The following is a 247,624-nucleotide window of genomic DNA, read 5'->3' as shown; positions in this document are numbered from 1 at the left end:
CAGCTGTAATTGGTTTCCTCTGACAGATCAAACCATCACTCTGTCTCGGAACATCCAGCTGTCAAACTTGACACACAGTTAGATTTAGCCACTTTTGCTCTTTCCAGGAAGTATAGACTTGTAGAGTCCGCCGATGACAATGGCGGCTTTGTACACCCACACAGTCATGGGCACACATTCGGCCTCCTCAGCCCAAATCCATGTCGAGGTCAAGTCTCTGTTAATTGCTTTCCATGGAGTAGATGGATGGATCACGGCTTCAGTTGACGAGGCTGGGAGGTGTAGGGAAAGAAAAACACGCATGTGGTAAGACACACACAGAGAGTCTGGCACACATTTCAGCCAACGGAGACTGTTATCAGCTAATTAGTAGCAGTAACTGCAGGGGCCAACCTTATTGACACTGGAATAACGGTTTTCTGGTTTGAGTGGCACTGTCACTTCTCCCGCCGTATCATTGTGATTCAATTATAAATACACAGATGCAGGGAACGGAACGTACAATCACCCCAAGGAGGAGACGCTGCTTTCAGATGCTGTGATCACTTGAGCGGCCATATGGGTTATTGTGTGCAGACTGGCCACGCTCTCTCCCAAATGGCAGACTAAACTTCAGTGGATAAATAAATGAATGAATATTTATTTCACATTTCACATCACTCGGCAAGTCCCACATCGGTCGAGCCTCGAAAAGCAGAATGCGACAACACACGAACTGAAACAATGGCAGTGCTTTTTGTGCCGTGCAGAGGGGGTTAGGGTAAAGGATTACACGTGCCATTGTGTGGCCATTCAGCCTTGGTCCTCCTCCAGCTGGATTGCTTTCATTCCCGTGATCATGATACCCATTCAAAGCTCGAATGATGAAAAGAGCACTAAATGTATTTTTTGTTAAGAAATTGCAACAGTATCAGCTGTTTAGATTGTTTTAATCAGAGGAAATTTAGGCTGCACCTGTCATAGGTTTGCTGTTGGGTATGTGGGGGGCGGTGAATGATTAATAAAAAAAAAAACACGAGGCTGAGCCAACTAGCCAAACCTGTTGCCTGTTCCAATATCTAAAAGGTTCGACTAATATGGTTCGACTAATTTCCTGTGCATTTAAAAAAAGAAGAAGAAGAAGAAGAAGAAGAAGAAGAAAAAGATTTGTACAGGCTCCAAAACTAAAATCAGCACTTTTAAATTTCTTCATTAGCCAGAAAATATCCTCGGATCACTATTATTTATTTATTTATTCGTGGAGGCTAGCGTCTTTTTTTTCTTAGAGCACTACCATGTCTCCTGCTTTGTACCCCGAGGAGATTATTTGGAGAGTTGTGACGTAACCTGGAGCTAAGCAGAGGGGGGGGGGAACAGTGAATCACGTATGAGGGACAGAAAGTAAGATGTTCCCACATGCCTGGCCGCAACTGTTTCTTATTAATCTGCTACATGATTGATGGGAGGATGCATGGGAAGGTTGATGGGAAGAACCTGAGCAGAGAAGGCAGGGGGGGAATTGCTGACCACAGCGCCTCTTAATCTTAGATTTTGAATGGGGGTGTTTTCAGAACGGGGAATATCCTGGAGATGCATAGTTTATGAAACTGTATCGTTCTCGTGCGTAAAATGCCAAGAGTTGCACTTAGGGTTGCCAACCGTCCCTTAAAAAACGGAATCGTCCCGTATTTCGAAACAAAAGTACACGTCCCGTATTGAGCTAATAAGGGACGCACTTTGTCCCGTAATACAGTGAGAATCAAAAGTAGTCTATAAATGTTAATGGAATTAACGCTTTGTTTGAAAGCATAACTCCCAGCCCCTCTCCTGCTTTGTGACCAATGAGCTGACAGCACACTTATGACAATTCGAGTATGACAATTCAGATTACCGCTCATCTCATTGGTCGAGGAAAGGTCGCTTGCGGAGAAAATACCGGAAGACAACAGATGACCACAACAAGAAGCATGGCCAACAGGGAAACAAACGCCGACACTGCGGTGCAAGTCTCGGACGACAGTACACCTAAAGCTGGGCAAACACTGTGCGATTTTTTCAGTCACGTTATTCAGCTCCTGCTCAAACTGCACGATTGACTCGCAGGGGTTAGAAGTTGGTAGGTCACGATGCAGGTCTCACACTATACCGCCCGATGCTCTGATGCGACCTGAGTGCTCACACTGTGCCTCCATAACATGAAGGTTATAACAGAAAATCTGTCGCTCTCCCTGTCTTTCACTCACACAGACACACCACCACCATCAACTTTGCTAAATTGCTAATGAAAAACATTGATCAGGCTGTGAATGAGCAGCGATGTAAATCCAACTATTTTCACGGTTGTTGTGGTCGTGATAATTTTGTGATGCCACATCGAAAAGGCTCGGATGAGCTTTCCAAAGTTCTACAAGTTGTGCCTCCATCGCTTGTGTCCAGATCACACGCTGCACAGCCGTGCTGCGCCGTCTTTTTCACCGACGTTTACATGTTTGCGCGTGAGCAGTGTGAGCGGCTCACGAGCGATTGATGATCGGGAGCTGCTCGAGGTGTTAATCGCTTCTCGTTACCCCACGTATACTACACGATGCACGATGAAGGCCAAAATTGGGCCGATCACCAAATCGGTCGCACGACTCAAAAAGCGTCTCAAAATATGCCAAAAATCGCACAGTGTGAGCCCAGCATTAGAGCAGCAATGTTTGTTCGCTCAGAGAAAGGAAAAAAAAGGCTGCAAAAGCACAGGGAGGACTGGGAAAAGGGAAACACCTGGCTGGAAAAGGTCACCATAACACCTATAAAGCGCACTGCACTGTGTGCCGGCGCACTTTTTCCATAGGCATGCTTCTAATGGTGGGCACATGAAGAACATGAGGGGCGTGAAAGCTCGGGGAACCCTTAACCAATTTTTTGTCCACCAGGCCACGGCAGAAGCAGATATGGTATGTAAACACTGGTTTGTTTTTTAAACCCTCTGGTTAAGGTTAATATGGGCATGTGCAGTGAATATCAGCGCTATGTGGCCAGAAGTGTGATAATATAACTTATTTTGTGTAATAAACAACTGCAAGGATAGATGATTACAACAAATAGATGACTAATACATAAAAGTAATACATAGATGAATAATGATGATGAGTTAAGATGCGTAATCATGGGAACAAGCGGGTTTACAAACAGGAGCAGCTGGTTAGCTTTAGAAAAGCTGAAATAATACCTCAGCTGAAGCCAATTGTACTAAATGCACTAAATGTGCACTGTTACAAGAATATTTTTCGTTCTATTGCTTTCTATTAATTTATATAATTTTAAGTTAAGCAGGACAAAGTTCTTTTAAAGAAAGATTTACTTATATTCTCAAAAGTTAAGCATGACAGGCTTCTGTTTAAGAAAGAGACCTGTTTTACTGTGTTAATGTTGTCATTTTGAGCTAAAAATAAATGGCTAAATGATCATTTGTTTCCCATATGGTCATATCACAAAGAATATGCATCTGCTTAAATCAAATTCAAGTCAAATGGTTAAAAAATAATTTCACACACACAAAAAAGAGCTACCACACTGGGAAGGGTGAAGACAACTAGGTTGCCCGGCCCTGGCCATGAGGTGTCCCTTATTTATTTTTCAGGGAGTTGGCAACCCTAGTTGCACTGGACTGGAGGAATAGGGGGTCGGGGATTGAGAGGTAGAGTGGGGGCGGGGGGTAGAGAGAAAGTGACGGATCGGCCGAGCGATATGGCGAAAACGTGGGAGAAAGAGACAGCGCGACAGAGAGAGAGAGAGAGAGAGAGAGGGAGAGAGAGAGAGAGAGGGAAAACGAGAGAGAGACAGAGAGAGAGGCTGTGAAGCGACTTGGTTGGCAGTGTTCGCCTCTGTCTCTCAGGCAGTGGGAGAGATGTGCGTAACATGCAGCGGAGAGCGGTGATCATCATCTGCGCGCCGCATCGCCGTGGACCGCCGTGCGCACTCATAGACGGAGACACACCGAGGGGTGCAGCCCGCTCTCCCGTACCCGTCGTGACCGACACTCCCGTGAAGCCGGCGAGAGACCCCTGAAGGAGCAAAAGAAGCAGAAGAAGTGGTGTGAGGAAAGATGCCAGCCGCTCAGGCTGTGATTTGGGGTTAATCACCCCTCTGTTTGGAAATCACTCTGACGCACCGGCGACGAAGCGAGCGCGCTTATTTTTGCGGAATCCCATCCTCCTTCCTTCTGTGTCACATCTAAAGCGGACTATCAAGTGGGGATTTTTTTTCATTATTTATTTATTTTTATTTTTTTATTTGCACGAAAGCTGCATTCCATGGCCAACAGAATATGAGTCAGTGCGTGTCTGTGAGCTGAGGTGGAGTGTGCGTCTATCTCTCTCTCCCGCTTGCACGGCTGTCTCGGTCCGCCACAAAACCTTCCCACGCCAGGATGCAGCTGCTCAGAGTTGCGTGGGCACTGACCGGAGCGGCGATCTGCTGCTTTCTCATTCTCCTTATCCACTCCCGCCTGCTCAAAGAAGGTAATCACACCAAACTCCACCGATTTACCCCCTCAATCTGATCTGTTACCGAGCTATCCTCTGCCGTGTAGTTTATGTGAAGTTTTCCGCAAAAAAATAAAAAAATAATAAAAATAAAATAATAATAATACAAATATGTATATATACATATTCAAACATGATCAAATATCCAATTTTCTTAAGTGGCTCCGATACAGAAAAAAAGAAAGAAGAATCCAATCCAGTTTGCACAAAAGCAAATTCATGAGGCGCACAAGCGCTGCTGTGATTCCTATCCCACCTGCATTTCTGCATCTCTGCTCATCAACAAGTAATCAACCCGAATATGTTCGATTAACCAGTATTGAATGCCAGAGGAGAAGGAAGAATTGTGCTCAAAGAAGAGGGGGTGAAAAAAAGTACCACCAAAAGCAGTTGACTGAATGGAGATACTGATTTGTTTTAAGCGTTTTCAATAGATGGCACTAGAGTCTAGCTTTAGGGTAACATTGAGGTCAAGCGGTTCTAATGTCGTTCCATTCGCCTTTATATTGTGTTTTCAGACCTCCTTTCTTGGAGTCGAAAGTCGGGTACAATTCCAATGCAGACCCTCGGTCACACAACTCTCAGCTTCTCTGTTGCTCTGGCTGCTGTGTGTCTGTCATTGCTGACATGCTGTCTGGATGCACAGCCTGCAGATATGGCTGCATTGTGGGAAGTTGGTGCAGCTGGGGGTTTTTTTGGGAGGGGGGGGGGTGCTAATTAATTGAGTTCCATTTGCTGACATTCAGCTGTTAATGCTTTAATGAATCACAACTTAGCCGATGTCTCAGCGTGGGAGATTGTTCCGTGTAACCGGTCATTAATTCCACCTACAGTACACCGCGATATACACAAATCACATCTGTCTGCGGGGAGACTTTCATGCAGAGGTTGAGCACACTTACTGCTCAAACTCCTTATGAAAGTCAAATGGTGTAAGCTGGGGGAATTACTGCACTGCATAAAGCTGGCACGTAAAACAGCTCTTAATACTACCCTTACACATGTATACCCCGGGGCGAGCAGGGTCTGTTTGGCACTTAGGAACGGTCACGAGTTTTCCTTTGTGGTGATTGTTGAAAAGCGAAGGCTTGGAATGGCTCGCCATGCCCTCGCTCCCTCCAGCCCTGGGCAGATATTCGGGTCAAGCAGTAGCAAGCACTTCCCTCACCGTGGTGAGTCCATGACTGCTTCTGGGTAGGAGTATGTCCAGCCATAGTGAAGTAAAGGGAGCGAGGGGTGAGAAATAGGTCTGTCAGCCAAAAAATTTGAAGCAAGGGGAGTTGAGGATTCTGTACTGGCACATGTCCCAAAGCCACCCTTTGTAGTTTTAATTTACTGTGGCACACTGGCCTTACAGAGAGGTCAAAAAGAGGATTGTGTGGCCACCTAACAGTACAAAAAAGTGCTGCTTGCGGCCGTGTTGATGCGATGGGATCTTATTAGATTCGGGCCATCAGCATTGTTGAGCTTGTTGACTGGCAAGACAATATTTTTGACCTTCACTGCCGAGTTGTTTGCCGGTATCATGTTGTGCTTTTTACGCTGAGGTGTTGTTCCCTTAAGCCCGTGTTTTTCTGTGCTTTCTAACTTGACACAGAATAGCTTTTAAGTTTTCGGGGGGGAGAAGTCTGCTGGTCACTCTCTGGCAAGAGGCCACATTTAATTTCGGTTTGGGCTTTATTGAAATGTGGCACAGAGAGACGGAGGGAGAGAAGTGGTGAGAATATGCTCACTTTAGGCTACAAGAATGGCCAAGGTCAAACCCTGCTCTGAGGCCTAATAATACGAACTGATAAAATGAATTCAAAGGAGTGCATTAGCGACAGTCTTTTGGGAATGAGGATAATGAAAGGCATGCACAAGGGACCTAAAAAAGAACAGAGGCCGTTTAGTCTCAGCCTGCATATTCTTTCATTAAGAACATTGGGGTTGTCCAACACTACCATCTTTTAGTGTGAATTAGAACAAAAGAAAGCAGGGGGGTGGGGGGGTGGAGAAGTATTTTTAGTCTCCTCTCTATCATGTGCCGGATTGATCGCCTCCTCTGTGCTTCAGTGCGTGAGGACGCTGAAGCTGGCGGTACAGATGTGCATGCAGGTGGTATATTATTTAAGGTAGCCTGTCAACAAGAGAGTTATTTTCATATCAGTGATTGTGAGCTTGCAAACTACAGATTGAAGATGGTGATTTGGGCTCATGGAGAAAGAATACGTCAGCTCTGTGTCAGCTTGTTAGGAAGCTGAACACACTATGAGCAGAAATATGCATTTGAGGTTGGGGGGTTGTACACCCCGTTGCGTCAGCCCTCTTGCATAATGTGGCACAGGATCTCGGCTCGCAGAGAGGCTTGGGTTTGGGATTGGAAACGTATTATGCGCTCGGAATGTGGATGAATTTTGGGCCATAAATTTCTCACACTGTCCACTTCAATAATTCACACAATGAAGCGAATCCCGTTTCGCTCTTTATTGGCTGAGATATTTGTCACATGGCAATAGAGGGTCCGACAGGTTCGCAGAACAGCTCCTGGTGCAGAAATCCCCCGGCGAGTCCGGGACCATCGAGGCACGTGAAAGGTTTTGTTCTGGAAATAACGCGTTAGTCACTGTAATAAAATGGCCTGCATAATATGCTACGGTTATATCTTTGGTGTGCTTTTAAAGCTAAAAAGAGCAGCATCTTTAAAACACCAGTGGCCTGTTCGCTCTCAATATTGGAGTAACATTGTGAAGGTGTACCAGAACGCAGCTTAGTGGCTTTATTGAAAATTCTCTCAAGTGTTCATGAGGATGCTTTAAGAGTCAATAAAACCTTAAAGACAAATTTGAATAATCTTGAATGATTAGTTTGCATTTTCTCATCGTTGTAACTATGTCATGGATGGCGCCATATAGAAGGTTGTTTTCCCAAAACTTATAAGCATCGTGGGACACATGCATCCCACTCTGATTTCAAGTTGGCCAAACCAGCGTCTGTCAGGAGAAAGATGTTTGATTACACATCATTTAATTCCATTTAATTAAAAACATATGAAGAAGTGCAGTTTTAACAGTAGCTTTCATTGTGTGGTTTTCTACATGATAAAGAAATGCTGCAGTGCTAAATGAAAGAAGTTTGTCAGCATGAATTTATAAAATTGCAGAAAAATGTATGGTTATTACAGGTATAAGAGAGTACTTCACATTAATTGGCAAAAAATGTCCTATCCTTTTGCTTTTTCTGTGGCTTCATTGTAAAAACAAAAAATCTGCAGCACACAGTGAAAAAAAACAGGAACTTTTCTGCATTTTAACTGTTATTGCTTATCTATCACTTAAGTGCCTTGGTGTAGTATGAATGGCAGTGGATCTTCACCAGGAGGGAAAAACTATGAAAGCTATGAAATTCAGAAATTGATGTCGCATTTTCCAAAGATGTGCGTCAGGTTGGCCAATTCTGGTCCCGGACCTTATGTTTGAGACCTCTGATTGGAATGATCTTAGATGCGCATTCGTTTGCAAGCATACCCACATGAACCATTTATTTTTATTTAATTTTTTTTTAAAATTAATACGTCTTGAAAAGATGAAATATTAAACGTCTCTGTGACACTGAGGAGCTGAGTAGGTGAAGCGCTCCCAAAAACCTCATGTCTGCACAGCCCAGTGGCCTCTCTCCGTCCTCCACCTCCCTCAGACAGACCACCAGGCTGCCTAACAACTGCAGTTATTGATCTTCAGGTAAAACCACAGAGTGAGCCATAATGGACCAAAGTGACAGATATACAGTGTGTGTGTGTCTGTGTGAATGCACTGCACTCAATGTCAGACAACCAAAATCATTTACAGCAGGTGCTCTAAAAAGCACAGTGCAGGGTATCCTCTTTTTTTTCCAAACAAAAAGATGTGGATTAGAATGACATCCTGTGCTGTGGAGGCTCAGCTCGGAGCAGCCTCAGGCAGATTCGGGTCAAGTGGTGGCAAACTCGCAGTGTCATGCACGCACGTGGCCCATGAAGGAAGGGGAGCCCTGTCACTTAGGACACCAGATGAAAAAGAGAGGGTGTAATAGTGTAATAATAAACATATGAACAAACCGGGAGTCTGCAGTCGGGGGTTATGTGCTCAAAACTCACGTCACTGCCTGAAACACAGGACATCGCTGTCTCTTACGTCGAGCTCTTTTGCTCAAATTAAACTGATTGCATGACTAAAAGAAATCCTAGCGTGATCGGTTTTATGTGCCAGAGTTGTCAAACAGTAGATGGTTATGTAACATACTAAAGATCTGCTCCACAACTGCTGTTTATATCGGCAGTTATTATTTTTCCCTCCACTTTTCGTACTATTTTGTCCTCCAGTTTCCTCCTATCACTGCAGAGATTTCAGTACAAGTATTCAATTTCGTCGTGCCATCTGCGGATGTCGTGTCTCATTTCTCCATCTGAATATTAATTCTGTTTGTGCCACTGTAGCAGAATGCACAATGCGTGCTAGGCACGGCCTTTAAGAGGCGTAGCCGCTTTTCCAGCTATCACCTGCATCTAAAACCTGCCGATGGTCTAATTAGAGTGGAGGCCAGGGCGAACTGCTGCACGAGCTCCCACTCGAATGTGATTTTGAGATCCAGCAGCAGAGGTGCAGTCATTAAGTATTTCTTCCTTTTTTTAAGCATCTATTATTAATCTGCAGAAAGGAAGGATTTTAGGGAACTTAGCCCTGCAGCACAGCTTTAGGACTCAACTGAGATAAAGATAATATGCATGTATTTAATGCTGCAGTAATACTCCTTCAGCATACAGAAGCAATGTCACAATCACCGTGTTTTACTTGGCAAATCCTCGGTGATTTCAAATCCCTCACAGCCAAGGGGTACGTAGGTAAAAGTCTGTCTGAATGTAATCTGCTGTAAACTGCTCTAAATTGAACACAATTTATTTTTAATGGTCAGTATCAGCTGTAATCCATAGGGGTGGCACGCATTAATCAATTGCTTAATTGATTCATTAGTTAAGGGGTTTGTTAATTAAATCACTTCTGTGAGTCAATCACAGTTGCAGCAGAAGCCTGTGGTGGTTTTTTCAAGGTAATCTAAGCCTGGTCTCAAACAAGCCCCTTGTGCCTTGTGTCCAGGGCCACTTTTCATCTGTTTGTGTGTTTGCTCATGGCACTGTTCTTCACAGTTCCTATTGATTGTGGGACAGTAAAAAGTGTGCACTATTGCACCCAGTTTTCCAAAAGTCCTATTGATTGCCTTTTGGCAGAGCTGTGGGACGATTGGCGTTGGCTTTTCTAATAAAAAGCTGGCTGTGGGGATCCTCCTAGGGTTCCGTTATTTTTTACTGGAAACACTCAGCGGCCTTTGGAAATAGCGATGTCAGAAAGACATCACCCTTACACACTTCATTCGTGCCCTTCCACCCATGAAGTGCCGTGTAAAACTCCCCAAGGCCCTACCAAACCAAGCTTGAAGACATAGATTTGAGCTATTCTGTAAAACCTTGGATCAGCAAGGACATGCAATGCGACATCTTCCAAGCACATTAGTGTAATAAAGATGATGGTGATTTAAAAAAAAAGTGTGCCACACATATTAAATTGTGGCACAGATCAGGAAGCCACAGAGCACAGATTGTTAGGTTGTGCTCCTCTTGGCTGTAAAAAGTGGCAAACAGCATAAAGGAGCTGAGCAGTTTAAATAACTGTGGCTGCATCTTTGATTAAAACCTCGTCCAGAATGTCTCCTGGTCACTTCGATCTGATAGAGCTCGGCTGTATAAATTAATCATGGGTGCATTTGCACGCGCATAAAATGAAAGTAAATGGTGGAGTGTTTGGCAGTAGACACCCAAACTGAGGAGTAGGACAAGAAGAAGGAGGGCCAGTAGTTTGAGAGGTTAGAGGCAAGCAGAGCCATTTGTCTATCGACTTGTCAGCTGGTGGGAGAGAGATCCTCTCAGATCAGCATTTTCCTTAGAGGAGGGCGGATTCCTGTGGGTCTGTTCTTGCAACACTGGCAACATGTCCATCATGATCATCTCTCAAAGAGAAGCTGGTCCCGCCCCTTGGATGATCTAACCCGAGTCAGTGGATTCATCAGGATATACTGTGCGAGCTGAAAGAGTGCTGATTTAGGGGAACTGAGCCTGTCCATTTTATTCATAGGCCAACTCTCCAGACTATTGATTCCCTGACCACCAGGGTGCTTGAGAGTGATACATCCACACATTCTTTAGGAAATGATGGGTGAGAAGTGTGCTTACCCTTCTGCCTTTTCTATTTGTGCCTTCCTGCTGTGTCAAAGGTAGCGATGAGGTCATCCCGAGGTTGGATCAATCACCGTGCCTCTGTTCATCTAGTCGATCGATAGCTGCTTAATAAGTTTGATCTTCTGTGTGCGTGAGATCACAGTCATTCAGTCAATGGATTGTGAAACTAGGGTTTTTTTCTGTCTTCACGAAAGCTTGGCCCCCAAGGCCATTGTGACACAAATTTGGTGTCTGCGATAACAGACTTGGTCATGCTTTATGGATCCGCTGCGTTCTAACCGTTTTTCCATTTCCATCTGACAGAAATGTAGGTTTAATCTGACATTAGGCGGGCTATAGTGCATTAGCTTTTTGTGTCAAAGGGGCAGAATATTACTGATGCTATGCTGCTCCACCGAAACAAATTGCATGTTACTCTTTAGAAAACTAATGGAGGCTTTATCGATTCGAACAGGGCCAGCCACTTGCTTTGTCTCGGCTGTCAGATTGTGTCTAAAGCAATTTCATAAAGATCATTATTTTCTTTCTCAGGATGTCTTGCAGCTAAACAAGATCCTCCCTCGTTCATTCTTGCTTTTTATACTGCTTACGGCAGCAGCTCTTATGGTCCAATTGAAAATGAATTAGAATAGAATGACACATAATGAAAATCACTAAGAAACATTGGCACGTCACATCCCCTTAGCTTGTTGCACCCTTGAATAGATTGCTTGTGGGGTTCCAATTCCTATTCCCGTTCTTACGCAGTAGAAGAAAATGGGTTTAGCTCACTGTAAAGGACAAACCATATCATTACGGGTCATAACAAGCAGCGCCACTCATTTATCTTCTAATGGCATTAAAGCATGCGGCGAAAAAGGTGCTGACATGGATGTTAGTCATGCAACGAAGCAAGATAAGTCATCAGGTTTTCTGTTCGTACGGTGATCATCATTGACATAATTGATGTAGCGGGCAAGCATTGCGGTGTCAAACTGTAATCCAGCAGGTTGCTTGAATAACATTATTCAAATCATTGCATGCTTTAGCTTGTTTACTCATTGGAACTGTCTTTGTTGTTCCAGTTGTGAAGCATTTTAAATGCAGAAGGAACCTGTTGCCACTCCATTACACAGTGTAGCTAACTTATAACTTATAAAGAGAATTATCTTCAGCTGATAAAAATTAAACAATTTGGGCTTTTTCAATTGTAATCCTGATTTTTTAAGTAGTAAAATGTCAATAATAATAATACAATAAAACAAAAATATAATTAAAATATAATATATAATATTTAAAACCATATTTAGATAATAGTAAACAGAAACTGTATCAAATAATGTAATCAGGAAGTTGCTGGTTTTTGAACAAATAGATCTGTTTTTCATTTGGGTGCACATTTACCATAGTTTCTCAACATGTCTTTTTAAAACAACCTTCTCTGGGTTTTCTTATTTGGAAAATCAGAACAATTTCTGTAGTTGAGAAACTTCAATGTCCCCACTCTTGTTTAGTTGTTCATAGCCTCCGCTGTTTCATTTAGGATATCTTACTATTACACAATAAATCTCTCTCTGCCTGTGTGTTTGTTACTTTGTCTACAAGCTCCGCCTACGCTATCAGGAGTTGAGCAATCAGCCACCTATCAAGAGACTTAGCCTGTTTTTAGCACTTGTGCACCTTTAAAACCTTCTAATAGCATTGTGTCATTTTATTTCATGACAACAACATCTCATATTCACAAAATCTGAATTATACATGCCTAGCAACCACCTAGTAACAGGCAAAATTGACCCATTTTTAGCATATAAACAACATCTACCACACTAGTGAAGCAGAATGTATTTCAAAGTTGTCCCACTGAGCTTAGTAAACCATGCCCAACACTCAAAACGACGTCTGGATGGCAGCATGTGGCACTCCAAAACCTGTATGTATCATACAGTAAAAAGGCAGATTCTGTGCTGGAGGATGTAGCATGCATGATTTTCAAACAGAATTTCACATTTTGATTATTCCGACCACAGGACAGATTTCTACTTCATTTCAGGCCATCCGAAAAGAGGCAAGGTCCAGAAAGGAAGTGTTTGTGGAACTGACCCACACAGTCTTTCACAGCATTGTAAAACCCTATCCTCTGAAAGATTCAGCCTCTGGGAAGCTGTTTATTTGCCTAATTGTATTACTAATTAAGCTAACTTGTTGTGACATGTTGCACCAGGTATTTTTAAACGTTACATAACTTTTTCAGCCTTTTGCCCTTCTATTAAAAAAACACAGTAAAATGTCTCAATTTCAACTTTTTATGTGTTCCTTCTACATAAATACCTAAATCTAATAACAGTTCACAAAATGTTTCTGTTTTTATTCACATTTTCCGTTTTTATGTTTGAACCTTTTTGCAAAGGTGTTGTTTATCAGAGAATAGACTTCAAATAGGGCACTCAAACAACCACTGAAGCCTGTTTTTGCATCTTTTTCCAGGCTTGGCCTCGCTCTTTGCATCTGTTAATAGTTCTTTTTTACAGTTACATCGTTGCGACATATAGTTTTATGCTTATGTTTACAGCTCTGTCAATACAACAGCAGCGAGGGGGGGAGAAAGAAAAAAAAAAAGGAAACCAGCCAGCAATTCTGCTTCATCACAATCATTACGGTCCATTCCACATGGGAGAAAGGAACTTCATTATTGTACCTGCAGGGACTGTTAAAACCAAACTCATGAATACAGAAAGCTTTCTTCCATGGCGTGTTGTTGCTTTACAGTGCTGCTGCTGGGGAATGTTTAAAGGCACATTCTTCACGTAAAAATAATGCATATATAGTATACACGCTGTGTACACAGTCATTTACAAGGCATGCTGGGTATTTGCTGCTATGGGTGCTAAAGCAGCCTGGACTTCGTAGCTGTCTGAACTCAGATTGTATGTATGTATTAAGCAGGGCAAGGAGGTTCACTGCTTTCCCAAACCTGGTGTTTCATCATCTGAGAAGTAATGCACATTTTTCTACTTGGTATGCATTGATATCCATCGATGTGTCTGACTCTTTTACCACTGTGCTTTCCCCTTTCGTAACACTGACTTCGCCAGTCTCCCCTCCTCACACAGAGGTTGCCCATCCTCCGATGTTTTATATATATTAGTGGCAAAAAATTCACAGTGAGGCCAAGAATCAGATCTCCCCCAGATATCATTTCTCCACACAGTGCGAAACAAAAAAAAGGAGGTGGGGGGGAATCATATTTTAATAATGATATGTTCAGCAAATGAAATATGCCAGGTTTGCACATTTGCCTTGCTGAACAGACAATAAATTATATCTTGTACTCTGCCACATAAGCCCAAGGATAATACCACATCCAATGAGAAAGGAAATGGGGCTTGTGGGATGCAGGAAACAGAACGCCCTTGCCTGAAATCAAATGAACGGAGAGAGGAAGCATTGACATGTAGGTCCTGTCGGTGCGGTTTACCTCCTGAGCGTGCTTTCTGTTGTGCCTCTGAGCGCTTTGTATGGCGAGGTCGGTATGTAAACACGCGGTCTCTCCGTTTCTTGCAGATAAACGTCGAGGCCACAGGCATCGGCACATGTTAAGTTAACATGCAGAGGTAGGGTGACAAATACAAACGCAAGCATATGCATACGCAGGGGCTGCAAGTATACACCGGAGCTTGACAGACTGTATGGACTATCTCGTGGCTGCCTTAGTTCATTGCAAAGCAAATTCCTGTAGCTCCAAGTCTAATTTATCAAACAGACTGTGTGAGTGTGTGGCATGGTGCGTGTGTGCCTCTGTGCGTGTGAAGTTTCATCATACATTCAGAACACACACACACGTGCTGTTCTCCATGATAGTGAATAAATGCTTGGAGCGAGTGTAGATGTGCGCACGCACACACATGCACACCCACACACCCACAAAGACACAGAGGTAGCCATGAATACATATGCATACACCGCCACAAACACACACACTCACACAGAGTGCCGCAGGTTCTTAGGGGACTCCAGAAAGGATGAAATATTGCTGCAGAGGCCACACACACGCACGCACACAGTCCACAATGAAGCACTCACAAAAATAATAGCACACACACACACACACACACACACTTCGAGGTATTGCTGATGAAATCTTGTCAAAGACGGGGGATGTGTGTGGACAGAGCGGCGTCAGCTACCACTTCTAGATGTCAGCGGCTTCATAACCTGACACATAACATGCATACACACACGCGCACCGCATCCACAAAATGTTAGCATCATCTGTCATTTGGTTGCCACTCATTGACAGATACAGTGCATTCCAGTTATCACGAACACTTGACATAATCTCCCGTTCAGTCATACACACACACACACAAACATACACAGCCTATAAGACATAAAGGCAGACCAAAAAAAAAAAAAGGCAGAGCTGACATCATGGAAGCAGGACAGAAGTAAAACCAGCAACATCCCGGCCCTAATAGTGTCTGATAGGTAAACAGAGCATAGCCACCCACCTGCCTTTTAGCCCAGGTGGAACCACTTGAGCAAATTGCCTTCTTAATTGATGGACTTTAACTGGTTGCTGTGTGCTAGCTTGTGTGTGTGTGTGTGTGTGTTTGTGTGTCTGTGACTGCTGGGGTTTGTGCTGGTGCCTGTGGCTAGGGGAGCGGTAATAGTGGAAAGAGAAATCTGTCAGCCGGTAATGAAATAATTGGCACAAACGGTTACGCACGCGAGCACCCATGCACGCACGCACGCACGCACACACACACACACACACACACACACACACACACACACACACACACACACACAGTTGCACTTCTGAATGCATGCAAAACACACGCGTGTACAGACGCTGTACTTTTCCCTCAAACACACGGAGCTCCAGCCATGAGTACAGATAACAACCTAGTGAAGGAGCCTGATGCACCATTTCCTCTGGTGGTAGCTACAAATGAACTAACCCAGTGGCTGAATATGGACAGACTATGACAGCAAATGAGGAGGAAGGGGACAGTCAGATAAAATGCAGAAAGGGAGCGAGGCGGAGGAAGAAAGTATAGGACACCATATGTAGACAGACAGCTTGAGAGGAGAGGAGCAGGAAGTGTGTGAAAGGAGTAAAAAGGGTAGCGCGATGACGAGACGGAGGAGGAGGAGAGAAAGAATGAGAGCGACAGAGAGAGAGTCACAGGTTGTTGCCGATGGGTTGCTTCCTGAAATAAATTCTTTTTGGGGGAGGGTTACCATGGCAACTCAGGTAATGGCAGACAGGGATTGGTTGTGCTAGTAACCTGCACCAATGCTAAGAGAGAGAGAGGATATCATCCAAATTATATGTAGTTTCTCTCCCAACGTTTGCCTCAACACAGCTGAGGATTAATTAATTTTCTCAATGATGTCTGAGAGTTCTGTTTTCTGTCAACAGAGAGCACCGAGGTTTGTCATTTAAGAGATTTGTCCCTGTCCTAACTTTAGGAGAAAACATGTCACACCTTACCGTACGTTGAAGTTTGATGTGCACAATTTAAACTTTCTGACAACAGAAAGAGTCAAAAGCTGTACCCTGGAACATTTTGAAAAGACAAACTGGAACATTGGAATAATAATAATAAAAAATGTTTTTAAAAAGTTTGTATCTTGTTATTAAACAAAGTGGAAGTGTTCAGATCTTTCAAGTAATATTAAAAATACAAAAGTATTGCAATTAAAATAGCACATTAGTAAAAGTACAATCAATTAATCTCCAAAGATACTGAAAAAGTAAATCATAACCCAGGGATCAGGAACCTTCCGTATTGAAAGGCCAAGTTTGGACCAAAAACATCCATATAGAACCATAAAGTATCCATTACCCTCCAATATTCTTAGGTTCAGTATTGCTGGGCATAATGGGTAAAAACGTTATACTTTTGATATATACACATATTAGTATATTGCATTTTGTATTCATATTTATGTTGGTTTGATTATATTATTTATTATGTGAGGAAATATTGCCATAATTTCATCGAGCTTGCATAATGACGGTAAAGAGAGTTGAATCTTGAATCTACTGAAGCTTGCACAGCCTTTTGAGTATAAAACATATAAAATACATTTGGGATAATTTTTTACCTTAACTTTGCATTTTTATGACAGCGATGTCGTGTTTTTATTACATTTATGACATTATAGAACAAAAAAAGGAAGGACATTTTGCGTTATTTACTCATACTTACATATCTAAAAAAACAGAACAATTATGAAGTCAAAATTATAATTGTAAAGTGAAGAGGGGTAGACATAAACTTAAATTTTTTTTAAATTCAATGTGTAGGCTTTTTAAATAGATTATTTGTTTTCTGTCAATGCCCCAGGGAGTCACTGCAGATGGGCTAAAAACGAGGTATGTCAACCGTCATGTAAAAATAAATTGGTAAAATTAAGATTTGTCATCGGTACATTTTGGTATTCAGCACTGGAAGTCCCGACATATTCGCATGTGTTGTAGCATTTTGCATTATATAATGAATTTATGTATGTGGATTATTTGCTAAATGATACTTAGGGTGTAACAACATTCCTTATATGTCTTAATATCGGTTAGTGTGTCATCTTTCACAGTTACTATGTGTGTAATCGATAACATTTTAGTATTCTTAAAATGATTCTTCCATCAATGTAGTCTTATTGCATTTGGCTGCTTCCGTGAAAAATGAGAACAACGCAGTGCAGATCTTCTACTTTCCTTATTGTTTTTTTGAGTAACTGGAAAGCAACTCAAATCACTACATCAAAGAAACAGTGGAGCTTCTAGAGGTCGGATTAGGCCACTGAAAAGAGACGGTAGGAAAACCGAAAACAATGATTGAACTGCAGTTCTTTTATGCTGTAATAATATACAAAATAAATATAAAGTTAATAAACTGAATACTGATGTACTTTAGTTTTCTTATTTGGTATGTAAGTCACTAATGTTGTACATAGATTTCATACCAGTTTTAATGTATCTATATATACATTTGTTCGGGAATTGTTTATTCTTCATTTAGGCTAGTTGGTCTTCTCTTATAGCAATACGCAGCTTTTGATTATAAGGAACAAAACATATGTTCTGTTGCCCTCTGATTTTTTTTTTTATCACAAGTAGATCCAATTAATTTGTTGAGATGCTCACAACAACTATTGGATGTGAGACGGGCTCTGCAGGTTGTTGTATTTCGCTCACTTGTCTCTTTTTTGTTTCTTTTTTTATCACTGCATGTTGAACATAGTCTGCATGGTGTCCACTCTTTCACACTTAGAGAATCTGCACACTGGCTTTGAATAGTCTCCCACTGAGGCTGAATCCAGTCTTTTAATCCTTTCTCCTCCTTTTTTTCCCATCTTTTCTATATTGTGCCCACTTATTTCTTGGCAAAGCAAAACAAAGAAACTCTGTTGGGTTTGTGTGTAAGGGGGAAGCGAAGTAGCAGAGAGAGAAACAGTTCTTGCTTCAGAAAGACAAACTAAACATTTTGCTACAGGTAGAGAAAGGAGATATATGGTGCAAGGCCAAATAAACAGCTTTACTTTACAAACAACTTGAAAAACCTGCATTCTGCTGGTACACATGGTTGAGCAGGACAACAGTAGTCAGTAAGTTTCAGTAAAATAAAGCAATAGTAAGACTACTATCAAATTTGAGGTCGCGATTGAGGCACTGGACACTGTTGGCAATGCCATTGTTTAGAAATCAGCTGTTAAAAGGTAGATCAAAGAAAACAATCTGATTAATAGTATTTTGTATTGATTCTTTGTGAGTAGTACATTCAAGTCGAACAGCTCTTTTCTTGAACTCAATGTGAGCTACACTTTTAAATAATCCTTAGTGATCACCATGGGAAAAGCTAGAATTACTGCCTCTGTCAAACTAGTCAAGGTGCAGTTTCCAACCATGTTTGTCCAAAGTCTTAGATGGCACCCAAACTTAGTGTCATGTTAGACCAAATAAGAAATATATTCTGAATTTCCTCTTCTTTTCCTGAGTTTTGGGGTTGAATAAAGGTCAAATAAGTGCTTTTTGCAAAAAATGGTGGCTTCGCGGTGTAGTGGTTAACACATTTGCATGTGAAAGATACCCGGGGGAGGTAGCTAGTGTACTAACGCTGGTCCCAAGTCTAGCTATTTTATCAGGAAGGGCATCTGGCATGAAGTCTATGCCAAATCAAACATGTGGATCTGTCCTCAGAGGGTTAGGGTTAAATCTTGGGAATTAAGGGAGCAGCTAAAAGTACCACATCAGTTTATATCCTGTCAGACATTTGTGTGAAATTTGGTCAGAATTAAGATTTGAATTCTTTCTATGAAAATGTGTTTGCGAGGTGGCAGTTGATTTCTTTGTCGTTAAGTCCATGATTCAATGATAGGACTAAATTTTAAGAAAGCACTCAAAAGAGAATGAATGTACCGCTAACCAGCCTGTGTGACGTCATCTTTCCACTAAGGTCAAAGGTGAAACACGTTAACACTGCATCGATCCCGGTGTCTGTCTGCATTTTCATCAGTCTCAAAACCTGATCAGACACTCTAAGTGACATACAAACTAACAACACTGTCTGTAAAAAGAAGCTTGGGCATGTATTTATTTTCTTTTATTCAATTATTTATTTTGAGTCTTCAGTAAAACTCAAATTTCAGTCGCCAAAACTGGCTTTCACACCCTGAGCTGATTTGATTTCATGATTTTGTTTTCATAATCATTATAAACACATTATAAATATTATTTCCTTACTCATTTAAGCTACAGTTACATTTTACAGTGTGCAGAGAGATGCAGTCGTTTGTGTAGTTCAAGAGCTCGGTGCACTCACTCAGCATCCTCAAAATAGCCCCATAATGGTGCTGTGCAAGTACATGTGTCTTGTAGTGTAGCCCTCTGGAATTGAGAGGAGACAGAGAGGACACAGTGAGAGTAGAGAGAGAGGGAGAGTCTGTGTGTGTAATAAGTGTAGTAGATGCAGATGTGGTTGTGCCAGCGGGCTGTATCAGGGTTGTGTAATGTCTGTGCAAGTGTGTCTGCACACACAGGTTGTAGTTCTTCTGTGCTTCCTCTGTGCAGTTGTGTGCGATTACAAACTCCAGTCAATGTGTGAATTCCCATTAAGGGTGTACGTGCGTGCGTGTGCGCTTAGGAGCCTGCAACACAGCCAGTCAATAATTAGCACAGACAGCAGGGGGAGGACGATGAGAGAAAACAAGATGGAAAACAACAACAACAAAAAAAAAGGAATATAGAAATAAAATATAATAAGAGCAGCGAGTGAAGCTGAACCCCCCCCCCCACCCACCCATCCACCCACCCTCTGGTTACTGTGGAAATCCAGATAAGGATGTTTCCTCTCTTATTCTGCTAACAGGGCTCTGCATTGACTCTGACAGAGCCTGAATACCAATTACGCTGCTCTGGCACCTCCTCCGTGGAGATAGAGACAGAAATAGGGGTTGTGGGAGCAAGAAGGAGCATTGGCAGGGGGTGGGGTGGCTGTGGTGACAGAAAGGGACATCCAGAGAAGGGATGTAGGGTGAGATGAATGCAAGGACAGAGGGACGCCATATAAAATGAAATGGACAGAGAGAAAACTGCAGGGCGAGCCTTGCATGTGTCTGGGAATGATTAAGAAGAGAGGGATAAAAGGAGGGAAACAAGACATCTGTGAGAGATCAGGGGAGCTGTAACCCTATCATCACTCCCTCTGTTCACAACTTTTCATACCCTGTAAGCTGATCAACACAGCCTAACAAGGTGTAACCCCCCTGTCCTGTACTGTCGTGGAGCATTTTCTACAAAGTTAAACTTCCCCCCCCCTCTCCATTGCCTTTTAAAGCAACAGCTGACCATCGGTTTGTGATAATAACAGAGCCGATGATAGCTCTGGTGTTGTAGCCAATGAATAATTTATCACATACGCCGTGCCGCAGTGAGCACATAGTCTCCATTAAAGCACATTGACTGTCTGTGCTTCAGCTCTGGCTCGCTGGCTTTTGTACCGACGCGCACACGTGTGGACATGCAGATGCACGAACGCTCGCACATTTTCACAAAGGCAAAAACTTCCTCTACGTACTTGACACGCTTCCATCTTTTTTCCCTCCTTTTTCCAGGTTCCCCCATTTGCTTCTCCTTTGTCATGCAAAGAGCTGTCATTGTACAGGAAGCAGTTCAGTTTCTTCTGCAGGAGCAGAGTGCAGGATGAGAATTCAGGTTGCAACGAGGGGAAAAAAACCCCGGACGTCAATATGTTCAAGTCCTCCGAGAAGAGCTACAACAAAGGAGGCAGTGCACTCTTAAACTCCCAAAGCCCCAACAATGTGTCACCACTTGCTGTGATATACAATGCATTTTTTCTTTCCCTTCCTGTATCTCTCCTACTTTCTACTCTCAAAGGCAGTTTTTTTTAAATCCTTTTTTTTTGTTGTTGCAGGAGTCAATTGCCAGGCACTACCTTTGTGACTGCCACAAAGACTTTGTTAGCTTTGAAAAGCAGCAACTGTGCCAAACTATCAGCTCTTCCTCATCCACTTATTGTGGAAGGCTGCGCGTCTGCAGGGAACACAGCTCCATGCTGCAATGGAAGTTATTGTCCTCCTCGTATCTTATTTGTATGTGCATTTAGCACTCTGGGTTTTGTTGAAGAAAATTATGTATTTTTCTGCAGTATGCAGGTTTACACAGTAACTTTGTGTCTACACATGGGAGTTAGCCAATCACCTATATGATAACACTGTGAGTCTGCCAGTGGTTATCAGAGGGGTTTCCCCCCCCCCACTATAAATAATGGGCCATTTAAAAGTGTAAAATATGTACGGTAGAGAAAGCTGCATATATAAGTGTCTGATTTCTATAAAGAGCTACTAAAAACACCTGATTGCTACACTTAAATCTCTCCAATCCATCACTAAATTCAAGGCAAACTAATTTTTTTTGTCATAATGCAGCAGTATCATGATGATACTATAATCAGATTGTACCGCTTCACTGGCGATCTTTGTCTTTCTGTGGGGAAGGGAACTGAAGTGATCAAACTCGTTTCCAAGCGCTGTCATTTAAAATCAGAATTATCTCTTTATGCTGAGGTAATTTCATATTTTGGAGGTGATCTCCCATAGAAATAAAGTATACCAATAAAAACAAATACATTGATAAAAAGAAAATTATGTAGCATATACAGTAGTATTATGCATCAAATTTAAATGTATCATAAGTTAGCGTAACACAAAATATTTTGAGTAACTAGTAAATTGGTCCCCACACAAATATGTGGCTCACCTCATGTTTGACTTTTAAACTTCAAGAAATATGAAATATTAAAAAATTGCTTTCCACACACCCTAAACATGTCTAAAAACAAGATTTTATTTCTTTGATTTTTGTAGTAAGAGTGGAACAATTGGTGGAGCTTTATGGAGCTTTCACGGTCTTCACACTGTGTTGTAGAAATTGGTACTTAGAGGAATTTGTGGATAATCTTAATTCTGAATTTAAAATAGTATCAAAGTACTTTAAGCTGGCCTCTTATTTTCCAGTGAGTGGCCACAGCAGGTAAATTGTCATGTTTGATTTTGCACAATGGGATTGTGTCTGCTCCCCCACTTAAACCCAAGCTTTGACTCATGTAGGGCAAATGTGTTAGCTTTTAAACCACAAAGCTGCTCATTTTTTAAGTGTACCTATTAGCAAACAATAAATGTAAGGGTAAATTTCTGATATGGCTGGAGGAACTTTCCAAATACAAACAGCTATGAGGTCAAATCATAACCAGTTCCCAATAAGGTCAAGTCTGAATCATAACACAGGCTGGGCTGTGGCTAACCTTTAGCCCTTGCCTGGCGGGATGTTCAATAAATGCATGTGACGTCCTGTTTATTTATTTGTTTATCACTGATGTTTTCAGGGTAGGGTCATCAATTAACCCATTATGTGATGCATTTGTAATATTTTAGGATACTGTTACATGTTTTTCATTTAAACCGATGAAATCCAAGGCCAAAAACACTAAAGAGGAATCAAAGTCTGTGATGATAGACAAAAATGTTAGAGAACTCAGACTGGACTTGAGTGCTATAGTACTATTTTATTTTATATTGCTCTCATGATTAGTCAGCATTCTTTAAAAAGATTGGGTTTTTTCTGTGCAAAGCAAATCTTAATTCCTCTGACAGTGTAACGGTCGTGGAGGTGGTGGGTTTAAATGAGCTGCCTCTGACAAGGTTACATAAGTTCAGTAAAATAATTTCACAGTGACTCACATGCATGAGAAATTAAGTTCTTTTCCCCTTCAGAGCAATATTTTAATTAGCTATGTCACACATTTTCTGATGATTTTTATTGTGTCCCTATGGAGTTTATTGAAACGCATAACCTCAATATTCAAAGTTAATATTAAGTCAGGATTGCTTGTAATGTTGCCAAAGAATTGTCATAAAAATGGTTATAAAATTTGCATTTTGTTTATTTTACAATGACCCAGCGTGCTCAGTAATAGTGCAAGGAATATATTTGCAATTAACTGCTGTGCTTTCACTGCCCAAATAAGATTATAACTGCACGCAAGAAGGCCTTCTTTCTACTCTGAAATAGTATCTTGCAGGTTCCAGTATGGCGTCCATGCCAATCTTCACCTCAGTTCTGCAGGGAACATTTCTAGCTGTTTCTGAATTCTTCTGTATGCATCCTTTCTCTTTTTTCCTGGCCTTTCTGCACCCGAGGCAAAATATTGCGGTATCTCTGCAACCACTGGGTGGCCAGTATGGGGTGTTATCAGGCGATGCTTTCTAAGAAGCACCACATGCAGGTACAGCATTGCACAGATTAAAAAAAAAGATTGCAATGCTATGCTTCTAAGTATATACCCCAGGGGCAGAGAAGAAACAAACTTCTCAGTTGCAACCTGAAATAACAGAAATGCCATTTTACATTTTTATCCTAGTGACAGTTTAGCTCAGTTAACTGGATTTATACATTTTACAGTAAAAGTGTATAAATTCTGTAATGCTAACAGGAAAATACAGCTTCAATTGTTTATTTTCCTCTTTTTCTATTAAACATTTATACAAATTAATTTGAATATATGAAACCTTAACATTTAAATACACACACAAAATGTAATGTAATTATGAAAATAATCATTTTCTTAGATGTTATAATAACCCTCCCCCCATAAAATTATATATATTTATGTAATATGCAAATGCAATTTTCTCAAAATGAGATTATCAACTTCAGTAGCACTTACACAAACAAAACTTTCCATTTATATTTCTAAAATCATGTGCAATCTTGACTTTTTGTTGATGAATTTACTGATTGATTGAGGCTGTAAAAATTCTTTAATCAAAAAAGAAGAAAAATATTTGAACCTCACTTTAATGTGTATACTTTCCAAAAAAAAGTATACACATTAGCAAATGATAAAAAATTGCCTTACTCGTGTATTTACACAGACCTTTAAAACCTGTAATATACCTGTAATACATATTTAGGCCATTAGCTTCAGACGTTTTGCAGTAATATGTCTTATTAAATTACTATTATTGTTATTTTCTTTTTTTCCCTAATCACTGTGAGGCAGATCTGTTTCTGTCCTTAAACACGGATACGGTTCCCTGTGTTTCTCCATGTGCATTCTGTTTGTCATACCAGTAGCCAGGTTAGCTCCTCCTTTATCATTATCTCTTACACTAGCTCATAAATCTGTGTGCTGATAGTGCTCCTCCGGCATTCTAATGCATATTCATAACACCACCACCTAAATATTCATGAGCAAATGTCTGGCCAAACAGCTTCCCCTGCCAGAATAGTGAAATATAAGACACAGTTTGCCTTTTTATGTGCTTGTTTTTTGCTGCAGTTTGTGGCAATGGGTGGGGAGTTTTGGAAAAGATGATGTATTTGCATGTCTTGAAGGAGAATTATGGGAACAGTTTCCCTCCGACAATGCGGCGGCCTTCACTGAGGTAGTTCCCAGTCGAGATTTTTTTCTTTCTTTCGTTCAAAAATTGTCCAGAGGCGTGTAGTTGAAAATGAAAAATGAGCAGAGTAAGAACTTTTGATAGGTTTATTTTCCAGAGATGGCACACATACATCATGATTACAGAGCAATAAATGACATATTACCATGCAAATAAGATATACATCACCTTTGCTTTATTTTTTATTTTTTACAACCAAAACAAAACTTATTGTATTTCATGGGGTGAAGTCACGAGCTCTGTAATAACTTTTAACAGCTTTTGTTGATCAGCATTACGTATGTCAAATTTAGTTTTTTGTTACCAGTCGCGTGTGCATTCGACTATAAACCTCTATCAGATTTATTTTTGCGCAGTCAAATGTGGTGCAGTGAAAACGTAGCATTCACATTGGCCTGTCTGACACCTTCTCCTCTGATTCTTATGGAAATTAGACAGAAGGGGGGAAAAGTATGTTTGGATGCATCATGAGATTAAAAAACAAAAGGTGAGGGTTGTTTTTCCTTTTGTTCCTTTCTTTTATTCACTTCAGTTATTCTCTAGATGAATAATTTGATGGCAGATTGATGGCAGATGCAGAAAGCAGCATTAGAGGAATGTTAGGTTGTCAGACACAAGAAGAGGTTGTCAGGATCTTGTCATTTTTTCATTACTTACAAGTGTTTGCTACAGTATATTTTCAAAAGTATACAGTGAATTCCGCCTTACTGCACAGACATTCACATGGCATTTAAATATGACACCCAAAGTGACATTTAAAACCTTATATTAAGCAATGCTCCACTTTTAACCTTTATCTTCATGTCTTTGTCTTTTAGAGTCTTTGTCTTTTACATGGTGTAAAGCGTGTTATCAAGAAGCCAACTCGCAGCACTTCAGATAGTCCTGTAGAGATAGAAAACTACAACTATAAGCCACTGGTCCACTTTTCTTTTTTCTTTTTTTTTTACACAAAGAGTGAGAGAAAACACTCTTAAAGAGAGTAGAGGAATCCCATGTTTTAAGGGTTTTGAAAATCTGGACCTTATGACTCAGGGCATTTATACCCATGTGCTAAACACCACTTGGATATTACAACACCCTATCATTCTTTTGGCATCAAACTTTTTATTTAAACTCTCACAACATGTGGGGACAGTTATATCCCAGACAAATGAGCCCCTTTTAGAAAACCTGATGACTCAAGCTTAGCTGAACAAAATGGCTGGGCTTATGAGGTTGCGGTAACTGCTAAGTAACCCAATTATATATGCTGTGCAAAAAATGGCCTTGGGAGAATTCCTCTATTAATGGTCTTTTTCCCTCGTGATGGTTAATATGCTGTTAGATTTCATTCTTGCACTTCTATGTTACCCCAGTCTCTAACATAGAAAGTATTATGTACTACGCAGTCATTTGCCATGTTTATGAGCCATAAAGTATAATTACATGTCCATAACACATTTTAATAGAAACATTTTAGCTTTTATATGTTACAAATGAATCTTTTACACCAGAGACCTTAAATACACAAATGCACCGAAGATAGCAGCGTCCTTCTCATTGCATGTTACTTGTACTATGTAACAGTTAAGATGTGACTTGCAATTTAGAAGAATGTGCACATACAGTGAAAATGAAAGGTTGTGATACATACAATATATGATAAGTGCAAACATTAGTGGAAATCGTTAGCACAAGTACTGCTGCTCTGGAAGTGCTGCAGGGTTTTAATGGGGGTGATATGCTTGATCTGCATAAGCAGCAGTGTTACAGATAATTTTGGAGGCTTAAGGGCTTATTTCACTTTCTTTGATTATAGACAGAGGCCAAATCATTCCTTCATTTGATCTCTATCGGTGCATATACTAGGACATATTACAATATTTGTATCTTGGCTCTGTCACTGGCTGATGGCCCTGGAGCTTCTACCAGTCTCATAGAGATGTAGTTTTGGGACCTTGTGTTTTAACCCGTGCTCAGACTTGAATAAGGGCAGCCAATGACAATGTAGCTGTAGCTTGGGATGTCACGATACCATAAATTCAGCAGTTACAAATACCAAAAGAAAGCAAAGGTAAAAGATCACAGGGCAAAGAATTCCTTTATTTAAAAAAGAAAAAAGTAACATTACAAAAATGGGATTTCTCTAAATAACAAACAGAAAATATTCATATTATGTTTTGTTAACAGAACACAGACTGAATTATTAGGATGGTTGCCAAGTAGCTTACGGACATCATTCTACATGGTTTACAGGAGTTACATGATGTTAGCTTAAGTAGTTAATTGAATCGAATTGAATAGAATACCTGTAATACCAGTTGTCTTAAAAAAACTTATCAGTTGTTTTTCAGGATAACATGATAAGAATAAGAATTTGAATGTTGCTGCTGCATCGTGAAACTTACTTAACTTGAGTTCTTTGAAAGTAATGATACGTCACACAGTAATGGTAAATGGTAAATGGCCTGCATTTGTATAGCGCTTTTATGTATTTGTATTTTCTCCCTTGGTCTGAAAAGTATGATAGCAGTGTTTGGATATTTCCTTTTGTGAATCGATTATCACCCCTTGGTCATCTGACTGAAATGCAAAGAGCTTCCATACTCACCTTATATTGCCTTTCTTATCAATAACTCCTGTATTTGTGGCCATCCTAAGTCCTTTTTCAGTATGCTAAATGTGCAGTACTGCAAATTTTAGTATCGATTTTACACCCAGTAAATGTAGGGCCAGTATTGCTGATCCCGATACAGGAGAGCAGTGTCATGATGTATGAGAAGCATATTCAATTAGCCAAATTTGAACAATTCAATACCTAACTAAATCACTGTGGTTTTTACTTTTCACACAATTAACACACAAAAAAAAGGAACTTTCAGCTTTTTATTTATTTTGAAACTAGGTTTTTTAAATGTGTTAAAGAGTTTGGTTCAACTTCTGCTTTTTAAATATGCTATAAACATTTCGTTAAGACATTTTTAAAATGTATTCTTTATAGTTCATATATGAGGCAAATTTGAAAATCGAAAACTACAATCAATAAAATAAAAACTAAAATATCAGTTCTATCATTCTAGTATCGGTTTAACACCTGTACCAGTGTTGGCATCAATACTATTGATATTTGAATCAATCTGCCCATCCCGAGTATGTGTATGCTGTGCCCGTCAGAACTGCAACCTTGGTACACATGACGTCTATGTTACCAATGTTACTGAAACAAAACAAATGCCATTGTTTTTTTCAGAATTTCGATATGAAAGGTATCATAAGTATGAGTTCTGGTGAACTGATCACATGATTATTGTTAGTTATCATTGTATGTGCTAATTACCCAGGGACTCGGTGACGATTTACAGACCTGCTGTAACACAAAATTAAATAATGCCTACTCAGATGCCCAGTTAAATTGTGTGTTTCAGCATATACTAGTGGCATTACTTTACTGAGCTACGATAAAGGAATTTCTTCTTTCTCAAAACCTATTATTATTATCAGCCTTTCAAATAAAAATCATGCAGCATCTAGTGATGTGAAATGACACTTTTTCACTCTTTTAGTCAGTGCATTTAAATTCCTTTTTATTTTAAAATGTTATCTCTTGCTCTTTTCATCAATGTGCAGGTTTTTCTGTGTAAAAGAAAATCACTTAACAGTCACTCAAAGAGCTAATCCTCATGGCCTGATTTTCTATTGTACCAGCATGATACGGACGTGTTGTGAGACTATGACAAAATGACAGCTTGTCCCTGCATCTGAAAGCATCAATCACACAAAACTCTTCTCAGCAATCATCACAAGGACACCAAATTATTCATCTGAAAAACATTTGAAATGAAGAGAAAAGTTGGAGGGACAAATTACTTTCTTCTTCTTTTTTTCTTTGTCTTTCATTCAGATGACATTTCTGACACCGGGTTTTCCACTTTCCAACACGCCAAAAACTGTTGAAGTCACTCACGAGCAGCTCTGGGGAAATGTAGCATGTGTGTACATGAATGAAAGCCCCACATTACAATGGTCCGACATGAGACGAGCTTCATGTTCTGTGTATTTGTCTCATTGTCAGTCAGTCAGCTGTCAGCAGCATTATTGGGATGATTAAGAAAAGACCTTTTGTTCAGCTGAGGGAATTGTCTTTATTCGGCTCATCTGGTAGGGACGTACGGTGGCGTGGAGAGGAGAGATAAATCTCACTGAATAACTTAGGTCATGGCACAAATCACTCAGTTATTTTCTTTTACCTATTTTCAGTCTCTCTTTTGTGATTTTTACTTGATTGTACTCTCATTTTCATCTGCTGCTTTTTTCTTCTCAGCATCTCTCACTTGCCTTCCCTCTCTGTTCATCAACTTTCTCTCGTTTCCCTCCTGCTCTTACACCCAGACATGGTGACATGCACCGAAAAATGCAAATTGCAAACTTTGAGGGCTGAATAAAGTGAAAGCTGTAGGCTTATTTAACGGCTTCCTGGCACTTATTGGCACCCTAATGTTGCACAGTGATAATTGGGTGAGCTGCTAATCAGGCACAACATATAGGGGGTTTCTTGGTACATGATGAAACAGTTGGATACATCTGGCAACTGACATTTTCCCAACTTCCCCACTCCCCCCGTTCCCAGGTCTCTTTCTATGCCTGCGCATTTTAGAATGGCTTTTATTACTTGAAAATCTTCACACTCTGAAACTACGGTCCATTGATTTCAGACAGATGTAGCCAAAACAGTCCATTTTCAAATCAGCAGCATCAGACTCTGCCAGCTGCAGTGCTGTAGTTAATTATTTATTGAGCTAACACTAGTTTCATGTGCTGGTTGAAAATGCTATAATCTTCCAGCGTTTCAGCAGGAAAACCTTTAAAATTGGCTTTTACATACAATCGCAACATTTGTTGAATTGTCTTTTTCCCCCCCATGGGTCAAATACTGCTGATCTGCCACAACACCTTTTAGATACATGTTTTCCAGCATCTGTACCTGACACAGGGCAGCATGGTGGTATGGCTGGGGCCATTCTGCATGGAGTTGGCATTTTTGCGTGGGTTCTCTCTGGATACTCAGGCTTCCTCTCACAGCCCAAAACATGCACATAATGGGGTTAGGTTGATTGGTGAATCTCAGTTGCCCTTATGTGTGAATGTGAGTGAATGGATGTCTATCTCTTTGTGTTATCCCTGCAGACTGTCAGACTGGCAACCTGTCCAGGGTGTACCCCGCCTGTCGCCCCATGGTAGCCAGGATAGGCTCTCCAAACTCATAAAACAATGTTTGATTGTAAAAGACCCCCTAGCATCAAAATCAATTTTAGGGGCAAGTGTAATTTGCAGTATGCAGTTTGGAAAATGATCATTCCCTAGACCTAAAAGAGTTTTTCTTTGTTCAAAAAACCCCAACTTGCAATAAAAAAGCAATAGTTCTGTATTTTGTATATATTCATGTTGTATTCTCTGTTCTGTTTAAGCCTATTTTAAAAAGTTTGTAGTGCAGTAAAAATCAGATAAGGGATTGTATGACAGTTGTTAACTTTGATGACACAGACATTATGTAGGAGTAGGTGATGAATAACAAGTATTGATATGTAAATAGACATGAATATGGTGAGTTTATTATGTTACAGTATGTTTCTAAGTAACTAGGCAGCATTCCTCTCTTGACTGTTTGTAGATATAACACATTTTGATTTTAAAAATTAAAAACAATTTATGAAAGTTCGACCTAGGGATCCAAAATCACATGATATTTAGAATCCCCATATACCACTCCCTATATGCCTAAATGTTGACAATACAAACAATGGCAGTAAGAAACATAGTCTTAAATAACTTCATGTGGAATTATTATCACTTTGTCCTTTAGACCAGACTTCTGACCTTGAAGGACATGTCAGAGGTCAAATGTGAGATAATATTTTAAATCTTCATACATTACCCTCTATACGTTGACAATACACACCCTACTTGCAAGAATCATAGTGTCCACATTATAAGGATTTCTGTCAATTTTCAACCAATAAATCATTAAGTTGACCTTGAAGATCTTGGTGGATGTTGTTAACATTGACACAACTGCTCCAATAAAACTCTACTCCCTCCTATTCAAGATTAACACAGACAATAGAAAGTCTACTACTTTCACACTTGCATTTAAAAAAGTATTGTGTTTATTGGCTGTGAGTACAATGAATATTTGTGCTTGTATCTCGATAATACGGTTTCCCTAAATACCAACAGCAAAAACGACTTGCACAAAAAATATTACCTGGAAATGCTTGTGTTAGTCATAAACGGAGTTGTAGAGCCGTTGTTTGTTTGTTTGTTTCACTCTAGGTAATACTCCGGCTGGTCGGCAGACATTCCAACATTTACACCTGAGGCTATATTTAAGCACGTAAATGCAGAAGACGCACCACTCTGCAAATACTTTGAAGTAGATTTCTCACTGATTTTCATTTTGATTCTCCACACAGTTTCATTCAAACCATGTCAAAAAAGCGGGCCCGTTCTGAAATTTTCATGCGGCAATCACCTTCAGCCTCACTTTCATTGCTTATTGATGCTGGAGCAGTTCACCTGAAAAGCAGCCAAAAGCTGGGACCCATCAGTGAGAGTGGAGGCTCTGATGGGTTGCGCCCCTCTGTTTTCGTCTCCTTTATCCCAAGTTGTGCTTACAGTCTCGTTTTTTTTCCCTCAGGGAGACAAAAATATTAACTTTCAGCCTGGTGCGGCTGCCAACTTCCTGCAGCTAACGGCATATCCTGTCCATCACAGGGGCTACTTTGGATGAGTATCTTCTGAGTTCTCCGAGCCCAAACTTTGCATTTTCTCCATCTGTTTTTTCTTATTTGTTTTGTTGATATTATTTTGTGGAGATTCCTCAGCAAGAAGCAATATATTGCCAGGTCTTCACTTTACTGGTTTTGCAGGCTTGTTATTTTATTTTTTGTCTGTCTAAACATGAGGACACTGTTCCATTCCCCGTGTTGCACTATACTGTAGTGTTGTACTCCCTGGGGTCGTTTCCTTCCTTTTGTGAAAGAAGTACAGCGTTGCCTCTTCATATATTGACTCTCTGCTAAATAATTAAAAATGCTCAAGAACAGTTATCCTCTCCCAATGCTTGCTTCGGTCACCATCTTCAGCAAACTGGATTTTCACATGCACCTCAAACAGGCTCTGGCACTACACTAGCTAATACAAAATATGGATTTATTTGATTTGATTTTTTTGCTTTTAAGGGTTTGTGAACAATATTTTCCAAGGCCTGTTAAATAATTTTTTTCTCCAAATTGTCAGTGCCTTCAACAATACTTGCAAATATGGATAAATGTGTTCATCACATGGTAAAATAGCCTTTTCATGAAACCTGAAAAAAATGCCAGTTGTTCCAATGTCGGAGATTTGGTATGCCAAAAAAAAAAGGAGGTAGAAACAAACAAAAGAGCGCTCTGGCTGTTTTTTCACTGATAACTAGTCATGATAAATAGGGTTTTTGCGGATCTACCGACATGACTTTTCTGTTTTCTCTGCTCACCCTGAAATACAGGAACAGAATTAATAAGAACTCACAAACAAGCCATTTTTTTTAACAAGTCCTGTTTTCTGCAGCTTTTACTTCCTTGTTCAGTATAATGCCGACTGCAATCGCAACACATGCCTACCTTGCTCATAACACCCCCCCCCATCCCCCAACACACACAGTAAAAATGATGAGGACACGGGAGTACTGGTTTACTGTTACAGATAACTGTAACTAAACTCATTCAGTATGGTTACACCACTTATTAAATACAGTCTGTTGTGTTCCCTATTGGGCAATAAAATAAAATGCATGGTGCTCCAGGTATTATGTGTTAGTTCACATGGACTAACACATAAGACCTGGAAGGTAAATTATTACACTAGGGACTCCGCAACAGTTTGGTATCTATATATATATTCTGATTAACTTACAAACTGAAAATGGAGGGCAAACACAGTCAGAGTACCAAAAGGTGGATGAAAAAAGAGAAACAGTTGATCAGAGATAGGGACACGCGAAAACACAAAGATGGACATACCAGAAGACAGATGGGACTGAGAGAGGGCTGGCAGATGTGGCAGTGTGTATGTGTTTGTTTGTGCGCGTTGGTGTCTTTATGCTCCAGCTGAGCCTCAGCAGAGCGGCAACACAGAGGCCAACTTAAATGGGGAGTAGAGATTAAAGGCAGTGCTGAGGCCTGCAGCCTCTGTATTCAATCACCGCTCTCCCCAACATCCCAGCCTGCATGCTGATCAAGCCGAAGTGAAAGGAGCCATGCACCCTGCCACTCCCATACACCAGTGCCCAGACTGCACACTCCTGCCGTCATGAAATGCGACTTTAACTTTTCAATTAACATCAATACCATCACACTATATAAAACAGATTTTATTATTATATTACCATTATATCATTTTTAGGTTGTCTCAGTGTGCTGTGAAAGATATTACATGATTGATCATCTTTACATCTTCAATGTAACTGAAAGAAGATAAAACGTTGTGGAAAGAACCGTGCTTTCTCGTTAATACTTAAGCAGCCTATAAAGCCTCAGAGAATTGAGATAACTGAGCTGAATACTGTAGTTCAGGTGGGGGATTAGGAATGGATGGGATCCATAGGAGCGAATGTGGATGTGTGACCAGCCTGTTTCACTTTTCACTTAACAAACTCCAAGTTCATTTATATTTATGTGTCTTTGTCGAGGTTGCTTCTGCTTTAGATTCCCCTGTAGGAAGGGAGTTATTTATAGCTGAGTGTCACCTGTTGATCGCCACCGCAGTGTGCAGTAGATGGATGATTCATCCATCCATCTTCCCTGGAAACATAAGTCACTTTGAATTTTTGATTTTTTTTTCAAACAATGAAGTTTAGCTTTGAGTTTTGACATAATGTAACAACAAGGAGGTGACCTTGGGCTGATAATATATAAAATTACATTCTTTTCACTTGATATAACATAATTATTAGATTATGTTATATTATTTGTTGGTAAAATGGTGATTCCACTTTTAAAGCTTTAGATGTGGTGGTATGTGTAATTGAAGATTAAACTGCAATATCCAGTAGGGTTATTACAACACTAGAATTTTAAACTTGATACCTATACACAGGACATATATGATACTTAATATCATTTTCAAAACCACAGAGTGAAGAAAAATGCAAAATAAAGATGTGCTGTAAAAAAAAAAGTAGGTAGTTGGTACAAGCGTATTGAGCTATGTCAGTGTTTATTTCCTGTATTTCTGGTGACTTGGTACTTTGTGTTCAGTGCTGATCAAATAAGAGTTGTATGGTAGGCTGCTTCAGTCTGAGACATAAGTAATCATGTTATCCTGTTAAATTAACATTAGCTATCTTATGGATTTGCAGAATTGGTAAAACTTGCTGGCTAGCTTCAAAATTAACCAACGTTGCCATGTGCATCGGCCAGGTTAATACATGTTTAAATAATTGTTTAAAAGTTTAGTTTTGCTGAAATTGGAGATTTGCTGACCGTATGAAATTCTTCATAAGGACCAGGGTCTCAGTTTTTAAGTCATTTTACCAAGTTCACTGTGCTACTATTGTGTATTCAGCTACTAGTGAGTGGAGGGCCTGTGTGCCTGCCCTTCAAATGAGTAGCTAATCCAATATTAATTTTTAATATTAATTAGTATCCAAGTACCAATATTTGCAGGAGGATGGGCCTATGTCCCTTTTCCGGGCTGTATCGGGCTGGGCCTGGGTCCAGGGCGAGGCACTGGTAACCCTATTCTGGGCAGGGTGAACTGTTCCAACCCGTTCTCACTCCCAAAGCGTAACATTTTACACTAGGTGACAAATCGTCACCATATTACGTTTTCGGCTACCCACCACGTTCCTAAATGACGACCTCGGAAAAAGAGGAAATATGAGAACCGTCTGGACTGAACCTACACATGTTCGCTCTTTTTCTTCAAATCGCTTAGAAACACGCTATTTAACATCATTAAAGTCCTGGTTAAGGTCAGGAATAAGGTTATGGTCAGGGCTAGGGATAAGGTTAGGTTTAGGGCTGGAATACAGGGCTGGAACGTCTACTACCGCGGGAGCGTCATTGCACTGGATTCCAGCCATAACCCGCCGCGTACCATAAGAACGCCGAAGGTCTCCTTTCGCGTTCCTCAGGAACGCCGCGGGACGTGACAAAACGTCGACATGTTACGCCTCGGGAGTGAGAACGCTCTGACTGTTCCCTTGATGTTCTACTCATAGGGGTCTTCTGAATCACTCTTTGTCTGGTCCCTCACCCAGGACCAATTTGCCATGGGAGACCCTACCAGGGGGCAGAAGACCCCTGACAATATAGCCCCTGTGATCCCTGGGACACACAAACCCCTACCACCACGATAAGGTAGAGATTCGCTGAGGGGAAAACGGTCGATCTACATCCCTGCCCTCACCTTTGGTCACAAGCTGTGGGTAGTGACTGAAAGAACGAGAGCGCGGATACAAGCGGCAAAAATTAGCTTCCTCCGAAGGGTGGCTGGCCTATCCCTTAGACATAGGGGGAGAAGTTCAGCCAGAGTAGAGCCGCTGCTCCTCAACATAGAAAGGAGCCAGTTGAGGTGTTGCAGGCATGTCCCACTGGCAGAAGGCCCCGGGGCAGACCAGGACATGCTGGAGAGATTATACCTCTAGGCTGGCCTGAGAACGCCAGGCAAGCTGGAGGAGGTGGCTGGAGTGAGGGAGGTCTGGGCTTCTCTGCTGAGACTGGATATCCGGCCCTGATTAAGGAAAGATGGATGTTACGAATATTTCTGAGACCTAGTTATTTTGCCTATGTTCCAAGTAGGGAGCATAAGACAAGTATCACTGCATTCACAGAATTTTAGTATCAAAAGCTGCCATAATCATTGGTTCTAGTGACATCCATAATATCAGCATGTAGTGCTGCACATACTTACAGCTAATTTCTAGCTAACTCTCAACTGTCTTTTTAGCATGTAGTGTAATACACCAATAGTAAAAGTGTTTATAGTTATATTATGACAATTAAAGCTAAGTTCAAGCATTATTTAGTTATGGCACGTTTGTTTAAGTGTATTCCATATATATAGCCCAAGACAGAAACGTAAGCACATAAATGCCAAAAATTCCTGACTTCACACATTTTCTTTCCTTCGCAGACATTAACAGATTATGCCAAGAAGTCCTTCACATTAATTATAAAGCCTACTTGAAATAATTGTGCTTCCAGTTTTGTAGCCACTTAATGGTTGTGACAATCACTGAGAAGCCCTCGAAATGGCTTTGCGAGATCACAAAATATAACATTGTCTAAGATTATCAAGAGCAGCAGACATTAGCTCACTTTGTGTTGCGTTTTAATCCACAACAAATAGAGTTTTTGTCTGAATTAGAGACATAAAGGGGCAAATACAAACACCTCCAGTTGACTAATCATACTTTCTGTTCTGCAGTTACATTTTTGAGTTGCATCACAGCACTGGAAGCACTTCCAGCAGCACTACAAAGACTTTGTGGCACCCTGATGCAGAAACATGAATCCATTACTTTTTCGTATGTTGTGACTGTGACTCAGAAGGTTAGTTTTTGTTTTCTCCTTTCACTGTAGGTCCACATTCTTCTTCACGTCACGTTCAAAAATGTGTCGGTGCTTTGTACGGAATGCAAAACATCTGCACGAGTGCACCTTTTTGAAGTTTGGATAAAGAGTTTTTCAAAAAAGGGCTTTTGTTCAACTGATATTTTGTTGGGGAAGACAGGTTATAAATCGTGAATATCCCTAGCGCCCTAGCGAGGGCCTCTGTCCATGTCAGTGAGAGAATATAAATAAGGGGGCTAGAGAACATTTTTATATAGGAAAATGAAGTGCAGTAACAAAGACGACCCAGTAATATGACAACTGTAGTCCATGGAATACATGCATGTGCAAAATGTATATAAGCTCTTACCAAACACACTTAGTTATAGATACTATATTAAAGCATACATTCCAGATCTAATCAGGAGACTAACGCTGTCTGACATTAGATGCTTCCCCGAGGGGAACAGAACGACAGAAATGATTGGACTTTGACATGTTCTGGGTCTATAGTCTGCTAAACCATAGCAAGATTTAAGGGATTTCACCTGAACATCATTGCCCTGTTGTGACGTATCCTCAGGGCGAGAAAAAATGTGCTTTACTGCTTTAGTGAAGTAGCAGCATGTGTGTAAGCACATGAACTTTCCGGTGATATCGAGGCTTACAGTGTCTTATTTGTTTTACTTTTTCCCCACCTCCATTTTAATTGATGGTCATTCATTGTTTCGCACCAACAACCTGTTATTAAGCAGAGTTCATTATTCTTAAACACTAACACTGGGGAAAAGAGGGTGCCTCTAGGGAAACACCATTCTTTATGGGCTTTACACAAGGTCACAGTAGGAAAAGGGGGTCCCTGCTTCATTATGTAGTTAATAGAAGAAAAGCATTTCATTTGTATCTTACTGTACTTGGAATGGGACCTCAGTAAGATTGTGAAATGTCTGATTTTTTCTAGCAATAAACTGATTTATCACATCTTTGTTTTGTAAAAATAAATTACCACTTTTTGCTGAATTTAGAAAAAAATGTTAAAAGGGGTAAAAACAAACAAACAAAATAAACAAAACTGTCATCAAGACTTCTACTTTATTATCATAGTGTACTTCTATCTCCACATAAACCATAAAACCAAGGTAGCATTTTTACATTGACACACTCTGGAAGCCATTTTGGAAAAGCTGTGATTACTGCGTGGAAGAAGGTCATGGAGCGAGAGTGGAAATAGTGGTAGATTTAAGCAGTTTTTCTACTAAATTCTACTCAAATGTCTGACTTTTAATAATTTGTAATGTTATGAAAGGGTGTATTTGAACCCAAATATGATGGAGGCAAGCCTCATTTGCCATAATGAGTAATCAAATTTTAAACAGCATTAAATTACAGTATATAGACAAACGTTATGTACTTACCATTATGCACTGTTCCCTTTAAATGTATTACTGTATATGATGTTACATACATGGTCTAGGTAGCAACTGGAGCAAATACAAATCCTGTGTCCATTATTTGGACACTGTTTTTGGTTTTAGTAAAGACAACATCAAACAGAAAGACAAAAACGGACAACAAACAACTGTGTGATTAATAGTTTCAGTAACTGAAATCAATACTACTAAGCTGTTAAAAAGCTTTGAGCCCAATCATATTACCAATAAATAAATAATAAAAATTCCAGCTTTAGTATTTTAGCATACTGTACCTAGTGAACCCTGAGTGCAAGAAAAATATATGTGTGTATGTGTGATAATAATACACATGCACTGAAATCAAGGGAAAATGTCCATGTGAATGTGATTTTGATTTTAGATCATATAGCCCAGCCCTACTGTAAAGGCAAACTTCATGGCTAGAACCTTGAGTTTAATACACCAGTGACACGGTGGGACTGAAAACACCTGAACTGAAAGATTAAGAGTTGTGGCCCTGCCTATTTACAGTACTTTAGTCCATAAAATATAGTCAGAATTAAACTAGTTGTATTTTTTGTATTCATTTTCATTACAAATCTTCCTTTTTTTTCTTTTCCTTTTCAGTACACATTCGCCTCTTCCTAAAAGCTCAAAGTCATTCACTGTTTGGTGAAGCTAGAGACAAGATGAGAGAAAGAGAGCCTTTGTAAGGTTTACTTAGGTGAGCTAATTCAAGGGATATCATTAGCTTCCAATGTCTTCCGGTTGCTCAGGGTAGCTGGTGCTACTGTTAGTTTTCTTGAACAAAGTGAGAAACCATTTCAGCCAAACGTTCTCCATTGTGCGGGTCTAAAACTCATGTCCCCACAAGCCACAGTTGCTTTTTTTTTTTAACTTTTTTTTTTTTTTTAATTTAAATTATACAGACCCAATTCCAAAGCAGTTGGAACTTTGTCCATCCACCACTTTTCTTCTGCTTATCCAATTCAGGATCACCCTATGAGAAACCGTTTCCAGGCTCTCACAGAAAACTATTCAGACTCGTGGGCAATTCAAAGTCACAAATTAACCTAACTCCTGTATCTGCATGTCTTTGAACTGTGAGAAAAACAAGTGAGAGTTCCTCAGAGAGAACCCACATAGACACAGGCAGAACATGTAAACACAACACAGCCAGATTGTGGATTTGAGCCCACACCCTTTGTGTGGAAACATTGTGTAAAACTTAAATGAAAAGAATGCAGTGGTTTGCAAATCTTATAAACCTTCTTGTACTGGGTTGTTTTAATATATGCGGCAGATGTTATAGCTTTTTTTGTCAGAGAGAAACATTTTTTGTGTTGCTTATTTTTAATATTTCTTATATGTGAATATCGAAAAGCATGACAAATGTATGGCTTTTTTCTTTTTTAAGAGAAATGGGTCACAACTTCTAATCAGCCACCCTATGCAGGAGAGAGGCAGCTCTGATGTGACATCTGTGTGACACATTCCCAGTGTAAATGTTAACTGTTAATATTTACCTAGTATAATGTGGACCATGTTTGCCATTTCACTTTTGTAAATTAATATACTAACTTGTACTGATTAGCACATGGGTCATCACTGAGAGACTGACTGGAATTAAAAGCAGCTCTTTTTATGCTTATTATCTTGTGCTGGAAATTTTAGACATTGAGAACTAGGAGCAGAAAATTTATCTTCATGAGATTTGTGCAGAGCAGAGGCTCGACTTACTTAAATTTTCGTTATGGTTGCATGGCAATATTCAGTTAAGTATGTCTGAGTGCACATACTGTATGTAAGAAAGACAGAGAGGACGATAGAAGTCTGTCTCATGGTTATATCCTTGGCAATAGTTTGTGTGCTGCATTGTCTGCTTATATTCTTTCATGCATAATTGTATGTTTTAGTGTGTGTGTTTGTGCCTCAGTGCGACTGCTTCTTTGCTTGAACATTTTAGGGGAAAACGCAGCAAAGAAAAATCAAATCACTTCCACTTCCTCAAAGCAAGTGAAGCACTCATACAAGCTTGCTTCACCCAAAATAGATCGGCCAAGCTACAGTTCTTTTTCTCCCTCACTCTCTCTCTGCATGATGAAGAAGCGCTCCGATGAGAATTGTCTCCAGAACTTTCTCTGACTCATGGCAGCATAGACGAGGTATTAATAATTCCAAGGCTAACTTTTTATGAGTTTTTGGTCACTCTAGTCTAGTGTGTGTGTGTGTGTGTGTGTGTGTCAATCAGTTAGATTTTTCTGAGTTTATTTTAATTAAGTATCCAGAGCAAGTCAAAAAGTAGTTCAAGATATCAGCTGCCCTTAGGAAAAAGTAAAAAGAAACTAGGAGATTAGTTTAGATTAGTTTAACCGGAGATGGAGCAACCTAACAAGATTTGTTTTTATAAAAGATAATGAAATCTACCTTCCAACAATTATATTCTATTAATCAAATAAAATAATAGTAAGTGTATCTCTGTTTTTATTAAAGTTAATTGACTACTATGCTAATATGCTCCACGCCAATCAGAAACTATGGTTTACAGTATTGTTTTTAGAATTGATAATAGGTAATAATTTAGAATAGATTATTTAGATTCTAAAGACAGTGGATTGTTTTAGAGGAAATACAGCATGTGTCATGCTGGTTAGTAAGGTGGAAGTTGCTGGACGATTTTGGAGAGGATCAGGCTGTATGCCTTGATCTTGTATGTTTGTTGAGCCAAGCTAACTAGCTTAGCTAAACATGTTAGCTGAGCAGATGCGTTATGTTATGCTTGCTAAGCTAAAACCCTTTCACTTAAAACATAAAATGATTGTTGTTTTTTTATTTTTATTTTTTTAAATATGTCTTTCATTTTCACACTCCATCAGCTTTCTGCTTTTTACCTGAAGCTGTAATATCGTCTGCTCTGCTCTCCTTCCCGTCACACCACATGCTGTTCAACTTGCTCTTCCAGCCTTGATTAGGCTTGTTAAAAGGATTTGTTTAAAAGCTAGCCCATCAGGCTTTAGGGTAGGATGATGACACCAAGGTTCTACTAATGCTACATTTGGCTAAAACAGCGTATAGACTTGCAATGTTGGCGCTGGACTCTTTTGTCTCGATCCAAACAGCTGTAGTGATATAGTATTTAAGCCTGGCAATGTTTCACACTCACACTGTGACTTCTCCGAACAGAAATGGCAGTCTCCAACTAGCTTAAATGATGTATTGCATATCTGCGTGTTAGCACTGTTGTAATTGCTTCACAGCTGCACAATATACACAAGTGACTTGGCTCCTTGGAGACACAATTACAACAATGTTTGCTTAATACACAAATCAATACTGCATGTATATATTTCAGCATTTAAGGTTCTTCCCCTTACACAGCATAATTTTAGCCATGCTAGTGAGATCACAGGGCTCCACAGATGCTGATGGTAGTCACTTGGTTGGTTCAAATGACAGCAAATGTGTGGCGACTCTAAAGAACTACAATGCTCCTGTTATCTCCTCCTAATACAGTTTTCAAGACTATTGCTTTGCCGCTAAATGTGTCCAATAACATCGTCCCAATGATTGTCTTTGAAATTTAAATGTGACTAAATATTTTTAAGGATAAGCTTTACATATTTTGTGCATTAAAAAGTGGGCTTCCAATTATATCTATCTGTTCCTGTATCCTGTTATTATAGTACAATCACAAGCCTACCTTCCAGTCAATCAGCGCTTAAAATGAGATCAAATTATTCTGGTTCCTAAGCTAATTATACCTTCTTTATAAACAGATATTTGATATAAATATGCAAACTCTGTAGACTAATATTTTTGTGCTGTAAGGCACTTTATGATATTTATCTTGAAAGGTGCTATATATAATTTACAATCAGTTTATAATACCTGAAACATGATGCAGCATGTTATTTGAGGCAGCATGTATTAGTTTGCTTTAAAAAAAATCCCAATAATAATAATAATAATAGTAATAATAATGATTAAAAAAATGCTAATTGTGTTTGTATTAGTAATTGATGGGACCATCTTTTCTCATATGCCACTGTGAGCAGTTAAGGTTTTATCCCCATGTACATCCCATTTATAATTTGTTTGTTGCACCGCCATTGTTAAATGGCTGAATTTCATTTACTACTTCAAATGTGTGCCGTGGTGTTCATTTACCATCCAGAGACATTTTGCAACTATTTTTTGCATGGGAGGACTCATCTTTCTTATGTACGCTGCCATGAGTATTACTGGAAAATGAGGGCTAATTAAAAACTCATTCGGTTAGACCGCACTTCAGTATCTCAGTAAATGTCATGTCAGAATGTGTTTTTGTGCTGCATTTACGAGGACACTCAAAAATGGTTCAGTAATAGCAGCTTCTTGTTTAGCACAGTATGCAATCTCAGCATGAGTCTAACACACTTTAGATTTTCAAAGGACCAAGAAAGAAGAAGAAGAAGAGAAAAAAAACAGCAACCAAACTATACCAACCGTTCATAGCAAGCCTTAACCACACATTTATAAATATCTTAGACATTCAGATCAGCAGATTCTTAGAAGTAGCTTTTTCTTGCGTTTGGGTCTCTTGAGCAGGAAAACAAGACAAAAAATAATATATTTTTAAAAAATGAATGAAAAAGCACCTTCTGAAAAAGACGCAAAGCAAAAGATGCAAGCAGCAGGGGTCGAGTCAAGTCTTCCTGCAATGCCATGCTGGACATTTGTCAAATAGCCCTGTATGGCTGTGCAATTTTAATGTGCTGAATAGCGGGAAAAGGAATAATAAGACACAGGAGCATGTCAATAACATTACATTGCATTAAGTCATACACTGTGTCACATTCATCTTCTGCCACAGTCAGAGCCTTCATTTCACTCTAGGGTGGCCACACATACATTTTAATCAGGCATTTGGCTGGCCAAGTTGATAACTGCTCAACAACAGGAGCCGATAAGGTTGATGATGAATCATAGCACTACTAGTACAAGCTTTGGGCTTCTTTCTAAGGATTCCTTCCAGTTTCTGATTTTTTTTCTCCACTGTTTATGTGGCTATCCCCAAAAAGGGGATTACAGCTTCCTCTCGTCACGGTCCATTTTCTTCATGGGATGATTGTGAAAAGACTGCATCAGTGCATGTAATAAATTGTAAATGAACAATGATATTTCATATTAATTCTGAGAAATACAGAGTTTGTGTTGTGGACCAAATGTGCAGTTATGCTGTGGTGAGAGAGCCTTATCGGAGCTGTGTATCCTCTAACATTTCAACTTTTTCTGCAGATCCCCCAGGACCAGTGGGAGGAGGGATACTTTGTTGTGTTGGGGAGATTTGGTTCGGTTCATTTTTTTTATTCTTTGTTTGTTTAGCTTTGCTGTGTTTCACAGTGGCAGAGTCTGTCCTATCCTTGGCACTGTGTTCTGGAGGCAGAGCCACAGGGACGCTTGGAGCAATTTGTTTTAGAAAAGAAGCAATGAAGTCAACTCCCACGTTATTGGGAGATAGAGACCAGCTTGTCTTCAAGTTCTCTTACATATTATCTGGAAAAACTGAAACACCTAGAACACTTGCATTTAGAACTTGTTTTGGCATTTCCCTAAAGACTTCTGTGAGATTCCCCCCAACTATCAAACAAATATCTTTCTGTCTGTAAAACTGTCTGCAGAAACAAATTCCTCAGGATGGCAACCCAGATACATTTTTAGTATTAACTTTTTATTATCATTTTTAGTAGCATATTAAGGATGCTTGTGGAAATTTGATTTAGAATTTATTGCAAGAATTCGAAAGTTGGACCATATTTTTACATTTTATTACTGGTTTAGTTATGGACTGCTGTGAAATCTGAGGAAGATATTTGTTATTATTAAGGATTAATTACTTACTGTGGACATACCTGTGGAGCTGTGTTTCTGGTGTTAGTGCTAACTGGTTAACATCTAATATGATGAATGAAGAAGGTGAATATAATACCTGGCCAACATCAAACTGCTTTCTAAGCATGTTAGCGTGTGTATAATGGCTTTTAACTCTTCTCATTAAAGTCTTGCGTCAGCTGGCATGGATGAATTATCTTAACATTGACCAAACTCCATGAAACACATTTGTTACACTTCAATTTAAAAGTGAAATTGTTTTTGAGTTTTACAGCCATAAAATGTGTTCAAACGTGCACAGAAATTCAACCCGTTGAATAATTTGACAATTTCAATTCAAGGCCTCAGTCACACAAGCCTAGATACTCATCAACTACCCCCTGGAAAAATGTGTATTTCCCGGTCAGTTGGTGAATGTTTGCTTGTCACATAAAAGGTACTGCGCACAAAAACATCCTTGTGATTGCTTTGGTCGCAAGCAGATTGCTGGGGTGCCTATTGTTGGATTGAAAATGGCAACTTGTCTACATAGATTTGCTAACTAACCAGTGAGCTGTAATGAAACTTGAACAAACTGCAACACAATTTGATAATGGAAACCATTAATCTTCAAAGTAAAGGTTGTGCCTTACGTTGAAACCAAAATGTTTTAGAAAGTGAGCAGTGTGTGTTTCTGATTTGTGCTGGACTGTTAGCGGTTCGTAGTTGGCAAGAGTTTGGAGACAAGCCTGCGTCTTCCATATAAACTAAGGCTGACCATGACAAACTGCTAGCAACCAAAACAATTGCAAGGTTTTCAGTACAACTAGCAACTTCAACTAGCTCGTTTTGGCCAATGTCACCTAGCAACAGCAAAGAATTTTAGATTTGGGGGATACACATTTTTTTCTTGGCAACCAGTGGTTACCGTGGAGTTACTGACCGGTCTTTACTCCATGTGTGATTGGGGCTTACATATGAATGTGTCAGATCTAAGTTGTAACTTACGCTTTAACCCCTTTAAATTTATGCTGCAAGCTTCTATGCAACCTGAAATGCACCTCCTGAGAAATGTAACTACACGTCTCGTCGACGCATACCACAACAAATTAAATGGTGTGGAAAGTTGCACTGTAGGAATAAAAAGAGCTTGCAGTTAGTATGTAAGTTGGTTTGCCACAGTCTAAGTGGGAAGTCTAAATCAAGCTTTAGTCATCAGTTTTAGCAACCTCCAGCAAACACTTGAAGTCCTTGAAGCTGCTCAAGGACTACTCATTTTATCCTAGCGACCAGTTGTTGCCAAGCAATTCCTGACCAGTTTAAAGGTCTGTTTCAAAGTTTTAAAGGTATATAATCCAACAGTTAAGATCAGTGTCAGCAGCTCAAAAATATACATTTAAATAAAACATGAAATATTTTTCTCTGTCCTATTTAGCTTCATAATGTGAGTAAGGAACTGTTTCGTTTTAACCTCAGTTTAAAATGTGAAGATTCATCGTCATACCAAGAAGTAGTATACTTTACACGGCAAGACAACAACATAAAACAGATGTTAATTCAGTTTCCTGACAGCTACAGCTGTGGCGGCAAGAGCAAGACCCCTGTTTGATGAAACATAGTCAATTAATGAGCTCCATCGACTCAAAATAGACCAACAACAGAGGATCGCAGCGTCAAATCAGCCACAGTCTCTGAACTAGTTGACTTCGCACATGGTAACTCGGTGGCACAGTGATTCACAAGATTGCATAAGACAGATCTAAACAGTCTGTCCAGCGTCTTGCGATGGAAGAGTTCCAAAAGAGGAAGCAGGAAGAAGGCTGTGAGTAGCATTAAGATGCGCATAGATGTAAATACACATACAGCAGTTCAGACATCATTATCCGACATCAGGCATTAAAGATAGAATAGATGCAAGAGGTATGTTAAGTAAGAAGGCATGAAAGAGAAGAAGAGCAAGTGTGTGTGTGTGTGTGTGTGTGTGTGTGTGTGTGTGTGTGTGTGTGTGTGTATGTGTTTCGATGGGGAAGGGGCGCTTCATCTCACTGCAAAACATTTCAGACAGTGAATTTTGTTGGCATGCCTTTCTGAGCAAAGGCATCTTGTGCTAATTTATCTTTCTGCACATCTCTAATCACGTCTCCTGTCTTCTTTGTAGAGTTGTATTTATAGATATAATAAATTGTATACCAATAACGCCTGGTAACTGGCTGCATGCACACACAAACAGACACACAGACAATATAGGTGGACATGGGTAATGATGGGTGCTGTTCTTAATTACATCAATAAAGTAGTTGAAATAATTGGCCACTTTGATCTGGTACTTAATTTGACATTTATTGGAGTACAGTACTTTTACTTTGACCCTATATTTGACAAGTGAACCATCAAATGCATCTGCCTGGGCAAATACCAAATTTGTGTTACTTTTCCAAGTGGGTTAGCTAATTCTGCATTCGTTTATCAGTGACCTGCCAGCTCCTTGGAAGCAGTCGCAGTAGTTTTGCAAAGCATTTTTCACACTGTGTTTCTGACATTTTGGACAGAAGTAGCACTTCTGCCAAAATAATTTGGCCTGTTTCAGCAGAAAATATGTCAGGAGATGTTTTAAGCTTGTTTTCACTCGTTTGGGATATAATTTTTTGGTGTCAGCAAAACACACAAAAATGTGAAACAAAAGAAGAATAATTAAATTATTAAAAGGTTAAACTATTAAACTGAAGAATGTCCGTGACTGGTAGGGGTGTGTTGTTTCAGGTATCACCAGTGAGAAGATTAATTCCAGGAATTTGTTTGAGTAACGGATCCATGTGTCTGAACCCTTACCCATTGCTAAAACACTACAGCTCTGTCTAATTCTCAGAGACAACGTTTTGTTACATCAATTAATTTTTGAATATCTGTCTTCTTATATAAATATATTAATTAAAGTGCAGCATAATGCTACTTAATCAACGTTTGAAGGTACTGAACACATGCAAACCTATATCCATAGACATATTATTCAAATAGCACATGTAAGAGTATAGCAAGCTAAATATTATATGCACACAGCCGTGTTCTCAGTGTGTGTGACCATGGCCACCGCAGGTACCTGCATGTGGATGAATCCTGATAGATCCCCATTACCCTGGGTGTGACCCCTCGCCGCTCAGTTCATTAAGCTAGCCACCCAAGTGTTCGCGACTCAAGTCCAGATTTAATCACAACTTCCATCCTCTTGCCAATCACAATTAGATCCCGATAAGCCTCTCCAAGATGGCATCCGAGGGCCTCCACACACAGATAAAGGTTAATTTGCGAGCAGCAAGGGCCCAGCTACAAGGCCAAAGGTCGCCTGATTGAATACATGGAAGGATATGTCTGTGTGTAAGACAGTGGGGCTTGGCAGCAATTACAAAGTTCATCAGTATTCATGCGTTTTATTCATGGGTAATGGGAACATTACCTTCAAAGAGGTGCACTGATTGGATGTGGCCCTTAATGGGAAATAGCTCATGGGTAGTCTTTAGGTGGCTGAAATTTAAAAGTAATTTCTCCACCATTGTCTTTTAAAGTCAGCCCCATTACAGTGTCCCTCTGCTGGCTTGTGAGCGGTTCCAGTGGAGATGTCGAGGGCTAAGGATCTCAGGCCTGTCAAACCTTAATGAACGCAAATCGCTTTCACGGTGAAAGAGGCAAAAATGGTATTCCTGCTGATGTGGTTAAAATCAGTTAAAGGAAAGTAGATTTTTCATCTAGCCCTTTCACATCTCCAATCTGTTTATTCAAGTTAGACACCGCAACGTCTCTTAGAAAAAGAAAGTTGAATTCGTGAGCAATTAAAAGGACATCAAGAGGTGCACACTTTCACCAAGGCCGGTGCTCTGTCTTGTAAATGTAAATAGAAGAACCTGGATGTGCTCCATCATTGAACCTTGCTCTTACTCCTCTCTAGCTTTTATTAAACCCAGCACTGAAATCACACCTGCCTGTACTTCAGCAGGGGAATAAAGCATCTACTTTCCAGGATACAACCGGTACAGCACAATGAGTCTTACCTTTCTGAGGTTAAATGATCTTAGCATGCATATTAATGTGTCTAGAGTCTTTGCTAAAGATAAGGACATTTCAGAATGCACACATGCACTAGATGTTCTCATAAGACCTGACACTACAAATTAGCTATTGTTAACCTGCTGCCCTGTCAGCTGAGCTACCAAGGATTTAAAAAAAAGTTCTACACTGCTGAACATACAACATAACACAAATTTAACAGAAGAGACAGAGTCATTTATTTTGCCCTGTTTATGATTTCATCTTTCTGACCTCGTGTCCTGTGGTGCAATGTCATTTCCAGGCCAGCTGGCAGCGGGGACATGTGAGATTGTGACGCTGGACAGGGACAGCAGCCAACCACGGCGGACCATCGCCAGGCAGACGGCCCGCTGTGCCTGTAAGAAGGGCCAGATCGCTGGAACTACAAGAGCTAGACCCGCCTGTGTGGACGGTAAGAGAGAGGGGCAGGGGCAGGGGTAGATTCTGACTTAGCTTTGCTGTCATTAAGAGTGAAAACTACTCAGACATGAACACGATTTTCCTCCGGGTTGTTTGGCTTTTACATTGAATTGTGTTTTCCTTGAAGCATGTAAAGAAAATTGAATGTAAAATTAAGCCATATCCAAGCGTAGAAAACTGCATCAACAGTCTCGGGGCAGCTAGATTTTCGCTGTTTTTTAGTTAGGGCTTAAGGTGGATAAACCTACAGTGTGGAGCAAAGTGGATCACAGGGCTTTCTTTATGTTAGTAAAACCTGCACTAAATCTTTTTTTCTGTTTCATCTTTAAAAAAAAAAAAAGAAGAAGAAGAAGCTCCAGGGGTGTTTCTAAATCCCTCACCAACAGATGGACTTATTTTTCATGGAAGAGTGGCACTTCCTGTGTAATAATGTCAGTTTTAGTCCAACCAGAGTTCTTATTGTTATTGATATTATTAATAGAGAAGAAAAGCAACATTTGTCATTTGGAAGCAAAAATGAAAGCTGCTTTAAGCTCTCTAAATGTGAGTGCTTGCTTAATTTCTCAGGCTGCTTTATCCTAATAATAAGATCCAAAATAATAAGACTGTCATCTTTAGATCAAGCAATTTGAAGTCGACATCTGTGGTTATCTGCTGATATGAGCTGCAATTTCAAAAAAAGAGAACATTTTATACAGTTGCACAAGATAAAGCCAAACTCTGGAAAATGCCCCGAGTGGAGGCTATTTAGTGGTCATGTAAATTTCTGTCACTCTACGGTGATGCAAAAATCTAAATACACTGAAATGTTCTGGGAGAGTGTAATACGTGCAGACATCTTGCAGATGAAGGAATTCTTAATGTTGACTGTCAGAGACTTAGAGACAGTTATTCTAAACAAATACAAGTAGCTACATGATATAAGCAGAACCGATATTAGCTATTTGACAAGCAATTTGCAATAGCTGATTAATAAAAATATAAAAAGATGTTAGAAACATTGGTTAACAATGTTACAAGTGTTGATTTTGCATATTTTGTCTGCCAGAAGATCGTCTACAACTTTCATGTTGACATCAAATATGAACTGCATTGTTAAATCATCTTAGTAAGGACCCATAAATAACTATGCATACAAATGTTGGAGAAATGTTTTAATATTTTGTGTTTCTGAAGAAAAGAAGTTTGGCTGATACATCAGATTTTTACATCACCAGATATTGGTCCTTACAATCCTATATAGTCGGGCAGTAGTTTCCTTATCCAGTTGAGTAAAAAGCCAACTGTGTTTCACTGAGCTCAGTAGCATAGAAATAGCAAAGTCAGCTGCAGCAATTACACGAAGAAAAATGCTAACATTCATATTTCAAGTGGGAAGTCATCACTGTAAGCGTTGTTATTACAAATCTTGACATAACTGAACTTTTTATTACTGAGATACAACACATAATCTCTGCATTTCCTGAATAAAAGATTAAGAATCCTCACCTTGCAAAAAGCTCTCCAAAATATCAGCATAACTAAACTAAAACATCCCCTAAATGCTAAGTGCTCACAATGTGTTTTCAGATGGTAAATGCATAGTTTTCAATGGACAGCCAAAAGGGAGAGAAATGATCATTACAAAGAAAAGAAACTTAATGGTTGTTTACAGTAGAAAAGGGCTCATTAGTTGTTGCCCAGACATCTTCGCATACATTTATTTAACGAGGGGAAGCTTGAGCTTGGTCATCTCGAAGCTTTTTCTCGTTATCACCATTCTGGCTCCATTACATCTCAAAGAATTTTAAGAAATGAGGTATCTTCACTGCAGCCCCATGGCCTTTTACTCTCTCTCATGATGTGGCCTCTACACATTGAGGGAGGGGAGGTTGTGTGCTCAGGTGAAGGCAGAACAAATGGCTCTATTATCAAGAAAGACCTGCAGTGAACTGTAACTGTGGATGTCTTGTTTTGCCTGTTTTTCAACTGTGCCTTCACAGTTGTATGCCTGGTTAGAGGAGCTACATATCCTCAGTGCTCTGTTTGACTGTTTTTTACCTGCTGATCTCATGAAGAGACGGCTTTGAACCGTGTTTAAATGGACTGAACGTTAATACCAATTTGTTCAGCAGACAGGAGTCAACATGACACACACTGAGCTGCGCGTGTTTCGTTTCAAGGAAGTTCCGATCTTATTGACATAACCGCTCGCGCTGTGGAGGCACTTCACTTTTGCCATTAAATAAGCGGTATGCATGTTTCATAAATCCTCAGTATCTTGATAACATCAGGAAGTATTTGTCACAACGTGGACTCCATGGCGCATGGTGGCATTTTGTGTAGGCTAGATATGACTCTTATTGAAGAGAGCTTAAGCTTATCAGCTTGCCTCAAGAGACCCGTGGAGGTGGATGCCAGGTATAACCAACTACTGAAAAAAAAAAAAAGAAGACCGATAGTGTGCATATGCGCTACATACATTAACAGGGGAACACTGTGTCATGGAACTTTTTTCCTTTTCAAAGCACATTTCAATTCGAAGTGCTCAACACAAAGCATGAAGAAGCTGTTTTGACCATTGTATTTAGGTGTGTAATTACTTATCCTATATGCATAATTTATTTAACCATTAAGCAATTAAGTACTCTGTTGAAAGCTCTAGGCTTTACTGCATTTTTGCTTTTGCAACTAAAATAAACTAGAATTCCTACCTATGTAAAGTGTGATGATTTTCCCCTCAGTCTTCCTGTTTCTTCTTCATACTATAGCTATAGATGTAAAAATTCTGCAATCAGTGTTACGTACTGTAGACTCAGATCTATCCTCCTCCCCAAATTAGAGAGGATAGGCCTGCAGTAAATGTAACAACTTATAGTAAATCCACAAAAGCAAGGTATGTATCTGTATGCACTGCATGTAGGTTTAGTGGTTCATTTTGCAGGTAAACAGCATATACCCGCATCTGTGCAGGAGGATTTTACTATGATCTTAAAATAATTAAAATTAACACACAGCTGATGATTTTGCATGCAATATGTGGCAATTGCTGCACACAGGGGACTTTGCAGGCAGTGCCTCCTGCAAGCCATTATAAAGCTTTATACAACATAATAAAACAGCCTACATAATAATCCCTAAATCCCCTAAATAACCTCAGATTTGAAATCTTCTGCTAACTAAAATAAAAGCATCAAGCATTTTAAACGCATGATGGTGCGTTTTTGTATTTGGTTAAAGGTGTGTGTACATGCACGTGTGACTGAATTGAATGTTTGGTTTCGAGCATGCCCGTACGCAGATGCACATCTGTGTACATATTTTTCTGTCAGATAGTGATTTATCAGTTTCCTTCCATAATGTCACGTTGTTTCCTGTCAAAAAACTGACACCCATACACAGACACACAAGCGCTCAAGCACACACAAACACACACTTCTTTATTGCTGTTCATATTACAAAATCTCACAGCTTGATATTATTGCCATGCAAATTTGAGGCGCTTGTCTCCACAAATGCAATCTTATTTGTTTTATATTCAGACTCACACTCGGCTCACTTTGGGAACATTGAAAAAGAGAGCGGGTGGAGGGTGACGGGCGGGGAGGGATGCTGACAGAACAGACCACAAATGCCACAAATGGGATTTCAATCAGTTTTAATCTACTTGAGTCCTTGAGGTCTGCGCTCTGTTGTAATATGCCTTTGCCTTGGCTGACACGATCGGTGTCCTTCATGCTTCAGACTCTGTTCACATCGGTCATTCCATGCATACAGGATAATCCATAGCTCCGTCAACAGCCTTAGACTGTTTCTGTTTCTCGGACAGGACCTGGAAGATGAAAAAAAAAAAGACAGGGAAAGCTGTAGTGGCATTGATCCTGAAGAGCCATCCTCTGTTGTTGTGCATTTCCCATCTTCCACTTGCTCTGTGTGTGTTTATTGCTTTGAGGAGGTGAAAGTAGGAGATAAGCCGTCAACATGATAAGCTTTCTGTTGTCGCGCTGTTTGATGCACGAGTCAGTAAGGGAACGTGCTTTGAGAAAATAAAACAAAACCCTGCAGAATTACATATGTGGCATAAAATGCTGTCTTTCTCTGACCCTTTCCATTTCACATTTTGTTCTTTCCCTCTTCTTCTCCTCTTTGCTTTTTTTTTTCAATTGTCTCTGTCACGCGCTGCAATAGTGTCTTTCTTCAATGGCTCTGGCTATTTGAGGCCTGAATCACACCCTAGTGTTGCATAAGTACACCCTTTAGTAGCTACAATTTCATGCTCTTGAGCCTTTTTACATCTGTGCTTGATGATTTTTAAGAGAGCTGATAATAATTCTTTTTATGAGGCTGAGAGACCAAGAGATACTATTAGAGAGAAACAATGTTACCTACCCAGACTTGCTGCAGGCGTGAGGGGGCTACAGAGTGAGCCAGAGACTTGGAGGAGCTTGTTACAGGTGGAGTGTGGTGGTGGTAACAGTGGTAGCTCAGCAGGGAGCCCCTGCCTCAGGTGAATGTGCTTGTGTTTGATTTTGTTTGGCTGAAATGATGACATTGATTCAATTCAAGCATATACTGTTATGTCCAACAATAAATGTGCAAACCTCTTTCGGAAACCTATTTAGCCTGGAATTGCAGAAACAGTGAGTGACATGATCGAGCCGTGTGCTAACATCATGGCTAGACCAAACGTCAGTCCTCTTTGATATAAGCTGACATTTTTTCCAATCTTTTCAGACTAGAATGAGCGTGTCCCACTAACCAGTACAAGAAAAACTTCAAAATTTCTGTCCTTATTTCTATATAACTACATCATCGTTGAGTTTCACAAGCCATTTTACATTCCACCCTGATTTTAAAAGTTGCTTGACATTAGTGTGAGTGAAGTCTTATGTCTCTTAGGAGTGAGTAGTTTCAATTTAATGGTCAAAAATGTATTAGAACACAACAAGAAACACTTTTTAAAATCTACTTTTTCAGGTTCCAGTGTATTGGCGACAGGGTTGTTCAACAACACAGCGCACAGCTAAAATATTTCATAAAAAGTGCACTTTTGATGAATGACCTGGAATAATAAATTTTTTTTTTGGTGGTTTTGTATTTCAGAATATTTTATTAATCCCAGAAGATTTTTTAAAATTACCTGTAACATTCACGTTTTTTTATGTCTACTTACTTACTGTAATTGTTAAATTCACATAATGGATTTAATGTAAACTGTGACTCGACTGTGGACACATTACCTTGCTATATATAGTTAAAGAGCAACATTACTTTGCACACTGGTCAGATGTCTCCACTGTTTTATAGAGATGCACTAATTTTCTTGACTCATTCCGATTTCCAGTTTTTTCAGTATTGCCTTGGAAATACTGGTTTTTGCAGATTCCAAGAACTGTAACTGGCAGCATTTACAAGTAAAAATAACCTTTTCTTTCATGAAAAATTTTATTTTCTTAATAAAAGAAATTATGAAACTCTGCAAAGACTGCAGGATTTTCTGTCAACTGAAAATAAAGCACTCTGCCGATTGAAAGAGGTACGGATAATAAAAAGATGCTATGTGCTTCACTGTTACCTAACATATTTTACCTCAAAAATCAAAAGCAGGTGGAAAAGATTTATATGACAAAATAAATGTCATTTACTCACATTTTTCCCAGTCTGTTTATTAATTCCAGTCACTGAATTTTAACTCATCTGAGCTTTTGCTAATACCGAGGCTGCTGGCTTCTGGCTGGCTTCGAATTCTGGATAGTGTTAATGGTAGTGTTAGGATAGAGTCCGTTTTTTTTCCAGATTGATTAAAGACACATTTTTTTAAAAAACATTATTGAATGTTCTAATTAACTTTATATATATGTTATATTAAGAAATGTAAATGTGTTAAGACAGATTAAACTACAATCATTTTTTAAAAATACTGTTCCTATTTTTTTGTACTACTGTTTTTAATCTAAATAAATACTTTTTCCACCACTTCTAAAATACAGGTTGCATTGTCATTTCACTAAGCTGCATTGCAAGCTTCAAAAATGACTCTTCCCACTAGACTCACTTCCCCGGGTAGCTTGCATATGAGGAATTGTTCCAGTGAATCAGTCAGTGATAGAGACAACAGTATGCGTCAGACTCAGTCTCTGGGCTATTAAATAGTACCACAGCTCCAATCATACTGCATCAGCACACTGGTTTGATTTTATCCAGAGAGGAAAGGAGGGAATCACAGTCTGTTGGGAAAACATGTCATGTCATCTCCTGTAGCCAGTTAGCAAGCTAGCCACTACCACAGTACTGTCTAGGGGCACAGAGACTGGAATGGCCCAGCAGTGCAATTGTAATATCACTCTTTCTATTTTTCCCTTTTTTTAAATTTTCTGTTTCTGATGTGCACAAGTATAGCAACGACTGAACACCATGGGCTGCAGTCTTGTCAAAGGGAGAGGAGTGAAAAAGGGCAGGCAGATGGGGACTGCAGCCTGGGGTGGGATGCTTCTCCTTGGGTGTGCTGGCTTAGAGGCTGTAGCCTACTAACTGCAGTGGGACACGAACTGCATGATTCTTTTTATGTACCAATAATACCCAGTACATGCAAACCCTCCAGTCTGCTTCCCGTTTGCTTCCTGGATTTTCTTATTGACAGTATTGGTGCTATTAACAAAATGTATTTTTCTTTTGCAGAAATCTCCCATTCATCATCCAATATGCACTAAAATATTAACTTCAAATAACAATACTATAGTAATGGATATACAGAATCCACAGTTTTCCTTGCTGACACTTTCATTTTTTATTAAAAAAGAAAGGAGAAAAACAGTACATCCACATTGTATATTTTCATTTTGACATCAGTCTTTTGTATACTGAGCCACTCTGTATCATGTATCATATGTGGTGTGAATCCATTGTCAGTGTTGGGGAGTAACGGAATACATGTACCGCCGTTACGTATTTAAAATACAAAATATGAGTAACTGTATTCCGTTACAGTTACCGTTTAAAAAGGTGGTATTCAGAATACAGTTACTTTGTTGAAATAAATGGATTACACTGCGGTACTTTCCTGTTTCATTTTGTCAGGACTGTTTGGGTTTTGTTTGACAGCTACGTTCTTTTGTTCCAGGCGGCAGCGTTACGGTTGCCATGGTTACAGGGCGACGCTCTCTCTCTCTCTCTCTGCGACTGTGTGTTTCCTTGGTGAGAGAGCGCCTTTTCGTTGTTGTTGTTGTTGTTGTTGTGCTAAGCTAACAGGCAGAATGCTACAAGCATAGCTCTAAAGAATGTAGCATCATGGGCAGTGTAGTCCGTGTTGCACGTTATGGGTCTGTGAGCGCGAGGAGGGAGAGAGAAAAAGGGGAGTGAAAAGGTAGGAGTTGTCATCGAGGAAAAACGGGAGCTGGAAGCATGTAAATATAATAATAACCACTTCAGCCAAGCTATTAAGACTCGACTGTACACCGTGTTCGTGTTTTCCTCCGAAAACAATAAGTTCCGTTGGAGCAGTCTTTCAACGCCTCTCTCTGTCTCTCGCAAGAAAAGTTGACCCACACAACAAAGTAAAGCTATTTTTCGGCTACGAGCCGACAGGGACCCCGCCGTATTAGTCAGAGGTCCCTTTACTACAGTTCGGAGTCGCGGACCTTCAGTAATAGTAATAAATCACACAGCAATAGTACATTCACGTTGTTGTAAACAGCATGATAATATATTAAGTAATCCAAAGTATTCAGAATACGTTACTGTCATTGAGTAACGTAACGGAATACGTTACAGAATACATTTTGGGGCATGTATTCTGTAATGGAATACATTTTAAAAGTAACCTTCCCAACACTGTCCATTGTGAAGGACCCATTAGCATCTCGTGGCCTGTAATACTGGAAAATGCATTCACCAAACAACAACTACTGAAAAAGATACAACTGAATAATGAAAAACGGAGAAAATAAAAGGGAACGTGAGAAAAATGGCAAAGAAACACAAATGGCCACATCTGACTGATTTCTGAGTTTTATACTGAAGGTAAAACTGCAAGTGTTACTTACATCAGCTGCTACAGTTTTCTTTTCTGCAATAATGAGGCACTTTGACACTGACCATTGTTGTGAATTCTATATTCTCACTGCTTTTTTTGTTCATGGGACAGGAACTCTAAGAAACTCAGAATGAAAAGTATTGAGTGAGAGCTAAAAATAGCAGCATCTTTCTTCCCCAACACTCTTCAAACATTATCCAAGCAAGTTGCTCCAACTGTCAAGCCATCGGTTTTGCAGGCTATAAAAGAGAACGAGAACAAAAAAATTCCCAAATGAGCATTGTCCTTTTTTTTTGTTTTGTTTAATACTTTCCTCCTGTTTTTCCCGTTTCTTGGGCACTCTGAATTTTTGGAAAATATTACTGCGGAGCTCTCTTCCCCCAAGAGCGACTGCTATCAAAACAGCTTCTTTGTGAGTTTATGCACGCGCACACACACACACATCATGAACTGGTTTGTGTTTTGCAGTATGACAAGCAGAAATATAATACAAAGAAAGCTTGTGTTTTCCCCCGTGGGGTGAAAAAGCTGACGAGTGGCGAACATTAGCATAAAAATAATGCAAAGTGTTGAGCTCTGGCTTTCATTCTGTGGCATAGTTACAGTAAGTTTCCCATCTATTAACCTTGCATTATGTCGCTTTGTAGCCTCTTCCCTGTTGAATTGCCCAATAAGGCGCATTCATTTTTCACAGTTATTTAAAAAATGTCCTGGTTTTGTATTTCTTAATAAATGATGACACACTCACATATTATGAATGTGTGATATGATCGTGTACATTAGCAGTATTTTTAAAATAAAAACCTTTTAAGCAGACAGAATGTCTTTGTTAGCTTTTTATGGAATCATAAAAGGGTCACATGTTATTATAAAAGTCATTTTTACATGAATCAACATAAGCAGGTAAAATTCGTGTAATGTCATTTCAAAATTCTTGCCACATTTACAGCAAAACCTTTAAACTTTTGCATAAACAGATGTGTAGTTTGTTTTTGTTATTGCAGATGATGGATATTAATGCAGCCAAACATAAAAAAGTAGTGCACTAGATGTGTGTGCGTGGGCATGTATAATTACATCGATTGCATATCTTCAATATCCCAGATGATATAGCTTATGCTGATGCCATAATGCATTCTTGCAAGCCATTACGGTCTCTCCTGATGAAGCTGCATTATCCATGTATCCCTTCTGCCCAGAACCCATTGCACTCTGCGTTCATAAATCTACGCCTTCAGTGTGATCAAGTGGACCCAGGTGTTCCAAGGTTCTGAGATGTTGATAACGTCAGGCATTATTGATGCCCTATTGTTGGACACCATGGGCTGCAGTCTCTGTGTTTTATTATAATTAATCCAGGTCAAAAGAAAGAAGACAGTGAAGATTGGTTTAAAATGCTTGATAAGCATGTACGTGTGAAATGAAAGGTAGCCACATTAAAAATGTAACTCGCAATCACCTAAAACCATCCATAATTTCAACTCTTTTTTTTTCCTCGTCTCGTGGCATTTTTGACGCAGAAATCTTATGTTACCCAAGCAACAGTGAGTCACCATTAATTTTGGTTCAGGATGAGGGGAGAAAAAAATAACTCTTGTTAAGGTCTATGCTGATTTGATGCCAAATCATTCAGCTGAAGATCAACTCTGCGCTAAGTGTTCATGAAGAGGGATGCTGGCTTGGTGGATTGCCTTCATGTGCTCTGTCTGGCTTTCAAATGAGCCATCAGGCTCTTGTGTTGAAGTATTACAGAGCTCTTCATAAAGCGAATTCTTAGCAAGGCCAGCACACCAATCACTTGGTGAGCCCATCAGAGTCATCCTAACATCTCAGCCTCATAAATCCTCAAGAGCTAATATGTCTCAGCCTCCGCTGTAACTCACTCCCACCTTGTCTTTTACATCCTCTGAGAACACACACATGGAACACAGACTAACACAGACCTCACATACAGTAACTTCACTTATATGTATAAAAGCACACAGATGCATGGATTAATACAGTCTGCTTCTGCTCTTTTGCCGCCATTTTCAGTCTATTTTTTCTTTACACCTTGAGCCCTGACGCTAGTCATAACACCAAAGGATGGCGAGGACACTGATGTATTCTTTTGGCTGCACACAACATGGTGTGCCTTCCTAAACGCTCGCCGCCTCTCCTTCACATCTCCCACAAGTCTGTGCACGGGCACCATCGTGGTTGATGGCCCGTGCTCTCACCATCTCCACCTCACTGGGCTAATTGGAAGAGAAAAGTTCCCCCCGCTGTGAACGCATGTCCAAGGGGCTATGCCTGCTCAGGCTATGAACAATTAATAAATAATTACTGCTTCTACAGACCCTCTTGGGGCACATGCCACATTTACAGGATGGTGAGGGTGTTAAAACGAGTCTGTAGACTTAACTACTGCTGAAACACTGTGAATAATGGTTAAGCACCTATGTTTGGGGGGTTTTCCCATGATTTTGCATGTGATGGGCCTCTCAGGAACACTGTTAAAAAACAGAGCATGAGACGGTCATCATTTGTTTTATATTTTTTATAATGCAACCTTGAACAAAGTATGAAATATGAGATATAATAATGTATTAGCTGTAAAAAGTGTCAAAAATATATAAATATGATGCAAAAATGCATCACAAATTTGAAAATGCTTTGACGTTTATATGACTATAGATCTTTATTAGCAACATCAAACTGTCAAAACATATACATATATTTTACTGCAATTTAAAAAAAAAAAGTTTAGGCCATGAGACAAATTGAAAAAAACTCAGAGTTAACAACTCTAACTTTTTTTTACATTATACTTGGTTCTTATATTCTGCTGTATTCCTGCACAAGGTCTGAGTCTCAGTAACCAAAGATCTTTGGCTTCTGGATAGAATAAACAAGTATAGCATGTCTTTAAATGATAAGATTTTTCTTGCTATATGCATACATAACATGTTTTCATGAGATATTTTGTATGGATATGGATTTTGTAAATATGAAATTTTGATCTATCCATTCTCTTTTATTTAGCCAATTCAGGGTCATGGGGGATGAGCTCTTGATAATGTATTATAAACCAGTGTTTCCCAATCTTTTGGAGCCACAGCACATATTTCACATTAGAAAAATCACATGGCACAGCACCAAACAAAAATGTCACAAAAAGCATATTGATAACTTTTCCCCGCGCATCAGGCAGAGCAGAATTAGCTCAGTTTGTCCACCTTTTTTGCTTTCTTCATCTGGGTCGGAATTTTCTCCAGGACTCAGGTCAGATTGACTAATTTTCCTTGTCTCACTCACAGCATGACTATTATTTAATTTCTTCTTAGTCTTCTGTTTTACTGGCAATTGGCAACCCATTTAATTAGAGCAGATAGTTGTACTGCCCTCTAGTGGAAGAGAATGTAATTGGTCTGCCCGTTACTCACGTAGGTCGCTAGAGTACTAATCAGGTGGAACCAGATAATCTTCCACACCTGATCATTTCTCATGGCACACCTACGTGCTGCGGCACAGCGGTTGGGAAACACTCCTATAAACTAACAAGATAGGAACTGGAATTCTTTAGAAGTTGCCTCAAGAGAAAAATGTAATAAATTCAGTGTACTTAATTTTCCTAAATCTACATGGGTTAAAAAGGTGTTTAGTTATTTACCTGAAACCGTCTCAGGGAGAAAAACAAACCACTTTGTCATCTACGAGCATTTTAGACATCATCAAGAACTCCAGCAAATGCCACAATCTCTCATAAGCAGATGTTAATTTCCCCCCCGCTTTTTGGCAAACATTAAGATACACTATGTAAAAAGACAGCTTGTTCTTCAGTAATTCTCTTGCTGGATTGTAAAGCGTCTTTTCCTGCCAGTTCTCGACGGAAGCTCAGACGAGGTAGGGCCGGTCAGCCTTCGCGTCCCCCGTGCTATTTGATTTCTGCTGTTGACGGAGAAGGACTGCTAAGAAGGGATGCAACTGTTCACTCACTCATTCACTCCCTCAGTCACTCACAGCTCTCACTCAGCACACACGAGCCCATCTGGCACTGAGAGAGAAAGCACTTTTCCCTTTTTAACCCCCATTACTCATGAGGTGCTGATTCCATATGACGGGTGTCAGAGCCCTGCAGTGTACATCTCCTCCTCCCTCCTGCAGCCACTTATCTTCCTTTCAGCTCTACCTTGTGATTACAGTTATTATTTTTTTATTCTTTTCTTTTTAAGAGCCAAAAGGAAAAGGGTGATTGTCTTCCTGGATGAATGGATGGTTGGGCAGATGGATGAGCGGATGGATGGACACAATCTGATAGACCGGCAACATGATATTACAGCTCCACCAGAGAGTCAAGGATCTGTGCTAGCTTTGACTGTCAGGGACGTGAAGGGAAAGCCAATGGAAGAAGAAAAACAGGAGGTCATGTGTAACAGCCTGTATTCCTACAGTGTCAAAACACAAACAACCACAGAGGGAAAGCAAATACCCTCTGCCTTATATAATATTATTAAACTCGTGTGGGTAATTTTTGTCTCTCACAGGCTTTACTGATGGACAAAAACAACATGAACCAAATTCGGTTTATGCTCAAATGAGGGGACTGTGACTATGCGGCCTGTACATGATTGGGAAGTGATGTGTTTGTGTGTATGAGATGCTGCAGCAGGAAGCAATTTGGTGGTCAGTGGATGTTAATATAACACGGTTGTGATTGTTCTTTATCTTCCTCATTAAAGCAGTGAAGGAACAGCTGCACGAGTACACTGGGCAACTAAAGAAAGGAGGCACTCTATTGTGACTGAAATGATAAAATGCATAATTAGGTAGTCAATGTTGTGTTCCATCTCACTCTCTCTTCCCCCTCTTTCCCTTGCTCTGTCTCATGCTGATAGGTGAAACTGTGTGTTTCCTCTCCATTTTCAGAAATGAGGTTGTTCATTAATGCAATGCAATTTCGGGGAGGGCCCTCGCTCTTCCTCGCCGCCGCGTTTTGTCTTTGGTAATTTACCTTTATTGGCTGGCTTAGCAATTTCATCTGAACACGGGTTCATTTAATAATGTATGCGTCTCGTTGTGTACCGTTTCAAACCCACCTGTAATTGCTGTGCAGCTGGGTGCACTCTGCTGGATGGGCGCACAATCTGAATGCAAGGACTCGGTATGGAAGGCATGAAGACAATGACTTACTGTTACTAGAAAAGCAAACAGTTTCCACATGCATAGTTTTCTTCCCTTTTAAACCATGTTTGAAATTTCTGAGCATTTAATCTACTTCTTTACCAAGAGTCGGATAAGAAGACCATCTTATGCCGGCAAGGTTAATATGGTCTCAGCAGCCGGTTAGCTTAGCTTAAGACAAAGGGGATAAAAGCGACACAGCTAGTCTAGATCTGTGTAAAGCGAACAAAATCTGCCCATCAGCACTTCTTAAGCTCACTAATTAACATATGGTGTTTGTTTAATCTTAACACTCTGTTTTGCATTGGGGTTTTGTGCCCCGAATACTTTTTGGTGGGGACCATTAACTTGTTGGAGTCCCTGCTGGATACTTGGCTGGCCAAAACAGAAATATTAGCATATTAAGAACATTGCTTGTTTTTGTTACAATGGGAGTTAGGCCCTTTGGGGTAGCATTGTTTGTATAAAAACAGTTTAAGTCACACCCAAATCATCTTAATTATCTATGATAATATTTTCACAACATTTGTAATCATTTGTCTATATTCCATGTATCCAATTAAAGTTCAATACAAGTTAAAAGACCCGAAATTGTTAGACAACAGCACTATTTGATTCTTATTTTTTGGTTTGTTTAAATTAGATCAGGGGTGTCCATCTCCAGGCCTCACAGGCCGGTGTCCTGCAGGTTTTAGATGTGTCCTTGATCCAACACAGCTGATTTAAATGGCTAAATTACCTCCTAAACATGTGTTGAAGTTCTCTAATCATTTGATTCAGGTGTGTTGACCCAGGGTGATATCTAAAGCCTGTGGGACACTGGCCCTTGAGGCCTGGAGCTCCCCACCCCTGGTCTAGGAAAAAGGTTTTTGGGGGCGATGGCAGTAGAAGCAAATCTACAGGAAGTCTGCTTCATGGTCTCAGCTCTAGGCAGTCACATTGGTTAATTTTCCAGAAACATGGCAGAATTTTTTTAAACCACATACATTGTCTTCTGGACATCACCTAGTGAGTTGCTATTTAATGGACATATATGTCATGTTGGGAGGGGACCAGAAAAAAACTAGTACAGTATTGTTGTAGAAAATGTATTCCCCCTTTCAGCGTTAAATATTAGATGATAGGATGATATTAGGATTTTTACAACATGGTAAATGGACTGGTTCTTATACAGCGCTTTTCTACTCTTCTGAGCACTCAAAGCGCTTTACACAACTTGTGCATTCACCCATTCGCACAAGCACATTGTTCTAAGTGCTTTCTAAGTAACATTCACACACATTCATACTCCGATGGATGCATCGGAGAGCAATTTGGGGTTAATATCTTGCCCAAGGATATTTGGCATGCAGACTAGGGGAAGCCAGGAATCAAACCACCAACCTTCCAATCAGTAGATGACCTGCCCTACTGCCTGAGCTACAGCCACCCCATGGGTAGAGATAATTGCTGATTTACACCTCAGATATTCTCATTCATTTCAGTGATATCGATATTGGAAAATAGCTAATATCAGCCCGCTGATAAAACAGCTGGGCTCTACCGTTAGAGCAACAACAGGATTTACTAATTGATGCAAGCTGGTGTTATTACTGCCATCATTAATCACAGTGTCACTACATCTACTTTTGTCTTTTGCCACCAGTTTTAGTTGGATTCAGCGTTGCCTGTTCTGACTGCTGGATATTCAATATTGAAACTTGAAATTCTCAAAGTTACCCAGCCAGCATGAAAAATGTCCCCCCCCCCCCAAAAAAAAGAACAGACTTATCATCTACAAATGTAATTAACATTTCAAAGATCAAACACAAAATGAATTCAATAGTAGTATATTGCGCATAAATGTATACACAGAAAATACACCCACAGTAATATCTTTGTATTTATAAAGTTAATGTACAAACTGAAGCCAAATTTGTCTCTGATGATTTCAGTTGGAACAGCAAACTGGACACCAAAGTGTCCTGTAACAATCTGACATTTGAGAACAACGCACTGTTTATTAAGAGAATCTAACTATAGCACATCATGTATGGATAGGAATGATTTATCGTTGCTGAAAATAATATATTATTTGTATGTAGAATGTCTTGCTGTTGCATCACTCAGTCTTGCTTATTAATTCTTAAATTGTAGATTTCTCCCTTTTCCACTCGTTGGCAGCGGTACGAACACCTCGCTAGAGACCCTCCAGTGAAAAAGAGTCATTGTTACCATTGGATCCCTACAACTAGGCTGCTCTCGTACAAGTACTGGAGCTACATGAACATTCCTTTCCCTAAATTGCTTCAGGTTAGGACATTCCACGTTCCTTGCTGTATCCCCTTATCTTTATAGCCTCACCACTTTTTGACACATTACAGAAATATGACAGACTTGGTTATCTGTGTGACAGAGGAGTACTATTTTAGTTTAGCATTGTGATGACCCGTGGAAGTTTTTTTCACTACGGCTCTTTGAATACATCCATGGTGTGTTGTTCTTTTAAAAATAAGGTTTGTTATTATTAAAATAAACATTCCTGTTAAAATGTTACCTGCCCCCATATTGATTAATAGAGATTAATTTTAATTCATACGTATTAGGAATTTTACTTATCACACCTTTTAACTTGCATCAACGTTGTACCTGCGCTTATACATGCACTGTGTTCTTGTGTGTGTGTGTGTGTTCTTGTGTGTGTGTGTGCTGTCCTGAAATACAGCTGCAGTCACCCTCCACGCTCTTCTAATTGTTCTGCAAAGCCCCGCAAGGAGGGGACTGTGGTCACAGTTGTCTTTGTCCTTGGGTTGGAGCACAACTGGCTCACCTTGCCAGTAATAATAATAAAAAAAAGAAAAAGCCAGGGCTTCTGTTAAATGCAAACACATTTCAAATGTGTGTCTGTGTGCATTTGTGCGGATGTTCTGGGGGACAGATATTATTATCCCCACCCTTCACACATTCCTGTCCAGCGAACCTTTTAATCTCTGTGCAAAAAACCACAAAGAATGAAATCAGATCAACAAATTAAAACGGAAACCCCTCCCCCCTCTCTCTCTCCATGCGTCATCCTCTGCTGTCGCGTGGGGGCAATTTTTATAAGAGCCAGTTATGGGACATCACATGGTCAAAATAATATTAGTGCAGTGGTGACAGGCATGTGAAGGCAAGATGAATCTGGGATAAAAATAAAGGCAAATGAAAACAAATGGTGTCTCCTTCACCTAGAGGGGGGAATAAATCATATGTGGACTAATGTGTTGTGCGCTCTCTCCCTCTCTGACACTTTTTCGCCATCTCACAAGCGTTCTCGCTCTCTCCACCTCTTTTTCGTTGCCTTTCATTCCCTGCCTCACTTCATCTGATTAAGTTAGCTACAAAGTGTCCTTCTGTATTAATAATCCGCTCAGAGAGGTAAGGGCAAGAGCTGAGGTATTTACCGTATGTAGGTGTCAGAATGTCATTGTGCAGAAATACAGCAGACTTCGCCATCTCATTGAGGGGGACGCTTGTGTGTGATGTGAAATGTACTTTACATTTTCTGTTTACTTATACACTCCATTCGTGACTAAAGAATAAGCTCAAATCACTAGTGTCTTTTGAAGTGCTCTTCTCCTCTGTAGCAGTACATTTGCGCTGGTGTAATTGTGCTTTTTAGACTAATTGAAGCAGCAGTCTCTCTTTTAACAACAGAGCTGCTTTTCTAACCTGACATCTAGCGTACACTTTGTTTTGACTCTCATAGAGTATATCTGGAGGGCACATCAGGAGTAAAACTAATGAATGGTGTGAGCTAGGTCACTCACGCAACCCAAGCTGCACTGCATCTCGCCAACACACATACACAAATCCTCCTCATGTAATATACCAAACACACCTTCCTTTTGTGATCTAAAACTATCTCCAGCACCCCAGCATCCACCTGGAGGCTCCAGGGAATATGTACTCATCACTTCCCAACATGTGTGATGCAGCAGGGGAAAAGCCGGCCAAAGATGCAGGCCGAGAATCCCAGCTGTGCTTAAAAATGGCCAAGCAGCGATGCAATCAAGAAAAATCAGGCTTTCCAATATTTCCAGTGTTTGTTGTCTTAACTTTACTGTCTGCAAATGTCTCTCAAATCTATGTCTGACTTTCAGATGACACTAAAATTTCTGCCAGTGAATAACACACTCGCTCATTCAGCAGACCTCTCTCCTGGGGCTGCGACCTGGCCAGTGAGCCATTGCGCCTTTAGTGATTGTTTATCTTTGGCCTAATGCTGTGTAGCAGTAATGCTGTGTGGATTGTGATCGATGGGTGGTTTCTTATAACCTTACTGGAATTTTTATCAGAAGTTTGATTATTTACGAATGTGACGAAAGTCTGAATCTACTTGCATTGTTGCTAAACAACAGTTTGACACCTTTGAGCTCAAAATTAATAAAAAACTAATGAAAGACCAGTAAATGCATATTACTCTAGAACATTTGAAAATTTAGGAAACAAAGAAAAAAATGTTTGGATGCTGTTTTAAATGAATGATGAGCTCAGAGCATACGCCAAACTCAGACTATATTCTCATCTTATATATTCTTATTTCTTTTTGTTAACGTCTGTAGCTCCTAATCTTTCTTCTATTAGAATAATTTATACAAGCCAACTTTATTTGCCATTATGTATTTTGGCATACGCGAACTGCTTTGATGTTCCCATCTTGGCACTCTATTCCATCCAGTAATCCACATGATTCCCCGTATCCATATGCATTACTTTGACTAATTCTGTTATTTTTATTCAGTTATCCGTCTTGATGTTAGTGTGGATTAAAAATCTCCTGACATCACTTTTAACATGTGGATGTGGAGCTAAGCCAACAAATTCAAACTGGTGAGTAAACAGCTGTGATGATTTCCAAGGACAAAATAGCCACTTTGCCAACTGACAAACAAGCTAGTATAGAAAAGAGGATTCATAAGGTAGAACAGACATATGTGAGGGCTTCCATTAGAAAATGTGTACAGAAGCCCATTTTGATTTATCATAAGAAAATAATATAATTGGTAGAATATAGTAGTCTGTATTCCATCTCACCCTTTCTCCCCTTGTTGCTGGGGCTAATAGTCTCTCCCAAAGTAAGCTAGCTGGTGGATGGGGTACTTCAAAAATGAATGACAGGCATGATGGAGGAAAATGAAAAAGATGGGATGACCATGGCCATTGTTTATTAAGCAGATTGAACATTAAAAAATTGCAGATCGTCTTAAGGTAGTCTGAAGGTTACCTGTAGCAGCCGCACACAGTCACAGCGAATTTATGAGCTAAACTTTGATTGGAGCTAAAAGAAGCCAGGCTGTCCCCACCAGTGGAGGGCCCACTACCCTTCACAACTGACGAAGCGAGTATTCAGGGAATTTCTTACTTTCATTTTTTTTTTTTTTTGAGATAGAAAAATATGTATTCCTTTTCTAAGTGGACACATCCCACAAGTGCTTTTTTCTGAGAAAAGCTCTCTGAGCTCTACTTCATTAGTGCTTCAACACTCATCTGGGAGCAAAACTGTGCTGCTGTGTACTGCTAATAGGCACTGAAAGGAGGAAAAGGAGGAGGTGATCGCCAGGAAAACAGAGACAGAGAGATAGAATGAGAATGGAAGAAGACAACAGGTGTGTGTGTGTGTGTGTGTGTGTTGCACGTGGCAATGTACAGTAAACATAGTATTATCATTATAAAAAGTTAAAATAGTTAATTGGTGTCATGTAGACCTGGACAAGTTGCACATTTCATAGTACATCAGCTAATTTGTTGTCACTTTGTTGACTTGATGTTCACACCTCTCGCTTTGGAGAAGTGCATTTTCGTAACCCTTACTAAAAAGAAGTAAGCATGAGAAATAGTTTAAATGAAGATTGAAACTGTAATTACTTGAAAATATTTTTCACTCTCAAGGTTACAGGTTGCAAACCAAAGTTTCCTCTCTAAACAAACAAAAACAGCAACTGCTACTTTTTCCTTGAAAAATGGATAAACTCTGGCGTAATGGGACCAGGCTAGACTGATTTGAGGGAGCAGAGGGCACGTCCCGATTGATAGATGGAAGAGGAAGAGGTAAAGGCTCACATCAGGTTATTGTGTGTTGCAAGCACGCCCGCAGGCAAGCAAACCTTGCTCCCTGCAAATCTTTCTGAGTCTAGACTGAGGCCAGAGGTTTGGTCCCAAGGGGAACAACACTTTGTATGAGCACTTTAGCGTGGCTATAGCACTTTAAAGGCCAGGGCTGCTGAGAAGTGTTGTGTACCAAGATGGGTTTTTGCCAAAAGTTGGTTTTATGTACTCTGGTGATCAACAGGCTACAGTTGTGAAAGTGATGATAAGTTATGAACTTATCAAAGTGCCCTTCTGTATGAAGTTATGAAGTTTTCTGTCCCCAGTCTGGCCATTCCTTGATACTACTTCAAAATTGCCTATTACTTTCATTGCATTTTGTCTGAACGTTCTCACAGGCTTTGCTTTTGTTCTGCCTAAACCAAAGTTTTTGTTGATTGGAGAAGAGCTGTAATATAAAATTGCAGGCCTCAGGAAACAGAGTCCTGCCGGTTTTTAATTCCAGACATCCTTCAGTGACTGTTTACACCTGCAGACTACACCTGAATTACTGTATCATAGAAAATCCTCACTACTCTTAGTTGTGAAGGGAAGAAATAAAAGCCATAATTCCTATGAAGTTGACAGAGCCTTCTTAAAATTCTAGCTGTGATCAGTAGCTAGTATCATATTACAAGGTTTTGGTAATCACACCAATTTATAAAAAGTTATGAGACATTTATTTATGCTAGCTACTCAAAATGAACATTAGCAAACAAATGTTTGGAGAAACTAAAATACCCACAGAGATTTTTGAATGAGACCAAAAGCATTTCAGTTAATAGGTTGAACAAGTATTTTGATGTAATTAACTTGGCTAGCTGAAATTTCAATGTGCATTTTGTATTTTCTTTTCTTTCACACAAGGGAATATCAGCATTGCTATTCAAACCAAGCGCCTTAAAAGCAGTCACATATTAACAGGTTTCGGGATACAGGGAAGGGAATTAAACTTTGTAACTGTTTTCAGCTTCAACAGCACCAGGACAGCTCAGACTATTCACTGAGCACTGTTGGAGAATTGATCAATATCGCTTGCATCTTTTCTTATCTATCCAAAATGGCTTCACATCCAACACCTACACCCTACATCGCACACGGGGAATACTAAAACATGTACAGTCTTCTCGTACTTCTATCTTTTAAATCTCCTTGCCCTTTCACTTTTTGAGAGAGTGACCTTCACTATGCTTTTCTTTGCTCTGTCCAACATACGATTTGCAAGACTTTTAAATGTTAGAATAGCTAACAATATACCCTGAATGAAAAGAAATACCTTGTTTGAAACTTTGTAGCTCATTAATTACCCTCTTTTCATGCACTGATTAAAAAACTAGCCAACAAATACTGTTAATTGTGATTTAATTTGAGATGGGCTGCTTTGAAAGTTGCCTAACACATTACAATAATTATAGTGTTTTATTTAAGGACAGGAATTATTCATTCAATAGTACAAGAGCACAGGAATAAAGTCACAAAAAGGGGTATGGTTAAGCAGGTCTTATATTATCATATGGAGTCCAGCTGTGTAGGATGGAGTTAATGAGTGTAACAAAAGCTCCACCTCCTCATCACTGGCACTAATTACACTCATTTATATTAATAAACTCATTTGCATAGCGATGGGATATATGCTGATGATGAGCTTTGTGTCCACGCTGGAGGTGGTGGAGGCGATAGCAGCAATGTCAGTGAAATGAAAAATAAATAAATAAATTGCACACATTGGGACACAGTGGCCTCTTATATCCATTCCTTCTTTATTTGGGGTTATAAAATACAGTTCTGACCACAGCTGTGCTCTGTTCGAATAAATAGCTTGTTGACGAAGCGTTGACGAGCTGACCTTGCCGCAGTATCTGGCCTTAGCTTATTAACTGTGTTGCAGCTTTTAATTTTTGTTTAACCTTTTTCATTTTCCAGAGAGTTCTAAGCCAGAAATGGACACGTTTAGAATGAAACGATTGAACCTATTGTCCCATTAGTGACAGAGGTACACTAATGAGATTACTAAGTGACTGCTAGCTAGATAATTTACTAACAGAGCTTTATTCTTTAGTTTTTGCTCTTAGTAGTGTTATTTATTGGACATGATGGTGTGCACGGAGACTTAAATGTCAGGTGGAAATAGGCACAGTGAAGGGAAAACTTCTCAGCCTGCTAATGACTCAGCAATGCTAATGAGCTTCCTTGTTTGCTTTTGGAGTTTTGAAATCTTTTTTCAGTTACTTATTTTTATTAAATATAAAAAAAATATAAAGGAGATTTAGAGATGATAGCCACTTGCACCTGAACAAAATACTCGTTTCTATATGTTAGTGAAAATTATTCTGAGTAATTTTCTCAAATGCACAAAGGACGATTGTAAATGCAGATCATTTCAAATGTAATTTTTAGTTATTTTTTTATTGCTTTACTTTGTTGGTTGATATACAGTATATACATATATATATAGTACTTACAGGATCATGTTAGAAAATTGTGCCACTGATGTAAACTGTGCTCAGATGACCAATATAGTATGGCTATTTATTTTTGCATTTAAATTTACCGTTAAGTGCTGATGCTATGATGCAGGTTATTACTATAACTATAGCCTCACACAGTTAAAAGGCTATTTTGATCATTGATATGGTGAATTTACACAGACGTACACTTAGTGTGTTTATATGTGTATGTGTCTGCGATATGCGCAAGGTTGCATGTGCATGAGAAGTGGGATTCCTATGGGAGACAAGATCATCTCCTGAGACAGGACAAAGTCAATATGGAGAGTTACACAAAGCCCAGAGGGAGCAAGTCACCAGAGGCTGGACTTACACTGACTGATAAAGATGGAGAGGGAAAATTTTGCAGTGTGTGTGTGTCTGTGTGTTTGTTTGAAAGAGAGAAATCAAGGGCAAGAGAGCAAATCAAAGTAAAGGAGAGCAGGGTAGAAATTATTTTGTTTACAATAAATCTGGTGAACACAGCTGTTGGCTCACATTAAAGCCAGCACAGACTCAGGTATGAAGTGATAAATCGTCCTTTGGTGTTTGGTCGTCATGTATTTAATCACACATTTGAAGCTGTCCTTTTTCCATAACCTCTGTTACCTACTGGGAACTGACTTTTTGGAAAGATTTCATTACAGCTGGTGTGTGTGTGTGTGTGTGTGTGTGTGTGTGTGTGTGTGTGTGTGTGTGTTGCTGCATATGTACAGGACATGAGCAGTGATAGAAAGGACTAACAGCAAGAAAAGTATAGGTGTCATTAAAAAAATAAAGTTTCAGTACACTTTTGAGTTCAGGTTTTCTGAAAGCGCTTACCTTTTCCAGAATACTCACGACAGAAGCTGCCAGCTATGCGTCACTCATTGCCATTAGGTTTTCCTTTTAATTTATCAAAGCAGATCTGTAGATTCATAAATAGAAATTTGAAAGATACATTAGCACTTTCTCATTAATTAAATTAAAAGTTTGGCTTTTAAAGTAAAAGCATTATTAAAACGTAGCGGGCTTTTTATTTATCTCATGATTTAGATGCACTTAAAGCAATCTCTTTGCAGCTTGTTAAGGAGAAGAAGAAAAATAATTACCTAACCCATTAGCATGTCACTTTAATACTGGTAAGAATAAGACAAATAAAAATAATGATAAATAAGATAAGAAAATAACTTTTGCTGAAGTTAACCTAAGATATTAAAGTTAGAAAAAATAGTTCGTTAATGACTGGAAATCTATTTTTATGTTGCTGATTTATTTTCATAGATGTCTATCAAATTATGGATTCTAATAATTGATGATTGCCCAGTTTGACCAGTAAAAACAAATCCATTATATATATATATATATATATATATATATATATATATATATATATATATATATATATATATACTTTTATTTAATTTTTTTTAAAAACATCCCATTTTCCATCCTTTCTTTTGTGCAAAGAAGCACATGCACATGCTGACAGCATTCACATTTAGGGGAACCAGACATTTTCAAAACAGATGAAAAGCTGGGAGGTATTCAGAAATATGTGCAATTTTAACAATTAGACTCAGTTTTTCCATATTGAGTCTGCTGTCATTAGAAAGAAACAAAACAGCCGTTACTGACAGAAGCACCTTACTTTGGTGTGATGTGGCAGACTATGGGTAATGTACTTGTCATTTGGAACACAATGATTCAGACTGATTCCCCAGAGCTTTCAGATTCAAGCTCTGGGGAAATTATTAGTTCAGACAACCGTTCTCATGATGTCATCCGTTCTTGTAGATAAGCAGCTGAATCCTTCCCAAATTCAGTGAAAATTCCAAAAGTCATAATTTAGTTAACAATTTTCATGCTCAGCAAACCGCTGACCTTAAGTATCACTCCTTGTCTTGGTAAAATGTTTGTGTTAGTGGTTTTTACAGTTGTGTTCCTTTGTTCAACTGTATTCTTTTATTCAAACTTCTTGCTACTTATTTACGAGATTTAGGAGACTGCCAGGAATTCACTTCATCTACATACCCTTCTCTTCTCAATTATTTTTTAATAGGATTTTATTTGGAGAAACATCATACTGCAAAAATCATACTGCAGTCGTGTAGTGAACATGGCAGTCTATAAATGGCAACCCTCTGTTTATGAGGGGCAGTCAGTCAGGGGAAAGTTGGCTTAATGGGATTGTGGCCATAAAGAGAACAGAGCAGTAGATATGCCAAGAGCCTGCCCAGTAAAAGGCCTCAGTCACATAGACCTAGAAACCAACTTGTTCCCAAATGTTCCCCAACCAGTTGGTGAGTGTTTGCTGAAAGTTGCTGGGAGTCACTTGGTGAAATTTATCTGCAAATCTGCTAATCACCAAAATGTAGTTTAAACTGTAAAATGTGTGATGCCGTCAAAGTAAAAGTTGTGCATTTACTTCTTTTTTTTTTTTTTTTTTTAAATGACATCAGAAACAGCAGTATGCGACATTACGTGATGGCAGAGCTTCAGTTCATCCTTTGTCATTTTTTTTTTTTTTTTTTTTTTTTAATAAATAGGACAGGGGGAATGAATGAGAGAAAGAGGGGGAGAGAAAGAAAGAAAACCAAAGGGGAGAAGAGACGGTGAGAAGGGGGGGGAAGAGAGAGAAAAAAAAAAAAAAAAAAAGAACTCCTGGGTCACCTGTATGGAGAAAAAAAAAAAACAAACAAAAAAAACAAACAGAGGAGACAGCAAACAACAAAGAGCAACATAATAATAGAGAAAACAAAGCACCATCACAATAAACTAGCTAGTCATAGATATCAATATTTACTAAATAATAAACGATATTGTGCAGCACGCAAGATAGACAGCGCACAGTGTGCTTTGAGGTAGCAGCCAAGAAAGCTTTAGTCCGCGTCTGTGAATACCCATGTGTGCATACCTGTGTGGATCAGCATGCTTGCATTCCAAAGGTTTCTCCATGTAATGATCTGCTAGGGAGTGTGGGGGGGCCACAGCCCCGTCCTCCAGGGTGTGAAGCGGGTATGGAGGAGATCAAAACTCCAGATATCCAGAGGCCCCCAGAACACAAGAGACCATGGAAGACCAACAGAGGGGCAGCCGCGCCACTATTCCAGTAAGAGCTGAGGAGAGTCCCAGATGAGGGCTCGCCCAGCAGCCGCGGAGCAGAAGTCAGGGGGAGTTGCAGTGACGCGCCCGTGAGCTCCGCCGGCCCCCAGCTGCGCCTGAGTGACCGAGCCCTAGGCCGAGAGGCCGGGGGCACCCCACCTCCAAAGGGGGCCCGAGCGAGCCCCAGGCCCCAGGCCCCGACAAGCGGCCGCCAAGGAGTGAGCCGGTGTGTACCCGGACGCCCACCCCCAGACACAAAGAACCACCAACACACCGACACCTGAGGGAGTCCGCCACCGGCAGGGGAAGTGGTGGTGGGTGGAGATAGGCCTCCAAACCTTGGAGGGCCTGAGGTGTCCCCAGAGAGGTGGCGTCTGATACCCAACCTGACATATAGACACAGACATACAGGCACACACAGACACAAACATCCATTCCCACCCTCATGCTCTCATGTGCATTTACTTCTAAACAAACACATTTCAAACTTTACTTTGAAAGCTAGTGTTCTCCGACCCAGGTTTCTGTCATGCTTTTTAGTTTCCCTACTCTCTGCCAAGTAGTTGGCATGTGTCTGCAGTTAAGTCGGTGACCATGACCGCAAAGAGATTTTGGGGCAGCACCCTCCTTGCGACTAATTTGAATTACGTAACAACACCGAACACTGTCGCACAACTCCTAGCAAACTATCTGGAACACATTTTTCCCGAGAGAACTATGGCTGCCAGAGGGCCACAGACGAGTCTTTAGGCATGTGAGATTAAGTCCTAATATAAGTAAGGGACATCAGTGCGTTAGTGAACTATTGAATGCTTTATTTACAGTTAATTTGTGGTATTTTGCTACTTTTTATTGGGTAATTTCATGTAGTTTCATAACACAAATAGATTTATGTAAACCATGTTGGCAGGCATTTTGTGAGTATGGATTTATGAAATGTTTAACACTTGATGCATTGCGCTCGCTTTGGAGTGAGTGTTTCAGCTTGCTCATTGCTGCTCATCACTATCAGTTCATATACTGCCACTTGATCTCAGCCCCCGCACACTCTTTTGTAGATAGCCAAGCAGATGCTCAGGACTGTAAGTGGAATGTCATTTAGCATTGGAAGAAGTGAAGCTAAAGGGCCAAAATGGGTGTTATTATATATGTGTGAAAAATTGTGTGAAATAAAATAAAGCTGCCAGAGAGCTTGTAATAAAAGGGGAATGGTCATAGGGGAAAAAAGAAAGGAAAAAAAGCAGAGGGGGAGAAAGAGAGTCTAAACCTCCCTTGTACCTACATTCTCCCATGGTGCCTAGTTGTTGGGCTGCCTTTAAATTTGTCCAGGGACAAAGCAGCACAAGGTATAATCCACCTGCCAGTCCCGTTCAGCATCAGCAGCACTCTGGCAGGAACATTCTGCCCCCCCACTTAAACACAAAATACCATCAGTGCGGAACAGTAGAACCCATTCTCCTCTCCAATCTTTCTCCTCCTCCTCTTCTCTCTGCATTACAAATGCAGCACGAGAACACAACGTGGGTGGTGGTGTAGAAAGACCGAAGAAACACACTCAGAGAGCAAAAACAGACAGAAAGATGCGTTTGAGCCCGAGCAAGTATTAGCAAGAGAGGGAAGGAAATGAACAGAGGGAGGAGATAAGACACGGGGAAAGAAGTGAGTGAGGAAAGGGAGACGGAGTGGTTTTCTTGCTCCATCCTCACCCTGCTCAGTGGCAGGGAGGCCTCAGGGGAGAGCTGAGATTGATTGGTTCATTTGGATTGGAAAAGTGGATATCTCCCTGCAAAAAAAAAGAAAAAAAAAGAAGAAGAAAGAAACATGTTTCCTTCCAAACAAAATGACAAATGAGCTATCGATTTGTTGTTTACAATCTGAGGTGCACAATGCCCCCTCAGCGTGCATGATGGACTTCATAATGGCTGGGGTCTCCAAGGTTTACTGTTGCCGCTTGCCGCTAACTGGCAGCTCTCCTGGCTGCTCAACGCCCACTACAGTACTCCAAGTGCAACCCTGTTTTTAGGTTGAGTGCTTTGATGCTCTGCTTGGTTCCACGTAATGCTACAAAAAACGGTGAGTCTGGGAGGAACTGAACTTGAATGAAGAAAGATTCAATTCAGTTCAATTCAATTTTATTTATATAGCGCCAAATCACAACAACAGTACCTCACGGTGCTTATTATTGTAAGGTAAAGACCTTCCAGTAATAAAGAGACTCCAACAATCAGATGACCCCCCTACGAGCATGCAATTTGGGGACAGTGGGAAGGAATAACTCCCTTTTAACAGGAAGAAATGTCCAGCAGAAGGAGGGAGGGGCTGAGAGGAGGAAGACAAGACAAAATACAGCGATAGGTCGAATCTACTGTAGGATACAGTTCTAATTCTTAATCCTGGATGTGTATCCGTTGGTTGCGCTTGAACAAAGTGGGATTATTTAAGTTCGAGGTGCATTTGTTTCATAATATAATGGCCACAGCTTGCAGCTCAGTTCTTGATCGATGCAGATGGAAAATATACTGTTACAGCATCAGGAGCTCAGCAGTGCAGACACGGGCACAATTCCTCTACCAGTCGTCACAACAAGCCGGAGGTTATTGTTTCACTGACCTTTGCGATTGATCCTCGCTGATCCTTTGGAAATGTCAAGTTAGAAACTCCACAACCCTTAGCCACGCTTACTAAATGCAGTTGCCCGCACACAAACATTACAAGAACCTACTTTGTGCGGCCGGAACAAGAGGGTGATTCTATAACCTAATTTCATTGTGAAATGCAATTATAAGACAACATTGTCTAACAAGTGCGTTTAATTGTGATAGTTACTGGTGGATTGTATGTCCAGAGAAATGACAAAATGCACAAGCCCCGCAATCACCACTGTATTCTTTCATGTCTTTATAACACTGCTCATTAACATCAATGAGCTTTTGTAAAGGAGATTACTTTATTGGCCGTTTCACACACAAGACGGTTAAAATAGGGTTGTTGTGTTTATGTACTGTATGCATTCCTGCACACACAAAACATCCCCTCGTATGTGTATGGGTATCTAAATAGGGAATTGCACTGTGTGGTGTTCTTCACCATTATGCATTATTAGTAGGAGATAGGTTGGATTGCCTTTTTGTTTTAATAAGATAAGATAAGATAAGATAAGATAACTCTTTATTGTCATTGCACAGTCATACATAGTACAGTAGTACAATGAAATTGGAAAAACTGTCCTACGTCGGCACTACATATAACACAACACGACACGATATGACACATCACAACGTAACAAACAACACAACACAGTATATTAACTTAGTATAAAAAAGAAGAATAAGTGTATGTGTATTGCACACTGTTATTATTGCACATTAATTATTATTGCACCTTGTTATAAATATAAATATTATTGTTATCGTTTTAAACATTGTTACCTCCCCCTAAAAAGTCCAGGGAGGTATCCAGTCAGGTCAGCTATTTACATTGATCAGGGCTATTGCCCTGTTGTAAAAGCTGTCCTTGAGTCTATTTGTTCGGGACCTCAGCAGCCTGAACCTCCTGCCAGATGGCAGCAGCTTAAACACCCGGTGTCCTGGGTGTGTGCAGTCCCGTAGGATGCTGCGTGCCCTCTTGAGACAGCGAATGCTGTACAGGTCCTTCAGGGAGTGTTAATGTGTTAATCAGAGGAGCAAGTAGAAACGGGGAAATGGAACAGTGTTCATACTGGTGCTTAAAGATTTGATGTTTCCATCTGTCAGAGGAAATATGACCAAAATCAGTTAATCAAAATGTATCAATAGAGCACAAGTTATGAAGTGGGAGTAATTCAAGCTGGTTAATAGGACTGATTAAAGCACTCACAGGAGTGAGGAAAAAATGAGGAACAAAAGTGTATTTTTGAATACTAACACTAATTTTAAACAAAGAAAAAGAACAGCAACAAAAATCTGAATGAATAAAAAAACAAAGGAAATCACAGTATTGTTACACTAATTAAAAGCTAAGATAGAAAGATGTGTTTTAGAGGATTTTTTAGGGTCCTATTAGTAGGTTGCTCTATAGAAACCTATACTATTGAAAGAACAGCTGGCTATTCGAGGAGCACATGAAACACATGAAATATGCTTTGCCTGAGCAGTTTTGCAGACTTGCAAAAACATTTTTTTCAAGAAACAAGAGTTTTATGAGGAGATGCTTTTTGGGTTATTTATTATTATTTTTTGTTCAGTTGCATATAGGTAAATAATACTTGGTTAACAATTCAACAGTGTAAACTGGAAAGATTGGGATTTTTCTCAAATCATTGATGATAATTCAGTAAAGTTATATAAAAATATCTTAAATGTACCTCATTGGTACACATTTTTGAAGTAACTTAGTACAAAAAGCCTAGAGTAAACCTGGATTCGCACAGGAAGTGATTCGCAGCAACATGATGACCACCAGAAGGCTAATTCTCCAACTTCAAGTGACTACAGATCCTAACTTTTCTCAACTTCAAAGCGGGCAATTGTAGAGACTACCACTGGGAGCACAGGATGCAGATGACTGACATATGGCAGAGTATTAAATACATTATAGGCAAGGCAGCTGGAATGTCCACTAGTGACCAACTGTCAGCTTCAAAGCAATGCACAACGAGGGACTCGCTTCCTCTGTGGATACAGCTTCAGACATGGGTGCGTGGATATCAGACTTTTCTCTAGCCACAGAGTTTCCGCCACTGCAGGCATAACCTCTTCCTTTTAGCCCAAAACTGCACCATACCAGTTATCACTTTCACCGACCTGCTGTAGAGAGACAATGACGGAGGGAATGTGAGGTAGAAATGCATCAAAAATTGAAGTTGGAAAGTTCTGGTGTTAATCTAAACTTGGCAGTTTGATACAAAAAAACGGGGAAAAAAAGAAGAAAAAGAAAGATAGAATCAAGAGGAGAGGCAGATTGGCCAGATTTTGATCTGTAACTCAGCACTTTTCTGGCAAGGAGTGAGGGCGAGGGTGCGGGGGTGGAGGATTTGTGTAGGAGTGAGAACTAGATTGCTTCCTGATGAAGCTGCCATGCCAGGTTGGGAGGAAATGACATCAGACATCAGAGGACAGAAGAGGAGTGGAGAATAGGGAGCGGGAAGGAGAGAGAGAGGGAGGATGGAACAGAGAGGAGGATGGATACAGGGCTCAGCCAAGCAGTACTCTAAATACATAACTAATGTTCCTTGCGGTGCAACTAGAGTCCCGGCTCATTTATTGTCTCAATAAAGCTTGTCTGACGGCCTCTACATCGGTTATCAGTCACAGAACCATCTTAACTGGGTCAAGACCGCTGGGGTGGGGATGGAGAAGGGGGGAACAATCAGTTCAACCCCCTCCTCCTCACTTTCTCCCTGTGTCTTTGGAGCGGTGGTGGTGGTGGTGGTGGTGGCAGAATGCACAGCTGGGGCCCTGTTATCGCTCACACTTAATGGAGAAGGTCTTAGAAATTCAGAGCACCAGGACAAATATATTTGGAGCGTTTATCCTTTGAAATGCACATGTGCGACCAAGTGAAGGACACCTGGTGCACACTGGATCAACTGGAGTAACCAGCCGATGTCTACGTTACTTTGTTGTATAATGCGAAGTTTAAAAAAACGAATGTGTGTTTTAATATTTAACATAGAGAAAAATCTCATAGATTTAAGCCAACACATTTTAATTGTATGGAAACAAAATATAAAAAAATGCTCCTGTTTCTTACATTTTTTTCCCCTCATTTTACGTGCTCTGTGAGTAAAAGAACTCCTTTTTTTCTTCCCGTTTGTCAAAAGAAATTAATAACACAGACTGCCTTATTGAGTGAAACCCTCTTATGAAAGAGAGTGAGGTGGGGGGAAAAATACAGCTTTGAAAGTAGGTAGGATAATGAAGCCTGATTAGTCTTTGTTACTGCAGAAAGAAAAGTGCCTTTAAAAAAAATGAAATTAATCATCAGAACAACGAGCAAGAGTACACTCAGAGGCAGCATTAAATAAATTAAATAACAATAACAACAACAACAACAAGTGCTGGGAAATACATCGAAAAAGTGCTTCTCTTACACAGAGTTTGGGAAAATGAAGGTAATTTTCAGTCCTTTTGACATGAAAAAAGGAATAGTTCAGCAATAGAAATGGAAGAAGGAAACCCAAACAATGGCTAGTGGTGTCAAATTGACTCAAACGACCTGTGTTACCTGTTTTTACATTTTGCTGATAACATTTAAAGTCGTTCCTCCTCCAGTTTGTCTTTTTATTTTACCTTCCAAAATCAAAGCTTTAAGATTAATGCCTGACACATTTCCAGTTTCCCTTATCTTAAGAAGGGGGAAGTATTTCTGGCTCAACACATTGCATAATCCATTATTATTTTATTTTGTTTCCTTGCTCTAATTACTAAATTATCATACAATGTAGAAGCTGAATAAGCAATGAGATCTTAGCTGGTGGCAAAAAAAAGTAATGGAAGTATCTTGATTCTTAAAGTTTTTAAACTTTACTTTAAAAAAAAAGGATAAAAGAGTTGCAGGTAATGACTTAACCCTGTAATGCCATTTATATCACATTTGATAAATGAGTTTTTGAGAGCTCTACATCATCAGCATGAATTTTCTTTCCCTGTAAAACGTGATGTATACAACCAGATACATAAAGTGCTCTAAAGTAGTAAAAATGCAGTCAGTGCGCATGTTCTAATTATTTTTGCTCAGCAGTAATTTTCCTGCGCTGCTGCACTTCACATGCTGAATTCAGATTTAACTTCCTACGCACACGGGATTGGCAGGATGCTCGTTTGATTCAGCCCCACGCTGTAGCTGTGTGTAAGTGATACCAGCTTTACGTTGACTCTCTCTTCTCCTTATGCCGCATCATCTTTGGAAACTTAATACCAATGCAAGCACTTCCTCCTGATGCTCAACAATAAAAACATCCAACTAGAAACAAAGGTGGCTTTTATTCTCATACTTTGTTAAATTACATTTTTTTTTCGTACATCATAAGCTACTGCTCGCATTTGTTTTGCTTCTCATTCATCACCTTAGGTGTCCGCTGGGGGCTCGGATTCATTCAGCGGCATGACAGCAAACCCGACTACAATATATTACTATAGAAACACATTATTTTCATATGTAAGTGGAGTACATTTGTAAGAAGGCATGAAAGAGAAAGAACCGTGTGTGCGTGAGCTTGCAATACGACCATGCGGCACAAGTATTATTCATACATGCACAAGGATGCACAAAAGGGCCACACATTAGTGTGATATCACTAGTCACGAAAAAGGCAAAAAAAAAAAGAAAAAGCAAATGACCTAAAATAATTAGACTAACCACATTCAAGGGAAATTCGACAGTCTTTGTAAGCTGACTTACACATAACAGCAATTATTATGCTTTTATCTGCTTTGGGGACTGCACTGAGTTGAATTATCATTCATGCTGTATTGCTGTTTTGCTTAATTGGAATTTGTTTAGTGGGCTTTTGTAAGGGAGCAAACAGGGAATAAACAGATTTATGGGGAGCTCTGCCAAGTAAAAGGTTATGCATAATTTCAGGCGGATTAGTTTGGATGTAGAGGTCAATAAGGCTAAATAGACAAGAATCATCAACATCCAGGAAGGAGAAGAGGCGTCATGAGGGTCCGAGGCCTCCACCAGCTGAACAAACTCTGTGTTACAAGACTTTAAGGCCTCCTCATATGAATCCTGGAGCATGCATTAGCTCCCATTAACATACTCATACATGCACCTTTCTCATACATCAGCACACACATGAGCGGTTAACAGCAGGCATACTATACGTGTGCAAACTAATTATGTCAGTATGTTTATTTCTGCTTGCAGCCCCGAGCCATTGTTCTACTTTAGACTAAGTATGCCACGATGTCATTCATCATCAGCTTCAACGTAGTCACCTTCATTACCGTCGGCCACATCACCATCACGACTGTCATCATAACCCGTCATTACAGCGCTGTGCCACGGTGCTGACGCGCTTGTGTGTTTGTCACAATCTCCGTGCTCTTTGCATTGTTTACGACCTGTTCACTCAGCTGCTGATAATGGCAGTATAAGCAAACAGTGTTTTTTTCTTTTCTTTTCCCTCCACTTTGCTTTAAGTTGCTTCTGTCAGACAGCAGTTCAGTGTTGGTACATCATGCAAGGAAGCGAGCATCCAAAAAACAAACAGCAGGCAGCTGAGATAATAAAAAAGAATGAGAATAATGAAGGGTTTATTTTGCATTGTGTGAAGAGCAAAACATATTGGTTTCTTGTAACACAAAGAGTAATTTAACACTCCATTTTAACTTGAACAAATCTTGCTTTGTTTACATATTCATAAAAATGCTTTAAAGTTTAGTCACAGAAGCCACTCGGCTACGGTACTGGCTACATTACTGCCATCATCCTCACCTCTGTGGTATATTCAAGCACTCCTTGACACACTTGAACTGACACCTCATAAAAGTGGGTTTAGCAACTCTTTGAAGCAGGGGTGTCAAACATAAAGCCCAGTGGCCAGAAATGGCCCGCCGAAGATTACAGTCTGGCTCACTTGATGGTTTTGGAGGACATAAATGTTAGACCATAACATGGTAAAACCATGGTCATTCATAATGAACCAAAGTAAAAAACTAATAGATGAGCAATTAAAAAACAGAAAGTTTGAAGTTTCTATTGAAGAAATGTAAAATTTTTACAGAACATTAACAGTAAAAGAAAAAAAAAATTTTAAACCCATATTCTGCCAAAGGACAAAAATTTCTTTTTATAATTACAGGAGCTAACAGAACTTTTTCTGTAATTTTACACTTTTATTTCCTATAATTTAAGCCCAAAGCAGATTTTCATAATCATGTAGAAAAACTTAGATGTATTTTTGAAATAGCACTTATTTTTCTGATATTAAAATATCTCAGGTATTAAATATGTAGTTAAACTTCTTCATGCTGACAGAAAGAAGAGTTTCACTGGTCTGGCACACACGAGATCAAAATGTATGTGTCCCACAATATGAAAAGAGTTTGACATCCCTGCTTTGAAGCTTTCTAAATCTGAAGGCATAAGACAAAACCCAAATTTCACTTCTCTTACAGGAGGCCCCACGTAGACTAAATGTGTCTTCTCTTCCATTCTTCCTTCTTGTAACCACAGTTTTTTCTTTCTAATAATGGAACTTGAAATGATAACTAAACCGTGTGAATCAAATACACAGCTTTCTGTGTTTTTGCTTGTCTGTCTGATTATTTTTGGTCACTTTTGGCCTAAATATGAAATGCAATGGAATTACTGGCTATATTGAATAAGTAGTTTGTGATCATAAGCTGCTTCCAGGTGTGTGCGTGTCAGGCGTTTACAGTTCACAGCTGATGTACCGGTGTCTCTGTAGACAGTGGTGTTAAATGATCTCTTTCACACAGATCCTGTTCACATTGACATTTTCTCCTCTGGCTCGCAGTGCCTTTGGGCTCTCCTTCTTTGTGTGTGTGTGTCCACAAATCTTGGGTTGCCGTTGGCGTTCAGCTATGAGGAAATGTCAGAGTACATCTGTGAAAGAACGATATCGGCAGTACCTGGTGGCCAGTACACACACACACACACACACACACACACACACATGCACAGGAGAAAAAAAGCCCCGAGCAATGGTACGCCGCACAACCTGCCAGTTATGCACAACAATGGTACCTAGCATAAATAGTATGCATGGAAAGCAGAATGAAGCTGGAAGCAACAATGTGGCAACCAGACAGTTGAGACATTTGGACATGAGGGAAACAAAGAAAGTTTCTCAGTGTCATGATTCTCAGGTTTTAAACTGTGTTTGAACTTGTTTCCATTTTTAAATTTTGTCTTCAGAGTCTGTTATACAAATATACCTCTGTGTGTACTGTTTGTCTGTGTTTGTGAAGCACATTTAGTATAAAAATCTGCTTGTTGTTTATGTGGTATATAAATGAAATGTAATATCATATAGCCCAATAAATAAACTGACAGATATAAAATATACTTCAAGATGTATGAATTTCATAGTTACAAAAAAACACATATTTATATCCACATTTTTGTTTTACATTCTAGCAGAATTTAGAGAAATACTGTACAGTATTTTCATTAATGAAATGTGTGCTCCTCAGCTGTATGCATGGGACTTGTCTACTAAAGGCCCATTCACACAGAGCTAGAAATGGGTCAGTGACCCCCGGCAGTCACAGGTCATTAGGCAAAAGTACATGTTCTCCAAGTTGTTGCTAAGGGAAATTGGTAACAAGGAGGTATATGGTTCTGCATCAAAAACCTTGCAATTGTTTTGGCCACTAGCAGATTAATGCAGTTGCCCAAAGTTTGCTAGAAAAGTTTGACATGTATGCAAACACTTGCCAGCTGCTTGTTGATAGTGGTATGGAAACAGTGAATGAACAGTGAGTGTTTTGCAAGCAAACTACAGGAGACCGGGACAATCTACTAGTGACCATATTTGGGGGGATGGGGGCAGGGATAGCGCAGGGATAGCTCAGTAGGTAAAGTGGTCGCCCCATGATCGGAAGGTCGGCGGTTCGAATCCACTTAACGGCTACCCTGAGGTACCCCTGAGCAAGGTACCGTCCCTACACACTGCTCCCCGGGCGCCTGCTTAGTGGGCTGCCCACTGCTTCACTGAGTGAATGGGTCAAATGCAGAGAAAAACAAGTAATTTCCCCATGGGGATCAATAAAGTATCCATTATTATTATTATTTGGCATTGGCGTCATGCGATATTATATCATATCTATATTTATTGAGATAGATAGATATAGCAGAAAAACTCCACCAGATTCCAGATGTATTATGTTAGCATGAACCTTGGAAATTAGCGTAATCTAAACACAGTACAGTGTCAATACATCCAAACCTTTGTGGCCTTACCAAAGGTTATAAGAAGAGTTACTTCTTGACCAGGTGATATGACTTCCTTAATAGAGCGGAGCAAACATGTTATATTAAAATGTTGGCGACGCTTTCATTCAATTCTGGGTTTTATTACCTTTAAACAGTTGGGCTAGCAGTTTCCTTCCTTTTGAAGTCTTTTTGCTAAGCTCAGTTATGAGAATCCAATCTCTCTACGTAAAGGTTAGACATGAGAACAGTTTCTCTCTTTTCATCCAAGTCTTGGCAATTAGCTACAAGTATTTTCCCCACAAAGGCGAAAAATTCCTTTGCTGAATTTATCTCACTTAATTGAAGCAGACTTCTAAGCCAAACTTTTGTGTTTTTAGTTACCCAAAGGCAGCTTTTTGGTGAGGGTGGTAAAACACAGAAAAAAAATGACTTTCATTTTAAAACTGAGAATCTAACATTAATTTCAGAGCATCCCAGTCTATTAAAGAGAATCCAGTTGTAACAGGGTAATATCTTTTCGCATTAAAGATGTTCATTTAGCACATTAAACGACAGAGGAAGCAGCTATCTCAGTTTTTGAAATTTGAGCAGTGAATATGTCATTTAAACTTCAGTTTCATTTTTCTTTGTCTTTTTTACCCTGCCCCGCTCAAAAAAATTAAAAGGTCTGTTTCATACGTTTGTCTCAAGTGCACAAAAAAGAAGCACATCAGACGACTGTAGGCTGTATTTGTGGTGGTCGGCGATTATTAGGTGAATTTCTGTTACGCACACAAATACATGGGGAAAAAAAAATTCAAGACACCCACACAGACATACATGCGTGCACACAGACACAGGGCCAAGGTCTGGAAATGTCAGTCAGCATGCTATCTCATTATTTCTGCCTCTTGAAGTTTCATGAGTGCAGAGGAGCTATTTGGGACACAAATTCACTTCATTGAAAAAAGAGGGGGGAGAAAAAAAAACTCTGGCTTTTTAAAAAGGGCTTGACAGCTTTTAGTGCGCAGATACTCATCAAGGCAGCCAAACGGGTGGAATAATCTTATGAAAATCAGGCAAGGCAATAGACTGGAAAAGAACAAGCTAAGGAAGGAAAGGAGGTGAAGGGAGAAAAAAAGAGAGGAGGAAGAGATGAGATGGGGGGTATAAAAAAAGCATAAAAAGAGGGCAGCTATAAAGTGCAAAAAAGAGAAAACAAAGGTTGTGAGGAAGGTATCAGAATCAGAATACTTTATTGATCCCTGGGGGAAATTATTTTTTGTTACAGTGCTCCATTTTAAACCAACATTAAGACAAGACAGACAATACGCTAACTAAGAATAGTACAATATATACATATATATACATACATACATACATAAGTCACTTATAAATAAATATTTAGAAAAGAAACATGTGTAGTTGTAGCAGCAAACAGTGTGTTAAGTGGATGCGTTGTACAGGGAGATGGCCACAGGCAGGAAAGATTTCCTGTGTCGTTCAGTGGTGCTTTTCGGTAATCTCAGTCTCTCACTGAACGAGCTCCTGTGACTGACCAACATGTCATGGAGTGGGTGGGAGGTGTTATCCAACATTGTCTTTATCTTGGACAGCATCCGCCTCTCCGACACCACCTTGAGGGAGTCCAGCTCCATCCCCACAACATTGCTGGCCTTACGGATCAGTTTATTAAGTCTGTTGGCATCTGCGACCCTCAGCCTGCTCCCCCAGCATGCAACAGCATAGAGGATCGCACTGGCCACAACAGACTCATAGAAAATCCTCAGCATTTTCTGGCAGATGTTGAAGGACCTCAGTCGCCTCAAAAAATAGAGACGACTCTGGCCCTTCCTGTAAAGTGCTGTGGTGTTTTTAGCCCAGTCCAGTTTATTGTCAATGTGTACTCCAAGGTATTTATAGTCCTCCACAATGTCAACACTGACCCCCTGGATTGAAACAGGGGTCAAGTGTTTCCTGGTCTTCCTGAAGTCCACGATCAGTTCCTTGGTCTTTGCCACGTTGAGCTGCAGATGATTCTGCTCACACCACGTGACAAAGGAGTCGACCACAGCCCGGTACTCTGTCTCATCATCCCTGCTGATGCATCCAACCACCGCAGAGTCATCAGAAAACTTGTGAAGATGGCAGGTCTCTGTGCAGTGGCTGAAGTCTGTGGTGTAGAGGGTGAAGAGGAAGGGGGAGAGGACAGTCCCCTGTGGTGCCCCTGTGTTGCTGATCACCTTGTCAGACACACACTGTGGGAGACGTACATATTGTGGTCTTCCTGTCAGGTAATCAACAATCCAGGACACCAGAGAAGCATCCACCTGCATCGCTGCTAACTTATCACCCAGGAGGGTCGGCCTGATGGTGTTGAAAGCACTGGAAAAGTCAAAAAACATGACCCTCACAGTGCTCGCCGGCTGGTCCAGATGGGTGTAGACACGATTCAGCAGGTAGATGATGGCGTCCTCTGTTCCGAGACGAGGCTGATAAGCGAACTGAAGGGGATCCAGATGTGGTCTTACTATGGGTCGCAGCTGGTCCAGGATGAGCCTTTCCAGGGTCTTCATGATGTGGGAGGTCAGTGCCACAGATGAGGGTGAAGGAGGGCGGAAGGGAAAAAGACAAGACGAGGGAAAATTAGCCGAGAGGAGAACAGCTGTGAGCAGAAGAAAAGGCAGATAAAGAGATGGTGGCTAATTACAAAGCGCAGGGATTTATTTTCTTTGCATTGGGTTTTTCTCTCACATGCTGCTGGGCCACCTCCTAATTCCAGCTAGGCTCGATTCAGTTTTAAGGAACGTCTGCCTACCACGGCAAGTCAGATAGTACAGTTAATTATCCAGATAGATGATCCACTGTAAAAGGAGACACAGGAAGGGATTTCCATGATGAAAGCAAATCTCAGAGTTTTAATGGCGCTCAGTTGGGCTTCTTCCAGCCATCTTTTGTTTGACTTTGTTGCCTGACATGTCAGCAAAGAGATTACTGTGTGGGGTTGTGTGTCTCTGTGGGCGAGCTTGCATACGTACACGGTGGAAATTCAAATGAAGCGCAACGCAGAGTTATCTTAAATTGTTGGTTTTAAGATACCTGGATCAGCCTTGCTTTTATGTGTGCCCACGTGCTCGGGTGCTTTCATGTGCCATAGAGAAATTCACACACTTGCCGTGAGAAAAGGTACACAAGGAGAAACCCTTGACAGATTCCCAGCACTCCTCTGTGAAATGAAGACACAGTGAATTTGCTTAAAGGGCTACTTGACTTACCATTACAGAGTATAGGGAGGCCTGGGCTGTGTGCTGATGCATTAGAGTGGCAAAGGTGAGCAGAAATGGCAGCCAGTTGACAGAGAAAGTGTCAGAGCTCTATTTTGCAAACACCTCATTGTAGTGCTGATGTTGATTTGTTTCTGTCTAAGAGCAAGCAGGAGATTTAACTACCTGAGTAGTGGTTGTTAGTTCAAGCAGTTAGAAGGCAATAGTCATGGCAAGTGTGTGGCAATTATTTCAATATGCAAGGTGTATCAAAAAGAATAATCCGATTTTAAAGGGCTATACATATATATATACATATACAGTGGGGCAAAAAAGTATTTAGTCAGCCACCGATTGTGCAAGTTCCCCCACCTAAAATGATGACAGAGGTCAGTAATTTGCACCAGAGGTACACTTCAACTGTGAGAGACAGAATGTGAAAAAAAAATCCATGAATCCACATGGTAGGATTTGTAAAGAATTTATTCGTAAATCAGGGTGGAAAATAAGTATTTGGTCAATAACAAAAATACAACTCAATACTTTGTAACATAACCTTTGTTGGCAATAACAGAGGTCAAACGTTTACTATAGGTCTTTACCAGGTTTGCACACACAGTAGCTGGTATTTTGGCCCATTCCTCCATGCAGATCTTCTCGAGAGCAGTGATGTTTTGGGGCTGTCGCCGAGCAACACGGACTTTCAACTCCCGCCACAGATTTTCTATGGGGTTGAGGTCTGGAGACTGGCTAGGCCACTCCAGGACTTTCAAGTGCTTCTTACGGAGCCACTCCTTTGTTGCCCGGGCGGTGTGTTTTGGATCATTGTCATGTTGGAAGACCCAGCCTCGTTTCATCTTCAAAGTTCTCACTGATGGAAGGAGGTTTTGGCTCAAAATCTCACGATACATGGCCCCATTCATTCTGTCCTTAACACGGATCAGTCGTCCTGTCCCCTTGGCAGAAAAACAGCCCCATAGCATGATGTTTCCACCCCCATGCTTCACAGTAGGTATGGTGTTCTTGGGATGCAACTCAGTATTCTTCTTCCTCCAAACACGACGAGTTGAGTTTATACCAAAAAGTTCTACTTTGGTTTCATCTGACCACATGACATTCTCCCAATCCTCTGCTGTATCATCCATGTGCTCTGTGGCAAACTTCAGACGGGCCTGGACATGCACTGGCTTCAGCAGCGGAACACGTCTGGCACTGCGGGATTTGATTCCCTGCCGTTGTAGTGTGTTACTGATGGTGACCTTTGTTACTTTGGTCCCAGCTCTCTGCAGGTCATTCACCAGGTGCCCCCGTGTGGTTCTGGGATCTTTGCTCACCGTTCTCATGATCATTTTGACCCCACGGGATGAGATCTTGCGTGGAGCCCCAGATCGAGGGAGATTATCAGTGGTCTTGTATGTCTTCCATTTTCTGATGATTGCTCCCACAGTTGATTTTTTCACACCAAGCTGCTTGCCTATTGTAGATTCACTCTTCCCAGTCTGGTGCAGGTCTACAATACTTTTCCTGGTGTCCTTCGAAAGCTCTTTGGTCTTGGCCATGGCGGAGTTTGGAGTCTGACTGTTTGAGGCTGTGGACAGGTGTCTTTTATACAGATGATGAGTTCAAACAGGTGCCATTCATACAGGTAACGAGTGGGGGACAGAAAAGCTTCTTACAGAAGACGTTACAGGTCTGTGAGAGCCAGAGATTTTCCTTGTTTGAGGTGACCAAATACTTATTTTCCACCCTGATTTACGAATAAATTCTTTACAAATCCTACCATGTGGATTCATGGATTTTTTTTCACATTCTGTCTCTCACAGTTGAAGTGTACCTCTGGTGCAAATTACTGACCTCTGTCATCATTTTAAGTGGGGGAACTTGCACAATCGGTGGCTGACTAAATACTTTTTTGCCCCACTGTATGTGTGTATATGTATATTTATGTATATATATATATATATATATATATATATATATATTATTTTTTTTTTTTTTTTTTTTTTTTTTAAGTAATGGGCATAGAAGCTTGCAGTAATAAGATAAAGATTAAGATACATGACTGAATATAAAGTTTTACATACAAAACTTTGAATGTTATCAAGCACTCATGTGTCGCCCTCTGGACGCTGTTACACTACCTACCAGCAACCACATGAAACTCACAAATCCGGTCTTTCTAACAGTACATTTTTTGATTGTTACTAGGGAACAGCTGTGGAATGAAAGCACTTTGAAATCGAGTAATTCTTTTTGATACACTCTGTATATGCATTTTTGCAGTGGAAGGAGGCATTAAAAAGGCTTTGAGTACAGAGCTGAGAAATAATGTTAGAGGTAGACTGTTTTACATTATAGAGAAATACAAAACCATAATAAGATACTACATTCTTGCAATGAACTTGAAATCTCGTTTCCTCTTCGAAGAGAGGGAGCAGGACTGCAACCATTTGCAGCCAATTGACATCAAAACAGTGTTAAAACAAGATCAGTAAGAGTTAGTCTGCAATTTAATGGGGTAAATTTGGTAATTGCGTGCAATCTGTTTGTGATAATACAGCGATTAAAACAGTGAAAATCACAAATCTGTTGTTATCTATATACACAGAAGTTCATTTTTAGTGCTTACACTCAGAATCCAGACAAGTGCTTAGCAACCTTGCTTTTACATATTCATATAACCTGAACAAAAGTAAGCAACCCACTTTGATAATAAGATAAGCACCAATGAGCGCATAAGATGATGGTCGAAATGCTTACAATGAGGGTTTCACATCACAACCTGCAGTTCCTTTACTAGGTGGCAAAAGATCTTGCTCTTATTTTGATATGTCAGTTGATGCTAACAAGTTTAAAAAAATGCACTCGCACAGGTTTCAGGTTGGTGTTGTGGCAGGTCTCGATAACATTCAATTGCCTTGTCAGAAAGTTGGTGATAGCTCTAGAACTGTCTGTCTGCCTTCTCTTGAATATAATGGAAGTAAATGTGGTGCTCAAAATATCAACAATATAATTCCAATTTCCAAATTTAAAAAAACTGGGACTCTAGTGAGCAGTTTCATGTTAAAATCTTGTTTCCACCAAATTAGCCACAGCAGCCATATCTCCATGTAGAAGGTAATGTTTCCTGTAGTCCTGACATTGTAACAAGATCTCATCTTTGATGGTGTTTCCACAAGTGCTTTGTGGATTTTATGTTTTTGGAGTAACTGGGTCTTGCGAGATATTACTACAGAATTTTTCATATGTAGGGTTTTTTGGTACTTTGAACACCACAAAGGCAAGTGCCAATTACTTCCTTTATATTCAACAGAGGTCAGACATCTCTATGGCCAACAGCTCAAAAACTGGGCAACTCACACCAAATCAACTCATAAGAATAAGAAGAACTACAGTTATGTGGCAAACAGCTCAACTCTGAATGATTATCTTCATAACCACAGGGTTTACTTGATTCATTTCTTTTTGGAGAAAAAAATATGGATGCGCTTAAAAAAGGGAAGGAGGGTAGAGGTTTGTGTCCTCTGCTACCAGCCACAGTAACTATGTTATGTTTATTTTTTCCACATACATGTGTTTAAATGTTTTGGAAATTCCACTTTTATAAAAAAAAATAATAGTAAAGTGCAGCCCAGCCATATCTGGTGTCCAGCATCAGCAGCCTTTGACACTCTGCTGATTCTGCTACCCCCTCAGACCATATCTGATCTGTACAGCTTGCAATTATCTTAGTCCATCTTCTTATCTTAGTACCATAGCATGCTGAACTACATTTATTATATCCGACTGGATGTGTCTTTAGGTCTTCTTTCTTTTTCGTCATTTTTCTTGCTGTATTTCTTTCCCCTCTCTCCCACTCTCTCTCTCTCTCTCTCTCTCTCTCTCTCTCTCTCTCTCTCTCTCTCTGACATACACAGACACAAGCCCATCTTTCTCCTGTCATCTCAGGCTTGGCGTTAGACAGAATTTATTAGGGCAAGATGCTGGCTGTTGACATGAGTGTGATCTACCATTTGGTGGGAAGATAAGTGTCCTATGGAGGGTTTAATAATGTTCTCCCCTCTCTACGTCTTATCTTCCGCTGATGAAACCGAGGCTGATATGTTCCCTGACATGTGCATAGCTTGAAACCTTTATGTGTGTCCGTGTATTTATTTCTGTCCATGCCTGCCCGCTTTTCATGTGTGGGATGTTTTTATCACCCCTGAATCTAATAAGTTTCAACATAAGCCACTGCCCTCACACCAGCGCCATATCAGAGCAGTAATATGGTTGAATGGTAACAGGGTCACTATGCAAGGGAGATCAGTTTAGTTAGTCATGCAAGACCAAATGTGAAGAACGTTTTTTCACCCAACTTTATGGTTTATGATTTCTCATTATAAATGGTTGCTGGATGTTTTTCTTTATAGTTTTTCTTTAAAACTCAAAATGTGGTGCTGAAGTGAAACAATTTAAATAACTGATCTGTGTGTGGATCCAGCAGGATTGGACACAAATGCAGACTCGACAGGCAGGCAAAAAGTAAACTCTAAATCAGTTTTATGGCTGGACAGAAGGAAAATCAGAAAACTAAACTGGGAACACTAGAGACTAAACTAGGACCAGAACACACAGATGGGTATGAGGGAGATTGCGACACAGGACAGAGGAAGACGCTGACATAAATACACAGAAGGATAGCACATCTTACACGAATAACCATAACAAGAGAGGGGAAGCAAAACTGAACAGAATGAACATGAAAAAACGAGACCTTCACAATAAGACAGGACATGGAGGATCATGATGGAGGAGTGGAGGAGAGGCAGATGAGAGGGAGCGGGAACACGAGGGAGAGAGAGCAGACATGACGGGCGGGGGAAACATGGATAAACATGACGGAATAAAACACAAGGAGGGGAAACAAGGCACAAGAACTCATACAGTACAAGCACATAAACACAGGCACGCAGAGGGCACAAGGGGAATCTAATAAACAAAAGCTAAACAGAACAACCTAGGTACTATAGAATAAACTTAAGACTAACAAAGTCTTAAACATAATTAATAATACAAAATGACAAAAACACGAGAAAACTCAAAACCCTGGGTGGAATACACAGGGTTTTCACAGGTAATGGTTTTTTTAGACCCGTTGTCATTGATTGTCAGGAAAGCAGTGATTTAGGCCAATCCTAATTTTGCTTTGCACATAAAAAATATTCTCAGTGTCTTCCTCACAGTGAGGAATGCATCTTATTAAAGCTGGTGTTCAGTGTCCACATATACCTAAAGCTGTGGTATCATTATCGCAGTGGAACTGAACTGGTGCATCTCAAATTTTAGGGTGTCATGGTAACTGTACTAATGATACCTTTGGCATTTAAAAATAAAATAGTGATCATGTATCATTGAGGCACTTCTGATAACATTGCAAACAATTGTTCAGCTGCTTTTTCTTTTTGTATTATTTTGTATCAGTTACCGTTAAAAACTTTCTTGCCATTTGATGGCGCTTATACACAAAATACATAAATAGAGATAAATTTACTTATAGACAAAGTTAACTGATAGCATTATTGCTATTTTTTGTGTAGATAGATACTGGTACTAACAAAGGTTGTCTTATCTTAAGAATAAGGATGTAGCTGAAGAAGTTTAGGTCAAATACATCTCACAGCATCTAGAGAGGTTCGGGTTACAAACATTTATGCGTAACTGTTCAAGTCCAGCTGCTCAAAGTCATACAAAAGGGCTTTTACAATTTTTAATTCCGAATCACAGGAACCTGCAAGTTATAATGCTAAACGTTAGTGACTGTAATTAATGAAAACCGGTGATATTTGGTGGAGTTTTTTGGCTTTTTGACCTACTGGTAATATTTTTTAAAAATGCAAAAAGGATGTTAAATGGTGATTATTTTCACTTAAAAAGTCAATAGGACAAATCTCCATTAATCACACTTCAAAACCAGCTGGAAATCTGTTATGTCAACCTGAAATGTCTCTGTGGCTTCATTATTAAATCTTAACATCATTCATCTGACACAAGTGTGATGACTTATCTCTCGACTGTCATCACTGATGGAGCTGTTTTATAGTTCTTGCTGTCAAAAATGACACTTGTAATATACCACTTGTACACGCGCATATATAACAGCACTCATTCCCTCATTACTGATATTTACCAGACATCACGATACATCTTCATCAGCTGAGGGTCACCCTACTGGATGGTAATTCAGAAGTTAAACAAAACCTGTTTGTGAATTGTTTAGTGACCTTGATGACAACATTCATTAGACAGATTCACAGTAATGGATTAAATAACAAAAGGAAGAAGAAAAAAGAAACTCTTGAGAGCACTGCCAGGCCTCGAGCTATTACATCTGACATGATTTTCGCTTCACCCAAGTGAATAGTTTGTTTACAATATGTCCTTTAATTTTCCCCTTTGCATCTTCAAAGGCTTGCTTTACATCATTTCTGCTACATTACACTTACTGCTGCCGAGTAGTTCTGTTTATAGTTCAGAAGTTTTTGTACTCACACATAAACTGTGAGTACAAAAACATCACACAAGGACATTATTCCACAAAAGACTATATTTAAAAATCTTAAACAGATTAGGTTAGTAGTATTAAAAGGAAAACAAATGTTTTGTATTTCGGACAGAGCATGTTAGGGTAGAAATAGAAAACTTTTTATTGCCCACGCATTGAAGTACAATGCAATTTAGAATGTTTGTTTTGGAGGTTTTCTTGAGAAAAATGTTGAAAATACTTGTTAGACTCAAGAATTTCCTTGAACTTTGAACTTGAAGAATGCAGCTGTTAAAAGGAGCGGCTGGGATGCTAATTCAGACTATTGTAGGGTCACGGCAACAGGTAGCTGAGGCAAAAGCTTGTCGCCATTTATCTTTGGAACGCTGTCAACATATAAAGATGGCGTCTTCAGTATAATTACACAAAACCAAATAAACACATGGACAGAGTTAGCACACCCATCTATTTATTACATCCATAATATTTGAGCTCTTTTACAGAGTAACAGGTGGAACCTGTCTGATTTATTACAATCCAGGATTTTGTACCCTTTTTCCTATTGAAGTTTGTGCTCTACCATGATCTAAAGAGCTCTCTCAGGCCTTCAGAAAAACAGAAGAAAGAAGCTGAGGATGCCTGTGGAGACTGTGAAGGATGGTAGTTAAAAATGCTATGGTTTGGGGTTGCTTTGCTGCCTCGGGGACTAGGGAGGTCGGAGTCAACAATGAATCTTTCATTAAATGAAAGATTATATGAGCCCATCTGCCAGCAAGCTGAAGCTGGAGTGGACATTTTAATATTATATGAACTTGAACCCAACTTTCGCATGTCCATCGAGGAATAGCTGAAAAAAAGAAGAAACTTTTGGAATCGGACAGCCAAAACCAAATTTAAAACATGTCAAAATAGATCTAAAAGAAAAGATTTTGAAATATCCAGCAATAGTAGCACTCAAAGCTCTTTCTACTGGAAGTCTCAGGTAACCAATATTATACACACATTCATATCTTGTATCTATACCTAAACACTTTTATCTAACATTTACACATAAACTGACACTCTGAAAGCATCAGACACAACTTAGGGTACAGTATTGTGCGCAAGGATGCTGTGGCAAACGGGCAGGCAAAGCCAAAATTCAAGCCACCGACCTTCCGATTGGTTGATGACCAGCTCTATCACCTGAGCCACCGCTGCCCCCAAAATATGAGTAATAGTATAATATCAATGTGCAAAATGGAGAGACGACACCTGTTGCAGTTCATGTGAACTATGTGCATGTAAAACATAAAGGATATAAATTACATCTCTTAGGAACACCTGTAAGGAAAAGCTTGTTAGAGAAGATGTGAAGGCCAGGGAATTCTTCAAAGTTACTAGTTTGTAAGAAGTGTTCCTCTAATCACGTCCGTTTTTATAGCTTATTTTGTGACAAGCTGAGATTCAGTAATTGTTCCAGTGGGAATAACAGCACAAACCTTTGGAAAAGCTTTACATAAAGGGACTCCGGGTTCTTCGCTCATTTGTACATGTGAACAGTGATGGAATTAAGAACTAAGAAATGGTGTTTGAAAAAACAGAAAAGTTCAGCTTATGCCTGATGCAGAGATTATGACCAACCAAAAATGACCAACATTGTCAGTCACCACTGTCCACTTGTGACATGAGAAATAATCAGGATAGTGTGGTTTCAGACACCATATGACAAGCACTTCATTTCAAAGCCTACTGAACTGGGCAGGGATGCAGGGAGGCTTTAAGGAGGATCAACAATACTGATCTTACAGATACTTAGCACTTCTAGATGTCTAGAGATTGATAGCCAGTGAACTGTTTAACAGGCAAACTGCAACAATAACTTTTGAAATGCATCTTCCGCAGAATGACAGGGCAATGCGCTTATGCACATATGCTGACAGTTTTTAATAGGTTTCAGATTTTGAACTGTTTGAAATTGCTTTCTTTTGCCTTGTGAAACTTTGTCCCTGAAGTAAAAATAGTGAAGTTAAACATAGATTATATTCCTTGGGTGCAGCTAGCCTTGAGGCGAAATGCAGTAGCGCCAAGTAATTCAACCTGAAGCAGCATGTCAGCAAAACGCACTCAATAATAACAATGCTTCACACGGATGTCAATTTGAAGCTCCCGTTTTACTGAGCTGACACCTTGTTCACGGTACTTGCGTTTTTTGGCAATGTAGTGCTCGATAAGGTATGCATATTCTATAGATTGATTGCTATGTAAATATTGTTTATGGTGATAAGGTATTAACATCGAGAAGCATGCTTGCCGATGATTTGCATGCGAGGTTATTACAGATACTGAAGGTGCCCTTCGGGAAAATTTATAGATACGGAAGCGAGCACAATTCCCACCCGTTTTATAAGACAGCGAATACGCCGTGAAAAAAATATGATGTATGTTTGCACTACAATTCATTCTAGGTTTCACTGTTACCCATTAAAGAATACAATTTTCAATCCATAAATGCATACTGATATGAGTATGAATGTATCCTTCTTACTTTATCTCGCCCATATCCTGTAATGGTCAAGAATGTTATCTAGATACGCTCTTCCTCTACTTTGTCTTCATCCATTCTCATCTATCTGTCTCAGTTCATCTCCTTTTCATTTTTGTGGCTCTGATTTACATGTTCATGTGGATGTGTGTTGCATGGTTTTCATCCTTTAATATTTTTTCTCAAACACAGTTTTTCAGTTGTAAAGATTGAGAGCCAAGCCAAACCACGAGGCCTTGATTAAACACCTTATCTTTAAAGGGGTTTGTAAAAGCAACCTATTGCACCACATACATAATGACCCTTAGTTTGTTTGTTTTTTTCTTTTATTATCTATTTTTCCTCCAGCAGCCATTATTTTTGAGAAATCTTGTCAAGCTTTTGTTTACAATAATAATGTTTGTTTATAAGGAAATCCGCACGGGGCACGTTTAATGTCACCGGATATTTTCACGTTTTGAGTTAAACAGATTTCAAATTGTCCTTTACATCACAGTTTATGACAAATGTTGTTTAAAAAGTTCATGTTCCTGATTGGAGTTGCGATTGGGAATGCAGCTTCAATTTGATGTCATTTTGACTGCGTTTTTCCACTTTCTTAATATCTTTCTAAAACACAGGAAAGGAAACATGCTTCCGACGATGTTGCGTAGATGGATGAAATTTGAAGATAAGATAAGATAAGATAAGATAAGATAAGATAAGATAAGACTTTATTACGGTAATCCCTCGGGTGGGTTCCTCTGGGAAATTCGGTTTCCAAATATTTTCGATACAAAAAAATGTTCATGCCTTTTTAATTTGTCATTTATTAAAATTATAAATATATATTTTAACTCAAAAGTACAGTTTTTAAATTTAACCCTAACCCTTGTGCGCGTTTTTTATTTTGACAGCGAATGCGCACCTGCGGACCACTTATGTGCACCCCTGGTTATTTAGCTCGTCATATTGCAGCCACAGAACTTCTTTTGTCCATGAAACCATAAAGCTGCACTTTCTTTTTGCCTTATAGTCTCATTTGTCATAACTTCTCCGTTTTGTGGTAAGCTTTTCTTTGGCTGTCACTTCTTCACCCCGACCTGTCTTATTTGGCTCAGCAGAACTAAAATATATATACTGCTACTTTTACACACGGACTCACATAAGCTCAGCGATTCTCTGCGCGATCAACCTCTCACATGTTTAAGCTGCGGGAGATTTCACTTGTCATGTTTGCATAGTAAGCTAACGATTAATAAGACGATGTCAGAGGAATTGGTGCGCAAATTATCATCACTCACAGATCAGTGCTGTCATTGCAAAGTGAAAGCAAAAAAACAAGCGCAAATTCAAACGCGATTTCAATATGTCACATATTGACAGTGGCTCACCAATGCCAATGACATAATTACCCAGCTACATTTCTGAAAGAATGCAAAGGCATTGACATATATTTTTCCTACAATAGCCCGACGGGCAGGGCAGAGAGATTTTTGTAGCCCGACTGGAAAGATCGCTAGCCCCAGGACGTCGGGCTAGCGATATTGCGAGCCCTGTATCTGATTGAGGAATCACTCATCTTTGGAAAAGAGAGTTTATTACAGAGAAATGTCTCTTTCCAAAATAAAAGCTATACTATCCGCTTCTTCTGGGCTATATTCTCAGCAGCATAAGGAGAATCACGTGCTAACAGCTGTCTAAATGACTCGGCTAAAGTTAGTAGCATGCTTGTTGTTTTTGTCTTTGCACTAGGATGATGTCGGCGTAAATGTGCAGTCATATTCGTTGTGTTCCCACTAGTGCTTTCAGGTTAATCTCGTTGAAATGACCTTAACGCCACAACACGGCAAATCTCCGTTAACGAGCTACCGCCGATCGCCCCGTGCATGGGGCTAGACGGCCAACACGTTAACGAGCTAACTGCGCTAACACACTAGTTCACACCAATGTAATTAAGCATTGCATGGCACATCCAACATACTGTTTTACTTTAGTCCATGACTCGCTTACCTTCAGGGTCATACGTCACATGAAAACCAAAATAATTCCAAACGCCAGATCTGAATGAGGGTGGGGGAGGTCCATCTTGCAAGGAGAGCTTAACTTCTGTCTCGCTAGCTTGCCCTGCGCTCTTCCTCCTGACTATGCTGTCCGTGTTGAGCGCTCAGTGGATCTGCGCTCGACAGTGCAGCCTAGGCGGAGTAGTCGAACGCAGATTCACTGAGCGCTCAACACAGACAGCATCGTCAGAAGGAAAGTTGATAAAATAAATTACAAATGTTGTATTGTTCGATACATATGCGTACCGAACCGAAAGCACTGTATCGAACGGTTCAATATCGATACGAATATCGTTGCACCCCTAATATATATATATATATATATATATATATATATACACACACACACACACACAAATGGTTGAAATGGTTGTCACGAGTACATGCAGATGTCACATGTATTATGCTTTAGGTTTAGGGGCCTGTGTTTATGTGCATGTATATTTGTTGGATTTCCATAATGAAATATCTCCTAGAGCGTTATCTGTGGTAGCCTTTTGTTTATGTTTACATTTGTTTACATTTATGTGCATGTCTGGGTGATTCCGATGTTGCACGATGGTGGTTAACATGTCATGTTTGGTTTGTTGTTAGGTAACGTGTCTGAATAACACATTAGTAAGGGATGGGACATGTAAATGCCAGACATGAAAATGAAATATTCATTCATTTACTCATTTAATATTCAGTAAATTCATCCGGGCTGCTATTATGCAATCTGGTGCTAATATGTTATCATAGAGGCTCTTTTCCAAAGCCACGAGTTTAATGTAAATTTGTGATCCTTTGATGATGCTTATTGATGATTCATTCTGCAGCATGGCCTGTCACAGAAAGCAGCTAGCTGCATATATCTTGTCTGATTTTCTATAACTCACAAACTTCTGCTGCAGCTGAAGACAATAAAGACTCCTGATAACTTAGTGGGGCTATATGATGGATGACTTACAGTCGAAAACTCAGTAAGAAATAGGCTGAACCCCTGAACGGAAGCTTATTTACAATTGAAAACTGCAGATATTAAAATTACCTATTGGATGGCCGTGTTTGTACGTCAGGATAAATACAATTACGGGGTTCTTTTGTGATGAAAAACCATTTAATCCGAATTTTAAAAGTACTGCGCAAATATCTCTAGCCACCCATTTCATTATGTTTTCCTTCCAGTGAGTCAGACTGTCGTGCAATATCTTAAAGTGGTTTTGAGCAACACTTCTCCAGCTTTCTAAACTTTTTCTTTGGACATTATCTGCTTTTTTGAACATTTTCAGAGGAATGTATTTTTAATCTTTAAGCTACATAAAACTGACCTATTCAAGCACAAAAAAGAGACGCATCCATACATAACAGAAAAACTGAGCAAAGAACCAATTCCAAATTGTATCTTTAGATACTTTGTTACAACCAGTCTGTGGCAAAATCACATAATTTGTTTCTGATTTCTTTATTTAAATCTACAGAAAATGATACCGATGATAACACAGTTTGACAGGCATAATAATAATATTTTAGCTCCAACAAGGTGATTCCAAAACTTGGCATAACTCAGTATGGTGTGCAATGTGCCCTTAATAAAAGAAATCTGAGGAAACTGAACAAGTGGAGGACAAAAGTGATATAGTACTATCTACAGCAGATGAACTGGACCTGAAAGCCATGTCCTTAAGAAAAGGGAAAAAATATCCAGCAAAGACCTGACACAGGATCTGAGAGACACATCTGGCCCTTCAGCTTGTCAGCCTCATAAGAAATGACCTCAGTGTAAGGTGGCTGCCAAGCAGCCATTCATGAAAAATCTAAAATATGCAAAATTATACAAGGACTGATCTGAAAATTGTTGGAAACAGGTCTTATAGAGTGATAAATCCACATACCTTCATCAGTATGTACGGAGGAGCTCAAGAGAGTAACACCAGTGAGTGTCTACAATCATCTGCAAAACACGGTGGAGGTGCCGTCATGTTTGGGGCTGCATTTCAGCCTGGATAATAAAACACAAATTTAAATAGTCAATCATTGATTGGTCTTCCTAGAGCCGGGATTTCAACATTGTTGAAGCATTGTGGGATCATCTTGACAGAGAACAGAACAAAAGGTAGCCAACATCCAAAGAAGAGCTTTGAATGTCTTTTAAGAAGCCTGGAGAACTATTCTGAAGACTATTTAAAGGAAAAGACAATAAAACTGAAAAACAGGTGGTCACACTGAGTGTTGACTATTAGAATTGAACAAACTCTGTGTTTGTCTTGTATTTTCCAAGCAAAAAAACACAACATTTCTTTTCACATTACTGTGGATAGATAGCCAAATAGTGTGACAGTGTAACACACAATGCCTGCAATGCAACAAGGACCTGCTCAAAGCAGTGAGCAGCAGTACTGCCCCTTTTTGGGACACAAAATATATTAAGAATGTCCAAAACAAACAAAAAATCTCCAATATTCACTAGAAAAAGTAGAATTAAAATAAGATGCTATTTGCCTTCAACTCAAGCACTAAAGACAGGGATGACTGGGAACCTATGCCAGCGTAAGTGCAGGTGAAAGAATACATTGCACCTCCAACAACACTCTCTTTGAATTGACAGAAGCCTGCTTCAGTTGTCAATACATTTATCAGTCTTGTCACTGTGTCTCAGTCTGTCAGTGAAGCCTAGTACGTGTTCAGCCTCTATGTAATGGGCTGAATCCTATTGCTTTTGAGAGACGAGTAGAAACTAACTAACTGGAGTCTGAAACTTCAATAAAGCAGAGCAGTGCTGGAAAAACATTTGTCATACAGCTATGACAAAATGTGCACTGAATGTCCCAGATTGTTCCAACTGTATTTAACATATGAATTGTTTTTATTTTGTTTTTTAAATCCCTTGTGGTAAAAATTTAGGTGGCGTGCTAACAAAATATATCATCCTGGTTGAAATGTTGCTGAAGGCAAGATGGCTGTAAAGCCTCCTAAATATCATTTGAGATGTTTGATTTTATTTACCTGACTGATCACAGCTCTCTCCATTTCACTCCATCTGTCTGATTCTCCCCATCTTTCCCTCATCTCTCACTGTCATCGTCTGCGTTCATACCTCTCAATTGTCCCTTTACTTCATTGCTCTTCATCTACCTCCACATCTCATCTCTCACCCCACCACCACATTGCTCCTTCTTTTTTCCATTTATATTTCTACATTTTTTTCACATCTCTGCTTTTCCATCATTTTTCAATCCTGTTATAACTTTGCCCGTATCTGTCTTCCTCCATCTGTCATTCCCCGACCCGCTCTTCTTCTGTCTTAATCGTTACATCTTTGCATTGACTTCTCCCTATCATTTCTCTTCATCTGTTTATTTCACCCCCCAACCCCCCCAGGTCACTCTCCTAATCACTCTTTTTCTCTCTGTGTCTCCTCCGCAGCTGGTATTGTTCGGAAAAAGCAATGGTGTGAGATGGTGCCATGTTTGGAGGACGAGGGTTGCGACCTGTTAGTCAATAGATCTGGCTGGACTTGTACGCAGCCCGGAGGCCGAGTTAAAACCACTACGGTGAGTTCAGGCTCTCTTTTAGTGCCTCAGGTTACACAAAACCACTCACAAGCTGGTCGATGTGCTTAGAAAACCAACTGAAGTGTACAACCAAACCAAGGACGCTTTTTTAAAACAAAATAGCAGTAATTAAAAAGTAAAGGTTAAGAGAGCTTTTTGACAAGCTGACTCATTGTACAGGGTGGGCCATTTACCGTAATAACACCGTAATAACTTGGGAATGGTTGGTGGTATTAAAGTCCTGTTTGTGGCACATTAGTATATGTGAGGGGACAAACTCCTCATGATGGGTGGTGACCATGGTGGCCATTTAGAAGTCGGCCATCTTGGATACAACTTTTGTTTTTTCAATAGGAAGAGGGCCATGTGACACATCAAACGTATTGGTAATGTCACAAGAAAAGCAATGGTGTGCTTGGTTTCAACGTAACTTTATTCTTTCATGAGTTATTTACAAGTTTCTGACCACTTATAAAATGTGTTCAATGTGCTGCCCATTGTGTTGGATTGTCAATGCAACCCTCTTCTCCCTCTCTTGACACACTAATAGCAACACCGCAGGAGAAATGCCAGCACAGGCATCAAGTATCTGTAGTTTCAGGAGCCGCACATCTCGTATCTTCACACCATAGACAATTGTCTTCAGATGACCCCAAAGATAAAAGTCTAAGGGGGTCAGATCGGGAGACCTTGGGGGCCATTCAACTGGCCCACGACGACCAATCCACTTTCCAGGAAACTGTTCATCTAGGAATGCTCGGACCTGGCACCCACAATGTGGTGGTGCACCGTCTTGCTGGAAAAACTCAGGGAACGTGCCAGCTTAAGTGCATAAAGAGGGAAACACATCATCATGTAGCAATTTCAAATATCCAGCAACCTTGAGGTTTCCATTGATGAAGAATGGACCCACTATCTTTGTACCCCATATACCACACCAAACCATCACTTTTGTTGTTCCAACAGTCTTGGAGGGATCCATCCAATGTGGATTAGTGTCAGACCAATAGCGGTGGTTTTGTTTGTTAACTTCACCATTCACATAAAAGTTTGCCTCATCACTGAACAAAATCTTCTGCGTGAACTGAGGGTCCTGTTCCAATTTTTGTTTTGCCCATTCTGCAAATGCTGTGCGCCGATCTGGGTCATCCTCGTTGAGATGCTGCAGTAGCTGGAGTTTGTAAGGCTGCCATTTGTGAATAGCTAATACCCGCCGAAGGGATGTTCGACTAATGCCACTCTCCAGTGACATGCGGCAAGTGCTACGCTGTGGGCTCTTGCTGAATGAAGCTAGGACAGCCACTGATGTTTCTTCATTAGTGACAGTTTTCTTGCGTCCACATTTTGACAAATCCAACACTGAGCCAGTTTCACGAAACTTAGCAAGCAGTTTGCTAACTGTAGCATGGGAGATCGGTGGTCTCGTAGGGTGTCTTGCATGGAAATCTGCTGCAATAACCCGGTTACTGCGTTCACCAGATATCAACACAATTTCGATCCGCACCTGACGTCCTCACGTGTTAACCTCTTCGACATGTCAATGGCTGTGAACAAAGAGAAACTTGTAAATAACTCATGAAAGAATAAAGTTACATTGAAACCAAGCACACCATTGTTTTTCTTGTGACATTACCAATAAGTTTGATGTGTCACATGGCCTTCTTCCTATTGAAAAAACAAAAGTTGTATCCAAGATGGCCGACTTCTAAATGGCCACCATGGTCACCACCCATCTTGAGGAGTTTGCCCCTCACATATACTAATGTGCCACAAACAGGACTTTAACATCACCAACCATTCCCATTTTATTACGGTGTATCCATATAAATGGCCCACCCTGTACAGTACAGCTTTGTTCTCAATAAAAACTCTGATCTGCAAGCATAGCAAAGCCATTTCAAATCACTGTTTTCAGCCTCAGTTATTTGGCTTGAAACATTTTTACTGTTATTGACATTAGACAGTGATTGGGCTACTTCAGAACCCTTTAAGAATCTGGATTTTCAATGTGAAACACTTGAAGTTTCAATTTTACAACGCTTTTTCATGGATTTAAAGAATATAAAAAAATGTTATATAATGTTATACATTCTGTCAGTCAATCTACTTAACACAAAAACTGGTGTAGTCCTCTGCTGCTTGCAGCCCATCTGGTTCAGGGTTCAACATGTTGTGTGATGTACATACCTCGGTTGTAACAACTGGTTTTTTGAGTAACTGCTGCCTTAACCCAGAAAAGCTTAACCCAGAGAACTGCTGCTCACTAGATTTTTTTGTCTCATCATTTTGGGATTTTCTGTAAATCCTAGAGATGGTTGCATTAGAAAGTGCCAGCACCAACAAAACAGCAAACAAACAAGTTCAAAGCCTCTTAAATCACCTTTCTTCCACAATCTGATGCTCCAACAGGTGGTCTATACAGTGTCCACCTACCTACCTAAATGCATTGAATTGCTAATATATGATTAGTAGATTAGATATTTGCATTAGCGAGCAATATAACAGGGATAGCTAATAAAGTGGCCAATAAGAGTATTCCTTTGGATTTTACAGTTACAGACACATTTTAAGTTTCTCTATTGACTGTGCACTGTGTCAGTTGTTTGTGCAAGAAAACAAACAAAAAAATGAAGAAAAGAAAAAGCATTCAAAGATGCTACCTGTACAGCTTAGAACTGAGTTTACATAAGCTGCTGAATAGAAAACTGACCTATGGACACATGTATGGATACCGGTAAAGTGATAGCAGTAGTTACTGTGGTGCAAGCATTTGTCGGAAGTGAGATACCCAGATGTTTTACTCTACCATATTTCTATAAATAAAGCTGAAGCATTTTGACAGAATGCAGGTTGCATTAAAGTAAAATACAAATCACTCAGAAAAAAAAGAGAGTAATTTTGCATCGCTAACTACAGTAACTTACTAGTACGATTAGCAAGTAGGAAGAAAATTAGCTAGTAGGATTAAAATCAGCTAATAGTTAAATGTAGTACAAGGCATGTCTTCTTGTAGAAGATTACAAGAAGCAGTTCTTGTACATGGTCCCTGAGAAATTAACATACTACAAAATACAATACAGCTAACATTAGCAAAGGATACTGAAACCATGCTTTACTTAAGCCATGTTGGCTAAAGTAAAGGAAGTTTCTAAACATATATTGCCTTATCAGATTTTTTGTACTGTCTGCACAGATAAACATTATATAAAAAAAATACTAACATATCTTTGCAATTTCATATTTGTTAGCCTTTTTTGTTCACTTTCAGCTAGCTCATGGAATGACAAAAATGTTTTTCAAAAAACAGTATTATTTCATAGTTTCATAGCTCTTTCAAATGGCAGATAAACAATAACTTGTATTCATACAGTCATTTTGGCATATTTTAAATTAATGTGGAAAACATTTAATATATTTATACAGAGTAGGTAACTGGAATATACTATAAATGTTACCCAACACTATGGTCTCTGAACACTGAGTTGAAAGATGCTAAAATGATACATTAAGCTAAGGAAAAAATTGCAGGGAGGCAAGATAGATAGTCATTACAGGCAACAATCTTTTGTATTATAAATGGACCGTTCATAATATATTGTATACATTATATAAATATTCATTAGTGCAGCTCTAAACAACGCACTTAGGTAATGCAAGAAAATGAATTTATCATCCTTGTTGCTTATTTGAAAAAAATGATGTAGCCCTGTTTAGCATAGCCATTTAAGCTCTGTTTCAGCACCTCTTTCAAGACTGTACTTGACAAGATTTCAAGTGCAGTCTGGAACCATTTCACAGCCTCCTGAAAATGTTTCTTTTCACCCTCCTTGTCTTCAGCTCATCTCCAAACTGAACGCGCTTTGTTTACTTCCTCGATGTCAGCAATTAGCTTAAATTAGGGACGCTCTTACTGTTAATGATGGCAGCAGATGGGAAGCCACGGCTTCTACTAGCTAAGATGACACCAATTCATTCACCCGCCTGTCCTCTACACCACTGCATCCAGCTCTCCAAGTCTCCTCCTCTCCACTTCACCCTCTATTCCAAATGTTTCTTTTCACCCTCCTTGTCTTCAGCTCATCTCCAAACTGAACGCGCTTTGTTTACTTCCTCGATGTCAGCAATTAGCTTAAATTAGGGACGCTCTTACTGTTAATGATGGCAGCAGATGGGAAGCCACGGCTTCTACTAGCTAAGATGACACCAAGTCATTCACCCGCCTGTCCTCTACACCACTGCATCCAGCTCTCCAAGTCTCCTCCTCTCCACTTCACCCTCTATTCCACCCCTCCTTTCTCCTCCTTACCCAACAAACACCATCCTCCCATTGATTTCAACCCCCACATCTGCTTTACAAGAAGCATAAACACTGTTGCTCTCCCGCCTGTATGCACGGAGTCTATACTGTGGCAATTAAAGAGGTCTCACTTGAGAAACATGTTACGCAACACACACACACTCGTACACACACACATAACTGCCCTATCTGTGAATGTCAATGCGTGAACACTGAGGACCAGTGGTGTATCATTAATGCATCTGTCATGATTTAGTCATCAGCTGACTAACTTGTTTATTCCTTCCTGTCGAGAAAACAAACATGTAAATACAGAATGCATAAAATATAAAAATGCTGAATGGTTTGCTATCAGGTTTCCTTCCTGTGTTGTGAGTCATGTGCGTCTCCCCGTGCCCAGACACAAACCCGAACGTTAACCCAGTTGCGGAGACTGCGGTGACAGCCGTTACAAGTTCCAGCTACAGTGCAGCTTGTTATCTGGGCAGGTTATCCCACACACATGCTGCATGCACACACTGTAGCTGTAACATTTATTATACGTGTCAGATAAAATATTGTATGAGGTGTTGCAAATCTTGGTGCTCACAGTGTGACCAAAAGGCTAATGGCATGTGCATTCAGGCTTGCATGCTAACGGGCTCTAACTGATGACTGCTATTGTGGGTTTTCCATACTGGTATCCGTGACCATGTACCCCTACTTTGTTGCACAGGGTAGCCCTGCATGCTCTGGCCTACATGTACTTTTCTTATCCTGCTCAGGATGTCACTCAGTGTAGTTCTCATCCGCAGGATGTGACAGGTATTTCGTGCGTGCTTCATTGGCTACTTTAAACTTGGTGACAGCCAGTCAAATGGCTGGACAGCTATGCGCACTCATCTGTGCTAGTCCGCGTGTGTGTGTGTGTGTTTACGTGGGTTCTACCAGCTTTCACTGTCAGGGAGTATAATAACTGGCAACAAGCAGACTCGGGTCATTGTTTAAAACTCTTCTTAAAATGTATGAATTTTTTCAACACCTTCAAACTCAGTCACATGGAGAAATCTCTAAAATTACCTTTACTTCTCAGGCTTAAGTTTAAGGGCAATTCTAGCAAGCCCAAAAATGACAATAACCTCTTGTTATCTGCTCACCCAAAGGGGAATCACTCACAAAAATAAAAACCATTTACTCCCTTCCATGTTTAACTTTGAACAAATAGCGCCTTCCCTGAGGCTTTTCAAGGTTAAACCCAAACTGCAGCCGCCCCACTGTTGCCCAAGGTTGACTGTTAGCTGTGCACGGTCCAGTGAGCATGTCTGACCTGTCCATCAGGTGTTTGTGCGAAAAAACCCCAAAACATCAATGCAGACAAACAGACATATCCCTCATGGGTATTTGACTAAGCCAAGTCAATCTGACTCAGCCCCCGTAACCCCATAAAGGGTTATTTTGAACAAATGTCAAAAGGCAGTTTGCGTGTATTGGTCAAATGTTTGGGAGTTTGTGTTTTCTCTGTCAACCAGAGGGTTTGGGGGAGGGAGGGGCTTGTTGTTCAGGGTGACGCCGCTGACCTCCTCTCTAACTTTACTCGGCAACACAGCAGCGTGAGTTGCAAGGAAGATTAGACGTAATGCCGCGCGTCCTCTCTCGACCTACACAACGTCACTCATCTCAGCGGTCACCGTTTGATGTGCTTCGGAGTAAAAATAACTTCCTCGCCTGCCGCCTGTCTCGTTCCCAGGCATTCAGGCGTTTTCTCTTTTCGGTTTTTCCTCTCATCCTCCCCCTCATCCCCTCTCTCTCCAGGCATTTATCTTACTCTGACCCTGCTTTGGAGAGTACATAGTTGTTCCTGTCAATAAAACTACAGTATGGATTTCTCAGAGGCCGGCTCCAGATGAAACGTATGAAGATTGATATGTGCGTAGCTCGGTGTTGACAGTGACGTTTTTTGAGGGAGGTTACTTTTAGCAGCGTTGCACTCTAACCACAGCTGAATAGGACGCATATCAAGCAGAGGTAGAGCTGTGAAGCTCCAGCATATCATTTATTTCAGAATCAGGTTTCTCATTGATAACAATGACAAGTTTCTCCTCTGAAGGAGTGACCTAACAGAATATGAAATTCTACAAAAATAAGCTCTAAGACTGTAAACAAGCTCCCCGGAGATTTACTCGACTGCACTGATGAGCCGCATGTTCGTCATCACCTTGTTTTTTTTTCCTGTTACCTCAGGATATTATTGCATCTGCCAATATATGTAGCATATCCACACGAATGTAAGGCGATAAATATGCACTTACATCAGCTTTAGTTGAGAATGATCTGCCAAAACATAACTGATGTGACAAAATGTTTTACTGTGCTGGCAAATGACTAGCTCATTCATTCTGTGCACTGGCTTTTTAATATGGCTGAGTTTATACACATCTCCCTGCTGATTGGCCTCACACACTTGCCAACAAAGTTTAGAATATAAATAGCAGCACAGGGCATTTAATTCAGTTTTCTTATCTAATAACCGTATTGTCATACTGTTAAATCTGCAGTCTCCCTTGTCCGTGTGATGTACATTTGTGTCCAGGTAAGGTTACAGCGAGTAACCGTGCAGAGAATTACAACAAGCTACTGTGTGCTCACGTGCTCCCTCCTGCATGCTCTATCCACGCAGCACTCTAGCCTTACCTGAACAGAGCATTGCTCATGTTATGTGCCGAGAAAGTAAACATTCGGACAATGTGCTGACTTCATTCTCCTGATACGGTGCAGAGCTCCTGGGTGAAAATGGTTTTGTAACAATTGATAATACAGAAAATACAAATCCAGTGTAAATCTACCCATTCTGCTACTTGTTCAAATAATATGTTTTTCATTACTAAACATTTAAGTTAGTTATGTTAGAAAGAGTACTATTCCAATCACAATTTGAATTACAGCTACAGTTCCAAGAATATCCTGAAAAGTATATATGGGTTTTAGGCAACATATTACTTCCATCCAGAAGACAATGTTAAACCACATCTATTACAACAGCATGGCAAGAATCTGGGTGCTGAACTCGGGTGCCTGCAGTCCAAACCTTTCACTAATTGAAAATGAAAGGACTGTTGAGCTGTTAGAATCCTGTATCATATGGCAATAATATGACAACGTTCGTGTACCAGAGGTTCAGCAATTGGTCTCTTCAGTTCGCAGACATTTACAGACTTTTGTCCGCAGTGGTAAATATGGCTCCGCCTATGCTTTTTTGGAACGGAGGTTGTACATGACACTGCATACAACTCTAATTCAAATTATAAACCATGCTTTTTTCATGGTTTTTAATGGTTTATACATCAATCACCAGCTGCTGACTTTTTAATGAGGCATATTGCTTCTGTCAGTCATGTATGAAACCATCCTATTAACATTAATTGTCTTTTATTTTATTCTCAATTTAGCCAGATGTGTAAAAAGATCTGGCACATGTAAGATATTAACCAATAAATTCAATTTTAGCTTTAGTGTACTGCAAAGATCTCATTCTGTGTGCAGTATCCTGGTCATAGCTTTCCGTGGTATCAAGAAAGGGCTGGGGAAAATGGCTAGATAAAGAAACGCTTTAGCAGCAGTGAGGGGTTAATTTGACTGTACCGGAATACTTTCCACACTGCATGATGCTAAAAGGTTTGAACATACATTTTATCACAGTTACCACAGTGAAATGCTGTCTTTGCAAAGGGCCTCTCTTTTAGCAGAACGATATGTAGTCTCAGCAGTCATCTTCCATACCTTCTTCTCTCGCTGAAAGGCCTACTGCTGTCTCTCTCCAGAGAGGAGGATGCTCTGCATCATGCCCTCCACCATTTTAGACTGGCAGATGAATCAGCGCAAGGAGCTATCTCTCTCTGCGTGTGCCGACGCGGGGAGCTCGGCGAGAACGAGGCAGAGCGAGTACGCTGTTAGAGGAGAAAAGCAAAATCACCTCAGGTTATCTGCCAGCTTTTGTGACAGCCTGATAAGAGGAACAATTCAAAACAGAGGCAGAAAAGCAGCGCAGGAGAAGAAAAGAGCAGCATGAGTGAAAGAGAGAGAGAGAGAGATTTGAGCCAGTCAGACGTAAAGAATCGTAGAACATTAAGTCATTTTAAGTTGGTTTGAGTCAAGCGGATGCTCTTGTTAAACCCTCGAGTACCCGTTAAGTTCACACACAGGGACAGTCGCTTCCAAAGTAGCTTTGGAAGGTTATAATTGCACAAAATCCAACAGCCAGGCCGCTTAGCCGGTATTTTCAAGTGAATATTACACAGCAAGTCACAAAAAGAGCTCTTGTTATCGTGAAAAAGGACTAAAGAGCGCCACAATTTCAGACATTGCAGGAAGCAGTGAAAAAAAAAAAAACTGGAATGGCTAAAAATCCTCAGTTGTCTAACTAAGTCTTAATCATATGTTTCATTAGGACGATCCTGATTGGGGTATTTAGGCGTTGAGCAGAGAGCTATGAGCACAAGTGGCACCTACTGAGAGAAAGACTGTGATTACTGTAATCAAGACTTTTTCACTGGGGAGAGGAGAGGAGACAAAACACAGTTGGGAAGAGCAGTTACTTCAGCCTCTTCAAGGAAAGAGAGAATATCACAATATTTGATAATATGAGCTCTTGCGTGTGCATATTTTTTGAACTTCGTCAGGGTTCTGCGTGGGAAATTCAAATGCATACGTGGTTTAGGACATCCTGCCATAAATATCTCCGGCTACAAATGGATGGGTTTGCACTAGTTGATCTCCCAGTAAGGACGCTTACACAGGACGCCTGTAAGCGTCCTCTGTATTTACACATTTGTATTCCTGCCAGTGATGGCAAGTGTGTTCAGTTGAGTATGAAAAAGCTTTTTCGACTGGTGCTTTGCCCCCGCCATCACTTCTTTTCCATCTCCTTCTTCTCAATCTTTCTGTGGATGCAGTTCAAGCCGGGCCTTAAGGTATCCCCCAACGCCTCCACCATCACCATGTCCCCCCTCACCCCACCCCCCTGTGGTTCTGGGTTGGTATCGACCGTGGTAATTGATCCCTCTGGGCCCTCCAGCCACATCCAACAGTGAGTTGAACAGAATCACCACTAAGAAGACAGCTGCTTGGCCACCACAGACAGGCCAAAAGAAAGAGAGAAAGAGAAAGAAACTCTGTTGCTGCTAACCATTAGCTCTGTCTGCCAACTTCCTTCTGGAGGGAGCCAAGTCAGCACATTGCATTGGCTTGGAGAATACTAAATCCTCCATTTTGGGAAGCTGGGAATAATGTTGGGACTATAAACAGTGAGAGGCAAGAGGAACTGACTTAAAGAACAAGAAAGTCTCTCTTTCTCTGTTCTTATCAACTCCCTGTGAGCTTGTGGGATTGATCTGACCCACTGTTGCCTAAACCCAAAGCCTCTGCTGCCCAGTGAAAGATTACCTGTTTTATTTCATTCTGAATTTCAACCCTGCTCCCTTTTCTATAGTTTCCAACATTTCCATGTGGCCAAAAGTGGAAACTGATTCCATGAAGCGCAGCGTGATAGCTGGCTTATGTTTGCACTCCAAACAGTTTCAAGTCCCAAGAGGTGCAGGTGTATTCCGAAATGAAGGAAACAACAAACGCACTCATGCAAGGACAAAACATGGGCACACTCACACCCAAGTCAAGTATAGTGTATTACCTCTGATCTCAGAAAAGCATGTTTCTCCTTTTCAAACAGTGAAAGAGAAACTTATTCATGTTTTCAGCTTTGAGGCAAAGCATTTACCAAATAAGGCTATGGGAGAATTTTGTTCTTTTTTAAACTGTCAAGATAAGCAGTTGTTACTGGAGATTACTGAAAGCAGTGTAAGCTTCATCAGTCCTCTCAGTGAGATATTACCTGTGAAAGCTTTAACCTGCTTGAACTGCCAATATCTTCTTAACTAAGGGTGCTATAATATACCTGCTGGTTAATTAAATTCTGTTAATTGTGGAATCTTCAAGGTGAGCTGTCACAATCTCGGTATCTTGAAACTGGACATGACAAGCTGAAATGGTGTTATTTTCAAAAAAATTTGCAACTAATTCCATGAATTTATCAGAGAAATGTTTAATGAGGTTGCAGATCCAGTAAGCCGGTAGTCTTTTTGCCAACAGTACAAGAAAAATTAAAACGTGGCCCCCTGCTGCCCATTAGAAATGATGCAGATTTAGGTTATCAGGGCCAAGCAGTACATCCATTGTTAACGTATGTCATGTCAGAGTCCCTGGCAACTCAAAGAAATGCACAATCTTGCAATTAGTGTTTTATCATGTCTTCCTCCCCACACCCCTGATAGATGGCTGCCCCTCCCTGAGCCTGGTTCTGTTGGACGTTTCTTTGTGGTAAAAGGGAGTTTTTCCTTTCCACTCTCGCCAAGTGTTTGCTCAGAGAGGATCAGTGTCGTTTGATTGTTGGGATTTTTTCTGTATTATTGTAGGGTCTTCACCTTACAATAAAAAACATATTGAGGCATCTGTTATATAAATAAAATGGTAAATGGCCTGTATTTATATAGCGCTTTTACTAGTCCCTAAGGACCCCAAAGCGCTTTACATATCCAGTCATCCACCCATTCACACACTGGTGATGGCAAGCTACATTGTAGCCACAGCCACCCTGGGGCGCACTGACAGAGGCGAGGCTGCCGGACACTGGCGCCACCGGGCCCTCTGACCACCACCAGTAGGCAACGGGTGAAGTGTCTTGCCCAAGGACACAACGACCGAGACTGTCTGAGCCGGGGCTCGAACCGGCAACCTTCCGATTACAAGGCGAACTCCCAACTCTTGAGCCACGATCACCCCAATGGTATTGAATGGAATTGAACACGTCTCTTTACAAAAGAAAAATCATCTCACTCAGTTGTATTCTGGACTCTGAATGTAATGTAGTTTTTATAAATTTCTGTTTATGTAGACAACAATATATTTGAAAATTTTGCCAATTTGTCACAGTTAATCACAAACAGATTGCATGTAACTACCAACTTGACCTAATTCATTCCCTGACTGATAGCACTGTTTCTTTAAAGCTGGCATTGGACGGTCACAGACCTGGTCCCCATTTTCAAAGCAATAATTTCAAAGGCACCAAGTTGCAGTAATTTTGGCTGTGTCACAGTCTCCACTCACTGTTTTACAGTGTTGGGACTAACGCGTTATTAAGTAATGCGTTACAGTAACTACGTTATTATTGTGGTAACGAGCACGGTAACTAGTTATTATGCCAAAACCGGGAACGCGTTACTCGTTACTGGGATTTAAATAGGCTCGTTATTCGTTACTTTGTGTGGCGGCATTGCGGAGCTTCCACAGATTCAGTAACATTAGCAAGTGGTGGAGGCCAGCAGGTGGATGAAGGAAAAGGGAGGCAGGAGCAGAGACCCGAAGCAGCCGCTGGTCCGAGAGAGTCAGGTGAACTGAACTTCAGGTAAGAAGTTATAACCTGCAGTCCATCTGGGTCAGATATAAACCAAGTTTAGTTGGAGTTTATTTTCGTTGTGCTGACTTTTTCGTACTGCGTGCTAGCTAGCATGACGGAGTTTCTATAAAGCTGGGTGGGTGCTATGTTACTGATGTTGAACTTTATTTTGTTCATAAGGTTAATTATTAGAGTTGCCAACCGTCCCATAAAAAACAGAATCGTCTTGTATTCAGAGAAAATATCATGCGTTTCGTATTGAGGTGAAAAGGAACAGTTTGTCCTGGATTTCAGCTACAATGGAAAAGACACAAAGCTGGAGTTATTCTGTGTTTACGCTGCACAGCTGCCTCTTCTTCTCTCATCCTCTCACCCTCTCTCTCTCCTGATTCTACTTCAATCATGAAACTGATCAATGATCAGCTGATCGGCTTTTCTCTCTTGTTTATTTATCGCCCACTTTGCGCCAGAAAGAGGAAACCAGCAGATGTCGCGCGAAACAACAGCAGCACTTTTAAGCTTGATCAGCTGTTGTTAGAATTTATTTAATATTACTTTCTACTATCAGCTGATGTTTGCTGGAGCCACAGCTGTAAAGCTGCTGGTCATGATATCGGTTTGGTTATGTGATGAGAGGGAAACATGAAGATGAAACCAGGAGATGTCCTTACTGAATCATCAGAGCTGTGATGGAGAAACAGGTTTACCTTTTAGGTGACATGAATGAGTTGAAGGGAAGTTATGAACTGTTTCTGAGAGACAAATAACACCAGGATCCTTTTTTAGGTAGCTGACAGCTGGTAACTGTGCAGGGGCGGATCTAGCAAAGTGTTGCCAGGGGTCCATGTAGGGCATTAAAAGGGAAAGGGGGGCACAAGGAAATACTTTCTTATTCTCATTTAAAATGTCTCACTTTTAAAAAAATAATTATCTGAGTCTTGCAACAAACAATTGATAAATTGATACATATATACCATCAGAACAGTGTACATCACTGTCACAACAGTGTTTATTTTCATTCAAAGGCTTTATGATTTTTCCTATAATGGCGGCCGGTCTCTAGTCAAAATGCCCGGGACGATTTTTTTGTCCCAGTCCAGCTCTGTATGCAGCCCATCTGCAGTCTGGTGTTACCTACATCTTCCTATTCAGAAGGCAGAATTTCCTTCAAGTTCTGAGTACAATCGAAAGCACCATGACTGCAGTTTTTGTGTTGGATGTAAAAAGCAGGCTAGGATAGAATCAGGTGTGGGATTTCTCTCGTGGAAATGTGCACATTATTTTTTCCTTTCTATTGGTAGGTGGCACAGTGCACTTGTGGCAAGTAAGCAAGCTAGAAGACTGGCAAAGTTATGGAAGCAACACATTAACAAGAGAATTCTGAGTAAAACCAAAGTTACTTTCCCTAGTAACTAGTTACTCTGAAAGTAACGAGTAACTTGAAGTAACTGAGTTACTTTTGATAGAAGTAACTAGTAATGTAACTAAGTTACTAATTTAAAGTAACTTACCCAACACTGCTGTTTTACTCAGTGTAAGGTTTACACACTAAAACTCCAAAATCTACTTGGTTATGTTGCATTTAAATGTGATCCCAGGGGTCGTTTTGTAACCATGTGTATTTGAGCAAGCAATTTCTAACTATTAGATACCACAGGCTTATTTTTAAAAAAGATATTTGATGCCCTTGGAAAAGGAACGAACTTGCATTGCAGGAATAAAACAGTTGTTTACCATAATCACCAGTCTCCTAACTCTGGGACTGTAAGAATTTACACCAGAATAAACAATAATGTATGCAATAGTTTCTGAGATACTTTAATCTGGACTAAAGTGGTGGAAACGCTGCAGCAGGCCTGATACTTATAAATTCCTATCCAGCTTATTATTTTAAGTAAAGGACAACAATTTACAAATTATTTCAGAAAAATGAATCATGAATGAATCAGTGCTTTACATTTATAGCATATTTAAGAAGTCACTGGAGAAACACAGGGCTGTTTTCTATTTTCCTTCCATGTGGGCTACTGTTACGCAGAATCAGACCCTATTCAACTCCCACACTCCTATATTTAACTGGAACACAAGTAACACAGCATCAGTGCCCAGCACATTCACAGAATAGCTCTCCATGTTTAGACAAATCCAAACGGGCACATTTCCGCGACACCTTAAAAAGATAAATTTGGTAATGGTGGTAGTGGTGGTGGCGGTACTGTGACTGTGTCTAAATCTAGAAAAAAACAGAAATAGAAATGAAACTGAGCTTTATAACCATACCGCCTTCCCCTGTCCCTTTCTCCCCTCAGGCTCTATGACGTGACAAGAGTCCCCCTCGACACTCTTGCACTATGGAAAGCATTGATGACCCCTTGACAGACAGCCAATTTCCAGCTACCACCACCACCACCATTACAACAGCTCCGCCCTTACCTTGGCCTCAAAGGCAGGAAGCAACACAAGCAGCTACAGAGCACCAAGAGCCTTGTGAAGGCAGTAAGGTACAAGACAAATCCCTTGAATTAGAATCAAGAAATCCTTAAATGTATGACTAGAGCCTGACTGATATAGGATTTTTGAGACCGATACTGAGACTTGGTGATTAGAAAAAAGATAAAGATCTGATATACTCGTTTATATTTTCATCTTTTTTTCCACATTCACATCATTAAATATAAACAGACACACATATATACACACATTTGTCATATATTTGGTACAGTTATTTATGAGTCCTTAATAAAAATAAAAACTATTATTAGCTGTGCATATTCGATTGAGGAGATTTCTTAAATCAGATGGCCTTCTTAATCCAACCCCATACTGAATGTGTCTCATCCCAGAGTCAAAGTGAGGATCTAATGTGTACAAGCTTAAATATATATCATTTGTACATTATAACTGCCCAATCAACAGCTACAAATGCCGATACCAACGTATCGGCAAATAAAAATATCGGCCGATGTGTCAGTCCTGCTGATATATCTGTCGGGCTCTGTTTTATAACATCTTGTAATGAAGGTAACTTTCCACATGACCTTACAGAGGAGACTGATCTTGCCTGTTGCTCACGGTCAAATGTCTTAAAAGTGTATGAAAGTCATTACAACCAACATTATGAACTCATTACAACACTAAGACCGCATCTTTCAGCTTTAGCAGAACACACAAACAGCAGGAAGCATAGACTCTCATAAATCCTGATACAATTTAAGCAAGCGTCTGCTTGTTTGATATCCTTGTTTGGCTTATGTATTTTACCATAAGCTGACAATTTCCCTGGTGTGTGTTTAACCAGAGAAAATCCATGTGTGCAGCAAACCCCCCTCAGTGTATTCTCAGCCTGCTTTATTGGCATGCCTTGTATATTGTTTTAAAGTCTTGTGTCAGATGGTGGCTGTGCACTTAAATAAAACAAGGCGCCAGACAGACTCTGATGTTAATAAATAGTGATCGGGAAATAGAGAGTGGCCATGTAATAAATTTAAGGTACAGCAATATAAAAAAGGGATAAGGCCAAAGTCATAAAAACGGCCACTTTTGTGGAGTCTTTGAGAAACAGGCTCTTCTTTTGGTCAATACTGTCAGTGTTTATGGCCCATGCTATAATTTGCTTTTGAGGGAAAATGTGATCCTGCTGCTTTTCACTCCAGACAGCAAGTCTTCAGTAGATTTGGAGCTATAAATAGAAAAGGGGTGGAATGTGTGTGGTGAACTTGGGTCTCTGCACAGTGCATCAAAGAGATTATTGTCTATTTACTCACAGAAGAGGCCATCTGAGATTGGATTTAAACATTTGATCCTTTAATATATATATTCTGAAGGAAGGCGATTCTGCATTGCCTGCAAGCAGCTGATCTCACACAGAGCCACGCAACGCAGTAGCTTTACGAGCAGCTGTAGTCGATGCATAAAAGTATTGAAGAACACGTTGGCAACATTGTCACCAGCCTGATGCCACCGTGGTTAAATCTGTTCTAATACTCCACTCTTGAGCATTAAGTTCTGATCATATTGTAGAATGCAGATAGTGAACTGTGTTTGCTTTGATGTTCTGAAGAAATGCTGTATGAAAGGGCTGATAATGACATAACACATAGCTTTGAACTCTTTCCTAATGTGGAATGGGGCCTAGTGTCTGGAGGCGCATGCATACATGTTCATGTATTTTGATCTCAGCATCTGCTTCAGGCATTATCCAACTTCACAGCATGTAATGAGCGATTTCCCATCCCTTATTAACCTGTGGATCATTCCTAGCCAACAAGTTCACTTATGAATATTCATCTGGAATCATGTTGTGCCGCTCGCCTGCTAAAATCTGAAGAGAGAGCGCGGGCTCAGCTGCACAAGACTTAACGTTAAAGGGTGAGCGCAGAGACGAGCGTTAGAAACGAGCAGGAGATCCAAAAGCAGATGCACTGTGGAACGAGCGAATGTACAAAAACACATCAATTAATCCGCTGGGTCCTCTTGAGATTTTGCATTATTCCCAGCAAACAGCGCCTCGATGAAGAGTGCGGATAGGCAAAGTGGATCAATTTTCTTTCATGTGCACCCACCGACTTGTTCCCTCGTGGGTCACATGGCCGTGACATTTCGAGGAAAGTCAGCAAGAGTTCAGACAGAGAAGAAATGTCAAGCCAGGGCCGTATGTCCAGGTGCATTCGCTTTCAATACTTCCAACTCGCGAAAATGCTTTTATTTAGAGCAGTGCGACGCAAACGAAAGCCACTGCCACATGTATGCACATTCTCATTTTTGTTGCATTAAAGTGCTTCAGCTGTGGCCTCGAGACAGGAAGCAGTCTGTACCGTCCCTGAAATCAAATGTTTTCCGCATCCTAGGATTAAACACCTGTTTTGGCCAGGCATCACAGTCAAGCAGTTAGCAAAGTCATGGCCCTGCTTTAACCAAGTAAACCTTTGGGTCATTCCATGCCCAGCTCCAACAAAACCACGACATTATCTCCATTAAAGCCCGAGCTCACTGAGATGTTTATTATTCCCAGAGCATAAGACATTGTCATCTGTGATACATGCTAGAACCCCGTTCAACACCTGCCCCTTTCATGGTAATTTGCACCCTGTGAAATCATCAAGAGTTCATTATTATGAATTAAGCTTCAGTGGCAATGTCTTGGAAGGCATCAGCACCTCTATCAAGTTGGCTGTGTGACTGGCGGGGGCCAGATGGTGAGGAGGCTCCGAGATTTGTCTTTCTGCTGCTAGATTAATTGTTTTTCAGTGTCTGCACTGTGAGACTTGTTTTGTTACTGGGTTATATCCCCTGAAGAGTTCTAAATATTTGACTCGTAAAGCTCTCATACAATCCTGTAATTAACATCTAAGTCTGGCATGGAGCAATAGTCATGTGTGATGCTTATGTCAACACAATGGCTGCAAAAAAATTTTTTTTTTCTTTAGGAGAATAGACTGGCATACTGAGAATGATCCCTATCAGCTTTGCTGCTGAAATTTCAGTGAGATGCCTCTCTCGTATGGTTTTGTTAAAGGGTGCTTCAAGAGTAGCCACTTAGCGTTGTTTTATTTTTAACATTATGGCGGAGAAGGAAAGGAACAGTTTGCTCTGCTCTGTTTTTCGAATGGACCAAATGTAAGCCTTGCTAGCTTATCTTAGAAAGAAAACAATTATGTCAAATGTCCCTAAAGATCACTATAATAATGAAATAGCTCCAAATGGTAGAATGTCATTTTTATATATTTATTAATTAATGAGCTTTTGAGATGTTTGTATGTGACCGTTAATATTTGGAAACTGCAAGGCTAATCATTTAATTCTGCGTAGTCTTTTTGATAAGCTGAATTAATCGTAAACCAAGCTAGAGCCCTTATTTCTCCATATTTTGCTCCCAAAGAAACCAACTTTCTTGTGATTTTTGAAAGTGGTCTCGAGCAATAGTTCTCCAGCATTTCTGAAGGATTTTCTTTGGATACTGGCTGCTTTTTAAGACATTTTCAGCCCAGCCCTTGGACCTGACCATTTTCAAAGGATTGTTTTTTGTTTTTCCAACTTAAGAAAATTACACAAGAACCAGACTCTTTTCAGCATGAATACGATCACAAAGACACAGACCATGCAAGAAGCCATACCTGGATAGAACAACATGCAATAGAACGGCATCAGTCATGAATTGGCCTCCCTAGAGCCCAGACCTCAAAATTACTGAAGTAGTTTGGGATCATTTTCATAGGAACAAAAGGCAGCCAACATCCAGAGAAAACCTTTGAATGTCCTTCAAGAATCCTGGAGAACTATTCCTGAAAACTATTTAAAGAATTGACAAGGAAGCTTGCATAAGAGCACTCAGGTTGAAGAATAAAGAGGGTGATACCAAATATTGACTTTTAAGATTGCAGAGTTTTGGCTTTGAATACAGTATTTCCATGTTTGTCTGCACATGTTTTCCTGGCAAAATATATAGAATTAAGATCTGACATAAGACTTGTGCACAGTACTCTATATACACAAGTATTATCAGTCTTGTCATGCAACTCTTGGCAAACAAGTGAATAAGCAGATTGCAAACTTTAAAATGAGATGACAGTGCTTATTTGAATGAAAAAGAACATTCCTGTTGCAAATAAAAAGCCAACGTCACATATGTGAATTGTATTTAAAAAGACAATATATTTTCTGTCATTTTCTTTCTGCTGGCTATAGAAGTGAAAATATTTGAGCCAAAATGTTTTTGATACAACACATCCTCAGACATTTCTCTGTGGAGCTGAGCATGACTGTGACTGAGTGCTAAAACAGTTCTCTCATGTTTGCTTTGTTCTTGTTGATTCACAGGTCTCGTAACACAGCCAGAGACGGGAAAACCAGGGAGTGATTGTTTGAGGGAGTCATCTCTCCCTATGACACTGGGCAAACTTACTATAAAACACTTCCTGTTTCCTGTGACTGGCCACCGCGGGTTTCTGACTGCTCCCTCCTGCTATCTGTCGTTGGGTCACCACGTTGTATCCACCTCCTCTCCACTGTTATCTGCCTGCTCTGTGAATTTAGCAGCACATGCTCATGCCACGGAGGTTCGGACACCTTAAAATCCCATGAATGTTTTTTTTTTTTTTGCCTCACTGGAAGTCCACTGTTTGGAGCTGCTAACTGCTTTTAATACGGGATTTCCCACATCTCTCTCCTAGACTCTAGTGCAGGAGTTCCAGGGTGAAGACGGGGTCATTACAGAACACAATGTGACGCTTCTCAGACCAGCTCGCGAGGCCGTAAAAACCGAACCGAGCGCACTCTGCTGTGAATAGGCCTTCTGCTGGAGTAAACCTCCCATATTTTTATAGACCAAAGAGCAAAACAACAAATATGATCATTATGACAGAGAGGACCATCTGGCAAAGACACACGGAAACGTTGTTAACATGCTTTGAGTGTCGCCACCGACCAACGACTGCCCCCACAGAGACTCGGTGCACAAACGAACCTTTGCAGCTGGCGGCGTATGTGCCGAACACAATCAAAGGAGTACTTTTCAAACTTTACGGACATTTTTTCGCAGACTAAGCTCACCACTGTATTTTGGAACTGGAGATATAGGTACTACATACGTATAACTGTGTATCAAAAAAAAAAAAACAACAACAAAAAAAACAGAAAAAAAAAATCTGATTTGCATTTTTCAGTAGCTACAGTTGGGACAGCTTACAGGAAGAATTGTCGTGTTGATCATGGATACGGAGTGCAAATCATTACCAGAGAAATGATAATTATCTACAGAGAGTATTAAATGCTGTTAAGTCTGAAAAGAAGGCGTAAAGAAAAGTCATTAAATGTATTTTGAAAGGCCCTAAAAAGTTATATATTTAACAGTTTTATATGTTGTACCTTTGTAGAGAAGCTTATTGGACTTAAAATGTGATCACAATGGCAGTTTAGTAGGATGTGAACAAATGCTGTTGTTCTCATTACTGCTGGCTCGTAGTCCCAGGTTTTCTGTTCACACCTCAGTAGCCGCTTTCTTTTCATGGTCATCTACAAGTCACTGTCTATCCGAACCATTAATGAAAAAAAAGGAAAGTGACACAATTTATTAAGGACTGATGTGCAGCCAACTGAACATTGTAAATCTATGGTAGTCAGTGGAAGCCATTGAAATCTGCTAATTTGCTATGATATTGTATTGTACACGGTGTGGAATACTGACTCATTTCCTCTCTATGGGTTCTGATCTCTTAATTTATTTTGTGCCTGTGTTTCTTTTTGTTTTTATTTTTTCTTTCTTTTTCTTTTTTTGCACAAATCCAGCTTCTCTCCGATGGCGATGAATACGGTGAGGAGAGAAGGAAAGAGGAAGCACTGCAGGAGTATCGGTCATTTACATACATTTTATATCATGAAATATTTTAAGAATAAATATATGACAAGAAATGTCCCCTGCAAACTTAGATGCTCTTGATGTTCAAGGTCATCAACAAGAACTTTAATTGATCTTATTCTGGTCTTTTCTAATGAATGTATTTGTTTCTGGCACCAGAGAAGGTATGAAAAAAATTAAAGTTTCCTTTTCCTTCCCAGGTGATTCAGAGGATTTATAGTTAGATTGTTTCCAGGGTAAAGTCCTAAGAAATTCAGTATAAACAACAAAGGGAGTCAAAGCCAGCTCTCGCCTGGCGTTAACATGGGTTTCAGATGAGCCAGCCAAAAGTGGACAAGTAATCACGTCTTCTGTTCACACCTCAATGTTTTTCCAAATGCTCAAGTGAGCTCTTGTGCTTGGATCTAATTTTCCTGCTCTCCAGTGTAACGCATGCTCATCATTTTTGTTTGCAAAGCCACAAAAAACCCCAAAGCAATCAGCCAAACTTTCCAGTTTTTCCAGTGTTTGTTATCTTAACTTTGCAAGTCTCCAAATATCTCTCTAAAGAACTACAGCATGTCTGAAAAATGCAGTTTATGAAACAGTTTCAGATGCTTAGACTGCAAATAAAAAGCACGCTGCTTTGTCCACCAAACTTGTCAGTCATGAGGGAAAGCTCCCATATAGCCCAGTGACCTGGCCAATCCAACAGTAGAATTTAGTCTGAGCTGATAATACAGTGTGCATTGTAAATAACTCATAGTTTCTTGTAAACATTGTTAAGTTTTTAATCAGAAGTTCAGTCACTCACTGAGGTGCTACAAGTGACTATTTATGTATTTCCATTGTTAGCTAGTTTTTTAAGACCCACACTGATTCACAACAGGTCACCACAGCAGATACATCTTTATTTAGACTTGCAATATTTTTTTTTTACACTCACATCCTCTTCCTAGCATAATCCTACCAGAGATTTATATCTTTTCCTAATATTAAACTGCAGATTTTACACACATCATGTTATTGTAAGAAAGTAAGTAAATATTTTTTTCATAGCACATTTAAAACCAAAGTGCTTTATAATTTTAAAAAACAAGTGTTTCTGAAAATTTCACAACACAACAAACTATCGTTCAGCAACAGTTCAACAATCAGTTGAAGTTTCCTTCTGTTAAGAAGCTAGAGATAATTGACTAACAAGAGTATACAGTGTATTACAATGGTCCAGACTGTTATATTCCCAACCATTCTGCAACCACTAACATTGCTCTCTGGCACTAGAGCTCACCTTTCTCTGGCCTTAAGTGCTTTTAATTGCTGATGGGAGTCAGATGTGCAAAAAGAAGATGGCATTTAAGGCAGCGGGAGATAGTAGGACACACCCACATGGGCAATTTCAGGAGGAGACCCTGCTAGGCTGCTAGTCTGCCGTAACACAGACTAAATGAAAAAAAAAGTGCATGCATGAGCCTTTCCAGATCTAAAGAAGATTATAGTCTGCTCTTGACCACAGCATTGACTTGGTTGTTCAATTTCAAATTGGTGTCAATGATAATCCCAGGGTTGTTAACCTGCATTTTAATAAAACTAAAGATACCCAGTTATCTTTCAACCTCTCGGTTAATAATAGAGGGCCAAACAATATGACGTCTGTTTTGGACTTTTTATATCCAAGATGCATTGAGCCTTCACATGCAACCGTGATTTATAAGATTCAAAGGTAAATCCAGTTGCAAATCATCTGCATGGCAATGAAAAAATATGTTATCTTGATGCAGGAGCATGTACAAGGAAATAAAGAACAGGCCCACAGATAGACCCAGATTCTGAAGCAGTGACTTTCCAAAGTTAACTGCAAAAGTCGTGAGTTCCATATAAGATTAAAACCAGTTAAGCGCCAAACTCTTGACTCCTACATAGTGTTCCAGGCGCTTAATGAGTAAATCGTGATCAGCAGTGTCAAATCAGAACTAAGATGTAACAACCACTAGAATCAGCATCAAGCAGAATAGCCTTTGTTGCTTTGAAAAGAACAGACTCAGAACTGTGAAAGGCCCTGAAACCTAATTGAAAGGACTCACAGATATTGTACTTGTCTAGAAAGGATGGTTGATTAAAAATGACTTTTTCTAGAACTTCAGCCAAAAGTTTTGATAGAGGGCGATAACTGCTCAGAACATTCACTTCCAAATTAGGCTTGGCTGGACTACTGCATGCTTAACACACATAGGAGCTAAGCTTGCATTTGTGAGAACATCACAGCCTTTCATGTCAAAAGTTTCTTTAACAGACCAAAATGGAAGAGAATCTTTTACCAAAGTGGAAAATGTCATGTGAGAAACCAAGTCTAAGAAATGGGAAAAGGAAACAGCTTCAAAATCCTCAGTACCCAGCTGATAAACAAAGGGATTAACTCAATAGGTTAAAGCAGTTGCTTTAATACTTTAAACCTTATTAAGAAAGAAATCCCCAAATTCTTTTTTTAATATGTATATTTCAGGATTTTTTTTAGGATTATGACTTAGGATAGAATTTGTCGTATGAAACAAAAACTTTGGTTTATGTTAACTTTTTTAAACCGAACCTGTAAAAAAAAATCCCAGCTTTGCAGATCCATCTAGAAATCTAAGAAAGCAAGGTTTTAAAATCTCCATTATACTTGGAGCTTATCCTTCCTCCATCTGACTCAGATTTCCTGACGCTCCTAACAGAATCACTCTACAAGGCCTGACTTTAAACCTACAGTAGGGCATCTAATTTTAAGCCGTGAAGCCAAGTCCGATATATATGAAAAGGATGTGCTGAAGGAAGCGGTGAGCTCTTCAACCCCAAGCTTGGAAGCAGCAGAAGACACAGAGTTAGAGCAGGCAAATGCAAAGCGAGGAAGCTGTGGTAGGGCCGTGTTTTCTGCACAAACATTCAGCAGTTCTGGAGACCACAGGATGAGAGTGTACAAGCTACCATAGCCTTGTTAGGACAGCATACATGGATATAAAGTCCAAAATCAAATGCAGTCATAAAGTATAGGAGGATAAAAGATCTGAAAATGAAAAAGGTTCAATGTTAAGAATAAGTGATTCAAATATAGTTTTTTCGTAGAGATGGATGACCATTTAAATCCTACTTCCGGTAGCCTGTGGTTAAAAAAAAAAAAAAAGTACAGTGTGTGAAGCATAGATCTGAGAATAAACTCAAATCATCACATCGCAGACGAAATTCTACTAAAAATAAGAAGTTCAGCGTTTGAGAAGTGAAAAAAAGTAATTTGAAATGAAGGCCTTATTTCAGAACCAACAAGACTAGCATTTGCCCAGAGCCACTTTCATTTCATTTCATTAAAAAAAGATTGAGCAGAGACTGGGGATGGATACTGCAGAGGTTGAAGACTATGATACTGAACACCTTTTCTGTATGCCACATATGGGGTGATGATTGGCCCGGGTAAACAGGCACTAAGTGAGCATGGTTTGGGGTTGAGGTTGACCTGATCCATGAATGCAGTCTGAGCCGCTGAAGCTCAGTACCTCTTGGGTACCTTCTGCTTGTGAGATATATATTAATGTTGTATATTATAATGTCATATATTAACTCTAACCTAGGTTAGAGTTAAGTCACCGGTGCTTCTAATGATAGCTTTAGACTACAGAATATTTTTGTGTGCTACCATGGACACTGTGTCAAAACCAGGTGATTATAGAGTCATGCAATGTTGCCTTTTCGCCGACTGTGAGACATAACACACCACATATTGTTCTCAGATTAATCATGCCTGCCATATTATAAGACATGTGGGATGTCATCAGGAAGGAGGCACAAACTGTCTTGTTTTACTCCAATTCACACTTCCATCTAGCTGCGCTGGCAATATCGTTTCTTCTTCGGCTTGCCATGTCTACAGTTGTACACAGCTCGGAGGTAGAAAAAACTCTGACAGAATGGTGGTATGTTCTGTGCTCATACTGGTAAATCCCCCCCAAATTCTGGTATGGCAGTCTTTCTGTAAGGATGTTGTGAGACATCCCTAATTCAGCACTGGCTTTCGTTCATTTTGAGATATAACAATGGACTGTGATGCACATTAGCCTATGCCCCATGCACTGTGGTGTCTATATTTAAATTTACACTTCATAGGCCACAGTATCACTGATATTGTGTAGCCTAAATAAAGCATAAAAAATAGTTTCAACTAACAGGAGTTTCAGCTGATCAGATGCTTACTGTGTAACTATCAAGCTGCGGGTTGATAGTTCTTTTTAAAAAATATTTAGCTCTATAAAAAATAGTGCACAGTTCAAGAACCTGTAAAAATAATTGTTTAAAGAAACATTTTTTCAAATATTGGTACCCTTAGCCTCCTAATAGATACACCTTTGGTATCAATTTCAAAATCCTAGGTGACTTCCTTCATGAGTTATGCATTCAGAAGATTTTCAGAAAGCTTGACCTCTGAGCTTGACCTGGAGGTCGTGGTTATTGATATTCAAACCCGTCTGAGAGTTTCAGTAGGTACACCTTTGGTATCAATTTGAAACTCCTACGTCCTTTCTTTCTCGAGTTATCACGTTCACAAACTTGGGTATCCACATCTCTCAAGCCAGCAGATAAAAATTAATTAGCATCTCAATCAACTGGTAGAACTTGTTTATATCAATGAAATATCTATCAGGATCCCCTTGAAACCACACTACACTACCCTTTAAAGTGCATCACAAACATCCTCTTAGTTACTGACGGTTAATTACAACCATGTTTTCAACAAGCCATCACCAACACAAAATGTAATGTGGACCATTAAAGGCTTTGACCACTTATATATACAATATATATACATCTATACACATACAGTATTTGCTGTTGAAAATGAAAGTGAAACACATGTTTGAAAAAAAAAAACATTTTGAACAGTCACTTTACATTTATCATGTTGGAGGTAAGTAAGATCTCCACTGTCCCCTTTAAAACTGTTTGAGGAACCTCAAGAAAAAGTTGAGAATTTTTCTAATAATGTTAATATACAAATACAATCAGTTAACAGTTATATCATTTATTCAGCTTTAAAGACCTTTTAACATGATTGATGCAATAGGTTTTAAGAAAGACAGAAAATGTGACTTTGAGGCAATATTTGAGCGAGCAATTAACGCAATTCCAGAAAATTGCTTTGTACAATGATGATTAGGGCTCAAGGGGCTGTTGACACAGTAATATTGACAGCATTATTATGATCTAAGGTTGTGGCTTTGTTAGGTTTCGATTGGAAATAGCAATTTGCACAGCAACATGATGCATGTTCAATATGGGTTTTTGTACAATTTATGGTTCCCTGTGGTAAAACTATAGTACATTTAAAGGTCCAAATAAGATCTCTCTGTCCTCTGAAAACAATGTGTTGTACCTCTAATGCTTTCTAATGTTTATGTGCTTAAAGTTAAAATGTTTCTTTTGCATATATGAAAAACACAAACTGCAGAGATAACATAATTTTTCCTTAAAAGCATAACAAAATAATAATGCATTTGATTCTGAAAATATCTTAATCTAAACTATTAAGTTTAATTTAATAGTTAATAGTTCAATACATGGAAATAATGTTTTATTGCAAAAGGTGAAATCTAAATCTTAAACAATGTGATTTTACTAAACAAAATCAATGAAGATGAGGTTAATTATAAAAGGTCTTCTAGTAGTGAAAAGGGTTCAACAGGCCCACCATTTGCCACACTATTGTCAAGCTACTTGGAAGTTGCTCATTACCTCTCTGCAACCTGGCAAAGATTGAAAACACTGCAAGCTAAGCTATACTGTGCACAACATGTCGCTTCTGCAGTGATGTTAGAAGCAGATATACATCAACGGCTCTTCAGATGTAAATATACAGTGGGGCAAAAAAGTATTTAGTCAGCCACCGATTGTGCAAGTTCCCCCACTTAAAATGATGACAGAGGTCAGTAATTTGCACCAGAGGTACACTTCAACTGTGAGAGACAGAATGTGAAAAAAAAATCCATGAATCCACATGGTAGGATTTGTAAAGAATTTATTCGTAAATCAGGGTGGAAAATAAGTATTTGGTCACCTCAAACAAGGAAAATCTCTGGCTCTCACAGACCTGTAACGTCTTCTGTAAGAAGCTTTTCTGTCCCCCACTCGTTACCTGTATGAATGGCACCTGTTTGAACTCATCATCTGTATAAAAGACACCTGTCCACAGCCTCAAACAGTCAGACTCCAAACTCCGCCATGGCCAAGACCAAAGAGCTTTCGAAGGACACCAGGAAAAGTATTGTAGACCTGCACCAGACTGGGAAGAGTGAATCTACAATAGGCAAGCAGCTTGGTGTGAAAAAATCAACTGTGGGAGCAATCATCAGAAAATGGAAGACATACAAGACCACTGATAATCTCCCTCGATCTGGGGCTCCACGCAAGATCTCATCCCGTGGGGTCAAAATGATCATGAGAACGGTGAGCAAAGATCCCAGAACCACACGGGGGGACCTGGTGAATGACCTGCAGAGAGCTGGGACCAAAGTAACAAAGGTCACCATCAGTAACACACTACAACGGCAGGGAATCAAATCCCGCAGTGCCAGACGTGTTCCGCTGCTGAAGCCAGTGCATGTCCAGGCCCGTCTGAAGTTTGCCAGAGAGCACATGGATGATACAGCAGAGGATTGGGAGAATGTCATGTGGTCAGATGAAACCAAAGTAGAACTTTTTGGTATAAACTCAACTCGTCGTGTTTGGAGGAAGAAGAATACTGAGTTGCATCCCAAGAACACCATACCTACTGTGAAGCATGGGGGTGGAAACATCATGCTATGGGGCTGTTTTTCTGCCAAGGGGACAGGACGACTGATCCGTGTTAAGGACTGAATGAATGGGGCCATGTATCGTGAGATTTTGAGCCAAAACCTCCTTCCATCAGTGAGAACTTTGAAGATGAAACGAGGCTGGGTCTTCCAACATGACAATGATCCAAAACACACTGCCCGGGCAACAAAGGAGTGGCTCCGTAAGAAGCATTTGAAAGTCCTGGAGTGGCCTAGCCAGTCTCCAGACCTCAACCCCATAGAAAATCTGTGGCGGGAGTTGAAAGTCCGCGTTGCTCGGCGACAGCCCCAAAACATCACTGCTCTCGAGAAGATCTGCATGGAGGAATGGGCCAAAATACCAGCTACTGTGTGTGCAAACCTGGTAAAGACCTATAGTAAACGTTTGACCTCTGTTATTGCCAACAAAGGTTATGTTACAAAGTATTGAGTTGTATTTTTGTTATTGACCAAATACTTATTTTCCACCCTGATTTACGAATAAATTCTTTACAAATCCTACCATGTGGATTCATGGATTTTTTTTCACATTCTGTCTCTCACAGTTGAAGTGTACCTCTGGTGCAAATTACTGACCTCTGTCATCATTTTAGGTGGGGGAACTTGCACAATCGGTGGCTGACTAAATACTTTTTTGCCCCACTGTAAATAGAGGGACTATAAGAAACTTTAGGTATATGAAGGTATTTGGTTCAAGTATCTGTTGCATCCTACAGTGCGCCTCTGGGAATGTGCGGGAATCTCCTCAAACAAGAAGCGTAAATCCATCAGAATCCTTTCAGACTTCATGCAGGAAACAAAGTCTTTTGATTCCAAGATAAACAGGGAGAAGGGAAGGTCTTTACTCGTTAAATCCAACTTTGAACCATTCGGCACCCCCATACTTGACTTTTACTCTGAGAGTTAAGGCAGTGATCTGGCTGGATCATCCTGTGCACCACACTGTGTGACTCATTGCAAAGAGGAATACCAGGAGCAGGAATCAAGACCTCAAAGGGACTATTTAAAAAAAATTCTCAACTGGTGGGGGAGATGTGTACAATTACACAAGATTGAATTCCAATAATCTGCTCCATATCCTTGAGGGGTTTTTGTTGTTGTTGTTTCTTCTTTTTTTTGACACCATTTGGAGTCATGCCTTTACATGGTTTAATTTGATTAAGACAGGACAATGTGGGGTTTCCTGGAGCAACAACTATAAGCAGGTACTGTCACAAAAGAGCTCGTCGGAGTATAAAAACACAATTAGTGAGTCAAATTGGGGCAAATATTATAGAGTGAGTGTATCCATGCCTTAGGTAAGTCGGCCCACTTTTTTAGCTTCAAATATGTGCATGTGCTTTTTTTCTCGTTGAATATGAGAACACGTGCCACTTTGTTTGAATTCCTGCACGCTACTGTTTGTCAGTTGATGTCAAGCAGTAGTTTCTTCGGAGAGCAACGCCTGCAGAGAAGAGGGAAAGAGTATGTGGGCTACATGCCGCTCCACAGCCTGCAGTAAACCCTCAGGGTAAAAGATTCTCCCTCCTTTTACAGCACAGATAAATCTTCTAAATACCAATACTGCATCGCACAGCACAAAATATTATTATTTGCTTTGATGGATAACATTTACCTGCTAATTCAAATTTCATACTGTGAGTCTTTGTTTACAATATAAATCTAATTAAGTGCAGCTCTCACAGCACAGGGCAGATCAATACACAATATGGCCAACACAGCTGCTTACCTCACAAGGATGCTTTCCCCTGCCAATATTTTCAACCCATAAAACAGTTTGCGTTTTCTCAGCTTGGCCAATAATCTGTCAAGGTTAGAGCAACAAGAGACATAACATTACCTCCGTAGGTGACATATTTGCTACATAAAGAAAACGATTAAACGAGAGCAATGTGGGTATAAGATAATTAATCTGTAATTTCCTTTTATTTAATAGCCAGTTTATGGAGGTTTTTCCTTTTTTATTGCCTCGGTAATTGAGAAAAATGTTGTTAATTGGAAGCACAACATATTTAGCGTTAATACTGTAAAGCTGCTGGTTTTTTTTTAAAGAAATGTGATCTAAGTCATAGTGTTAGTTCAAAGTCAGTTTTCTGTATGTCTCTAGTCTTTTAACCTCTTTTAGGTAATTAATTAATGCATTTAAAATCCAACAATCAAGATTTGATTGAAGACTTTCAGCTTTATTCAAGGTAAAATTACTTAACAGTTTAGGAATTGAATTCATCTTTAACTCCATTTTTTAGAGCAATTCAACAATGCACTGGCAAACAGTTCCATAGTCAGGTGAGTCCTGTTCCCTTGTTATTTCAGAGAAGCTGATACAAGATCTAAAGTTGATTCTAAGTATTGAACATTTAATAACTGTTCACTGGATATGAGGTCCAAAACGATGTTGATGCAAGTCAGGGAAGCCATCAATGTACAAGTACAACCAAATTATGGAAACCAAACCAAAAATCTAGTTCATTTTTAAAAAGAACAAAGACACTGTCCAGATCAGCAATACAAATACAGGGAGTGCAGAATTATTAGGCAAGTTGTATTTTTGAGGAATAATTTTATTATTGAACAACAACCATGTTCTCAATGAACCCAGAAAACTCATTAATATCAAAGCTGAATGTTCTTGGAAGTAGTTTTTAGTTTGTTTTTAGTTTTAGCTATTTTAGGGGGATATCTGTGTGTGCAGGTGACTATTACTGTGCATAATTATTAGGCAACTTAACAAAAAACTAATATATACCCATTTCAATTATTTATTTTTACCAGTGAAACCAATATAACATCTCCACATTCACAAATATACATTTCTGACATTCAAAAACAAAACAAAAACAAATCAGCGACCAATATAGCCACCTTTCTTTGCAAGGACACTCAAAAGCCTGCCATCCATGGATTCTGTCAGTGTTTTGATCTGTTCACCATCAACATTGCGTGCAGCAGCAACCACAGCCTCCCAGACACTGTTCAGAGAGGTGTACTGTTTTCCCTCCTTGTAAATCTCACATTTGATGATGGACCACAGGTTCTCAATGGGGTTCAGATCAGGTGAACAAGGTGGCCATGTCATTAGTTTTTCTTCGTTTATACCCTTTCTTGCCAGCCACGCTGTGGAGTACTTGGACGCGTGTGATGGAGCATTGTCCTGCATGGAAATCATGTTTTTCTTGAAGGATGCAGACTTCTTCCTGTACCACTGCTTGAAGAAGGTGTCTTCCAGAAACTGGCAGTAGGACTGGGAGTTGAGCTTGACTCCATCCTCAACCCGAAAAGGCCCCACAAGCTCATCTTTGATGATACCAGCCCAAACCAGTACTCCACCTCCACCTTGCTGGCGTCTGAGTCGGACTGGAGCTCTCTGCCCTTTACCAATCCAGCCACGGGCCCATCCATCTGGCCCATCAAGACTCACTCTCATTTCATCAGTCCATAAAACCTTAGAAAAATCAGTCTTGAGATATTTCTTGGCCCAGTCTTGACGTTTCAGCTTGTGTGTCTTGTTCAGTGGTGGTCGTCTTTCAGCCTTTCTTACCTTGGCCATGTCTCTGAGTATTGCACACCTTGTGTTTTTGGGCACTCCAGTGATGTTGCAGCTCTGAAATATGGCCAAACTGGTGGCAAGTGGCATCTTGGTAGCTGCATGCTTGACTTTTCTCAGTTCATGGGCAGTTATTTTGCGCCTTGGTTTTTCCACACGCTTCTTGCGACCCTGTTGACTATTTTGAATGAAACGCTTGATTGTTCGATGATCACGCTTCAGAAGCTTTGCAATTTTGAGACTGCTGCATCCCTCTGCAAGATATCTCACTATTTTTGACTTTTCTGAGCCTGTCAAGTCCTTCTTTTGACCCATTTTGCCAAAGGAAAGGACGTTGCCTAATAATTATGCACACCTGATATAGGGTGTTGATGTCATTAGACCACACCCCTTCTCATTACAGAGATGCACATCACCTAATATGCTTAATTGGTAGTAGGCTTTCGAGCCTATACAGCTTGGAGTAAGACAACATGCATGAAGAGGATGATCTGGACAAAATACTCATTTGCCTAATAATTCTGCACTCCCTGTACACCTGGAGGACTATTGAAGACAACTAAAGTGGAAAAAATGACCTCTGTACATTTAACTAAGCTAAGAAAACTCGAGGTAGGTGCATCTTTGTCAAAGTTTGCAATCAAGAGACACAGCCATTAATAGAAATACATAGGATTTACAACAATACTGCTTACACTCAGAACAGAAAGGCCAGATCAGACTTTGGTAGAAAACAGTTAAAAGAGACTGCACAGTTCTGGAAGAAAAAAATTCTTGGACAGATGAAACTAAGATTAACTTGTACCAGAATGACAGTAATAGCAGATTACTGAAAAAGGAAAGTAACAGCTCATGATTTGAAACAGCCATACATGCCCATACTGCATGGGCATATATGGCTGGCAATGTTTATTGATGATGTGAAGCTGATAAGAGTACCAGGATGAATTCTGAAGTGTACAGGTAAAGATTTAGCCAAATGTTGCAAAACTTATTGCATGACGGTTCATAGTGCAAATGGACAATCACCTAAACCACCCTTCAAAAGAAACCCAAGTGTTTCTCAAGACATTGGATATTATTCAATGGCCAAGTCCATCGTCCGATCTCAGATCAGTAGAGCATGATTTTTTTAGTTACTAAAGACAAAACTGAATGCACAAAAACCTACAAACAAGCATCAAATGAAGCTGGCTTCAGTAAAGACCTTGGAGAGCACCTCAAGGAAAGACACAAGGAAGGAAGGAAGTCTAGAATGTGTGTTCTCGACTTTAGGCAGTCATTAATTTCAAATTATTCTCATTGAAGCATTAAAAATAACTTAAAAGATTATTCTATTTTGTCCACCCACATGTGAGTCTCTGAAAATGAAGGACCTGTAAAAAAAATATAAACTTCCCTGTACAGAAGAAAAATACAAAGATTGTGTCTTTTATTCTTTAAACTACAGCACCTCCATTTCCTGCCACAGCAAGCAGCTGTTGTCACTGAAGAAGCTCAGATAAACACACTGTCCACCATCTGCTTTGCACCAAACAGCAGGAAGGCAAAGCTAGTGCCCAGCTTGTAGAAGTGTAGGTGAAAAGAAGATGCACAGCATTAATGTTAAGCTTGTGCAATCACATCAATCATTTCCTGTGGAATCAATGCAACTAATAATTGAGGCCCTTCATTCAAAAAGCCTTGTATGAAACACGAAACTGCTTCTAAAATCAGCTCACTTACCAGAAGAAGAACCAAGCCTGACACATTTCACGTCAGAACCTTAATTGGTGTATCTATCCAGCAGTAGTGCTCCTCTCACCTTTTGCCGCATTGACCGCCTTGCCCCTGTGTGGAGTTTGACATGTATAGTCTGAGGTTAAGCTCCGGTGCTTCGGGCCCGAGCTCTGCTGTTACGCCCCCCGATCAACCTCTCTGTGGTAGATGGTTCATTGTCAGCTGGGTGTTCAAGCTCCATTTAACTCTAACTAACTGCCTGTAGTCCTTATCACTGTTCATTAATGCTGCAGTGGTGTTGCTGAGCAGCCCTGAGAGCATCTGCGTAAAGTGGCTGCACTATGTATTAATGTGAAGACCTTACAGAAGTTGTTTTTTGATCATTTTGTTGTGGCACAGTTAATTGCATAAACATGTTTGGTAATATAATTCCTCATTAAAATGCAGACACCTGTAATCATCTTAGAAGCAATGTTTACGTCTGACTTCATAGGATGTGAGGAAATCTTTGAAGTCTCTAACAAAGTCCGCTATGCCAGTGTCTCCCAAGTACTTGGTCCTAAGGGGATTCTTCTGTATTTAATAGGGGTGGAAGATCTAAATAATGGTTGAAATACGTTATTAATGTTAAAGTAATTTAGCGTAATGGTGTAATTTCCTTGAAATAGCTACATAAAAACAGCTAAAATGTCCAATTAATCTAAAACTAAAACAGCATTAAAAAAAATCATACCAACAGTCAAACATGGAGATGGTATGGAGCTGGTCTGCTGCTTCAGGATATGCCTGACTTGCAACTGATGGAAACATGAATTCTGCTCTCTAAAAGAAAATTCTGGGAGAAGGAAAATGTCCAGTCATCAGTTTTTGCTGCAAAGCTCAAGCACACTTCAGCTGCAGCGGTACAATGAAACCAAAAACACACCTGCAAGTAGACCACACTAATCAAAGTCCAGATTCAAATCTGATTATGATGCTTTGACATGATCTATAGGGATTTATATCAAAACAAAATTTATATTACATTAATGAATTACAAAGTAATTAAGTTATTGAAATCAAATATTAGGTCAAAAAACCAAAACTGATAGTTTAGTTAGCTTAAAGTGATCAAGAATTGTAAATAGCTAAAGACAAATACTAAAATGAGCAAAAACTAACAGCTTAAAATAAACTAATGAATAAAACATTTATTGACATTTTTTTTCCTAGAGTATTATTATTAGTGTTTATTAGTATTTTTACTTTAGTAAGTGTTAGCTTTTTTCAAGCTAATGCTATTTTACAAAAGTGAATTTTTAAATCTCTTGCTCGCAATCAGTGGTTTAAAGGAACATTTCTTTGGATAAAAGCTGGAGTTAAGCCACAAAAAAAAAAAAAAAGTTGTAAACCATCATGCTGTGCAACTTTCTATTCAGGAGCAAAAAGAAAGAAAGAAAAAAAAGACCTGAAAAGTGTGAAATGCATCCTCCTAACGCTCTCTTTGGTTTGAGTGATCCAGGTTTGCTACTGTACGCTGAGTGCTTCTCCGTATCCATGGAAAGGCAGGGATGCAGGGTGACAGCTGGGGACCTAGCCAACACACTGGACCACTAAATGAGATGACCAGCTTTCACCAGCTCTTTTAAAAACTCATTTACATCCTGTCAGATTCCATTATGGCTGGGGACCTGCAACAGAGCTGCAGGACAGGACTGAGTCTGAGTGCACCGACCGTGCTGGCCAAGCTCCTATCGGCCTGACCCGGCTCACCGGTCCAATAGACAGCTGATTCGCCTGTGTCAAGGTTTTTTGGCTTCTTTACTTCTTTTTTCTCCCCGTCCATTTTCCACACTACCTTTGGTGTGCTCTTGGCAAAGAGTAGGTGATTATCAGAGTGCCTGAAACCCCGCTTTTGCTCTTTTATACAATTACTGTACAGTATGCAGTCCTAAAAGCATCAGCAGAGAGGATTACGTTTGCTAAATGCTGAGCCTTGAATAAATTATATGCTAAGGGGTGGCAATAAATGAAAGCGGGAACAGGAGGGAAGGGAACTGTAAAGCAGGTAAATTCAGCTTCTCAAAATAAAATACATACTACAGAACTTTTATTTCAGGGCTGACAATTTTTGACATCTGTCAAATGACAACTTGCCAGTTGGAAGAAAAGTTGAAATAGAAAAAAAAAGTTTTGAGAATAGAAAATGCATTCCAAACTGGCCCACAGGTTTATACTAGCATTAACGTTTTGAACAGGGGTGTCAAACACAAGGGATCAGAATCAACCTCGTAAAGACTTCAATCTGACCCACTGATATTTTCTGTAAATTAACAAAAACTTTATATTTTGAAGTACCAGAACTTTTTTTTCTTTACACATTTGTGGTGTGATTTTACTGGTCCCACTGAAAGTCAAAATGAGCTGCATATGGCCCACGATCTAAAATGAGTTTGACACCCCTAGTTTAAAAGCATGATAAGTGTTTAGTTATATTGTAAATTCAATGGCTTTAAACAAGAGCAATGCCACACTAAAACATAGACTCTTTGCCCCTCATTAAGAGGAAGCAATAATCTTAAATAAAATGCAACTATTTTTCAGATAATTAATCATTTTGGAAAATATGCTTAGTATAAACTAAAGCTGTACCAATCAAGTAAATGTCCTTTAATTAGATTCCATTGAATTTAACATTTTACATTATACCCATGTAAGAAAATTATGTGGAAAATTTAGATGCTATCAAAGTAAGTGTGGGGGACTAAAAGTGTCATCATTAACTCTGAAACTGAAAGGACAATCTCAATAACACAAAAGGGCTGACCATTCTAGGAAAATATGTGTATGCCATTATTGCTATTATTATTATTATTTAATAAATATTAATAAAGTTGTTGCTGAAGGAAAGTTGTGCTGATGATCATTTCAAACATCTCTAGTGGTGCCACATTCATTGTTTGCACCAATGCACTTATTAGCATCTATTCTGATCAAATTATTTGTGTCAAATCACAAATGGCCAATAGATTATAAGCTATAACCCCATTATAGGAAAGTTAATAAATATCTTAATATAGTGCATGGTTGTGCATGAAAGCTCATTGCAATTCTCATCAATTAACTAAAAGGTCATTTATACAAAGTGTGAGGCTGTGGAGAAGCAGATGAGATTTGTTTTTGAGTTTAAGAAAAGGATGCTTTCGGGTTATTTTTAAAATAGTTTGTCAATCTCCCCGTCATTCACTCTGCTACCCATCTGTTCTACTTCACGCTGCTCTCATCCCCACAACTCCTCGACTTACTTTCCCTGCCTCTGCATTAATTCGCAAACATTTCATATTTGCCGTTATTTTTATTATTATCATTTTTAGAACTGTCAGTTACTTACCTGGAAGTTCACAATACATACAACACTGCACGCCACAACAACTGCAAGTAAGTAATTCAAAAATGACAGCTATTCAAACATTCCACAAGTGCACTTTGGGTATAAGAGCTCTAACAGCAGTTAAACTCGCAGAGGTCACAGTCTGTGGTCATGCTCTAAGCCTCTTGTGTGTCTCATTCAAACGCTGAGCATGTCTCTAACACGGTGATCTGACGCATACATCAAAGCCACGGAGTGTACCTCGGCGCACACTGGGAGCTCCATCAATCCCCTCCGGCCTGCGGAAACTACCTTTTCCTACACAGTTGGCCATCAAGGGTGACATCCTTGAGGAGGCGATACAAACAGTGTCTAATGAATTTTTAACGACGAGCGTTGCGAGCGGCAAAGAGAAGGAGAAGGGGAACCAGAGAAGACGAGAGAGACCCCTGCTGAATGCATTACAGTGATTTGTGGGCTCACCTTTGAGTGAGGGTAAGAGGCCTCCTGCCTCAGATCATCGGGGTGTTAAGTGTGCTCTGCGGGGGAGCCTCTCGACACTGCATTGTGGGCCAAATGATGTTTGAAATGTTTTAATCAAGTTCTGTCTGTTCATTAGACTAACAATAGGCTTCATGGAGAGAACACCGTGGTTCAGCTTCTTACTGGCCTCAGGGGAACCATCCTGATAGCACAAGTTTTCTAACCTCCCAGTGGCATTTTTTTCCCCCATGATGTCCCTCTATACATTTAAATGGGTCTTTATCAGCAGTGGCAGTTTGTCATGAAGTGTAATTTATACAAAGAAACATTTGGGTTACAGTTTCAATATGTCTCCCTGGGCAGTACATCTATGCTAGCTTACGTGTCAAGGTAATTTTACCTGGAAGCCATCGAGTCGGCACAGAAGAGCGATAGCTTTTTACTGTTAACAGTAGACTTACTCCTCAGATAATCTTGTTTGTGTTCTTTCACAGGTAAAACGCTTTGTCGAGTGTGAAATGTTTAACAATACTGTTTGTGGGATTATTTCAAATTAAGCTGACAGCATTGCTGCTGGTAATTCAAGGAGGCTTTGAGCAACAGTAAAAGCAACTAGAATCAAAGCAGCCTTTGGCACAATGTCTATCCATCCATTGACAGGTAAATGGTAAATGACTGGTTCTCATGTATTGCCTTTCTACACTACCTGAGCACTCAAAATGCTTTGTACAACAAGCTTCATTCACTGCTTAAGTGCTTTTTATGGAACATTCACACATACTCACACTCTCAAATGGATGCATAAGAGAGTAACATGGAGTTAGTGTCTTCTTCCCTAAGGATATCCAGACTGCAGCAGCTGGCGATTGAACCAACAACCTTCTAATTGGTAGCGCTGTACCTCTGGAGCTTGCTCCATCCGTCTGTCCATCCAGCCATCTTTTGTCGCTTATGCGGTTCCAGGTTGGTTTGGAAGGATTCTAAGCAGAGATGCCCTCAGTGCGGTCTCCCCAGCCCTCTCTCCAACTCTTCTGTTAGGGACACTGAGGTGCTCCTAAGCAAACTGAGAGGCATAATCTCCCCCGTGTGTCCTGAGTCTGCCCCCCCCAGTGGGACATGCCTGAAAGAGCTCAACTATATCAATTGGCTCCTTTTGAAAAAGATGAGCAGCGGCTTTACTTTGAGTCGCTCCCGATTGACCAAGTTCCTCACCTTTGCTGTTAAAGAAAGCCCAGACTCCATTCGGCAGAAACTCTTTTCTGCCACTTGTATCCATCTTATTCTGTTGGTCACTAAACAGAACTCGTGGTGCGATCATAGAGCAACCGGTAAGCAAGCAACTTTGCTTGAACACCCACCTCACTTCACCACAACAGACCGGTGCAGCATTTGTTCACTGGAGTCGCTGCACCAATCTGCCTGTCACTCTGGCACTCCTTCCTTCCCTCGTTCATGAAAATGACACTGCGATACCCTGGAGTGGGCACTCCATCCTTCTCAAGCTGAGAAGCTTGACCTCTGACTTATAGAAGAAAATAAATTTAAAACAACAGAATATAGTAAAACTATTCAATAACATGATGCAGATTATAAAAGAAAACAGTAAGAATCTAAATATAAAGGCCAGTATGTACAGTATCTCACATGTGAGAATAATAGTGCAAATACGAAGAAAATTGCACGACATTAATAACGATATTAATTTCACCCGATGAGGTGGGTGAAAGAAAACGAACAAATTACTGATGATAATGTAATCCTCCTGTGTGGTAAACAACAGATGGTAACAGTACAGTGTTGTGAAATGGTGTTATGCGTGTGTCGAGGTTTAAACTGTATTTAAATGTCGCTCTAACCCCTTACAGAACAGGGAGGAGATGTACAGTCTAATAGCCACAGGCAGAAAAGACCCCCTGTAGTGTGTAAGTCTGCACCTTGGGGGACTGAGCCTTTTGCTGTGTGTGCTATGGTGACCAAACTGTGAGGCATACATGGGGTGGTATGGATTGTCCATGATGCTGACGAGTTTCTTTAACATCTAATAAACTTATTGAAAACTTGTTCTGATATCAATCAAATAACAGTAGAATGAGAAAATAATATTTGTCAAATACAAATAATATAAATAAAATCAGTATTAATAGTGAATACTTACTTTAGAATGTGTTAAGGTTCAAAATATTGGGGATGGAGACAAGAGAAAATACCACAATAACAACACTGGTCCGGCCGGGTTGAGTCAAACGATGATTTAATGATCACACACGTGGGAGATGGACACTGATGCAGACAGCCTCAAAATCTCAAAATGGTGGAGCATTGCTCAAACTTTTATAACCTCTGGTGCCTCCACCTTATCATAAAAAGCCTAAACATTCACATGCTCTCTCTCACACAGCGCCTGAGCTACGACCTTGGCTCCCTGTTTATCTGCTCCTGCTGAAATGGGGCAGAAAACTCCAGCACACTCTGTTCTCTTCTACTCAGACAAATTAGACAATAACCTCCTGCGAACAGTATTTCTTATAACTCAGCAATATAATGCATCATAAAACAATATCATTCATTCACAACAAGTCAGCAATTTAATGTAATGCAAATCAGTTTAACTAATGCAATAGTTATCAGCTTCTTCTAATTCAGGAGAATAATGCAAACTAAAACTACATAATAATTCACAATCTTTAATTAGGGGTATAACATGGCATAAAATAATATCATAATTTTACAATTCCCCCTGATGAGGTCATTAGAATAATGACCTCACAAACACCCTGTAGCCCAGTGTGGCCGGGTTCATCTCTTCTCACTCCTGAGGTCCTTTGTCCCCCTGAGGGGCAAACCATATGTAAGATGACCTCTGTGTTTACGCAAGTCAGGTGCAAGAAAAACTAGGATTCCAACAGTAGCAGGTCCAGATGACAATGTCCTTGTCTCCCACTGCTTTATTTTTTCAAGTACCCCTCTTCGGTGGCGAGAAACTGTTGGTGTGATCAAGCGGGTGCTGTAAAAACAAAAGCTCAGGACAGAACAGTCACCAGTCATGTACTTCATTCAAAATTAACAAATATTAAGCTTCATATTGATCCTCTGAGTGTAATGGTACATTTTAATTTGCACTTCTAAAAACAATATTTTCTTTATTTTACTCTTGTTCTTGTGCAGCACCACCCCTCAGCACATGCCCCTGTTATTTTATCTTACTTTTAAATTGTTGACTACTTCAAGAGAGCGCCCAAAAGACGGGGACCAGTGTTTATCATTACATATCTCCATTTTGAGTGTGGCTGTCTATCATTCCCCTCTTATTCATAGGCCTCGGTGGAGGGTTTTTTGTTTGTTTGTTTTTTTTTTTCTAAAATTAATTGACTCTCTATAGTGACCCACTATGGTTAATAATAACATGCTCAGTCATGAGTGGGATCAAACCTTTTCTTCACTTTAGCATTTAATATTCCCAACAATATAATGTAATACCTTAATTAAAACACAGCTACTAAAACACAATTTCCTTAATGCAAACATCAGTAGCTCAAAATTAGCAACCAAAGGGTTCAGTCTGCAGTTCACACTGCTGTGAAGCTACAGCTCTTTAGTCTCTGTCATTCTTCTCACCTTGCAGATAAAACAAAGCAAAACAAAACATCCACCCTTCTTTTACAGGCTGGGTGAATTGTCTGTGGACATTTAATAATCCTAAAGTCAGCACCGTTTTTGTCTCAGTATCAAGTCAGTTAAACTTTTAGTCGTCAGTCCATGACTTTTAGTCGTCAGTCATATGCATACATCCACACACATTCATACCAAAAGTTGCTGATAATGGAGTCTCACGCGCAGCCTATTCGAGGCTCCATCACCAGCAAGATGACGTCATCATTTTAAAGGAAACAGCTCCTTGTTTGTTTTTCCTTCTTTGGACTGGATTGACTCGCTGCAATCCTTTTAGGCTTCAGGATCAGTGTCCCATATAAGTCAATTTTCTCCCAAGCCCATTATAATCATGGAGAAAAAATACTTTGCGACTGTTTTCAATAAGAATATTTTATAGCGCTTTAAAGTTCAATCTCTCAGGCCTGGATTAAAGAGCTGATTTGTTAAATCAGGAACAGAATAAACCTGCTAAACCTCAGCTAAGCCATGATTTACTAATTTATTTCTCACCCCCTAGACTGCATTTTACCCCTGTCTTCCAAACCATTAAAAATCCTTTTGAACTCCTTTTACGGTCAAGATCCTGGGGGAAAGTGCCAAGTGTGGTATTACGAAAGGGAGTTTTTCCTGATATTTCAAGGATACATTGAAGGATATATTGATTTTAAATAGAGGGCAGATGCATTCTCTTAATATATCTACATTTATTTTCACACTTTTATAGAAAAAACTATTATATAACACCAATTCAGTATTAAATGAACATAGCGGCGCTCAATCTGTCATTTCATTGGGGTGGAAAGAGCTACTGAATATATAGGCAAGAGTTGCTGTTCCTGATAATGAGCAGTGTATTTTCACCCATGGTGATGAGCCGACTATAGAGACTATGCTGTCAGGGGCTCTGCTATATTGCCTCAATGCATAACTGTTTCCTCACTGTATTTAGTTTTGGATCATTATGTCTAAGCTGGAGATAATCAGTTATTTGTCTTATTTTGTTCTCTTGTTAAATTCTTTGCTCAACTTGAGTTTTCATTAAATTGGCCAACTAATTTGTAATGTAACTATGGTCAATTACTCCTCTGCTGTGGGAAATACAGGTGCAAAATAGAAATAAAGGCCTGTCGACCTGTTTAAAAGCCTTTTACTTCTGTCATTTCTCACATGGTCCATATTGCAGAGTGCTCTAAGATGTTTGTTTCTGGCTATCTGGCACTGGTTGGACACACTGGACCAAGCTGGAAGTCTGAGATTAACTACTCCAGGCCCCAAGTTCATTTAACGTAGTAAGCATAATGGACTCATCACAGCAGCCACTGCTTTTTAAAATGACTGCCAAACTGCCTTTTTTGGGGGGATATGTCTGTGCCCCAGTGGAACACTTCCATGCCTCATTTTTGAATGTCACACCAGATGGGCACTGGAGTGGTCCAAAAAGCCCCTATTGGTTGGTCCAATTTTCTCTTTGATCAGCCCAAGTGCCACTCTGTGTGACCTTAGGGCACAAATATACTCTTACCCACCACTGAATAAAAAAAGAGCCGCTCCTTCAATATTGCCCCGACCCATTCACACCCCTTCTTTAGAGGAAAATGATACATACAGTAGATTTCTGTAAATTCCAAATTGAATTGAAGTGTGCTGGCATTAATCAGCTAAAAAACACGACTGCAAATTATGTAAAGTAAGTCTTATACAGAATTATTTATTAATCCCTCTATAATACAACACATTTTTAACATAATTGGCTATAGATGTGATGGAACACCTATTCTGGAAATGTATTTACTGTCATCTGCTCAGGACAAATGAGGATACACTATTAGAAAGAAAAAAATCAGTATCGGGGTTTTGTAAAAACACATTTTTGTTGTGTCTCTAGGACTCACAATCTTTTGTTGCTTTTGCTGCATTAGATCTTGTTTTTTCTTTTATTAATTGCTTTCCTAGTAAACATTGTGCATTGCAGTTTTCAGTGGTGCTGTGGACTAATTTGGGGCATTCCCTTTTGTTCGGGATAGAGTTTTACTCCTTTTTCCAATTCACCACGCGCCATCCTTTATTCTGAAGTATGACGTGCCCCCGATTGTTTGACCACTAAATCTACTTTATTGTGTTATTTCAACCTGTCAGACCGATCGATCAGTGGATTAAGACAAAGATGATGTTTTAAAGCTTTGACTGAGGGTTTCATAGCTGACCTGAAATCCAATACCAATAGGGGTTCATAGATCCTGGCCAGGATTTAATGCTATGGGCAGGATTGATGACATGGAGCCCAGACATAATAGTAGAGGGGCACGAGGCTCCATCCTTCAACATAACTCAAGATAACAGTCGGCTTTTTATTTGGTTATTAGAGTCGTTCAGTTGTCTGGTTATTTAAAACATCTAGCACGTCACATTGCAGAGCAGCTCCATCGTAAATAATGTCACAGCGCCGGCTCTCCTTTTTCTAGGAACAATAGATTTGTCCTGAAACTTCTTCTTCTAAATTGCCTTGGTTGTATTACTGATCACTGCAAAACTGCAACCAATATAAACTATATTACTCAAAGTCAGAGAAATAATCAAATTTGGATTATTTTATTGGCTCAAGACAACATTTGCCGGTGGCAGCAGCAGACGATTTATCACCACTTCAATGTAAGTAAAATCACCTGCTGTTTTTCAATGCATACTGTATTAAATTTCAGGATGAGTATAGCCTCTTCATTTGGTCTTTCAATTGTGATCAGTTGTCACTATAATGTATACCACTAGAAGATAGAAATGCAAGGTTTACTAATGGCAAAAGCAGAAAACATATTGCCAGCCTTACAGTTTAACATTCATGGAATAAATGTCAATAATGCAAAGTGATGCTGGGAAAACAAAACAATAAAAACGAACATAAAGGCAAACAGAGCTGCGGGTAATGCTTTAAAAAACTAATCTGTTTCTGGATTCACTTTATATTTGTGTGTGAAGCAGTAACGTAACCAGGGGTAGGTGGGAAAACCCTAAGAGCAGGTGTAGCAGTGCAGTGTGAGGTAAAGACTTATCTGGTGTCACATAATCATTTGTTCAGTGAGCTTCAGTAGAGTCTTCTTTGTGTACAGATGATCTGCGCTGCTGCTCTTTGTGGATTTAGCGATTTGAATTCAACAAGATATAAGCAGATGTTCTGCATGCTTTATGTATGATTTCCAGCTGCTAGACACTATAAAGCTGGTTTAAAAATGCAAAATTCATTGAGAGAACCTATTCAGCATCATGAATGGATTGATATCGGAAACTTTATCACAATACAGCAAACTAAGCGGTTAACCCTGCTCTAGCATTTATCTAGCATGCCTAGTATTTTCATGTCAATCAGGGTGTCCAGTAACATTTTTTTTACTCCTTGGTAACATTACTATTTATGTTCAATTTGCTTCTGTAGCTAGCTAGATGCTGAAGTACTGACACTGAAACTTTATATACATCTGCACAACAAACAGATCACAGGAATGTAAAGAAAACAGATGTGTTCAAGGTGTAAGCTGGCAGTGGGGTGTTGCTATTTTCTTATTACCTGTCAAGTATTGCCATTCCGTCTCTGGCAGATACAGAAAATAACAAATTTGCTAGTAAAATGCATTAGCCTGCCTATCAGATGTAATTACTCATTAACTAAAGGTGATGGCATGTTCCAGATTGTTCCAGCCCACTTTAAATTCTGTTGTTTTCATTCAAATTCCATTGTTTTGATTCAAATTCTGTTCTGTTCATTCTAATTCCGTTGTTTTCATTCTAATTCTACTCTTTTTATTCAAATTCTGTTGTTTTCATGTTAATTCCGTTGTTTTCATTCAAACTCTGTTCTGTACATTCTAATTCTGTTGTTTTCATTCAAACTCTGTTCTGTACATTCTAATTCCGTTGTTTTCATTCTAATTCTACTCTTTTTATTCAAATTCTGTTGTTTTCATTAAAATTCCGTCGTTTTCATGTTAATTCCATTGTTTTCATTCAAATTCTGTTGTTTTCATTCAAATTCCATTGTTTTCATTCAAACTCTGTTCTGTACATTCTAATTCCATTGTTTTCATTCAATCTCTGTTCTGTACATTCAAATTCTGTTGTTTTCATTCAAATTCCATTGTTTTCATTCAAATTCTGTTGTTTTCATTCTAATTCCGTTGTTTTCATTCAATCTCTGTTCTGTATATTCAAATTCTGTTGTTTTCATTCAAATTCCATTGTTTTCATTCAAACTCTGTTCTGTTCATTCTAATTCCGTTGTTTTCATTCAAATTCTATTCATTTAATTCTAATTCCGTTCTTTTTATTGAAATTCCATTGTTTTCATTGAAATGCTTTTGTTTTCATTCTAATTCTATTCTTTTTATTCAAATTCTGTTGTTTTCATTAAAATTCCATCGTTTTCATGTTAATTCCGTTGTTTTCATTCTAATTCTGTTGTTTGTTTTAAACTTCCATTGTTTTCATTCTAATTCCGTTGTTTTCATTCAAATTCTATTCATTTCATTCTAATTCCATTCGTTTTATTGAAATTCTGTTGTTTTCATTCAAATGCTTTTGTTTTCATTCAAACTCTGTTCTGTACATTCTAATTCCGTTGTTTTCATTCAAATTCTGTTCTGTACATTCTAATTCCGTTGTTTTCAGTCTAATTCTACTCTTTTTATTCAAATTCTGTTGTTTTCATTCAAATGATTTTGTTTTCATTCAAACTCTGTTCTGTACATTCTAATTCCGTTGTTTTCATTCAAATTCTGTTCTGTACATTCTAATTCCGTTGTTTTCAGTCTAATTCTACTCTTTTTATTCAAATTCTGTTGTTTTCATTAAAATTCCGTCATTTTCATGTTAATGCCATTGTTTTCATTCTAATTCTGTTGTTTTCATTCAAATTCCATTGTTTTCATTCAAATTCTGTTCTGTTCATTCTAATTCCATTGTTTTCATTCAAATTCTATTCATTTCATTCTAATTCCGTTCTTTTTATTTAAATTCCATTGTTTTCATTCAAATGCTTTTGTTTTCATTCTAATTCTACTCTTTTTATTCAAATTCTGTTGTTTTCATTCAAATTCTGTTGTTTTCATTCAAATTCCATTGTTTTCATTCAAACTCTGTTCTGTACATTCTAATTCCGTTGTTTTCATTCAATCTCTGTTCTGTACATTCAAATTCTGTTGTTTTCATTCAAATTCCATTGTTTTCATTCAAACTCTGTTCTGTACATTCTAATTCCGTTGTTTTCATTCAAATTCTATTCATTTCATTCTAATTCCGTTCTTTTTATTTAAATTCCATTGTTTTCATTCAAATTCTGTTGTTTTCATTCAAATTCTGTTGTTTTCATTCAAATTCCATTGTTTTCATTCAAATTCTGTTCTGTTCATTCTAATTCCATTGTTTTCATTCAAATTCTATTCATTCCATTCTAATTCCGTTCTTTTTATTGAAATTCCGTAGTTTTCATTCAAATGCTTTTGTTTTCATTCTAATTCTACTCTTTTTATTCAAATTCTGTTTTTTTCATTAAAATTCCGTCATTTTCATTGTAATTCTGTTGTTTGTTTTAAACTTCCATTGTTTTCATTCAAATTCTGTTGTTTTCATTCAAATTCCATTGTTTTCATTCAATCTCTGTTCTGTACATTCAAATTCTGTTGTTTTCATTCAAATTCCATTGTTTTCATTCAAACTCTGTTCTGTACATTCTAATTCCGTTGTTTTCATTCAAATTCTATTCATTTCATTCTAATTCCGTTCTTTTTATTTAAATTCCATTGTTTTCATTCAAATTCTGTTGTTTTCATTCAAATTCCATTGTTTTCATTCAAATTCTGTTCTGTTCATTCTAATTCCATTGTTTTCATTCAAATTCTATTCATTCCATTCTAATTCCGTTCTTTTTATTGAAATTCCGTAGTTTTCATTCAAATGCTTTTGTTTTCATTCTAATTCTACTCTTTTTTTCAAATTCTGTTTTTTTCATTAAAATTCCGTCATTTTCATTGTAATTCTGTTGTTTGTTTTAAACTTCCATTGTTTTCATTCAAATTCTGTTGTTTTCATTCAAATTCCATTGTTTTGATTCAAACTCTGTTCTGTACATTCTAATTCCATCGTTTTCATGTTAATTCCGTTGTTTTCATTCTAATTCTGTTGTTTGTTTTAAACTTACATTGTTTTCATTTAAAAGCCTAAGTGTAACATGTGAAATTGAAGTATTAAGGTAGCTAACAACCACGCAATTTTGTCACACATACATTTTAAACTACACTAAAATTAAACTAAAGAGACAAAATATACACACATTTGCAGCACAATCCTCTAATCTCAGGTCTGAATAGTATGAAAATGGCAACACAGTGTGTAAATTATGAGGAGGGAAGATAAGCATGCTACTTCAAATTTGTTGCACAGGAAGTCAAGAATATGAAAAGGTTAAATGAAAAAAGGTTTATTATAAGTTTAATGTTCTGATGGAATTTACATGTTGCATACTGGGCAAGTGGTTAGTGGTTTCACATCAGAGCAAGAGGGTTCCTGGTTTAAAACTGTCAGCTTTGTTATTACTTATTAACATGTAACATGTAAGTCTGGTGGAACATGGGAAAGTTCCCTCTCTAATATTAGGATAATTCAGGTATCTTGACTTTTTATTAGTTTTTCATAATATATTTTATATATGGTCTGGATTGTTAGATAAAAACTAAGCTAGAGAAAAAAAAAAACTTATTTTAACTAGAAGCACTGCCACTAAAATAAACTGTTAATGTAGATAATGTTTCCGGAGGCACACTTTGCTTGCTGAAAATGCCATCTTTCAGGATGAACAGTAATTGCCCACTCACAGAAAGAAAAGAAAACAAATATGACAATATTGCTTAAATCTGAGAAATATAAATATGCTTGGAGTACTTTTTGTAAATATTCCAAATTATCTTTGAGCACAATATAATTCAAAAGGTATGAGGAAATGTCTTGATGCATGCATAATCATCCAGGTAAGTAAATCCCAAAAGGTTGATTCTGTTCATCTGGACGTAGTGTTTTCAGTGGGAGAAACGTTTCATCAGTCATCCAAGCGACTTCTTCAGTCTCAGCTGACTGCAGGTTTCCCCAACCTTATAAACAGTACATTTGCACAATGACTAAAACTGGCCCACTGAATGAAAAATGGGCTGTGAGATCAATCTCAGCTTGAAGAAGTCTCCAGATGAACAGAATCAACCTTTTGGGATATGAGAGGGAACATATTTTGAATTTTTGACTGGACCACTGCAGCACGTTGATTCTTTCCCATTTCAGCCACTCTGTAGTGGAATTGCTGCTGTACTTGGGGTTATTGTCCTGTATTTGTCCTGAAAAACCAGTTTGAGCCAAGCTTTAGCGGTTTGACAGATGGTCTCACATTTGAGTCTAGAATACTTTGGTATACAGACGTGTTCATCATCAACTCAGTGACTGCAAGGTGCCCAGCAGTATGGCTGCAATTTGTTTTTTAAACAGTGTTTCTGCACTTTGGCTTAATTTTTGTTAAATAAATAATGAAATGCTGTAATATGGCATGTCATGTTCTGCTGTTAGTCTGAAGTTGACTCAGAAGTTGTATTTACTTAATTTTAAGACCTGCTAAGGACCTGATGAGTTTTATGATGGCCTGATATGACCTTAGAATTTAAAGAGGATGTAAACATTTTTCTACCGTCCCTGTATGCAATTATATTAAGTGGTGATATCATTTAGCAATATCAAATTGATTGACATTTCCACAATGTCATTTCATGTGGACATGGTTTAATAAAGTTACAGTTGAAGTTTAATTGTATTCATATATTCTACACTGTCTAAGAGGAAAAAAGTCTTTAAGCTGTGTTCTAAACATTGTTCAATAAAAATAATGGTCTTTAGTTATATAACTCTGCAAACTCATACATAGTTATAAATACTAAAACCCTATATCCACCAAGTCCTTAGAATATAAATTATGATCAGGTTAAAGTTTAATTCAGGTTCTGAGTCCTGACTGAATATTTATCAGGCTAACTATAGTGATCTGAATTCCATACTCCCAACCTGTGGCAAAACAGCCTTTGTCCACATTGCCATGACTCCCTGTGCCCTCACCTTCTGCTCGTCCATCCGGACTAAATTACCTGGTCTTAATAAGTTCAAATAAAAAGGGAAAACAGCATTTTCTGGCACCATATGTTGGTGCTGAGCAGGAGCACAAGGCATGGGACCTGTGGAGGCTGACTAAAGGCTGATTTCAGTATTGAAATTAGTTTTTATATTAAATAACTGTAATATATTTTTACAAACATAACCACTACCAGGTAGTGCAGTGGTGTATTTGTCAGCACTGTTGCCTCACAGTCACAAGTTCCTGGGTTCAAATGCACTGGTTGAGGCCTTTCTGTGTTGAGATGATGTGTTCTTTCTTCCTCCCAGAGACATGCATACATGTTAGGCTAACTGGTGATTATTGATTGGCCATAGGTGAAAATATGAGTGTGAATGGTTTTCTGTTTCTTTGTGTTAGATCTGCAACAGACTGGAGAACGGTCCAGAGCATGCCTAACCTCGATCCTGAATTGCGTAAGTGGAAGAAAATGGATTGATGGAAATACTACGATTTACGAATACATAACTTAAATTTCACAATTACCGCGTGAATGACAATCAAATGAGGTATGACTCAGACAGTCATCTAAAAACATGTTCTTAAAGGTGACATGATTAAATATTGTTCTAATTGAACCTCATTAGATGGCTAGCATTCATAAACAGTGCAAGTTCTAATTTCTTTAATATCTGCAGCACTGTCACAAAATTAGACATTTAGAAATGTTTCAGTTACACAATAAACACATACATTGTCTGTTTTTGTGCACACATGCACACGCACAGGTGTGTAATCATTTTTTATGATTAAAAACATGTTACTTTACACATGGGCAGGAACACAAATGTAAAAATGGAGGGAATAGCTCAATAAAAACAGACCCAGGGCTGCAGTGTGAGCTCTTTGCTTCACTAGAAGTCTGTAAATTCTGCTTCTACAACTGTCAATAGTCCCAAGAGCAAAGGCAAAGCACTTTAAATCACAGCGTCATTATTATTCAGTGCATTTCAAAGGGCTGAAACTTTGTTAAGAAATTTGAAGCCATAATGGGGTCAGGAGCTTGACAACTCTATTTCAGCATTTCACCACCATAATTACTTCAAAAGAACATTCTTGCATGATCTCGTCATTTCCATGCTAAGTCTTATGTCACTGCACAGAAGTGATTGCCTACATTTTGTTTTAAATAGCTTATGGAAAAGAGCAGCCCATCAGGCAAACTTTAATGGCTGCTTTGTATCTGCTGTGAGAATGACAGGCCGTCTGTGTTCCTCTTTGTGATTCCTCTTTGCAATCCCACATACGTTTCTTCATTTGTTTTTTGGTGCATGAAATTTCATATTCGTCATTAATGCTGTAAATTTTTTGTGACTGTTTGAGTGAAGCCCCAAGTTCTCCATCCTAAGGACATTTTGGACAATAGTTGACTTCAGTGTAATATATGTGTTTTAGTCTAATTCGATAGGAGAAAGTCACAGGGCTTGGAGTGTTCATTTGACAAAATAACAGTGCACAGAGATCCAATATCACAACGATCACCATAATATCTCTGCTGCAGTCTGGTAGCAATATAGGAAATCTCAGGCCTATATGTAAAATGTTTTTCTTATCTGCCCAGATGTGTACTTTTCAGTCACTTTGACTTCTGATTGCCTTCTTTTTTTATGATTATATGACTGTAATTCCATTTGGCTAAAGCAATAAGGCAGAGCAGAGCAAGGCCTGCATGTTCTTCAAATGTCATTTATGGTTTTTCATATATGCAGTGAAAGGAAGGGAGAGCAGGCAGGTTAGCTGGGCTTTTTTTAATCTTCAGTTAGAAGTCGATGAATCCAAGCACTGTATTCATAATAATCCTAACAAACATGCACGTGAATATAAACAAAATACAAATGTATGTGAAATGCGATGTAAATAAATTGTCGTCGCAAATCAGTGTTTTCGGAACAGATTTGCTTGGATGGTGCTTCAGTAGTGAACAACCAGCTGGAGTACAGAAGAAATTTACATCTTGGGTGTAAAGCCCAGAGGCTTTTATGTGATTTTTGCTGGTGTGTTGAAGAATTCAGGTAGACAGCAAGTATTGCCTCTCCGTAAGACAGACTAGAGGCAGGACTGGGGGCACCAGTATAAGCAGAAACCCTCTTTGGCCAAAAAGAGATGAGTTGAGCAGATGGACCTCATCCAGAGGTGGTGAAGGTAAAGACCCTCCAGGATCAAGGAAGGTGGCTGGTACAAACAGCTCTTTCGGGATGGAGCAAGGAGTTGGCGATGGAGGCTGGGACTTCTGAACCCGTCTGGCACAGACTAGCCAAAAGGGACAAAAACATATTTTTGTGAATGTCAGCCAAGAGGTATAACTTAGGAGTAGAAAGCGACAGAGGCTAACACAGACCAGAGGCTAGCCAACACAGATGCTGTTATAGGCTGGGAAGTTCTTATGGCTCTTGCATTGGAGGCTTAGTAGGCCCACTCTTTAAACTGTGAAAGTTGAGGAACTAGGGTATTGGAGTGGGATGACATGGGGCTAGCTTATAGCTGTATCCAGCTTGAAGCTGAGAGACCTAAGCCTGGCAGGTATAGCTAGGTACACCTTGAAGGAATCTCGAACCCAGACCCACAAGTCTGCACAATTTTTATCAACCACAGACAACAACTCTGACATGACTAGAGCTTCCAAAAACAATGGCTTGGCGTAGATTGCTATTTCAGGTGAGATATTGAAGCTTTCCCCCTCTGTTTTCTCCAATTCTCTGTGCTTCCTTGTATATTTAGCATGTTTGTATTGTAAGGTGAACCATTTTGATGGCCAAGTAGCCCTTCAAATACAGTATGAAGCGCTAATTGATATGCTCTGTAACCACAATCCCAGCAGCATAAAAAAGGGAAAAGGTGGGGCCCAGCAGCAGGTCAGATATGATTCAATGATGGGTCTTTGACTGTTACATTTCAGCTTTTGATAAAGTTTGGAACATGTTTTGTTTTTCTAAAAGACAGAGGTTATAGTCGTACATCCTTTACATTAGAAGGACACCAATAGCAAACTGGTGTCACATCTTTTGTCTACTGAGACAAAACAAAAATGTTGTTTGGTATGAGTAAAAATATTTGATGTGTGCTCACTGTTTACTGATTCATCAGTGTAGCGTCTATGTATGATGGAGACCACAACTCCTTTATACTTTTCTGCAGCTGTCATCAACTTATTCAAACTATCCCAAAAGACCAGGTGATAAGTGAGGGACTGCATTTACTAGAGGCACACTGCACCTTGATAATAGAGTGTGGCTGAAGCGATTAGCACACTAACAGCTTCACACAAGAAGGAGGGGAATTCGCGCTGGGAGGATGCTGGGAGACCTAAAGGAGGACATGACCCTCCAACAACACAATTCACAGCAGGGCTGCTGGTGGTGCTAGTCACAATGACACCACCTGAAGGACTCCGTGCCCTCAAAGTAGAGGTGAAAGTGCATCTAAAACTCTTTAAAGACAGTTACATTTTACTGCAACAATTCCTGATTCCAAGCAGGCATTAAATTCAATTGCATCCATGCACACGATGCTTAAAAATGTTGTTTATTCACTCACATATATCATGTTTTATCTTTTTAAACAGCCATGCCAACCACAGTGGCATGTGCTTGTGACAACAATGGCTTTGCAAATGAAAGCCAAATAAGCAGATGTGAAGTATCAAGAAATTCAGGTCACAGAATTTAAATAATTTGATCATTTTTCAGTCAATTCTTTTTGAAACTAAAAAAGCTTTTTTTCTACAAGCACAGATTTTTCTCTATTTAATTTATTTTATTAAAAACTATTATTAATGTGGCATTGAATTAGCCATACCTCTCCTGCCAAATGGGTGAAAAACAACATTTTTGCCAAAGAGTTCCTATTACATGATTTTCAGTCTTTAATCAGTAATAGCTGCTCTTATTGGACATCTTCAAAATAGAGAGTAACTGCAGCTTGATGACAGCTAAGTATTCTTTAATCCTTTTGTTAAATTACACGTTAATTCTTATTCAGGTAGCTCAAGGGTAAGGACTTCTTCCAGCTAGCGAGCAGCTGTAGATGTGCCAGAACCGCCTCGCCCACCATCTCAATCAGGTCCTCTGATGTCTTAAAAAGAAAACACAGTAATCCATTTGCATGAGGGTATGACCACAAATGAAGGCACACCCACATGTTCTTATATACATTAATAAATCATAGCATATATACTTTATGAAAATAAATAATGGAGCAAAAATCAGCTGTCTCTCCATGGAGTTTCTCATCCCCATCATCAAACTAAAACTACACCACTGTGTGCTGAAGCTGGCAGTCCTTGTTTTGCTCTGTAGACATTGGAGACTCAGCACATGAACCAGTCCTCCACCTGCTGCAGGTTCTTGTTAGAGTGACACACCAGGTCAGACAGGGTCCCCAGAACAGAACCAGAACTATCATCAGCAGCTGCCATCCAACGTGCAGGAGCTGGAGTCTGTCGGACAAAGGGCTGACAGTCACAGCACTCTCACAGCAGTCAGTTGATCTTCCGATTTCCTATGTTTTTTTTGATGTGGTCCTTTTCTTACTGTATCAAAGTCAATATGATTCTCTGAAAAAAGGCCTGCTTTAATGCCACATCTATCTACATTTATTTTTATACGAATGCTAATAGTAAATATATTATTAATGCAAAGCCCCAAGAATTGTACTTGGTAAGGTTTCTGAAAAAATGCAGGCTGACAAAGGTTAACTAGTGTTCTGCTCTGCTCCTGATAACCTCTTAGGCAAATTACTATTTCAGCATCTTCTTTTGAGAACACTTATACACTCATGTGGAGAAGAACGTTTTTACATGAGTGTATGCAGTCCTGTGTCCAACTTTAACCAAACCCAGTGAATAAGGTGGAGAGGCCCAGTGATGAAGACTGGACCCCTCCTCCATTCTGTTTCCTGGGTCCTGATTACCCTGTTGGAAGTCGCCTTTGACAGCACATTAGCACAAACACCTCATACCAGTTATCAAGCACAATGGTAGAGGGGTAATGATTTGCAGCCATGGGACCTTGTAGTCACCTTGTAGTCAACCATGAAGTCCTCTGTAGTGTTTTAGAGTCACATGTGAAACCATCTGACTGAGTGTTAAAGCTTGTCTGAAACAGGGTCCTATCCCAACAATTACTCAGCAGTGAATAATGATCCCAAGCATGCCAATACATATACAACAGAACGGCTGAAAAAGAAAAGAATCAAAGTGTTGCAATGGTCCAAAGTCCAGACCTCAACCTGCCTGAAATGCTGTGGCAGGGCCTCAATGAACTAAATCAATCTTGTAAAGATTGTAAAGAAAAGTGGTCCAAAATCCCTCCACAACAAGAGACTGATAGTCCTACAGAAACACACAGTGCTTAGATAAGTGTATTACATTGTTACTCAGGCAAGCATATTATGAAAACCTCACAGCTTCTTAAGAGGATAAGAAAATCTAAAAATGAAAATGTAAAACTACACATAAATGTGGAGTGAGTTTCCGTAGTGGTATCAGTGCTGAGAAGTGGACCGTAGCTTCTAGTCTGATAGTTATTTAAACAAATGCATCAACTGATGCAGTCTGCCATAACTTTTGATCAGCCAAGTGTCCCCTCTCCTTTGTCACCCTGCTGATTCCAAACAAAGTAAATCACTGTACTAAAGCTCAAAGCCCGCTTACCTCAGAAACATCTTTCCAGATAGCTTCCGAGCTGTCTGCATGTCATGCCAACCATCAGTCATGCCCCATGTCATCTTTACCCAGCAGTGCTTCTACAATGGAACCATAACCAATCCTGACAATGTGGGAGAGTGTAGCATGCACTGATCAAAGTGACTTTTAGATAGTTTTTCATCTTTCAAACAGAAAAAGAACAAAGCCATTACTCTGAAAAAACACATCTGCTGTTGATATGAGTCCATTATGTTACATGATCATCATCTAAAATCACTGTCATCCTCCTTGCTGACAGACAATGGAAAGAAATTTTGGCTCACTTATGACATATTGTGATACCAAATAGAGGTAGCTTATAGAGTTTTCCCACCCTGCTGCATGAGACATGTTTATTTCGAGTAATCCTTCGGTGAGGAAATGTAAATCTGAAGGTTATGCATGTAAGCAATGTGCCCTGAGAGAGGGAAATGATGTACGTCAGTGGCTGCGTAGCTGATGTGTTTGGCTGAAAGCCAGGTTTTATTCTCTTTTAAGCAGCACGTGATCTGTCTTGGCTAGTAACAGCAGACCTGGAATGTTCATCTTTGGAATCAAACTATAGGACAAAGGACACAAGATTCATGGCATGCAGGAGTGGTATTAATATATGGAGAATGTAGGACACGCCAAGCAGAGAGGTACTCAGTGTCTATACCAGCAAATATTAAGGAAAAATTCAGGATCACCCAGGGCACCTTTAAATGCAATTTAAAAAAAAAAGAAAGCATAATCTAGATTAGATAGAGCATCTGCTTCCTGAACATAAAGCTGAGTTGATTCTGTAGTGACTTTGCCTGCTGGAGCAGTCTGGTGTTCTGTTAGTGAAATCTAATAGACAGTTTAGTACAACATAATGTCAAGTGTATTCATTTGTCAAATCAGTCCTACAGTGGTCCATCCCAATGCTAAGAAGAAAGTATATGGTCTAGGTAATCCTTGTCATGTGTTCAGATATTCAGATGTCAATAAAGTTCTGTTCACAGTAGTTCAGCATGTAAATGCTGTTGTTGTCAGAGGTTTACATACACTTGAGCATGAAAGTCATGGTAATTTGGGCCTTTTAATGAAATCTTTGAAGTTTATTTGTTTAAGTTTGAAATGTTTTTGTATTTTCTCTAATCTGCACAGGGCAGAAATACAAAAAGTACACACAGACTCAAATATATACAAACATTCATTTATGTAAATCTTTTAATAAGTGCTGGGGAAGGTTTTACTATGACTCCTAACTTGACAGGATAGCCTGACCAACATGTTCAGGAAATGTTTCACATGCTTAACAAAGTGAGGATGTTTTCTCTTAAAATGTTGTATTCTTTATGAAACAAATACTTTTTTACATTATGTTTATGCTAAATATTGTTAATTTGTCATTAAAATTTACCTGTGTTAACGTTCATGAATATATCAGTAAAAGTAGAATCATCTGAGGCGACTCTGTTGTTCTTTCTTTTATTCTGATTGATTGCATAGCTTTGAATTGTATCATTTTATTTGCCAAAAACTTACCAGATTTCTCACAGTGGCTCTAAAACTGACTCTATAGCTCTTCAAAAGAGAGAGTGTCCTGTAACTGGATGTGTCTAAAGAAGGTTAAATTTACTTTGGCATTCTAACAACCTTTTTATAATTCAGAATTTTTTATTATGTGCATTTGTTTTTATTTAATGACTAAAGAAAAAAAAAGGTGTCTGCTCCAGATATTTTACAGTTTTTATTAGACAGTTAATAATAACCATTGGGTTATTACTGGGTTTTTAGTTGAAGAATGCCAGAAAATACAAGAGGAGTGTGGTTTGATTTCTCTATGCTCTTATAATCACAAAAACCAGCTGATGGGATTCATTTCCTATCAATCTTATAAGTCACACAGAAGGTATGATAGATTTGTTAGAAAACACAATAATCTCTCCTGTTTGGATAGTCAGTCCCACATTGTTCCTGAATCACACGAGGCTTTAATAAGTATAGCAGACACACTAATATTGCCACCTCTGAGAATGAGGGAGCACACTGCTGTGTAGAATTTCTTTCAGACAATAATATGATCTTATTACATAATATTAGGTATGATTGATCATACCTAATATTACAATGCAATGCTTAAAGGAAACTTGGTTTGGCCTGAAAAGGAGTGAAAATTCTGCCTCACCAGCCATAAAGTGAGGCGAGAAATATCAATAATATAAATGTGCGTTTCTTTGAGAAGAGAAAAGCAAGTAATTTTAAACTGGTGGTTTCCACTACCAACATTTACATGGCAGAGGCTAGAAAAATTAAAAGCAGCCCCAACTGTCAAGCAGTCATTTACAGTAGGGGTGTCTGTGTATCACTGTGCTTCATTGGCCAAGGTTAGCCATTTTCTACAGCTGTGTAATTGCTTCCCTGTACATGGTTCACTGGCTCCAAACTTCCGAGCCAAAGTAATTTTGTTTCCCTCTCTGCTGTGCCACACATACCAGAAGATATTTTATCAGGTAGCGGTGCAAAAAAAAGAGTGACCAGATGAAATCTCTGTCCTGCTTATAGTTTAGTTGCTAGTGAGTAGTGAGCTCTGTCGTGTCGTGCATCTTAGTTCCCAAAACCTTGCAGAGAAAACCAAAGTACAAGTTTGTAGGTGGGTTTTATCGCCTGGTTCAGTGTTCCAGGTTTAAATAGACTTCCATTTTAAAGCATTTCTCTTACTGAAGATCCAGAGCGCTGTATGTATGTATGCATGGTTTTAAAGCACCATATTAAAACTACAAATTAATAACTGAACTGAAAATTCAACTGCTAACTTGATACAGGAAGCCCAAGAGGGCAACTATGGCAGTGATCCAAGCCACTTTGTTCACAGAGATTTTTATGTCTATGATGGTCTTCAGTGATTTATAACTGAAGCTGAACACATTGATGTTCTTCATTAAAACACAAATACTGGCTCAGACAGACTCAAATCAAAAGGAACTGACGAATGCGTTTCCTCCAGAGGAAAGGTCAAATTATATCAAAGGCCCAGTCTCACACGTAGCAATTAGTCTTATCTATAGGAACAAATACCTGTTGCATTTTACAGGCATATATATACACACACACATAGCACTTAGCAAGGATTCCTGAATTTCAGTTCCTCCTTCTTTGCTTCTATTCTTTGTATCTCTCTCATATCCTTGCTGGGAGGAGCCAAGATGCAAGTCAAGGGCACAGTATTAGCATAATGAAAAGTACAGATAGAGTGATTGTCACATCTATTTCCAACATGAAATACTATTTATAGTTATATTAATATGCTTATCTCCCTATCTTTTGAATCGAGCACTGTATTTCTGATGATGGTTTATTAAATGACAGAGTGTATGTATCTATAAGCCAGGGGTCCCCAATCCCAGTCGACGAGGGCCGGTGTCCCTGCAGGGTTTAGATGTGTCCTTGATCCATCACAGCTGATTTAAATGGAGAAATTACCTCTTCAACATGTCTTGAAGTTCTCCAGAGACCTGGTAATGAACTAATCATGTGATTCTGGCTGCAACACAACAGCACAGTGCTAAACTTTTATTATGAGATTGCAAGTAGGCTTACAGCTGAGCATCAATGCACACTGACCCTTTGGGAGGCATGTTACAAGTCAGCATGTTGATCAGACTGAAGCTACTATTGATGACACAAACTGGGTGCTAATATGAGGAAATTAAGAGCCCCATTCATGAGTCATTCATAAATTTTATGCAAAGCCACTCTGGACACTCATTGCACTTTGCTAAGGGACTTTTCCAATTGTTGCCACATTTATTTAATTCTAACACTGTTCCTGCAGCAATGAATAATTAATAATCCAATGCAATCTTGAGCTTTAAAAGTTCGAGTGCTCTGTATCTGTCTCGTAATGATTAGTGAAAGGGTCACACAGCTCAAGCCCCTCAGTCACCAGCATCCGCCTTTAATCCCCTTAATCCTCAAAACAATGGGCTCCTCCGTGCAGGGAACTGTGACAGATTTTTATCATCCTGCTCAGAGGGATCAGTGTGCTTTCACACGACCAACACAACAATGATAGCAGTTTAGAACTGCCTGTCCTCAGAAGTGCCAAGTCCAGCCTTACACATGACACAAACCACAGCAAGTGTGGGTTACGAATGCAAATGAGATCTGACATGTGTTATATAGACACCTCTTTTCCCCTCAGTGCGATTTGTGCCTCAGTGTTAACATGTTTACCCCATCCAAGCCCTCGTATGGCCAGCAAAACATTTCATATGGAAGGATCAAGGCTGGCTTGTTGTTTGTGCAGCCAGAAGAACTGGCTTTGGTGTTGGCTTTGGATTCTGACCAAAGAGCTGAGGTGATTCAGACTGAGTGAGAAAACCACTAATGCAACACAGGAACCGAATGACCAAAATATCACCTCTTGTACACAAAATGGGAAGAGTGCAGCTTTAAGGTATTTATCCAGACTTGGAATAGCTCTGCTGCAAAGTACACGAGCATTCTTCATTGATTACACTTCCATGGGCATAACATAAAATGTGAGCACGGCTTTTAGTAACTCTGTGAAGTTTGTATTGCAGAAATAAACACCTGGATGTCTGTGTTTAACATTACTTTTTAAATTCTTTACATTTCAGCTGGTACCCTGCTCTGGTTACCTGCAGGAGCAACACCAGTAAGTGTGGTACACAGATCATCAGAGTTAGAGATCAATCTAAGATGACTGAAATATCATAAACTGACACTTAGGATAAACATTCGCAATATGTCTGTGAAGGTTCTCAGTCATCCAGGTCATCATAGTCTAAGGAGTGTATGATTAAAATATTTGCGTTACTAAATACTCAAATATATACTTAAAAACTTAAAATCTGATTCATAATCCTGCGTTCACTTTAGCTGCCGACATAATTGTTTGAATAAACATATACAGGGATTTTCAGAGTCATGAAAATGTAAAAAACATGTTATAGGTATAGATAATAGAGTCATTACCTTTTTGTTAACAGATATACATTTACACGGCCTAATAATAATAATGGGGCCAATCCCTGTTGTTGTGGGCTGTGTAGTTATATTTCTGGGAAGGCTTTCTTTTCACCTTACATTTAGGCTACAGCACAGAGTATGTAACTACACCCTAACTATGATACAGATTTTATGTAATACTACAAATTAAGCTTCACTTAAATGACTTTGCGATGTAGCATATAAAGAAAATTCCAAGAATTAAAAAAATGTATTGAAGCAAATCTTGATCAGGTTAGATAAAAAAAAAAAAATGATGAGCACTAGCTGCATGAAGACAGTTCATCAGTGGTAGCTGCAACAACTTAGAAAGTTTAAAAAAAAGTTGTTAGTGTATGAACATAAACATTGGATTTATATAGGCAGATTAAAAATATCCTGTACAGACACAACAGTGAAAAAACATTCTATTTTATACACTGGACACGTTTGAGATTTTGGGCTATTTTGTCTTAACATCCCCATAACAGATAAGAATGTGTTTATTTTCTTCTTCCACAGGACATTTTGTTCAAATTTGTACAGTTTTAATGACATAATCAGAATCAGAATCAGAATACTTTATTGATCCCTGGGGGAAATTATTTTTTGTTACAGTGCTCCATTATAAACCAACATTAAGACAAGACAGACAATACGCTAACTAAGAATAGTACAATATATACATATATATACATACATACATAAGTCACTCATAAATAAATAGCTGGAAAAGAAACGTGTAGTTGTAGCAGCAAACAGTGTGTTAAGTGGATGCGTTGTACAGGGAGATGGCCACAGGCAGGAATGATTTCCTGTGTCGTTCAGTGGTGCTTTTCGGTAATCTCAGTCTCTCACTGAACGAGCTCCTGTGACTGACCAGCATGTCATGGAGTGGGTGGGAGGTGTTATCCAACATTGTCTTTATCTTGGACAGCATCCGCCTCTCCGACACCACCTTGAGGGAGTCCAGCTCCATCCCCACAACATTGCTGGCCTTACGGATTAGTTTATTAAGTCTGTTGGCATCTGCGACCCTCAGCCTGCTCCCCCAGCATGCAACAGCATAGAGGATCGCACTGGCCACAACAGACTCATAGAAAATCCTCAGCATTTTCTGGCAGATGTTGAAGGACCTCAGTCGCCTCAAAAAATAGAGACGACTCTGGCCCTTCCTGTAAAGTGCTGTGGTGTTTTTAGCCCAGTCCAGTTTATTGTCAATGTGTACTCCAAGGTATTTATAGTCCTCCACAATGTCCACACTGACCCCCTGGATTGAAACAGGGGTCAAGTGTTTCCTGGTCTTCCTGAAGTCCACGATCAGTTCCTTGGTCTTTGCCACGTTGAGCTGCAGATGATTCTGCTCATCCCTCAATCCCTCATTTGCATGTATAAAAATACAATTTTAAAGGTTTACATTTGAAAAGATAATTGGCTTAATATGAGTAATCAACTAGGGATCTTTTTTTTTATTCCCAGTGTTTGCAATACAAAGATTTGAAGAGCATTCTTTGAAAATGAGTTTTCCTCATACTCTGAGCCACACAGCTCCACTTCAATCTATTTTCTGGTTATATTTTGATTTAGTTTTTGCAATGGGATCCGTTCAGATCTCATTCAGAATCTGAAGTGTAGAACATTTTTCTCCTAAAAACATGAGGGAATTCTAACTTTTTCTGGCTGCGAACAGTATTGTCTGAGTTGGAGTGATAAAAAAAAGAGATTTTCAAAATTTCCCTCTCTAAAATTCTTTGACTCTAACATGTGAAAAAACCCAATATTATCACCAAGATTTGCATATCTATTCATAAAATGTTTGAAAAGTTGCACAAATGTACTTATTTAGATAATTCTGTATTTGTATATTTAAAAGATACAACTCAGAAAACCTTAGAAAAATGCTATTCACATGTTAAAGCTTGACTGTACTCTAAATTAATATTTTTAAAAAACAAAAACTCTACAGTTCACCTTCAGTGTCTCGTCTTATAAAGGGATGATAAGTGGACACCCTTGAATTAAAACTCAATGTCAATCAGTACCAACTACAAAAATACAGCAAAATTTGTAACTCAAAATGACTTCCTCAAATGAAAATATCTGCTAAAGTCTTCTCTTATTATATTGTAAACTGTAATTTCAAGAAAATACTTAAATTCAGAGGCATTTGAGTCAAACAGGCCTTTCAGGACACTTTCTAACACTTTTCTGTTTCTACACAACACAAAAACAAAAGCACTTTTGTTTCCAAAGATATAACTGACCTGTGTTTAAAACAAGATGAACTCAATGATTAAATGAGTGTATGCAAAGCGTATTCACAGCATTCATTGTGCTTTAGAAAATAATTCCTCAAACCTCCAGGTACTCAGTTGTGTCAGTGGATGTGTTCATCTCGGGTTTGCAAAGTCATTATGATTACTTACCCACATGCCTAAATTATACAGCACTTATTGCCAGGCCTTTTGACCCACCTGAAGACATACTCTGAATACTCTAACATTGTATTTCAAATTCAGAGCAGCTTCCACCCTTGGGCATTATGATAATCTTTCCAACTAGCCATATCAATGAAAAATGCCCATCACACAGGCATGCACAAAAAGCACCCATTGTATCTTTTTCTGAAAGTACACATAGATGGCACAAAGCAATGGCTGCATCCATAAGGAAACAGCAGAATGGAGATGTACAATAACAGCCGTTATTACTTGGCATTTGGCAGTGACATCAATCAGATCCGGCCATTCTAAGCACTGTGATGGTACATAACTGCTCAGCCAGAGAGCTGATTTAATAGAGCATGGTCTGATAAAGTCCCTGCAGAGATCACTTCATGGCCAATAGGTTGCTCAGGCAGCTAATTGGTCAAAAAATAAAACCTCTCTCAGGAATTGGGTCCAGTGTTATCACCGTGAGTCTGGCACACTATTAATGAGTTGCACTGGCTCCCGTTAGCCCCCTAACTATATTTCTGCTCAGGCTGCGCATGGGGAATTGTATTTGGGCATAATTATGGTGATGATGACCAAATGTTTACCTTATAAGCAGAGTGAACACTGGAGCATTTCAGCAGACGCCGTACAGTTGTAATAACACGGAGAATAATGATGCGGACACAATCTCAGCTGGACTCACAGCAGACCAGCCAAAAATTTCGCATTCACCTGAACATATGGAGAAAAAAATGTTTCCAGTTCAGTAAATTGTAGCATTTAGTGCTTAACTGTCATTAAACAGAGTCACAGCATGCAGTTATTTCTTTTTAGAGCAGAATAGAGCCACACAATTAATCTTGTTAAGATCACATTCTGATTAGTTGCCAGAGGTGCAACTGGCTGCTTACATGTGGCTTTGATGTTCAAGGCACCTTTGAGCTTTGCAAAGTAGAGAAAGTGGTAGAAATAATCATTTTTGCTGTTTCTTAATTAGCAACCTGAAACACAATTATAAAGGCCGATGTCACTTTGTAAGCAAGTGGACTGCAACTTTTTATGTTTTAAAACTAAAAATTCACAAAAACTGATAAAAGACACTGAAAGCCATCATAATGAGAAAATTTGTACTGGAAAATTCCAGTTGCTCAATCAGTCATTTAACACTTTTATGAATGTGGTATCGATCCTCAGACAAAGATATAACTCTGATAATAACTACAAAACTAGCTGACTCCACGAGGATCCCACAAAGAAGCAGCATTTTACCTGTTTAAGCTTCAAGATCAAAAACAATATTCATAAAAACATCCTCCTGTTTTTTACTGGACAGGTCTTTGGTCCAAGCGGGATTACCACTGGTGAAAAGTGGGTAACCATTATTGGACCCCAGGCCACCAAGAGACCCAAAAGATTTTACTTTGTTATTTGGGTTTTCTCCAGTTGCACATGACGCCTGTATCAAAACATATTACTATCTATTTATCTGATAAGCCATTTCACCTGGGAAAAGCAGGTTCAACACATTCTTTTAATTATCTGGCTTCACTACACCTGACAATAACAGTCAAGCTAAGTGTTTCATTATAATTTTAATCCAGGCTTGCTTAAACCAAATCTAGTTTAGAGCATGTTCAGTGAAAAAGGGATGGGGTTTGAACCAGATGATATTTTCAAATATGGACTAGTTTCAGTCACACCGCTAATTTAAACAGTGAAATAAATTTGGAGTGAAATAACACAATAACAAAACTCAATGTTACAGAGTTGCTGCAGTGAAAGCAAGCAAAGGAAGGTAGCAAAAAAAAGAACAGAAGCACGTAGAGATTTTCTTTTGTTACTGACCACTCATAGTCCTTTACACTACAAGCCACATTCACCTTTTCACACATTTTCACACATATTTACATAGTACTTTAGACATCTTGGAAAGCCAAAGTGCTATCCAAGGTTAGAACAATCACAAATTATCCTAATTGGACTAATATTAAGTCCAAATGTATATTTGGACTTAATATCCATAACAACATCCCTGCCCCACAATTAAAGCACAATTAAAGCATGGTAGAAGGTGGTATTTACAACTATGTATCTTTATAGCTTTATGCATTTCATTAAAATAATATTTTGCTTACATGTATTCTTTTGACATTTTTAGCTTTATTCTTTAGCTGCAGCTCTCACAGAGTTAAATAAGGTCAACTAGTAGCCTACAAGGCATTTGTGCTATTTCTTTTAGGTTAGTGCTGCTATTTAAAGGCCTATAGAACAGAGACATGGCTTTGAAATTTCTTGCAGCCTATAAGAAATGAAGGAGGGAATAACATTTCTTCTGCTGAAAATCTGCATCTCTCATGGACGCTTGTCAACAAAAGATGAAGTGTTACACTGTCTCTAAAAACAAGGAACAGTTCTAGTGTCATGGGGTTCACTGGATACTATTTGTCCAGGGAACTAACTAATCAATACATATTGCATTTTCTTTTTGTTTTTTAACTTTTATTTAGCCAGGATAATATGATTATTAAGATTAAAAATGTCTTTTACCAGTGTGTCTTGGCCAAGACAGGCAGCAATATCATCACTGGTATTTGAATAGACTAATAACACATATCTGAATACAAATGGCAATGATATACGAAATAAGAATACAAATGTACAAGTTGCAGTTGATTGCAGAAGAATGGAGTTGTAAATTTAAGTGCTGTTTTTCCAGATTTGCCGTAAACATTGGCGATTTTTGGGAAAGACAATAACTTTCCACTTTTTGGATGAATGAAAGTCAACAATTTAAATGGGAACAGACCAAGAATATCCTTTGTAAATAAAAACGAGTAACATTCAACTTAAGCATAGAAAGTACAATTGTGGGTAAGGGTTTGAAGGTTTGTAATAATTCTCAGGGCTGACATAAAGGTAGAAACAAAATGTATCTTTCTTGCCTCAAAGGATAGATGTGATTCTAAAATAAATACCCAGTTTCAAGTTAATCTTTTTCACTGTAAATTAGGAATTTTTATTCCTAACTTATTTGGGGATACTAGGTCAGTCTAAAAGCTATGATAATTAAAAGGTTCAGTGGTTTTATTTTAAATTTAAAAACACTACCAGTTTATTTTTGTCAGCATTTAAAACAAATGCATTAAACTCTGGTTGCAGCTGACAGAAAGCCTGGCTATAAAAGATAGAGGAGTACATTACCATATTATCTGCATAAAAATGAAAGCTTCATCTTGTAATATTATCACCAAGATTGCTTAAATATAATGGTAAATAGCAGTGGTCCTAGAACTGAACCCTGGGGCACACCTTTAGCTACATTAAGCAACCTGGAAGTGATCTCTTCTACCTGCACACACTGATCTGGTAGATCAAATGTCAGCATCAGGTTATGTTTGCAAATACAATGATAAGTAAGAAGTGACCCACCTTTGTGGTATGTGACATGTTTATCAAAATATAAACATAAGAATAAAACGGGGTGTCGACTGAAGCGTCCCTGAGTTTATGTAGTTTCATCATTTAAATTCTCTGATGAAAACCATAAGTAGACCCTGTCACATAACACTTTTTTTCTATGCTGACTGACAATCTTTTATTTGATATTGTAGTAATACAGTGGACATCCTTAAATTATGTTAGTGATTGTTTTTTTTTACCTGGGGCCCTGAAGATGTTAATTTGGGCTATAGCTTTCAAACTGAAGCTACATCTAGCTATAAAGGAGCTGTGTGTATTATTTACAGCACATCATCTCTTCCCTCTCAGCTTCTATATCTCCATCTCTACCCCCCACCCTTCTGTTGACTCCTCTCGTCTTTCCTGTCCCCGTGGCCACCACAGCGTGACAGGTGACTGACGACGCTAACAATAGTGGGCGCGGCTGCCCCTGCTCAGTAAAGCACAAGCAGCATGATAAATTACCTTCATCAGTTTGTTTTGCCAACAGCCCACACAGGTCATCACCAAGGCCGGTCGTGACATTTTGTTGCGTACTGTATATGCAAATACCTGCCAATCAATTAGCGCGTTGCTCCCCGTGCTCCCTGCGCTGCCCATTGTGATTAAAATGAATTGATTGCAGGCTAAAATCAACACCAGCCAGCCTGCCAGAAGCTGAGGGGTCAGCAGGACATGACAAAGTAAATGGGGGGGGTACCAAGTTATTTTATGTTTCTATTTTCTATTGCCATCACAACTGCAGTCATAAAACACAGTTAAATTTGCTGAAAATGACAAAATTGCAATGGAAACAGACTGAGCGATAAATCTGAGGAAGCCTGTCAATGCTTTCTGCAGATCAGGACGATATGTGATGGGAAATGATGGTGGCAGCAACATCATGAGCAGCTTGAAGCCTGCTGGTTATCTCGGCCAAGTCACATGTGTTCTATATGTATGAGTATGATTTTACATGCATGTCACACAGGATCCTGAGGGTTTTTAGTAAGCACCGACAAGACTGATGGACAAAGAGCAAGAGCTTTGCAGGCTGTTAAGAAGAAAAATACAATCAGTTTTTAATTTAGTATCAAGGGCTTAAAAGAGGGGTAAACAACTCACTGCTGGTTTACAGAGGGACTGATTAAAAGAAGAACTCATCATTCAAAACCATGCCCGCTTACACAAACTGTGATTGCACAGGAAAAGCAGAGTGCAAGAAAGTAGAGGGTGCAATTCTTTAAAAACACTTCTTTTTAACCCTGTGATTTTGGAGGATTTGGGCTCCTGTGTTGTTTTTCTGTGCATGGACAAGTAGTCAAATTTTCTCCTGTAACTACAGTACTGTGCAAAAGTCTTGAGTCACACTACATTCCTTTATATTTGCCTTTCCAGCAGCTAGACTTCACTGTATTTTTATAGTCTTGGGCAGTAGCTTGCCATGCTTTCATGAGATAATTCAAAGTTTCGAGCATAACAAGGGCACTTAATTCAAGGATGTTGTGTCTACATATTACTAACAACTTAGCAAAGAAGCAATTATTGTTTCTTATGGGACTATGTATCATTTTATCTTGAGGGACTTTGAGTAAACCCAGAATCTCTTTTAGTAAATCTACAAAAGATGTCAATGATAATCAGAGATGGGCAGTAACGCGTTACTTGTAACGCGTTACTGTAATCTGATTACTTTTTTCAAGTAACGAGTAAAGTAAGGGATTACTATTGCAAAATCAGTAATTAGATTACCGTTACTTTCCCGTAGGAACGCTGCGTTACTGCGTTACTAAAACCGTGATTTTTTTTGCGAGAATGTCTCATGACAGTGACGTAAGCAAGTGCGACGTTGGTGACAGCAGCTGTGTGCAGATCAACAATGGATAATATATCGAGTGCGGGAGAGAGTATGAGCGTGCAGCGTTTAAAGTGTGGAAGTACTGACCTTACTTTGAGTTTGATTCCATAAAAAGTGACAAAAACATTAGCGTCCATCGTGCGTGGGAAGAAAACATCTTTTTACAGCGAAAAAAACCCCTAAACTTCCGAGCAAGCACCGAGTAGCTACGACGTGATGGGAAACTCACAGAGACACTCGCGCGGATTCTTCAACTGACCGCAGCACACCTGCACCAGGGTAACCCTCCGCCTACCCTGCTCCTGCTTTACAGGTGAAAATAGAGCAAAAGGACCGCTGAGTCTTTGACTTTATTTATTTTCTGCTGTGTTTTACTTGCATCTGTTTGAAAGAGTGAGTGAAAACACAAAAAATATTTTATTTTATGTGCTGGAATGTGTAGAAAATAGGTTTAAATGTTAAACTAATTTATTCAAGTCAGAGAATGTTGCATATAATTAAATGTTTTGCTTGATGCATAAAGTTAAAAGATTAAAACTGATAAAACAAGTTAAAAAAAGAGACTTTTCCATTTGATTACATTTTGTATGATGGATTATGTAGAAAAAGTAGAATTGGGCTGAAAGATCTATCACTTTATCACCTCTTCAGGTTGTAAATCATGTTTTTAAAAAGTAACTAAGTAACTAAGTAACTAAGTAATTAATTACTTTTGAAAATAAGTAATCAGTAAAGTAACGGGATTACTTTTTTGGGGGAGTAATCAGTAATTAGTTACTGATTACTTTTTTCAAGTAACTTGACCAACACTGATGATAATACAGGTTGACAGCCATTAAATAGCATTTTTGAGGAAACTGGACAAGTGGCGCACAAAAGATGAACCGTATCTAAAAGTCGTGTCCTTTAACAATAAGGAGAAAGATCTGATACGGGGCTTTCAGAGATGGATCTGGCTGTTAAGCTGATCCATCTACTGTTCACTGACGCCTCATAGTAGTCTCAGTGGAAAGATGGCTGCCAGAAAGTTACTATAAAATAACAACTATTGACTTTCAGGCTTTTTAGAATGGTACAAACTCTGCCTTACATTATGTATTTCCATGTATGTTTGCACATTTACAAAAAATCGCTGCACTTATTTCACATTTTCACACACATAAAGTAAAACAGTAGAGCATAGAATAGTAAAAATGAGTTGTGACTCAAGAAAATATTTCCTGCCTGCAAGCTATTCTCAGACCTTCTCCTCCTCACCTTCCCCAACGCATCTTGGCCTTCCTCTCTCCATCATCATTGACTTCAGCAGCAGCACATTGTGTAGGTCGGGCTCACCCACCTCCAGTCTCACTGCAGCACCACCATCTTCTACATAAAAACGAGCAGATACCTTGACTTTTTAAAAAAATCATGAAATAATTCCTGCAGTGGCACACTATCACTGAGTTTCTCCTATTATTTTACAAGAAGCTGCCATTAGCAATCAAGCCATTTTATTCAGTAATTGCAGGGCCTGGTTAGGGTTTAGGTACAGCTGTGACACTTCAGTCACCACAGTTTCCATACATGCTGATTATCCTCAACATTCATTAACCTAAAAGGTTCATATGTTCGTGCAGGTATTTGTGCATCTTTTTAGGATTATGGTTCATTGGGTTTAGTCCATCAGCGGTGGATTATGGCATGTTTGATCACAGATGCCACGCATTCAAATAAACACTGCCTGATCCATCCGATCGACCTTATGTGGGTAAAGACGTACATATTCAATCATTCTTTTCTTTTCACTGCTGGAAAATAAAGCACATAGCAAGTTCTAAACAAATTTCTTCACCCATTAATTGTTTGTAATTTGTGACTTTAAACAGTTATGGCCACTGTTGTTGGTGTTTTTGGATTTTAATCATATTATTTATCGCTGGTTCTGCCATGTCCACCATCTGCTGTGTAGCTCTAAATATTATGAACAGACAGACCTCCAGCTGCAGTCAGATTTCTAACCATTTGCTCGCAGTGCTGTTTGCAGCAGCAGTCAGACAACCTCTGAGATCATGATCCAAGTTTTAGTGAATGAAAAATAATAATAATAAAAATCTAATGTAGAATAATCAATGGATGTTATAAGATACTTATCAAACAGAAGACAAAGAAAGATTAATGTTGTTTCTGTCATTTATATTTGTTGGCATGGCTCTGTTCTGGGAGAGTTAGTTTTGTATTTCTCATTATTTTTGTTTGGTTTTCAATGGGTTTCAGCCTTATATATATTATTTATATCATGTAATCATGCATTAAGTTTATTAGTTCAGTAGTATTTTTATTTCTTTTAAATATTACAATTTGGTCACTGTTTCTGGAACAGATTGAAGCGGTTCAGAACAAGTATTACAGTATTATAATGATACAATAAACTAATAAACTCTGAATAAACATGTGCTCTTATACATGTTGTGTTGACAAAACGACTTAAATGGTTATATCGAGATCAGTATATTAGTTATCAGAGATGTTCTTTTATTCTTTGTATGTGGAACTTAAAAATAAAACCTTTAGAGACCAGAAGGTGAGCCCATGGCAACCAAGGAAAAACTGCCTATTCCCAAACTGGTTGGAGAGTGGTTGCTGGAGGTTTCTGGTAGTTGCTAGGTGAAACTGGTTGCAAAGAGGTATATAAACTTATTTAACTTATAAAAAATCTTGCACAATACACCAAAAAACCCAAAGCTCTTGCTTTGGTTGCAATTGGCAAACTTGTCTGCAAGTTGTTCCCAGTAGTAAAGAAGTAATAATTCTGTAGCAAACTACAAACAAGCATGAATTCAGTGCGTTACAGAGGTGTTATGTCCCTAATGGTTGTACAGTCAGGTCCAGATTGTTGATCAATCAGATTTATTATAGTTTTTCAGCCTAATGATGCCCTCCTTCACTTGACTCGACATCTCTTTGGACCTCATTCTGAGAGTTGCAGTGAACAACTCAGGAGGAGAGTTTGTACCTCGGGACGTAGAGCAGGTTTTCTATCAGACGAAAAGTGGGTGGTTTGATCACCAGCTCCTCCATGTTGGGTGTTAAAGTATCCTATCCAGTTACCCTGATGTATTTGTATCAGTGTTACAAAAAGTGTTTAGGCACAGAATAAAAAGCAATAAGAGGATGTTTTCATGATTGGGTGAATGAGTTATATAGAAAAAAAGTTTTCGGTTAGAGTAGAAAAGTGTTATATAAGTACCACTCCATTTTTTCTGCTTTATCTACAGGGAACGGGCCTCACATTGACACAAAAAAAGATTTGCAGTAAAATTTTGAATCCCGAAAGATTTGGGTCTATGTAGAAAATTTGTTGGAATTTCTAAATATTAACTGAACACTGTTGTTAACCCAGCTGAATAAAAGATGACCGATCAGAGGCAAAGTAACCTAAAGTTGACCAAATGCTTGTGGTCTCAGCTGTAGCTAAAATACTATCTGTCTTCCTGCCTACCTAACCAGATTCTATAGTCCAGAGTTCACAGCATGAATGAGCAGTTCTTGTTTTAGGATCGAGTGTGAACCAGTGACTGCTTTTATTGCACTTTTCAGAACAAAATTATGACTCCATTCGCGTTTGTGTGGCAGCCTGTTTGCTTAATTTGCATGCTTGTGCATTCATTGTGCGTGTGCTTGAACAATACTCAGTGGGTGTGTTCCTAATGTTAAGATGAACAGGGAAAATTGGGGGGGGGTGCGCAGTAAACTGCACCACAGTGCATAGCCCTTGCATAATTCATAGCTCTGCACTGAGCCATAATCTTTCCTCAGTGTGCTAATGAAAGCTGCAGCGCTGCATTTTTACTGCATGTAAGTCAAGCTGATGTTAATGTGGCAGGAGAGAGAACATTGCATCATGACTGGGTACACTGGCTTCTCACTCCTGCCATTTCTACTTTGTCCCTCCAGACACTTGCACCGGCTTTAATCCAACAGTCTATCAAATGTCACTGGGGGCTGATGATTCACACACACTTTTATGGTTTTTCAAAGCCAGAGAATGGGTTTGTGGGGAAGAGAACACCGTTAGATAGGAGGTTTGTGTGGCCAGTAATGAACAAATTCCTGCAGGTAGAGGTGATCCAGCTGCAACTGGCTACCTCGACAGCAACACGTTTCGCAATTCCCATTCAGGACTGAGAATCGGCGAGCAAAGCCAAATCTCCCCCTGATTTTCTTTCAAAGAAACTTTATGTTTATATGATGAATAATGTGCATTAGCAAGAGCAGCAAATCATTCACACTCCTTTCCTCTCCCCTCTTTCCCTCCCATTGCCCATCAGTTCTGTGGGTTTGCCTCATTGAGTGCACTGGAGTGAAACCGATGTGCATGGTCGCGCTCAATAGCTCCACGCTGCTCAGCACGGGGATATTAGTGTACTCTGCCAGACGGTTTGGATACAGTCCTCTGACATCACTTGGAAAGAATCGGCTTTATATCTTTCAGCCCCTGACGCGTGTTTTAGTGCCCCACATACAGAGATCCAGACGAGGGGTATAGGAGAGTTAAGCCACTGATAAATGCTGACAAGAGAGAAGACACTGAAATTGTTTAGTTGACTGAAAAAGGACAGCGAGGGACAGATTCTATAGAATGGTTCATGATAGTGGAAATGAGCGGGGATGACATGCGTTCTCTACACTGTTTAGCTTCTTTTTTTTCTTTTCTTTTCTTTTTTTTTTTTCACCAAAATCAAAGAACCTTTTTTGTTTAAAAATTTCAGGCATGATTTCCTGTGAAAAGCTTCAATTCTTCCCCACAAGAGACCCTGAATTTGAACCAGAAGGAATAGCTCAAGGCAGGAGACAACTGTGAGTCTTGTAGGCGTTCTTGTGCTTCCACATTAGTCTCACTCCAGGCTTCATGGCTGACGTGATGTCTCTGAATAAAAGTGGGCGTGTGCTAGGTGTTATAAAAAATGGGAGCGCTTTATTAATTTCAAACAGAGCAAATAATCTAAAGAATGAATTTTCTGTGTCTCCCTGTCTGTGGGGCTAAGCTAACGTGACAGTGGGAGATGAACTCATTATCACAGGCGATGGCTTTAAAAGGCTCGCCTAACACCTCGCCACCTGAGGTTCATTCTTGGGTGGTTCATGTCAATCGCCTCGCAGCTTTATAAACCGGGCAGACTTCTGAGGCAGGAGCTTGCAATGAGCTTATCCATTATTCTGAGAAAAATTCCCTTTCTATTTTTAAGAGAAGAGAGGAAACCGTGGAACATGGAAAAGACAGCGCGTGGACCATCTCGCTCTCCACGTTTCCTCTTTGATTAAATTCTTTTTATTAGGATTTTTTTCTTCCTTCTCTTTCTTCATCTCGACCGACTTACAGTGTCCTGTTGAAAAGCTGAAATACAATGCACTATATTTTGAGTTAATCATGTGTTCAGCTGAACTTATCTCATGCTATGCTGCATTGACATCAGTACTTATAATAAGAAAGAAGCTTAAAATCCAAGAAAAGTTTTAAGAAGCTGTCAAAATGCTCATGCTGGGCTTGTGATTCAGTAACATCCTCTCTTCCAAGAATGTCTCTTCAGAGCAGAGGAGAATACAAATTGGAGTGTGTGCTGCAAAGTCACAACCTAAAAAGGAGGACAGTGTTGTTTTTTTCCCCCCTTTGGTATAAATCTTTTGAAATTTGCCCAGCACATCTGTCTGTTTTGGCTCATCCCCCATGAGACAGATTACTTTAAAAGTTACACTGCAATATCTCATAGATATTTGCTAACAACCTGTCACTTCTAAGCTGAAGCAGTATAGTCTGAAAACCCCTCCAGAAAAGAATATTTGGCTTAAAGGTTCGATGTACATATTCACTTGTTTGCTAAGTTTACTATGAGGATGGTTTCCACTGTCATGGCTTTCTGATTAAAACAAAAAGGAAAAAAATTATGTCCAATTCCAATCTGCTCCCTACATTGACTTGAGGATAACTCCATTACACTCAATCATCTCTTATGTTACAGTCACGAAAGGAAATGCAGCGGTAGCAGGACTGAAATTGTTGTGACCGTGTGCAATGAACTTGCAGTCTTGTTTCAAATAAAATGATTGTTTTGAAGATGGAGACCAGGTTTAAAACCACTTGCAGTCAGTTGCCATCTTCAAAGCAAGTTTGGTGGATCAAAACCTGGATATAACCTGGCAATAACAGAGAGTCAGTCTGCTATCAGTTTGCAATTGAATGGGGTCTAGTTGTGATGTGAGTAATCATTGGAAATCTGCTGAAAACTGGTTGCTGTCTGCATGCAGAGAATTTCTCATTAAATATTTAGACTGAGAGAGCCAGAACCTCATAGATCTGAAATAAAATATCAGAAATGTCTCCATAAACGGTGACGTGGGTCCTGCAGGTCAAAAATTTAACTGTAAAATGACAAAGGCAGTCAAGCAGCCTTCCTTTTATACAGGAATATAACCAGAAAAGAAGCAGCTGAGTCCTCCTATTGCAAAGAAACACAAGTTCATCAATGCAAACAAACTCAGATTGATTGTTATATGTTGACAGATTGTAAGCATTTATAAATAAGACAGTTATTATTTACAAACCCTACGAATCTGTCTGAGAGTGATTGCAGTCAGTCTAAGCCCGAATGTGACTGTTTTAAGACAGGTTGCCTCCCACCAGGCAACCTTTCCACTGGTGATCAAAAGTGATCGCTCAGAGCTTGAGGATATTACTGGTCACCACAACTACATGCAACATTACTCTGTTTCCTAGTCACAAGGAGGTTGCTGTCCTATTTGTCATTAAATACACTGGCATGCCTTATAGAAAGCCTCACTATTCTGTTATTTATCAGCATCAGTGGCAGTTCATGCTGCTATTACATGGATGTATTCAGATCATGTCCATCTCTCACTCTAAAATGCACCTAATGTGTTTCAGGAATTTAGAGCATTTCCAAAGGCTCCAAACTGCCTTTATGCGCTTCTTTCTTCCTGATCTTTATTATTGGCATTCATAACAAAAGCAATAAAAAATGCACAAAAAATGTAGAACAGGGTCATGTAAAGTACAGTGAACAAATAACTACTTCCTCTCTATAAAAAGTTCTGCAACTTGTGATCATAATTATGCATAAATTCTTTTTTCTCTGTCTGCAATTGCTGTGCTAGACACACAAAAAAGACCTAAAGGCTCAAATATCTGTCACTGGTAAAAGCTCTGAAGTTACAGACAACAATCCACAGATTCTGCCTTCAGTATATAACATGTGCTGCACATGCAAGAAGTGTGGTAGTCTGAATAAATGTATATTGGATGTTGGGGTCCTTATAACCCATTCCCTTTCTAGTTTTTTAAGAATGACAGTTAATTCCATATGTTCCACATGAACCTACAAAGAAATGTGCGAGTGGATATGGAGAGGGTGTAGGGTGGATACCATTTGCTGTTAAAAGATCAAAGTTAAAAGAGGCAAAACTGTGGCTTAACTGACACGCACAAACACACAAACAAAAACAAAAATGCAGGAAGCATGAGAATTGATCTTGAATTAAATGGTAAATAAATCAGAACATTGTTGAGCAGTTATTCTCAACAGATGTAGCACATGTCCCGCAATATTTTTGAAAATACAGGTTCCAGCAAAGGTCACAAATACAGACACACAATAGGTGACGCGCAAAATGCTAAAGCTCTCCCTAAATGTTAACATAAAAATAAAGTTTTGACACAAACCACAGTCTTGTCCTTTAGCCACTGAAGAACTGCTGTAGTAGACGCCCAGTATTCTGAGGATAACTGACTGATATTATGTGTCAAAGTGAAGGTTCTACTTTTAAAGGAAAATAACACAGATGTAATAATAATAATGGATTGGATTTATATAGCGCTTTTCAAGGCACCCAAAGCGCTTTACAATGCCACTATTCATTCACTCTCGCATTCACACACTGGTGGAGGCAGCTACGGTTGTAGCCACAGCTGCCCTGGGGCAGACTGACAGAAGCGAGGCTGCCATATCGCGCCATCGGCCCCTCTGGCCAACACCAGTAGGGTAAAGTGTCTTGCCCAAGGACACAACGACCAGGACAGAGAGCCCGGGGATCGAACCAGCGACCTTTCGGTTACAGATACGCTTCCCAACCCCCTGAGCCACGGTCGCTCCTTGTAGGTGAGTATGGGGAACAAAACAGCTTTTTTCATGCAATGATCACATAAAATAATACTACAGTAAACCAAAAACCAAAATGCCATTTCAAAACTGTATAAAGTGTGAAACAGTACACACAGTACTGCCTTATGCCTGCATAGCAAAAAAAGAGTTTGTGCCTTTCTAGTAAGCTTGAAAGTCAATATTTGGTATGACCACCTTTATTCTTCAACATAGCCTGAAAGTTTCTTAGTCAAGCTTTCTTGTCATTTTTTAAGTATTCTTCAGGAATAGTTCTTCGGCCTTCTTGAAAGCTAAAAGTTCTTCTTTGGATGTTGACTGCCTTTTGTTCTGTTGTCTGCCAAGATGATCCCACACTCCTTCAATAATGTTGAGGTGCGGGCACTCGGGAGGCCAATCCATGACTGATCATTTTCTAATTCAAGTGCTTTTTTTTCATTCAAGTATGGTTTTACTGGATTGTCTGAGTGTTTCAGATCATTGTCATAGTGGAAAACTAAGCTGCTGCCAGACTCTTTCCAGATGTTACTGTATGATGACTTATATGTGTCCATAATTCCATCATTTTTGGCAAGCTCCCCAACATCACCGGCTGAAATGCAATCCCAAACCATGATAGAGCCTCCATTCTGTTTTAAAGATGGCTGTAGACACTCACAGCTTGTTCTAAGTTAAAATGGACCTAAAATAATAAATATTGGTAACTGAATATGGTCATTTTTTTAATTCAGTAAAAGTATGCTGAATAGCTTTCACTCGTGTTTAAGTAGACTGGTGTAAGACAGCACTTTCACTCCTGTTTAGAGTGAAATCCCATTTGAGCTCTTATCTTTGATGGAAGCAGCCCTGTTGATTTTAAAATAACATCAAAATCATTTTGCTGTTAAAAAGAAATCCATAATAATAATAAAATACAGAATTTGTGTCTGTGATGAGGTATCCCCCCCCTCAAAGAAAATTAATTGAGTATTTTGAGACCCTTTTGGCTAACCAGTCTTAATATATGTAATATAATCTGTCTAAAAAATTAACAACATGGCTTTAGAGCTAAATATTAGAACTATTAGTAGTATCCTAGTACCCTTTAACTAGCTTAATAGTTTTTTGCTTCCTTTCACATAATCTTAATTTAAAAAAAGAATTTAACTTTTATTTAACCAGGAAGATCCCATTGAGATTAAAAACCTCTTTTTTTTTAACCCAGTCGTGCATAAATTATGACAATCTCAATCAGGATTTTTTTTCTTAACTATTTTTATTCATCTTTAGACATGAAAAGATAAATAAAAATACTTAAAATCCTGACTGAGTTTGTCATAATTCATGCATGACAGGGTTTAATAACAATAATTACACTGAAACATGTCGTGCATCTATAGTAACATTAACCGACCAGTGGGTGGCTGGGTATGGAGTGACACATCGATGTCCAATGTAGTGGTTTATGTGCAAGCATACCATCAATATTGACACAAATACAAGAAAACAGCCTTTGAATAGCTGTAACTGCAGGGATCACTATGTGTGAAAGGCTTAAGCGAGACCTGACTAGGCAGCAGCAAGTATCTCACAGTTACAAAAATTACACATTTAAACACAGGCAACAACAACAACAACACACACACAAAAACAAAAAAATATAAACAATTAAATAAAATTACAAACAATTTAACTGAAACAGTTGCATGTTATGGAATACTTTAATAATTTGATAATTATTTTCAAACTGAATAATTTGAAAATGCATTTTTGAAACAAATGAGGGGGTGGCTCGAGACTTTTGCCCAGCACTGTATTCCTCTCACTTGCAGTAAGTCTATAAAATGTCATGCTTTTGATTTTGACAGTTAGATGAAGTGTTCTGCATGCGATGCCTTACACAATGAAGTGATTCTAACATATTTTGGAGCCTAACAAGGATTGAGAAATGTGCTTTGTGTTGTGCACAAGTAACAAAAGTCTGTGAAGCTCTTCACACATTGTTTTGACACCTTCAACTGAGATCATTGATAATAATTAGAATGTTTGGGAAATTCACTTATTCTTTTGGCTGATAGTACATATCTCTCTCTCTCTCTCTCTCTCTATATATATATATATATATATATATATATATATATATATATATATGTATATATATATATATGTATATATATATATATATATATATATATATATATATGTATATATATACAATCCAAAGTTTAAGTGACTTTGTTTTTTGTTCAGTGTTTCCATTTCTGAGGTTCCTACAAGCCATTTTAGGCCAAGTATTTTGAGCAACACACAGGGAGGGAACCTGACCTGATCACAGTGACCTGCTGCTTTCTCTGCCTCTGCGGCGCTTCACGGGATACTTGGTCCCTGCAGCAGCTGTGTTCCAATTAGAGAGCCCTGACTTCTGTGGCCTGTATTAGCATTTCATTTAGGCTCCCTTGCTCCTCACCTGGCTCCCGTGGTGTGGTGGTCCACCACAAACTGTCACCGGCTCAGACCACTTGGCTGAGACTGCCCACCAATCCCACTAATTGACTCCTGATCTTCCCACAGTGCGCAGGTGAGCCCACACCACATTAGCTTAGATTTAACATGCAATCTGGAGGAATATCACCTAAACTTCTTAGTGCATCCCCTGTATAAGTCAGATAAGAGTTGTTGTAAAAGACACCGAGACAGCTTGTATGGAGGCTAATTTTGAACATAACCTGCATTGCTTATACTCCCAGAGACACCAGGTCTTAAAGGCAATCTCATTGTATGTTTCTAATACTTTACTAACAGTAGCGGAGTTTTTCCAAATCATATTTTCAAGCGAGATAATATCACCAACCACAGGTCCTTTGTACCGCGGTGTGAACATTAAGGGAGTCACGCTGCTGGCTGTGACTGCAGAGGGGTGCCCCGCAGAGAATGAGAGATTCCTCTAATCACTGCTTGCCTGGGGTGAGGGCTGCAGAGGGCCAAGCATTGCAGTCTTATCTCTAGGAAACATGCCACAGCGACTCACACATGAGCACACGCGCGAGTACTTTTTATGCGCGTCCGCCAGGATGCACACATACACAGACAACAGCGAGCTCGTTCCCTCGGCAGCTGAGATATCCAAAGGAAGGCGGATACATACAGGCAGCGCTCACTGTGTGTACTGAATTATCTCAAGTATTCAAATAATATTATACGCTACGTTATTATATAAAGAGAATCCCTGGGCTACCATTGTTGAGGGGGTCTTGAAAGAAGTGATTCCTAAGTTTATTTCCCTGGCTGCTCCAGGATATAAAAAGATTTGAAAAGATCTTTAAAAGATAATATATACACTCATAACTTGCACAACATAACTCAATTTCCATTTTGGTTTACATAAGTTATTGAAAAATGTGTTAATAACAGAGGGGGGAGGGGGTTCACAGCCGCTGGGTATCAAGGCAGGGACTGTATTCTTCTCTCACTTAATTAGGGGGGTTTCAATCGAGAGAAACACCAACAGTCATTTCACTAAACAATTGGTTTCATTTTGCAACGACACGGCACCTAGTGGAATTACAGATTAGAGCGCACAAGAATTACACAACACATTCTTTCTGTTAAAAAGCAGGCCGCTTCATCAGTCCTAAATCTGCCAGTAAATAAAATATATGTCAACCTTTTGTCCAAGCTAAATAACCTTATGAATTTGGTTCTAGAATGAAGTGTGCATTAGTAAACAAGAACGACTGCTGCTACTCTGTGCTAGACCCAAACAGAATCTTAGAGCTTTAAATAAAACTTCAACCAAACTATTTTGCATAGGAAAAACTTAAAAATTACACTTAAAAGGTTGCAACATCTAGTAGAATGACAAATTCTATACAACAAAATCTGCAAACTATGCTTTTTTTTGGTTTAGACTTTCTGGATGCATGCATAATCCCCCATCGTTCCAGGAAGCAGTTAGTTTCCATTTAGTTTTGTACAATATGAAAATCGACTAAATGACAGTTGAAATCTATTTGGGATGTGTAATCCATCACAGAGTCTGCCAAGTCTGTGTTCATTTTTGTCAAAGTCATACTATTGCTGCCTGGTAATACAGTTTATATGCAAACGGATTTGAAATGTTGCCCGCCTTTAACAAGTTGTAAAAGTCTTAACCATCTGGAAAGTTTACTGCCAACATTTTTTTTAAAACCTTTTATTTTCCAAGTGGGACTAGAGACTAATATCTGCTTACTGTGATCATACTAGCTACATATTATCCGAGTTCTAAATTAAGAAAAAAATAGGACACCACCATATCTGGAACTATTAAAAGACTAAAATGACAGTTTTATAAACAGTTTTATAAACATCACCCTCTATTACCAAACCTATCAAAGCTAGATAGATCACTTCTTCTTCCTAGTATTATTGGTAGTCACCATTAATAATCACAATTTTTTTCACAAAATGTGTGTGCATTTTGCCTTCTTTATCTATATTTATATGGGTACAAAGCTTCTTTTTAATGACTACAGAGCAGCTATGCTAAGTATGCTAGTTATGCTAGCGTTGCTACCTACATATCAGGATGGCTACAGTAGATGTGGTATTAACAGGCACAGTTAATAAAACATGGTTATAACTTGGACATCTGAAAAATGAAGCCATTGCAGAAGTGCCTTAAACCTTCATTATTTCTATTAGCCAGCAGGGGGCGACTTCTCCAGGTTGTATAGAGCTGTATAGAGGTCCATAAAGAATTACCCTCACCTATGTTGATCAGTAAAGGCTTGTCTGATGATATTTTAGTTTCAGTCACTACTTTCAGGACTTATTATATTCAACAAGATGTTCATTTTGATCATTATGAGCCTCAATAGAGTCAAAAAGGAAGTAGCAGGTGTACGTTTTTAATTGGCAAGATCAGTTTTCAGTTTTATTTGTCATATGCCAGTTAGCACAGGGTCAACATCGCAATGAAATGTAAAGAGCAAAATATTAATGAGACATAGTAAAAAGAAAAGAGATATTCAGTTAAGTGACTAAATATATATGTATATATAATATGTATATATACATATATACATATAATAATGTATATATATATATATGTACACACTAGTGATTAAATAAAGAAAATCTTAAATAGGAATGTGACGGGGAGGCAGATGGGATATTGCACAGGAATGAGCAGCAGTACAAACTGAACAGTACAAAAGTTTTTCAGTGGTAGTTATTACAGTATTGCACTTTTTAAAATATAAATATCAATATAAATATCAGTAAAGTGCAGTGACCAGTGCAGATTAAACAGAGTACTTGTGAAGCTGCAGGGTAGCTTCTGAGTGCGTCCTGTGGAGTGTGTGTGTGTGTGTGTGTGTGTGTTTAAGTGTTGTGGTTGAGGTGTCGTATGGCTTGATGTTAAAAACTGTTTTTAAGTCTTGTAGTCCGAGCAGACAGACTCCTGTAACGTCTGCCAGATGGTAACAAGGAGAACAGCTGATGTGCGGGGTGGCTGTGGTCCTTGATGATGCTGTGTGCTTTACGGAGGCATCGCTGAAGATAAATGTCCTGAATGGCAGGAAGCCTCATGCCAGTGATGTGCTCTGCTGCCTTCACCACCCTCTGTAGTGATTTACGGCTGCTGGCAGAGCAACTTCCGTACCAAACTGTAATGCAGCTCGTCAGCAAGCTCTCGATCGCACACCTGTAGAAATTTGAGGTGATATTTGCGTTCATGCCAAACTTCCTCAGCCTCCTCAGGAAGTAAAGCCGCTGGCGAGCTTTCCTGTTAGCAGTGTCTGTGTGAAGGGTCTCAAGCACCAACTGTGCTTAATAGATATAAACATACTGAGTACACCAACATTCCAACAAGTGATCTTGATCACTCACTGAATGCTATGAGGCCTTGTTGTTTCAGGCTTTTATTTGATTCAGTTAAAATTCTATTAACATGGATGTAAAACCTGAGTGTTGCTCCTATGCTTTCCCAACCACAGTATGCATTTATCACCACGTTTGTCTTAAGCTGGGACTGTTTTTGTTGCAACCATAAGAAATGGATTACGCTGCTTTCCCGCCCCAGTAAATAGGCTGCCTCCTTGTGAAGGTATAGATGGGTTTGATATAGGATCCTGTTTAACCCAGAAACGACGCCACGGCCCCCGGGACAGCCCATTCCTCACACTGCACATCCATCATGTAGGGCAATCGAATGAATGGGATACTGGGCTTCCCTTGGGGAGAGAGGCGATGTAGAGAGGAAAAGAGGGTGTCAGATTTCACCCAGGCATGTGGGTGGAGGTAACAATAGACCCGCCTTCCACATTTTCCCACTTACGGCGTTCAATTTTTAACGGCCTCTTTTGTCATGCTCCATCATGTTCTGACTGCTAAACAGGAGACAGAGGATCCACAGGGAAGCCAGGTGAAGCCTGGGGAAATCTTCTGTTTAGGCTTGAAACACAGGATCTAGATTGGTGTAGTCGTGCTGGATTGGTGGTGGCTGTGAGGAATTTTCTGTGGTTACCGGCTCATTCTGATGTGCCAGACCTTGTAACAGCTTTTAGGTACCACAAACCCCACCGGAACTATATTAAAAAGCACACAACAGCGCTTTGCCCATCACACTGTGACAGACAGAAACTTATCAAGTCTGCATACCTTGAGCTGAGGCTGAGAATTGTTAAAAAGTCACCTCTAAATTCTCTCCTTTCACGCTGACTTTTAAGGCAGGGCTGATATCAACATTAATCCGTCCAAAGAAATTAGCATAAATTCTTGGTACTGTAATGGGATTGGCTTGTGTAATTCAAAATATTACTAGTTTTTTATAATGTTGCAAACTATAATATCACAGCCTTTTACGTAGTTAGCCATCTTTATTTTTCGCTATAATTAAAGGATAAATTCTGCAAATTATTATTCATTGCCATCACTCTGTAACACATTGGGTGCTGAGGTTAAGCTTTTTAACTGGGTTGATGAAAGCCAGTGTTTTATGTAACTTGTCACAAACTAAATTTGTTGTTAATTTGATGACACACACACTCCCTGGACAATGTCATTGACATCTAAAGGCTAAAATCAAAGAAGTGTTTATTGTAGTTTAAATGCAAAACCACCCTAGCAAGCTCCCCACCCCCCTCAATCAGTAACATAACAGATTATATGGATTAATTTTTAATAATAGTAATCCTGTAGAATAGCATGGTACTTTTAAAAGTAGCTTTATCCAGTCCTGCTAACGCTTTAAGTGGCTCAGTGTATGTTTCAATAGCATGAACAAGCTTGCAGTTATTATTGTTTTGCTATCTATAGTATCAGCTTAATATTACTCTCTGAGAAAAATGAAAGCATTCTTGTATCAGTTGGCCTGTTTATCAATTTTATAAAAGTTGAATTAAAAACTATATTATTTAGACGAACCAAATTTTGCTTCTTTAACGGAACCTTGGTGTGGTTTTGTCAAATGTAGTGCCACTAGCCTTCAAGTAATGGCACGTGCATTGGTTATGTTGCATGCAAACAAAGACTATGTTTTTTCCCCAGAAAGTCTCATCTTTTTCAAAAACAAAAAACAATATAATCATACGCTTGTGTCTTTAACCTGGCTGTGACGGAAACTCCATCTGTGCAAGGCTGCAAAAATTGAGACATGCACCACCAGCAGTTTGCTGTCTTGCTGTATGTTTTTTTTAGCGACACCTCTTTACTCTCAGTTAGTTACCAGCAGGACGTCTCCAAACATTTCCTTTTTTTATTGTGATTTTTACTTTTCACAACAAAGTATTTTGTTTGCACTTTGAGCCAGCTTCTGTTGTTTGAATGTGCTATAAGCTCTAAATATTATAGAGGTGACATTCAACACAAAACGGTTCAGACATTTTTCATAGCACGTGTTTGAGGTATATTTTTTAAATTTCCCCCAACACAATTCAGTGGGCTACATGCCCAAACTATCAACCCTATTGCATTACTATCGATCCAACACTAATACCAGCATTGGTGTCAGTACTATCGATATTTAGACCACCCACCTCTTAGCATGTCGTTGTCACTCTTTCGTTTCTTTTCTTCTCTTCATTTTCTTTCTATTATAAAAGATATTTAGACCACTGGGATCACTGATGTTTACTGATAAAAGTACAATTTTAAAAAAGGTCATCATGTGCAAAATTTTGTGCAATTTGAATATCCTGTGTCTTTAAATATATAGTTTAAAGACAAACACATTTTATTGGACAGGTGACATCTCACTTCAGTAGGGAGCGACTGTAATAGCGCATGTGATTGGCTGAGACATTAATTATGCACTTGGCTTCCCTTGACTGTCTCTGTGTCCCCCTTGCTCCCCTCTCTCCACTGAGTGCTCATTAGTGAAATGGATTACTAATGGATTATTAATCTAAGAGGAGGGAGTCTGTGGCGACCCAGCTCTGAACACCTGGAAAACATAGTAAATAGCAGTTTACACACACAGACACACACAGGGTAACAAAAACAACAACAGAAAAACAGTGCATAAACACAAAGACACTCTCATAAGAATATTCACACACACATGCACGTTGGCTGGGTGTTAGTTACAAGTCTTTTAGGACAAAAATAGCACAACCATCTGATTTATTGTTGCCCCAGTAAATATAACGGATACATCTAATTAGCCGTAATTAATCGTTGCACCATCTCCAGGTTTTGGCCTCCAAATGTACGGCCTCCACTACGTCCTCTGCTCCAGTCCGTACCACTGGCAAACAAATGGCACTCTCCACTGAACCACACACAAGACACTACATATATCTTTTTTTTTTTTTTTTTTTGCGGCGAGGCACATTTTGCTTTTGTCACATAATTATTCCTCAGGAGAGACAATTAGCCACCACACAGCAGCTACGCCTGAAACATGCTACACACATGCATACATATACAGGTATACACACACACAAATCCAGCACATGTGAATGCAAAGCGGTAGCAAATTCATTCGAACATACCAGTCGTAATCACTCAAGCGCCCGAGTCCAGGGACAGCACAGTGTTTTTCACAGATAAAAGAATCTCTGAAACAAACCATGGAGTGTATATTTAGATGGATAATTTAATCAGATATATACTTTTTTTGCATAAGCAGACCAAACCATAAACTGATTGTACTGTACGTATTTTCCATATCAAAGAGAGACTTCAAAAGACAAGAGGCTTTAGTGTGTCCATTTGGGGGTTCTTCTTTTAAAAATAATCATTGTCCTAAGCAAAAGGCAAAATGATACAAAGCCACAACAAAGTGTTTCTTTTTGTAAAAGTTGCTGGCTAAGAAGCCAGCAACTTCGAGCTGCTGCGAGAGAGAGAGAGCGGGCCAAAAGACGAAACGCACCTCCTTGTGTTTCACCCTAAATGTGTCATGTATTTGTCACAACTCACAACTGGCCTGGGCATCTCATAAACACTCAGAGCTTATGAAAATTGCCCCGCTACTCTCTAGAACGTCACTTGTAATCAGAGGCCAATTAGAAGTTCCAAATGGGACCGAAACAGATCCAGTAACAACCGACATGCCAGTTTCATTAAAAATGAAGCAAAGTCTGACGGGCTCATTTGTTATCAGTTCTTAACCACCTCTGAGGAATTAGCTTTTTAGTCCCAATAGCATTGTTTGCCCATTTAAATAACATTTCAGTGATTTTAATATGAATTTCTTCGCGCATCCGTGAATGCCATTCATTTCCTGAATGATCTTATTACTGAGAAATGGCACAATCTTCTGCTTCTTCTTTTCCGATTGTTACTGTCTTGGGAGCTGATTAAATCAGTTGGCTTCTCCATGTCTAGAGATACAAGCTTAGAAAGATACAAGGGAGGTCTACAGCTCTCCATTTTCTCTGATTAGTTACAAAGGTCTCCCTCTCGCTGCCGCTATCCTGGCCAAGATATGGGGCCAAGATAATTTGGCACTGACACACAGCTATGCCCCAAACACACGCGGCCACGCACACTGATGCAATGCGAGAGTACATGCCGACAGCCTTCTTGTACACTTGATTTGGCTTAACGTATCCGAGCAAATACACAAACACGCGCAGCGAACGATCCACCCCCATCCTCTGTACACAATGCTGATTATTAGGGGCCAGTGTTTTGGGGATGCAAGGGAGAACAGATAAAGAATTTGAATTCCTGGCAGGACTATCAGTAAAGGTTATTAAGCCGTTGTTGATGCATCCATTTGTCGTGGCTGTATCCAGCAGTGTGACATTTATCAAGTATGTCCAGCTAAATGTCACAGAGAGAGGTAGCTCGCTGTCCTGTCCCTAATTAGGACCCTGAAAGTCATACTGAAAGTCCCTCTCATCCACTCTTCTACTTCGGGACAACTTTGATCTCTTTCTCTTTCCTTTTCTCACTATTGCCTCTATCTTTGTCTCCCTCACTCCTTTTTCTCCCCCCTGGCCTAGCAGGGAGTGCATGTTAAGCAAACTTTGGAGTTCAACAATTGATTCTGAGATGGGGGATAAAGCGCAGACAAATGGGGAGGGATGTAGGCCATCCGTCACGAACACAGGACTCATTGTTTGCAGATTTTAACCTATGGGAGAGCTAGCTTCTTCCCCAGTGGGCTCCACAAATCATAGGCAGGCAGGGGAGAGCAGCGCAGTAGGCAGGCCTGGCCTGGGAATAGCCTGAAAGCAGGACGGAGACTCAGGTGTAGTGAACAAAATGCCTAGCTTGTACTACTTGCTCTATCTCCCCGCTCACCAGCCCCAGTTTTACTGGCCAGAAACGGATTTTAAGGTGAGGTTACAAAAATATGAAGTATAGCAGGAAAGAAATTTAAACTATTTAAAGGAAACAGTGTCATTTCTGATCAGTGCTGTTAATCCAACAAAACAGCTTGAGAATAAGAATGCATCACTATTTCATACAAAAAAGAGAGACTTTTCTATGTGGCATTCATAACTGTTGTGTAACAGCTAAAGAATTATTAATACAAATGGTATAACATGCCTGTGATTGTATCAAATGATACAGAGCTGTACATTTAAAATATTCCTACAAGTTTATTAACAATCACTATGACCCCTAAATATATAACAATGCCAAGTTATAAAGTTGCATAGATAACTAAGAAATACTCATAAATACCCCCTATCCCCCTCCTAGCCTATCAATTAAACCACAACCACTATTAGTTTCTTTGCAAATGCATTTACCTTTTTGGTTTTTATATATGAAATTGTGTTCCAGATATTTATCCAGTGAGCCAGAAAGGACATTGTATACACATCCTTTTGTTATTTTTATTCCAGTGTTATTTTAGATTTTAATGTGTGTCTTCGTAGATTTGTGTATACTACAGTTTCATGTGAAACACACTTAACACTGCTGAATAACTGTTTTGTTACTTTGATTAAATAACTTATTAACTTATAACTTACATTTGTTTGAAGAAACAGGACGTTCTACCTTATAATGTTCAAAAAATAATCAAACTTCAAAAGTCTTATTCATCTGCATAAAACACCAAATGTCTGTTTTAAGTCATTGTTCACATTATGTCCTAACAAAATACACATAAATAACAACATTTTAACACCGTTCAGTTACAACTGGAAATTCTAGCAGTAGTACCAGTCCTGCAGGAGCTGCCATTCTCAATTTCAGACACCGAGACAAAAAGGCTGATGTGTAGTAATTGGCAACTTTACATGCAAAATTATTTAAAATGATCATTAACAATGATTCAAAAGGACTTTAAGTTCCTATTGGGTGGCAAAGGTGCAATCACAAATATTAAACAGTGTACAACAATCCTTATGAGAATAATGGCAGCATGAGTTACAATGACAAACACTTGAATCTTTACAAATCACACTTTTTGATACAGACAGACTTTATCTGCTGACATTGAACGATGACTCAGATTGAAATCTCATTTATTAAGCCCAAATCATTTTCATAATTGGCTCAGCAGTCATTGTCTCCACTTTTACTGAACTGCTGCTGGAAATGTCTTTGGCTGACATTCCTTCCAGGCCAACACAGAACGTCTTTGACGTTCAAATTCTTAATTGTCATTTAACCCTCTCAGGCTCAAATTAAACTTTTTGTTGCTAATGCACAACCAAGTCCTGCAGTGGTACTTCTGAGTAAAAAAAACTCATAAAATGTGTATGTGGGGTAATCAGGTTGTTAGTTTTTAACTGTTGCAAATCGGCAACGGCTGCCTTGAGAGGGTTAAGACATAAATGAAATTTGGGATTAAAAAGAAAATTTGGAATCACAACCAAGCAATAAATAAATAAATTACATTAAATAAATCTTGATTTCCTTCGAGATCAAATTTTAATTTGATGACATCAATGTGAGAAAAAAAATCAGATCGAGATATGAGTTAAGAGAAATTCCCTCCTGGATGATTCTTCCACTGAAGTCTTGGATTAATTTGTCCACACAAGAACATGAAAGCTGTATTTGAACTAACTGGTCAAGTTAATTATGATTTTTTTTTCAAGTTGTGAATTAGTTTAAATGTTATGTCATTTCACTTGAAAAGAAACTTACTATGGAAGAAAAGTTTCTCACTATTCTTAGTTGAACGATAACGTGCGGTGAGAAATCTGATCTGGGAATAGTCCACTGAAAGCAGGACGGAGCCTCAGCTGTGGAGAACAAAGTGCTAAGCTTGTACTACACCCTTTACTACTCACCGTCCTTATTTCCTCTGGACCTTCTTTTAGTCTTAACGTGACGGGAAAGAGATTGAAAAAAGCAGACGCACACACAGTTGTGGAGAGCGAAAAGCAGACTTTGAATCAAGTGTTTGAGGGTTTGAGTGTTCAGGTTGGCAAACCTGGCTCTGCTACAGTGCTTACCTCTTCTGTGACCTTCCTGAGAGGGTAAGTAATGAAAAGAGACTTTGACTGTGGGGATTAATTAAGTTGTATTTAAACATTTCCTAAGCGCTACCAAAAACATAAAAGTAAGCTTAGATCTCTTTTGATATATTTCTCATTACTGAAAAGCAGATCTATTAAAAGGATATTCCCCCATATGACGAGTCAGATAGGAAAATTAATTCAAATCACTGGTCATATTTTTACTCATTGATGTGGGAACGTAAAACTGACTTTGGTTTCTTCTCATCCTTTTTGTTAATAGAAATTATGGCAAAAAAGAGCATATGATAAAAGAATAGAAAAGATCGACATCTATTTTATTTATAGGCAATAACAGAAGTTTAAACAACAAGGTGTGCTTTGTTGTGGTAATCAGAATCAGAATACTTAATTAATCCCTAAGGAAATTATGTGGGTTACAGTTTCTCCAAGACAGTAACAGTAACAGACTAAACTAATTAAATAATACAATATGTTACAGAGTTTACAAATGTAAGAAATAGCACTAATATATACAAATTATATACAAGTTTTAGATGGAGGAGTTGTACAGGGACATGGCCACGGCAGGAATGATTTCCTGTGTTGTTCAGTGGTGCTGTTTGGTGATCTCAGTCTCTCACTGAACCTGCTCCTGTGACTAGCCAGTACGTCATGGCAGCACGTCAAATAATTATCGTGGAAAGTAAAAATCTGTGATTTAGTGGTCATTAAAATGTGACCAGAATTTGCAAATTAATGATGATTCATTTCATAAGTCGTGACAAACTTCTCTACACTGCCCTGCATAAGTTGCCTTCCTTTATAGGATAAAAGTATCGGTATCAGTATCGGCAATAACACACCAAAATTTGCTGTATTGCACACCGCTAATAACAACAACTTCAGCCATGTCCTTCACAAAACTGTCCTGTTTAACTCATATTAAAACGACAATTTTTGTTAAGTGATCTTTGCTGCTTTTTGATAGTAAAATATTTTTGTAGAATCAGAGATGTGTTATTGCATTTTTTAATTGATTTTATTTTATTCGGTGAGAGTAGGTCTACAGTGAATTCCAAGCATCTGTAAACTTTCCCACAGCTGTTAAGCATCTATATATTTAAAGATAAAGATGGTTCCCTGTGAATTTTGGACTTCCATAAAGAGAAATTCACTGTAACTGTATCCAACACTGTACCTGAATAAAGTGACAGCTTTCACTCTTTTAGAAAGTGTCCGTGTGCTTTGGGATTGATTTGTTAGTTTCATTAACATTAAGGTTTGCTGTGTTGCTTGGTTTCTGTTATCTCATGTTGTGAGCATATTTTTGTGTAATGAATCTGTGGATGTGAAATGTTTGATGAACTTGGCACTAAGTCAAAATTGCAATACTTTTTTCTTTTGGTTATCACATTTAATTGCTTAGAATTCATTTGGCACAACACTGACTTCAATGTGTATCTCGTACAAATATTTTGTTGCATTTTCACGCTGTGATTTCATTCACAACTGCAAGCAAACAACACAGGTCACCTTGGTGTTCAAGAGGTGGCCCGGGGCCGGGGGAGGTGCAAAAAAGGGAAATGGTGCAAAGCCCTCTGTCCCAACACTTTGAATTCCTGATGTGTATTTTGGCTGTAAGAACTCTGTAGATAAACCAGAAGCATAAAGGCCCACAGAGAAACAGGAACCCCTTGAAAAATCCCACAGGGATATCGAGTGTGGTCCTGGAACATGGAATATGTTTCTCCTAGCTTCTAAGTCAGCAACACAGCGCGGTCACAAATGATGTTTTCGTTAAAAAAATAAAGGCAAGAAAGAAAAGAAAAAAAACAATGCCTCAAACGGTGATTCACCATCAGTCTTTTTAATGTAGCCCTACACACCGACTCTGGATTCAGTTTTATAGGAAGACTTACAAGAGCTGCTGAAGGGAAAGGAACAGAAACTGATATAGGGTTCTTAACGAGGGACTATGTTGCATTAATGTGCAGTGAGGTAACCCAGTGGTGAGTATCAGGAGACCTCCTACCTGCATAGAGACAGAGCCAAAAACAGAGCCAAGGACTCATGGGGGGAACGGTTCTGAAGCCTGAGATTGATGATAGCTTGTGTGTGTGCGTGTGTGTGTGTACGTGTGTGTGTGCGGTCTCCAGGAACTTATTACATATATTCTATTCTGTATCTGTTTATGTGCATTGTATGCGTATGTTTGCAGGAAACATGCAAGAATCAGAGACGAGAGTCGCGCTGTTGTGTGTTCCTGTGTGAATTTATCTGAGGATGTGGTCTATGTGCTTGCAAAGAGATGCACACATTCATCAAAACTGTGTATGAACGTGCACTCCATTCCCCTGATCCTACAGCTCCTTTCTGTTTTTTGTCATTTAATTTCCCTTCGCTCGTTACCTCGGGATCCCCACTGACTCCCCCAGGTTTCTCAGCTGGCCCCTGGCCTCCAGGTTCCCTAACTGAATCCTGGGTTGTTCAGATTCAGAGCTGTCTAGGGACCCGCTTGGCGCACCGTAAATAATTCATTGAATTCTTATGCTTTGGCAGAAGGGTGATAATGCCTTACTCGGTCTGTCTCATCCCTCAGGAGCGATACAGCCGGCGCAGAAAGCATCAAGAAATGGCAGTGTGTGATGCAAAGTTTGCATAACCTTTTGATAAACATGTTCAGCAGTGAACACACATGCAAAAAAGCATGCAGGCTGTACCTGCTAATGCCTGAAGCCTGCTCTTGTTAGAAACGTTTCGATCTGAGAAAGGCAGGCAAGACATTAGGGACACAGAACATTAGCTGAACACACTTGTGCATTTCAATCACATATAAGTATAAAAAATAGGCTTCCATTTACAGAATGCAGACGATGGGAAAGCATCAGGCAGAAATAAAATTGTGAATTTAATTTACTGGAAAAGCTGGTTTAAGCTCAAGATTGCAACAGCAGCTACCAGAAAGAAATAAAAAAAGGAGTAAATAAATTAGAAACCTCATCCACAGTGCTGCTCTACTAAAACACTGCAATACTTATGATTGACAGTTTTAAAAAATAGATAAAAACTGATGGAACTGCATCCCCGCATCCTGCATTCTTGGCATCCAACTCTATTGCCTTAATTGACAGGTGTAGGTGCGTTACTATTAGATGTGTAACCCTAAGCAAGGATTTGGACTAGTGCTACAGAGAGTAACTCATCACTAAAACCCACTGATTCACCACAACATCAAAGCTACTGACAGGTGAAGTGAATAACACTGATCCTCTAGGGAAGGCTTTGGTTCCTGGCATTCAGGTAGATGTTTCTTTGAAGTGTGGCGGCCCCTCACAGCAGGACAATGCACCCCACTGCACCACAAATAAACTGCTCGGGAACGGTTCGAGGAACATTTTAAAGAGCCCAAGGTGTTGACTCTAAACTCAGAGATCCACAGCCTATTGTGCATTGGCAGGAAAAAGTCTGATTCATGGAAGCCCCAACTCGAAAACCGCAGGACCCCGAGGATCCACTTCTAGCAAGACAGGAGCAGATTAGAGCTGCTTTTGGTAGTATATTAAGCTGCTGGTTTTAATGTTATTATTTGAATAGATACAAATTTTGATCTAATGGTGACCTCACATAAAAAGGGTGATAATCAGATTAGACTAAGTACAACATGTCAACACGAAATAGAGGTGGTGGTCCAATTTTACGAGAGGATTAGCTCGTTTTTGTATCACTAGCTGACATTACAAAGTGCCTGAACTAGGACATTAAGAACTTAATAGTTCCCAAAATTTGAAGACCTTAGGACGTCTATGGAGCTTGGAAAGAAAAGCGACTGGACTTATTTGATGCACAGAAAAGAAGATCAGACACCAACTGGGGAAGATAAGAAAGACAGACGCGACAACATTGTCATCCCCTATGTAGCCGGTGTATCAGAGAAACTCAGGAGAGTTTTCTCCAAGCACGACATCCCAGTGTACTTAAGACCCAGCAACACACTAAGATAAAAACTGGTTCACCCAAAAGACAAAACTCCAAAACACAAACTTAACAATGTGGTGTATGCTGTACAGTGTAGCGAGGAATGCCCAGACCTCTATATTGGAGAGAACAAACAGCCACTTCACAAGCGCATGGCACAACATAGAAGAGCCACCTCCACAGGACAAGACAGCAGTCCATCTGCATCTTAAGGATAAAGGACACTCTTTCGAGGATGCCAATGTTCACATTTTGGACAGAGAGGACAGATGGTTCGAAAGAGGAGTGAAAGAAGCCATCTATGTCCACTGTGAGCGACCATCTTTGAACAGAGGCGGTGGTTTACGACACCAACTCTCTGCCATCTATAATCCAGTTTTGAGATCCCTTCCCAGACGCCTTAACGCCCACTCACACCCTGGGCCATCTGACCTCAGGAATTCGCATGATAAGGTGGGGCCAGGTTTCACAATGAGCTCACCCGAAACCCTGGCTGATTGGGACCCACACCCGTTTTCACACCTTGGCTCATGTGATTAGGTAGAGGATCATCAGGGGGGTCCTTTTGTGCCTCTTTTGGGGGGATACTCCCACTGGGTTTAAATCTGGGACTTTCCACCATTTAACCTTAGAACTGAAGAAGCTTCTCGGATGAGAGGTGAAACGTCTTCAAGTAACTTAAAGAAGTCCAGACGCTTTTCTTTCCAAGCTCCTTAGACTATGATGACCTGGATGACTGAGAACCTTCACAGACAAAACCTAAGGTCACAGTCACACAGGCCTAGAGACTAGAGAGTGACCCGCTGGAGAGTTGTTGCTGGTTGCAAGTTCTCACTGGGGGAAATTAGTCTTAAAGACGGTGCTGCACCAAAATCTGCTTTTTATTGTTTTGGTCACTAGTACAGTATTAGGTCTCACATAGGTTGCATGGAAGGCACAAACTTTTCTGCAAACACTAGTTGGCATGTTGGAAACTACAGGCCACTACCACATTCTAGTCTGCTGATAACCAAAGCAAACTCGAGGTTTTCGGTACGTCACTAGCGACAGGCAAAAACCACTGTTGCAACCACTTTCCAACCAGGATCACTGACTGGTCTCTTTTCCAAAGTGACTGGAGCATCAGCATTCAATTCCACAGTAACTACCAGCAACCACTCACAACCAGTTGGAGAAACTTAGTCTTTCCCTAGCAGTTGCTGGGAGGTCACTAAGCGGTCTCTAGAGTTGAGGCTGGAGCCTGCCCAGCACTCTTTAAGAAAGGGTAATGTAAGCAGCTCTTTGGATTTTGTGGGACTTTTGCTGCAGCAGCACCGGTTGGCATTGGCTGGGATAGTATTACTTGTCATCAGGCACACCGGTTAGCCCTAATATTAAATGTCTTTGCTTGTAACACTTTATTCTTAGCCGTGCAAATTGTTCTAGGAATTCTTTCCACTGTTGCTAACTAGAAATCAAAGGCCGACTTTTGTCCAGCTCTGTCAAATTCAAGGGCTCAAAAAAAAAAAAAAAAGCAACAAGAAATGTGACAGGGATATCTTTGTACTGGGTCGGTTATTCTCTGAACACTTTATTACGGAGTCCACATTTTTGAGAGGTTGCAATGACAAGAGAATAGAAAGCAACAAGTCTTCGCAAAATAAAGGAAAAGCGAAACGTTTTATCTGCCTGCCACTGGAATTTAAATCTGCTCCAGAGAGCAGAGCAAGTTTCCTCTGTTCTCGTCTCACTTGAAAAATCTTGTGCATGGAAGCCAGCTCCATTCTGACACTGCATCCTTTGTGGTTACAGAGATATAAATGTGCACACGCTTACATGGGTGAGCACAGACACACTGTCTTCATCAGCAGCCTCTGATGAATGAATCACAGCATCAAAGATGACAGAAGGCATCGCCTCAACCAAAGCTTCTTTTTTTATTTTATTTTAACCTAATCAATGTTTTCCAAGTGTTTAATCCTTAAGGCGTGTGTGTTTCTTTCCAGTGCGATGAGGGACTCAGCGGGAAACTGGTGTTAATAGAGCAAGAGGAAGAAACGTGGTAAGAAGAGAGGTGGGGGACAAAGACTGGTGTTGATAAAAAAAAGGAACAAGATGTGTCTCAGATGCTCGCAGAGTGATGCATGCTGGGAACATGGCGGCACAGTCATTTGTGCCACATTTTTGCATCTCCCGGGTTCAATAGTTGCCAAAAAGCTCACTCACTACTTGTAGTCTTTTTCTCTCTGTGTCAGCCGGTCTCATCGTGACTTTTTGTCTACTTGTGTTTTTTTTCCTCCGGTACACGAGAAGCTCTCTAATCTTCTTTTGGCAAATTTACCCTCCAGTATTTTCATTAGTTATTAAAAGCTGTCAGGCCGAGGTTGGCCTTCACTCCATCATCCCCAGGAGTTCCCACATTTGGTGCAGTCCTGAGGAGAGTAGGCATAACACACACCATCTATTAAGCGCAAAGTATGTGAGGGAATTCTGCAGAATATTCAGTCAGTCTCACTCTGTGCCTTTTATAAATTATCATATTATTAAAGAGGCACATTTGCTATGTACGGTTTGTTGCCTGGGAGCTCGTTCTAATAGCCTGCTCTAAAGGAGGAGGTGGGGGAAGGGCTTTGGACTCTGATGTATGCTGGCCTGAGCTCACTGTCAGCGACAGACCCAGCCATCATTTATCAGATTTTTTTAAAGAGATCTCCAGATGGGGAATATTAACAAGCATATTTGGCGCAGCTAAAGTCTATAAGAATCTTAGTGCCATACTTTGCTGACACTAGACGGGGAGGGCGAGGCGGGAGAGGCGAAGAAGAGGAAGGAGGAGGAGGAGATGGGGGGGGCGTTAGGGTGGGGGATTGGTATTCAAGATCTTGAGTGGATGAGTGGAGAAAATATCCACACAATATGCCTCAGTCAATTAGCGTGTGCCATGTTGTCGCGCCGCGGCCATACATCATCTGAGAGGGTTTAAATCGAAAAACTGACGTTGCCAAAGTGATGACATTTTCAAGCAGCTGAAAATGCATTCCCTCTTACAATGTTCCACCGAATAAATCCTCTGCGTTGTCAAGATAGAACGCAACTCCATTAATGCGTTATTCTTACCAATGATTTTTCATCCTTTTATTGTCTATGATAGCAATATGTAATAGCACGTAATATCGCACATTGCATTCAATCCAATCTCGACGAGTAATTGCGGTGCTAAATACTGCACGTGATGTGACACACGCATTCAAAGTTATTAGTCTAATAGCAGATTGTACTTTCTCAAATATCTTTTGCACTATCAAATCAACCCGCAGCATCTCCTTCGCAACCGATTTCACCCAGTGACACCCAACCTCCGGCAAACACCAACAGGTCAGGAAATCTGAATCTTTTCCACACCCACACCTAGTCACTCTCTAGGCCTGTGTGACTGAGGCCTATGACACAGCCTCAGTTTCAGACCCTTTTTTTCTACCTGTGCCTCTCTATGACGTCAAAAGGAGGGGGTACCACGGTCACCTCAGGCACCACAGACCTACCCGTCTTCATAAAATCATAAAGCAGAAAATGAGCATTTAAGGTCCATTTTAAACACACATGCTGCATGGACAATCATGCAAGTAGTATTTTAATTCGATTTTGTGATACACGAATTTTGTTCTTTTTGTTTATTGTCTTTTTTGTTCTGTTTGTTCTGGAGAATAAGAAAAGTAATTTTATAGGTGCTCACAGTCCAACTCAGATGTGTGATTGAACAAAAATGTTTGACAAGTTGAAGTCCGCTCCGACAACAATAGGCTCGGCTCAAATTAAAAAGAGAACACCGGCAAGGCCGTGTGTTACGGTCACTGTGGCTCCCACAGCTGTAGGAATCTGTTCTGGATTTATTAGTTTCAATTTCACACCTCTTCTCTTTTAAACCTTGCTACTTCACTCCTTTCCTGCTCTGAGTGTTTCTCTCAGCTTGTCCTGATGTGATACAGGGCCCAATACTGGTGCTGATACTTTTAACTTATAAAAGCCATTTGTATTTATGAACACATTTTAATGACCACTAAATGTCATTTTTACCTTCCACAATAATTAGTTAATGCAACTAAACACACCTGTCAGCTTTTCATCTGTTTTGACACTGAGTTTATTGGTGAGCTGGAATGTAAGAAGGACTTTGGGTCAACTTTTGCTATTTGAATGCACTGTAAATAAAAATCAACATTAAAAGGTTCAGATATTTTTCATTTCAATTTCCGAACAAACAAACAATCAAAAATTATTCAATACACTTTAGTGGGCTACATACTGAGCTTATAATTCATATCAATATTTGAATGAATCCACCCACCTCTATCCCTTAGCTTCCAACTTGCCACTGAGTCGCTCCTTGCTGATTGAACTTTCTGTTTGTGAGGGACAGCCAATCAGAAGAATGCTGTCTTGAAGGTTTGGTAGTGTTAAAGGTACAGCAGCTATGTAGTGAAGATTTAAATGTACTCTAGTAGAGCCCAAGATCTAAAATACATAGCTGAAAATAATCATAATAGCTGCACTCTAAAGAGGCCCTCTGCACTGACAGTCCTGAAACTGCACATTTATACACAGTGTTTTTTCATTCGATTTTGTAAAACAGGCTTTTCAAGTTATAATTTTACTACTAGACATAAAACTAGTGTAATATCATACATATGCCAGATCCACGCATTTGTACAGGATTTAAGAGGCTTCAGGCTTTTAGAGACTATTTAGCTTTGACCAAGGTCCAAAATAGACTGCTTTATGAAGATACTTTTTTTATTCCTAGTCGACGCAACAGCTCAAGATGGGTGGTGACCATGGTGGCCATTTAGAAGTCGGCCATCTTGGATGCAACTTTTGTTTTTTCAATAGGAAGAGGGTCATGTGACACATCAGAGGGTTGCATTGACAATCCAACACAATGGGCAGCACATTGAACACATTTTATAAGTGGTCAGAAACTTGTAAATAACCCATGAAAGAATAAAGTTACGTTGAAACCAAGCACACTATTGTTTTTCTTGTGACATTACCAATACGTTTGATGTGTCACATGGCCCTCTTCCTATTGAAAAAACAAAAGTTGTATCCAAGATGGCCGACTTCTAAATGGCCACCATGGTCACCACCCATCATGAGGAGTTTGTCCCCTCACATATACTAATGTGCCACAAACAGGACTTTAATACCACCAACCATTCCCAAGTTATTACAGTGTATCCATATAAATGGCCCACCCTGTACAATGAGTCAGCTTGTCAAAAAGCTCTCTTAACCTTTACTTTTTAATTACTGTTATTTTGTTTTAAAAAAGTGTCCTTGGTTTAGTTGTACACTTCAGTTGGTTTTCTAAGCACATCGACCAGCTTGTGAGTGGTTTTGTGTAACCTGAGGCACTAAAAGAGAGCCTGAACTCACCGTAGTGGTTTTAACTCGGCCTCCGGGCTGCGTACAAGTCCAGCCAGATCTATTGACTAACAGGTCGCAACCCTCGTCCACCAAACACGGCACCACCTCACACTATATATATATATATATATATATATATATATATATATATATATATATATATATATATATATATATAAAAACAAATGTTTCTCTATAAAGCTGGAGAATCAAATAGACTACACAGAGAAAAATAACATGCTGTTGTGTGGTTTTTCTATACCTGTGGTATATGAGTGTGATGGCATAATGCTTTTCTTTTCCCTTTAGGTGATTAAATTGGTTCTGTCTTCAGAAAGTGGCTTGTGAATAAAACAATTTCCACAAAGAAAAAATATTTTGACATTAAAAGTCTGTAAGTAAAATTCATTTGATTTTGAAATACCCATTTGTGTTTATAGATGCAAAATAAAGCAAGAAACATTAACAGTTAAAATAAAAAAAAGTTTTGCCCCCTTCCTGATTTTTTTTTAATTTTTTTTATATTTGTCACACTTAAATGTTTCACATCATTACATTTTGTCCTACTCTTCTTTCCAGCATTGTTTAAATTCAGCCACATTGGAAGATTTAAAGCATGGACAGCCTGTTTGAGGTCACACCAAAGATCATGATTTGGCAAAACCCGCTGTATTAGCTCTTTTTTCTTCTTGTTTTGATAAATGTGAGATGAGCTTTTGTGTTGTTTTTGGTCAAGGGTGGTTTTCTCCTTGGAACTCCCCCATGGATGCCAGTTTTGGCATTTTCTTCTTATTGTTCAGCCATGAAATCTAAACCTTGACTGAGGCAAGTGAAGCCTGCAGTTCTTTTGATATTCTTGTGGATTATTTTGTGATCTCCTGGAAGATTCGTTGATAAACTATTGGAGTAATTTTTGTACGCTGGCCACTGCTGGGAAGGTTCACCACTGTTCCAGGTTTTCTACATTTGTGGATAACCTCTCTTACTGTGATCTTTTTGAGATCTTTAAGCCTTTATCAGACAAGTTCAGGCCTGGATGTGGCTTGTGAAATTAAACTCCAGGAAATTCCAGACACATTCCAGAAAATCTTGTTAATGTCATGGTTGTGAAGAATTTGGACCCAAAATGCAGACCCAGACAGTTTTAAATAAACAACGAGCAAACCTTTATTTACGTGAGAAACCAGGAAACATCTGAGGAGAACACTCAGGCAGACAAGCAGGACAAACAGTAAAATACAACAAAGTACCAATGAAAACTGAGGGATTAAATACACGTGAGGTAATCGGGGAAAGAGACACAGTTGGGGAAAACAAGGTGGAGGTGAACAGAACCAATTAACAACAAAGAGGGGAACACAATTCACATGAGCTGAGAGACGATCAAAATAAAACAGGAAGCCTAAACACTGGCATGGAGCCTTTTTTCCCCTTAACAAGTTAAATCATCCTTTAAAATCAGGTTATTATTTCTTCGCATTATCTTTGTGTAATCTTACATTTGTTTGATAACATAATACATTTTTAAGTTTTACAAATGTGCAAATAACTAAAAAATTACAAAGGGGGCAAGTACTTGTTCCCGAGACTGTATATTGTGATAAACATTACATCCTGACAAGATATAAAAAGTTTGATAGCAGTATTTTTTTTTACTGCTATGATGCAACATCTTGCTTTTTTTGTTGAAAAGTAATTTTGAAGGCACTCAGAACTCAGTTGAGACGTTAAACCTGGTGTCACTGAACACAAATGTTTGACAAGTTGAAGTCTGGTCCGACAACAATAGGCTCGGCTCAAATTAAAAAGAGAACACTGGCGAGGCCGTGTGTTACGGTCACTGTGGCTCCCGTGACTGTAGGAATCTGTTCTGGATTTATTGGTTTCAATTTCACACCTCTTCTCTTTTAATGCCCGCTGTTTCGCTCCGCTCCTTCCCTCCTCTGAGCGTTCCTCTCAGCTTATCTGCTCCTTTCCAACCTGTCGCTGGCCTTCACTCTCTCTGAGCTACTTTCCTCTAAGTCCTGCCGATTCCTGCCTCATTTTCTCCTCCTTGACTGCTCTCCTTACAGTTTTCCCTCTCCTTTGTGCTGTTTCTTTTTCCACTTTTCTCCCACGCTTCGCTGTTGATGGCCTTTGTTGATTCTCATAACAACGCACACACACAAAATAGTGTTACAAAAAGCTTCTAATCATAGTTAAACACAAGAAAGCAATTCATAGCGGAGTAGAAATAGAATCTGGGTCATTCAAATTAATACTAATGTGCCTACCTACCATTTACTCGCCACATAATTATTTCAATGTCAAACTAGCACCTGTTTCAGCCATGTGACTTCACCGTCTGTTTCATTTAAATATCACAATGTCACACAGAATTTCAGCGCACGCAATCTTTACCTATAATTAAGAATTTCAGGCTGTAGTTTGGTTTTTTTTTCCCTGCTGCTGTTGTTCCCGCTCCTCTCCCCTTCCCATCTTTTCTCATCGCAGTGGCTTTTAGCCGCCCTTCCTCCGTAGCAGTTTCTCATCGTCCCACTGCAGAGGCAGAATGACCCCCAGGCTGTGAATTTAAACGAGGCTGAGAGCTGGGCAGGCCTGGGCCGCACCCGGCCATATGGCTCTGTCTCTGATAGACGGATGAAGGGGGTATAGGAGAGACAGAGAAAGAGGGCAAGGATGAAGGGGTAGGACAGAGCAACGGAATGGATGAGGAAAGCTTAGTTAGCAGAATGAAAAAAGAACAAAAGGAGGGGTTTACAAACACAAAACAGAGGAACTCAGGTGGCTAAAAGAAATGTGCATGTCTCATCTGGAGGGGGGGTAGGAGGAGGAACAAGGTGGTGCGCGGTCAGGAGCAAATTACCTGGCATTAATCTGGAGGTATCAGTGAGCGGGACGGAAGCCTGAGGAGGGAGGGCGGGGTGGTTGCAGGTGGTTGCAGGTGCTCACGAGGCACCGACTCACCTGGCAGAGCAGCGGTTCTTCAAAGAGCCGGGTGGAGGGTGGGAAAGAGTAGAAAGAGGATAGAGAGAGGCATCAATCTCAACTCAGATGGGTAAAAAAATCGTGGGACATAATGAGATAATGGAAAAAAAGAACTTGAGCAGCATCTTGCTTTAATTTAGAGGAGGCAGGAGGATGTTTAACGTTCTCTGAAGCTTAACAAGAAAAAAGTAAAGTCATGATTAACATCAAGTTATGCCATTTATGATGATATTTATCCATATTTATCAATAAATCAGTCCCTTTCTTCCTCAAGACATTCCTGTTTATATTTGTAGCTACTCGTTTATTCCTGGTGGTAACTCCAGGCGTAGGTAAGTCTGTGTAGCTTCGCAGTCGTTCAGGTCGTGGTAGTCGAAAGTGGCTTTTGGATGAGAAGTGAAACATCTTCAAAAGCCTAAAAGAAGTCCTGCTGACTTCAACTCACACACTTCAGACAGTCGTACTAAGAGGCTGCGCTGTAGTTCCTCATTGCCGAACAGCTGCATGTTATTAAAGTGTCTTCTAGCTCTTTAGTAGTTCACGGGTAATCAGTAATGAATAAGTTAGTTTTTTGTTTTTGTGCAGTTTGGTGTTTAGACTGGAATGAATCAGGAGTGACTCATGAAGAAAATGAATCATTAGATTGAATTATGGGTAATTATGAACTAATTATTGCCTAATGATATATGACTATAGTTTCTCCCAGCTGGTTCCTTAGTGAAATGCCATCATCCACTATATAAAAACTGATAAGGAGTTCAAAGGGAAGCAGGCACGGCGGATGAATCCACATCTTTCATTTGGCATAGAGTTTGCACTGGATGCCATTTATCCGGGCTTGGGACCAGTGCTATAAGTACACTAACCTGTGACCTGAGCCTGTTTTCTCTTTTCTTTTACCTCCCCCCTGGCCTTGACCCATGCATCTTTTGCATATATGGTAAATGTGTCAATCACTGCACCATGGGGATGTGGGAAGAAGCCCTGAGAATAGTAATGAACATAATGAATAATCAGCTTGTTCCACATTTGTTCATTAAGCCTTTATTTGTGTAAGTAAGCAAGCTTTTACTCCCCTCATTATTAAAATTGTTTAAATGTGCAACACAAACAAAAGTTTACAGAATTTCTTTTTAGGAAATAACACAATAGCTGAGGCTTTAAATCCTATAGTTTTGTCCTGCACAACAAACGCACAATCAAAGTAAGGAATGCTGAAACTCCATGGAAGTGTGCAAAAAAAAAAAGAACAATGGCACTGGTTCCAGTAAATGGGGAAGGGAAGATGGATGGATGGAGCAGTGAACGGACATGAGGCCGAGAGGGGAAAAAAAGGAGTAAAAGCAATTTTTGAGAGGACAAGACAAAAAAAATCCTGCAAGATGAATAGGTAGACAATACTAGAGAGGAAAGGATACATCGAGTATGGAGGGCCAGATGGAGGGAGGGAAGAAGAGAGGGAATAATGTAGGTGAGGACAGGGAAGAGGGCGGGAGACAAGACATACTGGCCCGGTGCTGGGCCGGCTGCGGAGGCAGGGTGTCGAGCTAGTCTCGGCAGGCCCAGGGGTGCAGACGGACAGAGGGAGGGGGGGGGACGAGGAAACAGAGATCAATTCTGTCAGAACTGGGTTCATACCCCCGGGGCCACAGAACTGGGCTGGCCCAGGGAGAAAGTCAGAGGAGGAGAGAGCTGGGGGAGGTGCAGCTGTGCTATTTTTATCATTTTAGTCTGAACTTAAATGTTTCAGAGAAGAGAAAAGAGACACAGTATGCGAGCAAAAGACGTTTGTGCACACGGTTGAACATCTGTGCATGCGGAAGTTCCGCGTATGCATATTTGCACTCTCAGATCAGTCGATAAAAGGGTTGTTGCCTCTAGAAAGACGCACACCGAGAGCTAAGCATCTTTTTGTCATTGCGAAGGAGAGTCATACATCCGAGAGAGCGACGGAGGCAAGACGGAGACAAAGACAGAGAAAGAGTGAGGTAACCCTGCGTTGTCCCCAGCACCGGGGGAAATCTCCAACTCCAAGGTTAATTAAGCACTGGAAATGAGATCAAGAAGCTTTCCCTTTCCGACTCATTAACCAATTACAACGCTTCTTCAAAACAGTTCAGCACTCATCTGAGAGTGCAGAATAATTGTCTGTCAATGCAAATCAAAAATCAAATCACGCGATAAACCAAGACTAGCTTCAGCAAAAGCCAGGGGCACAAGTGTGGATGTCCAAACCCCACAAATCAGAGCATGCTGAAAAGTGCTCATTAAACTGGTGGTATTTTTGAATCATGTGGGACTATTTAACAATACGCACAACAAATTTTGTGGCGGATTTAACCCTTGTATGGTGTTCGGGTCTGTGAGACCCGTGTTCAGTTTTTTTCAAAAGAAAAATTAAACAATTAATTATTTTTTCACGTGTAAATGTGTTGTGTCTTTCCACTCACTCCACTTGATTATAACTGATTTATTTATAACATTTTATATAAAAGAAAAACGAGAAGCACATTAATTCATAAATGTGATCTAACAAAGGTAAAGGGAAAAAATTAACCATGTTTGCTGTTCATATGTCTTGTAATTGGGATGAAGTAAACATCTGTTGAGTAATTTAACATAAAATTGTTTGATAGTGTTAATTTGGAAAGCCAAAACTCTAGCGGGTCCACCAGACCCATGAACACTGGCTGAGTAACAAAAATACGAACACCACACAAGGGTTAAAAGAGCAAATGAACTCAAAGTTCACCTCCACTCTAAAGCTAGTTCAATAAGAGAGAATCAGCACTGACAGAAAGTTTTGGCAACTGCCTTAAAGACTGCAATCCTTGTGAGAGCTGAGGCCTCACTGTCAGCCAAGGCAACCCAGTTCTCGTCTAAAACAAATGCTCCTCCACCATAACACCGAGTAAAGACAAAGAAGTCTAAGATCAGACATTTAGCTCGTTTGTTTTCCTAAAGCGAGCACAGATAAAAACCACCATTTGTGAGTTTCTGCCTTTGCCAGCAGCCCTTCTTTTCAAATAACCAAATATTGCAATGCTGAAAATCAACGCCACATTCTCATAGAGCAAATAACAAACACAGCTTTCTTACAAATGGCAGATTCCAAAATGTGGTGCTCCAGTCATTGCTTGAAGTGAAATTTAATAGTAAGATCGTTTGTAAAACAATGTCCCATTAGCTGCTTCTTTCACTGTCCAGGGATATAGAGTACTGTGACACCAAAGTCATTTAAAGCTCCTTCCAGCAGCTTTTGACCCCAAATCAGTAGCTCACTGTAGTCTATCACACTCACAAAGCTACAGGGTGTTTTACCAAAATATGCTGCACTGCTGACAAGGTCACCTATTTATTTTTAGAGGATCTAAAAGTCTGAAATCATTACACGGTACCTCAATGTTGGACACGGTGTACATGAAGAACATTTTAGTATTAAAGGCAAAGAAGATAAGAGGAATACTTAAAATCAGAGCTTTGTCATGATGGATGTTGCAAGTATAGATGGGAAAATGTGGAAATCTAATGTCAGATCAACTGGAAGGAACTGTCATCACATCCTACCGGATAGCTACTGTATTATACTTTGGAATACAGAATGTGTAATTTGTGTAATTTCTTCCCTTCTAGATCATCCAGGATCAACTGTAAATGGTAATATTGCAAAGCAGAAACATTTAGGAACCGCAGCAACTCAGCAATGAAGAGGCAGATCACGTGAAGTTACTAGAAGTGAGGCACAAAGAGGGTAAAAGTGGCTAAAGCTCAGCTAACTTCAAACCTCTGGGACTGAAATCACCACAAAAACTGTGCGATTAGTCACACAGATTTCCATGGCTGACCAGTGAGAGTACGTATTACTTGTTTATAGGGGTTATCGTCACGTTACCTGTACACATCATAAACTTACAAAGACATTTAAACTGTCAGTTAAATTACCAGTGTCAAAATATCCCTGATATGTAAAAATGAAACACAGATGTAGTATTGGTGGAACACATTTGACAATATTGCAGATAATTAAATAAATTTTCTTTTTCTACTTTGTTGTATGGTATGGTATTTTGAGTTTAAATTCATTTGCCAACTTTGTTCAAAGTTATGAATTAATATGACTCATACCATTATATCTCTTACAGTTTTTATATGTCAAAATTAAATACTTAAATATCCAAAAAAAAAATTTCTTTAATGAATTAATCAATATTTTTGCTAAAGCAGAAATACAATATTGGTGCAACATATATTTTTAAAAAATGTATTAAAATATATCACAATGTAATAACATAATATGCTCCTACAATATTAGACTTTGGCTTTATATAACATTTTTTAGACTTAAAGGTAAAGTAAAAGTTGGATTCTCAAGCTGTTATAATTTAACAGTGTCTAAGTCGCTTCTCACCCAACCATTTATCTGTTACGTAATCTAATATTTCCAATAGTTTAGCAGCAGTTATGCAACTTATGCCCACCTTTAATATATTACTTTGAACAATCCCTTGTTATTATACGTGTCTTTCATTCCGTGTCTAAACTTGTCCAATGATTTTATCCAATAGTTGGATCAGTTTTCATTTACTTAAAGATTTGCCCTGTTCAATTGCCAGCCAGTTTTCTTGCACGAATTACAAAATGTAGTAATCAGGTGTTACAGTGCACTAATATATGTGTTGGGTTTTTTTACTTGCAATTTCTAAAGTTTATCCATAGTCTTTTCAAGAATCCCGTGGCAAATGCAGACATATCCTCTGGGATATCAAGTACCTCAGGTTGTGCTAAAGGATTCAATGCATGAAATAATTTACGGTTTATATGCACAAACCCGCCATTTTTCATAGTGCTCGAGTAGGTGGATATCACATTTTGGAACAAAAAGTGTGCTCGCTGAGCTGCTGTTGGTGCACTTTGGCTTCATCCTCAAGAGTCAGTGTTTCGGGGGAGGGGGGGAATCAATATCTGTACTTTATCAAACTGTCAGAAATTACAAGGAATGGCTTGGTAACTACTTGGATAAGAAACACCCAGTTTTGTGCTAAAATAAACTAATTCTGTTTGCACTGTGTAATAGTTAAGAAAGAATCCCCTGCAGCATTAGAGTGTGACACGCAGAATAAATGGAAGAAGCGAGAATTTTACAATAACTCCTATTGTATAACCTCATTTACCGATGAGGTTTGCCATAAATGATTTATAGATTCTAAATGTATGAGAATGGGCAGATGGAGTGTGCTGCACTCCTCTTTTTATTTAGAGTAAAAAAAGGATGTGGATTTATGTAAAAAGAGCGGACAAAAAAAAAGCGAGGTAAAAGGGCAAAAGATGGACTAGATAAATTCACTGTCGCCTCTCGCACACACCTCTCTCCTGTTGTTCATTTGTCTCAATTAGAGAGTGTCCATTCCGGTTGTACAGTCTGTAAATTTATCCCACCCAGCCATCCCTTTCCTTTACCTTTTCTATTTTTCCTTATTTTTGTTTTAATTTTCACGCTAACTGACATCAGCCTCACATTGCCTAAACTCATTTACTGAGATATTCATAACTCTGGAAAAAAGGTTAAAAAAGATTCTAATTCCCTAATGAGGTGGAAAAATCTTCTGTATTTTCTCATTTTCTGGCCTGACTTAATCGGAGATGTCAGTCAGCGGCTAAAATGAGACTCCAGTAACTGCAGGAGTTTAAACTGGTGACACTGGTGCAAAAACAAACTGACACAGTTGACTCCAACCAGAGCGCAAAGGGACTGAGCTTTTAATGTCCCGCTGATATTTGCATTTCGAGTGTAAATGTAAAAAAGTAATGGCTGTTCTGAGCTCTGTGGTGCGCTCGCTGACTGCAGCCGTGACGCAGGGAGTGACCATTAAAACAATAAAATGAATGACTCGCTCCTCTGAATGGGCAGATCTTGATTTTTGTTATTTTTCATGCGATCTATTGTCGTTTTGTGATGGTGTTAAAATGTGCGCCTGAGCAGTCGAGGAAAAATATTCCACTGCTCATTCTCTCTCTCTCGCTCGTTTTTCTGTGTAATGAAAAACAGAAGCAGCAGCAGCTGGGTGGTCAACTGTTGTCCTTCACATCTCAGTGCCCAGCTCGTACTGATCGCTGTGCATTACTTCGTGGAGGCTCGACCCAAACGTCCCCGCATGTAACGTGTACGTATGTGCAGTGAGCTCATATTGCCAAACCAGAACACTAATATGGTCTTTTAACAGGTATAATTTAGAAAACATAACAAATAATAGGTAGTAGATCATTCAAAAGCAGCATAGTAATACTAGTAAAGACTATTTAAACAGGCTCCTTAATGGCCTGTTCACATACCAAACCAGCGTTCCGCCTGAAGACCTCAAGCAGACACTTGCAGGCAGCATTTGCTGTTAAGACTCACTCATTTGTAGAGTGACACGCTCAGGGGAACTCTTATTTTAAAGCACTTATTTGACTTATTTTGTATCAGAGGCAAGTATTATAAATTTTATTATAATTTTCTCAGGCTATTTTATGCAGAAGTATTCAGCTACACTGTAATTTATTCTTGAAATATCCTAATTATCAGTGTCACTATTGTGTCTAAAGGTCATATTCTTTGTTGATTCGTCCTCAATTTGTGTTGTTCAAAGAGGAAGAAGTAGGAAGAAATCTACACAAGTCTGGAGAATCAGCTGTATCTGACGTAGGTATGCAACCGAAAACTTAGGATGTACACAGTTATAACGAATGTAGTATTCGTTAGTAATTCTCAACTTCCTATCCTTAATAACAACATGTTATATCAAATAGGATTTCCGTTGTGATGAACATATAAGGTAATTATGTCCAAGATTTTCATTCCCTTTCAGCTCTATAAATAATTTTGTTTCATCTCTTTAGTTTTTCTTTTTTTACTTTTATTTTAAAGCTTCATCTTTACTGATGTATTCAGAACGGCTCTTATCAGCTGCACTTGAAGCCACAGCAGGTTGGTCCTCTTGAATTACAGCTTTCAACACTACAAACTGCATATGACCTCTGCTGCACTAAACAGAAGGTAGGAAAAACTTCTGGTGAAAATATTTTCCAGCTCAATATTTTCCTCAAGTCCAGCTCAAGAGACGGAAATATGTTTTTTGTGTTCAAATAATACAATAGAAACTACTTCCACTCCCTGTTTACTTGCTCTGTGAATAGAAAATGTTTACCAGCAACAACTTTACAAATTGATAAAATGTGCGTTTTGTGTATTTGTTGGTTTGGATGCCCCCATGTGGCCAAAAACTTTGTTGTTGTAGGTTTAAGACAGACGGGAAGCTACTTAAACTATGTGGTTAGGGTTACAGAATTTTAGGTTCGACTTGGGGGAAAAGCTGTGAAAAATTAAAAAAAAACAAAACAAAACAAGAGAAGGTAGATACTGCTGGTCTACTCACACGTGCAAAAATCACAGGAAGCTGTACTGGAGTGGCAACTCCCTACAATATGTGTGCATCTGAACGCAAGCTGTCCTAAGCTACTTTCAGCTGCTCCCTCATTCCCAGGAGGTCACCACAGCATGTAGCTCTGCATATTTGATTTGGCAGATTTTTTATGCTGGATGCCCTTCCTGATGCAACCCCCAAGCGATTTGTGTGTCTTCCTGGAATTGAACTGTGAATCTCTTGCTTGTTAGATTAATATGTAAACCACTATATTGTCCTAATAAAAGTTTATAGTTTCTGTTTTTCACTTCTATTTTAACCTCCTAAGACCTCAACTCTTCTACAACATGCATTTTTAATTTGTCTTTGATATTTGGGCATATTGGGGCCCGATGAATGTAAAAACAAAGAATTACCAGATTTTTTTTAACCTTATTTTTGTTTTTAAGAAAAATAAGAGCCACATATGAGGATATTTGTTAAAAATTTTGATAGAACAGTAGCAGTATAATGTCCTCATAACTCGATATCAGGCCCATGTAGAGCAAAATTAAGTATTTTGGTCTAAATAACCCAAAATGTGATGTGCACATATGTGGACGCCAGGTCCTAGGAGGTAATATTGATCGTAATATTTCAAAAATCAAGTTGTGCTGTTCTTAGCTGCTTGGATCAACAATATTACTAGAAAGGATTTACTCTGAAAGGCACACAAGGTTTTGGCAGCAGTGTTCAATCTCACAGTAACAAGAATGTAGCTGCCTAGCTTAAAATGGTCAAAAGACAAAGTTGGCTAAGGTAATACTGTTTATCTGCTATAGCTGATGTTAGTGGAATGAGATGCTCAGCAGAATAATCCTCAAGCGACCAAGTTATTTTAAGATGTGAAATAATCAGGTGAGGTAATTCATGAAGTATAACTTACCAATTATATTTTTTGCAGGATTTTGTCTGTTTGTCTTACAGACTCTCTTATATTATACAATGTTACAATGTTCTTAATTATCGCTGTGTTGCCAAAAAAGGAGTTTTGGCAACACAGTTCCATCATGCTATATATATTATACCTATATATTGTATATGCCCAGACACTATATACTTTATAATGTCTGGGTAAATGGGATAAAAGTACCATCCAAAATTTGTCTTGAATTACTGGATTTGTAAGAAGTGGCCAGTAGGCCAGTGTGAGAAAGGACCCAAAAGCAGACTCGAGGAATTCCAACTAAAACTGATTTTATTAAACACAGCAATTATCGATGGCAGAGCAAGGCACTGAGGAAACTTCACAGGGAAAGGGACTGCAACGGGAAGAGAGAGGTATTATTGCCTACTCCGATGGCTACAGGTGAGTTGTATTATGAGGCAGATTGAAAGGAGAAGCTATCGAGGGAGGGGTGATTCTCTGGGGAAACACGGCGAAGTGAGCAGCGGGCAAAACGGGAATGTCCAGATACAATTTCCAGGAGAAGTGGATGATTGTGGTGAGCAGGAGGGCAGACAGGTTAGTTTTCCGATTACTGCAGGTGGTGCAGCGGTGGCTGGGAGAGAGATGCAGGCTGGCAGGAAACAGGAGCAAAGGACCAGAGACAGATGGTGTCCAGGAAGGCACGGAGGTAAGTGGAGAATAAACCAGAGGTGTGGGCAACTGGAGAAATGAGAGCACGAGGAAATAATTGAACTAGTTAGGCACGAAGGCCCATTTATGGTCTTATGGTCGCTGTGGTTTAGCTGACGTTCTGGCGGTGAGGGAAGGTCCTGAAGACCGCCATGCTGATTGCTGGTGATGAGCTGCAGGTGCATGGAGACTGCTTCTCTCCACCTGTCTGGAGCTTTAACGACATCACATCTGAATCACCCTGGACAGTATTTGACCACGGACTTCCTTTCAGCAGTGCTCTGTTATCAAGCTGCATGTTCTTTGAGATACCAGTGAATGTTTTAGGTCTGTTAGCAAAGGTTCATTGCAAAACATTACAAGGTTCACTGCATCACATCACACTCCTTGGGCACATCAAGATCCATTAATAAGGTTTTAATTGTCCTTTAATCGGCTTTTCATTTTTAAGTCTAAGTGTCTTCATTAAAAATACAACACAAATCGCATTAAAAAATTAAAACTGATGGATGGAAACAGACTTTATGATTGTAGGAAGACTGAATATGTGCAATCATGCGTAAATGCTTTTAAGAGATTTTTATTCATCATGCAGTACAATTAGCAAGGCGGCAGGTCACAATCAAATGATTCTGCACCATGACAACAGCATCCATGCAGCCAGAGTAGTGTAGACCTAACAGCAACCAGAAGAAGTCCTGCCACTGCCTATGCTTTTACATTTGCAGTAGCCTGAAAAGCTGGGCAAGTAGGTAATCTGGTGGTGTTTCAAAGGCAAAGAGAGGTATTATAAAGCATCCATCCACTCATCCTTATCAGGGTCACGGGGGGACTGGAGCCTATCCCAGCTATCATAGGACGAGAGGCAGGGTATGCCCTGGACAGGTCAGCAGCCTGTCACAGGGCTTTTGCTGTTTAATTGTATTTAGATATATTTAATGACCAAATCACCTCCAGTTTTACTTTAATTGCCTTGGGGTTTGTTTTTGTTCACACATTCACACATAAAATAGCTCTAAAGAACTTGACTACAGTGTGTGTTTATACGTTCCTGTGAAAGATGGATCCTCTCTGAGAACTTGGCAGCTCAGGGAGACTGATTTAATCTGTGCACCACGGGGGTTTCCTGATTGGTTCGTCCCTGGGGAGCTTTGTCCAATGGAGACATAAAAGGTCAGGTTGAAACATAAAAGTACTTGGTTGTCACATTTGATAGTGTGACAACCAACCAAGGCATCGGTTTCACACTACGAGCATGGGCCTAACTCAAAAGCATACGCAAAGCCTTCCCTCTGCGGGGAACCACGCTGACAGTGAGCATGAAATATTAATGACCAATATCGCTCTTTACACACATACAAAACAATAAAATGATCTTTGCTGGAGTACAGTGGTGTGTCAAGGGGAAAAATGCATCGAGAAGAATGTGAATAATCCACAGGGGGGAAACACCCCCTGCACATAAACACACTCCTTTCCCCATAGGACACTAATAGAGACATTCAACTTCGCTGTGGGCCTGAAGGGCCAATTATGTTTATCTGATTTACATCTATATCATGGCCAGAAAAATGAAACCTGATGGAAATGTTAGCATTACATCCACAGGATAAACACACACATTGATCATGTATATGGCTTAATTTTTAAACCCTAGATAACAAGTAACATATAGGGAGGAATGCTTTTCTAACTGGTTAAAGATACAAAACAAGAAAATAGATTTACCTTTGGTGAAACCTAAAATCTGCCTCTTTTAATGTGTTTCACTTTGAGTAGCACTTTAATTTTTATGATTTACTGCTTTTAGTAGGGGTATAAGTGTGTCCGACAGTTCAGTTCCATAGAGGTAAAACAGTTCAATTTAGACTCTAAATTAACAATAATGACAACAACAAGAACATTCTCTCGTTGAGGAGCCTAGATTGTGTGTTAATATTTACAGCATCAACAAATTTTAAAACACAATTAATAAGGCAAAAACCCTGAATTTTCACACTTTCAGCATTGGAGTGTGAATTGCACCCTTATTTTAGATGATTTTACAATTGTATCTTTAGACTGAGAAGAACAGCAACATTGGATTCATGACATTAGGCAATGGCCTCAAAATGAAAATATATTTACACTTATGCGAAAAAGAACATTTCCACAGGACTCACTGCAGCACTGTGAAAAAATTGCAGAGGATTTTTGGCTTCAGTTCATTCAGGTTTGCAAGTGCTTGTTCATGCACAACTCTCTTACGGCTCTGCCTCAGTATGTCTATCAGGGTGAGGTCTGAACTTTTGACTGGATCACTGCTCAAATAAAAAAGAATGATTTTGATGTAGCTTTGCTGGTGTGTTTGGGATCATTGTCTTGTAGTTTTGTTCAGTCTTTTTCTAACTTTACTGTTATAGTGTAGTGGTTTATACATTTGACTATCAATCAAAAGGTCCCTGGTTCAATCCTGAGAGGAGACACAAATCTGTTGGAGTTGTGTCAGGAAGGCTTAAAAATCTACCGAATCAAACATGGAGTTACGTGCTGTGGGGACCCAGGAGAGGAAGCCTGTAGAGTCAAGGATGCAGCTTTTGGGGTTTTGGAAGTTTCTCCGAGCACTGCAAGATCTGACCTTAAGGTGAATTTTCTGAGACGTCCACTCTTGGAAAGATTGACGCATTGTGTTCACATGAGTGTCAGGTGTAACACATTACAAGTAACTAAGTATAGTACAGTATAGTATAGTATAATAATTGCACTATAGTTATAAATATGTCATTAGTTGTATTATTAAGGTTCTTTGTGATGGTAAAATGCAAAGTGAATCCAGGACAGAAACAATGCATTATTCTGCTACATTGGCTTTTTGCAAGCATCTGCACAGACAGCATGCTAACATAGAGCTAGTGAAGAACCAAGTGTGATTATAGCTGAGCATATGCTGATCTCAGCCTAGCCAGAGCCTGAAATTTGAACTGAAAAGCAGTGATGAGCAAGCATGCTTGTAGCATTGTAGCCTCAGGTTTAAATAGTTAACTGATCTATGTGACAGTGCATTTTTGGGTCATGTTAATGTGAAAGTAGTGTAATGAGTTAATTTCTCAGATGAGTAACTACATATCATACTGCAATATTTTTTAAAAAAGGAATGGGTAATGTGTTACACTTTACTTTTTTTGAGTAACAACCACAACGTCTGAATGCTCAAACAAGGAACAAACATTATATTTCAAATAAAGCAATAAAGTGCTTGAGTGAAGTCATTTATGACTCCAATAGATGTGCTGCCGTTGTGATATTTTCAACTGTTAAAAACTCAGCTTTTGATATTGTTTTAGCAACGATTGGTTACAAGAAACGACCAAAGCTTGTGTTCATTCTCTTTACATTTTAGGCCTTCATTTCATTGTAATTGCCCACTTGTAGTGACTATACAGTAATGTTTTACAGTGAAAGGATTACATTATGCATTATAGTAGCAGTGTAGCAGCAGTGTAATTGTGGCAGGAGAAACCATCAGGGGCTAGATGTATAAACATTGTTCACATGGTTTTTGTGAACATGCCTCTTCCCACGTGTAATCTAGTATTAATAAAGAATAAAAGTGGAGTGAGAATGTGCTAACCTCAGGCATGCTTCAGCCCATGCATACATTTATTTTACAGTAAATCAAGCCTTATGCAGTTATGTGGATCTGAAAAATAAGGCAAAGAAGAATTGAACATTTCACAGAGCTGGCATTTCTTGTTATTGTGCTCATCTTTCAGTTAACACACAGACTGATATTAATATGTATCATTCATGAACTGCCTCTTACTATTTTTGGTGGTGATAACTCATGGTGTTTGTACCACAATAGTTCCTTTCTTACCTCTGCCAGGGCTGCAGGGTTTCCCATTCAAAAGATTTTGTAGATAATAAGTGTCAGATTTTCACTGCAATCTGGATTTTATATAAATGACAAATTCTGGAAATGTGTAAATCAGTCAAAAACAAGACGGGAGTATAAATAATACTTTTGCATGTGTTTATAATCTGAGGTTTAAAACCCATAAAACTTAAATTCCATATTATTCCATATTACCATCATAATTTGACAGTCGTTTGGAAAGACAGTCACTGTTTTAATCTGTCCTAATGCCACCCATTTACTTCTTTTAATATGTTGATTCAACTCACATTAGTTGGTTTAAATTTTTGTTGAAATGTGTTATATTAGATGGTAGCTAGATTATATAGAAGCTGATTTCAGCAGATGTCCCCTAATCTATATCAGCAAACATTTATACAGTAAATTGAGACTGTATTAAACATTTTATTTACCAGGGCAGCAATTTCTAATGGAGTGAAGTAATTTTTCAGAAGAGTTTTAGTTTTTAGTGCTCTGAACACAAGAAAAAGGAGGGCCCTTTTATGTCAGTGCCTTGATGTTGTTGTGAACAGTCAGCAAATATAATTGTAAATACTCCAAAAATAAAAATATGTAGGCAACACAAGAAAGAAAAAAAAAAGCACTGAAAAAATAACCTTCCCCCCCCCCCGTTATTTCCATTAAATAATCATTAGCGCATCTTCGGCTTAATATTGACACCACGACTACTACAGAGCATGTCAACAGTTGACTTCAATAAGAATCTGTTCGTGTCCACTCACTGAGCAGCCACATACTTGATGATGCAATCAATATAGATAACCTGATCCAAGAAGTAATAGTACAGTGATGGGATTTTTTTTTTTTTTTATAATTGCGAAGGTCCTTGCTTTGCTTTTATAGCGCACAAGATAAAATGAGCCTCCGGCAGCCTTCTCTCTGGCTCATTTCGTTGCTTTCCCTCATTCTCCTTTTCTCCCGTCCTCCCAGTTCTAATCCCTGTTATCTATTTGATTGACCAAACCCTTTAATCACATAGCTATCTCGAGGATGGAAATGGCAGTGGCTAGATAATTAGCTGCTAGATAATGGATGCCTTTTTTTCAGCTATCCTCTCCTCCCTCGTTCACTGGTCATCCTGGAACAAGTTTATAGTTAATTGACTATTCATTACAAGCCATCTGATGCTTGCCGAGAGTTGCTTTCGCCAACATTCTCCACTTTTACCTCCCTGAATACAGATACCCAGGCACACAAAGCAAGCACATTCACGGGGAGTATGCACAAATGCATGATTGTACACACAAGTAGAAACACAGAAACAGACACGTCGAGCTGTATTAGAATGAGCATTCCCCTATAGGGCAGCTCATCTACATTCATACTGAAGCTAGCTACTGATTCAGCCTGTTTAGATCTGTGATGAGGTGAAATTAAATCCAGCACATGTGTATGGCAAACATACAAAGCACAGATTTTCTGCACAAAACTTGCAGAAGTCGAAGGTAATGCTTCTGTAAAGATTTGTGCATTTTGCACTGAAGAAAATTAGTTAATTATAACCCTAAAATGACCAAGAACAATGAACTCACTGCAAATACTGTGTAATTAGCAATATACTGGCAATGGCCTTATGAAAATTCATACAGGCCAGTTGCATTGTTCAGGTACTGATACCAATTCTAAGAGAAGAATTTTCTTGTATATTTTTCCCACTGTTTGTGAAGTTTTGCATATGTATGATTAACTTAATATTATAAGCAAAAAGAAATTTTTCTTTTTTTGCTTTGCTTTTTAGCGTTCATCTACCAGCTTCACTGTTTATATTATGCTAACATAGCTGTGCTGCTAGCAATCACATAGCATATACGAGCTAGCCCAACTTCAGTAACCCTACAAACGTCACTGCTGTTTAATTTTCTGTCTTCATTTATGTTGGAAGTGATAGCAGAGCTGTACGTTTAAATTTTCTCAGAAATCTCTCAGTCAGAACATGTTTAGGTGGAAACTAGCGAGTTAAATTCCTGCTAATTTCTAACTCAGTTAAACTTAATAAATTCTGTTTTCATGGATACCTGGATGTTAAACTTAATTGTTACACCTGGTAAAGCAGCAACACTGATCATTTTATTAAAGATGATAGAATTTAGACAGTTTTTAACTCTCAGTGATGTCGCAGTGTTCGTTTGACTTTGGGACCTGAAACATATGGAGTTTTGGACCCAGATTACTCCGTGAGGCTCCTCACTACAGTAGCCGTAATGCTCCGACAATCCATCAAGCGGTGCGGCTTCGTAGCTTACCAAAGTCGTAATAAAACATTTTTTGACAGATTTCTGAGCACCGTGTTCCATATAAAATCGGTTCGAGGTCAGTAAGCACAACAGAATTCATACATACATAAGGCACGCCGGATTATAAGGTGCTCTGTCGATTTTTGAGAAAATTAAAGGATTTTAAGTGTGCGTTATAGTGCGGAAAATACGGTACTTGGTATTTTTTCTACTGTAACATGACATGGCATAATTGATTTCAAACTATTTTGTGTGGGTACAGCTGATACAACAGGCATATTGGTTAAAAAGCTGTCATTTCTCAGTCCTGAGATGTTTTTGATTATCTTCTTTATCAGGCACAATCCAGCACCATACACATGGTGAACAAAAAAGAGAAAACCTAGCTACTCCCACGTTCCTTTGGTGTGCATAGAAATACTCCTACATGGCTGTACCCGCTGCTTCTCAACACATGCATCTCTCACATTTCAGGAATGGAATTTGGAGTCTATATCATACCCTTAAATTATAAATCTGCAAGAAGAGTGAAAATCAATTATTTAGGGATGTACCGTAAATTCTTGTAGCATTAAGTGACCTGAAATAGGCCCAACAATGCCAGTGGGCTACAAGAAGGTGTTTTCTCATCATGGGGCCAAAGTGTCACTATGAGATCCTTCATCAAGAACCTGCAGTTTTTGCCATCAGGCAAAACAGAAGGACATTCACATTTTTCCCCAATTAAAGGGAGAGACTCTGTGGAAAGCTATGGGATAAATTGCCTCCTAATCGGGCAGGTGGGCTGTGAGGACTGGGCATCAGAAGGCTTTAGATCATTCCATTTATTACCAAGTTGATTTAATCAGCACTGCCCGCTGATTTGATGAATTACTCTAATAAGCCGCTTGGTGAATTGTTAATCTTTGGGGCAAGACACGGCATTCAAAACGTCTTTTAATGCTGCCAACATGGATAAATAATTGTGAGAATTACATCTGAAAGCAACTTATGGAACTAGAAAGCAGAAAGAATAAGTGTGAGTTACACTTACTGGTTAGTACCAGCTAAACATGAAGGTGAACAATCAGTCCATGAGTGTAATTCAAAACTAAGAGGAAAAAAAGGTTTAATTGCTCTTGAGAACAAACAAGGCATGTACTATATATATATATATATATATATATACATATGCATATATACATATGCATATACACAAATATATATGCATATACACATATATATGTGTGTGTGTATGGCTATTCAAATTTCTGTGATATTGGTGTGATCAAAAGGATACACTCTATCATCCAATTTATCACCACAGAATACGGAAAAGGACAGTATGTCCAAGGTTTTATGCTCCAAATACTCTTTTTTCATGCCTAATTTACACATACAGATGATTAATGAAACAGTAGTTGTCACATGAGTGTGTGCAAGTGTGTGTCTCTCTCTCTCCGTGTGTTGCTCTGGAAATAAAACAACCCACCGAATGTGGTGACAAGTCATGCAGAGAGAAAGTAGAGTGGGTTGGTGGAGGTCTGTCCCATCTGCCTCCCACAAGAGCATCACACACACACACACACACACACACACACACACACACACACACACACACACACACAGTCAGCCCTTTATTTGATGAGAAGCTTTGTTTCATATACCTGTATTCATCTATTACACTTGCTTTTTCTATTTTTAAACCAAAATGTGACAGGTTGACAAAATTAATTTTCTATTTGATCTATCTCTTAGTAAATATAATTGAAGTCACAGCCTTTATTTACAGTAATTAATTATGTATGGGCCCTTTCTCTTTGAAACAATGCATTCTGTCCATGTTTGTTCACATGGGAACTGTTTAAATCCGCTATTTGTCCTTGTTAATCAGAGTGATGCGAGTCTTTGCAGGCTTGCTGTTCTTTTTAACTGGCATAGTGTGAGGGAATGCACACAGTCTCTTTGTCGTTGTTGCTTTTTAACGTCTGAGAAAATCAGTGGTGTTTTGTCCAGCCTCTTTAACTGGTGTTACAGTAAATATGCAGACCTATATCAAAAATAAATCTTGATAACAGGTTAGATCTACTTTAAATTTTGCAATTTTGCTGTTGATGGTGTTCTGTGGGTAGTGACAGAGCTGCAGAAAACTGTGGATCATTTGCTTTTTTAGTGAGCGTTAACGTTGTCAGACAAACTGTGTTTCAGAATCGAGGTGGAGCTGTGTTATCTCTGTTCATGTGGGAAAAAAACAAAGAATCCAAATCCAGTCATGATTCTTTTTGGTTTTCTGTCTGATTTCTGGAAGTATGGCTCAGTCAGAAAAAGATGATGTGAAATTCTGTTTTGCATCACACAATAAACAATATTTATTTGAATCAAACTCTGATGGCATCTGTTGGGCTTGTTTGGTCATCTTCACTCTCATCTAATCAAACCAAACCCACAGGGTACTGATTTTAAAAAATACCTCTAATCATGACAGCAGCACTGTGCTTTGTGTGTGAGGGGGGCTATCATGTGTATTAGATACAATTTGCAGGACTATTTTTCTGTTTTCAGATTGATTGTCAAGTTGGTGAAACAATTTTCAAAAAAATAGTGAAAGGCAACAGTAACTAAAATATCCATTGTTATTACTGAGGTATACAGAAGAGCATCTCTTAATCCACAACATGTCAAACCTTGCAGCAGAAGACCACACTGCAAACATGAATCCATCCTTCCTTACAACAGTTCAGGCCGATGCTGCTGGTATAATGGTGTGGGGGGAAATTTTCTTGACACACTTTGGCCTCTTAGTAACAAATTGAGCATTTTTTTAAACACCACAGACTAGCTGAGTATAGTTACTAATGTCCAGCCCTTTGTGTCCACACTGTACCCATACACAGTATGTATACAGTTTGTGCAAAAAAAATCCAAGTCGATCAACAGAAGGAGGAAAAAAGGAGCATTTAGTTAATTCTTAAAGTGAAGCAAAAGTCCACCTACTGATTTCTTGCATATGAACCACAAATACTAGCACAGCAAACAGAGCAGTAAAACAGTAAAGGCATACTTCAGTTAGGCAGTACCTAATTTTCATGTTTTCATGGCTCAGTTTTCAGAGAATATTACATGTATCACTTTAATTGGACTTCTGTGTCAACAGCTCAGCCCTTTTGTTCATAAAACGCTGTAAAATACACTGCAGACTCGGCCAGTATTTCACAGCACAATGCATGCGATTCTTCATTCTAATGACTGCTGCTGGGATTCTTTGCATTTTGCACTTTGTATCTGTATCACGGGGGAATTAAACGTGCCATTGTTCAACTGCAGTTGAAACTGACTTTGTTTTAAACACAGCATGTAAAGGTAAGTGATGTAAGTAATTGTACACAGTATGTGCTGTGTGTTCTTTAAGTGACAAGATGAAAAACAAAACAAAACTGAGAGACACTTCTAATGACTGCAATGACTGGGTGATTGCACACGCTCTACCGCCGCTCGTGATGAAGATAATGTGCTCTGTGTAACTGATTCTGCTTTTGTTCTTCAATAGAGGGAGCACAATCAAGAAAAAAATTACATTCATTAACATCGAGTTTCATTAATAATGAACATCGTGATGAGCAGGGAAATGGGTTTTGATGGCATCTCGCTCACGAGCCGTCTCGATAGCAATTTTCACATGACTGAAACTATCTTCATCTAAGAGGTGTTGGGTTTGAGCCAGGATTGTCTGGGATGAGGAGTGAGGTGGTGGTTGGGGGGACTAAATAGGCCCATTAGTCCTTTACCAGGAGGTCACTGCTGAACTGTGAAACTGTACATTCAATATGTACAGTAGCGTTGCAACAAGATAAAGTAGTAGGACTAAGGGGGAAAAAAGGATAATTAGAGGAAATATTCAAACAGAGACATTGCCTATTTTTGTTTCACAGGCTGTGCCGCAGAATATTATGTAATATATATTTTTAAAGTTAACATAAAGAATCCAATAATTCGCCTAGAAAACGAGAACGATTTACAGTATGTCAGACTGTGTAATAAAAGCTACATTACTGTTAAATGTACTCATTATTTTAATCAGCAAAATAAATCAATAGTGTAGTTGGTAACTACGGAAATTATGGCAACTCTAGCCAAAGATATCTGATTTATAACGGACTAGAGGTCAGTTCTGGACCTTCTAGCTGCAGCATATGGGTCTAGATATAGGCCTGTATCATTGTGCTTACTGCAAACACAAGCTACTGTAGTCATTGTTCCAGTTGTTTTGAGTCAGATAGTAAATCCATGTTTGTAATGACCACCGGCCTCACCAGCATCAGCCTGCCAACTGTTTTCATTGTGCTCTTAATTTCAGATCATCTTTCAGATTTAGCTGACTTTTCTTGGACAACAAAAACTCCTCATCCTTCCGTGCCCACAGATACATGTGGAAACAAGCACTCAAACACTCCCACACAGCTGCTGATTCTACTGTTTCATCATCCCTCTCTTTTTTCTGTTCAGTACAAGACCTGACGTCCCCTGAACTCTCCGTAGCCTCTGACTGACACTGCACACAGACGACACGGACCTTAAGGTACACGAACAAACTCCCACGCTGTGAAGTGACCCGAGTCACACAGGGACGGCAGCGCTGACATCAGAGGGCTATGATGGGGGTTCTTGTCATAGAGCCTGTTCCCACATCTGTCTCTGTTTTGACCTCTCCCCACGCTCTGAACTCTGTGGCCATGTGCACACATAGACACACACAAACCATTTAGCTAGCTGCAAACTGAACTTATTAGAAATGACTGGACATTCAGGAATAGCTTCCTACAGTCGTGAGGAACTACTGCACAGCCACATGCACTGCTATAACGCATATCTCATGTATGCACATACATACTATTCATCTTCTCCAGACAATTTCAAGAGCAATTACTTTGTCCATGTCACTAGGGTTAGGAAGCGTATCAGAGTGTGGCTCAGAACCAGAGGAGAAAGGCTGTCACCTAATGATGTAGAGCTGGGGGAACGATTGCTCATGACTTTGGTCCAACTAACTTAACACACTCTCTCTTTCCTTTCATTTAAACACAGGCTGAAGGTTTGTATTCACGCCTAATTGACTCAACTGTTCCTTCTGGCTATGTTCTGTCTACTGTCATATTATGCATAACATACATAGAGCAAAATCAAACATTTTGTTTTACCCTTAGCATTCGATCAGGCCTTTGCTCATTAAAGTGTAAATAACCAGTTTGCAAAATAGAAAAATCTTCCATATATGCATAAACCCAGGCCTAAGAGAACAAAAAGAAAATGTAGTTTCAGTGAAACCTATAGTTATTAATGGAATCTGTTTGAAATACCTTGATTTCCCTATTAACTTTAACAGTTGGTAGTCAATGTCGACACCAGCAGACAGAGGGCCGGTACATCATTACAGCATCGCAGACATGTGACAGTAAACCCTCCACCACATTTCTGGAGAATTCGTTTAAAATGTAACTAAGAAGACTAAGTTCTGGTTCTAATTAACTTAATGACATGTACTTAAAGCCTGCAGCAAGATGTAGGAGTGCGGCACTGTTTCACCTGCTCAGTCAATGACATTGATGCCAAGGAAGCAGCCATTTATAGTGACTAGTTACATAGTTATATTTGGCTGAAAAGGCTGTGCTTTAATGAAGCAGCTCTGATAGAACATATGAAAATGGACTTCACATGTAAGCTTTAAATTTTAGGAAAACTATTGAAAGTTCTATTTAACCTGGAGATCAGTGTATTAGAAAGACCTACAGAAGCAAATAGCATTAGCATTAAGAAACACAATGTGTTCATTATGGGCAGTTAGGTCCATAATTTGGGTAGTTTTTCCTACCACCACAATAGATTTTAAATCCAACAATTAATATGCAATTGAAGTACTGACTTTCTGTTTTAATTCACAGAGTTTTACAGATACTTTGGATTAAATGTTTACGAATTAAAGGATTTGTATTTACATTGACAATCCGTCATCAGTATTATATGAATCATGATAAAACACACCTACCATTGACCACTTTTTTTTAGAAAAAAAGTCGCTAAAAAAAGACGTGAAAGCGCGTATCTCTTTTACTCTCAACAAGCAGCGGGTGCTGTAACGCAGTTAGTTCTTCTTTTACTCTTTGACTCTTATGCTGTTTTGTGGATCAAAAGGTTTAAAACTACTTATAAACACACACAAAGTAACTCCACCAGAGTGCCTATTTCGGGTCACTTGCTGGTCCAAGCCCGGGTAAAGGAGCAGGGTTGGAATTGTGACACTAAAAAAAATAATTGCTAAAAGAAATTTAATTTGTAGTTCTAAATAAACTCTTAATGCATTTAGGACGTTTTTTTACTCACTTTATGTCTCTTCCACGATGTTATTTCTCTCTCCAACAACATAGGTTACAATTAGATTAGCATGACCAATTATGCAAATTAGGCGATGACGTCATTTAGCGACTTCTAGCGACTTTTAGGACAACCAATAGCGATTTTCCTTACTGAGGAGTTGGCAACACTGTATGTATGGTGGCCCTGGGAGGCCAAACGGACTGCAACCAGCACCAGCAATAAGAAAAATGCTACAAAAGCACACAAAACACAACAAAAATAGGAAAAATGACAACAGAAGTAGGAAAACAGAAATAGGAAAAAACTGATTTCCAAAAGCACAAGGGAAGTGTTTCTGGGGAGATAATGACCCGACGGACCAGTTGCAGGAACCAAAATATGCTAAGAATTGCGCTGGGAGAAGTGGAGGATCTATCGGTTTTGTGAGGAAAGAAAAGATAAGGTAAGTGTGTTAGCCTAACTATTAGCCTAAAAATCCGTCATCAGTATTATATGAATCATGATAAAACACACCTACCATGTTTTGGGTTCCTGCAACTGGTCCGTCGGGTTATTGACCTACACTCACCCCCCCACCCCCTCGAAACGCCTTCGAAGCTTATGTCTTCTGTGTTGTGAGATGTGATGATTCATGTGCTATGTGCTGAGGTGTTTTTTTCTCTGTTCTCAAATTGATCTTCCTGTTGGAGCTCAGTCTGGGGGAAGTTCTTTTTTTCTCCTCGTCTTTCCTCATGTTGTGCATTTTCTGTGGTTTTGGTTCGGGTTGCTGCTCGTGTGGTCACCCGGCCAGTGCTACCTAGCCTGACCTGTCTCCCCCAATGTGATGTTTGTGTATTTTATGTATGGTCGGCGAGGTATCATCTATCTTGGGGAAAAATAAAGTTTTTTTGACTTTGACTTGACTTTGTCTCCCCAGAAACACTTCCCTTGTCATTTTTCCTTTTTCTGTTCTGTTTTGTGTGCTTTTGCAGTGTTTTTATTATTGCTGTGTTTTCTTAAGTTGCAGTCTGTTTGGCCTCTCAGGGCCACCGTACATATGAAATGTTTGATATAAAATCCACTGTGGATGTGTACAGAAGTAAAACCACAAAACTGTATCCTAGTATAACCAATCATGGAATGAACTGTACCTGTGTATATGACTGGACATTTCAAGAAAGCTGGTAGCCAAACAGCTGTGACTATTCAGTCACATGATACATGAATAAAGGGGATAATGGCATCTCTTGTAAGCATGAAATACAGCTCAACAACAGGACAACAGGAATAGAAATGATGAATAACTGCAAAAAAATTATAAGCATTAAAAAAATGATATATGGAATAAGATGTAACGATTCCTTTTTTCTTCCTCACCCCCAGCCGGTGGCCACACATGGCTTCCCCTCCATGTGCTTGGTTTTGCTGGAAGTTTCTTGCTGTTAAAGCGAGTTTTTACCCTCCACAAATCACAGTGTTTGATTTAAAATAACACTAAACAAGTTATAATGCAGCAACTAGAAGTAAATGTAGAAACAGTGTATCTGAAATAAGGCACATTGGTTGTTATGTTTATTAGATACACTTTTAAATACAAAATATCTTTTAATATTATTTAATATAATATTATTCTACTAGTTCATGAGGGCAAGTGATTGAGTTTTATCTATTCAACCTTCAGCAAACTCTTCCTCAGCCAGCATCATGGGGCTAAAAAAAAGAATTAATAATGAGTAAGTAATAATTCATTAATTATCTAAAACATTACACAATTATAAAGCCTAATGAGGATATACGTATAATTACTGTCTATTATGATTGGCATGATTATGGTCTATTATGATTATGGTCTGTAGAGATGTGGCATGACGACACTCACTTGAGGGACTCGAAGCCGAGTGTTTTCAATTACTTTATTTATATCTCGATCCACTGCCTGCATGTGTGGAGACGGGCAAAGGCAACCGTTGCTTATTTGGCCCCACCTGAGAGATCCCACCAAGCTAAAAACACGCAATTAATAAATTTACATATTAATTAAAGCAGCATAAACGGATTGACAGACACCTCAGCCAATATAGGTGGCTTGGATGTTAGGAACCAGATCAAGTGAGCTGTGGAAATTGTGCTCTTCTTCACTCCCATGTGTGCACAGCATCATTCAACATGAACAGCAAGAGTGGTTACCACCTACTGTCATATCAGCAACGAATGAAAGAAAACTCTTGGAACACACAGGGCGACATGGCTGTCGTCTGTAAAACCAGCCGACGAGGACAGAAATATAAGAGGTCGGAGGGGGAGAAAAAGCGAATGGTTGAACACGTGGCGAGCTGAAAAATGAACAAGCCAGAGTCACAACAGCGTGAACCCAGAGGAAGTTATGGGAGCGGCAGGCAGATCAGCAGCTTTCCCCCTGTGGCAGATTACACAGAATACACACAATGAGAGACAGGAATATGGCAGCGGCTCACTTTTTCTTCCCTAATTATCAGACGCCATATTGGCTCTCTTCAGGAAGAGAGAAGGTAATTTTGTTTCTGAGTCCTTTTGGGAAATTAATTCATTTTACTAAAGTGACTTGGTAATTACAGTGACATCAAGGTTAATTGCCAAATCTGTATTGCTTTGGTGCCGTCAACGTCAAAGAAATCTGTTCTCTAAACATTCACCAGTAGACAACAGGCCACATAATGAACACAGACATGGACGCGCACATGCCCCAGTTGGGGTGTTTGTCCTTTTTTGTGTGTGTGTGGACAAGAGCTTTCAGTAGCGCACGATCAAACAAGCAGAATAAATAAAAAATGTATTATGAAGGTTTAAAGACATTTCGTGGCTGGAAGGAAACAGTAAAAAGGTCAAAAAAATTGAATAATACCATTTAATACCCATTTTTAGATCTTAGCACATACGTGATGGGCCGCGTCCATTATCGCTTTAAAGAAGCGTTTGTTTTAGTAATGAATCCTTTATCAGCTGATTACAAGCCACTCTCCGATGACAAGCTTTGTCCGCGGCTTACTGTTTGCTGACGTTGGCCATAAATTTGCAGTGGAAAAGTTTATTAGCAAAACAAGGCAAAGTCATCAGGGTGAAACCTCGGTAATCAGTATTACAAAGTAGAATTCATTTCTTCTCCTGAGACCGAATCAACAATAAAAGATCATCCTCATTAACGGACCAGAATAAGGTGCCAACCGTGGCTGTTATGAAATATGTTTATTGAAAGTTGTGCAAAGAAACCCCAAAGTACAGCAAGCTCCACAAATATAAGTGCTGATTTGCAATCTTCTTACCCTTTTTATCCTTGAATAATTTGAATGAAGTTTATTTTGCCTAATGCCGGTGCCCCTGCGCTACAGCATCCTCATCTACATACACTTTGATGTCGCCTTTAATGTTGTGTGGAGGTTCTCTGACTTGTTTCTGTTCTGCCCATTTCACTCTTGACTCTGGCATATGCTTGCGTAAAATAAAAGTAAAAACAAATCTATGAATTTATCCTCATGTGCATTTTTTCAGGCACACTGCAAAATGAGTGGAAATCCCAGGATTTATTTTTTTTAATGTCTGTATATGTATGCCACAAATTCAGCATCACATACAATTAAGTGTGATTTCACAAGCTAAATGTATCTGAACATGACATGGCTTTTACAGTTTCTAAGAGCTCTTCAAATCAGACAGTGGGAACAGAGTGCACTGGTACACAGGGTGCCAAGACATCACTTGAAATGTGCTGAGTCTCATGGAAGCCCATCGCAATTCATATAGTAGATCCTGCAGTCAACATCCGCCCCCATTCACTGTGGCTCGTGCTTGCGCATATCCCTTTGCCATTTTGACAACAGGTGCTGCATCAGCCAGAAAGGATGTTCCTGGATGATCTGGGAATCCCTTAGGCATCGCTCTCCTGGTGCCTGGTACAGCTGCCAACAAGCAGTCTTACAAAGAATATATTGACCAGACAGCAACACACAAGATTCTGTTGTGTTTGTCTATAAAAATAAATTAAAAAAGACAACAATGCCAAGGAATTTAGGTGGAGTCTGTAAACAGATAGGATGATGTCTGTATTTATGCTAAGGTTGATTTGGGACCCTGTAAATATCTTGTAAAATCAATAAATCTGTTAGAAATTAATGCAACATGAATTCAACTTGGACAGCCAACACACAGACAGTCGTTAATTATTATTATTTTAAGATAGCAGAAATTCTGTTGATGATTATGAAAAGTGCCGTATTCTGCCTCTAGGTAGTATTTACTTTTAAGGGAATAGCATTGTATTTTCTATATATTAGTTTTTTTCTATTTTTTTTTTTTTAAGTAAAAAAAAAGTTTTATCAGAATTCATTCAAAACTTTTCAAGCTGTCGTGTTTACAGACAGGATGACGAACATGCAGACATGCATACAAGCTCTACTATAAATAGAACCTCCTTGGCGGAGGTAATAATAAATGACAACCTTCCAGGCTGGCTGTCATTTATTATTTTTGACTCCTAAACTAAGCAACAGTTAAAATGACAAGGCTCAAAGAAAAAAAAACCATTAGCACTTCTTAAGTTCTTATCCTTATTCCGATCCAACACAATTTTGGCAAACTATTAGTAAGTCTGCTGAATTAGTTATTTTTTCCTGTTTTAAACTAATGCACGGCCAACAATGGCTGGATTGCAACAACTCTGAGTAAACTTGCAAATGTATACAACATTATAAAACTCTGATAGGACTTTCAAAAAGCATTTGTTTTAAAGAACATTTATAAATATCCTTAATAAAATAGTCAGAGATGATGATTTGCTCAGATAGTTACACTTCATTCTAAAAAACAGGATGTGTATCATTTCCCATGTGTTCAGATCTGTCTGTGAAGAGCATGAATTTAACACAAAGTGCAGTAATTGGCCATTAAGGGCTTTGAAGTACCTTAATTTGCTGCTATGAGCTTTTGTGTGACAGCCACTGCTGATGGTGGACCGTAACAGCAGTGACTTAGACCAGGTTATTTTGGTCTGATCACACACGTGACTGAGCCCACACTATGTCTGGAAGAAAGGGTAAAGACGGGGATAGGCTGATAATGTCCCTGTGTTTTTATGTTACACTACTTGTCTACATGTCTGCTATAGTCTTTTTCTTTTTGGATGGAAAATCATATTGATTTTACTCTGCTGTAGATAATAATAAGGGAAAGATTGATGCCAGGTCTTCTGCAAAAACAATTAGTTGTGTCGCAAATACTTAACCCAGCCATTTTCGGCTCTTGTGCAACTCTTAACCAATCAGAGAACAGCTCAAGGCCAGTTGATGCTTGATCAATGATGGGTCTTGATTTGCTCATTAGGCCCAGATGTGAAGTCTAATTAGGCTCACCAGTTTCAATTGGTGCAGTATCAAAACACACACATACACGCAAATCCGCCGACACCACAAGCACCAGCCCCTGCCCTCGCCCCCAAGAAAAACCCTAGCTTCCTGAGTGATCAATGTCTCTGTCATCCAAGGCTGTGTCCGGGGCGCCAGGCATGGCCGGTGAGCGGCTGTGGCCAGACCTGGGGCTGACATTAGCGGACACAGGGTGAATGATGTCAGGCTGCGGCTCCCGGGGGGGCAGCAGAGGCAGGGGATCTGGCTCAGTCCAAAGCACCAGGCTCCGAGAAAGGTCACCGCTCAGCCTAGTTTGATTAATAAGACAAGCTGAGTGTCCCCAGTGCCATTATCAATATCCGTGGCCACCAGCCACCCTAACTGCATATGTAGTAGGAGTCACACGGGCCTGTGCAGAAAGGAAGCGAAAAAAGACGGGACGCAGTAACTCGGATGCACAAACATAGTTAAGTCTTACTGGCGTGCGGTGGTTTTAGTCCCATTTGCTTGTTAATGCGAGAGGTCAGCTATCAGTTAGATCATATTTATTCACAACAGCAGCTCTGACTCAACCTGATTCTGGTAACGACTCGCAGCAAACGAATCCGAGAGGTGAAAGTCTGGGTCTAAAATGTCAGCACAGCCTCGGTGACAAACATGACATTTAAACAGACATCTGTTTCGCTGTTCTGCTTCCCCACCAACCAAAAATATTTATCCTTACCCCAGTTATCCCATGTAAATCAGGGAACGGAACAAATTCCCACTTGAGAACTACGAGAAAAGACTGCAAGTCATTTAAAAAAAAAGTCCCGAATCCCTATTTCCAAGCCGCGTGCTGCATCTCTCTGAGCTCGGAGTCGAAACAAACTGATTTGGGCATCAAAGGGATGTGAGAGAAATTTAAAGTTTACAAAGGAAGAAAGGAAGAAACTCTCCTTTGCAGCATGAACAGTTACGCGAGCGTCTCTTTCCGGCCTCTTATATTAGCTTTCGGTTAAAGCCGTCGGCACCAACGAGCAAATCCTGCTTCCTTAAATCAATTAGCCCCTGCATGTTGAGTGTAACTAATAGCCCTGCTGAATCCTAGATTAAATATGCTAGATACAAGCTGAGTATGAAGCGGGATAGTTAAGATAATTAAGACTGATAAATCCTTGAGAGGAGAAAGAGAGAAGGGAGGGCAGAATCTAAACACAGGAAATCTGAGTGAGAAAAGCAAAGACAGCTTGAGAACGACACGGTGAGGTGAAGATGGGACGGTTTAATGGGATGAGAGGCTAAAAGTGCAGGGTTAAAAAAAAAATATATATATATATATGTATGACACACCCAGCACGCCCCTGCGGGCGGTTTATCCTTCAAGCTCGGGTCCTCTACCAGAGGCCTGGGAGCTTGAGGGTCCTGTGCAGTATCTTAGCTGTTCCCAGGACTGCGCTCTTCTGGACAGAGATCTCCGATGTTATTCCCGGGATCTGCTGGAGCCACTCGCCTAGCTTGGGAGTCACCGCACCTAGTGCTCCGATTACCACGGGGACCACCGTTACCTTCACCCTCCACATCCTCTCGAGCTCTTCTCTGAGCCCTTGGTATTTCTCCAGCTTCTCGTGTTCCTTCTTCCTGATATTGCTGTCATTCGGAACCGCTACATCGATCACTACGGCCGTCTTCTTCTGTTTGTCTACCACCACTATGTCCGGTTGGTTAGCCACCACCATTTTGTCCGTCTGTATCTGGAAGTCCCACAGGATCTTAGCTCGGTCATTCTCCACCACCCTTGGGGGCATCTCCCATTTTGACCTCGGGACTTCCAGGTTATACTCGGCACAGATGTTCCTGTACACTATGCCGGCCACTTGGTTATGGCGTTCCATGTATGCCTTGCCTGCTAGCATCTTGCACCCTGCTGTTATGTGCTGGATTGTCTCTGGGGCATCTTTACACAGCCTGCACCTGGGGTCTTGCCTGGTGTGATAGACCCCAGCCTCTATGGATCTTGTACTCAGAGCTTGTTCTTGTGCTGCCATGATTAGTGCCTCTGTGCTGTCTTTCAGTCCAGCTTTGTCCAGCCACTGGTAGGATTTCTGGATATCAGCCACCTCCTCTATCTGCCAGTGGTACATACCGTGCAGGGGCCTGTCCTTCCATGATGGTTCCTCGTCTCCCTCCTCTTTCTTGGGTTTCTGCTGCCTGAGGTATTCACTGAGCACTCGGTCAGTTGGGGCCATCTTCCCAATGTATTCTTGGATGTTCCTTGTCTCATCCTGGACTGTGGTGCTGACACTCACCAGTCCCCGGCCCCCTTCCTTCCGCTTAGCGTACAGCTAAGCGGAAGGATATATATATATATATATATATATATATATATATATATATACGATGTTTCAATGTGAGGCGGAGAGCCAGTGATGGAGTGGGAGTTGTTTTCAACCTTGCCTCAAGCTGCCCAGATGGCAGGAGCTCGTCTTCATCTAGCCCTCGGTGCATTTGGCAGCAGATACTCTTCACTGCTGGCTACTGTACATCTCTCTCTGTCTTCTCTCTCACTCTACCATATTAGCACAGGGCGTAAAAGATTACTCCGCATTTTCGCACTCCACACGATTTTCACTGTTTAACCCCCTGACCTCCATCTCAGTCTTCTTTTGCATCCAGATGTACAGTATGGCACACTGCATCCGGGGTCTTTTCAGACACTTTGCAAATCAACCTGAGAGTTTACATGCACGTGCATTTGCAACCAACAACATGTCAAGCTATGCAAGCTTAAGCCGAGAAACTGTAAAATGGTGATGGTTTAACATGAAAGTGTTGTTACTTGCGTGCAGCCTTTAATTTTTAAAGAGTAAGAAATGAAATATGAATTCCTGTTTCCACCAGTTCCTCTCTCGCTGGGTTAAATGTTCATCTTTCATTACGTCATTTATACATGTTGAAAATTTCATTTCACACACACACACAGATGTGCATATGTGAACTGAAATCTCTTCCTGTAAAATATCACACATGCAAAAGCCTAAATATGCACACTTAAATTTCACACTTTATGGATCTGTAATTCCAGTTAACCTTTTATGGAAGAACCTACTCAAACAATTCTGATTAGTAGTTAAGTGGAGGCAGGAATGTCTTTTAGAATAAAGCATGATTTAACAAAGAATTAAGTTTATTCACAGATGACTGAAATTGAAGGTGTTCCCAGCAGAACTTTGTCCTTAGACTATAATCATACACTGTACATAAGAGTACTGTGACCACTATGATGTCACCACGAAGTCCCATCTTCGAGCTTCGAGTTGATCGTTTTTGACTCCTGCCATCCTGGTGGATGTGACAAGCAGACGGTGGATCTGACTAAGAAACCCACAAACCTACCTGAGAAACCCCATTTTGACTGGAGCAGCAGCCATAAAGAATCTACACAATTAATGTCATGTTCTGTTTAGTTAGATGTCAAACTAGCAAGTGAGACATAAGGTCACCAGGAACATAGAACAAGACCTCTACTTTGATAACTACCACACGGGCTTAGAGACCAGTCAGCTACAAACTAGCAACCTTCCAGTGTGAAACCCACATTTTTTCCTGGTTGCTGGCTGTCTTCAGGTGAAATTAGTTTCAAAGAGGGTGCCGCACCCAAAGCCTCTTTTGGGTACTAGCTGATTGCAGTGGTTGCCTGTAGTTTGCATGGAAGATGCCAACCTGTCTGTAAAAACTTGCCATTTACTCTCTGAGGCAGTGAAATTTTATAAATGTGATGCAAAACAGAAGACATTTGCCTTCAAAGTAAAGGTTTTTCACACGTCTACAAACTAACACATTTAGAAAGATGCAGTTTTTACTTTGAAGACAAACTGTTTGTGTCATAGTTGTAATGACTATTTGGTGAGGGTTTGGTGAGTGTACAGACACGTCTGCATCTCTTCCATGCTGACACCGGTTGACATCGAGTGTCAACTGGTTGGCAACCACTTGTCAACCGGTTGGGAAATGTGCATTTTTCAAACCAATGGTTTCCAGGTATTTGTCATGTATCAGTAGGCCAGTGTGACTGAGGTCTTAGGTGACAGATTTTCTACATATTCTGTTCGACTGGAGCGTAACATTAAAAGCCACTGCCACTTTTAAAACCTGCAAAACAGCAAATGGAATCATCATTCATCTAAAATAGCAATCAGTGTTAATAATTGCTTGCTAAAGTTAATTGGCTCAACAGTAAAGAGTGGCAGAAACAGATTGCTGTATATCTTCACGCATAGTTGGATTCACACACCCCAACCTGACGAGAGCTGTCTTTTCCGTCGAGGTAATAAAAGCCTCAGGAGCTCTCCATCACGGTGAGAGATGCTTTATATTTTACTCTGTCACTGCAGACAGAAACGGGCCTCTGATTTAGTGCGAGCCGCACAACAATGATTTTTATTAGAGGGGTAAATATTAGTGTTTGGAGAGGGGGACTCACAGCTAGGGATGAGGCGTGTGGTGTTAACTCTGAGTAGACAGCACTAAGATCATCTAAGGGATGTTGAATTTCACTCTTAAGTCACTTCTCGCAGTGTAATCAATTGTTCTCATCAATAGCTTTGTACTATTGGACTGTCTCTTTGTTTTAATGAGATAACAAATACAGATACTTCCTGACTTTTACAACTTAAAAAAAAAAACTTTGTAAGTTTTAAGTCTTTATAGAAACACTCACTCAGAACCCTTGAGATTAATCAGTGAAAATGTTAGCCAATGCATATTGTTACTGTGCAGAGGCTGTGGTGGACATATGCATACGCCGATTGCTCATTATTCCCACCATGGCATTACAACAAAGAAACGGTGTAAATGTATGCAAGCTCACTGAACATTTCACACGGAGGTTGTAGAACATGCCGGATCCACTGGAAACAGCTCAGTGAAGCCTCTGAAGCAGCACAGCAGGATATGAGAGTGACTCCGTGGCTAAGCAGCACATCATATTTTATAGGACATCTCCTCATCTCCCATGGGTTTCCCCGGCTCGTGCCATAGCCATCAGCTGTCAGCCGGGCAGCCTGACAGCCAGACCACAACAAGACAAGCAGAGCAGGAAAGTGCTACAGTAAACTCAGAATGATGAAAATAGCTCGAGGCCTTTTCAACTGGAATTTAGCATGACATGTAAGCGAGAGTCTTGCCATCTTTAGAGCAGAACAGGGGTTTAACGCTAATATCTAGAGCCTTATCCTTATTTATTACACTGTGTCACCAGCAACCAGCCACCATGCACGCTTCAATGACTGTATATCACAAAGGTGAGAGGTTTTCCAAATGACATCCTTATGAGTGCCCTCCCACTAGTTCTCGCGTCCCTCCTCCACGGCAAATAAAGCACCGTCTCCCTTCGCAATGACTGCCGTGACGGCTTGAGATTAGCCTAGATAAATATAAAGAACGGCACTTTTACTACATGGCTCATTGGCGTGGCAGATGACAGTTATTACATGCAGCGGGTTAAGAGGAGAAATCCTTAAAAGCAAGCAGGGAGAAGTGGCAAAGGCAGATGGATGATAACAGTAGAGCAGATGTGGGTTTTTTTCTTTCTTTTTTTAAAGGATGAATAATAAACCTTTTCCAAATTTTTAGCAGATTTTTTAATTAAAAAGAAAAAGGTGCAATTTCTGTTATCTTCTCAGTAAGAGAATTAAAACATTTCTGTCCGTCCCATGCTGCTTTTCATCTGTTTGTAATACAAATCAGTAAAGATGGTACGGCGACAGAAAACCAAGAGGAAACACTTCAGTGTATAAAAACGAACCGTGCAGTGATTTGCTGTGACAATATGCATTTGAGCATTTCTGCTTGAAATGGATGTTTTGCTTTTACCTAATGCAGAGCAGGGAAGACGCAAATTCAAAGGCAGTGAAAATAACTATGTTTGGGTGAATCACTGGATACGTTTTAGTCAGACGGGGTTTCGACAGTGCAGAGCCAGCCTGTAGGCTGAGAGGGGGATGGAGACTGTCTCAAGGGGTTGCCGTTGGGTATTGTGGCTGTCTAGGTTTTTCTCATAACCGGCCTCTTTTCGCAGCCGGTCAGAATGCGTTGCCTAGCATGTGTATCTGTAAGTGCAATATGTCTAATAGCTTGAGTTTGATATGCAGCCCTAAGAGATTTTATCAGAATAATCCTTTGCTGGCCATGCACTGTCAAACAGCTTAAAGATGTGAAGACTTGGCTTTTTTTCCACTTAGAGACAAGTTGGCAAGAAAGTAGCACCAACCTTGGCATTCTTTTTATTTGATAATTAACTCTCAATTGGCTGCAGCTGTGGTGCTGCAATCAAGCTGAGGGCTGTCAGGTGTGTCCCCACTCTGTCCTCAATTAAATGTTTCACAATATACTTAGGACATGTGAAAGACAATTAGGAAGAGTTTAAAGTGAAATTTGTGGTCAAAAACGGACTACTCTGGGACATGGATGATTTGAGGTAGACTGTAGCATTTGTGGCAAACACTGTGAACGTTGGTATCGAAAGACTCAATGTGTGTCTAGAAAACATCCCTCATACCATTACAACACCACCAGCCCGAATCACTGACACATGATAGGATGCATCTATTACCTTATGTTTGTCCTACCATCTGAATATCACAACAGAAATCAAGACTTTTCAGACCAAGCTATGTTTTTCCAATCTTCCATTGTCCAATTCTGCTGACCCTATGCAAACCGTAGCTCTTTTTCTGTTGTCATCTGTCAGCAGTAACACCCAGTGTGCTCTTCTGCTGCCATAGCCTTTCTGCTTCAAGACTTGATGTATTATCAGCTCTTCTGCACACCTTCATTGTAACAAGTGACTATTGAGTTACTGCTACCTTCCTATTAGCTCAAAGCAGTCAGGCTATTCTGACGTCTGCTTTAACAAGGCTTTTTTGTCCAGAGAACTGCCGCTCACTGGATATTATATTTGTATCTCTAGATGTGGTTGTGCAGGAAAATCCCAGTAGACAAGCAGTTTCTGAACTTTCTGAGCTTTTGAAAACATTTCGCCTCTCACCCATGAGCTTTCTTCAGCTCTAAAAACAAAATGTGGAGTGTGCAAAGTTTTTAACCCCTAATAGAGGTTTGTTCCTTTTGGAGGAGGTTGCTAGTAGTTCTCTGTGGACATACACGACCTCCCATATTCCACTTTCAAATCATTTGTCATCTCAGCTCAGATTTAAAGTTGCTAATGTTTACATTCTGTCCATGGTGAAAGATCATCATTAAAAAGAGGTTATTGGCACCTAAAATGCAGTCCCGACATCCTTTTCCAAGCGCTTCAACCACTCACACATTCCCTCAAGTGACCTCATTTGGTCACATGATAGTGTGGGGCAACATCTTAAAGTGGTTACACCTTTAACCCCTGGTCACGGTAATGACCCACACCTTTTTTCACACCTTGGCTCATGATCAGTAGTGGGCCAATGATCATCTCCAAAGGGGACAACCCTCAGGGGTTAAATACCTGGGCCTTCTCCCCTCTTGCATATATAACTGAAGACGCCTCTTCTGCGAGAGATAAAACATCTTCACAAACTTAAAGAAGTCCAGTTTCCTTCTCTTTTTTCAAGGTCTTAAGACTAGGCTCTAGGTTTTCATCAACTATCTGGTGATCAACAGCTCGATGACATAAGAGCAAGGGTCACCTTCCAACGTGACATGAGGGACTGCAACATTCTGTGCTTCACGGAGACATGGCTGTCCCCCACCGTGCCGGACCAGGCCGTAACTCCGTCGGATTCATTCTTTGTGCTCCGCGCGGACAGAACGGCAGAGTCGAACAAAACCAAAGGTGGAGGAGTGTGTTTCATGGTAAACAGAAAGTGGTGTGATGCCAGGAGCATTTCTACTCTCTCCAGCGGCTGCTCGCCACATCTGGAGTTCCTGAGCATTAAGTGCCGCCCTTTCTATCTGCCCCGTGAGTTCACCTCGGTCATCGCCACGGCGGTCTACATCCCACCCCAAGCGGACACAGGTATGGCTTTGTCCGAATTACATGATGTGCTGAGCTCGCTTCAAAACAAGGACCCGGGCGCAGCCCTCATTGTAGCAGGAGACTTTAACAAAGCGAACCTCAGACAAGTCATGCCAAACTTTTACCAGCATGTCTCGTGTCCAACGAGAGGGGATCGGATTTTGGTGTGGTGAGAGATGCCAAACGCAGGTACCGGGAACGTGTGGAGTCCCGCTTCCACCAGGGCGACACACGGAGTATGTGGCACGGACTACGCACCATTACGGACTACAAAGCCAGGGACACTGCGCCGATCAATGCCGACTCTGCATTCACCAACGAGCTGAATCGGTTCTACGCCCGTTTCGAGGTTAGCCAGGCGGCTAATGCTATCTACCGCCTGACTACCGAGGACAGTGACGTCATCAGCGAGAGACCGGTGACCAGCATCGCGGAGCATGACGTCCGAGCGGCACTGAGGAGAGTGAACACAAGGAAAGCGGCGGGGCCAGACGGCATCACCGGACGTCTGCTGCGCTGCTGTGCTGACCAGCTGGCAGGTGTGTTCACTTACATCTTCAACGAGTCCCGGGCGAAGTCTGTGGTCCCCACATGCTTCAAAAGATCCACCATCATCCCTGTGCCCAAGAACAGCAAACCCTCATCCCTGAACGATTACCGGCCAGTTGCACTGACCTCGGTAGTAATGAAGGTGTTTGAGAGGCTGCTGAAGAACATCATCTCCTCCTCCATCCCAGACACCACAGATCCGCTGCAGTTCGCCTACAGATCCAACAGATCCACAGAGGATGCCATCGCCCACGTCCTACACACCACTCTCAGCCACGTGGACAAGAAACAGGGTAACTATGTGCGAATGCTGTTTGTTGATTACAGTTCAGCGTTTAACACAATAGTGCCCTGCAGACTGTTCACAAAGCTGAGGGATCTGGGACTTAACAGCCGTCTGTGTGCATGGGTGTTGGACTTCCTCACTGGCAGAACTCAGGTGGTGAGGGTGGGCAGGTGCTTCTCCAACAGCATCACCATCAACACAGGAGCACCTCAGGGATGTGTCCTCTCGCCACTGCTCTACTCCCTCTACACTTCAGACTGTGTGGCCACCCATGGCTCCAACACCATTGTGAAGTTTGCTGATGACACAGTGGTGTTGGGTGCCATCTCCAACAACGATGAGGCGGCCTACATGGATGAAGTGAAGAATCTGGCATCGTGGTGCCAGGACAACCACCTCCAGCTGAACGTCAGCAAGACCAAGGAGCTGGTGGTGGACTTCAGAAGGGGTCAGCACAGAGACTACAAGCCCATTATCATCAATGGAGCTCCAGTGGAGAGGGTGCAGTCCTTCAAGTATCTTGGTGTCCACATCTCCTCAGACCTGACATGGGCTGCCCACATTCAGGTCCAGACCAAAAAGGCTAGGCAGCGCCTGTATCACCTACGACAACTGAGGAAGTTCAGGGTCTCTCCAAAGATCCTCAGGATTTTCTATACAGGCGCTGTGGAGAGCATCCTCACACAGAACATGACATCGTGGTTCGGGAACAGCTGTGTGAAGGACCAAAAAGCTCTCCAGAGAGTGATCCATACAGCAGAACGCTGCTGCAGGATTGCTCTCCCCCCGCTTCAGGACACCTACACCAGGAGATGCCGGACTAGAGCAGCGCAGATACTGAAGGACCCGTCCCATCCTGGCAACAAACTGTTCCAACTTCTGCAATCTGGTAGAAGGTTCCGCATCTTCCGGGCAAGGACAGAGAGACTCAAGAGGAGCTTCTATCCCCAAGCCATCCGTGCCCTAAACACACACACCCGCCCTCTCACATCATCTATAATTGACTGAGACAGGACTCTTACAGACACTAAACCAAGGCACAATGTACATTTCAATTCCTTAAATTTTAAATATGTTTATATTGTCTATCCTGTAAAATAGTCAGATGTCTATTCATATTAATGTACAGAATTCACCTGCTTGCTGCTACTACTGCACATTCACCCAGTGTATATACTATATGTGTATATATATATATATATATATACTATATGTGTGTGTGTATATATATATATATATATATATATATATATACTATATGTGTGTGTGTGTATATATATATATATATATATATGTATATACTATATGTGTGTGTGTGTATATATATATATATATATATATGTATATATATATATATATATATATATATATATATATATATATAATGTTCTTCCTCTACACCCCCCATTTTTGCACATGTCGAGGAGCGTGTCAGGCTACATTTCACTGTGTGTTATACTTGTATAACTATGCATGTGACAAATAATAAAGAACCTAGAACCTAGAACCTGGAGAGCTTTTGCTGTTTGGACAAGTCTGGCTTAACCTGTTCTTTGGATTTCTCCTTTACAGCTTCTGTTTTATAAACCTCTTCAGCCTCATTCTGTCTATCCTGTGGTGCTTTGCAGCACACTGAATGGACCTACCCTCTGACACTTGCCTTTCTGCTATCTATAGATAATTTAAGGATGCTGAACTTCTGTTTGTCTTTTTTTTTGCACTGACTTGCCATCTTGATCTTATCTGTAGAATATGGAAAAAGAACATTTAAATACATAGATTACTTGGTACATGCCCTGTGTTAGTGTAGGGTTGCTGTGAGTTTCATGGCCTTTTGTTGTTTAACAGCTGGTGAGTTCAAATACATCCTGAAAACACAGCTCTCGGGATGGTGCCGCTGATTTTTTCCAGCAGTGTGGACAAAACATTACATTTGCTGCTGGGTTTCTAAACCAGCTAAGCTGTCATAGCATCTTATCTTTTTGACAACCAAGCAAAACAGAAGCAATATTTTTAGGTTCACCAGCAATACCTAACACAAGATGTTACTGCTGGTGTGCATTTGAGAATACAAACTTGTATACTCACAGACTTTTTGTGTAGAACGTAACAGATTTGGCTCCGTGCTCTGTGGCAGGTTTGCAGTTTGGATCTGAATGCAAATTCTTTGCTGTCACTGAGATAAAAATCCCTTCATTTGCAGTACAAGTTATTAAAACAAATATTAAGATTTGATGTGAAACATATAAAGGTACTGAAAAAAAAACAGAAAATAGACAAACACGTCCTGCTATATATCTTAAACTACTATAATAACAGCAAGAACTGTTATTAGTTGCTGATTTCTGTTAATGTTATTCTAGTGTTTATTTACAAAGTAACCTCAATAATTTAGCCTGACCTTGGAATATGAACAGCTTCCTCAAAGAAAAGCCCTCTCAAGTGTATTAATTAAGACCCCAAAATAAATGAATTAATCTTTTTATAACTCTATCAAGCACCTCTGAAGAAGGTTTCCTGAAAGCAAGTCTTACAAACCACCATGTGAGGCTTTTCTCTCTATTTCCTGGCTTATTCTGAAAAGTAATTTGGGATAATGAGCTGTAATCCATTTAAAGCCTGAGCACACTTGCTCGAAAATATGTACAACGCTACCCGCGTAGTCCCCCGACAGGTATTACGCAGGCTTGTGACTTTCAATCACTATAGAAAAGTGATTTAAGATGCTAAAAACTAGAATGTGACATGGAGAAAAAGATGAAAAAAACTGAAGATGCAAGGATCGAAAAAGGACTGCATTTTTTAATTGTTATTTTAGTTTGTTGTTTTCCAGAATGTAAATGAACACAATGCATTTCATTGCAAACTTATCAAAATCTGTAATAACTAAGCTTATTGCAGATTAACAAAATTATCTCACTACTCTTTGTGCTAGTCCTATACAAAGTGTGTGTGTGTTTACACATGCAAATCACTCATACTGCCCTTTTAACACAGTTAGAAGTTCACCCTGGGACAATTAAATGAAAAGAGATTTTGATGATTGCTACTACACCATTATGTGTAATGCATTTGGTTCTCATTTCTAGATTAAAACCTCTTAAATTTCTCGCTTTCTCATACTTTTCAGATCACATGACAGCCTGTATTTGCAGGCCAGTGTTTCCAGGTGTGTATTTGCACCATCATGTTACAGCTCCAGAACACTCATACTGCATACTGTACACTGATGCGTTCACCTGGCATATTTCACCCTCAGCAAAGTGTTGCAAAACTGCAAGTCTGCTCATTCAATGCAACAATCAGAAATGACCTTAATGTTGACAACAAGGACACCAGCAATGGATTACTTGTCAATTTGACTGCATAACAGAATCATTGAGTTGGAAGATGAATTACCCTGCAAACCAGGCAAGACAAGTGGTGTGTGTGTTCATTTAAACCCGATTTATGTATTTAACGGCTTACGACGGGGCGTACGTGACAGAGTGCCACCAGGCACCTAATTCAGATGTATCACAGCCAACGTAACGGACTTCTGACTGACAGGCAAACCATAACGCTTGGAAGCAATTATTCATGAGTTCTATGGTGCTCTGTATTAGGTGACCACTCAGTTTGATGAGAAATGTTTCTTTTTTTGTTTTGTTTTTTTAAGCTCAAATTATTTTCCTCCATCAGCATCTATGAACGTCTGCTGGAGATCGTGTGCGGCGGTGTTAAAGCTACAACAACCCTTCCCGTTGATAAGTGCCCTCAGTGTTATCATCATTGTCGTCAACAATGCTGCCACTGTTACTGATTTAATCAGAAGCTGTCAATGTGTCCGCACCTCCGGAAGCTTTGTGCTCCATGTTGATCGTTAAGTGTTGCAGACTGTGTGCACAAAAGCAAGGCTACTCTTGATCAATATGTCAACGGCGATGACAGGCTTGTCAATGAAAAATGTCCCCGATGTTTAGCTCCATCTACGCATGTGAGACATTCAACTTTATGCATTCTTTTCACTTCTGTATTTGCCCATTTTTGAGCAACAGGCAGAGGTAGGCCCATCATTCAAAAGCTCTAAATCCACCACTGGTCACTAGAGGTGGATCGATTGATCCAAATAACAATAGTATCATAATACCATTTGTATCAGATTGATAGCATGATATGATCAATAGTTTCTATCCTCTAAGTCTAGTATGTAGCCTACTTAACTGTGTTAAATATTTTGGGGGGAAATGAAAAAAAAACCTCATACATGCAAACCTTTTGAACTTTTTTGTGTCGACCATCAGTTTTATTTATAGACAATTTAAATTTAATTTAAATTAAAAGTTAAACAATAGAAGAAATTGACCCAAAGTGCTTTAGAGACAGACACATTTACATCCAGGTCTCAAAAAATTCCAGTTTTTAAATACCTGAAAAGCTGAAAGGTCTATTTTATTGATGTATCAGTATCGGCAATACCGGCCCTGTATTTACTTGGGATCCGATCGAAATGAAAACTTGAGGTATTGCACACCACTACTGGTCACATGTGCGTGTGTCTACTTTAACGTGTGTAGACACATCCACCTCCTGTCATGTTTCCTTTTGGTTTTTTGTGCCCATTGTAGCCCTCACTATTTTCCGCATGGCCGCTTATCAGTTTAATATGCTCCGCTCACCCCTTGATTCTGTCCCCGTGCTCCACCACGGCCTGTCATTTCGTTCTCGGTGGCTGCATCACATAGCGAGGAGACACCATGCACCGCGCCTCCACACTGCCTTGTCATCTGATATCTTTCTTCCTTTATGCACCCGATCATCTAGAACCTTCATCAAGCAGAGGCAAAAGAAATGCACAAACAAAAAAACAACATCATTAAACGCAGAAAATCGTTCTTATTCATTTGAGCGCTCGGGCTTCACGCATCACATCTATTTAGAGGAGGCAAATTGATTCAATTTGCCGTGTTTGCATCAAGCTTAATTCAGCGGCCTCTCCATGAGCTGTAAAACATGCGTCGTCAGGGAGATGGTTTTATTTCGACTTTTTTGTTTTTTCCTGTCTTTTTCTTTTTTTTTTGCACTTTAACCGCAGATGTGCTGTCTCTGAAATCTCATTTATTAATGTAACTGAGCAGATGAAGGCGGAATAAAAAAGTAGCGAGCAAGAAACAAAACAAAAAAAACCCAGGCCTCTTGGTAAAAAGCTGTAGATTAGGTTGTCAAAAACCTCCAACGCTGATTTATGTGATATTATGGTTGTTCAAGCTAAACGCCGTATTTATCCCTTAGAGAATTTGTCACAGTCTGGCGAGAGCAGACTGTATGTATAGTGAAGAGTGGACCCAAAATGCAGACACCAAGGAACTTGGATCAAAACTTGAGTATCAACAAAAAGCGAGCCGTTTAATGAGGCTGGCAGAAAAGGTACAAATAAAGGGCAAGGCAAACAGAGATAAAACTAACATTAACCTAAACTGGGAGAACTAAACAAACAACATGGAAAAACCTGGACATGAAACCTAGAAACATGGCATGGAGAACATGGCGAGAACAACAGACGACCTGACAATCACACACTGAAAACAGAGGACTTAAATACACAGGAGGTGATTAGGGGAAGTGGAGACACATGAGGAAACAGCTGGCACACATGAACATAATGACGTCACAGTGGGAGAGTAAAACTGAACATGATGAACACAGAACACCAGACCTCTTCACAATAAAACAGGAAACATAATGAGACATAGACATGACAACCCGAACTTGACAACGTAAGACACAGACATGAAACGCATGAAGGGCAGGGGAGATTTAACATGGTTGGAAACACGAGGGGAAAATAATAACTAGAAACACTTAGGCATAATAATACAAACTTGATAACAAATGACACGCAGCATGAAACACGAAGGTTGAGGGGAAACTTAAATACAGGGGAAGAAAACACAAGGAGTCTAATAACCAAATGAACTTAGATAACCTAATGAACAAAATAAACTCAAACTTAAAACGCTGGGTCAAAAGACCCAGGATCATGACAGAGCCCCCCCTTCAAGGGCGGATTCCAGACGCCCAAAACCATGAACAAAGAAAAGAAGCAGCAAAAAAACAAACATGAAACAAAATCAACACAACCCACCCAGGGCGGGCGGTGGGGGTCCAGGATGGAGGGCCAGAAACAAAACAAAGAAACCGAAGCACTCAGTCCAAACACAAGGGCTTAAGAGTCCGAGACCCTGTTTCAGGAGGGCGACCATGATCTCGGCAGAAAAGGAGTTCATGGCACAGTAGTTCAGGTGGCCGACCTGGAGGCCGATGGCACAGTAGTCCACAGTTCAAGGGTTCAGGGGGCCGGCCATGTGGAAGGCGGCAGTGGAGAAGCAAGCATGGCTGGCCACACTCGGGAGGCTTGGCTCGCGGCCGGCGGTGACGTGGACAAGACCTGTCGGGTGGCTTGGCTGGCGGCCGGCGGCAGTGTGGATGTGGACGAGACCTGTCGGGTGGCTTGGCTGGCGGCCGGCGGCAGTGTGGATGTGGACGAGACCCGTCGGGTGGCTTGGCTGGCGGCCGGCGGTAGTGTGGATGTGGACGTGACCCCTCGGGTGGCTTGGCTGGCGGCCGGCGGTAGTGTGGATGTTGACGTGACCCCTCGGGTGGCTTGGCTGGCGGCCGGCGGTAGTGTGGATGTTGACGTGACCTGTCGGGTGGCTTGGCTGGCGGGACGAGCAGAGGCGTGGCGTCGACCACTGGCTGGGTCGTGGCAGGCGAGACGAGCACAAGCGTGGCGTCGACCACAGGCTGGGTCGTGGCAGGCGAGACGAGCACAGGCGTGGCGTCGACCACAGGCTGGGTCGTGGCGTCGACCACTGGCTGGGTCGTGGCGTCGACCACTGGCTGGGTCGTGGCGTCGACCACTGGCTGGGTCGTGGCGGGCGAGACGAGCAGGGGCGTGGCATCGACCTCTGGCTGGGTCGTGGCAGGACCAGGCGAGGCAGGACCAGATAATGGCGCTGCAGGCGATGGCGTGGAGGGATGCTGGACTGGCTTGGCTGAACCTCCAGCTGGCGCAACAGGACCAGGCGAGGCAGAAGCAGAGGCTGAAGGCCCTGAGGCCGGACCAGACGAGGCTGAAGGCCCTGAGGCCGGACCAGACGAGGCTGAAGGCCCTGAGGCCGGACCAGACGAGGCTGAAGGCCCTGAGGCCGGACCAGACGAGGCTGAAGGCCCTGAGGCCGGACCAGACGAGGCTGAAGGCCCTGAGGCCGGACCAGACGAGGCTGAAGGCCCTGAGGCCGGACCAGACGAGGCTGAAGGCCCTGAGGCCGGACCAGACGAGGCTGAAGGCCCTGAGGCCGGACCAGACGAGGACGAAGACTCTGACGAGGCCGGGCCAGACGAGGACGAAGACTCTGACGAGGCCGGGCCAGACGAGGACGAAGACTCTGACGAGGCCGGGCCAGACGAGGACGAAGACTCTGACGAGGCCGGGCCAGACGAGGACGAAGACTCTGACGAGGCCGGGCCAGACGAGGACGAAGACTCTGAGGCTGAAGACGAGGCCGGACCAGGCGAGGACGAAGACTCTGAGGCTGAAGCCGAGGCCGGAGCCGGACCAGGTGGAGCAGGAGCAGCTGATGCAGAAGCCGGACCAGGCGAGGACGAAGGCTCTGAGGCTGCAGCTGACGAAGCACAGGCTGGAGCTGCGGCTGACGAAGCAGAGGCAGAACCAGGTGACAGTGAGGTAGCCACAGGTGGTGAAGCAGAAGGTGGCCAGACGGGCTCCTCGGGCCCGCCAGCTGACGTGGCTTGAGGCTGGACGGGCTCCTCGGGCCCCCCAGCTGACGTGGCGTGAGGCTGGACGGGCTCCTCGGGCCCGCCAGCAGACGTGGCGTGAGGCTGGACGGGCTCCTCGGGCCCGCCAGCAGACGTGGCGTGAGGCTGGACGGGCTCCTCGGGCCCGCCAGCAGACGTGGCGTGAGGCTGGACGGGCTCCTCGGGCCCGCCAGCAGACGTGGCGTGAGGCTGGACGGGCTCCTCGGGCCCGCCAGCAGACGTGGCGTGAGGCTGGACGGGCTCCTCGGGCCCGCCAGCAGACGTGGCGTGAGGCTGGACGGGCTCCTCGGGCCCGCCAGCAGACGTGGCGTGAGGATGGACGGGCTCCTCGGGCCCCCCAGCTGACGTGGCATGAGGATGGACGGGCTCCTCGGGCCCCCCAGCTGACGTGGCATGAGGCTGGACGGGCTCCTCGGGCCCTCCAGCTGACGCTGAAATAGGCTGCACAAACTCCAACTCAGCCCCTGGCTCCAACCTGGCCTGGATCTCGGTCCCACAGTGGCTTAGCTGAGCCTCATGGCTAGCACTTCCAGTGCAAAATGTCTTATAATTTGGCTTCTTGGAAGCAAAGTTCATAGCATGATCAATACACTGGGATGCTAGGTAGTTGTGCAGAGGGATAAGATATTCCGTGGAAGACTTGGCTGGTGATTTTTCAGTCTTAGTCATTTCATAAACATGCCCATGAACCTTTAAGGCAGTGCTTGATCCAATATTGTCCTTAGAAAAAACGCGTGGATTCAGAATATAATCACCCACCTCATGTTGCTGTGAGCCGTGGTGATGACCTGGACGCCGCCTCCTCCTGGAAGCGGTGGTTGTGGAGGCCGGCGCCGCTACAGCTGAGGTGAATGTAGCACTGGAAGCAGCCACCGGTTGAGGTGAGGGAAACGCAGCACTTCTCTGCTGCAGTGGCGACATGGACATGGAGACAGGTGAGAGACTGACTAAGCCGACTCTTACTCCTGTAGCCGGTGAAGGAAGAGCTGCATCACCGCAGGGCTGGTGTGATTCAGCCTGCACACTGGGCACCTGCTCAGACGATGATGGTGAGGCAGAGGAGATCGTGGCTGTAGCAAACTTCTTTAAATCTGCAGGCAGGCAGTCCATAAAACCTGGGTTAGCCGTGGCTATCCGGGTCAACTGAGCCCGAATAGCCCCCTTCTCCTCCCCCTGCTTCCCTGCACAGGAGATAATCCAAAGTCCACGAAGCTGTGTAACACGAATCTTGAATTCAACAAAGTCACTGAAATAAATGTCCGCTGGGTCCAGCATGGTCAGGTCGTTCTGTCACAGTCTGGCGAGAGCAGACTGTATGTATAGTGAAGAGTGGACCCAAAATGCAGACACCAAGGAACTTGGATCAAAACTTGAGTATCAACAAAAAGCGAGCCGTTTAATGAGGCTGGCAGAAAAGGTACAAATAAAGGGCAAGGCAAACAGAGATAAAACTAACATTAACCTAAACTGGGAGAACTAAACAAACAACATGGAAAAACCTGGACATGAAACCTAGAAACATGGCATGGAGAACATGGCGAGAACAACAGACGACCTGACAATCACACACTGAAAACAGAGGACTTAAATACACAGGAGGTGATTAGGGGAAGTGGAGACACATGAGGAAACAGCTGGCACACATGAACATAATGACGTCACAGTGGGAGAGTAAAACTGAACATGATGAACACAGAACACCAGACCTCTTCACAATAAAACAGGAAACATAATGAGACATAGACATGACAACCCGAACTTGACAACGTAAGACACAGACATGAAACGCATGAAGGGCAGGGGAGATTTAACATGGTTGGAAACACGAGGAGAAAATAATAACTAGAAACACTTAGGCATAATAATACAAACTTGATAACAAATGACACGCAGCATGAAACACGAAGGTTGAGGGGAAACTTAAATACAGGGGAAGAAAACACAAGGAGTCTAATAACCAAATGAACTTAGATAACCTAATGAACAAAATAAACTCAAACTTAAAACGCTGGGTCAAAAGACCCAGGATCATGACAGAATTAACAACTGTCTTTAGAATTGCTGTTAAATAAACTGGATAAGGACGAGGCATTTAAAAACATTTACGTAGGTGTTAAAACAAAACTAGATTAGCAGCCAGATTACCAATTACAGACCCAATGCAGTGTGAAAAACCTCCCAATTAAAAACCTTGTTTCTACATTATTGCGTTACATATGAAGACATTTGAAAACAAGTATTTATAGTAATCTTAGTTTTGTACACAGCATATTATTTTATCATTTAAACTCAATTCTATGAGTGTGCATCAGAAAATTAATGATTTCAGTACATTTTCAAATTGAACCCCAACTTTATACTGGTCTGACTTCAAGATGACTAGTGGGATTTTTTGTTTTTCTTTTTGGTTGCTATGTGACAATTACCAATCATTTCCTGTCTCGTGACAGAGCTAAAAGTTCAACAATTCATGACAACAGAGCACATTCTTATCCACATTAACCAAAGTTGGCCTTGGTATAAAAATTCATCCAAACTTACTCCACACCAGAAAATAAATTCATCTTACTTTAATACTTAACTGTGTGATGCATGGTGGTACAGGAAGTGCTCAACAGTGCATTCATTGGTCAATACAGAATGAAGGGAATCTGTATATGAAACATTCATCTGAGGGGTGTCGAAACTAGTTTGGCTTGGCCGGGCTTTATTTGTATTATGGTTGTCAGACTAAAGTAAAAATAGAACAGAAAATGCCTTGCAACTGTGAAAAATCAGTTGTTGCACAGAATTTCTTTTTTGGCTGGAGACCGATTAAGAGTACAGTAGTTGCGTGTGCAACACCCTCAACGTCTGAGTGACCACTTTTGATC

The 247,624-nt window shown here is 39.9% G+C and overlaps 1 protein-coding gene across 1 annotated transcript; it reads left to right on the top strand.

Moving 5' to 3' along the window:
• The first annotated feature begins 4,393 nt into the window (after positions 1-4,393).
• Positions 4,394-135,586, top strand: LOC146615381 (uncharacterized). The gene is made up of 5 exons (XM_085375556.1): positions 4,394-4,484; positions 47,904-48,053; positions 101,534-101,661; positions 110,887-111,020; positions 135,466-135,586. The coding sequence occupies exons 1-5, from the start codon at positions 4,394-4,396 to the stop codon at positions 135,584-135,586; spliced, it is 624 nt and encodes a 207-aa protein (XP_085231682.1).
• Positions 135,587-247,624: the final 112,038 nt, after the last annotated feature.

The sequence above is a fragment of the Diplotaxodon limnothrissa genome, linkage group LG17 (assembly GCF_057381915.1).
Source record: "Diplotaxodon limnothrissa isolate DT_005_m linkage group LG17, D_limnothrissa_male_GT1.1, whole genome shotgun sequence".
In the NCBI taxonomy this organism is placed as follows: domain Eukaryota; kingdom Metazoa; phylum Chordata; class Actinopteri; order Cichliformes; family Cichlidae; genus Diplotaxodon; species Diplotaxodon limnothrissa.
Note: the sequence above shows the minus strand (reverse complement) of the source record. Positions and strands in the feature narration are given on the sequence as shown.

Bases quoted from the DNA above. Each gene is read 5' to 3' on its own strand.
- LOC146615381 (XM_085375556.1), top strand. From the start codon at position 4,394: ATGCAGCTGCTCAGAGTTGCGTGGGCACTGACCGGAGCGGCGATCTGC. The intron at 4,485-47,903 runs GTAATCACACCA...TGTCATTTCCAG, and splicing joins CTCCCGCCTGCTCAAAGAAG to GCCAGCTGGCAGCGGGGACA. The intron at 101,662-110,886 runs GTGAGTTCAGGC...CTGTGGATGCAG, and splicing joins GCCGAGTTAAAACCACTACG to TTCAAGCCGGGCCTTAAGGT.